This window comes from Pseudophryne corroboree, chromosome 6, assembly GCF_028390025.1.
Source record: "Pseudophryne corroboree isolate aPseCor3 chromosome 6, aPseCor3.hap2, whole genome shotgun sequence".
Classification (NCBI taxonomy): Eukaryota; Metazoa; Chordata; class Amphibia; order Anura; family Myobatrachidae; genus Pseudophryne; species Pseudophryne corroboree.
Window position 1 is genome coordinate 199,095,277 of NC_086449.1, and position 288,358 is coordinate 199,383,634.

Sequence of the window (288,358 nt, forward strand, 5' to 3'; positions counted from 1 at the left end):
TTGTAAAGCCGAGACCCCTCGGGCAGCCGCCCAAGAAGAGCCCACCTTCCTCGTGGAATGGGCTTTTACAGATTTAGGATGCGGCAGTCCAGCCGCAGAACGTGCAAGTTGAATCGTGCTACAGATCCAGCGAGCAATAGTCTGCTTTGAAGCAGGCGCACCCAACTTGTTGGGCGCATGCAGGATAAATAGCGAGTCAGTCTTTCTGACTCCAGCTGTCCTGGAAACAGATTTTTAGGACCCGGACTACGTCCAGCAACTTGGAGTCCTCCAAGTCACGAGTAGCCGCAGGCACCACAATAGGCTGGTTCAAATGAAACGCGGAAACCACCTTTGGGAGAAAATAAGAATTTACTTACCGATAATTCTATTTCTCGGAGTCCGTAGTGGATGCTGGGGTTCCTGAAAGGACCATGGGGAATAGCAGCTCCGCAGGAGACAGGGCACAAAAGTAAAGCTTTCCGATCAGGTGGTGTGCACTGGCTCCTCCCCCTATGACCCTCCTCCAAGCCAGTTAGGTACTGTGCCCGGACGAGCGTACACAATAAGGGAGGAATTTTGAATCCCGGGTAAGACTCATACCAGCCACACCAATCACACCGTACAACTTGTGATCTAAACCCAGTTAACAGTATGATAACAGCGGAGCCTCTGAAAAGATGACTCACAACAATAATAACCCGATTTTTGTAACTATGTACAAGTATTGCAGATAATCCGCACTTGGGATGGGCGCCCAGCATCCACTACGGACTCCGAGAAATAGAATTATCGGTAAGTAAATTCTTATTTTCTCTATCGTCCTAGTGGATGCTGGGGTTCCTGAAAGGACCATGGGGATTATACCAAAGCTCCCAAACGGGCGGGAGAGTGCGGATGACTCTGCAGCACCGAATGAGAGAACTCCAGGTCCTCCTTAGCCAGGGTATCAAATTTGTAGAATTTAGCAAACGTGTTTGCCCCTGACCAAGTAGCTGCTCGGCAAGGTTGTAAAGCCGAGACCCCTCGGGCAGCCGCCCAAGATGAGCCCACCTTCCTTGTGGAATGGGCATTTACATATTTTGGCTGTGGCAGGCCTGCCACAGAATGTGCAAGCTGAATTGTATTACACATCCAACTAGCAATAGTCTGCTTAGAAGCAAGAGCACCCAGTTTGTTGGGTGCATACAGGATAACAGCAAGTCAGTTTTCCTGACTCCAGCCGTCCTGGAACATATTTTCAGGGCCCTGACAACATCTAGCAACTTGGAGTCCTCCAAGTCCCTAGTAGGTGCAAGGCACCACAATAAGCTGGTTCAGGTGAAACACTGACACCACCTTAGGGAGAGAACTGGGGACGAGTCCGCAGCTCTGCCCTGTCCGAATGGACAAACAGATATGGGCTTTTTTGAGAAAAAACCACCAATTTGACACTCGCCTGGTCCAGGCCAGGGCCAAGAGCATGGTCACTTTTCATGTGAGATGCTTCAAATCCACAGATTTGACTGGTTTTAAACCAATGTGATTTGAGGAATCCCAGAACTACGTTGAGATCCCACAGTGCCACTGGAGGCACAAAAGGGGGTTGTATATGCAATACTCCCTTGACAAACTTCTGGACTTCAGGAACTGAAGCCAATTCTTTCTGGAAGAAAATCGACAGGGCCGAAATTTGAACCTTAATGGACCCCAATTTGAGGCCCATAGACACTCCTGTTTGCAGGAAATGCAGGAAACGACCGAGTTGAAATTTCTTTGTGGGGCCTTCCTGGCCTCACACCACGCAACATATTTTCGCCACATGTGGTGATAATGTTGTGCGGTCACCTCCTTTCTGGCTTTGACCAGGGTAGGAATGACCTCTTCCGGAATGCCTTTTTCCCTTAGGATCCGGCTTTCCACCGCCATGCCGACAAACGCAGCTGCGGTAAGTCTTGGAACAGACATGGTACTTGCTGAAGCAAGTCCCTTCTTAGCGGCAGAGGCCATAAGACCTCTGTAAGCATCTCTTGAAGTTCCGGGTACCAAGTCCTTCTTGGCCAATCCGGAGCCATGAGTATAGTTCTTACTCCTCTACGTCTTATAATTCTCAGCACCTTAGGTATGAGAAGCAGAGGAGGGAACACATACACCGACTGGTACACCCACGGTGTTACCAGAACGTCCACAGCTATTGCCTGAGGGTCTCTTGACCTGGCGCAATACCTGTCCCGTTTTTTGTTCAGACGGGACGCCATCATGTCCACCTTTGGTATTTCCCAACGGTTTACAATCATGTGGAAAAAACTTCCCGATGAAGTTTCCACTCTCCCGGGTGGAGGTCGTGCCTGCTGAGGAAGTCTGCTTCCCAGTTTCCATTCCCGGGATGAAACACTGCTGACAGTGCTATCACATGATTTTCCGCCCAGCGAAAAGTCCTTGCAGTTTTTGCCATTGCCCTCCTGCTTCTTGTGTCGCCCTGTCTGTTTACGTGGGCGACTGCCGTGATGTTTTTCCCACTGGATCAATACCGGCTGACCTTGAAGCAGAGGTCTTGCTAAGCTTAGAGCATTATAAATTTACCCTTAGCTCCAGTATATTTATGTGGAGAAAAGTCTCCAGACTTGATCACACTCCCTGGAAATTTTTTCCTTGTGTGACTGCTCCCCAGCCTCTCGGGCTGGGCTCCGTGGTCACCAGCATCCAATCCTGAATGCCGAATCTGCGGCCCTCTAGAAGATGAGCACTCTATAACCACCACAGGAGAGACACCCTTGTCCTTGGATATAGGGTTATCCGCTGATGCATCTGAAGATGCGATCCGGACCATTTGTCCAGCAGATCCCACTGAAAAGTTCTTGCGTGAAATCTGCCGAATGGAATTGCTTCGTAGGAAGCCACCATTTTTACCAGGACCCTTGTGCAATGATGCACTGTTTTTAGGAGGTTCCTGACTAGCTCGGATAACTCCCTGGCTTTCTCTTCCGGGAGAAACACCTTTTTCTGGACTGTGTCCAGAATCATCCCTAGGCACAGCAGACGTGTCGTCGGGATCAGCTGCGATTTTGGAATATTTAGAATCCACCCGTGCTGTTGTAGCAGTATCCGAGATAGTGCTACTCCGACCTCCAACTGTTCCCTGGACTATGCCCTTATCAGGAGATCGTCCAAGTAAGGGATAATTAAGACGCCTTTTCTTCGAAGAAGAATCATCATTTCGGCCATTACCTTGGTAAAGACCCGGGGTGCCGTGGACAATCCAAACGGCAGCGTCTGAAACTGATAGTGACAGTTCTGCACCACGAACCTGAGGTACCCTTAGTGAGAAGGGCAAATTTGGGACATAGAGGTAAGCATCCCTGATGTCCCGGGACACTATATAGTCCCCTTCTTCCTGGTTCGTTATCACTGCTCTGAGTGACTCCATCTTGATTTGAACCTTTGTAAGTGTTCAAAAAATTTTTTAGAATAAGTCTCACCTAGCCTTCTGGCTTCAGTACCACAATATAGTGTGGAATAATACCCCTTTTCTTGTAGTAGGAGGGGTAATTTAATTATCACCTGCTGGGAATACAGCTTGTGAATTTTTTCCCATACTGCCTCCTTGTCGGAGGGAGACCTTGGTAAAACAGACTTCAGGAGCCTGCGAAGGGGAAACGTCTCGACATTCCAATCTGTACCCCTGGGATACTACTTGTAGGATCCAGGGGTCCTGTACGGTCTCAGCGCCATGCTGAGAACTTGTCAGAAGCGGTGGAACGCTTCTGTTCCTGGGAATGGGCTGCCTGCTGCAGTCTTCTTCCCTTTCCTCTATCCCTGGGCAGATATGATCTTATAGGGACGAAAGGACTGAGGCTGAAAAGACGGTGTCTTTTTCTGCAGAGATGTGACTTAGGGTAAAAACGGCGGATTTTCCAGCAGTTGCCGTGGCCACCAGGTCCGATGGACCGACCCCAAATAACTCCTCTTCCTTTATACGGCAATACACCTTTGTGCCGTTTGGAATCTGCATCACCTGACCACTGTCGTGTCCATAACATCTTCTGGCAGATATGGACATCGCATTTACTCTTGATGCCAGAGTGCAAATATCCCTCTGTGCATCTCGCATATATAGAAATGCATCCTTTAAATGCTCTATAGTCAATAAAATACTGTCCCTGTCAAGGGTATCAATATTTTTAGTCAGGGAATCCGACCAAGCCACCCCAGCTCTGCACATCCAGGCTGAGGCGATCGCTGGTCGCAGTATAACACCAGTATGTGTGTATATACTTTTTATGATATTTTCCAGCCTCCTGTCAGCTGGTCCTTGAGGACGGCCCTATCTATAGACGGTACCGCCACTTGTTTTGATAAGCGTGTGAGCGCCTTATCCACCCTAAGGGGTGTTTCCCAACGCGCCCTAACTTCTGGCGGGAAAGGGTATACCGCCCATAATTTTCTATCGGGGGGAACCCACGCATCATCACACACTTTATTTAATTTATCTGATTCAGGAAAAACTACGGTAGTTTTTTCACATCCCACATAATACCCTCTTTTGTGGTACTTGTAGTATCAGAAATATGTAACACCTCCTTCATTGCCTTTAACGTGTGGCCCTAATAAGGAATACGTTTGTTTATTCACCGTCGACACTGGATTCAGTGTCCCTGTCTGTGTCTGTGTCGACCGACTAAAGTAAACGGGCGTTTTAAAACCCTTGACGGTGTTTTTGAGACGTCTGGACCGGTACTAATTGTTTGTCGGCCGTCTCATGTCGTCAACCGACCTTGCAGCGTGTTGACATTATCACGTAATTCCCTAAATAAGCCATCCATTCCGGTGTCGACTCCCTAGAGAGTGACATCACCATTACAGGCAATTGCTCCGCCTCCTCACCAACATCGTCCTCATACATGTCGACACACACGTACCGACACACAGCACACACACAGGGAATGCTCTGATAGAGGACAGGACCCACTAGCCCTTTGGAGAGACAGAGGGAGAGTTTACCAGCACACACCAAAAACGCTATAATTATATAGGGACAACCTTATATAAGTGTTTTCCCTTATAGCATCTTTTTTTATATATTTCTAACGCCAAATTAGTGCCCCCCCTCTCTGTTTTAACCCTGTTTCTGTAGTGCAGTGCAGGGGAGAGCCTGGGAGCCTTCCCTCCAGCCTTTCTGTGAGGGAAAATGGCGCTGTGTGCTGAGGAGATAGGCCCCGCCCCTTTTTCGGCGGCCTCGTCTCCCGCTCTTAACGGATTCTGGCAGGGGTTAAATATCTCCATATAGCCTCCGGAGGCTATATGTGAGGTATTTTTAGCCAAAATAGGTATTCATTTGCCTCCCAGGGCGCCCCCCTCCCAGCGCCCTGCACCCTCAGTGACTGCCATGTGAAGTGTGTTGAGAGGAAAATGGCGCACAGCTGCAGTGCTGTGCGCTACCTTTAGAAGACTGAGGAGTCTTCTGCCGCCGATTCTGGACCTTCTGCAAGGGGGCCGGCGGCAAGGCTCCGGTGACCATCCAGGCTGTACCTGTGATCGTCCCTCTGGAGCTGATGTCCAGTAGCCAAGAAGCCAATCCATCCTGCACGCAGGTGAGTTCACTTCTTCTCCCCTAAGTCCCTCGTTGCAGTGATCCTGTTGCCAGCAGGACTCACTGTAAAATAAAAAACCTAAGCTAAACTTTTCTAAGCAGCTCTTTAGGAGAGCCACCTAGATTGCACCCTTCTCGGCCGGGCACAAAAATCTAACTGGCTTGGAGGAGGGTCATAGGGGGAGGAGCCAGTGCACACCACCTGATCGGAAAGCTTTACTTTTGTGCCCTGTCTCCTGCGGAGCCGCTATTCCCCATGGTCCTTTCAGGAACCCCAGCATCCACTAGGACGATAGAGAAATTGGGGACGAGTCCTCAATTCCGCCATATCCATATGGAAAATCAGATAAGGGCTTTTACAAGACAAAGCCGCCAATTCTGACACACGCCTGGCCGAAGCCAAGGCCAACAGCATGACCACTTTCCACGTGAGATATTTTAGTTCCACGGTTTTAAGTGGTTCAAACCAATGCGACTTTAGGAATCCAACACCACGTTGAGATCCCAAGGTGCCACTGGGGGCACAAAAGGGGGCTGAATATGCAGCACTCCCTTAACAAATGTCTGAACTTCAGGTAGTGAAGCCAGTTCTTTTTGGAAGAAAATCGATAGAGCCGAAATCTGGACCTTAATGGAACCCAATTTTAGGCCCATAGTCACCCCTGACTGTAGGAAGTGCAGAAATCGACCTAGCTGAAATTCCTCCGTTAGGGCCTTCCTGGCCTCACACCACGCAACATATTTCCGCCATATGCGGTGATAATGGTTTGCGGTCACTTCTTTCCTAGCTTTAATAAGCGTAGGGATAACTTCCTCCGGAATGCCCTTTTCCTTCAGGATCCGGCGTTCAACCGCCATGCCGTCAAACGCAGCCGCGGTAAGTCTTGGAACAGACAGGGCCCCTGTTGCAGCAGGTCCTGTCTGAGCGGCAGAGGCCATGGGTCCTCTGAGATCATTTCTTGAAGTTCTGGGTACCAAGCTCTTCTTGGCCAATACGGAACAATGAGTATAGTTCTTATTCCTCTCCTTCTTATTAGTCTCAGTACCTTGGGTATGAGAGGCAGAGGAGGGAACACATACACCGACCGGTACACCCACGGTGTTACCGGAGCGTCCACAGCTATCGCCTGAGGGTCCCTTGACCTGGCGCAATATCTTTTTAGCTTTTTGCTGAGGCGGGACGCCATCATGTCCACCTGTGGCCTTTCCGACCGGTGTACAATCATTTGGAAGACTTCTGGATGAAGTCCCCACTCTCCCGGGTGGAGGTCGTGTCTGCTGAGAAAGTCTGCTTCCCAGTTGTCCACTCCGGGAATGAACACTGCTGACAGTGCTAACACATGATTTTCCGCCCATCGGAGAATCCTTGTGGCTTCTGCCATTGCCATCCTGCTTCTTGTGCCGCCCTGTCGGTTTACATGGGCGACCGCCGTGATGTTGTCTGACTGGATCAGCACCGGCTGGTGTTGAAGCAGGGGTCTTGCCTGACTTAGGGCATTGTAAATGGCCCTTAGTTCCAGAATATTTATGTGTAGGGAAGTCTCCTGACTTGTCCATAGTCCCTGGAAGTTTCTTCCCTGTGTGACTGCCCCCCAACCTCGAAGGCTGGCATCCGTGGTCACCAGGACCCAGTCCTGTATGCCGAATCTGCGGCCCTCTAGAAGATGAGCACTCTGCAGCCACCACAACAGCGACACCCTGGTCCTTGGAGACAGGGTTATCAGCCGATGCATCTGAAGATGGGATCCGGACCACTTGTCCAACAGATCCCACTGAAAGATCCTTGCATGGAACCTTCCGAATGGAATTGCTTCGTAAGAAGCCACCATCTTTCCCAGGACTCGCGTGCAGTGGTGCACCGACACCTGTTTTGGTTTTAGGAGGTCTCTGACTAGAGATGACAACTCCTTGGCCTTCTCCTCCGGGAGAAATACTTTTTTCTGTTCTGTGTCCAGAACCATCCCCAGGAACAGTAGACGCGTTGTAGGAACCAGCTGCGACTTTGGAATATTCAGGATCCAGCCGTGCTGTTGTAGCACTTCCCGAGCTAGTGCTACACCGATCAACAACTGTTCCCTGGACCTCGCCTTTATAAGGAGATCGTCCAAGTACGGGATAATTAAAACTCCCTTTCTCCGAAGGAGTATCATCATTTCGGCCATTACCTTGGTAAATACCCTCGGTGCCGTGGACAGACCAAACGGCAACGTCTGGAATTGGTAATGACAGTCCTGTACCACAAATCTGAGGTACTCCTGGTGAGGAGGGTAAATGGGGACATGCAGGTAAGCATCCTTGATGTCCAGTGATACCATGGAATCCCCCTCGTCCAGGCTTGCAATCACCGCCCTGAGCGATTCCATCTTGAACTTGAACCTTCTTATATAAGTGTTCAAGGATTTTAAATTTAAAATGGGTCTCACCGAACCGTCCGGTTTCGGTACCACAAACATTGTGGAATAGTAACCCCGTCCTTGTTGAAGGAGGGGTACCTTGATTATCACCTGCTGAGAATACAGCTTGTGAATCGCCTCCAGCACTGCCTCCCTGTCCGGGGGAGCTGTTGGCAAGGCAGATTTGAGGAAACGGCGAGGGGGAGACGTCTCGAATTCCAGCTTGTACCCCTGAGATACTACTTGTAGAATCCAGGGATCCACCCGTGAGCGAGCCCACTGGTCGCTGAAGTTCTTGAGACGGGCCCCCACCGTACCTGGCTCCACCTGTGGAGCCCCAGCGTCATGCGGTGGACTTAGAGGAAGCGGGGGAGGACTTTTGTTCCTGGGAACTTGCTGTTTGGTGCAGCTTTTTCCCTCTACCTCTGGGCAGAAAGGACGCGCCTCTAACCCGCTTGCCTTTCTGGGACCGAAAGGACTGTACCTGATAATACGGTGCTTTCTTTGGCTGTGAGGGAACATGGGGTAAAAAATAAGAATTTACTTACCGATAATTCTATTTCTCGGAGTCCGTAGTGGATGCTGGGGTTCCTGAAAGGACCATGGGGAATAGCGGCTCCGCAGGAGACAGGGCACAAAAAGTAAAGCTTTTCCAGATCAGGTGGTGTGCACTGGCTCCTCCCCCTATGACCCTCCTCCAGACTCCAGTTAGGTACTGTGCCCGGACGAGCGTACACAATAAGGGAGGATTTTGAATCCCGGGTAAGACTCATACCAGCCACACCAATCACACCGTACAACTTGTGATCTAAACCCAGTTAACAGTATGATAACAGAAAGAGCCTCTGAAAGATGGCTCCCTAAACAATAACCCGAATTAGTTAACAATAACTATGTACAAGTATTGCAGATAATCCGCACTTGGGATGGGCGCCCAGCATCCACTACGGACTCCGAGAAATAGAATTATCGGTAAGTAAATTCTTATTTTCTCTATCGTCCTAGTGGATGCTGGGGTTCCTGAAAGGACCATGGGGATTATACCAAAGCTCCCAAACGGGCGGGAGAGTGCGGATGACTCTGCAGCACCGAATGAGAGAACTCCAGGTCCTCCTTTGCCAGGGTATCAAATTTGTAGAATTTTACAAACGTGTTCTCCCCTGACCACGTAGCTGCTCGGCAGAGTTGTAATGCCGAGACCCCTCGGGCAGCCGCCCAAGATGAGCCCACCTTCCTTGTGGAATGGGCCTTAACAGATTTAGGCTGTGGCAGGCCTGCCACAGAATGTGCAAGTTGAATTGTGTTACAAATCCAACGAGCAATCGACTGCTTAGAAGCAGGCGCACCCAACTTGTTGGGTGCATACAGTATAAACAGCGAGTCAGATTTTCTGACTCCAGCCGTCCTTGAAATGTATATTTTTAAAGCTCTGACAACGTCCAACAACTTGGAGTCCTCCAAGTCGCTTGTAGCCGCAGGCACTACAATAGGCTGGTTCAGGTGAAACGCTGATACCACCTTAGGGAGAAAATGCGGACGCGTCCGCAGCTCTGCCCTATCCGAATGGAAAATTAAATAAGGGCTTTTATAAGATAAAGCCGCCAGTTCAGATACTCTCCTGGCGGACGCCAGGGCCAGTAACATAGTCACTTTCCATGTGAGATATTTCAAATCCACATTTTTTAGTGGTTCAAACCAATGGGATTTGAGGAAATCTAAAACTACATTTAGATCCCACGGTGCCACCGGAGGCACCACAGGAGGCTGTATATGCAGTACTCCTTTGACAAAAGTCTGGACCTCAGGAACTGAGGCCAATTCTTTTTGGAAGAATATTGACAGGGCCGAAATTTGAACCTTAATAGATCCCAATTTGAGACCCATAGACAATCCTGATTGCAGGAAATGTAGGAAACGACCCAGTTGAAATTCCTCCGTCGGAACACTCCGATCCTCGCACCACGCAACATATTTCCGCCAAATGCGGTGATAATGCTTCGCGGTGACTTCCTTTCTTGCCTTAATCAAGGTAGGAATGACTTCTTCTGGAATGCCTTTTCCTTTTAGGATCTGGCGTTCAACCGCCATGCCGTCAAACGCAGCCGCGGTAAGTCTTGGAATAGACACGGTCCCTGCTGAAGCAGGTCCTGTCTTAGAGGTAGAGGCCACGGATCGTCCGTGACCATCTCTTGAAGTTCCGGGTACCAAGACCTTCTTGGCCAATCCGGAGCCACTAGTATCGTTCTCACTCCGCTTTGCCGTATGATTCTCAATACCTTTGGTATGAGAGGCAGAGGAGGAAACACATACACCGACTGGTACACCCAAGGTGTTACCAGCGCGTCCACAGCTATTGCCTGCGGATCTCTTGACCTGGCGCAATACCTGTCCAGTTTTTTGTTGAGGCGAGACGCCATCATGTCCACCATTGGTCTTTCCCAACGGTTTATTAGCATGTGGAAAACTTCTGGATGAAGTCCCCACTCTCCCGGGTGAAGATCGTGTCTGCTGAGGAAGTCTGCTTCCCAGTTGTCCACTCCCGGGATGAACACTGCTGACAGTGCTATCACGTGATTCTCCGCCCAGCGAAGGATCCTGGCAGCTTCTGCCATTGCACTCCTGCTTCTTGTGCCGCCCTGTCTGTTTACATGGGCGACTGCCGTGATGTTGTCCGACTGGATCAACACCGGTCTTCCTTGAAGCAGAGGTTCCGCCTGGCTTAGAGCATTGTAGATTGCTCTTAGTTCCAGAATGTTTATGTGAAGAGACTTTTCCAGGCTCGACCACACTCCCTGGAAGTTTCTTCCTTGTGTGACTGCTCCCCAGCCTCTCAGGCTGGCGTCCGTGGTCACCAGGATCCAATCCTGTATGCCGAATCTGCGGCCCTCCAATAGATGAGCCCTCTGCAACCACCACAGAAGAGATACCCTTGTCCTTGGAGACAGGGTTATCCGCAGGTGCATCTGAAGATGCGTGCATTGATGTACAGACACCTTTCCTGGTTTTAGGAGATTCCTGACCAGGTCGGATAACTCCTTGGCTTTTTCCTCGGGAAGAAAAACCTTTTTCTGAACCGTGTCCAGAATCATCCCTAGGAACAGCAGACGAGTTGTCGGCATTAATTGGGATTTTGGAATATTCAGAATCCATCCGTGCTGCTTTAGCACCTCTTGAGATATTGCTAATCCCATCTCTAGCTGTTCTCTGGACCTTGCCCTTATTAGGAGATCGTCCAAGTATGGGATAATTAATACGCCTTTTCTTCGAAGAAGAATCATCATCTCGGCCATTACCTTTGTAAAGACCCGAGGTGCCGTGGACAAACCAAACGGCAGCGTCTGAAACTGATAGTGACAGTTTTGTACAACGAACCTGAGGTACCCCTGGTGTGAGGGGTAAATTGGAACGTGGAGATACGCATCCTTGATGTCCAAGGATACCACAAAGTCCCCTTCTTCCAGGTTCGCTATCACTGCTCTGAGTGACTCCATCTTGAACTTGAACTTCTTTATGTACAGGTTCAAGGACTTCAGATTTAGAATAGGCCTTACCGAGCCATCCGGCTTCGGTACCACAAATAGAGTGGAATAATACCCCTTCCCTTGTTGTAGAAGAGGTACCTTGACTATCACCTGCTGAGAGTACAGCTTGTGAATGGCTTCCAAAACCGTCTCCCTTTCGGAAGGGGACGTTGGTAAAGCCGACTTCAGGAAACGGCGAGGTGGATCTGTCTCTAATTCTAACCTGTACCCCTGAGATATTATCTGCAGGATCCAGGGATCTACCTGCGAGTGAGCCCACTGCGCGCTGTAATTTTTGAGACGACCTCCCACCGTCCCCGAGTCCGCTTGAGAAGCCCCAGCGTCATGCTGAGGCTTTTGTAGAAGCCGGGGAGGGCTTCTGTTCCTGGGAAGGAGCTGCCTGTTGCTGTTTCTTCCCTCGACCTCTGCCTCGTGGCAGATATGAATAGCCCTTTGCTCTCTTATTTTTAAAGGAACGAAAGGGCTGCGGTTGAAAAGTCGGTGCCTTTTTCTGTTGGGGAGTGACTTGAGGTAGAAAGGTGGATTTCCCGGCTGTAGCCGTGGCCACCAAATCTGATAGACCGACTCCAAATAACTCCTCCCCTTTATACGGCAAAACTTCCATATGCCGTTTTGAATCCGCATCGCCTGTCCACTGTCGCGTCCATAAAGCTCTTCTGGCCGAAATGGACATAGCACTTACCCGTGATGCCAGTGTGCAGATATCCCTCTGTGCATCACGCATATAAAGAAATGCATCCTTTATTTGTTCTAACGACAGTAAAATATTGTCCCTGTCCAGGTAATCAATATTTTCAATCAGGGACTCTGACCAAACTACCCCAGCACTGCACATCCAGGCAGTCGCTATAGCTGGTCGTAGTATAACACCTGCATGTGTGTATATACTTTTTTGGATATTTTCCATCCTCCTATCTGATGGATCTTTAAGTGCGGCCGTCTCAGGAGAAGGTAACGCCACTTGTTTTGATAAGCGTGTTAGCGCCTTGTCCACCCTAGGAGGTGTTTCTCAGCGCTCCCTAACCTCTGGCGGGAAAGGGTATAATGCCAATAATTTCTTTGAAATTATCAGCTTTTTATCAGGGGCAACCCACGCTTCATCACACACGTCATTTAATTCTTCTGATTCAGGAAAAACTATAGGTAGTTTTTTCACACCCCACATAATACCCTGTTTAGTGGTACCTGTAGTATCAGCTAAATGTAACGCCTCCTTCATTGCCAAAATCATATAACGTGTGGCCCTACTGGAAAATACGGTTGATTCGTCACCGTCACCACTGGAATCAGTGCCTGTGTCTGGGTCTGTGTCGACCGACTGAGGCAAGGGCGTTTTACAGCCCCTGACGGTGTTTGAGGCGCCTGGACAGGCACTAATTGATTGTCCGGCCGCCTCATGTCGTCAAACGACTGCTTTAGCGTGTTGACACTATCCCGTAATTCCATAAATAAAGGCATCCATTCTGGTGTCGACCCCCTAGGAGGTGACATCCCCATATTTGGCAATTGCTCCGCCTCCACACCAATATCGTCCTCATACATGTCGACACACACGTACCGACACACAGCAGACACACAGGGAATGCTCTAAACGAAGACAGGACCCACTAGCCCTTTGGGGAGACAGAGGGAGAGTCTGCCAGCACACACCAAAAAGCGCTATATATGACAGGGATAGCCTTATAATAAGTGCTCCCTTATAGCTGCTTTATATATATCAAGATATTGCCATTAAATTTGCCCCCCCTCTCTGTTTTACCCTGTTTCTGTAGTGCAGTGCAGGGGAGAGACCTGGGAGCCGTCCTGACCAGCGGAGCTGTGAGAGGAAATGGCGCCGTGTGCTGAGGAGATAGGCCCCGCCCCTTTTACGGCGGGCTCGTCTCCCGCTATTTTGTGAATACAGGCAGGGGTTAAATATCTCCATATAGCCTCTGGGGGCTATATGTGAGGTATTTTTAGCCTTTATATAGGTTTACATTTGCCTCCCAGGGCGCCCCCCCCCCCAGCGCCCTGCACCCTCAGTGACTGCGTGTGAAGTGTGCTGAGAGGAAAATGGCGCACAGCTGCAGTGCTGTGCGCTACCTTTAGAAGACTGCAGGAGTCTTCAGCCGCCGATTCTGGACCTCTTCTTACTTCAGCATCTGCAAGGGGGCCGGCGGCGCGGCTCCGGTGACCATCCAGGCTGTACCTGTGATCGTCCCTCTGGAGCTGATGTCCAGTAGCCAAGAAGCCAATCCATCCTGCACGCAGGTGAGTTCACTTCTTCTCCCCTCTGTCCCTCGTTGCAGTGATCCTGTTGCCAGCAGGAATCACTGTAAAATAAAAAACCTAAGCTAAACTTTCTCTAAGCAGCTCTTTATGAGAGCCACCTAGAATTGCACCCTTCTCGGCCGGGCACAAAAATCTAACTGGAGTCTGGAGGAGGGTCATAGGGGGAGGAGCCAGTGCACACCACCTGATCTGGAAAAGCTTTACTTTTTGTGCCCTGTCTCCTGCGGAGCCGCTATTCCCCATGGTCCTTTCAGGAACCCCAGCATCCACTAGGACGATAGAGAAAATAAGAATTTACTTACCGTTAATTCTATTTCTCGGAGTCCGTAGTGGATGCTGGGGTTCCTGAAAGGACCATGGGGAATAGCGGCTCCGCAGGAGACAGGGCACAAAAAGTAAAGCTTTTCCAGATCAGGTGGTGTGCACTGGCTCCTCCCCCTATGACCCTCCTCCAGACTCCAGTTAGGTACTGTGCCCGGACGAGCGTACACAATAAGGGAGGATTTTGAATCCCGGGTAAGACTCATACCAGCCACACCAATCACACCGTACAACTTGTGATCTAAACCCAGTTAACAGTATGATAACAGAGGAGCCTCTGAAAGATGGCTCCCTAAACAATAACCCGAATTAGTTAACAATAACTATGTACAAGTATTGCAGATAATCCGCACTTGGGATGGGCGCCCAGCATCCACTACGGACTCCGAGAAATAGAATTATCGGTAAGTAAATTCTTATTTTCTCTATCGTCCTAGTGGATGCTGGGGTTCCTGAAAGGACCATGGGGAATAGCGGCTCCGCAGGAGACAGGGCACAAAAGTAAAGCTTTCCGATCAGGTGGTGTGCACTGGCTCCTCCCCCTATGACCCTCCTCCAAGCCAGTTAGGTACTGTGCCCGGACGAGCGTACACAATAAGGGAGGAATTTTGAATCCCGGGTAAGACTCATACCAGCCACACCAATCACACCGTACAACTTGTGATTTAAACCCAGTTAACAGTATGATAACAGCGGAGCCTCTGAAAAGATGGCTCACAACAATAATAACCCGATTTTTGTAACTATGTACAAGTATTGCAGATAATCCGCACTTGGGATGGGCGCCCAGCATCCACTACGGACTCCGAGAAATAGAATTATCGGTAAGTAAATTCTTATTTTCTCTATCGTCCTAGTGGATGCTGGGGTTCCTGAAAGGACCATGGGGATTATACCAAAGCTCCCAAACGGGCGGGAGAGTGCGGATGACTCTGCAGCACCGAATGAGAGAACTCCAGGTCCTCCTTAGCCAGGGTATCAAATTTGTAGAATTTAGCAAACGTGTTTGCCCCTGACCAAGTAGCTGCTCGGCAAGGTTGTAAAGCCGAGACCCCTCGGGCAGCCGCCCAAGATGAGCCCACCTTCCTTGTGGAATGGGCATTTACATATTTTGGCTGTGGCAGGCCTGCCACAGAATGTGCAAGCTGAATTGTATTACACATCCAACTAGCAATAGTCTGCTTAGAAGCAAGAGCACCCAGTTTGTTGGGTGCATACAGGATAACAGCAAGTCAGTTTTCCTGACTCCAGCCGTCCTGGAACATATTTTCAGGGCCCTGACAACATCTAGCAACTTGGAGTCCTCCAAGTCCCTAGTAGGTGCAAGGCACCACAATAAGCTGGTTCAGGTGAAACACTGACACCACCTTAGGGAGAGAACTGGGGACGAGTCCGCAGCTCTGCCCTGTCCGAATGGACAAACAGATATGGGCTTTTTTGAGAAAAAAACACCAATTTGACACTCGCCTGGTCCAGGCCAGGGCCAAGAGCATGGTCACTTTTCATGTGAGATGCTTCAAATCCACAGATTTGACTGGTTTTAAACCAATGTGATTTGAGGAATCCCAGAACTACGTTGAGATCCCACAGTGCCACTGGAGGCACAAAAGGGGGTTGTATATGCAATACTCCCTTGACAAACTTCTGGACTTCAGGAACTGAAGCCAATTCTTTCTGGAAGAAAATCGACAGGGCCGAAATTTGAACCTTAATGGACCCCAATTTGAGGCCCATAGACACTCCTGTTTGCAGGAAATGCAGGAAACGACCGAGTTGAAATTTCTTTGTGGGGCCTTCCTGGCCTCACACCACGCAACATATTTTCGCCACATGTGGTGATAATGTTGTGCGGTCACCTCCTTTCTGGCTTTGACCAGGGTAGGAATGACCTCTTCCGGAATGCCTTTTTCCCTTAGGATCCGGCTTTCCACCGCCATGCCGACAAACGCAGCTGCGGTAAGTCTTGGAACAGACATGGTACTTGCTGAAGCAAGTCCCTTCTTAGCGGCAGAGGCCATAAGACCTCTGTAAGCATCTCTTGAAGTTCCGGGTACCAAGTCCTTCTTGGCCAATCCGGAGCCATGAGTATAGTTCTTACTCCTCTACGTCTTATAATTCTCAGCACCTTAGGTATGAGAAGCAGAGGAGGGAACACATACACCGACTGGTACACCCACGGTGTTACCAGAACGTCCACAGCTATTGCCTGAGGGTCTCTTGACCTGGCGCAATACCTGTCCCGTTTTTTGTTCAGACGGGACGCCATCATGTCCACCTTTGGTATTTCCCAACGGTTTACAATCATGTGGAAAAAACTTCCCGATGAAGTTTCCACTCTCCCGAGTGGAGGTCGTGCCTGCTGAGGAAGTCTGCTTCCCAGTTTCCATTCCCGGGATGAAACACTGCTGACAGTGCTATCACATGATTTTCCGCCCAGCGAAAAGTCCTTGCAGTTTTTGCCATTGCCCTCCTGCTTCTTGTGTCGCCCTGTCTGTTTACGTGGGCGACTGCCGTGATGTTTTTCCCACTGGATCAATACCGGCTGACCTTGAAGCAGAGGTCTTGCTAAGCTTAGAGCATTATAAATTTACCCTTAGCTCCAGTATATTTATGTGGAGAAAAGTCTCCAGACTTGATCACACTCCCTGGAAATTTTTTCCTTATGTGACTGCTCCCCAGCCTCTCGGGCTGGGCTCCGTGGTCACCAGCATCCAATCCTGAATGCCGAATCTGCGGCCCTCTAGAAGATGAGCACTCTATAACCACCACAGGAGAGACACCCTTGTCCTTGGATATAGGGTTATCCGCTGATGCATCTGAAGATGCGATCCGGACCATTTGTCCAGCAGATCCCACTGAAAAGTTCTTGCGTGAAATCTGCCGAATGGAATTGCTTCGTAGGAAGCCACCATTTTTACCAGGACCCTTGTGCAATGATGCACTGTTTTTAGGAGGTTCCTGACTAGCTCGGATAACTCCCTGGCTTTCTCTTCCGGGAGAAACACCTTTTTCTGGACTGTGTCCAGAATCATCCCTAGGCACAGCAGACGTGTCGTCGGGATCAGCTGCGATTTTGGAATATTTAGAATCCACCCGTGCTGTTGTAGCAGTATCCGAGATAGTGCTACTCCGACCTCCAACTGTTCCCTGGACTATGCCCTTATCAGGAGATCGTCCAAGTAAGGGATAATTAAGACGCCTTTTCTTCGAAGAAGAATCATCATTTCGGCCATTACCTTGGTAAAGACCCGGGGTGCCGTGGACAATCCAAACGGCAGCGTCTGAAACTGATAGTGACAGTTCTGCACCACGAACCTGAGGTACCCTTAGTGAGAAGGGCAAATTTGGGACATAGAGGTAAGCATCCCTGATGTCCCGGGACACTATATAGTCCCCTTCTTCCTGGTTCGTTATCACTGCTCTGAGTGACTCCATCTTGATTTGAACCTTTGTAAGTGTTCAAAAATTTTTTTAGAATAAGTCTCACCTAGCCTTCTGGCTTCAGTACCACAATATAGTGTGGAATAATACCCCTTTTCTTGTAGTAGGAGGGGTAATTTAATTATCACCTGCTGGGAATACAGCTTGTGAATTTTTTCCCATACTGCCTCCTTGTCGGAGGGAGACCTTGGTAAAACAGACTTCAGGAGCCTGCGAAGGGGAAACGTCTCGACATTCCAATCTGTACCCCTGGGATACTACTTGTAGGATCCAGGGGTCCTGTACGGTCTCAGCGCCATGCTGAGAACTTGTCAGAAGCGGTGGAACGCTTCTGTTCCTGGGAATGGGCTGCCTGCTGCAGTCTTCTTCCCTTTCCTCTATCCCTGGGCAGATATGATCTTATAGGGACGAAAGGACTGAGGCTGAAAAGACGGTGTCTTTTTCTGCAGAGATGTGACTTAGGGTAAAAACGGCGGATTTTCCAGCAGTTGCCGTGGCCACCAGGTCCGATGGACCGACCCCAAATAACTCATCTTCCTTTATACGGCAATACACCTTTGTGCCGTTTGGAATCTGCATCACCTGACCACTGTCGTGTCCATAACATCTTCTGGCAGATATGGACATCGCATTTACTCTTGATGCCAGAGTGCAAATATCCCTCTGTGCATCTCGCATATATAGAAATGCATCCTTTAAATGCTCTATAGTCAATAAAATACTGTCCCTGTCAAGGGTATCAATATTTTTAGTCAGGGAATCCGACCAAGCCACCCCAGCTCTGCACATCCAGGCTGAGGCGATCGCTGGTCGCAGTATAACACCAGTATGTGTGTATATACTTTTTATGATATTTTCCAGCCTCCTGTCAGCTGGTCCTTGAGGACGGCCCTATCTATAGACGGTACCGCCACTTGTTTTGATAAGCGTGTGAGCGCCTTATCCACCCTAAGGGGTGTTTCCCAACGCGCCCTAACTTCTGGCGGGAAAGGGTATACCGCCCATAATTTTCTATCGGGGGGAACCCACGCATCATCACACACTTTATTTAATTTATCTGATTCAGGAAAAACTACGGTAGTTTTTTCACATCCCACATAATACCCTCTTTTGTGGTACTTGTAGTATCAGAAATATGTAACACCTCCTTCATTGCCTTTAACGTGTGGCCCTAATAAGGAATACGTTTGTTTATTCACCGTCGACACTGGATTCAGTGTCCCTGTCTGTGTCTGTGTCGACCGACTAAAGTAAACGGGCGTTTTAAAACCCCTGACGGTGTTTTTGAGACGTCTGGACCGGTACTAATTGTTTGTCGGCCGTCTCATGTCGTCAACCGACCTTGCAGCGTGTTGACATTATCACGTAATTCCCTAAATAAGCCATCCATTCCGGTGTCGACTCCCTAGAGAGTGACATCACCATTACAGGCAATTGCTCCGCCTCCTCACCAACATCGTCCTCATACATGTCGACACACACGTACCGACACACAGCACACACACAGGGAATGCTCTGATAGAGGACAGGACCCACTAGCCCTTTGGAGAGACAGAGGGAGAGTTTACCAGCACACACCAAAAACGCTATAATTATATAGGGACAACCTTATATAAGTGTTTTCCCTTATAGCATCTTTTTTTATATATTTCTAACGCCAAATTAGTGCCCCCCCTCTCTGTTTTAACCCTGTTTCTGTAGTGCAGTGCAGGGGAGAGCCTGGGAGCCTTCCCTCCAGCCTTTCTGTGAGGGAAAATGGCGCTGTGTGCTGAGGAGATAGGCCCCGCCCCTTTTTCGGCGGCCTCGTCTCCCGCTCTTAACGGATTCTGGCAGGGGTTAAATATCTCCATATAGCCTCCGGAGGCTATATGTGAGGTATTTTTAGCCAAAATAGGTATTCATTTGCCTCCCAGGGCGCCCCCCTCCCAGCGCCCTGCACCCTCAGTGACTGCCATGTGAAGTGTGTTGAGAGGAAAATGGCGCACAGCTGCAGTGCTGTGCGCTACCTTTAGAAGACTGAGGAGTCTTCTGCCGCCGATTCTGGACCTTCTGCAAGGGGGCCGGCGGCAAGGCTCCGGTGACCATCCAGGCTGTACCTGTGATCGTCCCTCTGGAGCTGATGTCCAGTAGCCAAGAAGCCAATCCATCCTGCACGCAGGTGAGTTCACTTCTTCTCCCCTAAGTCCCTCGTTGCAGTGATCCTGTTGCCAGCAGGACTCACTGTAAAATAAAAAACCTAAGCTAAACTTTTCTAAGCAGCTCTTTAGGAGAGCCACCTAGATTGCACCCTTCTCGGCCGGGCACAAAAATCTAACTGGCTTGGAGGAGGGTCATAGGGGGAGGAGCCAGTGCACACCACCTGATCGGAAAGCTTTACTTTTGTGCCCTGTCTCCTGCGGAGCCGCTATTCCCCATGGTCCTTTCAGGAACCCCAGCATCCACTAGGACGATAGAGAAATTGGGGACGAGTCCTCAATTCCGCCATATCCATATGGAAAATCAGATAAGGGCTTTTACAAGACAAAGCCGCCAATTCTGACACACGCCTGGCCGAAGCCAAGGCCAACAGCATGACCACTTTCCACGTGAGATATTTTAGTTCCACGGTTTTAAGTGGTTCAAACCAATGCGACTTTAGGAATCCAACACCACGTTGAGATCCCAAGGTGCCACTGGGGGCACAAAAGGGGGCTGAATATGCAGCACTCCCTTAACAAATGTCTGAACTTCAGGTAGTGAAGCCAGTTCTTTTTGGAAGAAAATCGATAGAGCCGAAATCTGGACCTTAATGGAACCCAATTTTAGGCCCATAGTCACCCCTGACTGTAGGAAGTGCAGAAATCGACCTAGCTGAAATTCCTCCGTTAGGGCCTTCCTGGCCTCACACCACGCAACATATTTCCGCCATATGCGGTGATAATGGTTTGCGGTCACTTCTTTCCTAGCTTTAATAAGCGTAGGGATAACTTCCTCCGGAATGCCCTTTTCCTTCAGGATCCGGCGTTCAACCGCCATGCCGTCAAACGCAGCCGCGGTAAGTCTTGGAACAGACAGGGCCCCTGTTGCAGCAGGTCCTGTCTGAGCGGCAGAGGCCATGGGTCCTCTGAGATCATTTCTTGAAGTTCTGGGTACCAAGCTCTTCTTGGCCAATACGGAACAATGAGTATAGTTCTTATTCCTCTCCTTCTTATTAGTCTCAGTACCTTGGGTATGAGAGGCAGAGGAGGGAACACATACACCGACCGGTACACCCACGGTGTTACCGGAGCGTCCACAGCTATCGCCTGAGGGTCCCTTGACCTGGCGCAATATCTTTTTAGCTTTTTGCTGAGGCGGGACGCCATCATGTCCACCTGTGGCCTTTCCGACCGGTGTACAATCATTTGGAAGACTTCTGGATGAAGTCCCCACTCTCCCGGGTGGAGGTCGTGTCTGCTGAGAAAGTCTGCTTCCCAGTTGTCCACTCCGGGAATGAACACTGCTGACAGTGCTAACACATGATTTTCCGCCCATCGGAGAATCCTTGTGGCTTCTGCCATTGCCATCCTGCTTCTTGTGCCGCCCTGTCGGTTTACATGGGCGACCGCCGTGATGTTGTCTGACTGGATCAGCACCGGCTGGTGTTGAAGCAGGGGTCTTGCCTGACTTAGGGCATTGTAAATGGCCCTTAGTTCCAGAATATTTATGTGTAGGGAAGTCTCCTGACTTGTCCATAGTCCCTGGAAGTTTCTTCCCTGTGTGACTGCCCCCCAACCTCGAAGGCTGGCATCCGTGGTCACCAGGACCCAGTCCTGTATGCCGAATCTGCGGCCCTCTAGAAGATGAGCACTCTGCAGCCACCACAACAGCGACACCCTGGTCCTTGGAGACAGGGTTATCAGCCGATGCATCTGAAGATGGGATCCGGACCACTTGTCCAACAGATCCCACTGAAAGATCCTTGCATGGAACCTTCCGAATGGAATTGCTTCGTAAGAAGCCACCATCTTTCCCAGGACTCGCGTGCAGTGGTGCACCGACACCTGTTTTGGTTTTAGGAGGTCTCTGACTAGAGATGACAACTCCTTGGCCTTCTCCTCCGGGAGAAATACTTTTTTCTGTTCTGTGTCCAGAACCATCCCCAGGAACAGTAGACGCGTTGTAGGAACCAGCTGCGACTTTGGAATATTCAGGATCCAGCCGTGCTGTTGTAGCACTTCCCGAGCTAGTGCTACACCGATCAACAACTGTTCCCTGGACCTCGCCTTTATAAGGAGATCGTCCAAGTACGGGATAATTAAAACTCCCTTTCTCCGAAGGAGTATCATCATTTCGGCCATTACCTTGGTAAATACCCTCGGTGCCGTGGACAGACCAAACGGCAACGTCTGGAATTGGTAATGACAGTCCTGTACCACAAATCTGAGGTACTCCTGGTGAGGAGGGTAAATGGGGACATGCAGGTAAGCATCCTTGATGTCCAGTGATACCATGGAATCCCCCTCGTCCAGGCTTGCAATCACCGCCCTGAGCGATTCCATCTTGAACTTGAACCTTCTTATATAAGTGTTCAAGGATTTTAAATTTAAAATGGGTCTCACCGAACCGTCCGGTTTCGGTACCACAAACATTGTGGAATAGTAACCCCGTCCTTGTTGAAGGAGGGGTACCTTGATTATCACCTGCTGAGAATACAGCTTGTGAATCGCCTCCAGCACTGCCTCCCTGTCCGGGGGAGCTGTTGGCAAGGCAGATTTGAGGAAACGGCGAGGGGGAGACGTCTCGAATTCCAGCTTGTACCCCTGAGATACTACTTGTAGAATCCAGGGATCCACCCGTGAGCGAGCCCACTGGTCGCTGAAGTTCTTGAGACGGGCCCCCACCGTACCTGGCTCCACCTGTGGAGCCCCAGCGTCATGCGGTGGACTTAGAGGAAGCGGGGGAGGACTTTTGTTCCTGGGAACTTGCTGTTTGGTGCAGCTTTTTCCCTCTACCTCTGGGCAGAAAGGACGCGCCTCTAACCCGCTTGCCTTTCTGGGACCGAAAGGACTGTACCTGATAATACGGTGCTTTCTTTGGCTGTGAGGGAACATGGGGTAAAAAATAAGAATTTACTTACCGATAATTCTATTTCTCGGAGTCCGTAGTGGATGCTGGGGTTCCTGAAAGGACCATGGGGAATAGCGGCTCCGCAGGAGACAGGGCACAAAAAGTAAAGCTTTTCCAGATCAGGTGGTGTGCACTGGCTCCTCCCCCTATGACCCTCCTCCAGACTCCAGTTAGGTACTGTGCCCGGACGAGCGTACACAATAAGGGAGGATTTTGAATCCCGGGTAAGACTCATACCAGCCACACCAATCACACCGTACAACTTGTGATCTAAACCCAGTTAACAGTATGATAACAGAAAGAGCCTCTGAAAGATGGCTCCCTAAACAATAACCCGAATTAGTTAACAATAACTATGTACAAGTATTGCAGATAATCCGCACTTGGGATGGGCGCCCAGCATCCACTACGGACTCCGAGAAATAGAATTATCGGTAAGTAAATTCTTATTTTCTCTATCGTCCTAGTGGATGCTGGGGTTCCTGAAAGGACCATGGGGATTATACCAAAGCTCCCAAACGGGCGGGAGAGTGCGGATGACTCTGCAGCACCGAATGAGAGAACTCCAGGTCCTCCTTTGCCAGGGTATCAAATTTGTAGAATTTTACAAACGTGTTCTCCCCTGACCACGTAGCTGCTCGGCAGAGTTGTAATGCCGAGACCCCTCGGGCAGCCGCCCAAGATGAGCCCACCTTCCTTGTGGAATGGGCCTTAACAGATTTAGGCTGTGGCAGGCCTGCCACAGAATGTGCAAGTTGAATTGTGTTACAAATCCAACGAGCAATCGACTGCTTAGAAGCAGGCGCACCCAACTTGTTGGGTGCATACAGTATAAACAGCGAGTCAGATTTTCTGACTCCAGCCGTCCTTGAAATGTATATTTTTAAAGCTCTGACAACGTCCAACAACTTGGAGTCCTCCAAGTCGCTTGTAGCCGCAGGCACTACAATAGGCTGGTTCAGGTGAAACGCTGATACCACCTTAGGGAGAAAATGCGGACGCGTCCGCAGCTCTGCCCTATCCGAATGGAAAATTAAATAAGGGCTTTTATAAGATAAAGCCGCCAGTTCAGATACTCTCCTGGCGGACGCCAGGGCCAGTAACATAGTCACTTTCCATGTGAGATATTTCAAATCCACATTTTTTAGTGGTTCAAACCAATGGGATTTGAGGAAATCTAAAACTACATTTAGATCCCACGGTGCCACCGGAGGCACCACAGGAGGCTGTATATGCAGTACTCCTTTGACAAAAGTCTGGACCTCAGGAACTGAGGCCAATTCTTTTTGGAAGAATATTGACAGGGCCGAAATTTGAACCTTAATAGATCCCAATTTGAGACCCATAGACAATCCTGATTGCAGGAAATGTAGGAAACGACCCAGTTGAAATTCCTCCGTCGGAGCACTCCGATCCTCGCACCACGCAACATATTTCCGCCAAATGCGGTGATAATGCTTCGCGGTGACTTCCTTTCTTGCCTTAATCAAGGTAGGAATGACTTCTTCTGGAATGCCTTTTCCTTTTAGGATCTGGCGTTCAACCGCCATGCCGTCAAACGCAGCCGCGGTAAGTCTTGGAATAGACACGGTCCCTGCTGAAGCAGGTCCTGTCTTAGAGGTAGAGGCCACGGATCGTCCGTGACCATCTCTTGAAGTTCCGGGTACCAAGACCTTCTTGGCCAATCCGGAGCCACTAGTATCGTTCTCACTCCGCTTTGCCGTATGATTCTCAATACCTTTGGTATGAGAGGCAGAGGAGGAAACACATACACCGACTGGTACACCCAAGGTGTTACCAGCGCGTCCACAGCTATTGCCTGCGGATCTCTTGACCTGGCGCAATACCTGTCCAGTTTTTTGTTGAGGCGAGACGCCATCATGTCCACCATTGGTCTTTCCCAACGGTTTATTAGCATGTGGAAAACTTCTGGATGAAGTCCCCACTCTCCCGGGTGAAGATCGTGTCTGCTGAGGAAGTCTGCTTCCCAGTTGTCCACTCCCGGGATGAACACTGCTGACAGTGCTATCACGTGATTCTCCGCCCAGCGAAGGATCCTGGCAGCTTCTGCCATTGCACTCCTGCTTCTTGTGCCGCCCTGTCTGTTTACATGGGCGACTGCCGTGATGTTGTCCGACTGGATCAACACCGGTCTTCCTTGAAGCAGAGGTTCCGCCTGGCTTAGAGCATTGTAGATTGCTCTTAGTTCCAGAATGTTTATGTGAAGAGACTTTTCCAGGCTCGACCACACTCCCTGGAAGTTTCTTCCTTGTGTGACTGCTCCCCAGCCTCTCAGGCTGGCGTCCGTGGTCACCAGGATCCAATCCTGTATGCCGAATCTGCGGCCCTCCAATAGATGAGCCCTCTGCAACCACCACAGAAGAGATACCCTTGTCCTTGGAGACAGGGTTATCCGCAGGTGCATCTGAAGATGCGTGCATTGATGTACAGACACCTTTCCTGGTTTTAGGAGATTCCTGACCAGGTCGGATAACTCCTTGGCTTTTTCCTCGGGAAGAAAAACCTTTTTCTGAACCGTGTCCAGAATCATCCCTAGGAACAGCAGACGAGTTGTCGGCATTAATTTGGATTTTGGAATATTCAGAATCCATCCGTGCTGCTTTAGCACCTCTTGAGATATTGCTAATCCCATCTCTAGCTGTTCTCTGGACCTTGCCCTTATTAGGAGATCGTCCAAGTATGGGATAATTAATACGCCTTTTCTTCGAAGAAGAATCATCATCTCGGCCATTACCTTTGTAAAGACCCGAGGTGCCGTGGACAAACCAAACGGCAGCGTCTGAAACTGATAGTGACAGTTTTGTACAACGAACCTGAGGTACCCCTGGTGTGAGGGGTAAATTGGAACGTGGAGATACGCATCCTTGATGTCCAAGGATACCATAAAGTCCCCTTCTTCCAGGTTCGCTATCACTGCTCTGAGTGACTCCATCTTGAACTTGAACTTCTTTATGTACAGGTTCAAGGACTTCAGATTTAGAATAGGCCTTACCGAGCCATCCGGCTTCGGTACCACAAATAGAGTGGAATAATACCCCTTCCCTTGTTGTAGAAGAGGTACCTTGACTATCACCTGCTGAGAGTACAGCTTGTGAATGGCTTCCAAAACCGTCTCCCTTTCGGAAGGGGACGTTGGTAAAGCAGACTTCAGGAAACGGCGAGGTGGATCTGTCTCTAATTCCAACCTGTACCCCTGAGATATTATCTGCAGGATCCAGGGATCTACCTGCGAGTGAGCCCACTGCGCGCTGTAATTTTCGAGACGACCTCCCACCGTCCCCGAGTCCGCTTGAGAAGCCCCAGCGTCATGCTGAGGCTTTTGTAGAAGCCGGGGAGGGCTTCTGTTCCTGGGAAGGAGCTGCCTGTTGCTGTTTCTTCCCTCGACCTCTGCCTCGTGGCAGATATGAATAGCCCTTTGCTCTCTTATTTTTAAAGGAACGAAAGGGCTGCGGTTGAAAAGTCGGTGCCTTTTTCTGTTGGGGAGTGACTTGAGGTAGAAAAGTGGATTTCCCGGCTGTAGCCGTGGCCACCAAATCTGATAGACCGACTCCAAATAACTCCTCCCCTTTATACGGCAAAACTTCCATATGCCGTTTTGAATCCGCATCGCCTGTCCACTGTCGCGTCCATAAAGCTCTTCTGGCCGAAATGGACATAGCACTTACCCGTGATGCCAGTGTGCAGATATCCCTCTGTGCATCACGCATATAAAGAAATGCATCCTTTATTTGTTCTAACGACAGTAAAATATTGTCCCTGTCCAGGGTATCAATATTTTCAATCAGGGACTCTGACCAAACTACCCCAGCACTGCACATCCAGGCAGTCGCTATAGCTGGTCGTAGTATAACACCTGCATGTGTGTATATACTTTTTTGGATATTTTCCATCCTCCTATCTGATGGATCTTTAAGTGCGGCCGTCTCAGGAGAAGGTAACGCCACTTGTTTTGATAAGCGTGTTAGCGCCTTGTCCACCCTAGGAGGTGTTTCCCAGCGCTCCCTAACCTCTGGCGGGAAAGGGTATAATGCCAATAATTTCTTTGAAATTATCAGCTTTTTATCAGGGGCAACCCACGCTTCATCACACACGTCATTTAATTCTTCTGATTCAGGAAAAACTATAGGTAGTTTTTTCACACCCCACATAATACCCTGTTTAGTGGTACCTGTAGTATCAGCTAAATGTAACGCCTCCTTCATTGCCAAAATCATATAACGTGTGGCCCTACTGGAAAATACGGTTGATTCGTCACCACTGGAATCAGTGCCTGTGTCTGGGTCTGTGTCGACCGACTGAGGCAAAGGGCGTTTCTCTATCGTCCTTGTGGATGCTGGGGTTCCTGAAAGGACCATGGGGAATAGCGGCTCCGCAGGAGACAGGGCACAAAAAGTAAAGCTTTCCGATCAGGTGGTGTGCACTGGCTCCTCCCCCTATGACCCTCCTCCAGACTCCAGTTAGATTTTTGTGCCCGGCCGAGAAGGGTGCAATCTAGGTGGCTCTCCTAAAGAGCTGCTTAGAGAAAGTTTAGCTTAGGTTTTTTATTTTACAGTGAGTCCTGCTGGCAACAGGATCACTGCAACGAGGGACTTAGGGGAGAAGGAGTGAACTCACCTGCGTGCAGGATGGATTGGCTTCTTGGCTACTGGACATCAGCTCCAGAGGGACGATCACAGGTACAGCCTGGATGGTCACCGGAGCCGCGCCGCCGGCCCCCTTGCAGATGCTGAAGTAAGAAGAGGTCCAGAATCGGCGGCTGAAGACTCCTGCAGTCTTCTAAAGGTAGCGCACAGCACTGCAGCTGTGCGCCATTTTCCTCTCAGCACACTTCACACGGCAGTCACTGAGGGTGCAGGGCGCTGGGAGGGGGGCGCCCTGGGAGGCAAATGAAAACCTTTTTTGGCGAAAAATACCTCACATATAGCCCCCAGAGGCTATATGGAGATATTTAACCCCTGCCAAGATTCACTAAATAGCGGGAGACGAGCCCGCCGAAAAAGGGGCGGGGCCTATCTCCTCAGCACACAGCGCCATTTTCTCTCACAGAAAGCCTGGAGAGAAGGCTCCCAGGCTCTCCCCTGCACTGCACTACAGAAACAGGGTTAAAACAGAGAGGGGGGGCACTGATTTTGGCGATATTGAGATATATATAAAGATGCTATAAGGGAAAACACTTATATAAGGTTGTCCCTATATAATTATAGCGTTTTGGTGTGTGCTGGCAAACTCTCCCTCTGTCTCCCCAAAGGGCTAGTGTGGGTCCTGTCCTCTGTCAGAGCATTCCCGGTGTGTGTGCTGTGTGTCGGTACGTGTGTGTCGACATGTATGAGGACGATGTTGGTGAGGAGGCGGAGAAATTGCCTGTAATGGTGATGTCACTCTCTAGGGAGTCGACACCGGAATGGATGGCTTATTTAGGGAATTACGTGAGAATGTCAACACGCTGCAAGGTCGGTTGACGACGTGAGACGGCCGACAAACTATTAGTACCGGTCCAGGCGTCTCAGAAACACCGTCAGGGGCGTTAAAAACGCCCATTTACCTCAGTCGGTCGACACAGACACAGACACGGACACTGAATCCAGTGTCGACGGTGAATAAACAAACGTATTTCTCATTAGGGCCACACGTTAAGGGCAATGAAGGAGGTGTTGCATATTTCTGATACTACAAGTACCACAAAAAAGGGTATTATGTGGGAGTGAAAAAACTACCTGTAGTTTTTCCTGAATCAGATAAAATAAAATGAAGTGTGTGATGATGCGTGGGGTTACCCCGATAGCAAATATTGGCGTTATACCCTTTCCCGCCAGAAATTAGGGCGCGTTGGGAAACACCCCTTAGGGTGATAAGGCGCTCACACGCTTATCAAGTGGCGTTACCGTCTCCAGATACGGCCGCCCTCAAGGAGCCAGCTGATAGGAAGCTGGAAAGATATCCTAAAAAGTATATACACACATACGGTGGTTATACTGCGACCAGCGATCGCCATCAGCCTGGAGATGCAGTGCTGGGTTGGCTTGGTCGGATTCCCTGACTGAAAATATTTTATTCATATAGAGCATTTAATAGGATGCATTCTATATATATGTACGTGAGATGCACAGAGGGATATTTGCTCTCTGGCATCAAGATAAGTACGTTGTCCATATCACCCAGAAGATGTCATGGACACGACAGTGGTCAGGTGATACAGATCCCATACGGCACATGGAAGTATTGCCGTATAAAGGGAAGGAGTTAGTTGGGGTCGGTCCATCGGACCTGGGGACCACGGCAACAGCTGGGAAATCCAACCTTTTTACCCCAAGTTACATCTCAGCTGAAAAAGACACCGTCTTTTCAGCCTCAATCCTTCCTTTCCCATGAGGGCATGCAGGCAAAAGGCCAGTCATATCTGCCCAGACATAGAGGTAAGGGAAGTAGACTGCAGCAGGCAGCCCCTTCCCAGGAAAAGAAGCCCTCCACCGTGTCTGCCAAGTCCTCAGCATGACGCTGGGGCCATGCAAGCGGACTCAAGGTGGGGGGGTAGTCTCAAGAGTCTCAGCGCGCAGTGGGATCACTCGCAGGTTGACCCCTAGATAGTACAAGTATTATCCCAGGGGTACAGATTGGAGAGTCGAGACATCTTCTCCTCGCAGGTTTCTGAAGTCTGCTTTACCAACGGCTCCCTCCGACAGGGAGGCAGCATTGGAAACAATTCACAAGCTGTATATCCAGCAGGTGATAAATCAAAGTACCCCTCCTACAACAAGGAAAAGGGTATTATTTTTCCACACTATATTGTGGTACTGACGCCAGACGGCTTGGTGAGACATAGTCTAAACTGAAATCTTTGAACACTTACATAAAAGGTTCAAATCGAGATGGAGTCACTCAGAGCAGTGATAGCGAACCGGAAAAAAGGGGACTATATGGTGTCCCTGGACATCAAGGATTACCTCCATGTCCAAATTTGCCCTTCTCAACAAGGGTACCTCTGGTTCGTGGTACAGAACTGTCAATATCAGTTTCAGACGATGCCGTTTGAATTATCCACGGCACCCCGGGCCTTTTACCAAGGTAATGGCCGAAAAGATGTTTCTTCAAAGAAAAAAGGCATCTAAATTATCCCTTACTTGGACGATATCCTGAAAAGGGCAAGTTCCAGAGAACAGTTGGAGGTCGGAAGAGCACTATCTAAAGTAGTTCTACGACAGCACGACTGGATTCTAAATATTCCAAGAATCGCAGCTGTTTTCCGACGATACGTCTGCTGTTCCTAGGAATGATTCTGGGCATAGTCCAGAAAAAGGTGTTCCTCCGGGAGGAAAAAGCCAAGGAGTTATTCGACCTAGTCAGAAACCTCCTAAAACCAGGCCAAGTATCAGTGCATCAATGCACAGGAGTCCTGGGAAAAATGGTGGCTTCTTACGAAGCGATTCCATTCGGCAGATCTCAGGGGATTTGCTGGACGAATGGTCCGGATCGCATTTTCAGATGCATCAGCGGATAATCCTGTCTCCAAGGACAAGGGTGTCTCTTCTGTGGGGGCTGCAGAGTGCTCATCTTTTAGAGGGCAGCACACTCAGCATTCAGGACTGTGTTCTGGGGACCACGGATACCAGCCTGAGAGGCTGGGGAGTAGTCACACAGGGAAAAAATTTCCAAGGAAGTGTGGTCAAGTCTGGAGACTTCTCTCCACATGAATATACTGGAGCTAAGGGCAATTTACAATGCTCTGAGCCTAGGAAGACTCCTGCTTCAAAGTCAACCGGTGCTGATCCAGTAGGACATCATCATGGCGGTCGCCCACGTTATCAGACGGGGCGACACAAGAAGCAGGAGGGCAATGACAGCAAGGATTCTTCGCTGGGCGGAAAATCATGTGATAACACTGTCAGCAGTGTTCATTCCGGGAGTGGGCAACTGGGAAGATTTCCTCAGCATAAATGAATTCCACCCGGAAAAGTGGAAACTTAATCTGGAAGTTTCCACATGATTGTAAACCGTTGGGAAAGACCAAAGGTGGTTATGATGGCGTCCCACCTGAAGCGCCAGGTCAAGAGACACTCAGGCAATAGCTGGGACGCTCTGGTAACACCGTCGGTGTACCAGTCGGTGTATGTGTTCCATCCTCTGCTTTTCATACCCAATGTATTGAAAATGATAGGAAGGAGAGGAGTAAGAACTATACTCGTGGCTCCGGTTTGGCCAAGAAGGACTTGGTTCCCGGAACTTCAAGAGATACTAAGAAGGGTCTTGATTCGGCAAGAACCGTGTCTGTTCCGGGACTTACCGCAGCTGCGTTGACGCCAAGGCGGGTGAACGCCGGATCCTAAGGGAAAGAGGCATTCCGGAAGAGGTCATCCCTACCCTGGTCAGAGCCAGGAAGGAGGTGACCGCACAACATTATCACCGCTTAGGTGAAAATATGTGCCAGGGTGTGAGTCCAGGAAGGCTCCATGGAAGAATTTCAACTAGGTTAATTTCTACATTTCCTGCAAACAGGAGTGTCTATGGGTCTCAAATTGGGTCCATTAAGGTTCAAATTTCGGCCTGTTGATTTTCTTCCAGAAAGAAATTGGCTTCAGTTCCTGAAGTCCAGAAGTTGTTAAGGGAGTACTGCATATACAGCTCCTTTGATGTCTCCAGTGGCACTGGGCGATCTCAACGTAGTTTTGGGATTCCTAAAAAATCACATTGGTTTAAACAACTCAAATCTGTGGATTTGATATATCTCACATGGAAAATGACCATGCTGTTGGTCCTGGCCTCGGCCAGGCGAGTGTCAGAATTGGCGGCTTTATCTCACAAAGCCATATCTGATTGTCCATTCGGACAGAGCAAAGCTGCGGACTCGTCCCCAGTTTCTCCTTAAGGTGGTGTCAGCGTTTCACCTGAACCAGCTTATTGTGGTACCTGCGGCTACTAGGGACTTGGAGGACTCCAAGTTGCTGGATGTTATCAGGGCCCTGAAAATATAGTTTCCAGGTTGGCTGGAGTCAGGAAATCTGACTTGCTGTTTATCCTGTATGCACCCAACAATGCTGGGTGCTTCTGCTTCTAAGCAGTCGATTGCTCGTGGGATTGGTAGCACAATTCAACTTGCACATTCTGTGGCAGGCCTGCCACAGTCTAAATCTGTTAAGGCCCATTCCACAAGGAAGGTGGGCTCATCTTGGGCGGCTGCCCGAGGGGTCTCGGCATTACAACTTTGCCGAGCAGCTACGTGGTCGGGGGAGAACACGTTTGTAAAATTCTACAAATTTGATACCCTGGCAAAAGAGGACCTGGAGTTCTCTCATTCGGTGCTGCAGAGTCATCCGCACTCTCCCGCCCGTTTGGGAGCTTTGGTATAATCCCCATGGTCCTTTCAGGAACCCCAGCATCCACAAGGACGATAGAGAAAATAAGAATTTACTTACCGATAATTCTATTTCTCGGAGTCCGTAGTGGATGCTGGGCGCCCATCCCAAGTGCGGATTATCTGCAATACTTGTACATAGTTATTGCTAACTAAATCGGGTTATTGTTGTTGTGAGCCATCTTTTCAGAGGCTCCGCTGTTATCATACTGTTAACTGGGTTCAGATCACAGGTTGTACAGTGTGATTGGTGTGGCTGGTATGAGTCTTACCCGGGATTCAAAATTCCTCCCTTATTGTGTACGCTCGTCCGGGCACAGTACCTAACTGGAGTCTGGAGGAGGGTCATAGGGGGAGGAGCCAGTGCACACCACCTGATCGGAAAGCTTTACTTTTTGTGCCCTGTCTCCTGCGGAGCCGCTATTCCCCATGGTCCTTTCAGGAACCCCAGCATCCACTACGGACTCCGAGAAATAGAATTATCGGTAAGTAAATTCTTATTTTTACAGCCCCTGACGGTGTTTGAGGCGCCTGGACAGGCACTAATTGATTGTCCGGCCGCCTCATGTCGTCAAACGACTGCTTTAGCGTGTTGACACTATCCCGTAATTCCATAAATAAAGGCATCCATTCTGGTGTCGACCCCCTAGGAGGTGACATCCCCATATTTGGCAATTGCTCCGCCTCCACACCAATATCGTCCTCATACATGTCGACACACGTACCGACACACAGCAGACACACAGGGAATGCTCTAAACGAAGACAGGACCCACTAGCCCTTTGGGGAGACAGAGGGAGAGTCTGCCAGCACACACCAAAAAGCGCTATATATGACAGGGATAGCCTTATAATAAGTGCTCCCTTATAGCTGCTTTATATATATCAAGATATTGCCATTAAATTTGCCCCCCCTCTCTGTTTTACCCTGTTTCTGTAGTGCAGTGCAGGGGAGAGACCTGGGAGCCGTCCTGACCAGCGGAGCTGTGAGAGGAAATGGCGCCGTGTGCTGAGGAGATAGGCCCCGCCCCTTTTTCGACGGGCTCGTCTCCCGCTATTTTGTGAATACAGGCAGGGGTTAAATATCTCCATATAGCCTCTGGGGGCTATATGTGAGGTATTTTTAGCCTTTATATAGGTTTACATTTGCCTCCCAGGGCGCCCCCCCCCAGCGCCCTGCACCCTCAGTGACTGCGTGTGAAGTGTGCTGAGAGGAAAATGGCGCACAGCTGCAGTGCTGTGCGCTACCTTTAGAAGACTGCAGGAGTCTTCAGCCGCCGATTCTGGACCTCTTCTTACTTCAGCATCTGCAAGGGGGCCGGCGGCGCGGCTCCGGTGACCATCCAGGCTGTACCTGTGATCGTCCCTCTGGAGCTGATGTCCAGTAGCCAAGAAGCCAATCCATCCTGCACGCAGGTGAGTTCACTTCTTCTCCCCTCTGTCCCTCGTTGCAGTGATCCTGTTGCCAGCAGGAATCACTGTAAAATAAAAAACCTAAGCTAAACTTTCTCTAAGCAGCTCTTTATGAGAGCCACCTAGAATTGCACCCTTCTCGGCCGGGCACAAAAATCTAACTGGAGTCTGGAGGAGGGTCATAGGGGGAGGAGCCAGTGCACACCACCTGATCTGGAAAAGCTTTACTTTTTGTGCCCTGTCTCCTGCGGAGCCGCTATTCCCCATGGTCCTTTCAGGAACCCCAGCATCCACTAGGACGATAGAGAAATGCTGACTTCCCAGCTGTCGCTGTGGAAACGAGGTCCGAGAGACCATCCCCAAACAACTCCTCACCCTTGTAAGGCAAAACTTCCATTTGCCTTTTAGAATCTGCATCTCCTGTCCACTGCCGAGTCCACAATCCTCTCCTGGCAGAAATGGACATTGCGTTTATTTTAGATGCCAGCCGGCAAATATCCCTCTGTGCATCTCTCATGTACAAGACAGCGTCTTTAATATGCTCTACGTTTAGCAATATAGTGTCCCTGTCTAGGGTATCAATGTTTTCCGACAGGGAATCTGACCACGCAGCTGCAGCACTGCACATCCATGCTGAAGCAATAGCCGGTCTCAGTATAATACCAGAGTGTGTATATACAGACTTCAGGATAGCCTCCTGCTTTCTATCTGCAGGCTCCTTTAGGGCGGCCGTGTCCGGAGACGGTAGTGCCACCTTTTTTGACAGACGTGTGAGCGCTTTATCCACCCTAGGGGATGTCTCCCAACGTGACCTGTCCTCTGGCGGGAAAGGGTACGCCATTAGTAACTTTTTAGAAATTACCAGTTTCTTATCGGAGGAAGCCCACGCTTCTTCACGCACTTCATTTAATTCATCAGATGGGGGAAAAACCACTGGTAGTTTTTTCTCCCCAAACATAATACCCTTTTTTGTGGTACCTGGGGTAATATCAGAAATATGCAACACATTTTTCATTGCCGTAATCACGTAACGGGTGGCTCTATTGGAATGTACACTAGTCTCATCATCGTCGACACTGGAGTCAGTATCCGTGTCGACATCTGTGTCTGCCATCTGAGGCAGCGGGCGTTTTAGAGCCCCTGATGGCTTTAGAGATGTCTGGGCAGGCACAGGCTGAGAAGCCGGCTGTCCCACATCTGCTATGTCGTCAAACCTTTTATGTAAGGAGTCGACACTGTCGCGTAATTCCTTCCACATAACCATCCACTCAGGTGTCGACCCCGCAGGGGGTGACATCACATTTATCGGCACCTGCTCCGCCTCCACATAAGCCTCCTCATCAAACATGTCGACACAGCCGTACCGACACACCGCACACACACAGGGAATGCTCTGACTGAGGACAGGACCCCACAAAGCCCTTTGGGGAGACAGAGAGAGAGTATGCCAGCACACACCAACAGCGCTATATAACACAGGGATTAACACTATAACTGAGTGATTTTTCCCAATAGCTGCTTGTATACACAATATTGCGCCTAAATTTAGTGCCCCCCCCTCTCTTTTTTACCCTATGTAGTCTGGAAACTGCAGGGGAGAGCCTGGGAGCGATCCTTCCAGCGGAGCTGTGAGGGAAAATGGCGCCAGTGTGCTGAGGGAGATAGCCCCGCCCCCTTTTCGGCGGACTTCTCCCGCTTTTTTCTATGTATATCTGGCAGGGGTATTTTACACATATTTAGTCTCTATGACTATATTATGTGTTATTTGCCAGCCAAGGTACTCAATATTGCAGCCCAGGGCGCCCCCCCCAGCGCCCTGCACCCATCAGTGACCGGAGTGTGAGGTGTGCATGGGAAGCAATGGCGCACAGCTGCAGTGCTGTGCGCTACCTTGATGAAGACCGAAGTCTTCTGCCGCCGATTTCCATGACCCTCTTCTTGCTTCTGGCTCTGTAAGGGGGACGGCGGCGCGGCTCCGGACGACCGAGGCTGGGCCTGTGTTCGATCCCTCTGGAGCTAATGGTGTCCAGTAGCCTAGAAGCCCAAGCTAGCTGCAAGCAGGTAGGTTCGCTTCTCTCCCCTTAGTCCCTCGTAGCAGTGAGTCTGTTGCCAGCAGATCGCACTGAAAATAAAAAACCTAAATTAAACTTTCTTTTTCTAAGAGCTCAGGAGAGCCCTTAGTGTGCATCCAGCTCAGCCGGGCACAAAATTCTAACTGAGGTCTGGAGGAGGGTCATAGAGGGAGGAGCCAGTGCACACCAGGTAGTCCTAAAGCTTTCTTTAGTTGTGCCCAGTCTCCTGCGGAGCCGCTATTCCCCATGGTCCTTACGGAGTTCCCAGCATCCACTAGGACGTCAGAGAAATTTTCATTGATTAAAGTTTGTGTACACTCAGCTCCTCAGACATGATTTCGGCTTGTAGCTACGTATTTCTCCTTACCTTTTACATACGGTACATTATAGAAAAATAACTGGTTGTAGATAGGATGGTGTAATGGTTAGCATTACTGCCTCACAGCACTAAGGTCATGGGTTCAATTCACACCATGGCTCTAACTGTGTGGGGTTTGTATAATCTCCCCGTACTTGCGTGGGTTTCCTCCGGGTACTCCGGTTTCTTCCCACAATCCAAAAATATACTGGTAGATTAATTGGCTTCTGACAAAATTAACCCTAGTATGACTGTGTGCGTATAAATGTGCTAGGGAATATAAATTGTAAGCTCCACTGGGGCAGGGACTGATGTGAATGGCCAAATATTCTCTGTAAAGCACTACAGAATATTTGTGCGCTATATAAATAACTGGTAATAAATAAATAATAAATAAATTACCAAAAGAAATTGCAGGACTCAGGTTAAATAGGCAGATCAGTGTATGGTTAGAGGCTGCAGCATTCTTAATGTTAAAAAAAACAATCCCCTAAGGCAGTGATGGGGAACCTTGGCACTCCAGCTGTTGTTGAACTACACATCCCAGCATGCCCTGCTACAGTTTTGCGATTTGGCCATGCTAAAACTGTAGCAGGGCATGTTGGGATATATAGTTCAACAACAGCTGGAGTGCCAAGGTTCCCCATCACTGCCCTAGTAGAGATGTCCATGCAAAGTAGTCCTAGTCCTTAAGTATCCTTACTGTAGCTTTCTGCGTACTACGGCAAAAGAGTCACAACTTGTAGCTGTGACCGAGCAGCCAGGTGATTCCTTCCTGTAGTACTTGGAATGATACATTTAAAAATTATTCTTTCAATAAGCATGTAGAGCATTTCAGGGTATTCATATAATGATGAAAGGTCAGACTGTAATTAGATCTTCTTAGTCCCCTATTTTCAGCACACATTCTCTGATCTTACTGCAGCTTTCTACACACAAAGAGCTCTCTCTCATGTAAAAGGACATATACAGCTGGTCTGCAGCTGGGTGGCCGTGACTTAGATGTTGGATCCTATGGGAGCTACTATCATCATATAACATAATAAAAATGACAACTATTTTAGCACTCAGTACATTAAAATTGTAAATTCTGTTTAATTTTACACAAGATCATAATGCGACTCCTTCCTGTTACAGAGCACATAAGAACTTTGGTGACATAGCACCATGTTTAATGCTTGTGGATGTAATTAATAACCAGTTAAAAAGACAGATTGTGTATTTCATCTAGAATTATACATTTTCAGAACCTGCTGATGCATATTTTAGTAGTCTGAGAGTTGTGTCCATGCTATATCTGTGACGTGTTAAAGATTCCATTCATGAGTGTGGGGAGTAAAATGTACACCGAGGGAATTTAGAACTCTACACCCCCCAACCCCACATTATAAGTGGTTCTCTGTATTATACATTGAATCTAAGTGGATGCTGCTATCACAGACACTTAAACTGCTGCTGAGGTGCTAGTCCTCAAAAGGCGTACAGACGCCGGGATCCCGGCGGGGAGGGGCGAGTGCAGCAAGCCCCTTGCGGGCTCGCTGCGCTCGCCACGCTGCGGGCTCGGTGGCGGTCACCACGGGTTCTATTCCCACTCTATGGGTGTCGTGGACACCCACGAGTGGAAATAGTCCCTGTTGGTCGGCATGCCGGCGGTCACATGAATACCACCCCTCAAAAGGCCCTGTGAAACAGACAGCAGGAATGTGTGTGAGATACACTCTCAGAATGAACACATTGGTCCCAGTACTGGGGGGGGGACTGCATTCAGTGAAGGAAGGGGTGAGAAAAAACAAAAACCATTAAACAAATGCTTCTTCGCCAAGACACAAAACAGCCGATCATTAATGCATCTTCCTTTTCCGACTTCCCAAACGCCTGCGTCTCTGCTTGTGCAAGTGGCGGAAATTAATGATGAGTCCTGGCAGAAGACAAAATAAATAGTTTTTAAGATTATTCTCAATAAGGCATCAATATATTTTACAGGCTAAAATACCTTTAAAGAAGAACTCTAGTCACCCTTCTAATTTGCTAGTTGGTAGGAACATGTTTTATTGTCCAAATAATAATTAGGTGTGCAGTTCTCTTTCAACTTTTGTAGAAACACACACACACACACACACACACACACACACACACACACACACACACACACACACACACACACACACACACACACACACACACTCTCCATTGGTGGAACATGTTGTATACCATCAGATACAAATAAGCTTTAGTACAGTACATTCTTATACTGGAAATCAATGCATGGGGAACTTCTCGTACATCTCACATAAATAATAATGTAAGAGCAACCTGTTTATTTGCAGATTACCAAAATCCACACATGGTACTGTAAGACTAACCATCTGCGATACATCGGACCTTCCGCTCCAGTTACCTGCAGCGGCAGTGCAGCAATTTCCTTATGTATTGACAGAAATATACGAAACACTATACAATGAACTCACCCAAAACTAAGACGATCAAGTAAAAGATAAGAAAGACAGAGAAACTGATGTTCACATTCAAGGGTGATGGAAGGTGGAGACTAAATTTTCCAGTCTCTGTGAAGATTGGTATTGACAGGACAATGGAGGCAGCTGTAGGATGAGAGGTCAGCTTAGTACTGGGTAAAACTGCTAACAACATTTTATTGGGGACAGACAGATAACAAACAATAATATTATGCCCAGATCATTTTCGGAGGCTTAAGGGAAAAGGACCTGTCAGGATCAGCTGTAGCCTCACAATAAAAGCAATCAAATATTCTCCCTTTACACTAATTAAGGGTATCTGTTATCTATATACATTGGAACCAGTGCAACCTATTCCTTTAACTGGGAACTAGTTATATCATTAGTGTCCATAAAGAAACTGGTTCCACATAGTGCCAGCTTCCACAGACAACTATAGTAATCCTTATAGAGGCATCATGTGAGCAGAGTGAGACCCTTCAATAATGTTCCCTTAACCTGACTTTTTAAACCCCACAACCCCTCGTTCAAATGCAAAACAACTGGAAAGTATTTATGGTGGTGCTGCTGCTGTTATTGTGCCAGCTGAGAGTGGGAATGACAAAGTAAAATTCTCTGCTGCATCGTTCCTCTCATATAGGTTGCAACGTACCTTCTGACAAAACTCCTAGTGGGTAGAGTGGAATCCAGATGGTGTATCTTATCCACGTAAGCAGCTTCCACTCCATGTCTATGCAGGCCAGCATGTAGAATGGGTACCTAGTGGCATTGGAGGCGTTTAAAATTAACTGCACATACACTGTAAATATAACATTTTTAGTTTATATGTGATCAAAGTTAAACAAACATCTCTAACCTTAAGTAAGTAGGAACTTTGAAGACTGAAAGTTTGGAAATACTGCGATTATCATTATCTGATTTGGTAAGCAAAGCAATAACATTATCATCATTGCATTTAATGGCTCAAAATATCTTAAAATCTATCAAGGTGTTTTTCCTATTGTATAGGCGTTACTTAAGAGCAGCCGAGACATCTGGCTCCAATGATCACGGGGGAAATGCGGGCATGTTCTGTAGTGATCATAATGTGCGTCTTGCGTTGCCTCCCCAGCTGACCCTTGCCCTCCAGACAAGTCTAAGCAATCTGTACCCACCCAATACCAACTCTGTACCCCTGAATGATATTGGAAATGTAAAACTGTACATGGAGTTTGCATAAGACTCACCAGTGACATGAAGAATTCTATTAACACCTCTCTCCCGCTACACCCAGGCGTACCTGATGACTTCAATGACACTCCATATGTAGAATATGAAGAAGATGACACCATTGTTCTGTATCTCAGACACTTGTCCAAGGATGATAAAAAGTAAAAAGTTCCTGCCTAGCACCTGAGGGAGGCAGAACAGAGGAGATCTGTGCTAAGCATCTAAAGCAGCCTATCAGCCTGCAGTTCCCTACACAATAGACAGATTACATAGATACAATGTAGTTTTGTTTGATGTTTGGGGATATAAACTAGGGAGGGAAATCAAAAATGTTTTTGGGTGAAAGTTTTGCTTTAAATACGTTAAGGGCCAATGAGTAACGATCACTATTTTTCCAACAGATTATAGTTTTTCTGCACTGTCTACCATAGCTTTTGTGAGCAACAGGTATTAAAATGTAATTGTAAGGCGTGGGACAATGAGACAAAAGTAACTTGTCCAAAATGACACACACTCTCATGCAGAGTACACACTGGTCGATATAACAGTAGATCGATCGTGAGCGGGTCAGTAGGTATGTACACCCTATGGGTCTGTGAGTGACATTGTTTACAGACATATCACATTGGCTCTGCAGATATATCTTCATTTTTGGCTGTATGTATTCGCAGCCTTACTGTCAGCATAGGTATCCACAAAGCCACACTAAATATTTTGCAACCAAATAATGTGCAAAAGAATACATTGTTGCTAATACCATAAAAGGGATAGCGATGTATCAAACATGCATTGGGAGTCATTACACCAGGGATGGCCAGACTTTTAAAAGCTGAAAAGCTTTAGTAGTCTATCTAGGCGGGACTTCAGCATGAAGGGGTCATGATGGAAAAAATCAGAAACACGTTGCCCTACACAGGAAAAAATCAGAAACACGTTGCCCCACACAGGAAAAAAACTGAAACATGTTGCCCCACACAGGATGAAAACTGAAACATGTTGCCTCACACATGAAAAACCTCAAACACATTGGCCCCCACAGGGAAAAAAAAAAAACCTTCCAGTCCTTCCTTGCTCTCAGCTATGGCAAGACCAGCAGCAGCCTCAGTGCTACCGCTGGGCTGGCTGTTGCAGACTGCGCCCAATGCGATCGATTGGTCAAGTGTCTGCTGTAAGCCAGTCGATCATGATCGACGCTTTGTCCATATCTGCATTACACAGTTTCATAATACCTGGATCACAGCCGGCACGACTGCACTTTTCACCAATCCTATTAAGGGATTTATAATCTCCAATACAGACAGAATTTGACAGAAATACATCATGTCAGCCATTGTGTGAAATGTATCGTAGAAAGAGTCTGAAAGGAGAGAAACAGCATCAGGTGTCAAGGCATGGTCACACACACACCACAACAATTCCTAATCTTGGTGAAGAAAAAAAAAAAAAAAAAAAAAAAAAGGAGATACATTTTAACAATATTACTGCTTTTGGGACGTTTGAAACATTTTCTAGATAACTTTGTAGAGGTGGTATTTCCCATAGAAACCACTGAAAATACAGGCGGATGGACTGCTAGATACAACTGTTCCTGCTGTACTGAAATCAAACATAGCTATTTAAGAAGATTTATCAAACCTTCCAAATAAGCAATGTGGAGGTGTTGCCTGTAGCAGCCAATCAGATGCTAGCTATCAGTTCTCTAATACAGTCTATAAAATGATAGTTGGATAGTTGGAATCTGATTGGTTGCTATAGGCACCACCTCCACTGTGTCCTTTCATCTCCCCCTGTGTGTACACTTCAAGTAATAGGAAAGACAAAGGAAAACAGTAGAGCAGCATGATCTGTGTATAGATTAATAGCAGGAGCCCGAAGCCGCTACAACCTGAGCCGATATTACATCAGACACTAATTGTTCTTCCTGAGTTCTGCAGCATGGTGGATCTATTCCAGCTTGGTATACTGTATATAAGCAATGGTACATTGCCACGTCTCTTTGCCCGAGATGTATCTCTTCCTAAGTTATATCTCCTATATAATAGCCCAGATCTGTGATCTTGTGATTCATTTGCTAATGCTGGGCGGAGTCACAACAGTGGGCGGAGTTAGTCAAAGGAGTCACAGATTTGGCCAAATCTATAGGACACTAGGAGCAGCTGCAGATAGTATGGACATGGCACAGGCAGGGGTGCACACCTCCCAGCTGACACACACACACACACACACACACACACACACACAGCGAAAAGGGGGCGTGGCTTCGCGGGAGGGTCCCGTTTTCGTCAGTGAGGGGGCATGCCCAGCACTCTGTGAGCTGCTGGCATGCCCCCAGGGGCTGATTATGAGTCCGGGGGGCACAGGGTACTTGAGACAGGGGAGCCCTATCTCATTGCTGTGCCTGCTGTGGGTTGGGGCGTGGCCTAATCGCGGCCCGCGAGGCCAGGCCCATTATGCAAATTCCGGGATTATTTTATTTTTTTATGGAATTTTGGCCCCTCAGCTAGGGGTAAATCCAGAGGGGGTGGTCGCTCCCCCTATACACCCGCACAGGCAGAAGAAAGCAGGGAGACTGCTGCCTCCCTGTAACACCACAGACCTGCCAATACGCAGCAGCGTGTGCTGACTGTAGCACAATGCTGCCGCTGTTGCTGGCAGGACGGGGGAGCTTCTGAGCTGGGACAGAGCTACTCGAGCCGGGGGGGGGGGCCCTAAAACTGTGGGGCCAACGGTACGTACCGCCTGCCCCCCCCCCCCCCTTAATCCGGCTCTGCTGCTGGAACCCCCCCTTAATCCGTACCCCCTGATGCCCCCTCTCCCTCTGTCTCCACTATTCACCGCTGCTCTGCTAAGCAGAACAGCGAGTACAGGAGCTTTCCAACTGCTCCCCCCTCCCCCACCCGCAGAACACTGCGACCCGCGGGTGGGACAGCGGGACAGACCCCAAAAAATGGGACTGTCCTGCGAAAATTGGGACATTTGGGAGGTATGGGGGTGTGTGAGGGGGTATGCCATACTTGACCCCCACATCAGCATACTCAGCAGGGTCTCTCTGGCGGGGAGGAGCGTCACATTCTGGCACACTCCACGCTTCTTAGCTGTAGTTTTGTGGGTCACCAGCCGCTGTGCACTTTCCGTACTGCCTCTGTTATCTCCAGCCCCTGCGACCCCACCGCTAGCTGCAGCGCTGCCACCCGCAGTGAGTTGCGCCCAGCTCCTTCACACACTTTAGCCGGCGGGTAGCGCTGCAGAAGTCCGCGCTGCTTGCAGGCTCTGACCCCCTCCTCCCTCCAGCATCAGCGTCTCCTGGGAGCTAACCAGTCACTCCCAGTCTCCCCTTACCATAGTGCCCAGCAGCCGTGAGGTCCGCGCCACGTGCATGCTATGACCCCCTCCTCCCTCCAGCCGCAGCATCTCCTGGGGGCTAACCAGTCACTCCCAGTCTCACCTTACCACAGTGCCCGGCAGCTGCGCGAGGTCTGCGGAGGGGGGAGGTCTGCGAGTGACTGAGGAGAGGGGGAGTGATGCGGACGGGCAGAGGAAGCAGGAATACAGCCTAAGAGAGTCAGCCATGCCAAGTCTCCACCAGCAGCAGATGCCAACAGGTTGGAGTGGAACAGCAGCAGCTAGCAGCAGTGACTCCGGTAAGACACATCTGTCTGTCACCACTGTTCTGTCCCTAATACCAATCTCTCCCGTGCCCTGTGTTCTGTCATGTCCCTGTCACCCCTGGCCTTGACCTGCCACCCTTATCCTGGCCCTTTCACCCTTATCCTGGCCCTTTCACCCTTATCCTGGCCCTGTCACCCTTATGCTGGCCCTGCTACCCCTATCCTGGCCCTGTCACCCCTGTGCTTGCCCTGTCAACCCTATACTGGCCCTGTCACCCCTGTCCTGGTCCTGCCGCCCCTACACTGACCCTGTCACCCCTATCCTGTCCCTGTCATTTCTGTCCTGGCCCCGTCGCCCATGTCCTGGCCCCGTCACCCCTGTCCTGGCCCCGTCACCCCTGTCCTGACCCCGTCACCCCTGTCCTGACCCTGTCACCCCTGTCCTGGCCCAGTCACCCCTGTCCTGGCCCAGTCAACCCTGTCCTGGCCCAGTCAACCCTGTTCTGACCCTGTCACCCCTGTCCTGGCCCTGTTACTGCATACCCTCCAACTACCTTTTTGGCAGGTACAGTACCCGCAGCACCTCCAGACCTCTCCCCAATGCACCACACCTCCGCACCTTCCCCTCCACCACATGCGGCACTCCACCCCTCCCCCACATGCTGTGCCTCCAGACCCCCTACACCACCCGCTGCTCCCACTCCTCCGCCCCTTCACCACCCCCAGCAATCTCCAGGCCCCCTCCACCATTCACCCCCCTTATATGTCTCCCCCACACCTGCCCCCCTCCAACCGCAGCATCTGCAGACACCCTCCTCCATCCGCGGCCCCCCCCTCACCCACCCCTCCCCCACCAATGGCACCCCCACACCTGCCCCACCTCCGGACCTCCTTCCCCATCTGCCGCAACACCCGTACCTGCCCCTCCCCTACCCATGGCGCCTACGGACCCCTACCCCACCAGCAGCACTCCCGCCCCTTCCCATCCCACAGCACCTCCGGAACCCTTCACCCATCTGCAACATCCCCACACCTGCCCCTCCCCCACCCATGGCACCCCTGCCCCTCCCCCACCTGCAGTGCCTCCGGACCCCTCCCCATCTGCATCCCCCACTCCTCTGCCCCTCCCCCACCCGCAGCACCTCCCAACCCTTCCCCATCCGGGCCCCACCCCCACTTCCGCCCCCCCTCCATCCGCAGCATCTACAGACACCATCCGCAGTACCCCCCGCACCCGCTACATTCTGTACATTGTGGCCTGCAGGTGCTGTTCACGCCGTCGCAAGGGGCTGCGCCTCCTTCACCATCGCACACCCTTTCATTGTGCAATATTTAACCACTAACAAAGGAATGCAGGTGATACTCCATATAACACAAATATTGAACCCCAGAAAGGCATGCAAGGGTTAAGGGGGCGTAGCCCCTTGCGACGGTGTGAAGAGCGCCCATAGGGCGCGATGAAGCACCTAGTTCTGTATATTTGCTTTATTTCTAGGGACAGTTAATAGATATATGCACAGACAGCTGATCATTACTGCTTGTCTGTATCTATATTTCTTAATAGCTCTGTACCTTCATAGCAATAAGACATAGGCCCTCATTCCGAGTTGTTCGCTCGCAAGCTGCTTTTAGCAGCTTTGCACACGCTAAGCCGCCGCCTACTGGGAGTGAATCTTAGCATAGTAGATTTGCGAACGAAAGATTAGCAGATTTGCGAATAGACACTTCTTAGCAGTTTGAGTAGCTCGAGACTTACTCTGCCACTGCGATCAGTTCAGTCAGTTTCGTTCCTGGTTTGACGTCACAAACACACCCAGCGTTCACCCAGACACTCCCCCGTTTCTCCAGCCACTCCCGCGTTTTTCCCAGAAACGGCAGCGTTTTTTCGCACACACCCATAAAACGGTCAGTTTCCGCCCAGAAACACCCACTTCCTGTCAATCACACTCCGATCACCAGAACGAAGAAAAAACCTCGTAATGCCGTGAGTAAAATACCAAACTTAATAGCAAATTTACTTGGCGCAGTCGCACTGCGGACATTGCGCATGCGCATTAGCGACTAATCGCTCAGTTGCGGAAAAAAAAATAACGAGCGATCAACTCGGAATGACCACCATAATCCCTGTCATTCACACATACTTTGTAGACCATTAACAGACTGGGAAGGTTGAGAAGGAGCCGGTCAGGATCGTGGCGGTCGGGATCCCGGCAGTCGAAATACCGATGCCAGAATCCTGACACTGCCCAGAATGCCGGCACCAGCATCCCGACTATGTACACAATCCCAGCCGCAGTGATCCTGAACAAGTGTTTGCCTGGCCGCCGGACAGGGGGTGGGGGACTTGGGGAAAGGTATGTGTACCTACATTTGCCCCTTCCAAGATTCTCACCATCGGGATGCCGCGATCTGCATTTTGACCGCCGGCATATCAAACCCAACACAGTGGAGGATATGTTGTATAATCACACAACTGCTCAGATCTTGTTCTTATACGGTTAAAGTGACTATGGATCTGTGCAATTAACGTACTATGCAAGGCAGTCTTCTCTGGATTTCCAAATGTAATAATTTCTCTGCACATGTTACATCTGCCCCACCTGCGCTGCAGCATGGTTTTGCTCATTTGCTTGCTTTCTTGGTTTGTTAAACCTGAATAACCCCCCAAATCTACACATGTGGCTAGCACAAGATGCACAGAATGACAGGGGGGAATGACATTTAAGGATAAATGAAGTATCTACTCACCTTTTCCTAAAATAAACAGTCGGATAGTCATATTGACAAAGATCCAGGAGAATCCCAGGAACTGCACTAGGTTATACATGAACAAGTACCCACGCTTAACATACAGGAAAGCTGGTGGGAAGGGAAAATAATGTAAAATAGTGGTAGAAGTAGTGATAGACACACACAAACATACATATTATATACACACACATACATACTGCATACAAACACTTTAGTGGACAGTGCAGTGATGTACAACTGAGTTACAATACATTTGGTCAAATTAAATAAATAAATGATCCTGAAGGTGCCGTACACTACAGCGATTTAGACCTTTTTTTATACGATTTTGACACATCGGGCCGATAAAGTGCGTGAAAAGTGTTCCGATTCCGATCAGATGCGAGGGCCCCGTGTGTCGTAAGTCGTATCGACGGATTGTCTGTGCTGCAATAAGGATTTATCGTAATCGCATGCAAAATGACGCACATTGTGAGTGTTTTCAGTACCTCTGATGTATCGTATGATACATCTAAAATTGAGTCACGTGACTGCCATTTCCCCGGATACTCACACCCATGCAGCAGCACACAAGCGGGAGCAGTACCATCCAGCGGATTTTGGTAGGTGGTGTGCACACTGTCCACCAATGTACATGCCTGCACTTCATTATATACCCTATAGGGCCATCCATTATTTAAATTTATAAGGAATCTTAAGATAAATCATGAGTAAAGGGCCCCATACACTAGTACGATTTTACACAATTTCATACAATTCCGATATATCCGTCTGATATATTGTATGAAATTGTGTACAATCGTATGTGTTTTAGATCGTATCCAATCTAATGCGTGTCCCCGTGGCTGTCGGATAGGATCCCCTAGGTCGTTGGTGCTGCACTAATGATATATCAGAATTGGATGGAATCGGATGAAAAAATATGAATTTACTTACCAATAATTCTATTTCTCGTAGTCCGTAGTGGATGCTGGGGACTCCGTAAGGACCATGGGAATAGCGGCTCCGCAGGAGACAGGGCACAAAAGTAAAAGCTTTAGGATCAGGTGGTGTGCACTGGCTCCTCCCCCTATGACCCTCCTCCAAGCCTCAGTTAGGATACTGTGCCCGGACGAGCGTACACAATAAGGAAGGATTTTGAATCCCGGGTAAGACACATACCAGCCACACCAATCACACTGTACAACCTGTGATCTGAACCCAGTTAACAGCATGATAACAGCGGAGCCTCTGAAAAGATGGCTCACAACAATAATAACCCGATTTTTGTAACAATAACTATGTACAAGTATTGCAGACAATCCGCACTTGGGATGGGCGCCCAGCATCCACTACGGACTACGAGAAATAGAATTATCGGTAAGTAAATTCTTATTTTCTCTGACGTCCTAAGTGGATGCTGGGGACTCCGTAAGGACCATGGGGATTATACCAAAGCTCCCAAACGGGCGGGAGAGTGCGGATGACTCTGCAGCACCGAATGAGAGAACTCCAGGTCCTCCTCAGCCAGGGTATCAAATTTGTAGAATTTTGCAAACGTGTTTGCCCCTGACCAAGTAGCAGCTCGGCAAAGTTGTAAAGCCGAGACCCCTCGGGCAGCCGCCCAAAATGAGCCCACCTTCCTTGTGGAATGGGCATTTACATATTTTGGCTGTGGCAGGCCTGCCACAGAATGTGCAAGCTGAATTGTACTACACATCCAACTAGCAATCGTCTGCTTAGAAGCAAGAGCACCCAGTTTGTTGGGTGCATACAGGATAACAGCAAGTCAGTTTTCCTGACTCCAGCCGTCCTGGAAACCTATATTTTCAGGGCCCTGACAACATCTAGCAACTTGGAGTCCTCCAAGTCCCTAGTAGCCGCAGGTACCACAATAAGCTGGTTCAGTTGAAACGCTGACACCACCTTAGGGAGAAACTGGGGACGAGTCCGCAGCTCTGTCCTGTCCGAATGGACAATCAGATATGGGCTTTTGTGAGACAAAGCCGCCAATTCTGACAGTCGCCTGGCCGAGGCCAGGGCCAACAGTATGGTCACTTTCCATGTGAGATATTTCAAATCCACAGATTTGAGCGGTTTAAACCAATGTGATTTGAGGAATCCCAGAACTACGTTGAGATCCCACAGTGCCACTGGAGGCACAAAAGGGGGTTGTATATGCAGTACTCCCTTGACAAACTTCTGGACTTCAGGAACTGAAGCCAATTCTTTCTGGAAGAAAATCGACAGGGCCGAAATTTGAACCTTAATGGACCCCAATTTGAGGCCCATAGACACTCCTGTTTGTAGGAAATGCAGGAATCGACCGAGTTGAAATTCCTCCGTGGGGGCCTTCTTGGCCTCACACCATGCAACATATTTTCGCCAAATGCGGTGATAATGTTGTGCGGTCACCTCCTTCCTGGCTCTGACCAGGGTAGGGATGACCTCTTCCGGAATGCCTTTTTCCCTTAGGATCCGGCGTTCAACCGCCATGCCGTCAAACGCAGCCGCGGTAAGTCTTGGAACAGACATGATCCTTGCTGAAGCAAGTCCCTTCTTAGTATCTCTTGAAGTTCCGGGTACCACGTCCTTCTTGGCCAATCCGGAGCCACGAGTATAGTTCTTACTCCTCTACGTCTTATAATTCTCAGTACCTTGGGTATGAGAGGCAGAGGAGGGAACACATACACCGACTGGTACACCCACGGTGTTACCAGAGCGTCCCAGCTATTGCCTGAGGTTCTCTTGACCTGGCGCAATACCTGTCCAGTTTTTTGTTCAGACGGGACGCCATCATGTCCACCTTTGGTCTTTCCCAACGGTTCACAATCATGTGGAAGACTTCCAGATGAAGTCCCCACTCTCCCGGGTGGAGGTCGTGCCTGCTGAGGAAGTCTGCTTCCCAGTTGTCCACTCCCGGAATGAACACCGCTGACAGTGTTATCACATGATTTTTCGCCCCGCGAAGAATCCTTGCTGCCATTTCCCTCCTGCTTCTTGTGCCGCCCTGTCTGTTTACGTGGGCGACTGCCGTGATGTTGTCCGACTGGATCAGCACCGGTTGACTTTGAAGCAGAGGTCTTCCTAGGCTCAGAGCATTGTAAATTGCCCTTAGCTCCAGTATATTTATGTGGAGAGAAGTCTCCAGACTTGACCACACTCCTTGGAAATTTCTTCCCTGTGTGACTGCTCCCCAGCCTCGAAGGCTGGCATCCGTGGTCACCAGGACCCAGTCCTGAATGCCGAATCTGCTGCCCTCTAGTAGATGAGCACTCTGCAGCCACCACAGAAGAGACACCCTTGTCCTTGGAGACAGGATTATCCGCTGATGCATCTGAAGATGCGATCCGGACCATTCGTCCAGCAGATCCCACTGAAAAATTCTTGCGTGAAATCTGCCGAATGGAATCGCTTCGTAAGAAGCCACCATTTTTCCCAGGACTCTTGTGCATTGATGCACTGACACTTGGCCTGGTTTTAGGAGGTTTCTGACTAGCTCGGATAACTCCCTGGCTTTCTCCTCCGGGAGAAACACCTTTTTCTGGACTGTGTCCAGAATCATCCCTAGGAACAGCAGACGTGTCGTCGGAATCAGCTGCGATTTTGGAATATTTAGAATCCACCCGTGCTGTCGTAGAACTACTTGAGATAGTGCTACTCCGACCTCCAACTGTTCTCTGGACCTTGCCCTTATCAGGAGATCGTCCAAGTAAGGGATAATTAAGACGCCTTTTCTTTGAAGAAGAATCATCATTTCGGCCATTACCTTGGTAAAGACCCGGGGTGCCGTGGACAATCCAAACGGCAGCGTCTGAAACTGATAGTGACAGTTCTGTACCACGAACCTGAGGTACCCTTGGTGAGAAGGGCAAATTGGGACATGGAGGTAAGCATCCTTGATGTCCAGGGACACCATATAGTCCCCTTCTTCCTGGTTCGCTATCACTGCTCTGAGTGACTCCATCTTGATTTGAACCTTTGTATGTAAGTGTTCAAAGATTTCAGATTTAGAATAGGTCTCACCGAGCCGTCTGGCTTCAGTACCACAAATAGTGTGGAATAATACCCCTTTCCTTGTTGTAGGAGGGGTACCTTGATTATCACCTGCTGGGAATACAGCTTGTGAATTGTTTCCAATACTGCCTCCCTGTCGGAGGGAGACGTTGGTAAAGCAGACTTCAGGAACCTGCGAGACGTCTCGAATTTCCAATCTGTACCCCTGGGATACTACTTGTAGGATCCAGGGGTCCACTTGCGAGTGAGCCCACTGCGTGCTGAAACTCTTGAGACGACCCCCCACCGCACCTGAGTCCGCTTGTACGGCCCCAGCGTCATGCTGAGGACTTGGCAGAAGCGGTGGAGGGCTTTTGTTCCTGGGAAGGGGCTGCCTGCTGCAGTCTTCTTCCCTTTCCTCTACCCCTGGGCAGATATGACTGGCCTTTGCCCGCTTGCCCTTATGGGGACGAAAGGACTGAGGCTGAAAAGACGGTGTCTTTTTCTGCTGAGATGTGACTTGGGGTAAAAAAGGTGGATTTTCCAGCTGTTGCCGTGGCCACCAGGTCCGATGGACCGACCCCAAATAACTCCTCCCCTTTATACGGCAATACTTCCATGTGCCGTTTGGAATCTGCATCACCTGACCACTGTCGTGTCCATAAACATCTTCTGGCAGACATGGACATCGCACTTACTCTTGATGCCAGAGTGCAAATATCCCTCTGTGCATCTCGCATATATAGAAATGCATCCTTTAAATGCTCTATAGTCAATAAAATACTGTCCCTGTCAAGGGTATCAATATTTTCAGTCAGGGAATCCGACCAAGCCACCCCAGCGCTGCACATCCAGGCTGAGGCGATCGCTGGTCGCAGTATAACACCAGTATGTGTGTATATACTTTTTAGGATATTTTCCAGCCTCCTATCAGCTGGCTCCTTGAGGGCGGCCGTATCTGGAGACGGTAACGCCACTTGTTTTGATAAGCGTGTGAGCGCCTTATCCACCCTAGGGGGTGTTTCCCAACGCGCCCTAACTTCTGGCGGGAAAGGGTATAACGCCAATAATTTTCTATCGGGGGAAACCCACGCATCATCACACACTTCATTTAATTTATCTGATTCAGGAAAAACTACAGGTAGTTTTTTCACACCCCACATAATACCGTTTTTTGTGGTACTTGTAGTATCAGAAATATGTAACACCTCCTTCATTGCCCTTAACATGTAACGTGTGGCCCTAATGGAAAATACGTTTGTTTCTTCACCGTCGACACTGGAGTCAGTGTCCGTGTCTGTGTCGACCGACTGAGGTAATGAGCGTTTTAAAGCCCCTGACGGTGTTTGAGACGCCTGGACAGGTACTAATTGGTTTGCCGGCCGTCTCATGTCGTCAACCGACCTTGCAGCGTGTTGACATTATCACGTAATTCCCTAAATAAGCCATCCATTCCGGTGTCGACTCCCTAGAGAGTGACATCACCATTACAGGCAATTGCTCCGCCTCCTCACCAACATCGTCCTCATACATGTCGACACACACGTACCGACACACAGCACACACACAGGGAATGCTCTGATAGAGGACAGGACCCCACTAGCCCTTTGGGGAGACAGAGGGAGAGTTTGCCAGCACACACCAAAACGCTATAATTATACAGGGACAACCTTATATAAGTGTTTTCCCTTATAGCATCTTAATATATAATAATATCGCCACATAAAATGCCCCCCCTCTCTGTTTTAACCCTGTTTCTGTAGTGCAGTGCAGGGGAGAGCCTGGGAGCCTTCCTAGCAGCGGAGCTGTGTAGGAAAATGGCGCTGTGTGCTGAGGAGAATAGGCTCCGCCCCCTTTTCGGCGGGCTTCTTCTCCCGTTTTTCTGACAACCTGGCAGGGGTTAAATACATCCATATAGCCCCAGAGGCTATATGTGATGTATTTTTAGCCAGCATAGGTACTTTCATTGCTGCCCAGGGCGCCCCCCCCAGCGCCCTGCACCCTCAGTGACCGTTGGTGTGAAGTGTGCCGAGAGCAATGGCGCACAGCTGCAGTGCTGTGCGCTACCTCATGAAGACTGAGAAGTCTTCAGCCGCCGGTTTCTGGACCTCTTCTCTCTTCGGCATCTGCAAGGGGGTCGGCGGCGCGGCTCCGGTGACCCATCCAGGCTGTACCTGTGATCGTCCCTCTGGAGCTAGTGTCCAGTAGCCTAAGAAGCCAATCCATCCTGCACGCAGGTGAGTTCACTTCTTCTCCCCTAAGTCCCTCGTTGCAGTGAGCCTGTTGCCAGCAGGACTCACTGAAAATAAAAAACCTAACAAAACTTTTACTCTAAGCAGCTCTTTAGGAGAGCCACCTAGATTGCACCCTTCTCGGCCGGGCACAAAAACCTAACTGAGGCTTGGAGGAGGGTCATAGGGGGAGGAGCCAGTGCACACCACCTGATCCTAAAGCTTTTACTTTTGTGCCCTGTCTCCTGCGGAGCCGCTATTCCCATGGTCCTTACGGAGTCCCCAGCATCCACTTAGGACGTCAGAGAAAAGTGTGGTTTTTGTGCATGTAATATATCGCATGCGATGTATCACAGGGAAGTTTGACTGGCATTCTCAGGACACTCCCAGCCCCCGTAGCCCTCTATCCAGCCCATCAGATATATCTTATGATACAATTGTATGCCATACGATATATTGCATGTGATGTATAGCGGCTTCATCAATCGCATGTGATATATCTTATGCAAAAATAGCACAAAAGTATCAAATCGTATGGAATCACTCCCGGGAAGGTCCCGAGGGAGTTCAAGGGAAATTACATCCGATTTCAGCCTCAGACACATCATTGTAGTGTATGGGGGCCCATAATGTGTGTGCGGTAGATATATCTTATGTGATCTATGTCGCCACTTGTTAAGGGCCCCATACACTACAACAATATGTCTGAGGCTGAAGTTGGATGCAGATTCCCTTGAACTCCCCTGGGACCTTCCCGGGAGTGATTCCATACGATTTGGAAGTTTTGTTCTATTTTTGCATAAGATATATCGCATGCGATTAATGAAGCCGCTTAATCACATGCAATATATCGTACGGCATACAATTGTACCATAAGATATATCTGATGGGCTTGATAGAGGGCTACGGGGGCTGGGAGTGTCCTGAGAATGCCAGTCAAACTTCCCTGTGATACTTTGCATGCGATATATCACATGCACAAAAAACACACTTTTTTCATCCGATTCCATCCAATTCCGATATATCATTAGTGCAGCACCAACGACCTAGGGGATCCTATCCGACAGCCACGGGGACGAGCATCAGATTGGATACGATCTAAAACACATACGATTGTACACAATTTTATACAATATATCAGACGGATATATCGGAATTGTATGAAATCGTGTAAAATCGTACTCGTGTATGGGGCCCTTTAGACCACATGCGATATATCATGAGTAAATCTTATGTAAAAATAAGCAATTGTGTACAAAGTCGTAAGTACAGGACTCCCGGGAAGCTGCCGGGGAAGTTCAAGTGAAATCACAGGCGGCATCAACTTAAGATATGTTGCTGTAGTGTATGGCCACCTTGAGAACATACAATATATAAATAAGTTCTTATATTCTGTAAACGACCATGGACAATAAAGGACACACTGCTCATTCTCCCCATATAGGGGGATATCCTATTAGCAGCGCTTATAGACTCTCCGGTGGTTATCCTATTAGCCTCGATGCTGGGGTGCTGATCCCTCGATGCTGGCACTTATCAGTGGGTTGTGCCCCGTATGATCCCCTATACGCAGACTTTCAGAGCAGTGATAACACATGGGCTCAGGAACTTATCCCAGATCCCCCCCCAATAGTAGCAAGTACAAGAAAGAGCTGCATTGTGCCAGTTTGGGAGGTTCCAATGTCCATCAGAGATAACAGCATGTGCAGTAACATTTTTGGAGAAGCCCATTCAGTCCCTTCAGGTTATGTGTAAAATGACCGTGACTGAAATCAATACAAAGGAAGTCTATGTGACATTTCACTATCATTTTCTATAGGTTTGACATTTGACATGGGAGTTTAAACAGCATAATTTCAGTGTTTATGAACTCAGCCTAAACTGTGCTCTTTGTATAACCAACCTCTGCATATACCAGTACTACATTTACTTTAATGTTCATCATGAAACAGGAAACCAAGCTTCAGCAAAGTTGCGAATCCCTATTTCCTGACAAACGTGTGCAACTATTTTCCTTCCCCTGTATGTCCAACAGAGGACGTCTGCTCAACTAGATGGAAATGGAATGAACATGGGTGGTAATTCCAAGCTGATCGCAGCAGAAATTTTTTTAGCAGTTGGGCAAAACCATGTGCACTGCAGGGGGGGCAAATATAACATTTGCAGAGAGAGTTAGATTTGGGTGGGTTATATTGTTTCTGTGCAGGGTAAATACTGGCTGCTTTATTTTTACACTGAAATTTAGATTGCAGATTGAACACACCACACCCAAATCTAACTCTCTATGCACATGTTATATCTGCCTCCCCTGCAGTGCACATGGTTTTGCCCAACTGCTAACAAAGATCCTGCTGCGATCAACTCAGAATTACCCCCATGGTACATTAATATGGATTTTCATCCCTTGCTCACAACTTACGATCTTCCCGCACTCTGGATTCTGTTCTTATCTTTGTTATTCTTTGTTCTTCCTGGAAAAAAAATGACAGGTTAGATTACATTCTGGAATACCAGAGAGGACACTTTTCCTGGAACACACTGATTTAATGGAATTGTCCAACAGGTCTTACGTAAACGTGATCTGTATTGATTTACTATGTATTACTGAATACTTTAGACTCCAGGGCTGGGGTGCACCACACACCGTGTGCCCATTATAGATACTCCACTATCCCATACACAAGGAACAACACACACACACACACACACACACACACACACACACACACACAATACAGATGGAGCCCTGCTCATCAATCCCTTTAATGGGATTAACTGAGCCAATGCTGTCGGACTTAATCCCCTGTTATATTGTTCTCTCTGTATTGTATTGCAGCTGAGAACAATAGATGAAAGGCTTATACCAGGCATGTCCAAACTGGGGCCCTCCAGCTGTTGTGAAACTACAAATCCCAGCCTGCCCTGACACAGTTTTGCTGTCAGAGAATGCTAAAGCTGTGTCAGGGCATGCTGGGATGTGTAGTTTCTCAACAGCTGGAGGGCCGCAGTTTGGACATGCCTGACTTATGCTAATAAGCCTTGGTGCAGCATGGCGCACCAGAGAAGGCTAGATGAGCGAGGCTCCATCTGTATGGTTCATTCACTCAGAAACCAATTAACCTGTCAGTTCTTGAAATGTAGTAAGAAAACAGTGCAAACATGGGGACAGCATAAAAAAACCCTGCCGTTTGGTCTTGATGCTGTGAAGAAAGCAATACTAACCACTGTGACACATCAGGTCTCACATTGCTCCTTCCAGTATGCATTATGCTACACAGCCAGGCTCTATGCTACCATTAACATAACCTAGTCAGTTGTTTAGAAGGCCCAATAGTTACAGGAGAATGAGTGACATATTGTATCCAGTGCTTTAAACATCTTCACTGCTCTAGATCCTAGCTCCTATTTTAGATTATTATTCTATCAATACTAGATGCTTAATTGGATTCATGTGATTTTATACATTTGGTTTACATCAAAACATTTAACTAAATCCCATCTCCCTGTTATCTAAAGAGAGCGGCAGCTAACGTTTGACACTAGATTTTACGACCAGCGTTACTATTATATGAACCAACCTGAACTGCATATGGATTTCTATATATGTATCCGCATCATATGTATAATCTTTCCTGTGCTTGTGATCAACTACAATAATGACAGGGTCAGCTGGAGCTGACGTTTATTGGAAGTCATGCAGTACTTTTTACATCAGTTCTGGTTGGGTATTATGGAGAACCAATGGTGGCAGTGTATAATGGACACATCTGGATGATAACATGCAGGTTACAGCTCTGGTCTTGGGCTAAAATAGCATCACCAGGTTCTAAAAATGGATTAGGTTTACTCCTAATCATGCAAGGCTTACAAATACCATTATATCTATTACCTTCTCCTTAATTTCCATCTCTGCATCGGATTCATCAATCCACCGGTCAAAGTCTGGAGCCAGGAACAATGGTTTACGCTCCTGCTTGGTCAAGCGTGGCCACCAATGGTCTTCACTCTTCTTCACAGTGATGGTAACATGGCGCTGCGTGGATCGCTGCAGAACCTGTCCAGACATCCATGCAGAACAAAGCAACACAAAGAGACATTATTTATGATCCTAACCACCAAGGCATAGCATTTCTCTCTATCCACTCATTTGCTGGATGAAGGTGAAGACATACCTTTGCTTTTACAGGTTCAAGGAATTCCAATGAAAACTGGTATGTGTTAACCCCTTTGGCACCATGTCCCAGAGCTTAGAAGAAAAAAAAAAAAAAAAAAAAAAAAAAGAGCTGGTCATTATTCCTAATTTTAAATCACTAAAATACAAAATGCAAGTTATTTTAAGTTTCGACTATAATTGCTTTAATGAGAATGTTCCCTTAGTTAACTGTTCTATGAGCTCACTGGTAAAGGGTTTTCTCAGCTGTATCACTAGAGGCTTGTGATGGTAAATATGGTAATTGAGAGCATCTAGTAGAAAGACATTGGATCTCACCTTTGAAATTCAGGACATTGTCTGTAATGTTGATATCTGGATTCTGCAGAGTGCAAACAAGAATGTTAATAATGAAGTTATATACAACAGCAAGTTCTTTCAGAGGCATACACTCTAGACGATTTAATTGGACAATATGCACAATATAGATAAAGATATTATCCTGCATATCGTCAAGTGTGCGCACTATAACGATGCACGCTCCGCGGGTCATTATTTGTCTACTGAACATGCATTCCAATTAGGCTATATCCTTCATGATTGCATATTTGGGGATGAGAGGGGTGACGTCACTGAACAATCATCCAGTGTGCATGCACTTTATCTCTCATTCTGCAGCTGAGGACATTTCAAGGGAAATCTTTTTTTTTTTGGTTCAAAATTGTCTAGTGTGTACCATGAGTGATTACATAACAAACAAAGACGATATATGAAGACACTGCCACTGTGCCATTTACTAAGCTCTGAAAATGATTTTGAAGCTTGACTGTGACAGTTAACAAATAGGGATAGCATGCTCTTTCCAATACAGTGCAGTGCAGTGCAGATGTGTGACTTAAGCTGGATACACACTATAAGATTGTCTGTCCAATCTTTCTGGTTGGAGTGAAAATCTTGTAATGTATGGGAGCAAATAACAGTCAAAGACCGGGTTTTTGTGCCACCATTAGCAACTAACCTGAATGACCTCAAAAACAAAATCACAGTAGCGGTGATTCAGTGGAAGAAGACACTTAGGGGTAAATTTACTAAGGCTTCTAAAAATGAAAAGTGGAGATGTGCCCTTAGCAACCAAGAATTTGCATGTTCGTGCCAAAAAGGGGATGTGGCCTCGCTGCAAGGGGCATGGTCTTGCAGGTAAAGACTACCTTATACCCCAGTTTTGCAACCTGCATGCCCAGACATTGGCCACCACAGTCAATATAAAACCCTGAATCATTATTTGCCATTTTCCTCCTTATAGTAATACCCATTACACATTATTCCACATGCCGTAATGTCCATTACACATTATGCCACTCTCAGTTATGCACAACACTATTTTATGCCCCACACACATTAATGCCCCTTACAAATTATGCCCCACAATAAGGCTTCGAATTAGTTTTAAATTACCTGCTAGTTGCCAGGGGTTTCATGATAGTTGCCAGGAGTCTCATGTCTCAGACTGTTCAGCCACACACATAGCCCTGGGCCCACCTTTTTGAATGATATCCGGACTATAGGTCAACCACTAATGGTCGACATCCATTAGGTTGATATGGTCAAAAGGTGACATGTGAAATGTAGGCAGTACAAATGGTCGACATGGCAATGGTCAACACAAGTTTTTATGTTTTTTATTTGCATTTTTATTAACGTATTCATACTGGCAGTGGAGCAAAGCACCTTGCCTGAAGCATGAAACGGTATGCGTTACAAATTGGTGTGTGTGGGGATGGCAGAAAATCGACAAAACACTCCCCAAAAAATTATTTGTCAGCTTTTTTTGTTGACCTTTGACCCTGTCGATCTTTTCCACTGTCTATGTATTCCATGTCAACCTGTAGATACCGTAGACTTTTAGGGGTCAACCTAATGACCGCAGACCTAATGATCCCAGTGATCACAAAAACACGCTATGGCATGTATTTTACCCCAAAACAGCCACCTGTGACCCACGTTTAGAAGATGAGCGGGTCCCACAGGACGCGCTCATCTGTATCTGTGTGTCATTGCCTAGCCAGTCAGCGGCACACAGGAGGTGACTAGCTGTTTCCCCAGCCAATCACATCCTGTAGTCTCCAGCCAATAATAGCCTGCAGTGTCTCCATTCACTGCCCGCCTCGCCAGTCCGGCACGATTGGAATCCTCCTCCCCGCTGACCCTGGGTTCCGCTGCAAGCACCAATACACTGGCCCCGCTCATCCTGCACAGCACTGCCTCCTACTCGCTGACCCTGGGCTCTGCCACCAGCACCAAGACACTGACCCCGCTCACCCGACACTGCGCCGCCTCTTTCCCGCTGCACGCTGACCCTGGGCTCCGCGGCCAGCACCATGAGACTGGCCCCGCTCACCCGCACAGCGTCACCTCCTCCCAACTGCACCCTGACCCTGGGTTCCGCTGCAAGCACCAAGACACTGGTCCCGCTCACCCGGCACAGTGCCACCAGCGCCCTCCTCCGCAACGGTGAGTGCATCTGCCCTGTGACCCCAGCGACGTGTGCCTGCACTTCAGCAGGCTGTGTGGGGTGGTGGATGGGCTTGCTGTAGAGGGTTCCAGCATTGCTGTCTGCGGGGGATGACTGAGGGGCTGAGGCTGCAATGTGTATAACATGCTCTACCTAGTGCATTGTGTATAACATGCTCTACCTGGTGCATTGTATATAATGTGCGCTACCTGGCGCAACGTGTATAATGTGCGCTACCTGGCGCAACATGTATAACGTGCTCTACCTGGCGCAGTATGTATAACGTGCTCTACCTGGCGCAGTATGTATAACGTGCTCTACCTGGCGCAGTATGTATAACGTGCTCTACCTGGCGCAGTATGTATAACGTGCTCTACCTGGCGCAGTATGTATAACGTGCTCTATTTGGCGCAGTGTGTATAGGAGGTTCTACCTGGTGCAATGTGTATAAGCAGCACTACTATGTGGTGTAATGTGAATTGACACTATTATGTGGTCACGCCCCTTCCCCACAAAAACCACGCCCCTAAATATTTTCTGCACGCACTGTCTAAGCTTTCATATCTAGGAGGTGGAGCATCAATTCACTTTCTGCTGAAGGACACCAAAATGTCTAGTAAATTTAAATTCTTTTTATCTGTCAGGAGGAGCAATATCTGTACTCAATTAGATATGTCCTAGTGAGTACTCGTTATTATGACATATGAATATGTTCTATTTATTAATAATCAATTTACAGTAAGTATATGTATAGATATATTCGTGCGTACTCAAAAGTATGACATCTTTCAAACAATCATTCTATGGTAAGTATACATGTAAGAAGGTAAGTATAAAAGGATTGCAAATATTAATTCAAAGGATCACTGTTTATATAAGTGTATTATGATTAAAATCGATAAATATGTGTTCACGCAATGTGCTGCAGTTTATTACGGTGTTGATCTTCAGTTCTATAGTAAGTATACATGTAAAAAGGTAAGTATAAAGGGATTGCAAATATTCATTCAAGGAATCACTGTTTGCATAAATGTGCCAAGATTAAATCAGTAAGTATCATATATTCACGCAATGTGCTGCAGTTTGTTACTATTGTATTTATTTTCAATCTACAGTAAGTATATAGGTGAATGTACTCACATGCCCTCAAGGATGCAGCGTCTGCAGTAAGCACATGACTAAACAAATGTAAATAGACTGTGAATATGTTCTCAGGGAAACAAAATGTTCACAGATGCATAAACTTATATCAGTGAGCACCATATGTTCATCTAGTTCGCTGCAATTTATCACTGTGTTTGCTGAACTAAATAAACCTGTAATAGCGCAGTATATTATTACTATTGCAGCAGTAAGACATATTTTCATTGGGCCCAAGACCATTGGTACCTATCAATTATGTGCAAGTATCAACTGATGCAAACATAATAGGTTAGAGATTGTACCTTAATAAACTTTATTTTCACCATGTGTCCCTGTAAATATGGTATTTTACTTTTGCATTTATGCACTCATATCCACTGAATTGAGTGCACTAGTAATTTCACATTGCTATAATAATTATGCTGAAAAGATTGCTGATTATTCAGTCAGCCCAGTGTAGTTACTAATGTATTGGTTACATGCAGCAATTAGTTGACACATTTGTAATAGTTTGTAACTATTATTTGGTGTAATCATCAGCCTTAATAAACTTTATTTTACCCAGTGTGTCCCTGTTAATATGATATTTTATGCACTCATATCCACTGAATTAAATGTATTTGTCATTTCACATAACTATAATAATTGCACTAAAGGGCCCCATACACTAGAACGATAATGTCCAATTTCGGGCATTCGGGCCGATATACTGTATCGGGTGAAATCGGGCATTTTGGAGGTGTATCCGATCCGATGCGCGTTGGATCGACTCCCCTAGATTGTTAGTGCTGCACTCGTAATATGTCGGTTCCCGCAGGTATGGTTGGGATCGCATACTATATATCGCATGCAAAATGTACCAAATCGTATGGAACCGCTCCCGGGAGAGTTCAAGGGAAATCACCTCCGACTTCAGCCTCAGACATATCGCAGTAGTGTATGGGGCTCTTAAGAAGATTGCTGTTTATTCATACAGCCCAGTATAGTTACTGATTTGTTGTTAGTTACATGAAACCGTTGCTTGATACATTTGTAACAATTGATGATTTTGAGCAGCAACTGTTTCTAGTTTTATTCCCAGGGCTGGATAGGCTTTATTATACAATGTATCTTTATACTTGTGGCGATTTGGTATTGTGCATGTACAGCTTGTATAGACCACGGGTACTGAGGTTAAGTACAAGAATATATCTGCATCAATATACCGGGCATGGATTCCCATACATATTCTCTTGTAAAATTCAGTACATATATCCGACGTGAACTTTTATTCATTAAATGTGACACCATATGTCTACAACAACAATAATAGCATTTTAGCCGATAATACACTTGCTATAATTAATTCCTCATGATGCCTCATGTATATTCCTTTATAATTTGCAGTACATATTGCTCTCTCCTGTCCGTGTTATTGTATCTGGACAGCGCTCTTATAAATCTTGGTATACACATATATAGTAGTAATCTATTTCATGGGCTGCACAGCACGGATCAAGTGGAGATATATTTACAAATACATTTCAATACAGAGTAGTGGCCATAACACCGCTGACATGTGTTTCGTATTGGACTTCCTCACAAGAAACTGTATGCTACACAGCCCAGCAGCACTGTCACCCCCTCCTCCCCTTGCAACACTTTTGTACTGTCCAAATCAAGTCTGTATTTTTATATTTGAATCATTAATAAGATTAAGAAGAACCGTAATTCCGATAGGACAGGTAGGGCCCCAATTTTTAAAAGTGAGGGGTCCCTGGGACCCACTTTTTTGGGGGCTCAGCGCGATCACTGGATCCTCACCCTTTTTGAAATACCCTGTGCTTTTATATCTAATGGATCAAATCTGAAACAAGTAATCTCTTCAGGAATCTGCATTGATGTTATTAACCAACAGTTTTAGATTTATTTCCATGCAAGCTCTGCAGTTAAGTTAGTGACATAGGGGGTCATTCCGAGTTGTTCGCTCGTTGCAGATTTTCGCAACAGAGCGATTAAGGCGAAAATGCGCATGTGCATGGTACGCAGTGCGCATGCGCTAAGTATTTTAGCACAAAATTTAGTAGATTTACTCACGTCCGAACGAAAAATTTTCATCGTTGAAGTGATCGGAGTGTGATTGACAGGAAGTGGGTGTTTCTGGGCGGAAACTGACCGTTTTCTGGGAGTGTGCGGAAAAACGTAGGCGTGCCAGGATAAAATGCGGGAGTGTCTGGAGAAACGGGGGAGTGGCTGGCCGAACGCAGGGCGTGTTTGTGACGTCAAACTAGGAACGAAACGGGCTGAGCTGATCGCAGTGTAGGATTAAGTCTGGAGCTACTCAGAAATTGCTAAGAATTATTTATTAGCAATTCTGCTACTCTTTCATTTGCAATTCTGCTAAGCTAAGATACACTCCCAGAGGGCGGCGGCCTAGCGTGTGCAATGCTGCTAAAAGCAGCTAGCGAGTGAACAACTCGGAATGACCCCCATAGTAACATAGGGGCTAATTCAGACCTGATCGTTGCTGTGCGTGTTCGCACAGCAGCGATCAGGTCTGAAGTGTGCATGTGTCGGCACACTGCATGCCAGACAGCCGACGGCTGTCGTAGCCCAGCAATTGCCTCTGCCTGAGTGACAGGCAGAGGAGGTTCCTGGGCGGGAGGGCGGCGTTTAGCCATTTAGGGGGCATGGTCCGGGCAATGCAGACATGTCCGGACCGTTGGGGGGGCGGGCCATGGCGGCTGCGTGTGATGTTAGCAGGAGCTGTGCTGGCTGGGAGCTACTACTGAAGTACAAAAGCATCGCGATGCAACTCTGAATCACCCCCATAGTTAATGAGATTGAAAAGAGGCAAAATGCCCATCAGGTTCAACCTATATTTTATACTAAGCTGTGCACATTATAATGTACCTGCTGAAGTAATGGATTTAGTACCAATTGACAACTATAATTCGTATCACTCCCAGATATTTAATGTCAATATATTAAATGCAACTGAACACATCAGGCACCATACTGTCTATGTGGACTTTATAACCAAGAGCAGTACCATGCTAGGGACTGTACTTCAACCTCCTTCATGGAATGTTTAATGAACTTGGTATTAAGCAAAGGCGCCGAAAGGGGGGCCCTGATCCACCGCTTAACCCCTCCTGAGTTTACTTACCTTGATCAGGGAAGCTGGTCCCTCCTCCTCCTCAGCGCCAATGAAAGTATTATGGGGGTGCTGTGTATACTCAGTATTATTATGGGGGGTGCTGTGTATATTGTCAAAGTCGAAAAATATTGTAATGCATATGCCTTGTACTAACCCCATGCACATGCCCGCTGCTCGTGCACTCAGTCTGCCGTGCGTGCACATATCCGCAATTTGCGTAGGATCGCTCCGGCGATCATGCGCGTGATATGGGTATTTACGGCGGAGTTTGTGAGCGCATTGAGGGTTATCAGAACATTACATATTTAATCCAAATAGTGCACATTGTACACATAGCCCCCTGCACCACATCAGAAAGAAATAGCTGTTTAAAATGGTAACAGAACAAAGGGATTCATCTTTACAGGATAGGAGGGGACAGAACAAGGTTACAAGGTGGTGTTTGGTATCCAGCTGTAGGGTATTTTAAGGGAAACATTCTGGTGTTGGTTTGAGGAAGATCGCATGTTCCTGTGGATAGTTAGATGCAGAAGCAGAATATAGGTTTAAACTGTATTTACTGTATATTATGTATGCGGGGGGAATCCAGAGGAGACCACCCACAAGAGCAGTTGAGAAAGACATAGCCCACCTTTTCAAATCCACCTATGACCTCTTCTGTAATGTAAAGACACATCCCTGTGTCCAATGGACAATGAGATTACAGTGACCATTGTATTGTGTATGCACGTTGTGTATAAAAATAAGAATTTACTCACCGGTAATTCTATTTCTCGTAGTCCGTAGTGGATGCTGGGAACTCCGTAAGGACCATGGGGAATAGATGGGCTCCGCAGGAGACTGGGCACTCTAAAGAAAAGATTAGGTACTATCTGGTGTGCACTGGCTCCTCCCTCTATGCCCCTCCTCCGGACCTCAGTTAGGGAAACTGTGCCCGGAAGAGCTGACATTACAAGGAAAGGATTTTTGGAATCCAGGGTAAGACTCATACCAGCCACACCAATCACACCGTACAACTTGTGATAACCTTACCCAGTTAACAGTATGAACAACAACTGAGCCTCACTCAACGGATGGCTCATAACAATAACCCTTATTTAAGCAATAACTATATACACGTATTGCAGAAAGTCCGCACTTGGGACGGGCGCCCAGCATCCACTACGGACTACGAGAAATAGAATTACCGGTGAGTAAATTCTTATTTTCTCTGACGTCCTAGTGGATGCTGGGAACTCCGTAAGGACCATGGGGATTATACCAAAGCTCCCAAACGGGCGGGAGAGTGCGGATGACTCTGCAGCACCGAATGAGCAAACACAAGGTCCTCCTCAGCCAGGGTATCAAACTTGTAGAACTTTGCAAAGGTGTTTGAACCCGACCAAGTAGCCGCTCGGCAAAGCTGTAAAGCCGAGACCCCTCGGGCAGCCGCCCAAGAAGAGCCCACCCTCCTTGTGGAATGGGCTTTTACTGATTTTGGATGCGGCAATCCAGCCGCAGAATGAGCCAGCTGAATCGTGCTACAGATCCAGCGAGCAATAGTTTGCTTTGAAGCAGGAGCACCCAGCTTGTTGGGTGCATGCAGGATAAACAGCGAGTCAGTCTTCCTGACTCCAGCCGTTCTGGAAACATATATTTTCAAAGCCCTGACTACGTCCAGCAACTTGGCGTCCTCCAAGTCCAGAGTAGCCGCAGGTACCACAATAGGTTGGTTCAAATGAAACGATGATACCACCTTTGGGAGAAATTGGGGACGAGTCCTCAATTCTGCCCTGTCCATATGGGAGATCAGATCTGGGCTTTTACATGACAAAGCCGCCAATTCCGACACACGCCTAGCCGATGCTAAGGCCAACAGCATGACCACTTTCCACGTGAGATACTTTAGTTCCACGGTCTTAAGTGGCTCAAACCAGTGGGATTTTAGGAAATCCAACACAATGTTAAGATCCCAGGGTGCCACTGGTGGCACAAAATGGGGCTGAATATGCAGCACTCCCTTAACAAACGTCTGAACCTCAGGCAGTGAAGCCAGTTCTTTTTTAAAGAAAATGGATAGGGCCGAAATCTGGACCTTTATGGACCCCAATTTTAGGCCCATAGTCACCCCTGACTGTAGGAAGTGCAGGAATCGACCCAGCTGGAATTCCTCTGTAGGGGCCGTCCTGGCCTCACACCAAGCAACATATTTTCGCCATATACGGTGATAATGCTTTGCTGTCACGTCCTTCCTAGCCTTTATCAGCGTAGGAATAACTTCATCCGGAATGCCTTTTTCCGCTAGGATCCGGCGTTCAACCGCCATGCCGTCAAACGCAGCCGCGGTAAGTCTTGGAACAGACAGGGCCCTTGTTGCAGCAGGTCCTGTCTGAGAGGCAGAGGCCATGGGTCCTCTGTGCGCATTTCTTGCAGTTCCGGGTACCAAGTCCTTCTTGGCCAATCCGGAACAATGAGTATTGTTCTTATTCCTCTCTTTCTTACTATTCTCAGTACCTTGGGTATGAGAGGAAGAGGAGGAAACACATATACCGACTGGTACACCCACGGTGTCACTAGGGCGTCCACAGCTATCGCCTGAGGGTCCCGTGACCTGGCGCAATATCTTTTTAGCTTTTTGTTGAGGCGGGACGCCATCATGTCCACCTGTGGCAGTTCCCATCGCTTTGCAATCTGTGTGAAGACTTCTTGATGAAGTCCCCACTCTCCCGGGTGGAGGTCGTGTCTGCTGAGGAAGTCTGCTTCCCAGTTGTCCACTCCCGGAATGAACACTGCTGACAGTGCTTGCACGTGATTCTCCGCCCACCGAAGAATCTTTGTGGCTTCTGCCATTGCCATCCTGCTTCTTGTGCCGCCCTGGCGGTTTACATGGGCGACCGCCGTGATGTTGTCTGACTGAATCAGCACTGGCTGGTTTCGAAGCAGGGGCTCTGCTTGACTCAGGGCGTTGTAAATGGCCCTTAGTTCCAATATATTTATGTGTAGAGAAGTCTCCAGACTTGACAACAGCCCTTGGAAGTTTCTTCCCTGAGTGACTGCCCCCCATCCTCGGAGGCTTGCATCCGTGGTCACCAGGACCCAGTCCTGTATGCCGAACCTGCGGCCCTCGAGAAGGTGAGCACTCTGCAGCCACCACAGAAGAGACACCCTGGCCCTTGGGGACAGGGTGATCAGCCGATGCATCTGGAGATGCGATCCGGACCACTTGTCCAACAGAGCCCACTGAAAGATCCTTGCATGGAACCTGCCGAAGGGAATGGCTTCGTATGAAGCCACCATCTTTCCCAGGACTCGCGTGTAGTGATGCACCGATACCTGTTTTGGTTTCAGGAGGTCCCTGACCAGAGATGCTAATTCCTGGGCCTTCTCCACCGGGAGAAACACCTTCTTCTGTTCTGTGTCCAGAATCATGCCCAGGAAAAGCAGACGCGTCGTAGGAATCAGCTGCGACTTTGGAACATTCAGAATCCAGCCGTGCTGTTGCAACACTTCCTGAGAGAGTGCTACGCTGATCAAAAACTGCTCTCTGGACCTCGCCTTTATGAGGAGATCGTCCAAGTACGGGATAACTATAACTCCCTTCTTCCGAAGGAGTATCATAATTTCAGCCATTACTTTGGTAAATATCCTCGGTGCCGTGGACAGGCCAAACGGCAACGTCTGGAACTGGTAATGACAGTCCTGTACCACAAACCTGAGGTACTCCTGGTGAAGTGGGTAAATGGGGACATGCAAGTAAGCATCCTTGATGTCCAGCGACACCATAAAATCCCCCTCTTCCAGGCTTGCAATAACCGCTCTGAGCGATTCCATTTTGAACTTGAATTTCTTTATAAAAAAGTGTTCAAGGATTTTAAATTCAGAATGGGTCTCACCGAACCGTCCGGTTTCGGTACCACAAACATTGTGGAATAGTAACCCCTTCCCTGTTGAAGGAGGGGGACCCTGATAATCACTTGCTGGAGGTACAGCTTGTGAATTGCCGCCAGTACTACCTCCCTTTCCATGGGGGAAGCTGGCAAGGCTGATTTGAGGCAACGGCGGGGGGGGAGTCGCTTCGAATTCCAGCTTGTATTCCAGCCCTGAGATACAATTTGTACAGCCCAGAGATCCACCTGTGAGCGAACCCACTGGTTGATGAAGTTTCGGAGACGCGCCCCCACCGCACCTGGCTCCGCCTGTGGAGCCCCAACGTCATGCGGTGGACTTAGTGGAAGCAGGGGAGGACTTTTGTTCCTGGGAACTGGCTGCATGGTGCAGCTTCTTACCTCTACCCCTGCCTCTGGCAAGAAAGGATGCGCCCCTGACCCTCTTGCCTTTCTGAGAACGAAAGGACTGCATTTGATAATACGGTGCTTTCTTAGGCTGTGAGGAAACCTGAGGCAAGAAAGTCGACTTTCCAGCTGTCGCTGTGGACACGAGGTCCGATAGACCGTCCCCAAACAATTCCTCACCCTTATAAGGCAAAACCTCCATGTGTTTTTTAGAATCAGCATCTCCTGTCCATTGCCGAGTCCATAAGACCCTCCTGGCAGAAATGGACATAGCATTAATTCTAGAGCCCAGCAGGCAAATGTCCCTCTGAGCATCCCGCATATATAAGACGACGTCTTTTATATGGCTCAGGGTTAGCAAAACAGTATCCCTGTCGAGGGAATCTATGTCGTCTGACAAGAGTATCTGTCTATGCTGCTACAGCACTACACATCCAGGCTGAAGCAATAGCAGGTCTCAGTAGAGTACCAGAGTGTGTATACACTGACTTCAGGATAGCTTCCTGAGACGGCAGGGCCACCTTTTTAGATAAGCGTGTCAGCGCCTTGTCCACCCTAGGGGATGTTTCCCAACGTAACCTGTCCGTTGGCGGGAAAGGGTACGCCATCAGTAACCTCTTAGAAATCACTAGTTTCTTATCAGGGGAACTCCACGCTTCTTCGCATAATTCATCAGATGGGGGAAAAGTCACTGGCTGCTTTTTCTCCCCAAACATATAAACCCTCTTGGTATTAACAGGGTTAATCTCAGAAATGTGTAATACATCTTTCATTGCAATAATCATGTATCGGATGGCCTTGGTCATTTTAGACTGTAAATGTGCCTCATCATTGTCGACACTTGAGTCGGACTCCGTGTCGACATCTGTGTTAACCATCTGAGATAGAGGGCGTTTATGAGCCCCTGACGGTTTCTGAGTCGCCAGGGCAGGCGCGGGTTGAGACCCCGGCTGTCCCAAGGCTGCAGCGTCATCAAACCTTTTATGTAAGGAGCTTACATTGTCATTTAAGACCTTCCACATATCCATCCAATCAGGTGTCGGCCCCGACGGGGGCGACACCACACTTATCTGCCCTTGCTCCGCCTCCACGTAACCCTCCTCATCAAACATGTCGACACAGCCGTACCGACACACCGCACACACACAGGGAATGCTCAGACTGAGGACAGGACCCTACAAAGTCCTTTGGGGAGACAGAGAGAGAGTATGCCAGTACACACCATAGCGCTATATAACACAGGGATTTTCACTTATAATAAGTGATTACCCAATAGCTGCCTTATATGTTTTATTTGCGCCTAAATTTATGTGCCCCCCCTCTCTTTTTTACCCTTCTTGTACCTGGATACTGCAGGGGAGAGCCTGGGGAGCTGCTTCCAGCGGAGCTGTGAAGAGAAAATGGCGCTGGTGTGCTGAGGAAGAAGGCCCCGCCCCCTCAGTGGCGGGCTTCTATCCCGCTTTCTGTGTAAAAAAAATGGCGGGGGTTTTTACATATATACAGTGCCAGAATGTATATATGTATTTTTATTGCCAAAAGGTACTTCAATTGCTGCCCAGGGCGCCCTCCCCCAGCGCCCTGCACCCTACAGTGACCGGAGTGTGTAAGTGTGCTGGGAGCAATGGCGCACAGCTGCGGTGCTGTGCGCTACCTTAAATGAAGACAGGAGTCTTCTGCCGCCGATTTCGTCGTCTTCCAGCTTCTGTTCTTCAGGCTCTGCGAGGGGGACGGCGGCGCGGCTCCGGGAACGGACGATCGAGGACAGGTGCCTGTGTTTGAACCCTCTGGAGCTAATGGTGTCCAGTAGCCTAAGAAGCACAAGCTAGCTGCAAGCAGGTAGGTTTGCTTCTCTCCCCTTAGTCCCACGTAGCAGTGAGTCTGTTGCCAGCAGAAGCTCACTGAAAATAAAAAACCTAATAAATACTTTCTTTACTAGTAAGCTCAGGAGAGCCCACTAGGAGCACCCAGCTCTGGCCGAGCACAGATTCTAACTGAGGTCTGGAGGAGGGGCATAGAGGGAGGAGCCAGTGCACACCAGATAGTACCTAATCTTTTCTTTAGAGTGCCCAGTTTCCTGCGGAGCCCGTCTATTCCCCATGGTCCTTACGGAGTTCCCAGCATCCACTAAGACGTCAGAGAAAAGCCCATTGTTGCCTGGCCGGTCAGAAGACTCTGAACGCTATCTGTATGACCAGCGGAGGACCGGCCGGGTTGCGCTTGCGAACATTCTCACGTATGTACATTCTCTGTAGCCATTATTCTGTTTAGATTTACTTGTTAGCCTTTAGTGTATGATTTGTACTGTTTTACCTTTTGGAATTAATCCACTGTGGCCTTAGAACCCTGTGGTTGCAACTACAAATCAGTGTTGTGTCTTCACTTTCCTGCAAGGGTTTTAGAGTGTATTTATCTGTATAAGGTGTATAAGTATTGATAAGGTGTACGCACTGCGGGTACTTTATACCGTCAGCGCTACTTAAGGTTTAAGGTAGAACATCGTTGCAGCACTTTGCTGTTAAGGGTTTAAAATGTAATCATATCATCACATTGTATCATTAACAAGGTTTAAAGGTTATCAATTGTGTGTGCGCACGCTGTGTGTACTCTGTACACTCAGCGCGGCGTGTGTACAACTAGTACGTACCACGTGCGGGACTCTGTACGCAAATAGCGTACAAAGTGCGTAGCACGTATATTCGGTCTAGCGGGCATAGCGGCTCCACGGTAATAGTGTATCTAGAGGTATAGCTTTTCGGTCTAAGATAATATCGACATTATCAATATTGAGTGGTATTATAAAGGGTACTGTGTATACTAAGGGGTGCTCAGGGACATTACTGTATAGTGTGGCCCAGGAGCTTCTGGACTTGCTACAGACCATTCCACTCGGTTGCTGGGTGCCTCCTTAGTGGCTGAGCGAGGTCTCTCTGCAGAACATCTCTGTCACACCTCTATGCGGTCTTTCATTTATTTCTTACTCCTTCTCAACTAATTGGACTAATTTGTCTCTAGCGACACTTGTTTCGGTGAGGGGTACTACGAGCGCACAGGATTAATTCCTTCCTTAAAGGGACAGCTTTGGGACATCCAACATGGTGTTGAGTGTCCCCCATGGAAAAAAAGAGAAAATGGTATTTTTGTCCATACCTGTAAAATCCTTTTCTCGGAGTCCATGGGGGACACTGGATGTCCTCTCTTATGCCCTGGCTGGCTAGGGGGTTATTCTATGGGACATATAGAAATTCAGGTCTGCCATCCACTGTTCGGTGGCTGGTTTCTTTGCATCTGGTCTTCTCCTCTTCTTCTTGGGCTTTGTTAGTATTAACAGGCAGTTCCAGAACCATTTTCCAGAAATACTGATCACTACAGATATACTTCTATAAACAGCATAGAGGGTTCCCGCTGGCACTGGGTCCTTATAGATAACCCTTTATTTAAGAGGTAATATTAACCTTGGAAATCCGTATACCAATGGGATAAATATCCACGATGAAATGGTAAATGGAGGTTAATAATTTATAAAGACATCACAATAAAAACACAACATACAAATTTACATCCAAAATGGTATCCAAAAGATCTGTACACAATACGATCTAAAGTGTCCCAGTAAAGTGACTGATACGTCAAAAGGAAAGGAGATCTCTCACCATATTCCAAAGGTGCGGTGGGCTAGCTTATTAGTTGGCAGATGCGGTCCAAGGCTGAATAACCTGGCACCACCGCAGTAGATTTTGTCAGCATACGGTCACCAGAGTCTTTCTATGTGCAACTCCTCCATCCAAACAACGCGTTTCGGTCCTTATGTCAACCTTTTTCAAGAGTGGATCCACTCTTTAATAAGGTTGACATAAGGACCGAATCGCGGTTGTGCCAGGCTATTCAGCCTTACCTTTGGAATATGGTGAGAGATATCCTTTCCTTTTGACGCACCAGTCACTTTACTGGGACACTTTAGATCGTATTGTGCACAGATCTTTTGGATACCATTTTGGATGTAAATTTGTATATTGTGTTTTTATTGTGATGTCATTATAAATTATTAGCCTCCATTTACCATATCATCGTGGCTATTTATCCCATTGGTATACGGGTTTCCAAGGTTAATTTTACCTCTTAAATAAGGGGTTATCTATAAGGACCCAGCGCCAGTGGTACCCTCTATGCTATTTATAGATCTATTGAAAGGAAATTGGTGTTTTTCACCCCCATTTAGAGGTGTACCAAGGCAGCTTCTTCCTTTTCACTGCGCAATTCTGAGATCCTATGACCATCTTTTTCACTACAGATATACTGGCATTGCACACAGCTCCTGTAAGGATTACGGGTCAGTGAAAGTAATGTTTTTGAAGGTTGTTGGGGAAAATTTTAAATTGTTAAAAACAAAATCAAAATTATATTAATTTTGATCAGATTCTTGTAGTGTTACCTAAAGTAGTTGTTAAAAAAGTTAGTCAGTTTTGAAATTTAAAAACAAATCTGTACTCAAAACAATATTTGTAATAAGATTAACATGTTAAGTTACAAAAATGCTGCACTGTGACCCCAGTGCAGTAAAGTGACGCTGCAAAGCAGCAGCACACTGTACAGCACTGGGGGTCACCGCAGAACCCGGGATCCAGCGCCTAGTAGCCCAGCAGGAGCAGCGTGGACCAGCTCCCTGGACTGGTAAGCATATTATACTGCTGGGAGGGGGTCCACAGCACGCGGGGATAGTCGCGACGGGGTGCACCAGGTGGTGGTGATGTCGGCGGGGGCGGCGTATGCACAGCAGGACATCGGGGTATTTTTTTTTTTACAAAAAATACCCTGATGATGCGGAGGAGGAGTGTCATCGCAGGGACAGAGCTTGAGAGACAGAGCTTGATCGTAAGCTCGGTCCCTGCATGCAACAATTGATAAATCCCTGTGATGTAATCAATTATCATCACAGTGCGAGTTTTATCACATGACATCCACATTCACGGATGCAGATGGTGATAAATAGGCCCCTATGTGAGAAGGTATGTCTACTTTCTTTCCCACCCGTGACACAAGTTTGAAAATCAATAATGCCATACCCAACAATGCAAATAGTAGAGTTACCTTACACATCAATACCATGCACACTGTATGTTATATGCTACCATAATAATGTAAATATATTTCAAAATATGAGACAGAGAACCTCTTTTGATAAGAAAACCATAGTGCAAATGTCTCACCTGTCCCGTGACAACGGAATGCCCCTGAAGCATAAAATGTTTTCATTGTATTGGCTAATAATTACTTCCCCATTTCCTGAGCAGCAGCAGGCACATGATGACATGGTCACAGATCACACAATATTGCCACAGCCAAGTAATGCTGAGGGGGTTTGGATAGTGGCCACCACCCTACTGTATACAGATCAGTCAGCACACAGTGATGACACGACAGTGATAATAGTCATGTATAACACCACTATGGAGGTGTTCCTAATATTACACACATACGCAGCCTCCACTGTGACCCCTTCTGCCAGGTAGACAATGCTCCCCAGACCTGTGCAGAGGCACCCCTCTCATCACATAATCAGGGCAACACAGGTGGCTGCAATCATAAAGAAGTGAGAGGGCAGGGTGCAGGGCACTGTGTACCCGGGGGAAGGGGCATGTTGGAAGTCTGCACATAATACCAGAAGAATGAATGAAGAGCACTGGGGTAATCACCGCATGACTGGCACACACCAATTGGTAATAGAGGTGCAGCAGCAGAGCACATAATCAGGTGGGTGTGTGGGGTCACCCAGCGTAGGCTCTGTGCACCACGAATAAGCATACCCCAGGCCGGGGGTGACCATGGAGAATGAGCACCGCTGCGGGAGCACTGTACCTGCACGTCACTGAGCTCCACCCGGAGATACAGCTCATGGTGCCTCTGCGCCCAGTACACCTGCGGGGTGAGACTCATTGCGGGACCGGCACCAGCTCACTCGCCGTCACTCTGCTACCTAACCACCAGGCAGAGAACAATCCAGATGGATACACCGTCGGCCTGTCATTGCGCCAGATGGGATGGGCGGAGGAGGCTTGGGCGACCATGTTGACTGCGGGCTTGCGCTGCGGTATCAACGAGAGAAGCCATGTTTAGTCATGGCACACGGCCGGCCATCTTGAGTAAGGGAGAGGTGCCACTACTTCATTTTGACAGAAAGGGATGTGCGAGGCCTGTGGTGTGAGGGAGCGCGCTGTCTGTGGTCGCCACATCATACGCCGCACTACTCTGTGCGTTATTTACACAACCGGGAGTGTCAACGTCCACTGCGGGGTACACCGCCGCCTCCAGCCAACAGGGGGCGACCGCGCCGACCTGATCTCAGGAAGCGGATGTGTGAGCGGCAGTTGGACCGGGGCTGGAGTGAGAGAACGAAGAGCAGCCAAGTCACAACCGGGAAGAGAGAGCAGCAAAAGCCGGGCCTGGCCGCCCACACCTGCCCGCTTCCCCCATGCTAGGTGAGGGCAGGCAGTGGAGGGCGCCGACCCCGTGTGGCGCAGGATAGGGTGGGGATGGCGCTGGAGGAGGTGCTGCCTGTAGGGACTGGGGGCAGGGCATTAGACCGAGCCCTAGGAGGGAGCAGTGAGGCGCTGCAGCCGGCTGGGGTACCCCGGGGGATCCTGATCAGGCACTGGTCCCTGGTAGCCTTTCAGCTCAGTAACCTCCCCATGCTATGTATCGTACTATAATGATAGCAGGGGCTGCTGCAGCTGTGCTACCTGCTGCCCATGGACCACCTCCTGTGTATATATTATGGGGTCTATTACTGATGCAGTGAAAAGAGTGGAGAAGTGTGCCAGTGGAGAACCAATGCATATCATTTTATAGAATGCTCTTTATAAATGTTACCTCAACTATGTTTGGTTGCCATGGGCAACTTCTCCACTGGCTCACTTCTCTGCTCTTATCACTGCTTAGTAAATGTTCTCCTTTATAATTTATATAAATGGGATTTATGTGTCCCCACAGGATGCAACATGGCAGCAGCTATGGAGACTGAACAGGTTGGTGTAGAAATATTTGAGTCCACACGCAGCCATGGAAGCCTGGAGGCAGTCGGAGGGGAGCCCAAGCCAGAACCTTTCTATGTGGAGCGCCATTCATGGAGCCAGATGCGGAAGCTGCTGGCGGACACCAGAAAGTACCATGGATACATGATGGCCAAGGCTCCGCACAGCTTCACCTTTGTTAAGAGAAATGACCCAGATAGCCCTCACTCTGATCGCATGTACTATCTGGGTATGTGTAAGTATTATCTTATTTATATTCCTAAAGATTCTTACTGTACTATCTACAGTATATACACATATGGGATTCTTTATCCAGTAACCCCCCCCCCCTTCAAAAAAAGAATATAAAATAAAAAATCTTTGTGGGAATGTATTACAGACAGACATGATCACACACAAAGTGCTTAGTTCTATAGTTGTGGATGAGCTCTGTCACACATCATTGTAGCACAATATCAGCATGTATATTTACATTAAAGGAATGCCCTAAGTTCTCTAGATAATTATTCTATATATATGTTGTATTAACATTCTGTGCTTGTCATACCTTTTGCCATTGAAAATATGATTGAGGACTGCCATTTCTCTTATATATTTGCTGCTAAATTAATAATGTCTTTATTATCATCATTCTGCATAAAGTACTAGAACATTCTGCTGTACTGTATGGTGGAATAATTGGATTAATATACATTGATAACAACGTAGCAACTTAATAGAGCATGTTCTAGAGCTTACATTCTAAAAGAATTATTAAAATGTGAAGCATTTCATGACTTAAGCCGGATACTTCCTGGAGCGATGTTGGCCAGTTTGACAGTTCGTTATGACAAATCGTCTACACTGCTCACCACAGCAGTGTGCGACAGATACTAGGTTTTATATGCTGCACATCAAACCTAGTTATATGATCGTTCCATCCTTCGTTAAAGTCGTTCCAGTGTGTACAAACAATCTGGGCTCAAGGACATTCGTACCGATTTCGGAACAAATACCCGTCTCTCCAGTGTGAACTCAGTGTCGATGTATACAGTGGAGCGATTATTTACCACTGCGAATGCTCCAAAGCCGCACTGTGCAGAATCACAGCGATTGATTTATTCACAAAATGATTGACTGAAGTAATCAGTATTTGGGGGTGGCAAGTGGGGGGTGGCTTCTAGAGAAGTGCATGTATTTTGTGACCATTTCCTGGTGTGCCAAAATCAGCCACTGTGATTTTGCTCGCCGCTGAAGAGCCCATAGCATCTTAAAGAGAGCTGTTCTGTCAGAGACAGCATGGACTTCCTGAGAAGTTTGATGGTCGTCCAGGGTTTCCGCTCTTGCACGCAAGCTGCGGAGGAGGGATGCTGGAAATGGATGTCTCTAAGCACAAGGTGGCGTCTGAGTCATTGGCTTATTTTCACAATTGCACAGCGAGCAAAATTGCATCTAACACTGCATTTACATACAACTTGGCCAGGCCCTAAATGCACAAACGTGAAGGCAAGTATTAGCTCCCATTGCTATCCTTTTCCCAGAATTCTTTCTTTTTTTTTTTTTTTACTTTTTTATTCCCAATACTGGTGCGGCATCCACTTTTGCATGAATTGAAAAATAAATTAAATGTTCATTACATTACTGCTAATTCTATGCTTGTATAGTGGGGAGGTGTCAGAACAGCAGGATATCTTGCACAATGCGAGAGTGATGCTTTTCAGGAAAAAAATAGATTATGTATGTATGTATATATGTGTATATATAAACAATTGCAGTATTTCTAAGGTATGCTGTCTCAATACCGATGCTGGGAACCTGATAGGTACTATACCGCTGCTGGGAGATTTCCCCTCTGTGGGTGTACACGACACCCATAGAGGGAGAATAGAACCTGTGGTGAGCGACACTCACCACCGAGCCCGCAAGGGGCTTCGTTGTGCTCGCCCACCTGCCGGCATTCTGGCCCACGGGATGCCAATGTCGGTAGACTGACATTCAGCATCCAATACTGATTCCATTTCTAGCTTATTAAATGTTTTGAAAATAATGAAATTGCCTAGCATGAATCTTCCTTCCAGCCTCAGAGTAGTCATGCAGTGCAGAGTAAAGGTGGGTACACACCTATTCGATCCCTTGCTGATTGGGTTATATGCTGACTGGTGCAAGCCATTGGCTAACGCTCCTGCATTGGCACTGCATACACACCATTCACCCGATAAATGTATAGTGTACCCAGCCTAACTCCTACTATAAATGTACTTTAAGTTCAGTAATACATTTTAGATTTTTTCCTTTTTTTTAATTTATTTTTTTATTTCGTGCATTTTTGGTGAGTGTATTTGCCCAGATGACTGCATGTGATTTAATTACATAAACCAAAGCTGAATGAACATGTTGTTTACCTCCTGTATGCTTCACAATGTACAATGTTTTCTGGTGAAATGTCTAAGTATTTACTCTTTTTTGCACATCTGATTTGAGATGGAATTTTAATCTCTTGCAAGTTCAAAGCTACGAAAATGTAACCGGCAGCATATGACCTACTTATTAAATCCTCTCTTATACAGTCTTCATAATATTCACTGCAGACTGGCTTCAGTCCCACAACTGTGTATTTGTGGCTGTTGTCTAATTACAGCTGAATTGCAAGACAACTGATGCACTTTCTCTTGGCTGACATATTTTTGATTTTCTATTTCTGATGCGAGTTTTTTATATTAATATATAGCGGTATATTCAATTGAAGTTGGATCTATTCCGACATGCATTTGTCGGAATGGACCCGACAAGGGCTGTTCAATGGCCATCTCAATTCGACTGTAAAAAAAGTCAGATTGAGATGAGGGAGCCGAGAGGAGGAGACTGGGAAAGCCGCGGGGAGACGGGGAAGAACAGCACTACAGCAACGTTGTAGGAGCATGTAGCACCACCGCCAGACCTCATGGCAGCGTCCACCCGGCTCCAGCAAGCGAGACCTCTCTTGCTGGAGCCAGACGGACACTGCCGTGAGCATCTGCAGTGGCACATCCTCCTGCATATGCTGTGCTGTAGCGCTGCTCCCCCCGTCTCCTCCTCCTCAGCTCCCACATCTCAATCTGACTTTTTTAAAGTCTGATTGCGATGGTCGGAAACAGGGCCAAAACCTGTCGGATTTGGCCCCGTTTCCGACAGAAGCACGCGGATCGGCAGCTATTCCGCTGATCCACATGCTTTCCGACAAGTCAAATTCCCTGATTTGTCGGATAAAAAAAAAAACAGGGATTGAATAGATCAGAACCCCTTCGACCTGAAAATGTAGGAAACTGCTGTCTTTCGGACAAGACGGCAGTTTCGACTTCAATGGAATATACCCCATTATCAATTCCGCAGTGTAAGAAAGTAAGCCTATACAGCATTGCACACAAGTCTGCCACAATTACACCTTCATTGTTTGCTCTGAACTAAAAGCAGGTATTTGCCCGTATGGCGAGTTGTTTATGCCGCTGCACCGCTCCTATCCATATGTTTTTTGAGTTGTCATGATCAGTGTGCACATGCACTATCCTTGGGGCAAGAGATATAGTGGATCCCTGCGCACGCACAGCTATGCAGGGCCTGCAATTCCGTGTACACGTCCTCGTAAACTCTGCTCTCTGGGGAGAATTGAATTGTTTTGCAGTGCTGTAGCCCCAATCTAAAGTGACCGGGTTATATTCAGTTGTATGTGCAGGTGGGTGCGAGTGCCTATTATAGGTGCTTGCACTCTCTTGAGGTGGCGAGCAGAAATCCACCCATAGTCAAGCATTTGGACTGCCAGTGCATCCGGTAGTTTGCATTGGAGTAGATGCTTTACGTAGCTAATCCCAGTGCGTTAGGCGTGACGTGTCCATCACCACCTTCCATTGAATATCGCCCGTCACTTTAGATGAAAAATTACTATAATCCCTCCAGGTATTACAATTTCTTGTGATTATCAACTCCCTTATTTATTACGAACCCCTGATCACTGTCATGTCCTGGGGAAAGGGGGGGGGGGGCGCTAGAGTTCAGATAAAAACGTGGCTGTTTTCTGGGATTTGGTTTTGCTTGTCTAAAGCAGGTGAAACAAAAGCCCAGATAAACTGGCACGAGCAGCGGCTTTATGGGGCTGGTTGGATAGCCTCCAGCGGGACAATTAGCTGCAGTAATCTGCGGCTATTTGAACCCCCCTAACTAGTGAGGACTACACAGATATGGGAAAAACATCATGGGAAATTCGGCTTACCCAGCCAGAGTGGGGAATTTCGTTGCTTTCTTGCACCTGCTCTTTTTCATCTAAAGTGACGGGTGATTGTGGTGATGGACACGTCACGACTAATGTACTGGGATTAGCCACGTAAAGCATCTACTCCAGTGCTTGACGATGATTATTGAAGGTTCATAATAATGACTAGATGAGTAAATTATGACAGAAGATTAACTGGGTGAGATTCAATTGTTTGCACTGCCAGGAGTCAGTAGATGGCACCCAGCGGAGCTATTCAATTGTTGCTCTGTTCGGGCACGATCAGCTGCCAGCACCTGCATTTCAGGTCGCACCTCCCATGGGTGGCAAGCTGAAATTGCGAAAAGTTTGAGCGCCCAAGTGGTACTTTTTATGTTGCGCCCATTACTTTGGTCGAGTTTAGCTGCTTTAGTCGGCTAAACCCAACCTCTCTGGGTGCGATAGCAAAAACAATTGAATATCGCCCCGTGATCTCCTGTCACTGTAGATTGAATCTCGCTCACTGTGTGGTAATCGGAATGTGCATAAACAAAAGGAACAGTGCACAGATAACTAGCATTCAAATGACAATTATTGACATTAACCTAGCAAAAATGAAAATACATTTTAATAAAAACATTTCTCTGACGTCCTAGTGGATGCTGGGAACTCCGTAAGGACCATGGGGAATAGCGGGCTCCGAAGGAGGCTGGGCACTCTAGAAAGATCTTAGACTACCTGGTGTGCACTGGCTCCTCCCACTATGACCCTCCTCCAAGCCCCAGTTAGATTTCGTGCCCGGCCGAGGTTGGATGCACACTAGGGGCTCTCCTGAGCTCTTAGAAAGTTATAGTCTTAGAATTTGTTATTTTCAGTGAGACCTGCTGGCAACAGGCTCACTGCAGCGAGGGACTAAGGGGAGAAGAAGCGAACTCGCCTGCTTGCAGCCGGATTGGGCTTCTTAGGCTACTGGACACCATTAGCTCCAGAGGGATCGACCGCAGGCCCAGCCTTGATGTTCGGTCCCGGAGCCGCGCCGCCGTCCCCCTTACAGAGCCAGAAGCAAGAAGATGGTCCGGAAAATCGGCGGCATGAAGACATCCTGTCTTCACCAAGGTAGCGCACAGCACTGCAGCTGTGCGCCATTGCTCCTCATACACACTTCACACTCCGGTCACTGAGGGTGCAGGGCGCTGGGGGGGGGCGCCCTGAGGCAGCAATAAAAACACCTTGGCTGGCTAAAATACCTCAATATATAGCCCCTGGGGCTATATATGAGGTAAATACCCCTGCCAGAATCCCATAAAAAGCGGGAGAATACGCCGCGAAAAAGGGGCAGAGCCTATCTCCTCAGCACACTGGCGCCATTTTTCCCTCACAGCTCGGCTGGAAGGAAGCTCCCTGGCTCTTCCCTGCAATTCTACAGTACAGTAAGAGGGAAAAGAGAGGGGGGGCATTAAAATTGGCACTGTATACAGTATATTATATTGAAAAGCAGCTATAGGGGACATAACTCAGTTAGTCCCTGCATTATATAGCGCTCTGGTGTGTGCTGGCATACTCTCACTCTGTCCCCCCAAAGGGCTTTTGTGGGTCCTGTCCTCGTTTAGAGCATTCCCTGTGTGTCTGCGGTGTGTCGGTACGGCTGTGTCGACATGTTGAATGAGGAGGCTTATATGGTGACGGAACAGAGGCCGATATATGTGATGTCGCCCCCTGTGGGGCCGACACCAGAGTGGATGGATAGGTGAAAGGTATTAACCGACAGTGTCAACTCCTTACATAAAAGGGTGGATAACGTAACAGCTGTGGGACAGCCGGCTTCTCAGCCCGCGCCTGCCCAGGCGTCTCAAAGACCATCAGGGGCTCAAAAACGTCCGCTCTCTCAGATGGCAGACACAGATGTCGACACAGAGTCTGACTCCAGTGTCGACAAGGTTGAGACATATACACAATCCACTAGGAACATCCGTGACTTGATCCCGGCAATAAAAAATGTGTTATACATTTCTGACATTAACCCAAGCACCTCTAAAAATGGGTTTTAGGTTTGGGGAGAAAAAACAGGCAGTGTTTTGTTCCCCCATCAGATGAATAAATGAAGTGTGTGAAAAGCGTGGGTTCCCCCGTTAAGAAACTGGTAATTTATAAAAAGTTACTGATGGCGTACCCTTTCCCGCCAGGAGGATAAGTTACGCTGGGAGATATCCCCTAGGGTGGATAAGGCGCTCACACGGTTGTCAAAAAAGGTGGCACTGCCGTTTTAGGAACGGCCACTTTGAAGGTACCTGTTGATAAAAAGCAGGAGGCTATCCTGAAGTCTGTATTTACACACTCAGGTACTAGACTGAGACCTGCAGAGCGTGCTGCTGCAGCGTGGTCGGTGACCCTGTCAAGCATACTAGTTTGCTAATATGAGAACATATTAAAGACGTCGTCTTATATATGAGGGATGCACAGAGGGATATTTTGCCGGCTGGCATCCAAAATGAATGTAATGTCCATTCTGTCAGGAGGGTATTAGAGACCTGTCACTGGACAGGTGATGCTGACTTAAAAAGCGCATAGAGATTCTGCCTTATAAGGGTGAGGAATTATTTGGGGATGGTCTCTGGGACCTCGTATCCACAGCAACTGCTGGGAAGAAATATTTTTACCTCAGGTTTCCTCACAGACAAAGGTACAGTCCTTTCGGCTTCAGAAAAGCAAGCGGGTCAAATGGCGCTTCCTTTCTGTACAGAGACAAGACAAGGGAAGAGGGAAAAAGCTGCACCAGTCAGCCTGTTCCCAGAATCAAAATTCTTCCCCCGCTTCCTGTGAGTCCACAGCATGACGCGGGTGCTCCACAGGTGTAGCCAGGTACGGTGGGGGGCCGTCTCAAAAATTTCAGCAATTAGTGGGCTCGCTCACAGGTGGATCCCTGTTTCTTTCAAGTAGTATTTCAGGGGTACAAGCTGGAATTAGAGATGTCTCCCCCCAGCCGTTTCCTAAAATATGCCTTGCTGACGACTCCCTCAGGCAGGGAGGCTGTGCTAGAGGCAATTAATAAGCGGTATTCGCAGCAGGTAATACTCAAGGTGCCCCTACTTCAACAAGGACGGGGTTACTATTCCACACGGTTTGGGGTACCGAAACCGCGTGGTTCGGTGTGACCCATTTTATATTTAAAATCCTTGAACACATACATAAAAAAATTCAAGTTCAAGATGGAATCGCTCAGGGCGGTTATTGCAAGCCTGGACGAGGGGGATTACATGGTATCCCGGGACATCAAGGATGCTTACCTGCATGTCCCCATTTACCATCCTCGCCAGGAGTACCTCAGATTTGTGGTACAGGATTACCATTACCAAGTCCAGACACTGCCGTTTGGACTGTACATGGCACCGAGGGTGTTTTATCAAGGTAATGGCCGAAATGATGTTACTCCTTCGAAAAAAGGGAGTTTTAATTATCCTGTAATTGGACAATCTCTTTATAAGGGCGAGGTCCAAGGAGCAGTTGGTAGTCGGGGTAGCACTATTTTGGAAAGTGCTACAACAGCACGGTTGGATTCTAAACAGTCCAAAGTCACAGCTGGTTCCTATGACACGTCTACTGTTCCTGGGGATGGTTCTGGAAATAAACCAGAAATAGTGTTTCTCCCGGAGGAGAAAGCCAAGGAGTTGTCATCTCTAGTCAGAGACCTCCTGAAGCCAAAACAGGTAGCGGTACATCGTTGCACGCGAGTCCTGGGAAAAATGGTAGCTTCCTACGAAGCAATCCCATTAGGCAGGTTCCATACAAGAACTTCTCAGAGGGACCTGTTGGACAAGTGGTCCGGATCGCATCTTCCGATGCATAGGCTGATAACCCTGTCTCCAAGGACCAGGGTATCTCTACTGTGGTGGCTGCAGAGTGCCCATCTTCAAGAGGGCCGCAGGTTCGGCATACAGGACTAGGTCCTAGTGACCATGGTTGCCAGCCTTTGAGGCTGGGGGGCAGTCACACAGGGAAGAAACTTCCAGGGACTTTGGTCAAGTCAGGTGATTTCCCTACACATAAATATTCTGGACCTGAGGGCCATTTACAATGCCCTGAGGGGCAAGGCCTCTGCTTCAAAACCAGCCGGTACTGATCCAATCAGACAACATCACGGCAGTCGCCCATGTAAACCAACAGGGCGGCACAAGAAGCAGAATGGCGATGGCAGAAGCCACAAGGATTCTCCGATAGGCGGAAAATCATGTGTTAGCACTGTCAGCAGTGTTCATTCCCGGAGTGGACAACTGGGAAGCAGATCTTCTCAACAGACACGACCTCCACCCGGGAAAGTGGGGACTTCCTCCAGAAGTCTTCCAAAGGATTGTACACCATTGGGAAAGGCCACAGGTGGACATGACGTCCCGCCTCAACAAAAAGCTATAAAAGATATTGCGCCAGGTCAAGGGACCCTCAGGCGATAGCTGTGGACGCTCTGGTAACACCGTGGGTGTACCAGTCGGTTTATGTGTTCTCCCCTCTGCCTCTCATACCAAAGGTACTGAGAATAATAGGAAGGCGAGGAGTAAGAACGATACTCGTGGTTCCGGACTGGCCAAGAAGAGCTTGGTACCCAGAACTTCAAGAATTTATATCAGAGGACCCATGGCCTCTGCCACTCAGACAGGACCTGCGGCTGCAGGGGCCCTGTCTGTTCCAAGACTTACCGCGACTGCATTTGACGGCATGGCGGTTGAACGCCGGATCCTGAAGGAAAAGGGCATTCCGGAGGAAGTCATTCCTACGCTTACTAAAGCCAGGAAAGAGGTTACAGCAAATCATTATCACCGCATATGGCGGAAATATGTTGCATGGTGTGAGGCCGAAAGGGCCCCAACAGAGGAATTTCAACTAGGTCGATTTCTGCATTTCCTGCAAGCAGGAGTGACTATGGGCCTTAAATTAGGTTCCATTAAGGTACAGATCTCGGCTCTGTCGATTTTCTTTCAAAAAGAACTAGCTTCAGTACCTGAAGTTCAGACATTTATAAAAGGAGTGCTGCATATTCAGCCCCCGTTTGTGCCTCCTGTGGCACCTTGGGACCACTAAAGACCGTGGATCTGTAATATCTCACTTGGAAAGTGGTCATGTTATTGGCCTTGGCTTCGGCCAGGCGAGTATCAGAATTGGCGGCTTTATCATGTAAAGGCCCTTATCTGATTTTCCATATGGATAGGGCAGAATTGAGGACTCGTCCCCAGTTTCTCCCTAAGGTGGTGTCAGCGTTTCACCTGAACCAGCCTATTGTGGTGCCTGCGGCTACTAGGGACTTGGAGGACTCCAAGTTGTTAGACGTGGTCAGGGCCCTGAAAATATATGTTTCCAGAACGGCTGGAGTCAGAAAATCTGACTCGCTGTTTATCCTGTATGCACCCAACAAGCTGGGTGCTCGTGCTTCTACGCAGACTATTGCTCGTTGGATTTGTAGTACAATTCAGCTTGCACATTCTGTGGCAGGCCTGCCACAGCCAAAATCTGTCAATGCCCATTCCACAAGGAAGGTGGGCTCATCTTGGGCGGCTGCCCGAGGGGTCTCGGCTTTACAACTTTGCCGAGCTGCTACTTGGTCAGGGGCAAACAATTTAGCAAAATTCTATAAATTTGATACCCTGGCTGAGGAGGACCTGGAGTTCTCTCATTCGGTGTTGCAGAGTCATCCGCACTCTCCCGCCCGTTTGGGAGCTTTGGTATAATCCCCATGGTCCTTACGGAGTTCCCAGCATCCACTAGGACGTCAGAGAAAATAAGAATTTACTCACCGGTAATTCTATTTCTCGTAGTCCGTAGTGGATGCTAAGCGCCCATCCCAAGTGCGGTTTATCTGCAATACTTGTACATAGTTACTGTTAACTAAATCGGGTTATTGTTGAGCCATCTGTTGAGAGGCTCAGTTGTTTCATACTGTTAACTGGGTTTCATATCACGAGTTATACGGTGTGATTGGTGTGGCTGGTATGAGTCTTACCCGGGATTCAAAATCCTTCCTTATTGTGTACGCTCGTCCGGGCACGGTGTCCTAACTGAGGCTTGGAGGAGGGTCATAGTGGGAGGAGCCAGTGCACACCAGGTAGTCTAAGATCTTTCTAGAGTGCCCAGCCTCCTTCGGAGCCCGCTATTCCCCATGGTCCTTACGGAGTTCCCAGCATCCACTACGGACTACGAGAAATAGAATTACCGGTGAGTAAATTCTTATTTTTTTGTAAAATCACTAAATATAAAAGTCTTATTAAAACCTGTAGTGGTCAGCACATGGATATTGTGAATCTCAGGGCATAATCCCATTGGCAGCAATAGACGGTTCAGATTAAGGGCACACTGCCCTGAGGGGGCAAACATTTGGGCTACCTCTTTGAGCTAAGCTATGGTTACATGGTGTGAATGGAGGAGAGCTACAGTATACTGCCCCACTAATGGGTAACCTTATAAATAGTAACATACTAAACATAGTGACACATGTAAAGTCCTTCCTCAGTGCAAGGTAGAAATAGAGACACTGTAGGGTGTGATAGAAGCTATTCAGAAAATATTGTGGGGAGAATCCTATAAGTGAAGAGTAACATATAAAGGGTTAAAAGTGTATAATGAGCTCAAAGTACTGCATTGAGTTCCATGGACTCATTTAGATCATAAGGGTGGAGTGAATTCATGTGGAAGAGCCAATAGATATCTTGTCTGCGTAATCTTCCAAATCTGTCACCATCTCGTTTGGTAATGGGGATCTGTTCTAGTCCTTTAAATTTCAAAGAGCTTAGGTTTCCCTTGTGATGGTCACAAAAATGTTTGAGTTTTTGGATGCTAATATATATAGATCTGTGATGTCCCATAAACCTAAGCTTTAAAGATTTAGTGGTTCTCCCAATATAGTGGAGATCACATCCACACCGCAACAAGTATATGACCCAGCTCATGTTGCAATTGGTAAAAAGAGGATTTTGGTACTTACCGATAAATCCATTTCTCTGACGTCCTAGTGGATGCTGGGAACTCCGTAAGGACCATGGGGAATAGCGGGCTCCGAAGGAGGCTGGGCACTCTAGAAAGATCTTAGACTACCTGGTGTGCACTGGCTCCTCCCACTATGACCCTCCTCCAAGCCTCAGTTAGATTTCGTGCCCGGCCGAGGTTGGATGCACACTAGGGGCTCTCCTGAGCTCTTAGAAAGTAATAGTCTTAGATTTTTTTATTTTCAGTGAGACCTGCTGGCAACAGGCTCACTGCAGCGAGGGACTAAGGGGAGAAGAAGCGAACTCGCCTGCTTGCAGCCGGATTGGGCTTCTTAGGCTACTGGACACCATTAGCTCCAGAGGGATCGACCGCAGGCCCAGCCTTGATGTTCGGTCCCGGAGCCGCGCCGCCGTCCCCCTTACAGAGCCAGAAGCAAGAAGATGGTCCGGAAAATCGGCGGCATGAAGACTCAGTCTTCACCAAGGTAGCGCACAGCACTGCAGCTGTGCGCCATTGCTCCTCTCACACACTTCACACTCCGGTCACTGAGGGTGCAGGGCGCTGGGGGGGGGCGCCCTGAGGCAGCAATAAAAACACCTTGGCTGGCTAAAATACCTCAATATATAGCCCCAGGGGCTATATATGAGGTAAATACCCCTGCCAGAAGTCCATAAAAAGCGGGAGAATAGGCCGCGAAAAAGGGGCGGAGCCTATCTCCTCAGCACACTGGCGCCATTTTTTCCCTCACAGCTCCGCTGGAGGGAAGCTCCCTGGCTCTTCCCTGCAATCTACAGTACCAGTAAGAGGGAAAAGAGAGGGGGGGCATTAAATTTGGCAGTATATATATTGAAAAGCAGCTATTTGGGACATAACTCAGTTAGTCCCTGTATATATATAGCGCTCTGGTGTGTGCTGGCATACTCTTACTCTGTCCCCCCAAAGGGCTTTTTGTGGGTCCTGTCCTCTGTTTGAGCATTCCCTGTGTGTGTGGGGTGTGTCGGTACGGCTGTGTCGACATGTTTGATGAGGATAATGATGTGGAGGCGGAGCAGATGCCTTTAGCGGGGATGTCACCCCCTGGGGGGCAGACACCTGAGTGGATGAGCTTATGGAAAGAAATGAGTGCACGTATAGACTCTTTACATAAGAAATTTGACGACATGCCAACTGTGGGACAGCCGAGTCTTCAGCTCGTGCCTGTCCAGGTGTCTCAAGGGGCATCAGGGGCTCTAAAACGCCCGCTATCTCAGGTGGCAAACGTAGATGTCGACACTGATACTGACACCAGTGTCGACGAGGATGAGTCGAATCTAATGCCCGTCAGGGCCATTCACTGCATGATTGAAGCAATGAAAGAGGTGCTAAACATTTCTGATTTACATCCAGGTACCACAAAAAAGGGTATTATGTTTGGGGAGAAAAAACTACCCGTAGTTTTTCCCCCTTCAGATGAATTAAATAAAGTGTGTGAAGAAGCGTGGCTTTCCCCTGATAAAAAATTAGTAATTCCTAAGAAGCTACTAATGGCATTCCCTTTCCCGCCAGAGGATAGGTTACGCTGGGAAACACCCCCTAGGGTGGATAAAGCGCTCACACGTTTGTCTAAAAAGGTGGCACTACCGTCACAGGATACGGCCGCCCTTAAGGAGCCTGCTGATAGAAAGCAGGAGGCGATCCTGAAGTCTGTTTACACACACTCGGGCATTATACTTAGACCAGCTATTGCGTCAGCATGGATGTGCAGTGCTGCCGCTGCGTGGTCAGATAAACTGTCAGAAAATATTGACACACTAGACAGAGACACGATTCTGCTAACAATTGACCATATCAAAGATTCAGTCTTGTATATGAGAGATGCACAGAGGGAAATCTGCCGGCTGGCATCTAAAGTAAGTGCATTGTCCATTTCTGCTAGGAGATGCTTATGGACTCGCCAGTGGACAGGAGATGCAGATTCCAAAAGGCACATGGAAGTTTTGCCTTATAAGGGGGAGGAATTATTTGGGGATGGTCTCTCCGACCTAGTTTCCACAGCAGCGTCTGGGAAGTCAGCATTTCTACCCCATGTCCCCTCACAGCCTAAGAAGGCGCCATTTTATCAGGTTCAGTCCTTTCGGACACAGAAAAGCAAGCCTGGAAAAGGAGGTTCTTTTCTGTCTAGGGGCAGAGGTAGGGGAAAAAGGCTGCAACAAACAGCAGGTTCCCAGGAGCAAAAGTCCTCCCCCGCTTCTTCTTCTAAGTCCGCCGCATGACGGTGGGGCTCCACAGGCGGAGCCAGGTACGGTGGAGGCCCGCCTTAAAAATTTCAGCGATCAGTGGGCTCGCTCACAAGTGGATCCCTGGATCCTTCAAGTAGTATCTCAGGGGTACAAGCTGGAATTCGAGGCGGCTCCACCCCACCGGTTCCTAAAATCTGCCTTGCCGATTGCTCCCTCAGACAGGGAGGCGGTGCTAGTGGCAATTCACAAGCTGTATTCCCAGCAGGTGATAATCAAGGTACCCCTACTTCAACGAGGTCGGGGTTACTATTCCACACTATTTGTGGTACCGAAACCAGACGGTTCGGTGAGACCCATTTTAAATTTGAAATCCTTGAACAAGTACATAAAAAAATTCAAGTTCAAGATGGAATCGCTCAGGGCGGTTATTGCAAGCCTGGACGAGGGGGATTACATGGTTTCCCTGGACATCAAGGATGCTTACCTGCATGTCCCCATTTACCATCCTCACCAGGAGTACCTCAGATTTGTGGTACAGGACTGCCATTACCAATTCCAGACGCTGCCGTTTGGACTCTCCACGGCACCAAGGGTATTTACCAAGGTTATGGCGGAAATGATGATACTCCTTCGAAGAAAGGGAGTTTTAATTATCCCGTACTTGGACGATCTCCTAATAAAGGCACGGTCCAAGGAACAGTTGTTGGTGGGAGTAGCACTATCTCAGGATGTGCTGCGCCAGCACGGCTGGATTCTGAATATTCCAAAGTCACAGCTGGTACCGACGACACGTCTAATGTTCCTGGGGATGATTCTGGACACAGCCCAGAAAAAAGTGTTTCTCCCGGAGGAGAAAGCCAGGGAGTTGTCTTCTCTAGTCAGAGACCTCCTGAAACCAAAACAGGTATCGGTGCATCACTGCACGCGGGTCCTGGGAAAGATGGTAGCTTCTTACGAAGCAATTCCATTCGGCAGGTTCCATGCCAGAATTTTTCAGTGGGATCTGTTGGACAAGTGGTCCGGATCGCATCTTCAGATGCATCGCTTGATAACCCTGTCTCCAAGAACCAGGGTGTCTCTTCTATGGTGACTGCAGAGTGCTCATCTTCTGGAGGGCCGCAGATTCGGCATACAGGACTGGGTCCTGGTGACCACGGATGCCAGCCTGCGAGGCTGGGGGGCAGTCACAAAGGGAAGAAACTTCCAAGGACTATGGTCAAGTCAGGAGACTTCTCTTCACATAAATATTCTGGAGCTAAGGGCCATCTACAATGCCCTAAGTCAAGCAAAATCCCTGCTCCTACACCAGCCGGTGCTGATCCAGTCAGACAACATCACGGCAGTCGCCCATGTGAATCGACAGGGCGGCACAAGAAGCAGGATGGCAATGGCAGAAGCCACAAGAATTCTCCCGATGGGCGGAAAATCATGTACTAGCACTGTCAGCAGTGTTCATTCCGGGTGTAGACAACTGGGAAGCAGACTTTCTCAGCAGGCACGACCTCCACCCGGGAGAGTGGGGACTTCATCCAGAAGTCTTCCAAATGATTGCAAATCAGTGGGGTCGTCCACAGGTGGACATGATGGCGTCCCGTCTAAACAAAAAACTAGAGAGGTATTGCGCCAGGTCAAGAGACCCTCAGGCGATAGCGGTGGACGCTCTGGTAACACCGTGGGTGTACCAGTCAGTTTGTGTTCCCTCCTCTGCCGCTCATACCAAAGGTATTGAGAATAATAAGAAAGCGAGGAGTAAACACAATTCTCGTGGTTCCGGATTGGCCAAGAAGAGCGTGGTACCCAGAACTTCAAGAGATGATCTCAGAGGACCCGTGGCCTCTGCCACTCAGACAAGACCTGCTACAGCAGGGGCCCTGTCTGTTCCAAGACTTACCGCGGCTGCGTTTAACGGCATGGCGGTTGAACACCGGATCCTGAAGGAAAAGGGCATTCCGGAGGAAGTCATTCCTACGCTTATTAAACCCAGGAAAGAAGTTACAGCAACTCATTATCACCGCATATGGCGGAAATATGTTGCTTGGTGTGAGGCCGAAAAGGCCCCAACAGAGGAATTTCAACTAGGTCGATTTCTGCATTTCCTGCAAGCAGGAGTGAATATGGGCCTAAAACTGGGCTCCATTAAGGTACAGATCTCGGCTCTGTCGATTTTCTTTCAGAAAGAACTAGCTTCAGTACCTGAAGTTCAGACATTTGTAAAGGGAGTGCTGCATATTCAGCCCCCGTTTGTGCCTCCTGTGGCACCTTGGGATCTCAACGTGGTGTTGAGTTTCTTAAAATCACATTGGTTTGAACCACGAAAAACCGTGGATCTGAAATATCTCACGTGGAAGGTGGTTATGTTATTGGCCTTGGCTTCTGCCAGGCGAGTATCAGAATTGGCGGCTTTGTCTTGTAAAAGCCCTTATCTGATTTTCCATATGGATAGGGCAGAATTGAGGACTCGTCCCCAGTTTCTACCTAAGGTGGTGTCAGCGTTTCACCTGAATCAGCCTATTGTGGTGCCTGCGGCTACTAGGGACTTGGAGGACTCCAAGTTGTTAGACGTGGTCAGGGCCCTGAAAATTTATGTTTCCAGAACGGCTGGAGTCAGAAAATCTGACTCGTTGTTTATCCTATATGCGCCCAACAAGCTGGGTGCTCCTGCTTCTAAGCAGACTATTGCTCGTTGGATTTGTAGTACAATTCAGCTTGCGCATTCTGTGGCAGGCCTGCCACAGCCAAAATCTGTCAATGCCCATTCCACAAGGAAGGTGGGCTCATCTTGGGCGGCTGCCCGAGGGGTCTCGGCTTACAACTTTGCCGAGCTGCTACTTGGTCAGGGGCAAACACATTTGCAAAATTCTATAAATTTGATACCCTGGCTGAGGAGGACCTGGAGTTCTCTCATTCGGTGTTGCAGAGTCATCCGCACTCTCCCGCCCGTTTGGGAGCTTTGGTATAATCCTCATGGTCCTTACGGAGTTCCCAGCATCCACTAGGACGTCAGAGAAAATAAGAATTTACTCACCGGTAATTCTATTTCTCGTAGTCCGTAGTGGATGCTGGGCGCCCATCCCAAGTGCGGTTTATCTGCAATACTTGTACATAGTTACTGTTAACTAAATCGGGTTATTGTTGAGCCATCTGTTGAGAGGCTCTGTTGTTTCATACTGTTAACTGGGTTTCATATCACAAGTTGTACGGTGTGATTGGTGTGGCTGGTATGAGTCTTACCCGGGATTCAAAATCCTTCCTTATTGTGTACGCTCGTCCGGGCACAGTATCCTAACTGAGGCTTGGAGGAGGGTCATAGTGGGAGGAGCCAGTGCACACCAGGTAGTCTAAGATCTTTCTAGAGTGCCCAGCCTCCTTCGGAGCCCGCTATTCCCCATGGTCCTTACGGAGTTCCCAGCATCCACTACGGACTACGAGAAATAGAATTACCGGTGAGTAAATTCTTATTTTCTCTGAATCCCCTAGGGGGGACACTGGAGCGTTCCTTAGACATTAGGGGTGTGAAGCTTGCAACCGGAGGTGTGGCACAATCTAAAATTAGCATTGTCTGCACAGCCGGCTCCTCCCCCTTCACATCCCTCCTCCCTCAGTTTGGAAAATTTGACTGAGAGAATAGGACATGATACTAGAGCACCTGGCGAGGAACCGAACCGTACAACATAGCAAACAGCATCTAAGAAACTCTTAACCGAAAAACCAACGCTGTTTGTACGAACTGTTTAAACAAGAACTTTTAACACAGCAGGCCGACGGCACCGAGGTGGGCGTCCAGTGTCCCCTAGAGAATTCAGAGAAATGGATTTATCGGTAAGTACCAAAATCCTCTTTTCTCTTTCATCCACTAGGGGACACTGGAGCGTTCCTTAGACATTAGGGGACGTCCCAAAGTTATCACCCAGGGAGGGAGTGCTGTCGGTGGTCTGCAAAACTAAACGTCCGAACTTAGAGTCACCGGACGCAAAGGTATCAAACTTGTAAAATTTTGCGAACGTGTGGGCTGAAGACCACGTCGCCGCCCTGCAAAGTTGAGCAGTGGAAGCACCTCTGGCCGCCGCCCATGATGCACCCATTGTTCGGGTGGTATGAGCACCCGTCTGAACCGAAACCTGTTTGCCACAGGAAATATAAGCTTGCCGAATGGCAAGTCGTATCCATCTGGACAAAGACTGCTTAGATTCTGGCCAACCCTTCTTAGGCCCATCATAAAGAAAAAACAAATGGTCCGACTTTCTGAAGGACGACGTAACTTGTACGTATACCCATAAAGCTCGGACAACATCCAAGGACACGTCCCCATCTGCAAGACCCTGGAAAGATGGGACCACAAATGGCTGGTTTACGTGAAACCCCGAAACAACTCTAGGCAGGAAATCCGCTCTTGTACGGAGTTCAGCCCTATCCTCATGAAAAGTTAAAAAGGGATCATACACGATAAGGCTCCCAACTCAGAAACCCGCCTGGCCGAAGCCAAGGCAAGCAATAACGTGACCTTCCAAGAGAGATATCACAGGTCTGTTCTTGCTAACGGCCCAAAAGTAGGTGATTTCAAAAATTCCATCACCAAATTTAAGTCCCATGGTGTAATAGGACGACGAAAAGGGGGCTGCATTCTCATAACCCCCTGTAAAAAGGTTTGAACCTCTGGCAAGGACGCTTACCGCTGTTGAAATAGGATAGAGAGAGACAAAATTTGAACCTTCAGAGAGCCCAGCCTCAGTTCTAAAACTAGACCGGCCTGAAGGAAAAGTAGAAGTCTAGATAAATGGAAGTTTGCCAAATTCCACCCACGTTCTTGACACCAGTCCATGTACCGCTTCCAAATCCTGTAGTAGTGCATGGCTGTGACCGGCTTCCTAGTGGCAATCATCGTAGGAATGGCCATTCGTGATATTCATCTGTTCCTTAAGATCCGGGTTTCAATAGCCACGCCGTTAAACACAGACTGTTCAGGTCTGGGTGGTGGAACGGTCCCTGAGACAGCAGGTCCTCTCTCTGAGATAACCGCCAAGGATCTTCCGCGAGTAACCTTCGCAGGTCTGAATACTATCTCCTGCGGGGCCAATCTGGTGCAATTAGAATCGCCCACACTCGCTCTTGTTTCAACCTTATATTCAACCTGGGTATGAGGGGGAAGGGTGGAAAAACGTAAACCCTCCGGTAACACCAAGTAAGTGTTAATGCGTCCACTCCTTCTGCAGCTGGATCTCTTGTCCTGGACACATATCTGGGCAGCTGATGGTTTTGCCGAGACGCCATGAGGTCCACTTGAGGTAGGCCCCATCTCCTCACCACCATGTCGAAAATCTGTGGATGTAGGCACCACTCTCCCAGATGCATGTCCTGGCGACTGAGATAATCCGCTTCCCAGTTCTCCACACCTGGAATGAACACAGCCGAGAGGATGACGTTTCACCTTTCTGCCCACAACAAGATCTTTGTGGCTTCCTTTAACGCCATCCTGCTCTTTGGTCCTCCCTGATGGTTTATGTAAGCCGCCGTCGTGGCATTGTCCATCTGTATCTCTAAGTGTTGACCCATGACTAGGTCGTCGGCTAAGAGAAGCGCATTGTAAACAGCTCTCAGTTCTAGAATGTTTATGGGTAGTCTGCTCTCCTGTAACGTCCATCTGCCCTGAAACTGATGTTCCTCTAAGACGGCACCCCAACCTCTGAGACTGGCGTCCGTTGTCAGGATCCTCCAATCCCAAATGGTGAATCTCTTGCCTGCTGCGAGATTCTTGTGCAATGACCACCAAATCAAGGAGGTTCGTATGCGCGTTAGAAGTGGGATTCCTCGATGTAGAAGCCAGTGTGAACCTGCTCCCTGACCAATGAGGGTCATCTGGAATGGTCGGGAATGAAGTCTGCCGTACTGGAGAGCTTCGAATGACGCCACCATCTTCCTGAGAAGTTGCCCACAGAGGTATAGAGAAACCGCCTGTGTCCGTAGTACCTGAGCCACTAACCTCTGTAGGTCCTGGTTCTTGTGCTCTGGTAGGAAGACTCTCAATTTTACTGTGTCCAAGATGAGACAGAGGAACTGAATCCGTTGAGTCTGGATGAGATTGGATTTCTGAAAGTTCACAATCCACCCATGTCGAATGAGAAATTGGCGAGATGTCCGAGCATCCTTTATCAGCTGTTCCTGAGAGGAGGCCTTGATCAATAGATCGTCTAGATAAGGTATTATCGTGACCCCCAACAGTCTCAATCCTGCAACCATTATTGCCATGATCTTCGTAAAGATCCTCGGGGCTGACGATAGACCGAATGGTAGGGCTCTGAACTGGTAGTGATCCTTCACCAGTGCAAACCTTAAGTAAGCTTGGTGAGGAGACCAAATCGTGACATGGAGGTATGCATCCTTTATGTCCATGGATACCATGAACTCGTCTCGTTCCAAACCTGCAATGACCGACTGAATTGATTCCATCTTGAATTTGTAGACCCATAGAAATTGGTTTAAAGCTGTTAAATTGAGTATCGGTCTGACCGTCCCGTCCGACTTTGGTACGACAAAAAGATTGGAATAGAACCCCGTTCCTCATTGAGAGGCGGGAACTGGAGTAATGACTTCTGACTGTAGCAATTTTTGGATCGCTATCAGTAGGACTTTTGCTTTCTGAGGGCACTGAGGCAACCCAGTTGAATCCCATTATTTGTCAAAGTCTCGGCCCAGGTGTCCCGAAACCTTTCAAAACCTGCGCCTATCATAGGACGCCCAAGGTGATCTTGTCTTAGAGACCTGTTTCTGGACTGTATACTGAGAACGGTCTCTGTTTTCACGCGCCTGAACGCGAAAACCTCTTCTCTAGCACGAAAGGACCCAAATACTGGACCAGAGTAATTTCTGCCTATTTGCGTAGCTTTATGAAACGTGGTACGCAGAAAAGAGGATTTCTTTTTTTCTGTTTGTGAAATCCACTTGTCTAATTATAGACCAATTAAAACGTCCCCTCCTTGGGAGACCTCCTCCTGCATGTTCTGCCCGAACCATTTTTCCAAAGTACGGACCTCATAGGTCTGTGTGATGCCCTTGCAGCTATAAAGATTTTCCGGTCTCTGAGCCACAGAATCCTTATTTCTGATATGGCCGACGTAGAGAAGTATGATGCAATTCTGGTAGCATCCCTTTGCGGCCTGGCAATTGTAAGGAGTCGACTCGCCGATATGCTCCGCTAGTCTAACTATTTACTCCTGCTGTATCTTTCTCTACAGCCTGAACAATACGACCAGACAATGCTAGAAATAGCCTTGGTGACCCAGGCACTAACCATAGTAGGTCTTCTTGTCTACCTTGCGATCGGACACCTCCTTTAAAATAGTTACGTTTGGTTCGGCAAGATTGTCTTTCTACTTGACAGTCTAGCCAGAGAGGCAACCACCATCTGCGGAACCTCCCACCTATACATGTAGTGGGTAATCGGCCTCGAACTTCTTTGGAATTTTTGGAAGCATTTATCAGGCTGCTTCCAAGCTTCTCCCTTTGAACATGGAGGGACTGAAGAATTGGAAAATCTGCTCCTTGTGGTTCTTGACTGAAATAAATCAAAACCTTCCAGTTTCTTAACTTCTTCCTCATTGAGGTTAAGGACCTTTCTCTGACGTCCTAGTGGATGCTGGGGACTCCGTAAGGACCATGGGGAATAGACGGCTCCGCAGGAGACTGGGCACATCTAAGAAAGATTTAGGACTATCTGGTGTGCACTGGCTCCTCCCCCTATGACCCTCCTCCAAGCCTCAGTTAGATTTCTGTGCCCGGCTGAGCTGGATGCACACTAGGGGCTCTCCTGAGCTCCTAGAAGAAAGTATAGTTTAGGTGTTTTATTTTCAGTGAGACCTGCTGGCAACAGGCTCACTGCAACGAGGGACTAAGGGGAGAAGAAGCGAACCTACCTAAGTGGTGGTAGCTTGGGCTTCTTAGGCTACTGGACACCATTAGCTCCAGAGGGATCGAACACAGGACCCGACCTCGTCGTCCGTTCCCGGAGCCGCGCCGCCGTCCCCCTTACAGAGCCAGAAACAAGAAGGTGGTCCGGAAAATCGGCGGCTGAAGACTTCTGTCTTCTCCAAGGTAGCGCACAGCACTGCAGCTGTGCGCCATTGCTCCTCATGCACACCACACACTGCGGTCACTGATGGGTGCAGGGCGCTGGGGGGGGGGCGCCCTGAGCAGCAATAATAACACCTTGGCTGGCAAAACTAACACCATATATAGCCCCAGAGGCTATATAGGTGTATATAAACCCCTGCCAGAAACGATAAAATAGCGGGAGAAAGCCCGCCGAAAAAGGGGCGGAGCCAACTCCCTCAGCACACTGGCGCCATTATTCCCTCACAGCTTCGCTGGAAGGAAGCTCCCTGGCTCTCCCCTGCAGTCCTGCACTACAGAAAGGGTAAAAAAGAGAGGGGGGGCACAATTTAGGCGCAGTATATATATATTATAGGCAGCTATAGGGGAAAACACTCTGTATAGTGATATCCCTGTGTTATATAGCGCCCTGGTGTGTGCTGGCATACTCTCCCTCTGTCTCCCCAAAGGGCTTTGTGGGGTCCTGTCCTCTGTAAGAGCATTCCCTGTGTGTCTGCTGTGTCGGTACTGCTGTGTCGACATGTATGATGAGGATAATGATGTGGAGGCGGAGCAAATGCCTGTGAATGTGATGTCACCCCCTGCGGGGTCGACACCAGTGTGGATGGACTTATGGAAGGAATTACGTGACAGTGTCAGCTCCTTACATAAAAGGTTTGACGACATAGGACAGCCGGCTACTCAGCTTGTGCCTGTCCAAGCGTCTCAAATGTCATCAGGGGCTATAAAACGCCCGCTACCTCAGATGACAGATACAGATGTCGACACGGATACCGACTCCAGTGTCGACGATGATGAGACGAGTGTACCCTCCAATAGATCCACCCGTTATATGATTGAGGCTATGAAAAATGTTTTACACATTTCTGATGATACCCCAGGTACCACAAAAAAGGGTATTATGTTTGGTGAGAAAAAACTACCAGTAGTTTCTCTGACGTCCTAGTGGATGCTGGGAACTCCGTAAGGACCATGGGGAATAGCGGCTCCGCAGGAGACTGGGCACAAAAGTAAAAGCTTTAGGACTACCTGGTGTGCACTGGCTCCTCCCCCTATGACCCTCCTCCAAGCCTCAGTTCGATTTTTGTGCCCGAACGAGAAGGGTGCATACTAGGTGGCTCTCCTGAGCTGCTTAGAGTAAAAGTTTAAATTAGGTTTTTTATTTTCAGTGAGTCCTGCTGGCAACAGGCTCACTGCACCGAGGGACTAAGGGGAGAAGAAGCGAACTTACCTGCGTGCAGAGTGGATTGGGCTTCTTAGGCTACTGGACATTAGCTCCAGAGGGACGATCACAGGCCCAGCCATGGATGGGTCCCAGAGCCGCGCCGCCGGCCCCCTTACAGAGCCAGAAGACAGAAGAGGTCCGGGAAATCGGCGGCAGAAGACGTCCTGTCTTCAATAAGGTAGAGCAGCTGAAAATATATGTTTCCAGGACGGCTGGAGTCAGAAAATCTGACTCGCTGTTTATCCTGTATGCACCCAACAAGCTGGGTGCTCCTGCTTCTAAGCAGACTATTGCTCGTTGGATTTGTAGTACAATTCAGCTTGCACATTCTGTGGCAGGCCTGCCACAGCCAAAATCTGTAAAAGCCCATTCCACAAGGAAAGTGGGCTCATCTTGGGCGGCTGCCCGAGGGGTCTCGGCTTTACAACTTTGCCGAGCAGCTACTTGGTCAGGGGCAAACACGTTTGCTAAATTCTACAAATTTGATACCCTGGCTGAGGAGGACCTGGAGTTCTCTCATTCGGTGCTGCAGAGTCATCCGCACTCTCCCGCCCGTTTGGGAGCTTTGGTATAATCCCCATGGTCCTTACGGAGTTCCCAGCATCCACTAGGACGTCAGAGAAAATAAGAATTTACTTACCGATAATTCTATTTCTCATAGTCCGTAGTGGATGCTGGGCGCCCATCCCAAGTGCGGATTGTCTGCAATACTTGTACATAGTTATTGTTACAAAAATCGGGTTATTATTGTTGTGAGCCATCTTTTCAGAGGCTCCTCTGTTATCATGCTGTTAACTGGGTTCAGATCACAGGTTGTATGGTGTGATTGGTGTGGCTGGTATGAGTCTTACCCGGGATTCAAAATCCTTCCTTATTGTGTACGCTCGTCCGGGCACAGTATCCTAACTGAGGCTTGGAGGAGGGTCATAGGGGGAGGAGCCAGTGCACACCAGGTAGTCCTAAAGCTTTTACTTTTGTGCCCAGTCTCCTGCGGAGCCGCTATTCCCCATGGTCCTTACGGAGTTCCCAGCATCCACTACGGACTATGAGAAATAGAATTATTGGTAAGTAAATTCTTATTTTTTCCTGCATCTGACGAATTAAATGAGGTGTGTGAGGAAGCGCGGACTTCCCCAGATAAGAAATTGATCATTTCTAAACGGTTAATGGCTGCGTACCCTTTCCCGCCAGAGGATAGGTCACGCTGGGAAACACCCCCTAGGGTAGATAAAGCGCTAACACGCTTATCAAAGAAGGTGGCACTACCGTCTCCGGATACGGCCGCCCTAAAAGAACCTGCTGATAGAAAGCTGGAAAGTACCCTAAAAGCTATATACACACACACTGGCATTATATTGAGACCCGCTATTGCATCAGCTTGGATGTGCAGTGCTGCTGCTGCGTGGTCATGCTCCCTGTCGGAAAATGCCGACTCCAAGCGGCACATGGAAGTTTTACCCTATAAAGGGGTGGAACTTTTTGGGGAAGGTCTTTCAGACCTCATTTCCACAGCTACTGCTGGGAAATCGACTTTTTTGCCACAGGCTACCCCACAGCAAAAGAAAGCACCGTATTATCAGGTACAGTCCTTTCGGCCCCAGAAAAATAAGGGGGCTAGAGGCTCATCCTTTCTGCCGAGGGGCAGAGGAAGGGGGAAAAAGCTGCAGCACACAGCTAGTTCCCAGGAGCAGAAGTCCTCCCCTGCGTCCGGTAAGTCCACAGCATGACGCTGGGGCTGCTCAGGCGGAATCGGGAACGGTGGGGGCACGTCTCAGGTTTTTCAGCACACAGTGGGCTCTCTCACAAGTGGATCCCTGGGTCCTTCAAGTAGTATCTCAGGGGTACAGGCTGGAATTCGAGACGTCTCCCCCCCGCCGTTTCCTAAAATCTGCCTTGCCGGCAACTCCCTCTGCCAGGGAGGCAGTGTTGGTGGCTATTCAAAAACTGTATTCACAGAAAGTGATCGTCAAGGTACCCCTCCTTCAGCAAGGAAAGGGTTACTACTCCACAATGTTTGTGGTACCGAAACCGGACGGTTCGGTGAGACCCATCTTAAATTTAAAAACCTTGAACACATATCAAAAGGTTCAAGTTCAAGATGGAATCGCTCAGGGCGGTTATTGCGAGCCTGGAGGAGGGGGATTATATGGTATCCCTGGACATCAAGGATGCGTACCTGCATGTCCCCATTTACCCTCCGCACCAGGAGTACCTCAGATTTGTGGTACAGGACTGTCACTATCAGTTCCAGACGCTGCCGTTCAGGTTATCCACGGCACCGAGGGTCTTTACCAAGGTAATGGCCGAAATGATGATACTCCTTCGCAAGAGGGGAGTTTTAATTATCCCGTACTTGGACGATCTCCTGATAAAGGCGAGGTCCAAAGAACAGTTGATAGTGGGGGTGGCACTTTCTCAGGAAGTGCTACAACAGCACGGCTGGATTCTAAACATTCCAAAGTCACAGCTGGTCCCGACGACACGTCTTCTGTTCCTGGGAATGATTCTGGACACAGACCAGAAAAGAGTGTTTCTTCCACTGGAAAAAGCCGAGGAATTGTCATCTCTGGTCAGAGACATCCTAAAACCAGGAAAAGTGTCGGTACATCAATGCACACGAGTCCTGGAAAAAATGCTAGCTTCGTACGAAGCAATTCCATTCGGAAGGTTCCACGCAAGGACGTTCCAGTGGGACCTGTTGGACAAATGGTCCGGGTCCCATCTCCAGATGCAACAGCGGATAACCCGATCGGCCAGAACCAGGGTGTCGCTGCTGTGGTGGCTGCAGAGGGCTCATCTACTAGAGGGCCGCAGATTCGGAATACAGGACTGGGTCCTGGTGACCACGGATGCCAGCCTTCGGGGCTGGGGGGCAGTCACAAAGGGAAGAAATTTCCAAGGACTGTGGTCAAATCAGGAGATTTCTCTTCACATAAATATCCTGGAGCTAAGGGCCATTTACAATGCCCTAAGCCAGGCAAGACCCCTGCTTCAAAACCAGCCGGTACTGATCCAGTCAGACAACATCACGGCGGTCGCCCATGTAAACAGACAGGGCGGCACGGGAAGCAGGATGGCGATGGCAGAAGCCACAAGGATTCTCAGATGGGCAGAGAATCATGTGTTAGCACTGATGGCAGTGTTCATTCCGGGAGTGGACAACTGGGAAGCAGACTTCCTCAGCAGACACTACCTCCACCCGGGAGAATGGGGACTTCATCCTGAAGTCTTCCAAATGCTGGTCAACCGGTGGGAAAAACCACAGGTAGACATGATGGCGTCCCGCCTCAGCAAGAAGTTGAAAAGATATTGCGCCCGGTCAAGAGACCCTCAGGCGATAGCGGTGGACGCTCTAGTGACACCATGGGTGTACCAGTCGGTTTATGTGTTTCCTCCTCTACCTCTCATACCCAAGGTACTGAGAATAATAAGAAGGCGAGGAGTGAAAACCATACTCGTGGTTCCGGATTGGCCAAGAAGAGCTTGGTACCCGGAACTTCAAGAGATGCTTACAGAGGACCCTTGGCCTCTGCCGCTCAGACAAGACCTGCTGCAGCAGGGACCCTGTCTGTTCCAAGACTTACCGCAGCTGCGTTTGATGGCATGGCGGTTGAACACCGGATCCTGAAGGAAAAGGGTATTCCGGAGGAAGTCATCCCTACCCTGATCAAAGCCAGGAAGGATGTCACCGCAAGACATTATCACCGCATTTGGCGAAAATATGTTGCTTGGTGTGAGGCCATGAAGGCCCCGACGGAGGAATTTCAACTGGGTCGATTCCTGCACTTCCTGCAAGCAGGGGTGACGTTGGGCCTCAAATTGGGGTCCATAAAGGTCCAGATTTCGGCTCTGTCGTTTTTTTCTTCCAAAAAGAACTGGCTTCACTGCCCGAAGTTCAGACTTTTGTCAAAGGAGTACTGCATATTCAGCCTCCTTTTGTGCCCAGAGTGGCACCTTGGGATCTCAATGTGGTTTTGGCATTCCTGAAATCACATTGGTTCGAACCACTTAAGACTGTGGATTTAAAATATCTCACGTGGAAAGTGGTCATGCTGTTGGCCTTGGCGTCGGCCAGGCGGGTTTCAGAATTGGCGGCTTTGTCTTGTAAAAGCCCTTATATGATTTTCCATATGGATAGGGCAGAATTGAGGACTTGTCCTCAGTTTCTCCCAAAGGTGGTCTCAGCTTTTCACTTGAACCAACCTATTGTGGTGCCTGCGGCTACTAGGGACTTGGAGGATTCCAAGTTGCTGGACGTAGTCAGGGCCCTAAAAATGTATATTTCCAGGACGGCTGGAGTCAGGAAGACTGACTCGCTGTTTATCCTGTATGCACCCACCAAGCTGGGTGCTCCTGCTTCTAAGCAGTCTATTGCGCGCTGGATTTGTAGCACTATTCAGCTGGCGCATTCTGCGGTAGGCTTACCGCAGCCTAAATCTGTAAAAGCCCATTTCACACGGAAGGTGGGCTCATCTTGGGCGGCTGCCCGAGGGGTCTCGGCTTTACAACTTTGCCGAGCAGCTACTTGGTCGGGGGCAAACACGTTTGCAAAATTCTACAAATTTGATACCCTGGCTGAGGAGGACCTGGAATTCTCTCATTCGGTGCTGCAGAGTTATCCGCACTCTCCCGCCCGTTTGGGAGCTTTGGTATAATCCCCATGGTCCTTACGGAGTCCCCAGCATCCACTAGGACGTCAGAGAAAATAAGAATTTACTCACCGGTAATTCTATTTCTCTGACGTCCTAGTGGATGCTGGGAACTCCGTAAGGACCATGGGGAATAGCGGGCTCCGAAGGAGGCTGGGCACTCTAGAAAGATCTTAGACTACCTGGTGTGCACTGGCTCCTCCCACTATGACCCTCCTCCAAACCTCAGTTAGATTTCGTGCCCGGCCGAGGTTGGATGCACACTAGGGGCTCTCCTGAGCTCTTAGAAAGTAATAGTCTTAGATTTTTTTATTTTCAGTGAGACCTGCTGGCAACAGGCTCACTGCAGCGAGGGACTAAGGGGAGAAGAAGCGAACTCGCCTGCTTGCAGCCGGATTGGGCTTTTTAGGCTACTGGACACCATTAGCTCCAGAGGGATCGACCGCAGGCCCAGCCTTGATGTTCGGTCCCGGAGCCGCGCCGCCGTCCCCCTTACAGAGCCAGAAGCAAGAAGATGGTCCGGAAAATCGGCGGCATGAAGACTCAGTCTTCACCAAGGTAGCGCACAGCACTGCAGCTGTGCGCCATTGCTCCTCTCACACACTTCACACTCCGGTCACTGAGGGTGCAGGGCGCTGGGGGGGGGGGGGGGCGCCCTGAGGCAGCAATAAAAACACCTTGGCTAGCTAAAATACCTCAATATATAGCCCCAGGGGCTATATATGAGGTAAATACCCCTGCCAGAAGTCCATAAAAAGCGGGAGAATAGGCAGCGAAAAAGGGGCGGAGCCTATCTCCTCAGCACACTGGCGCCATTTTTTCCCTCACAGCTCCGCTGGAAGGAAGCTCCCTGGCTCTTCCCTGCAATCTACAGTACCAGTAAGAGGGAAAAGAGAGGGGGGGCATTAAATTTGGCAGTATATATATTGAAAAGCAGCTATTTGGGACATAACTCAGTTAGTCCCTGTATGTATATATATAGCGCTCTGGTGTGTGCTGGCATACTCTTACTCTGTCCCCTCAAAGGGCTTTTTGTGGGTCCTGTCCTCTGTTTGAGCATTCCCTGTGTGTGTGGGGTGTGTCGGTACGGCTGTGTCGACATGTTTGATGAGGATAATGATGTGAAGGCGGATGCCTTTAGCAGGGATGTCGCCCCCTGGGGGGCAGACACCTGAGTGGATGAGCTTATGGAAAGAAATGAGTGCACGTATAGACTCTTTACATAAGAAATTTGACGACATGCCAAATGTGGGACAGCCGAGTCTTCAGCTCGTGCCTGTCCAGGTGTCTCAAGGGGCATCAGGGGCTCTAAAACGCCCGCTATCTCAGGTGGCAAACGTAGATGTCGACACTGATACTGACACCAGTGTCGACGAGGATGAGTCGAATCTAATGCCCGTCAGGGCCATTCACTGCATGATTGAAGCAATGAAAGAGGTGCTAAACATTTCTGATTTACATCCAGGTACCACAAAAAAGGGTATTATGTTTGGGGAGAAAAAACTACCCGTAGTTTTTCCCCCTTCAGATGAATTAAATGAGGTGTGTGAAGAAGCGTGGCTTTCCCCTGATAAAAAATTAGTAATTCCTAAGAAGCTACTAATAGCATTCCCTTTCCCGCCAGAGGATAGGTTACGCTGGGAAACACCCCCTAGGGTGGATAAAGCGCTCACACGTTTGTCTAAAAAGGTGGCACTACCGTCACAGGATACGGCCGCCCTTAAGGAGCCTGCTGATAGAAAGCAGGAGGCGATCCTGAAGTCTGTTTACACACACTCGGGCATTATACTTAGACCAGCTATTGCGTCAGCATGGATGTGCAGTGCTGCCGCTGCGTGGTCAGATAAACTGTCAGAAAATATTGACACACTAGACAGAGACACGATTCTGCTAACAATTGACCATATCAAAGATTCAGTCTTGTATATGAGAGATGCACAGAGGGAAATCTGCCGGCTGGCATCTAAAGTAAGTGCATTGTCCATTTCTGCTAGGAGATGCTTATGGACTCGCCAGTGGACAGGAGATGCAGATTCCAAAAGGCACATGGAAGTTTTGCCTTATAAGGGGGAGGAATTATTTGGGGATGGTCTCTCCGACCTAGTTTCCACAGCAACGTCTGGGAAGTCAGCATTTCTACCCCATGTCCCCTCACAGCCTAAGAAGGCGCCATTTTATCAGGTTCAGTCCTTTCGGACACAGAAAAGCAAGCGTGGAAAAGGAGGTTCTTTTCTGTCTAGGGGCAGAGGTAGGGGAAAAAGGCTGCAACAAACAGCAGGTTCCCAGGAGCAAAAGTCCTCCCCCGCTTCTTCTTCTAAGTCCGCCGCATGACGGTGGGGCTCCACAGGCGGAGCCAGGTACGGTGGAGGCCCGCCTTAAAAATTTCAGCGATCAGTGGGCTCGCTCACAAGTGGATCCCTGGATTCTTCAAGTAGTATCTCAGGGGTACAAGCTGGAATTCGAGGCGGCTCCACCCCACCGGTTCCTAAAATCTGCCTTGCCGATTGCTCCCTCAGACAGGGAGGCGGTGCTAGCGGCAATTCACAAGCTGTATTCCCAGCAGGTGATAATCAAGGTACCCCTACTTCAACGAGGTCGGGGTTACTATTCCACACTATTTGTGGTACCGAAACCAGACGGTTCGGTGAGACCCATTTTAAATTTGAAATCCTTGAACAAGTACATAAAAAAATTCAAGTTCAAGATGGAATCGCTCAGGGCGGTTATTGCAAGCCTGGACGAGGGGATTACATGGTTTCCCTGGACATCAAGGATGCTTACCTGCATGTCCCCATTTACCATCCTCACCAGGAGTACCTCAGATTTGTGGTACAGGACTGCCATTACCAATTCCAGACGCTGCCGTTTGGACTCTCCACGGCACCAAGGGTATTTACCAAGGTTATGGCGGAAATGATGATACTCCTTCGAAGAAAGGGAGTTTTAATTATTCCGTACTTGGACGATCTCCTAATAAAGGCACGGTCCAAGGAACAGTTGTTGGTGGGAGTAGCACTATCTCAGGATGTGCTGCGCCAGCACGGCTGGATTCTGAATATTCCAAAGTCACAGCTGGTACCGACGACACGTCTAATGTTCCTGGGGATGATTCTGGACACAGCCCAGAAAAAAGTGTTTCTCCCGGAGGAGAAAGCCAGGGAGTTGTCTTCTCTAGTCAGAGACCTCCTGAAACCAAAACAGGTATCGGTGCATCACTGCACGCGGGTCCTGGGAAAGATGGTAGCTTCTTACGAAGCAATTCCATTCGGCAGGTTCCATGCCAGAATTTTTCAGTGGGATCTTTGGACAAGTGGTCCGGATCGCATCTTCAGATGCATCGCTTGATAACCCTGTCTCCAAGAACCAGGGTGTCTCTTCTATGGTGGCTGCAGAGTGCTCATCTTCTGGAGGGCCGCAGATTCGGCATACAGGACTGGGTCCTGGTGACCACGGATGCCAGCCTGCGAGGCTGGGGGGCAGTCACAAAGGGAAGAAACTTCCAAGGACTATGGTCAAGTCAGGAGACTTCTCTTCACATAAATATTCTGGAGCTAAGGGCCATCTACAATGCCCTAAGTCAAGCAAAATCCCTGCTCCTACACCAGCCGGTGCTGATCCAGTCAGACAACATCACGGCAGTCGCCCATGTGAATCGACAGGGCGGCACAAGAAGCAGGATGGCAATGGCAGAAGCCACAAGAATTCTCAGATGGGCGGAAAATCATGTACTAGCACTGTCAGCAGTGTTCATTCCGGGTGTAGACAACTGGGAAGCAGACTTTCTCAGCAGGCACGACCTCCACCCGGGAGAGTGGGGACTTCATCCAGAAGTCTTCCAAATGATTGCAAATCAGTGGGGTCGTCCACAGGTGGACATGATGGCGTCCCGTCTAAACAAAAAACTAGAGAGGTATTGCGCCAGGTCAAGAGACCCTCAGGCGATAGCGGTGGACGCTCTGGTAACACCGTGGGTGTACCAGTCAGTTTATATGTTCCCTCCTCTGCCGCTCATACCAAAGGTATTGAGAATAATAAGAAAGCGAGGAGTAAACACAATTCTCGTGGTTCCGGATTGGCCAAGAAGAGCGTGGTACCCAGAACTTCAAGAGATGATCTCAGAGGACCCGTGGCCTCTGCCACTCAGACAAGACCTGCTACAGCAGGGGCCCTGTCTGTTCCAAGACTTACCGCGGCTGCGTTTAACGGCATGGCGGTTGAACACCGGATCCTGAAGGAAAAGGGCATTCCGGAGGAAGTCATTCCTACGCTTATTAAAGCCAGGAAAGAAGTTACAGCAAATCATTATCACCGCATATGGCGGAAATATGTTGCTTGGTGTGAGGCCGAAAAGGCCCCAACAGAGGAATTTCAACTAGGTCGATTTCTGCATTTCCTGCAAGCAGGAGTGAATATGGGCCTAAAACTGGGCTCCATTAAGGTACAGATCTCGGCTCTGTCGATTTTCTTTCAGAAAGAACTAGCTTCAGTACCTGAAGTTCAGACATTTGTAAAGGGAGTGCTGCATATTCAGCCCCCGTTTGTGCCTCCTGTGGCACCTTGGGATCTCAATGTGGTGTTGAGTTTCTTAAAATCACATTGGTTTGAACCACTAAAAACCGTGGATCTGAAATATCTCACGTGGAAGGTGGTTATGTTATTGGCCTTGGCTTCTGCCAGGCGAGTATCAGAATTGGCGGCTTTGTCTTGTAAAAGCCCTTATCTGATTTTCCATATGGATAGGGCAGAATTGAGGACTCGTCCCCAGTTTCTACCTAAGGTGGTGTCAGCGTTTCACCTGAATCAGCCTATTGTGGTGCCTGCGGCTACTAGGGACTTGGAGGACTCCAAGTTGTTAGACGTGGTCAGGGCCCTGAAAATTTATGTTTCCAGAACGGCTGGAGTCAGAAAATCTGACTCGTTGTTTATCCTATATGCGCCCAACAAGCTGGGTGCTCCTGCTTCTAAGCAGACTATTGCTCGTTGGATTTGTAGTACAATTCAGCTTGCGCATTCTGTGGCAGGCCTGCCACAGCCAAAATCTGTCAATGCCCATTCCACAAGGAAGGTGGGCTCATCTTGGGCGGCTGCCCGAGGGGTCTCGGCTTTACAACTTTGCCGAGCTGCTACTTGGTCAGGGGCAAACACATTTGCAAAATTCTATAAATTTGATACCCTGGCTGAGGAGGACCTGGAGTTCTCTCATTCGGTGTTGCAGAGTCATCCGCACTCTCCCGCCCGTTTGGGAGCTTTGGTATAATCCCCATGGTCCTTACGGAGTTCCCAGCATCCACTAGGACGTCAGAGAAAATAAGAATTTACTCACCGGTAATTCTATTTCTCGTAGTCCGTAGTGGATGCTGGGCGCCCATCCCAAGTGCGGTTTATCTGCAATACTTGTAAATAGTTATTGTTAACTAAATCGGGTTATTGTTGAGCCATCTGTTGAGAGGCTCTGTTGTTTCATACTGTTAACTGGGTTTCATATCACGAGTTGTACGGTGTGATTGGTGTGGCTGGTATGAGTCTTACCCGGGATTCAAAATCCTTCCTTATTGTGTACGCTCGTCCGGGCACAGTATCCTAACTGAGGCTTGGAGGAGGGTCATAGTGGGAGGAGCCAGTGCACACCAGGTAGTCTAAGATCTTTCTAGAGTGCCCAGCCTCCTTCGGAGCCTGCTATTCCCCATGGTCCTTACGGAGTTCCCAGCATCCACTACGGACTACGAGAAATAGAATTACCGGTGAGTAAATTCTTATTTTCTCGTAGTCCGTAGTGGATGCTGGGCGCCCATCCCAAGTGCGGATTGTTTGCAATACCTGTACATAGTTATTGTTACAAAAATCGGGTTTTGTTGTGAGCCATCTCTTCAGAGGCTCCATTTGTTATCATACTGTTAACCGGGGTTCCTATCACGTGTTATATGGTGTGATTGGTGTGGCTGGTATGAGTCTTACCCGGGATTCAAAAATCCTTCCTTATTGTGTCAGCTCTTCCGGGCACAGTTCCTAACTGAGGCTTGGAGGAGGGTCATAGGGGGAGGAGCCAGTGCACACCAGATAGTCCTAAATCTTTCTTAGATGTGCCCAGTCTACTGCGGAGCCGTCTATTCCCCATGGTCCTTACGGAGTCCCCAGCATCCACTACGGACTACGAGAAATAGAATTACCGGTGAGTAAATTCTTATTTTTACAGCTTAATAAGAGAATCTAATCCCTTAACCTCAGAGTCCTCCTCTTACGGACTGGTGTTCAGTATCGCTTCTACTGCCTCACCTTCATCATCAATTACAAGACCCCCTTCCTCTTCATGTAGGGTTGGGAGTGGTCTCTTTGCTGCCCAACACAGTCTTTTCTGCATGTGCGGGTGGAGTCATTCTACTGAAAAATTAGTCCATAATTTTGGTCAACCCTGCTGCCCATTCTAAATGTGCTTGCGGTATTCCGCCAACTTGATGCCGACTGACCACTACTCCCAGGTTGAGCGTCCATTCCTAAACATAAATCGCTCACCTCCTTGCCATTATTGCTTCTTTGTGGTCTTGGTTGGTGCTTTTGACCTGTTTAACATATACTTCATCAACAGTCAGCAGTGCTTTCACCCTATTTAAGTAGGAAGAGAAAGACCGCAGGGATATAGCGAGCAAGTGAAACTGGTTTAGACACACAGCTGGAACTAAGCCTACATTATAGGAGAAAGAAAAAAACTAAAATTTATTTTATTTTTTTAAAACCAGCCTGGCGTCTGCAATCCTCACAGCACCAACTGTTATAACAGCTTGTCTTGACTGGATTATACTTCTGTTGCTCCTCTTCCTCAGGATCTTTTTCAGTAGAATCCTTTGGAGGGAAAAGAAAACCACATCATTCTTTATACAAAGATTTAGCAGCAGCAAAGCCTTTCTGTAGCCACACCAGCCATATGTAAATTAATCTCAGGATGTACTGAATTTAATACAATGTTTCAATCTGCTTGACAGTGATTGGTAGCTGAAGAATCTCCTCAGAGATTTTCTAACTACAGGTGGGCGCCTATTTCTAAAAGCCAAAATGGCCACAACTGAAAAATTTAAGACACATCTCTAAAAGTATTGTCTGTGCTCAGCCTGCAATAGAGCCCTATAGTGCTCACTCTCCTTGCAGGCAGTGTCTGTACGGACTGTCTCTGTCTAACAGTGTCTATTTAAAAATGCTGCCTGTAAATCAACTCACTGTGCTGCTTAGGAGAGATGCCGACCCTTTCAATCAGGGTCCTTGTCTCTCCACTTCATGGAAACCTTTGCCCCCATTTTTAACAGGTTGGCTCGGCTCCAGCTGCTCTTCTCTAATAAGGATATTCTTTTTCTCGGCTCAGCCGTCTACTCACTGTTAGAAGAGAATCTTCAGATAGAGATACCGAACCCTTTCACTGGGATCTTAGTCTCTATTCAGTCGGAATCCTTGTCTCCACTCCTGAACTTTGTCCCCCTTTTATTAGGGGGACGCAGCCTTTTCATCTGGTAAAGCCTGCACCCCCTTTCTTTAGGTGGGATCGGGCATTTACCATCTTTTGAAACCTGCACCCTCCCTTTAGTTAGGAGGGATTGGGTCAGTATAAAGGAAAGAAAAAAAAAAGAAAGAGAAATCTTGCAGGAGCTCCCTTCTGTGCTTGTACCTCCTAGGCACAATGGGGCAGATGTATTAACCTGGAGAAGGTATAAGGAAGTGATAAACCAGTGATATGTGCAAGGTGATAAATGCACCAGCCAATCAGCTCCTAACTGTTAATTTACATATTGGAGCTGATTGGCTGGTTCGTTTATCACCTTGCACATATCACTGGTTTATCACTTCCTTATGCCTTCTCCAGGTTAATACATCTGCCCCAATTTTCCAAATTGAGGGAGGAGGGATGTGAAGGGGGAGGAGCCGGCTGTACAGACAATGCTAATTTTAGATTGTGCCACACCTCCAGTTACAAGCTTCACACCCCTAATGTCTAAGGAATGCTCCAGTGTCCCCTAGTGGATGAAAGAGAAACAATGCTATAAAACTTATCTACAGACTTCAATGGAACCTTAATTGTCTTGTTAGCCACGTACAGGTATACTTGGTATTCCCTCATTTTTAGATGCCTACCTGTTCGGGGGTAACCACAGTGTGGGTTGTTCTATTGTTGTCCACTGTTTCCTGTGTTTTCATAAAACTGTGATACGGTTTTAAGAAACCTGTTTTTCTTTAAATTAGTCTTGGATCTGACAGTATACAGTTTCGTAAAATGGTATCTTTCTTTAAAATGTAACTATGCATGCAAAAACATTTAATTTCTCTTGAATGGCTATTGAAAGTGGAACTAAACGCTACATTTGCCTATTTCTGATGTGTTTTTTTATTCAGTTCAGCATTATCTCCTGTGCTATTCAATTCAGCACGCTGTCATGTCGGGGAAGGCCTGTTCTCACAGTCTAAACAGGGCCGTTTTGCCGCAAGAACCGGCATTCTCCACCTAAAGTGCCCGGCGTGATGCTGTTTCCGCCACGCTAAGGGCAGAAATCAGAATCACACCAGCACTTTTGTCTGAATTCTGTTTGCCCCCGATCCCCCCCACCCCCGCCCCCCCCGGAGGGGTGCGAGAAGAAATCCTCTTGTCAGGTGTCACAGTGCGCTGAGTTGAATAGCACTAGGAGCTGATTCCCGGCGATATTCAATCTGCACTGAATTGAATCGAGCCCCTTTATATAAACAATTGTTTCTATTTATTAAAACGTCCTTTTTAAACGCTCTTTCTAGAATAGTTTAAGAGTATCCCTTAAATTCAAAACCATCCATTATACCTGTCACTCGTTTATCAAAGTTCTTTCCAGAAGAGCAATTTCTTCTCAGTCGCAATAGCTGCCCCTTATGTATATTCTCCTTAATGAGAATGCGGTAGGTAAGACTCTGTGGATATGGGTTAATTGTTAGGATTGGGAGGGTGTCAGGGGGCAGCATGGCAGTCTTGGTGAAGGGGAGATGTTGATTATATGGAGTGGAGGGAGACACTGCAGTGTTATGAAGTAGATGGATAGGCTGGTGATTGGCAGGGAATCCTTTAGGGGGGTGCTGTGGGGACTGGTGTCCCGGGCCCTTACAGAGAGGGGGGCTCACACCTAGCTCCTACCGCCAATACCTGTAGAGCTGCACCAGTCTGTGAACCAACAGCAAGCTGATGCGCAAGGAGGACTTCTTAAAAAAAAAAAAAAGCCTTATCTGTGCATCAGCTCTCTGTAAACCATTCTTGTAGGTCAGCAACAATCCGCCTATATGTAACGTCACAATGTATGACATCATATAGGGGTGGAGCAGTGCGGCAGAAACCTTTATTTGGGAGGGAGGGCCCTGTCTATTTTGTCAGTCCCGGGCTTCACAATTTCTGATGGCAGCCCTGGTGATTGGTATTGAAGATGAGTGTTAGCATAGAGAATGGGCTTGATGTGAAATACAGGAGTGAGATGAAGAAGAGGATAGAGGTAGAGCTAAAAGGAGAAAGAAAAGGGTAACATTGTAATGTATACGTTATAAACCCACACATCACAAACCACAATATTATGCAATCAATGCCCAGTGTGAAACGTAATCAGAAAATTTAAAACATTAATGAAAATATTAGAGATTACCATTTGTACAGGGTAATATGCTGGTGCAGTAAACAAATATGATTTATATACTCTGACTGAAGCCATACCATTTTTTATGGAGTTTGCTTCAGTCAAGTTTAGTGGGGCCACAGTGTACTAAAAATTGATCCATTTCTTCTCCTTTCTTAAAATGCAGTTTGCATATTGGTAGATTTTTTTTGTGTTTCCTATGGGGAGATAATTTCCTGAGGATGTAATAATATTTTTATTTTTTTATTTAAACAATCGTTTTGTTTTATTATTGTAAATATTAAACATACCAGCAACATAGCATAAAAGAAAACTCTAGAGAAATACACTAGGTACCATAAACATAATCGATACTGATCACATAAAATAAAAATAACCAAAAAAGACCCAAACGATGGGCCCGCATTACACTTTATAAAATGAGGATATAATATTTGTATCTATTTTTATTTATCTAGTGGTACATTTGTAATGCAGAGAAAGTAGACCAACAGTATGTATGAATAAGGGAAATCAATGTAAACGGTAGTTCTTATAAATTGAAACAATAAGACACTTATTATAGGCCTAACAGATTGTCACCTAGTTACACCAACATTTCAGTATAGTAACAAATAAGGGCAGAACTGGCCGAGTGGCAGTACACAGTGGAGGATGGGGGGGGACACACATATTCTGGGAGCTTAGAGCCTTAGATGAAGAGGGTGTGGATATAAAAATATGAGATCCAGGGGTCCCATGCTTTAGAAAAAAACTATCAGAGCTGCAGTGTAATGCCAGTTGCACACTGAACAATCTTTTTTTTCTTTCATGTCTTACAAAAGACAATGTATTAAAATGTTTTATTTTTGGCCCTTTGACTGCACATAGGAATCTTTTGTACTTATCTAATTGTTTTCCTTTCAGCGATGTCTGGAGAAAACCGGGAGAACACTCTGTTCTACTCAGAGATCCCAAAGAACATTAACCGTGGTGCAGTCCTCATGCTGTCCTGGAAACCTCTGCTGGACACTTTTCAGGTGAGACATGAGATGGGGGATTATTTGGGCGGTATTCAATTCCTTTCACCCCCTTCCACACCGGTTCTGTTTCTGCTGACAGGAGTGGTATAATTTTAGCTCGCCTCCCCCCGGGATAGCGAGGGCGCCCAACCCTTTATGCAGCTAAACCCGGTTACTATGGGCGCGATATGGCCAATAACGGGGATCACTTTAGAAAGGAGATTAGGCGTGATATATCATTTGAATACCACCCTTTGTGTCTTGCATTTGTTGTCCGTGTGTTTTTGCACAGCCGAATCACTCTTGCAGGCACTCATGTCCATTATTTTAAATGTTTTCTGTTACTATAGGCTACCCCAGATTACGGCATGTACTCCCGTGAAGAAGAGCTCCTGAGAGAGAGAAAACGTATCGGAACAGTTGGCATCTCTGCATTTGATTACCATGCAAAAAGTGGAACTTTCCTGTTCCAAGCTGGAAGCGCCATTTATACTGTTAGAGATGGGGGTACCCGTGGGTTCACGGTAAGGTTAAGCCATGTAATTTTGCAACATCCGAATTTTGACCTTGCTGATATTATACATTAATACCATCAGCTTGTCATTGTAACATTCTCATCCTTTCTTTATGCACTTGTAGAAGCAGTCCCTCCAACCTCGGTTACTGGAAAGCGGTTGTCCTAACATCCGCATGGACCCTACCATCTGTCCTGCAGACCCCAGCTGGATGGCATTTGTGCACAGCAACGACTTGTTTGTCGCTAATATAGAGAGTGGAGAGGAGCGCCGGTTGACCTTTGTGCACAAAGGTTAGGCCCTGCTTAACTAACAAAAGTACAAAATAGCGTAAATATGGAATATCACACTAGACGTATACTTTTGGAGCTAGAATTTGTACATTGTGTATAATTCATTATAACCATTTATACTGGTCCCAATATTGAATGGCTTGTGTTGTAACACATGTTCCTTGCCGTTAAAGGAATTGATTATGGTATTGTGCTGAAAGCGTGATGTATTGTTTTACGCAGACTTAGTTGGAGTGGAGGAAGACTGCCGATCAGCTGGCGTAGCCTCATTTGTGCTGCAAGAGGAATTTGATCGTTACACAGGATACTGGTGGTGCCCCAGTAATGAGACAAGTAAGAAGTAATTCACTGATAGATGACAGGTTTTGAATGCTGTTACCCATCAGAGTTGTAAACTTGTTTGAATATGTAACGTATTCAAGTTGCCAATCGCTCAGTAACCATGGTCTGGTGTCGCGTGTTTCCATGTTGTAGCTGCATCTGGTGGTCAAATTCTGCGCATCCTCTACGAGGAGAACGATGAGTCTGAAGTGGAGATTATTCATGTGACCTCCCCAATGCTGGAGACTCGCAGGACGGATTCATTTAGGTACCCCAAAGCTGGTGAGCATCATCCCTGCAGCCTCATCAATGGATCTATGATTTGTGTGACTGTAGCATCGTGTGGGCTTTGTAGTGATTGGGATGGCTGTGTTAACATTTAACCTTAACAGGAAGAAGAAAAAATTGTATGACTGTTTGCTGAATAATCTCCCACAATTCACAGGAACGGCAAATCCAAGAGTGACGTTTAAACTGTCAGAGATAACAGTGGATGCAGAGGGCAGGGTGAGTGAGTTCCACTGGATTTGTCCAATTCTGTATTAAACGCATGGAGTAAATCTATGCTCGATTGAAAGGAGATATCCACATTGTGCATATCTGCCCTATGTGTTAGAGGGATATAAGCGGGCTCTGTATATTAGGGCGACACACATAATGGCGAGACTGATGAAATGTAAGTACCGTGTTTTTAATTTGAGTATTGTGAACACAGTTGACATTTAACATTGTCATACATACCGCATAAGCAATTTCCCCTGTGACCAGGAGATGGTTGAGATCACCTGATGAGGGGGGAGTTGTGAAGCTCTAAAGATGCATGCAGTGAGGGTGGCTTTATGTAAATTCACAGTGCCTGCATACCTCCTCATAGCAGCAGGGTAACAAGCTATGGAATCAGCCACTATTGAGGAATATTTGGGACACTTTCAGGCAGTACTTCCCGGGAAAAATCATCTCCCAAAACTCTGTGTGGGGATCTGCTTGGATCACTAAGATAAAGGAATGTAGTTCCTAAGGTTGTGGTATAAAAAGACATCAGTCAGAAGGTCTGCATAGACATTAGGTTTACAAGCAGTACGTCGGCATTCACTCATATCGACACCATATTTGCTGAGACTATTTCAATATTTTAGCAGAACTAATAATAACACAGAAATGTACTGTTAAACTGCAACTTAATAAAAGTTGCCATGTATGAATGTCCACAATTTGCTTGTCTACTTTCTGTCCATTCTGACCATATAGCATACCTAACACCATTGCAGCTCCCACATTAGGTGTATGGTCATGTAGGGATGATGTGGTCTCTGCATGCTGCTAATTGGGTAAAAGCATGGCTAGGTATTTCTGCTATGACTGACCTTTATTTCTCTATAGGTGCTGGATGTTGTAGACAAGGAGCTCAGGCAGCCGTTTGAGGTGCTGTTTGCTGGAAGTGAATACATAGCCAGAGCTGGCTGGACTCCAGATGGAAAGTAGTGCGTATTTGTGAGAATTTCGGTTTAAATATCTACGTACACATTTTAATCTTCTGCAAATTACCCAGTTCATAGAATTTTTATTTTATTTTCTCTAACGTCCTAGAGGATGCTGGGACTCCGTAAGGACCAAGGGGGATAGACGGGCTCCGCAGGAGACATGGGCACTTCAAGAAAGACTTTGGATCTGGGTGTGCACTGGCTCCTCCCTCTATGCCCCTCCTCCAGACCTCAGTTTGATACTGTGCCCAGTGGAGACTGGGTGCTTTCAGGGAGCTCTCCTGAGTTTCCTGTAAAAGAAAGTATTTTAGTTAGGTTTTTTATTTTCAGGGAGCCTGCTGGCAACAGACTCCCTGCATCGAGGGACTGAGGAGAGAGAAACAGACCCAGTTCTCTGAGTTTCAGGGCTCTGTTTCTTAGGCTACTGGACACCATTAGCTCCAGAGGGATCGGTACGCAGGTCTCACCCTCGCCGTCCGTCCCAGAGCCGCGCCGCCGTCGTCCTCGCAGAGCCGGAAGAAAGAAGCCGGGTGAGTATGTGAGGAAAAGACTTCAGAGGCGGCAGAAGACATGATCTTCATAAGAGGTAACGCACAGTAGTGAAGCGGTGCGCCATTGCTCCCATTCACCTCACACACTCCGGTCACTGTAAGGGTGCAGGGCGCAGGGGGGGCGCCCTGGGCAGCAATAAACACCTCAGGTGGCAAATACACACATATACATGTATAGCTGGGCACTGTACATGTATAAAAAGAGCCCCCGCCATGTTATTAGTAAATTTGAGCGGGACAGAAGCCCGCCGCCGAGGGGGCGGGGCTTCTCCCTCAGCACTCACCAGCGCCATTTTTTCTCCACAGCACCGCTGAGAGGAAGCTCCCCGGACTCTCCCCTGCTTGACACACGGTGAAAGAGGGTTTTAAAGTAGAGGGGGGGCACATAATTGGCGCATATACATTATACATAAGCGCTACTGGGTAAACATTCTATGTTTTTTCCTGGGTCATATAGCGCTGGGGTGTGTGCTGGCATACTCTCTCTCTGTCTCTCCAAAGGGCCTGGTGGGGAACCTGTCTTCAGAAAAGAGCTTCCCTGTGTGTGTGGTGTGTCGGTACGCGTTTGTCGACATGTCTGAGGTTGAGGGCTCACCTAAGGAGGAGGGGGGGAGTGTATGAATATTAGGTCTCCGTCGGCAGTGCTGACACCTGACTGGATGGATATGTGGAATGTTTTAAGTGCTAATGTTAATTTATTGCACAAAAGATTAGACAAAGCTGAAGCTAGGGTACAGTCAGGGAGTCAACCCATGTCTGTCCCTATGTTGCCGAGACCTTCGGGGTCTCAGAAGCGCCCACTATCCCAAATAGTTGACACAGATACCGACACGGATTCAGACTCCAGTGTCGACTACGATGATGCAAAATTGCAGCCAAGGGTGGCTAGATGTATTCGATATATGATTATCGCAATTAAAGATGTTTTGCATATTACTGAGGAACCCCCTGTCCCTGACACGAGGGTACACATGTATAAGGGAAAGAAACCTGAGGTGACCTTTCCCTCCTCACATGAGCTGAACGAATTATGCGAAAAAGCATGGGAAACTCCAGACAAAAAACTGCAGATTCCCAAAAGGATTCGAACAGCGTATCCTTTCCCGTCACAGGACAGAATACGGTGGGAATCCTCCCCTAGGGTAGACAAAGCTTTGACACGCTTCTCAAAAAAGATAGCGCTCCCGTCCCAAGATACGGCTACCCTCAAGGATCCTGCTGACCGCAAGCAGGAGGTTACCTTGAAGTCCATTTACACTCATTCTGGTACGTTGCTCAGGCCGGCAATTGCGTCGGCCTGGGTTTGTAGTGCTGTAGCAGCATGGACAGATTCTTTATCAGCGGATATTGAGACCCTTGATAAGGATACCATTTTAATGACCCTAGGGCATATAAAAGATGCTGTCTTATATATGAGGGATGCTCAAAGAGACATTAGTTTACTGGGTTCCAGAATAAACGCTATGTCCATTTCTGCTAGGCGAGTCTTATGGACCCGACAGTGGACGGGGGATGCTGACTCAGATAGGCATATGGAGTTTGCCTTACAAGGGTGAGGAATTGTTTGGAGAGGGTCTCTCGGACCTTGTCTCCACAGCTACGGCAGGTAAATCGAATTTTTTGCCTTATGTTCCCTCACAATTTAAGAAAGCGCCTCATTATCAAATGCAGTCCTTTCGTTCAAATAAAAGCAAAATAGTACGTGGATCGTCCTTTCTTGCCAGGGTAAGGGCAGAGAAAAAAAGCTGCACAACACAGCTAGTTCCCAGGAACAGAAGTCCTCCCCGGCCTCTGCAAAATCCACCGCATGACGCTGGGGCTCCCCTGAGGGAGTCCGCTCCAGTGGGGGCACGTCTTCGACTTTTCAGCCACATCTGGGTTCAATCACGGGTAGATCCCTGCCCAATGGAAATTGTTTCCCAGCGATACAGGCTGGAATTCGAAGAGGTACCTCCTCGCCGGTTTTTCAAATCGGCGCTACCAACTTCTCCCCTGGAAAGGGAGATAGTGTTACTGGCGATTCAAAAATTGTGTCTTCAACAAGTGGGGACCGAGGTTGCCCTGCTTCAGAGGGGGATGGGGTACTACTCAACCCTGTTTGTGGTCCCGAAACCGGACGATTCGGTCAGACCCATTTTGAATTTAAAATCCCTGAACCTTTACTTAAAACGGTTCAAGTTCAAGATGGAATCGCTCAGAGCGGTCATCGCCAGCTTGGAAGGGGGGATTTTATGGTATCGCCGGACATAAAGGTTGCATACCTGCATGTTCCCATATATCCTCCTCATCAGGCGTACCTGAGATTTGCGATACAGGATTGTCATTACCAATTTCAGACGTTGCCGTTTGGGCTTTCCACGGCCCCCGAGAATTTTCACCAAAGTAATGGCGGAAATGATGGTGCTCCTGCGAAAGCAGGGTGTCACAGTTATCCCGTACTTGGACGATCTCCTCATAAAAGCGAGATCACGGTAGAAGTTGCAGAACAGCGTAACCCTTTCACTGAAGGTGTTACAGCGACACGGCTGGATTCTCAATATTCCAAAGTCGCAGCTGGTTCCTACGATTCGCCTGTCCTTCTTGGGCATGATTCTGGACACAGACCAGAAAAGGGTTTATCTTCCGGAAGAAAAAGCGCAGGAACTCATGACTCTAGTCAAGAACCTGTTGAAGCCGAAACAAGTGTCAGTGCATCATTGCACTCAAGTCCTGGGAAAAATGGTGGCGACATACGAAGCCATTCCCTTCGGCAGGTTCCATGCAAGGACTTTCCAGTGGGACCTATTGGACAAATGGTCCGGGTCACATCTGCACATGCATCAGCGGATCACCCTGTCCCCCAGGGCCAGGGTTTCTGTCCTGTGGTGGCTGCAGAGTGCTCACCTTCTAGAGGGCCGCAGGTTCGGCATTCAGGATTGGATCCTGGTGACCACGGATGCGAGCCTCCGCGGTTGGGGAGCAGTCACACAGGGAAGAAATTTCCAAGGCCTTTGGTCAAGTCAAGAGACTTGTCTTCACATCAACATCCTGGAACTGAGGGCCATATTCAACGCCCTACGTCAAGCGGAGACCTTACTTCGCGACCGACCAGTGCTGATTCAGTCGGACGTCACCGCAGTAGCTCATGTAAACCGCCAAGGCGGCACAAGGAGCAGAGGGGCGATGGCGGAACTAACAAGAATTCTTCACTGGGCGGAGAATCATGTAAGTGCACTGTCAGCAGTGTTCATTCCGGGAGTGGACAACTGGGAAGCAGACTTCCTCAGCCGACACGACCTGCATCCAGGAGAGTGGGGACTTCATCAGGAAGTCTTCGCACAGATTGCAAGTCAGTGGGGTTTGCCCCAAATAGACATGATGGCGTCCCGTCTCAACAAAAAGCTACAAAGGTATTGCGCCAGGTCAAGAGATCCTCAGGCCGTAGTTGTGGACGCCCTAGTGACACCGTGGGTGTTCCAGTCGGTCTATGTATTTCCTCCACTTCCTCTCATACCCAAGGTGTTGAGAATAATAAGAAAAAGAGGAGTGAGAACAATACTCATTGTTAAGGATTGGCCACGAAGGACCTGGTATCCGGATCTGCAGGAAATGCTCACAGAAGATCCGTGGCCTCTTCCTCTAAGACAGGACCTGTTGCAACAGGGTCCCTGTCTGTTCCAAGACTTACCGCGGCTGCGTTTGACGGCATGGCGGTTGAACGCCGGATCCTAGCGGAAAAAGGTATTCCGGATGAGGTCATTCCTACGCTAATACAGGCTAGGAAGGGCGTGACATCTAAACATTATTACCGGATATGGCGAAAATATGTTTCTTGGTGCGAGGCCAGGAATGCTCCTACGGAAGAATTCCATCTAGGCCGTTTTCTTCACTTCCTACAGACTGGAGTGAATTTGGGCCTAAAGTTAGGCTCCATTAAAGTTCAGATTTCGGCCTTATCCATTTTCTTTCAAAAGGAATTGGCCTCTCTGCCTGAAGTACAGACTTTTGTGAAGGGAGTACTGCATATTCAGCCTCCTTTTGTGCCTCCGGTGGCTCCTTGGGACCTTAACGTGGTGTTAAGTTTTCTGAAGTCACATTCGTTTGACCCACTTCAAACAGTGGAGTTGAAATATCTCACTTGGAAGGTGGTCATGTTGTTAGCCTTGGCTTCGGCTAGGCGAGTTTCGGAATTGGCGGCTTTATCACATAAAAGCCCCTATCTGGTTTTCCATATGGATAGAGCGGAATTGCGGACCCTTCCTCAATTCCTACCTAAGGTGGTCTCATCTTTTCATATGAACCAACCTATTGTTGTGCCTGTGGCTACAAAAGACTTGGAGGATTCCGAGTCCCTTGATGTGGTCAGGGCTTTGAAGACTTACGTGGCCAGAACAGCTAGGATCAGAAAAACAGAAGCACCGTTTGTCCTATATGCAGCCAACAAGGTTGGCGGCCCTGCTTCAAAGCAGACTATGGCTCGCTGGATCTGCAACACGATTCAGCAGGCGTATTCTACGGCAGGATTGCCGTTACCAAAATCGGTTAAGGCCCATTCCACTAGGAAGGTGGGCTCGTCTTGTGCGGCTGCCCGAGGGGTCTCGGCACTACAGCTGTGCCGAGCTGCTACTTGGTCGGGGTCAAACACCTTTGCAAAGTTCTATAAGTTTGATACCCTGGCTGAGGAGGACCTCCTGTTTGCTCATTCGGTGCTGCAGAGTCATCCGCACTCTCCCACCCGTTTGGGAGCTTTGGTACGATCCCCATGGTCCTTACGTAGTCCCAGCATCCTCTAGGACGTTAGAGAAAATAAGATTTTACACCTACCGGTAAATCTTTTTCTCGTAGTCCGTAGAGGATGCTGGGCGCCCGTCCCAAGTGCGGACTATTTCTGCAAGACTTGTAAATAGTTGTTGCTTTCATAAGGGTTATGTTATAGTTTCGTCGGTTATGGACCGATGATATGTTGTTGTTCATACTGTTAACTAGATTGTATATCACAGGTTATACGGTGTGATTGGTGTGGCTGGTATGAATCTTGCCCTTAGATTATCTAAAATCCTTTCCTCGCACTGTCAGTCTCCTCTGGGCACAGTTTCTCTAACTGAGGTCTGGAGGAGGGGCATAGAGGGAGGAGCCAGTGCACACCCAGATCCAAAGTCTTTCTTGAAGTGCCCATGTCTCCTGCGGAGCCTGTCTATCCCCCTTGGTCCTTACGAAGTCCCAGCATCCTCTACGGACTACGAGAAAAAGATTTACCGGTAGGTTTAAAATCTTATTTTTTCCCCTTCCTCCTTTCTTCAGTAGTGGGCGATAGGGCCTAATTCAGACCTGATTGCAGCAGCAAACTTTTTCTCTAATGGGCAAACCATGTGCACTGCAGGTGGGGCAGATATAACATGTGCAGAGAGAGTTAGATTTGGGTGGGGTGTGTTCAAACAGAAATCTAAATTGCAATGTAAAAATAAAGCAGACAGTATTTACCCTGCACAGAAACAAAATAACTCACCCAAATCTAACTCTTTGCACATGTTATATCTGCCCCACCTGCAGTGCACATGGTTTTGCCCATTAGAGAATAAGTTTACTTCTACGATCAGGTCCAAATTAGGCCCATAAATGGGGGTGTGCTTCATCTCTTTAATAATCCTGAATAAAGAAAGGAACCCTCTTGTTCTTGACAAGTGATTAGGTTTTTTTTTTTTTTTTTTTTAACATCGTGTCCCTTTGCTTGCATGTTCCAAAGAACTTAAAGTCCTCTTGCATGGAGTACTCAGATAGTCATAGAAAGTGCTTAGGTACCTTCTCTCAGATCGCCTAATCCAAAGGTTCTCAAACGCGCTCAAGTTTATCCATGCTTGGCCACTGTTGACTTAATTAGCACCTCTGTCAATTTGATTTAACCACCTGTGCTGAGCTATGGATATACCTAAAACCTGGACTGTTTGGGTGCCTTGAGGACCGCGGCCTAATCCGTAGGTTCTCAAACTCAGTCCTCAGGACCACGAAAAGGTTCATGTTTACTGTGTCTCATCACAGAATCACAAGTGAAATAGCTCCACCTGTGGATCTTTTAAAATGTATCATAAAGTAATAAATACACTTGCTAGGTGACCTGGAAACTGAAAACTGTTTGGGGTCTTTAGGACCGCGTTTGAGAACCACTGTCCTAATCAGTCAGAGCTGCACTTTGGTGGGCTTAGTCCTGGTTATTGGTATTTTCTTTTTTAGCTTCATTAGTTTCTGTGATGTGTCACACCTGCAGAGTGCTTCCTGGTCTTCAAATGCTTTGCCTGAATTTACAATTTAAAGCCCTACGTTCCTGAGAACAAAAATCAGTGAGTCCGGAGGTACTGTAATAGGCCCTACACACTGAAAGATATATCTGTCCAATCTGGCTGGGAGCAAATGACAATCAACCATTTGCTCCCAAAATCCAGAAAATGGACAAAAATGGTTGTTCAGAAAAATTGGTTTAACGAAACATATGTAACCAATTTGTCTGAAGTCCATTTTCAGCCCAGTACACACTAGGCAATCGCGGCGGGGACCCGGTGGAGTGCCGACATTGGCAAGTGCATATATACTTGCCGATGCCGGCGGGGAAAAAACTGAAGGTGGGGGGCGTGGTTGTAGTTAATGAGGACCTCCCTCGTCTGTACATGTTCAGAGGGAGGGGGTTGTTAGCGACATTGAGTGTACACACTGGATGAGATTGTAAAAGATCTCTCTCAAATTGTCCCTTCTGAGCGAGATCCTTTACTTTCTTGTCTAGTGTGTTTGGGTTTTAGGGGTCTATTTACTAAGCCTTGGACGGAGATAAAGTACCAGCCAATCGCTTCCTGTCATTTTTCAAACCCAGCCTGTGAAATTACAGTTAGGAGCTGATTGGATGGTACTTTATCTCCATTCACTTTATCTCCATCCAAGGCTTAGTAAATAGACCCCTTAGTTTTCCAGTGTTTGAGAGGATATGGTCAATTGTCATTTGCTCCCATGCATTACCAGATTTTTGTTCCAAACAGAAATATTGGACAGATAATCTTTAAGTGTGTAGGGCCCTTTAGTGCGATTAGAACTGAACCTAATTGAATTTCCCCTGAAGTGTAGGTGCTTGTACTTACTTCTCTGCAACTTTTAGTAAAACATTGATTTATCTTTCTAATTTTTCTTTGTATCGCAAAACCCCCCATCAAATACAGTATATAAGGCTAATAAAATAAATTATGAAGTTAAAGCTTTTTATGAAAATATTCTTGATGGTGCAGACAAGTTCATAAGGAATGTGATCTGAAAATGAATTACCGGTATATTGTTGCCATTGTGAATAAAGCTTTTATATGAACAGTTACACATAGCTTGCATGTGTGTGAAATTATTTTGGAATTAAATGGTTACTTTGTTCTGTGACTCCATGTCCTCAATCATGATGGTATCCATAACTTCTCTCTCCGTGCAGTGCCTGGGCTGTCCTGTTAGATCGTCCACAGACACGTCTGCAGATTGTCCTCATCCCACCCTCACTGTTTGTGGCTCCTTATAAAGAGCTTTCGGAACATCACCGACTGTCAGATTCTGTGTCTGACTCTGTAACACCTCTTGTGATCTACGAGGAGACAACAGACATTTGGATAAATGTATGTCACTAGTAGTTGTATATAGATTTTGTATTGCAGGCTTTCATTGTCTCTAATAACTTTTAATGAGTGGGGGAGTGTTTTTTTTTTTTTTCCGTGTGTGGGTGTGTGTGTGTGCGCGCGCGTGTGTGTGAGATGTCTTAGCTGCTAACCCCATATTTTCCTACGATTGTAGTTATGTATTGAATAATTTGCATTATGACTTATTCCACACTGACTAAGTGGTTTGTGACGCCATCACTGCTGTTACACATACTTGTATTCCCAAACCTGGAAAGTGCATGCTGCTCCTACTGGCTTACATGGATTATTGATCCCTTCAATGGTCCGCATCAGTACTTCACCATTAAACCGTTTTGTGCACAAATGTGGTTCCAGCATATAAACGCTAATTCCACTTACCTGTCACTTGGAACTCCCTTTGCCTACACTATGGCTGCCGTATGATCTTAGGTTCCACAAAATCAGCCTTATTAGCAGAGTTGGCTGCACTTGATCGGGTCTTAAAATGGATAGTCATATTTTCTATTCAGGGGTAAATATACTGTGCTGTCTGTTTTGGTTCTATTCTAAACCTGACTGTTACAGGTGAGGTCTTGCTGTCTTAAAAAAAAAAAAAAATGTGATTTACTAACCGTCAGGCTTCATCTGAAATCTGACTGAGAGGTCCGTTATTTATGCCGTCTGATTTGACTTTTCTGATCATAACAGATGGCAAATTGAAATTACAAACAGAAAAACAGGTGCCCAATTATATTTTATCCATTTATCACTGTTTAACCTAATGAAGCCTGCATAGTGATTTGTGTAGTGCTTTGCCTCAAACTCTTCTGCCATAGGCAGGTCTATTTTTTTGGGGGGGGCGCTTTTACATCGTCTTACAGAAAACCTGACCATTCGCAAATCTTCAGCCTTTATACTCGTTGATGTAAAATAATAGTTTGTACAATGGTCTATTGTCTAAAGTTGAATTTTTCTGCGAATTTGTCGGATTTGCCATAGTAAATTTACCCCTTAGTGTATGGTTTCCAATTGCAAATATTGGGGGCCATTCATTCTGTGCACCCCATGCTGGGCGTCTATACGAATGGGCATCTATCAGAATAATTCATAGAGGCTTTATCAGGATGGCTGTGCTAAGTTGGAGATACACTGCGGGAGTGTCAATTGGGATTTATGAATCTTCAGTCACTACAGTTTGGGATTGCTGCTGAAAATGGAATAAAGGGAGAACCTGTGGTTTCTGTCAGTCGGGCATGCTTACTAACACCAGCAGCTCTTCTTGTCAGGTGTGCATGGTTCAGTGCCCAGGATATGCAGAAGAAATTATATAGATTCTCTCTCTCTCTCTCTCTCTCTCTCTCTCTCTCTCTCGATATATAGATATAGGTATATATATATATATATCTCTCTATCTATTTTAGATACATGCGTACACACATAATTACAGATGCCTGTATTGAAGCTATCTCTTTCCTCTTCTCCATGATCCTTGTTTGTCTCTTCCTCAGATTCATGATATCTTGCACTTCTTCCCCCAAACCCGAGATGATGAGATCCAGTTCCTTTTTGCTTCAGAGTGCAAGACAGGTTTCCGGCATCTTTACCGAATCACCAGCGTATTGAGAGCAGCCAGTTCTGGTAGGGCAGGAGCTGACCTGCTGGGGCTCAGTAAGTTGTCTGTTGTCTTTTTCTGCATAATTATCTGCTTGATCATTAGTTTGAAGTTATGTCAGTTTGAAGTTCTCTTGCAAACTGCTACAGAGAACCTTAATACTCTATGCATGTTGGCTGCAAAAAAAGAACTCTTTTGAGCTATGTATAGTGAACATTACAATAGACTAAGTTTATGTAGAAGATGGATGAAAGATTAGCGCTTAGCAGGTTTGTAGTGATGGATATTTAAATCAAGGTATTTATTTTTCAATGTCCCAAATATGACTTTTTAACTCTTAGGTGACTTCCGATGTCCCGTAAAGGAGGAGGTGGCTGTGACCAGTGGAGAATGGGAGGTTCTTGGCAGGCATGGATCCACCGTAAGCTTTTTATTTTTCTCCTCCCCCCACCCTCTGTGTTGGATGGTAACACAACCTCTACCGCCCTCTGTATTGTATGTAAAGTTTACTTCTGACCTTGGGATTGTTGGGTGAAGCCCAGCCTATAAAAACAGCTGTTTACAGAAAGAATGGGAAATTGTGAAACTGAAAGGATGTGTTCAAGATCAGAATTAGTACACACCTATAGAACTTGGGTATTTATTTTTTTGGTTAAATAACCAAGAGATGCAGTTCTCCTTCATCCTCTGGAGAACACTGGGGTATAGATTGTGGTGTGTGTGGAGCCTGGCACTTTAAATCTTAAATGATTTGAACATGGCTACCCACCCCCACTCTATACCCCACCTGTCCTCAGTTTAGTTAAGTGCCTAGTGGATCCAGGCATTTGTCCCATGGCCTGCCGGGCAGACTGTGCTGCCGTAGTCTGCCTGTAACGAGGGAGCCTCCGGAGGAACCCACCATGGCTGGCACAGGTATGTGTCCTGGCTCCCTGAGCGCAGTGGCTACTGGCACTGCAGCTCTACCACATCCAGAGGCGGGGAAAATAAAGTGCAGCATGCATTGGCGCTCATACCATAAAGATGAATTCCTTATATTAAAAGCAGATGGGCTGAGCCATGAATTTAAAATGAATAAAGTGCATTTATTACATGGAAAGACTCATAAACATGGACAATGAACAATAAACAATATAAATTTCAAGGATGGGACCTGGAAGCCGTGTCTAATATAAAGTGGCTGTGCAGATGAATAAATAGACAATCTCTCACCAAAAGATGGCCCTGCGGTGGGCTAGCTTAGCATAAGCAATTTGTGGTCCAGAGCTGAATTGGCTCGGTACCACCGCACAGGGCTTGGGTCAGCAGGTTGGTTGTGCTAGAGATGTCAATGCTCCAAGGTCCATAAACGATCTTCTATCCAAATGACAACGCGTTTCGGTCGGTGAAACTCCGACCCTTTTCAAGTTTTGGATAGGTGTACTGGGTCCAAACAGCTCTTTATACCCCTGTGTATAATTAACATCACTATCACCTGTATTTGGAAGGTGTGGCGGACTCTCCCGGCGTCTATTACCGGAAGCGCTATGTGTTCCAGCGCTGGCCGGAAGTCCCGCCGCGTGCGTTCCATTGCTTTGCCGGAAGTGAAGCGCTATGCGTTCCAGCGCTGGCCGGAAGTCCCGCCGCCTGCGTTCCATTGCCGGAAACCTTCTTACGGCCGTAATGTTCCTCATAAGGCTGACAGGTGTCCAGGATAGGCTATGTGTAATGCATATGTTGCTCAGATGATCACAAACGTTAGATCCTCATAGCGCAGGTCCTCGTCCACCATCTTTGTTGAGGGAAAAGGACACCTTTTTCATATTCTCAATGGACCTTGTGTAACTTTCCCAGAGGACCCACTCTGACCAAGCTAAGTGTTACTTCGTATTCCCACTAGTCCTTCCCTATTACCCGAGTGGGATCACTCATTGCCAGTAATTTTAAGCGAAATTTCATTGGAGGACGAATAGCAACATATGGATACCCAGATGTGAAAAAAAGAAAGAAACATAATTATTAAAATACATAAAGGAATAAAACTTGTAAAATTTGTTTCTAAAATATATAGTTATTTACTCTAAAAACCATTTTAATTCAAAGTCCGCATTGTGCCCATTTGGTTTTAAAGTGTTGAGGTCAAATATCCAACGCATCTAACTTTGCGCCAGACGTTTTTTCAAGATCCCTGGTTTTCCAATTGGATTTGACTTGTTGAATTCCCAAGTATCTAATAATGTTCCCTTCACATTTCTTGTGCACCTTATTGAAGTGCTCCGAGAAGGGATGACTATCTAGGCCCTTGCGGATATTGTAGACGTGTTCCGCCATTCTAGTTTTTAGGGGCCTAGATGTTTTTCCCACATATACTAGCCCACACCTGCACTCAAGAAGGTATATAACATTTCTTGAGTTGCAGGTAATGAAGTCCCTGATTTTGTATTTTTTCCCATTGACTGTAAAGTCTATAGTTTTTCGTGAGATATCTTTTTTATATGTAGTCCGACACATTAAACAGGCCCCACACCTGTGAAAACCTTGGTTGCATGTTCTCACCAAGGTCTTGTCGGGTAGACTACTCTTGACCAAATGGTCCTTCAGGGATTTAGCTATTTTGATGGCGTCTATTATCTTCAGATTAGGGGTACCGCCATGGGCACCAGGTTCGCCCCCAGTTATGCCAACTTATTTATGGCATACTGGGAAATGATAACTGTGGACGCCGCCAGAACACTGGGGGCGAACCTGGTGTCATGGTGGAGATTTATAGATGACATTTTTTTTTTATCTGGAGGGGAACTGAAGAAAGCCTATCCCCTTTTCTAGAATTGTTAAATCAAAACAATTGTAATATCCACCTAACTTTTTCTCAAAGTAAAAAAGAGCTGGTCTTTTTAGATCTAAAAATCTATATTGAGAGGAATTCCATATGTACCCAAACCCATCGCAAACCGACAGACTCAAACGCCTACATCAATATAGACAGCGAGCACCATCATAAGTGGCTGGAAAATATTCCAGCCGGGCAATACAAACACCTCAAAAGGAACTGTACAGATCCCAAAGTATTAGAAGTCCAACTAAAAGAGATGGGAAATCGCTTTCGGGAAAAAGGGTACCCTGAGTCCATTTTGGGCAAAGCAGAAGAACAAGTGAACAATACAGATAGAAAGGCACTTCTATCTGAAAAAGTCCCCATTGAAATGAGTGGGAATCCTTACGAATGGGCTTTTGTCACCAAATATGGGGCATACCATAGAAGGATTGAGCAGATTTTCAAACAGAACTGGAGAATCTTGCAAGATGACCCTGTTATTGGAAAAATTATTCCGAACAAACCCACTTTTATTTACAAAAAAGCTAAATCCCTGAAGGACCATTTGGTCAAGAGTAGTCTACCCGACAAGACCTTGGTGAGAACATGCAACCAAGGTTTTCACAGGTGTGGGGCCTGTTTAATGTGTCGGACTACATATAAAAAAGATATCTCATGAAAAACTATAGACTTTACAGTCAATGGGAAAAATTACAAAATCAGGGACTTCATTACCTGCAACTCAAGAAATGTTATATACCTTCTTGAGTGCAGGTGTGGGCTAGTATATGTGGGAAAAACATCTAGGCCCCTAAAAACTAGAATGGCGGAACACGTCTACAATATCCGCAAGGGCCTAGATAGTCATCCCTTCTCGGAGCACTTCAATAAGGTGCACAAGAAAAGTGAAGGGAACATTATTAGATATTTGGGAATTCAACAAGTCAAATCCAATTGGAAAACCAGGGATCTTGAAAAACGTCTGGCGCAAAGTGAGATGCGTTGGATATTTGACCTCAATACTTTAAAACCAAATGGGCACAATGCGGACTTTGAATTAAAATGTTTTTTAGAGTAAATAACTATATATTTTAGAGACAAATTTTACAAGTTTTATTCCTTTATGTATTTTAATAATTATGTTTCTTTCTTTTTTTTCACATCTGGGTATCCATATGTTGCTATTCGTCCTCCAATGAAATTTCGCTTAAAATTACTGGCAATGAGTGATCCCACTCGGGTAATAGGGAAGGACTAGTGGGAATACGAAGTACCACTTAGCTTGGTCAGAGTGGGTCCTCTGGGAAAGTTACACAAGGTCCATTGAGAATATGAAAAAGGTGTCCTTTTCCCTCAACAAAGATGGTGGACGAGGACCTGCGCTATGAGGATCTAACGTTTGTGATCATCTGAGCAACATATGCATTACACATTAGCCTATCCTGGACACCTGTCAGCCTTATGAGGAACATTACGGCCGTAAGAAGGTTTCCGGCAATGGAACGCAGGCGGCGGGACTTCCGGCCAGCGCTGGAACGCATAGCGCTTCACTTCCGGCAAAGCAATGGAACGCACGCGGCGGGACTTCCGGCCAGCGCTGGAACGCATAGCGCTTCCGGTAATAGACGCCGGGAGAGTCCGCCACACCTTCCAAATACAGGTGATAGTGATGTTAATTATACACAGGGGTATAAAGAGCTGTTTGGACCCAGTACACCTATCCAAAACTTGAAAAAGGTCGGAGTTTTACCGACCGAAACGCGTTGTCATTTGGATAGAAGATCGTTTATGGACCTTGGAGCATTGACATCTCTAGCACAACCAACCTGCTGACCCAAGCCCTGTGCGGTGGTACCGAGCCAATTCAGCTCTGGACCACAAATTGCTTATGCTAAGCTAGCCCACCGCAGGGCCATCTTTTGGTGAGAGATTGTCTATTTATTCATCTGCACAGCCACTTTATATTAGACACGGCTTCCAGGTCCCATCCTTGAAATTTATATTGTTTATTGTTCATTGTCCATGTTTATGAGTCTGTCCATGTAATAAATGCACTTTATTCATTTTAAATTCATGGCTCAGCCCATCTGCTTTTAATATAAGGAATTCATCTTTATGGTATGAGCGCCAATGCATGCTGCACTTTATTTTCCCTATCTTGAACTTTTGTGATTTCATGTGTTTGTCCCGCTTGGTGGAGTAGCAGGGCTGCTCAGTCCATTTCACTGCGCATAATTCTTGTGTACATCCTTTCTTTTGTACTACATCCAGAGGCGGGACAGTGGTGGTGAGTAGATCCCGTTTTCTGGGTTATTGGAGGACATCTCGGCACCATAAGAAAGCCGTCATCATCCTGGTTTGGCTGCAGTACAGTGGCAACCTAAGCCTTTTGGAGCCGTGGCAGGGGATGGGGACAGGATTTAGCGTTGGCTTCTCAGTAGGTGGCCTTCGCTTATATGCTGCCCATTGGAGCCCCTGCAGGATGGGAAGCATAGAAGGGCAGCCTACCTCCCCCCCTTATGTCTGGGAAGAGCAATGCTGCAGGGTTAGTCACGGAAAAGGTTGACACTGTACAAAAGTTAGTGTTTGTGCCAAGTGTAAAAGAAATATCAATATGCATGATCGGACTCTAATTCGGGGCCTGTGAGGGCATCCCTGCTAGTGGATATGCTAGTTTGAGTAGCGATGCTGGCCAGGGCAATGTCAGAGGTGTTGCAACAGTTGGCATCTCAGCTTCCAGATATGTGGGGCCTCCTACACCCACTTCATTTGGCATGGCATTCAGGAGGGCCATCTTGTCTCTTGACAGTAGATCCGCTTTTCAGTCTTCTCTCTGTTGAGCCACCATGGACTCAGAATTTGTCCGGCTCTGTCCAAGGTTTGTGGCAAGTCTCTTCACTAGGGAGACTGCTTGGCTCTTCCTCCAGAGGCTCAGTTGAGGCATCCAGACAGAGGTCCTCAAGAATGGAGACTTTCAGCTATTCTACAGTCGTTGTAAGAATCAAATTTTAAAGGTTCATGTCAGGGGGAAGAAGTTAATCTAGAGTAGTCTGACCTAGATCTTCAGTGATGGAAGATAATTCCATCGACACCCAGGGTAGCTGCTAGGGTTTACACATCTCAGACGCTAATTCTCAGGAAGTCTCTTAAAGAGGGAAAGTAAGCAACTTGTTACTTTTCCTTCTCCTAAGTAGGAGGGTCTGCCTCCAGCTCTTTGGTCTCTCATTACCCATTGCCGACTGCAAACAGAGAATCAATACCCCACTCCCTTACACACATTTTGGAGGATCCCTTTGTTTCCTGGTTGTCCAAAAAGACTACTATCCCGGACAGTTCTCATCTCTCTCGTCCCTTCACACTGACGTCTTCCATAATCTGGTAGCAATGTGGCGGCTGCTAGATGTAACGGCGTCTCAGGTCAACCACAAGGTTGCTGTGTATGGTTGCATTCAGTTTGGGTGATGGATGTTTGATTTCTTGTGATGTGTTCTGTCAGTTATTTTTTTTTTTTTTCTTCCCTTTTTCTTTTCTGTCTCTGCATAGTTAAACTGAACTGAGGTCAGGTGGGTATAGAGGGGGGAGATCACGTTGAAATCATTTAAGATTTAAAGTGTCAGGCTCCACACACCACCATCTATATCCCAGTGTTCCTTGTCTATATATTAATAGCAGAAGGTTGACTTTTATGAGTGACATGTTTCTATGATGCCGTTGTCTGAGCAGGGCACATAATATACCAAAGTAAAGGTCTTGGTCTGTAGACTTGCAGAAAAATATTGGCATTGTAATCTGTTGCTTTATGTGCAAAACGTCTGCCTGGCATTTACAATGCATTCCCATTTGTGCTGTGGAAAATGTGACAGTTGGTGAACACTCCCTATGAACTTGCTGGGTGACTTGGAACATGTGACTGGTCTGGAGACTGTGAAAGTTATTTGCAGCCACCCACTTAGCAGGGATTTTCGAGGATTTGACTCCAAAGGGGGTAAAAATGGTTGAAATGGGGTATATCAGCTTGTTATTCATCATCATCATCATCATTATCATTATTATATATATATATATATATATATATAATATAGGTTTGCATGGGATAGCTGATGAACCCCTTCCAAAACATATTCACGTGGTCACCATAGGGCAGACTATCTGGATGAAGTAGGCGCAAGGGGACTACAGGGGGACAATCAGTCAGCATGACCGTGTCCTTACACCGGGAATGATCTGTGATAGATTTGTCCTGCTGCTCAGTTTACGGGACAGGCTAATAACTGCTTCCTCAGACCAGTGGGTAGGAGGCATTTTAGAAAGAAGCTTATTTTAGACCTATTGGGACTTCCCTTAACCATTTTTCCTGCAAAGTACAAAGGGTGGGGTTATACTCCTTAAGTGGCAGTTCAGCCATTGCTTTAATGAGGTGTTATTGTCCCAGTCTCAACGAGACAGGAAGGCCCAAATCTCAAACATATTCCTAGTTCATAGAAGGATCTGTCCTTGCAGCTTTTACTAAGCTTAAAATCTCCCATCAACACATGCTGGTGCCCACGTTCCTAATGGAGTCTCTTTGGTTGTTTGGTCTATTATTACAGTCATGGAGAAGGACCGATTGCGTCTGTAGACCTCAAAGATTCTTCCTTTCATATCCTAATTTAGGAAGGACACCAGAGCCTGCTAAGGTTTGTGGTGTCGGGGAACCATTTTCAGTTTAGAGCACTTCTTTATGGTTTGGCCACGGCTCAAAAAGTTATTACCAAAGTGTTGGTGGATCTTCTACGGTCACAAGGTGCAGCAGTCATTCTGTACCTGGCCAATCTTCTGCTAAAAGCAAAGTTTGCCTTCATTCTTCAGGCCCATCTACAATTGACAATACAAACTTGAGAAGCTCAAGGCTGGATAATAAACTTATCGCAAATCCCATCTGTTTCTTCACAGCGTATTAAAATTCTAGATCTTTTCAAAATTAAATCCATCCGAGGCTTCCTGCCGGAGAACAAAATCTTGTCCGTATGCAATCAGGTGTCAGCATTACTGGCTTCCACACAGGTTGTTGGTCCTTCAATTGCTGGGGATGATGGTATCTTATTTTGATGCAGTCTCTTATGCATACTTCCACTCCACTTAGTTTCCAGACTAAGCTACTGTCCCACTAGTTTAGAACAGATGAATCCATACTTTATATTGTCTCCATAGACCAGTTAGTTCCTGCTTTTGTGGCGAAACCAGTGACCTCTCTCTCCGTGCCGGCTAGTAAAAACTTGGATGACTGTAACCACTGATGACAATTTTTCTCTGGCTCAGGAGCTACTGCGTTGGACCTTCACTTATGATGCCTTTGGTCAAAAACGGAAACACATCTTCCCATAAATATCATCTGGTTTCTTGTGGTTCTACAGGTTTTTCTTGCAGGGTAGACTTCTCTTCAAGTCCGGTCTCTTTGGATTTAATCCAACAACACTACTGCTGTGTTCTATATAAACCACCAAGGGTGTACCCATAGCTCTTTAATTGGCTGAAATGACTAAGATCATTTATTGGGTAGAGAGGTTCATTTTGGCAGTATCTACGTTCTTCAAGGTGTGGAAAACTTTGAAACCAATTACCTTGGCAGAAATGCTGTTCACTCCAGGGAGTAGTGTCTGAATCCCAATGTGACCTCTCGGTTGGTGGAGCGATGGGAGTTTCTGCCAGATGTAGCCCTGATGGCCTCTCAGCTCAATCACAAAGTTTGGCTGTACAGGGCTTGGACCAGGGATACTCAAGCAGTGCTTGTGGATGCTATAACATCTTCTTGGCGGTTCAGTCTAGGGTATTATTCCCATGATTCCCTGAGTTTGCAAAAAGATCAAACTAGGAGTGATTCCAATCATTCTAGTAGCTCCAGATTTGCCATGGCAGTCTTGATATACCAACAACATCCTTCTGGCGGACGAATCTCTGTGGAGACTTCCCGGTTGCAGAAATGATTTCAGCTAAGTTCCCTTCTGTTATGCAGACTTAGGAGGTCATTCCGAGTTGATCGCATGTAGCAACTTTTTGCTGCTCGTGCGATCAACTTGAAACCGCCTATGGGCGAGTGTATTTTAGCATAGCAGGGCTGTGATCGCTTGAGCAGCCCTGCTATGCTAAAAAAGTTTCCGGCAAAACAAGACCAGGGTCAGACCTACTTACCCTGTGCGACGGATCCAGCGACGAAAGTCCCGGGATTGACGTCAGACATCCGCCCTCCAAACACCTGGACACACCTGCGTTCGTATCTCCACGGCCGGAAAACAGTGAATAGATGCCCCGGAAAGCCTCCCTGCTGTCAATCTTCTTGCGATCGTGCTAGCGATCACTTTCTTCTTTGTTCTAGTCACTTTCCCGGCGAGCAACGACGCGCGTGTGCATTGCGCCCGCCGCGCATGCGCAATTCCGACCCGTTCGCACCGCAGCAAAGAACAGCTGCGTGCGAACAGGTCGGAATGACCCCCTTAGCTGCTTGGTTTTGAAAGCATGGATGTTAAAGCCATGATCCTTCGGGCTAAACGGTTTTCAAACCTGGTCATCCAGATAATGATCAAAGTCAGGAAATGGGTATCTATTAAAAGCTATCATAGGGTTTGGAAGACATACATTTCTTGGTGTGAGAGTAAGAAGGTCCATACCTTGGCGCTTAACTTATAATGCCTTTTGTCCTTTTTACAAGATGCACTAGATAATGGATTGAAACTGGCCTTTCTGAAAATACAGGTTTTGGCTCTATCCATGGTTTTTAAAAATAAAAATGTACTCCTGTCATAGAGGTCCAAGCTTTTCTTCAGAATCCTGTTGCATGATCAATGCACTAATGATCCACTGATGACACCTTGGGATCTTAATTATATAACGTGGCATATGTTGCTGGCCATCTTCACCTGATGTGTCAAAGTTTTTTGCTCTTTTGTGCTGGTCACCATATTTGTTTATTCACCACAACAGGGCTCTTCGGCACCCTGCTCCTTCTTTTCAGCCTTAAGTGCTACGTCTGTTTCATTTGAATTAGAATTTTGGGTCTGAATTTGGCAACTGACAGTGGGGATGACTTGCCCCTTCTTGATGATGTTCCCACTTCCAAAGTCTGTGTGAATCGATGAGCTTTGATGCGGAAGACAGTCTTCTCATCTTGTATGATGTGCACAAGAGAGGTTGGCCTGTGTCCAAGCAGTCTGTATCAAGATGGTCACGGCTGCCATTCGTAAGGCATGCGTCTCATAATAGGTCCCTGTAATAGGTCCCTGTTCTGGAGCATATCGTTGCTCATTTTACCAGGTAAGTGAGCTCTTCTTGCAAGTTAAGTCGGTGGAGCAATTATGAAAGGCAGCCACCTGGTCCTCCTATCTTACGTTTACAAAGTTCTACCAGTTTAGTAAGGACACTGCTTAAGGGAGGAATGTTATGCGCACAGCTTTGGCTGAGCATACTCTCCCATAGGGGAAACTTTTGACCTTCCCCATGGTTAGCAGTGTTCCTCACGTTAGATGCCAGAGAAGATAGGATTCCCCTGCTGGAATCCATCTTGAGGACTCTGCAGTAATTACACTTGGGAAATTTGTTTCTCTTACTCCTTCTGGGAGACACTGTGTTACCTCACTTTGTTGTCGACTCTGTACTTTGCACCTCGGTTTTGTGTGGTTCTGGTTATGTGTTTTCTTTAGGTAGTGGGCTCTCCTTTAGGCTTTATAAAGTCCAGTGGACTCTTATTGACTCTTGAGGGGATGGTGGGATGTAGAGGGGAGGGTTTAGCAACAGATAAGTGTAGTTTTGTGTGACAATTTCTTAAAGCCCTCTCTACATCCCATGGTTAGCAGTGTCCCCCCAGGTGGGTTAAGATAACTGATGTAACTAAGTACCAAGAATCCCATTTACTCTTTCAGCCATGGGGGACCCTGGAGATACCATGGGGTATAGCGTCTCTGTTCTCTAGCATGCAGTTAAATGTATTACTTTGTTTGAACTTCACTAAAGGGTTCACTCAGGTGCGGTTGGAGTGGCTATCACTGATGCTACCTTGGAAGCAGCAGTGATGGCGTTGCATGGTAATGCAGCATAAGGAGTCTATTACAAGCAGATTTCTCCTTCTGCAGAAGTGATCCAAGCTGCATCCTAGGACGCAACATTGGATTGCTCTCCCACCATCATATGGTGCAGCGCAAGCAGCCCGTCGCAGAGGCTTGTAAATCTCCACCCTCTAAATGGTGGCGGCACGTCTTTGTTTTCACATATTGAGACCGTTGGCACCCCCTCCCCGCCCCCCTTATGGCAGCAGACTCTACCACTGACACTCTGTTGCCTTCCTGCTTCCGACGTTGCGGGACCCCGCGCACACAGAAAGATCATGCGCAAAGTACCGAACATTGGTACTTTGCGCTTGATAGCGCTCCATCAACAGCACCTGAAGACCCCCTATGAGCAATAAAGTTTCCAAAACTTTACAATATGATGTGTCATACTTTTATGGTTTACAGCAGGGGGCTGTACACGTTGCTTGTTCTGTTTATTTATTTATTTATTTATTTCTCCTTCATCCACTAGGGGCCACTGGAGCGTAGTTACAATGGGGAAATAGTAGGCAGTAATTGGGAGCTGGCACTTTAAAATTCTCACACTGTGGCTAGCTCCTCCCCTGCTATCTCCCCTCCAAGCCAGTCTTAGTTTAGTGCCCGAGAGAGCTGGTTCACTTGGGTTTAGCTGAAGAATTTTTTCTTTTTTCTTTATTTTTCTTTTTCTTTCACACACCTCACAGACTGGCAGCTCTGCCACTGCCAGTCTGCACCGCGGGAGCTGCCGGCGGGGTCCCATCGCAGCTGCGTGCGGCTCGGGATGGGCCCCGGCTGAGGGAGACACTGAGCTCTCCTGAGTTGGCCGGACACCGCTGCGTGCGGCGCGTGTCGGGGCCACTCCATCCAGCAGAAGATTCCGGCAGCATGGCAGCGGTGAGTATCAAAAATGGCCGGACACCGCTGCGTGCGGCGCGTGTCGGGGCCGCTGGGTCGAAACGCCTGACGGAAGGAAGCGGTGAGTACAATCTCCCCCCCTCCCCCTCCAGACTGATGTATGTTTTTACATTTTTCAGTTTCAGTGTTTTAATACATGGATGGACAGGCTCCCCTATACTCTCCAGTCAGACAGGCTGGAGTGCATAAAAGGCTTACTAATTTGAAATTGGCGCCATTATGTGGGGGGCGGAGCTTCAGCCCGCTCTGTAAGCGGGCTCAGCGCTCTTCACTCCCCGGCTGCAGCATACAGGCAGCCGGGTGATACATTTACATATATCATATATCTGTGTAATAATTAGCATCCACAGTTTTTTTCTGTCTACATAGCTCTCATGGCAGAGTAGTAACACCTATGGTTACGATGCCCACGAGCTAGGGTTCGATTCCAGCAAAGGACACACTCTCCCCGGCCGCAGCATACACACTTACAGGCAGCCGGGTGATAGTGCAGTTTTAATTTGAAAGTGACCTGAGCAGGGGGGCGGAGCTAACTCCTGCTCCGTTCGGCGGGCTCAGGCTTTCCGCTCCCCGGCCGCACATCGCTCCCCGGCCGCAGCATACAGGCGGCCAGGGGATGCATGGGCGCTTTCCGCTTACTATACAGCGGATTTGAATTTGGCGCCGAAGCGGAGGGGGCGGAGCTAACTCCCGCTCTGTACGGCAAGCTTTCTCCGCTCCCCAGCCGCTGCAGCATGACGAGACGCCGCTCCACAGTCCCCCGAAAGCTCCTTTCCTCTCCTGGCTGTGCAGGGAGGATTCTTTACATGTATAAGGTATGAGGGGGGGGGGGGGGGGGGGGGGGGGGGTGTTAAGCTTATTCCCCCCCCCCGCCACCCCCCCCCCCCCCCCCCCCCCGGTGGAGGCTCCCAGCTCTCATGGTCTCTAGGCAACACACCTGTCTCTGGAGTTTGTAGCTTTTCTGTGCAGTGTACTGCAGAAATATTGTTACATCTTGCTTTGGCTACATTCCTCCTGCAGGGGAGTCCTCTGCCCCATTTCAGACATTTAGATCAGGGAATCTGCTCTATTACAGGAGCTGGGACTCGGCTCATTGATAATTAAAAATCTACTGTGCAGTATTTCTTTACCCTACAAATACACAGTATTTATCTACCCTATTAGGTGCACAGTAATTATCTACCCTATTAGGTGCATGGGTTCACTGTGGTGTGTGTATATAGATATATATAGATATGTTTGTATATATATATTTAAGTGTGTGTGGGTATGTATATAGATATGTTTGTATATATATATATTTAAGTGTGTGTGGGTATGTATATAGATATATCCATACAATACCATATATAGGGGATAAAACAAACACTTCCGCAATGTTTTCTAGAAACAGAATACCCCACCTTGCCACATAACATTTTCACCCATCTTTTCTCACAGGCTGGTCACCATTTTGAAAAGCCAGCGGAACCTCCGAGAAACTTCTGGTGCACCTAAAATAGCGGCACACTACATACAGGGCGGGGTGTTGCCTTCCCTTTATTATTCCTTGGTGTCACTAGTTACTAATGCTATTTGTAATTGGGGAATGTGTGTAAGGCATCAGACAAATAGCGCTGTGGCTCAGGACGCTAGTAGCGGGTATCTGAACAGGGGTTTGAATCCAAACAAAACTTTAAGGAGAGCTCCTATAGCCCAGGGCTAAGACTCCTGTCCCACAGCGCAGCGCTACTGGTTCAGGTCTCCGCTGCTCCAGAAAGTTTAGTTGAATCGTGTCGGTCACACATTATAGTGCAGACCTTGCTTAGGGCTGTGTTTATTTAACCCACCTTTTCTCCTTTCGTTTGTCTCACCTGGGATAGTCAAAGAATTCCCTCTTAGGTGTGAAGTATGCGGTGGAGCCATCTGGTTTGCCCTCCACGCACCTGCAGGACACTCCTGTTTGAACAGCTCAGATTATGCAGGTAATGTCACTGGTAACCAGAGACCTTGTATGTCATTTCACCTCTCCAGGTTTCTAAAGGAACCTTGCTAACTAACCTTCCATGTTACAATACTGATGATGTTTGTTTTCTGTGGAGTCTGAACCTGTGTCTCAGAATATCCAGGTGCATTATACAGCAGTTCGTCTGAGACTGCAGGTAAAGGAGGCGGACACGTCAAGTCCATCAGGGTTCGACGCCGATGACGAAATGACAGCGACTGGTCCAGTTTCGGATAAGCTGGCCAGGCTCCGGTAGACGGCCGGCAGACGCCCGAATACACAATTTCAGGTATCAAACAAAGTTTGTTTTCCTATCCTTTCCCCGCAGACGGCAGGAAAGGGTATCAGAACCTCTCCAGGGTATACCCCTCGATGTATCGCCGGTCCAACAAGCTGCCGTTTTCCTGAGGCAACCTTGCTTAGGGATCCATCGAAGACATATACGGCAGCAGGGTTCTACCTTGTCCGGAGCAGGTAGGTTGTGGAACAATTGTCCTCTAGGTTACAGGATGTTTCGCATCCGGATCAATTGATACTTTGGTACGGGTCAGAATCACGATTCTGCTTTATGTTCTTTGGAGGTCTCCACGTCTACAGATACGGAACCTGCATTTTCGCTTGGGCTGTTTTAACCCGACGACCTCTTGGGCTGCGACAGTGACAGGTGAACATGAGATCCTACGGGGCAGATGGTTCAGGGGAAGGAACTTTCTGCAGAGTTTCTTGAACCATTGGAGGTAAGTCCACTTTGCTTTCTCCTACTTCTGCCCCAGCTCCAAGACAGACCTTTACCGGTCTTTCCTTTAGATTTTTACCGTGCCCTTTCAGGCGTTTGACTCCACACGGGCGATATCTCTGTCGCCAGGGGATCTCAGAAGGAAAAAAAAAAAAAAAAGCTGAAGCAGAGGTTCAACATCCTCGGTCCAGTCAGACTTTACATCATCCTATACACACACTAAAGGTCAGACTTTCCTACCACCTGGAGGGTCCCAGGGTAGACGCAGGTCGGTGGGAGAAGGCTTGGGCGGTTACAGACTAGATTTGGGAGTACAACCGTCTCGGGAGTCCCTCGGCAGGGGTCGGCCGATTTACGATGACAAGAGAGTCATACTGCAGGCGGCGCTCCATATGCTTCTAACCGGGTGTTGATCCCTGTTTTTTACATATCATTTGAATCGGGACAGTTCTCAGGCCTTTGTTTTCTTTTCACGTTCCGAAGCCAGTTGGCTCGGCCAGGCCTATTCTGGCCTTAGAATCCTTTCAGTCTGTGATTGCTAGTTGAACAAGAAAGGGAGTTTTACGCGTCCCTTGTCTTCAGGGATGCCTGTTTACTGATTTCCGTTGGGTTTCCTCATCGGGCTTTACTCAGTCGCATTACAGGATTCTCATTTTCACTGTAAGTCCTTTCCTTTCGGTCTCTCTTCCGCTCCCACAGGGTTCAGGAAGATCACAGAATAACTCTTTTTCAAGGGGTTGACGTTGGTTCCCTAATGGGACAATCTACTGCTACTATCCCAATCTGTACATTACGTGGCTTCTGAAGATCCGGAGGATCCAGGAGCTTCTGGTTCGACACAGATCCAATTTATGCTCCTCGTAGACGTTTTTTCAACACAGTCCGTCAGAGGATTTTTCCTTCCTCGGCACCAGGTACTCTATTTCTTCAGTCAAGTTGCGACGCAATGAGTGGTCGCCTACATTCCCCTCTGAGCGGGGGACAACAATCTTCTTTCCAGGTCAGGCCACCAAGTCAGACTCCTGGGTGAGGGAACATTCCCCGGAGTTTTGTCAGCTGGTCTGCTGTGGGCGGAGATTTCGAATCGACCTCAGGGCGTTCTGACTGACTCTTTAACCCTTTACTACTCACGGACGTGAGCTCTGGTGGCAGTAGCCGAGGATGCCCTCAGGGCTCCTGGGAGTTTCTGGTTATTCTATCCTGCCTCCTTTTCTATTTCTACCTCACTTTCGGTAACACAGGAGGAGAATATGCGTGCTAGTCCTCTCGGTGGCTCTGGTTGGGCCACCCATGACTTGAAGATACGGCTACAACTGTTGTCGGTAGAGGAGCCTTGGCTCCTACCTCGACTGGACTGTCTACTTCAACAGGGTCCTTTTCTTTGTTCAATCTTACACTGGTTTCATTTAACCGTGTGACTGTTCACGAGACCTCAGAAGGGAGGAGTTCCCTAGTTCGGTTAGGCCTACTAGGCCCCGATTTCAGAAGTCTGTTACCTCTTCTCGCTTTTGCCACTTTTGGAAAACTGTATGGGACATAATAAGGATAAAAGGGGGTTTTCCCCTTCTTTCAGTTACCATTCAGCCGTAATCTTTGGTTTCTATGGGAGGTTTTGCTCCGCTGCGCTTCAAACCACATTGACCTGAATTTTTGGTCCCTGCCTTTTTCGGTTTTCTTCCAAAAGAAATTAGCCTGGCGCCCGTAAGTTCGGGCTCTCTTTCAGGGAGTACTCTATTAGCAACTCCCCCGGCTGAGCTTCGGCCTCAGCGGTCGTTTCTTCCAAAGGGCATGTCCGTTTTTCATATAAATCTGACACTAGTGTTTTTCAGTCCTCTTTGACTGTTGTCAGGCTACAGAGGTCTTAGGCTATTCGACGAAGGGTTTTTTCTTCTTTATTCTGTACGATGCTCCCGTACTAAATAGCCAGGGTCCCAGCATATGCTGGGCTGTTGGATACATCTGACCATCAGACAGTCTTCTTGGCGGTTGCTCGGGAGCCTCCGTTTTCCGTTTCAGCGCACTTTACGTGCGTGGTGGGACCTTCGTGGGCAGCTGCCCGTGGGGTCTCCATGAATACTTTAGGTCGGGCGGCCACTTGGTCCGGCCGTCATACGTTTGTCAAATTCTACAAGTTTGACACTTTTGCGGCCTCTGCATCTCAGTTTGGCCGAGTGGTTTTACAGAACTCTCAGCGCTCTCCCACCCGTTCTGGGAGCTCTGGGACGTCCCCATTGTAACTATGCTCCAGTGGCCCCTAGTGGATGAAGGAGAAATCAGGATTTTGGTACTTACCGATAAATCCCTTTCTCCGATTCCACAGGGGCCACTGGACGCCCGCCCAGCGCTGTTCCTCCTTGTTTTTTGCTTAACGGTTTGCAGATCACCATATGACTGCTTGTTGAGTTCGGGCTAGCCGGTTGTTTATTAGGTTCTGTTCCAGGTTGGATTTGTGTTATCCTGGTTTACAGGGCGTCATTAACCTCCTCTACCTTACGGTTTGTTTATTACAGCTCTCCTCGGGCACAGTTTTGCGTAGACTGGCTTGGAGGGGAGATAGTAGGGGAGGAGCTAGCCACAGTGTGAGAATTTTAAAGTGCCAGCTCCCAATTACTGCCTACTATTTCCCCATTGTAACTACGCTCCAGTGGCCCCTGTGGAATCGGAGAAAGGGATTTATCGGTAAGTACCAAAATCCTGATTTTGGGGGGGATGTTGGTCTATCTCTGACTTTTTTAAAAGGAGCAATTACTTACAAGCCATGCCTTGTAAGTAATTGTCTTTTTAAAAAAGCCTTTAGAACTCTTTGGGGGTGACCCTAAGTGCTCATTGTCTTGGGTTATTGTAAACTATAAATTCAGAATGTCGGTGTGTTGAAAGTGGTTGTTAGGGTTAGGCTTAGATACTTTGTTTTAGGTTGAAAAAAAAATCACAATGTCAACAAAACATCTGTCTGCATTCTGAATGTCGTTATACCACACCCTTCTTGGGAACTACAATATATGTTGTGCTGCTTTTCGTGACAAATATTTAATCAGACCTGAAATTGTCCCTACGCCTACGGTGATGTTTTGATATTAGAGGACACCCTTCCGTACCTGTGTGCTGTAAGGATAAGGGTGCTGCTTTGTGACAACTTTCTTGATCCTTCAGATTCGGGTTGATGAGGTGAATAGATTGGTCTATTTTGAGGCTACAAAGGACACGCCTCTAGAACACCATCTGTATGTTGCAAATTATGAGACACCTGGAGAGGTGACAAGACTTACAGACCTGGGCTTTTCCTATTCTTGTTGTGTCAGCAAGGTAAGAGTTTTCTGATAAGAGCTTTAAGGTCTGTGTGCAACTTATGCTGAAATATAATTTCTATGATAAGATACTTATTTTTAAAGGGGAATATGTACCTAAGATTACAATTGACTTTAAGCATAATTTACAAAAGTTTGAAGCCATCATGCAACTGCAATTTTCTTCTTCAGGGTCCATAGTCTCCACATTGAAGACATTGGGATATAGGTGGTTGGAGAGGACCAGGCACCAAACGGTTAAAGCTTTGAAGTCCCAGGATGCCTCTGTCCCTCGTCCCCTATACCCCAGCCTGAGGCCAGTCTGTTTTTAGTTTAGTGCTGGCAGGAGCCTGATGCACCTTTTAACAGGGGCGCTGCTTCTAAGCAGCCCCAAGCTTTTATTTTATAATTTTTTTTTTCTTTTACTATTTTTACTACTGTGCAAGCAGTGCTAGGCAGTCCTATATACAACCTCCCGCTGACACCGCAACACTGGTGAGTGGTCTAGTGATTACGGCGGGCGCTTCCGGAGCTCAGCTAGCCACTCCCTGGGGGGACCCAGGCTTCCAGCCAGTGAACGGGGGGGACGGGTAAGGCGGTTCCCCGCTTGTGGGGAACCGTGTCTTTTAACAGCCTTTACCTCCGTTTGTGGTGACAGACCGGTGGCGCTGATGTGGGCATCGGGTCCATCCGCAACACCACTAGTCCACCAGGGTATTTACATACTGGTACCGTTTAGAGGCAAGTTGCCCCGGAAGTTAACGACAGTAAGGGGAGGTACGCTCTCCCTTGGTGGCCCCTCCCCCAGCTCAGGGCGTGAATTGTCACGGAGGCTTCCCGCCTCTGAACTGCTCCTCCTTTACCCTCCTCCCACTGTGAGACGCTCAGCAGCCATTTTCTGAGCACAGAAATATAAATATATATATATATATATATATATATATATATATACATGCATACACACATTGTATGCGACTCTACTGTCAGCTATCCTTTTTTTTTTTTTTAACTCAATATACCAGGTGTCTAAGGGTTCAAAAGTTCCTGACATTTACTTGTATTTGTGAGGGGTGCCACATTGGATTACTGGCTATACATTTATTGTTTGCTGATTGTATTACTATTGTTATGTCTTCCAGATCCTGTTCTTTGGGCTTTTCCCCTCAGGATCATGTGCAGAATGGTCTGTGTGCCAATTGTTATATTCCCCCTCACCAGCCTGCTCCACCTTCTCCTGTCCAGGACCCACCCTGGATGTCATCCTTCTCTCTGGCTCCCCCCACCCTTCCCATATGCATCCTCCTCGGATGGATGTTTTCTCACACTCTGTTCAGAATCTTGCTCAAAAATCTGCCGCCTTTCAGCAAATGTTACAGGGGGACAGTCCTGTAGCCGCCAAAGCGCATAGGCGTGCTATGCCATCCTCACAGTCTATGCAGCTTTCAGATTCTGACGCATCATCTGAGGATGTAGAGGTCTCTCTCCCAGAGTCTCACTCTGGGGAGGAAGACCAACATATCCTACAGTGGATGTACCTGCTCTAGTGTCAATCCTTGACATTGAGGATAAGGAACCTGCTCCTAAACCTAAAACCCCAGAATTTAAATGCCAAAAACGTACTAAGTCTGAATTCCCTCAATTGAATCGGCTCACTATACTCATGCGTGAAGCATGGAGTACTCCTGGCAGATGGTTCCAGCTTCCTAAGAGAATTGGGCCAGGGGATCAGAATTCTTCCATACGTTAACGACCTGCTGCTTTTGGCACATTCTCCAGAGGTTCTCCAGCGCCATCTTCTGTTGACAGTACTTTTCTCCAAGCTCACAGCTGGTTCATCAACTGGAAGAAATCCACACTGTCTCCTTCTCAAAGGCTGTCACAACTAGGAGTACTCATCGACTCTCGGGTTCAGAGGATTTTCCTCTAAGCAGACAGAATTACAGCACTGCAGGTGCGTGTGCGCAAATGACTTCCGTCCATACATTCAGCCATGCATGTTTTGGGGTCCATGGTTTCCACCTTCCACATGATGGAATACGCACAGTTCCACTCCTGGTCTCTTTCAGACCTGATCCTCTCCTGGTGGAACGAACACCATCATCTGATCCGGTCCCAGACAATCTGAGGTTCGACTGTCCCTATCCTGGTGGCTACAGACATCCCACTTGGGCAAGGGTCACCCCTTCTGGATTCCAGATTGGGTGCTCATCACCATGGATTCCAGCCTCTGTGGGTGGGGCACAGTGACAGGTCAACATTCCTTTCAGGGACGTTGGACTCCCACCGAAAGTTGCCTACCAATCAACATCCTGGAGCTTCAGGTTGTCTACAGAGCACTCACTCTGGCGCAGGACCTTCTCCGGGGCAGCCTGGTCCAAGTCCAGTCCGATAACTTCACTGCAGTGGCTTACCTCAATCATCATGGAGGCACACGAGGTCAGACAGCCATGAGGGAGGTGGCATGCATCCTTGTGTGGGCCAAATGTCCTCTTCCAGCTATCTCTGCAGTATGTATCCCAGGAGTCCTCAACTGGGAGGCAGACTTCCTCATCCGTTAGGACGTACACGCCGGAGAGTGGACTCTACACCCAGAAGTCTTCAAATACCTGGTGGAAAAATGAGGTAGGATGGACGTGGGCCTCATGGCCTCACGAGCACAAGGTTCCCATATATGAGTCCAGGAAAAGAGACCCCGCAGCCGCCTTCATGGATCCACTGGCTGCGAGGTGGACAGTCAGTCAGGCATAGCTCTACTCCCCCTCCCTGCCCCCAGTCTCTCTCCTTCCGAGGGTTCATGAACCAAGCAGGAAATAGGCACTGTGCTGTTGACAGCTCCGGCCTGGCCCAGGCACCATTGGTTTGCCGACCTCAAGAGTCTGTCTATAGGCACTCCCTTTGCACACTCTCTCTGGCTATATCTGCTATCTTAAGGCCCCTGTCTTCACCCAGACCTGGCTCGCCTGTTTGAGTGCGTGGCTCTTGAGTCATCCCTCTTAAGAGCTAAGGGGTTCTCCCGCTCTGTGATTCAAAGGATGCTCAAAGCGCGCAAGCCTGCCTCAGCCTGTATCAATTACAGGGTTTGGCACGTCTATTTCTAGACGCTATGACCCTCTGGTTTTTAGAGTTTCTCGCCTTTCTCCAGGCTTGGTTAGACATCTGCCTCCGCCTGGTATCCCTTAAAGTGCAGGTCTCTGCTCGGTCCACTTCCAGCGAAGGATCGCTCCCCTGCCTGATGACCGCACTTTCCTTCATGGGGGTCCTTAGCATTTAACCTCCCTTTGGTGGCTCCGTGGGACTTGTCGTTGGTTCTCCAGGCGTTACAGGCTTATGGACTCGTTAGACCTCAATTGGCTGACTGCAAAAACACTTTTCCTCCTTGCTATTGCCTCTGCCCACAGAGTCTCGGACTTAGGGGCGCTCTCCTGTCGCTCCCCCTTTTCAATTTCTCATGTCCTAAAGGATGCTGGGGTCCACTTTATGACCATGGGGTATAGACGGTTCCGCAGGAGCCATGGGCACTCTTAAGACTTTTCAATGGGTGTAAACTGGCTCCTCCCTCTATGCCCCTCCTCCAGACCTCAGTTTTAGAAATGTGCCCAGGCAGACTGGATGCACTCTAGGGAAGCTCTACTGAGCTTCTCTGAAAAGACTTATGTTAGGTTTTTTATTTTCAGGGAGAACTGCTGGCATCAGTCTCCCTGCTTCGTGGGACTGAGGGGGCAGAAGTAGGAACCAACTTCCTGAAGAGTTTCATGGCTCTGCTTCTGGCTGACAGGACACCATTAGCTCCTGAAGGGTACTGAACGCTAGCCATGTCTAGATGCTCACTCCCACAGCACGCTGTCACCCCCATCACAGAGCCAGAAGACAGGTGAGTAGAAGAAGGCAGATCGGCTGGCGGGAGCGCAGCGCGCCATTGCTGTCCACACACACAGGCACTGCAGGGCGCGGGGGAGGGGGGGGGGCGCCCTGTGCAGCAAAATACCCATATAAACTGGCAAAAAGGGGGTATAAGATGCCCAGGCACAGCCCTACCCCCGCCAGTATAAATATTATGCAAAGTCTCTGAGGTAAAAATGCGCCATTGCGGGGGCGGAGCTTCTTCCTCAGGCAGCCAGCACACTGCTCAGCGCCATTTCCTCTCTCTCCTCAGGCTGCAGAGACATTGCTGGTCCTCCTCCACTTCTGACTACAAGTATCAGGGTGCATAAAAAGGGGGGGCACAAGCGGTTTTGGTGCTTTACAAGTGTGTTTTACTGTGTAAAAAGCGCTGCATGTCAGTGGGCATTCTGTGTTCACGGGCATTAGATACTGGCGCTGGGGTTGTGAACTGGTGTCCCTCTGACAGATTTTACTGTGGGTCTGTCCCCTATATAATAATAATAACAAAATATAAGTCCCAGTGTGTCTGTGTGGGTGTTGTACAAATGTGTGACATGTCTGAGGCAGGGAGCTCCTCTCCGGAGGAAACCATTTTAGGGACACAGAGTTGTAATGTGGTGGCGCTGCCGGCACACCAAGAGCCTGCATGAGTGAAAGAAATACGTGATAGTATGCATCATATCAATAGGAGATTAGATAAGTCTGAATCTCATGCTGAGTGCTGGAGAAAATCTGTGGAAGATGTGATTTTTCAGGGCTCTGTTCTTCCATCCGCAGGCGACCCCTCTGGGTCACATAAGAGACCATTTGCGAATATTGTGAATACTGATACCAACACGGACACTGATTCTTGTGTCGACGATAGTGACTCCAGAGAAATAGATCATAAATTGGCAAAAAATATACAATATATGATTGTAGCTATAAGGGAAGTTCTGGAAGCCACTCCTGTACCTCAGGAGAAGGCTTATTTCTATAAAGAAAAGAAATCCAAGGTCACTTTCCCTCCTTCCCACGAGCTTAATACTCTCTTTAAAGGGATGTGGGTGAATCCCGAAAATAAATTTCGTATTCCCAAGAGAATTCAGATGGCTTATCCTTTCACGATGGAGGACAGGAAAAAATGGGAGTCACCCCCTGTGTTAGACAGTGCACTGTCCAGGTTGACAAAGAAGGTAATTCTCCCTGCACCTGGCACGGCTTCACTAAAAGAGCCGGCAGACCCAAAGATGTAAACTACATTGAAATCCATTTATGTTGCCAATGGTACGCTGCTCAGGCCCACAATTGCTTGCGCGTGGGTTAGTCGCGCTATTGAAAAATGGTCAGAATGCGTGTCATCAGAAATTGACACGATTGATAAAGATGAGATACTCCTTAAGTTAGCCAATATCAAAGACGCTGCCGCATACATGCTAGAAGCGATGAAAGATATTCGACTCTTGAGTTCACAAGCCGCTACCATGGCAGTATCGGCTCGACAGGCGTTGTGGATTCGCCAGTGGAACGCGGATGCAGATTCCAAAAGAAATATGGAGGCTCTCCCATATAAAGGTGAGGCCTTGTTTGGCGATGGACTGGATGCGTTGGTCTCGGCGGCTACCGCAGGTAAGTCGACATTTTTGCCCTCTGCGCCTGCACCGGCAAAAAAGACATATCACCCTCACATGCAGTCCTTTCGGCCCAATAAATACAAAAAAGCAAGAGGTTCCCCCTTCTTTCCAGGTAGGGGAAGGGGAAAGAAGTCCACAGCGGCTTCAGGTTCCCAGGAGCAGAAGTCTACCCCTACTTCTGCCAAATCTTCAGCATGACGCTGGGGCTCCTTTGCGGGAGGCCGCTCGGGTGGGGGCACATCTCAAACTATACAGCCAAGGTTGGATTCTGTCTGGCCTGGATCCCTGGGTGTTGCAAATAGTGTCCCAGGGATACAAGCTGGAGTTTCAAGACGTTCCCCCATGACGATTTTTCAAATCGACCTTGCCAGCTTCTCTTCCGGAAAGGGAAGCAGTAACAGCGGCAATCCAAAAATTATGTCAGGATCAGGTCATAGTCCTGGTACCTTTGTCACAACAAGGGGAGGGGTTTTATTCAAGCCTTTTTGTAGTTCCGAAGCCGGACGGCTCGGTCAGACCGATCCTGAACCTAAAAAATCTGAATCTCTACTTGAAACGATTCAAGTTCAAAATGGAATCTCTGAGGGCAGTGATTTCCAGTCTGGAGGAGGGGGACTACATGGTGTCTGTAGACATAAAGGATGCTTACCTGCATGTTCCCATTTATCCTCCTCACCAGGCTTATCTGAGATTCGCGGTTCAGGATTGCCATTACCAATTCCAGACGTTACCTTTCGGTCTCTCCACGGCGGCGAGGGTATTCACCAAGGTGATGGCGGAGATGATGGTTCTCCTGCGTCAAAAAGGAGTCAATATTATTCCTTATCTAGACGATCTCCTGATAAAGGCGAGATCCAGGGAGCAGTTGTTACAAAACATCACACTCTCCCTGTCAATACTCCAACAACACGGTTGGATCATAAATTATCCAAAGTCACAGTTGGAACCGACGACAAGATTGTCTTTTCTCGGGATGATCCTGGACACAGAAGTTCAGAGAGTTTTTTCTTCCAGTGGAAAAGGCTCTGGAAATCCAGAAAATGGTAAAACAGATATTGAAGCCAATAAGTGTGTCGATCCATCAGTGCATTCGGTTGTTGGGAAAAATGGTGGCGGCCTATGAGGCCATACAGTTTGGCAGGTTCCATGCCAGAGTTTTCCAGTGGGACCTGTTGGACAAGTGGTCGGGTTCCCACTTACACATGCACCGAAAGATAATCCTGTCATTTAAAGCCAGGATTTCACTCCTGTGGTGGTTACACAGCTCTCACCTGCTAGAGGGGCGCAGATTCGGGATTCAGGACTGGTTCCTGGTAACCACGGATGCAAGTCTCCGAGGCTGAGGAGCTGTCACTCAGGGAGAAAGCTTCCAAGGAAAATGGTCAAGTCAGGAAGCCTGCCTTCACATAAACGTGCTGGAATTGAGAGCCATTTACAACGGCCTTCAACAAGCGGTACATCTTCTTCAAAATCATCCCGTGCAGATCCAGTCGGACAATGGAACAGCAGTCGCGTACATAAACAGGCAGGGCGGAACGAAAAGCAGAGCAGCAATGGCAGAGGTGACGAAGATCCTCCTTTGGGCAGAAAGACATGTAAAGGCTCTGTCGGCAATTTTCATTCCGGAAGCAGACTTCCTCAGCAGACAGTATCTCCATCCAGGAGAGTGGGGCCTCCACCAGGAAGTCTTCGCAGAGGTGACAAGTCTTTGGGGAGTTCCTCAAGTAGACATGATGGCATCTCGTCTCAACAAGAAGCTTCAGAAATATTGTTCCAGGTCGAGAGACCCTCAGGCAATAGCAGTGGTTGCGCTAGTGGCCCAGTGGGTGTTCCGGTCGGTGTATGTCTTCCCTCCACTTCCGCTGATCCCAAAAGTGCTCAGGATCATAAGAACAAGAGTTCGAGCAATCTTCATTGCCCCAGACTGGCCAAGGAGGGCTTGGTACCCAGATCCTTTTCTCCTAGTCCATAGAGGATGCTGGGTTGCCCGTCCCAGTACGTACTTTACCTGCAGTTTAGTTCATTAGAGTTACACATGTTGTGTTATATTAGTTTCAGCATGTTGCTGTAATTGGTTCATGCCTGTTGGCGTTTTATGTTGAATGCCATGTTGTGCGGCATGGTTGAGGTGTGAGCTGGTATGTATCTCACCACTAGTATTCAAGTAAATCCTTTCCTCGAAATGTCTGTCTCCCTGGGCACAGATCCTATAACTGAGGTCTGGAGGAGGGGCATAGAGGGAGGATCCAGTTTACACCCATTAAAAAGTCTTAAGAGTGCCCATGGCTCCTGCGGAACAGTCTATACCCCATGGTCATAAAGTGGACCCCAGCATCCTCTACGGACTAGTAGAAAAGGATTTACTGGCAGGTATCAAAATCCTGTTTTTCCACCTGAACAGAATGTTCTTCGAACCGGGGCTGGCTACCTTCCTGAAGTGGTACCCAGGGTCCATCTTAATGAAGAAATTGTGCTTCTGGCCTTCCAATCCCCTGACCTTTCGGCAGGTAAAGCCTCTCTGGATGTGTTCCGTGCTCTCCAGACTTACATGGATCGTAACAGCTCCTTCAGAAAATCGGATTCCCTCTTTAGCCTATATGGGTTTCACAAGAGAGGCTAGACCAGGGGTGGCTGACCAGTCAGAAACAAAGAGCCAAACATTTTGTTAGGCACGTCAAAGAGCCGACATCGAGTCGCAGGCGCACATGCAAAAATGGGGTGTGGCCTTGTGCCTGCTAGGCCACGCCTCTGGTATAATACATTTAAAAAAACAGATCCACATAAAATACATTTTTAAAGCCAGATCCAACATAAAATACATTTAAAAAGCCACTTCCACATAAAATAATTGAGAAAGAAAGATCCACATAAAATATATTGAAAAAGCCAGATTCACATAATACACTTCAGCTCCCCCATGTGTCACTCCAGCCAGTACCCTGCTGTGTCACTTCAGCCAGCTACCTCGTGTCACTCCTGCTAGCACACTCCTACAGTATGTCACTCCAGCCAGCTCCCCCATGAGTCACTCCTGCTAGCACTCCTGTGTCACTCCTGCCAGGACCCTCATGTGTCACTACAGCTCCCCCCCCCCCCCCCCCCCCCCCCCTCCCCGAAAACATACCTCGTGCCATTGCAGCAGCCCCATATGTGTCCTCTGTTTGCCAGTGGGTGTCTCACCTCTAGTATCTGGCTCTCTCAGTTCTCAGTCCCCGTAATGCTGCTGCTGACTGTCTGGCTGGAGTGCAGCAGTTTCCGGATCTGTTGTGAACACGTGACTTCGAGTGTGGGTAGCCACATTTGAAAAAAGAAAGAGCCGCATGAGGCTCAAGAGCCACAGGTTGGCCACCACTGGGCTAGACGGTTAACAAACAAACTCTGGCTAGGTGGCTTGCACATGACCATTACACAGGCTTACACGAAGGCTGACCTCCCTGTTCTGGATACAGTTACTGCCCATTCTACTCGCTCTGTGGGTCCCTCGTGGGCGGTCAGTCATTGCGCTTCTGCCAAACAACAGTGCAGAGCAGCCATGTGGTCTTCCGTCAACACCTTTCATAGGTTCCACGCCTTTGATATCTTTGCCTCTCAGGGTGCCTCTTTCGGGCGTCTGATTCACCTCTCTGCTCAGAAGTGTCCTCTCCCTTAAGGAAAACTGCTTAGGGACATCCCCAATGTTTTCCCTGTGGAGACTATGGACCCTGAAGAAGAAAATAAGAGTTATGGTAGACTTGGCCTTGTAACTGCTTTTTTTTTTTTTTTTTCGAGGAACATAGGCACCACAGGGCACCCACCCTGACGCACCTGGCCTCTATGGGTTTTCTTCCTCTTGGTCACTGATTCCCTTCTCTACTGTGAGAGTGTTTCATGTGTGTAGCATTCTTCATTCTCCTCTATCCTGCTCCTGCCTTGGGCTGGACTTGTTCACAAAAACTGTCTGGCCTCTAGCTGAGGGTGGGTTATAGGGGAGGAGGGACTGTGCCATACTGGGACTTCAAAGTTTTAACTGTTTTGTGACGGTCCTCTCCAACCACCTACGCCCCAATGTCTTCCCAGTGAAGCCAATGGATCTCGAAGAAAGAGTTAACAAGGGTAAGTCTACCATAACTCTTTTTTCTCTGACGTCCTAGTGGATGCTGGGGACTCCGTCAGGACCATGGGGATATAGCGGCTCCGCAGGAGACAGGGCACAATAATAAAAGCTTTAGGATCAGGTGGTGTGCACTGGCTCCTCCCCCTATGACCCTCCTCCAAGCCTCAGTTAGATTTTTGTGCCCGACGAGAAGGGTGCAATCTAGGTGGCTCTCCTGAGCTGCTTAGAATAAAAGTTTAAGTTAGGTTTTTTATTTTCAGTGAGTCCTGCTGGCAACAGGCTCACTGCTACGAGGGACTTAGGGGAGAGAAGAAAACTCACCTGCGTGCAGGATGGATTTGCTTCTTAGGCTACTGGACACCTTTAGCTCCAGAGGGAGTCGGAACACAGGTCTCACCCTGGGGTTCGTCCCGGAGCCGTGCCGCCGACCCCCCTTACAGATGCCGAAGTTGAAGAGGTCCAGAAACAGGCGGCAGAAGACTTTCAGTCTTCATAAGGTAGCGCACAGCACTGCAGCTGTGCGCCATTGTTGTCAGCACACTTCACCAACAGTCACCAACTGTCACTGAGGGTGCAGGGCGCTGGGGGGGGCGCCCTGGGCAGCAATGTATAATACCTTTTTATGGCTAAAATACATCACATATAGCCCTTGAGGCTATATGGAGGTATTTAACCCCTGCCAGATCTCACAAACTCCGGGAGAAGAGCCCGCCGAAAAGGGGGCGGGGCCTATTCTCCTCAGCACACGGCGCCATTTTCCTGCTCAGCTCTGCTGTGAGGAAGGCTCCCAGGCTCTCCCCTGCACTGCACTACAGAAACAGGGTTAAAACAGAGAGGGGGGGCACTTATTTGGCGATATGATTACATATATAAAAATGCTATAAGGGAAAACACTTGTATAAGGGGTTGTCCCTGTATAATTATAGCGTTTTTGGTGTGTGCTGGCAAACTCTCCCTCTGTCTCCCCAAAGGGCTAGTGGGGTCCTGTCCTCTGTCAGAGCATTCCCTGTGTGTGTGCTGTGTGTCGGTACGTGTGTGTCGACATGTAGGAGGACGATGTTGGTGAGGAGGCGGAGCAAATTGCCTGTATTGGTGATGTCACTCTCTAGGGAGTCGACACTGGAATGGATGGCTTATTTAGGAATTACGTGATAATGTCAACACGCTGCAAGGTCGGTTGACGACATGAGACGGCCGGCAAACAAATTAGTACCTGTCCAGGCGTCTCAGACACCGTCAGGGGCTTGTAAAAACGCCCATTTACCTCAGTCGGTCGACACAGACACGGACACTGACTCCAGTGTCGACGGTGAAGAAACAAACGTATTTTCCTTTAGGGCCACACGTTTCATGTTAAGGGCAATGAAGGAGGTGTTACATATTTCTGATACTACAAGTACCACAAATAAGGGTATTATGTAGGGTGTGAATAAACTACTTGTAGTTTTTCCTGAATCAGATAAATTAAATGAAGTGTGTGATGATACGTGGGTTTCCTCCGATAGAAAATTATTGGCGGTATACCCTTTCCCGCCAGAAGTTAGGGCGAGTTGGGAAACACACCTTAGGGTGAATAAGGCGCTCACACGCTTATAAAAACAAGTGGCGTTACCGTCTCCAGATACGGCAGCCCTCAAGGAGCCAGCTGATAGGAAGCTGAAAAATATCCTAAAAGTATATACACATATACTGGTGTTATACTACGACCAGCAATCGCCTCAGCCTGGATGTGCAGCGCTGAGGGGGCTTGGTCGGATTTCCTGACTGAAAATATTGATACCCTTGACAGGGACAAGATTTTATTGACTATAGAGCATTTTAAGGATGCATTTCTATATATGCGAGATGCGCAGAGGGATATTTGCATTCTGGCATCAAGAGTAAATGTGATGTCCATATCTGCCAGACGACAGTGGTCAGGTGATGCAGATTCCAGACGGCACATGGAAGTATTGCCGTATAAAGGGGCGGTCCATCGGACCTGGTGGCCATGGCAACAGCTGAAAAATCCACCTTTTGTTACCCCAAGTCACATCTCAGCAGAAAAGGACACAGTCTTTTCAGTCTCAGTCCTTTCGTCCCCATAAGGGCAGGCGGGCAAAAGGGCCAGTCATATCTGCCCAGGGGTAGAGGAAAGGGAAGAAGACTGCAGCAGGCAGCCCATCACCAGGGTCAGAAGCCCTCCACAGCTTCTGCCAAGTCCGCAGCATGACGCTGGGGCCGTACAAGCGGACACAGGTGCGGTAGGGGGTCATCTCAAGAGTTTCAGCACGCAGTGGGCTCACTCACAAGTGGACTCCTGGATCCTACACGTAGTATCCCAGGTGTACATTGGAAATTCGAGACGTCTCCCCCTCACAAGTTCCTGAAGTCTGCTTTAACAAACGTCTCCCTCCGACAGGGAGGCAGTATTGGGAACAATTCACAGGCTGTATTCCCAGCAGGTGATAATCAAAGTACCCCTTCTACAACAAGGGAAGGGGTATTATTCCACACTATATTGTGGTACTGAAGCCAGACGGCTAGGTGAGATCTGAAATATTTGAACACTTACATACAAGCGTTCAAATCAAGATGGAGTCACTCAGAGCAGTGATAGCGAACCAGGAAGAAGGGGACGATATGGTGTCACTGGATATCAGGGACGCTTACCTACATGTCCAAATTTGCCCTTCTCACCAAGGGTACCTCAGGTTCGTGGTACAGAACTGTCACTATCAGTTCAGACGCTGCCGTTTGGATTGTCCACGGCACCCCGGGTCTTTACCAAGGTAATGGCCGAAATGATGATTCTTCTTAAAAGAAATATGGACGCTTTCCTGATAAGGGCAAGGTCCAGAGAACAGTTGGAGGTCGGAGTAGCACTATCTTAAGTAGTTCTACGACAGCACGAGTGGATTCTAAATATTCCAAAATCGCATTTTTTTCCGACGACACGTCTACTGTTCCTAGGGATGATTCTGGTCACAGTCCAGAAAAGGATGTTTTCTCCCGGAGAAGAAAGCCAGGGAGTTATCCGAGCTAGTCAGGAACCTCCTAAAACCAGGAAAAGTATCAGTGCATCATTGCACAAGGATCCTGTGAAAAATGGTGGTTTCTTACAAAGCGATCCCATTCGGTAGATTTCACGCAAGAACCTTTACGTGGGATCTGCTGGAAAAATGGTCCGGATCGCATCTTCAGATGCATCAGCGGATAACCCTGTCTCCAAGGACAAGGGTGTTTCTTCTGCGGTGGCTGCAGAGTGCTCATCTATGAAAGGGCCGCAGATTCGGCATTCAGGACTGGGTCCTGGTGACCACTGATGCCAGCCTGAGTGGATGGGGAGCAGTCACACAAGGAAAAAATTTCCAGAGAGTGTGATCGAGTCTGGAGACTTCTCTCCACATAAATATACTGGAGCTAAGGGCAATTTACAATGCTCTAAGCTTAGCAAGACCTCTGCTTCAAGGTCAGCCGGTATTGATCCAGTGGGACAACATCACGGCAGTCGCCCACGTAAACAGACAGGGCGGCACAAGAAGCAGGAGGGAAATGGCAGAAACTGCAAGGATTCTTCGCTGGGCGAAAAATCATGTGATAACACTCTCAGCAGTGTTCATTCCGGGAGTGGAAAACTGGGAAGCAGACTTCCTCAGCAGGCATGACCTCCACCCGGGAGAGTGGGGACTTCATCGGGAAGTCTTCCACATGATTGTAAACCGTTGTGAAAAACCAAAGGTGGACATGATGGCGTCCCGCCTGAACAAAAAACTAGATATTGCGCCAGGTCAAGGGACCCTCAGGCAATAGCGGTGGACGCTCTGGTAACACTGTGGATGTACCAGTCAGAGTGTGTGTTCCCTCCTATGCCTCTCATACAAAAAGTACTGAGAATCATAAGAGGGAGATGAGTAAGAATGATACTCGTGGTTCCGGATTGGCCAAGAAGGACTTGGTACCCGAAACTTCAAGAGATGTTCACGGAAGACCCGTGGCCTCTACCTTTAAGAAAGGACCTGCTCCAGCAGGGGCCTTGTCTGTTCCAAGACTTACCGCGGCCGCGTTTGACGGCATGGCGGTTGAACGCCGGATCCTGAAAGGGCATTCCAGATGAAGTCATCCCTACCCTGGTCGAAGACAGGAAGGATGTAACCGCAAAACATTTTCACCGCATTTGGCGAAGATATGTTGCGTGGTGTGAGGCCAAGAAGGCCCCTACAGAGGAATTCCGACTGGGTCGTTTCCTACATTTCCTGAAAACAGGACTGTCTATGGGCCTAAAATTAGGGTCCATTAAGGTTCAAATTTCGGCCCTGTCGAATTTCTTCCAGAAAGAACTGGCTTTAGTGCCTGACGTTCAGATGTTTGTAAAAGGGGTACTGCATATACAGCCTCCTTTTGTGCCCCCAGTGGCACCTTGGGATCTCAATGTTGTTTTGAGTTTCCTAAAGTCACATTGGTTTGAACCACTCACCACTGTGGACTTAAAATATCTCACATGGAAGGTGACGATGCTATTAGCCCTGGCTTCAGCCAGGCGTGTGTCAGAATTGGCGGCTTTATCATATATAAAGCCCTTACTTAATTTTTCATTCTGACAGGGCAGAATTGAGGACTCGTCCTCAATTTCTCCTTAAGGTGTTTTCTGTTTTTCACATGAACCAACCTATTGTGGTACCTGCGGGTACTAGGGACTTGGAGGACTCCAAGTTACTTGACGTTGTCAGGGCCCTGAAAAATATGTTTCCAGGAAGGCTGGAGTCAGAAAATCTGACTCGCTGTTTAGCCTGTATGCACCCAACAAGATGGGTGCTCCTGCTTCTAAGCAGACGATTGCTCGCTGGATTTGTAATACAATTCAGCTTGCACATTCTGTGGCAGGCTTGCCACAGCCAAAATCAGTAAAAGCCCATTCCAAAAGGAAGGGGGCTCATCTTGGGCGACTGCCCGAGGGGTCTCGGCTTTACAACTTTGCCGAGCAGTTACTTGGTCAGGGGAAAACACGTTTGCTAAATTCTACAAATTTGATACCCTGGCTGAGGAGGACATGGAGTTCTCTCATTCGGTGCTGCAGGGTCATCCGCACTCTCCCGCCCGTTTGGGAGCTTTGGTATAATCCCCATGGTCCTGACGGAGTCCCCAGCATCCACTAGGACGTCAGAGAAAATAAGATTTTACTTACCGATAAATCTATTTCTCGTAGTCCGTAGTGGATGCTGGGCGCCCATCCCAAGTGCGGATTGTCTGCAATACTTGTACATAGTTATTGTTACAAAAATCGGGTTATTCTTGTTGTGAGCCATCTTTTCAGAGGCTCCTTCGTTGTTATCATACTGTTAACTGGGTTCAGATCACAGGTTGTACGGTGTGATTGGTGTGGCTGGTATGAGTCTTACCCGGGATTCAATATCCTTCCTTATTATGCACGCTCGTCCGGGCACAGTATCCTAACTGAGGCTTGGAGGAGGGTCATAGGGGGAGGAGCCAGTGCACACCACCTGATCCTAAAGCTTTTATTATTGTGCCCTGTCTCCTGCGGAGCCGCTATATCCCCATGGTCCTGACGGAGTCCCCAGCATCCACTACGGACTACGAGAAATAGATTTATCGGTAAGTAAAATCTTATTTTTTTATTTTTTTTTTCTCATGTCATACACCTGTTTCTGCACAAGTGCACCCATGTTTCAGAGTATGGATTTGCACATTGCACCAGGTTGGGTTTACTGTTCCACCATGTACTATACAAAGTTTACCGACTGGTCTTGGGGTTCATTTTACTGTCGGTAATCTACATTGTCCCTCTTACTGATGATTCTCTTCCACCTGGTGCTCATCAACTGTCATTTGCTTACCACTGTGGTGCCTTCCATTTTATCTTCGCTTCCAATCTGTCCACACACTGCCAGGGTAAGTTCAGGAACACTTAATCAACGCATAGGAGATGTGGTCGGCAGGCAAATTGTTCGACTAGCACCGATTTCTGCAACTGATTAATTGTATTAGTCTGTAATAGATTTTCATATCATATGTGACCTGTTCATCTGTTGACTGCACAGATTTGTATACTAAAAACATTCTTTGTTTGAAATTATATGTTCTTTTAAAACACTGAGAACATGTTATTGTGCTTTCTCCTATGCAGCACTGCGATATGTTCATTAGTAGATATAGCAGCCAGACTCTACCACATTCAGTGCATCTTTTTAAAATAAAAGGCAGTGGCACCGATCCAACCCAAAGGGATAAGGAATTTTGGGCTACTCTTCTCGAGTCACCAGGTGAGAGAGCAGATGATTGTTTTACAGATTTGGTTCTAAATGTTGACTAAAGATCCTGGCTTACAGTATGTAGCGTAACTGTAAAAGTGTACAAGGTGACATGGGGCATACAACATCTCATTTTGAGGGGATTAAAGTCTTTAGCATGTTGATGCATTGATTTACTTGGATCATCTTTACGGTATGGGTAGAAATGAAAAGGAAAGTTTTGTCCAGATCTGGGAAACCATTTTTAGGTGGCATATACACAATACAGCTGTGTCCTAAAGGGTCATACCTGTTTTCTCGTATATAAGCAATCTTGCAAGTCTATGGAGAATTTCCACTCACCTGCTGCGTTTTAGTCCTGCGCTCTTCCGCTGGCACCACGCTGCCTGTTAGCAGGAGCAAGGAGTGGGTTGGGTATTTGTGACGGTCACCATACTGACTCCGGGATCCCGGCTTTGAGATGCCCGGCGGCGGGGGGGGGGGGGGGGGGGGGGGTTCGTCACACCGAAGCCCCTTGTGGGATCCGCACAGGTTCTATTCCTACTCTATGCCCACTCTAGTGGAAATAGCCCCTGTTAGTCGGCATGCCGACTATCCGGATTGTTACGGGGCGGGATCCCGGTGTCTGTTTTATGACCGACTGTTTCCTGATCGCCAGTCACACAGCTACATCCTCATGGAGTGTCTAGTGCATCATCCTCCCTCCTGCTGACCAGCTCAGTGTGGAGTTTAATATTTTGGTTGAATTTTATCTTTTAAGGGACTTTGTGGGAAGAAAAAATGTATATGTTAATGTGGGGGCAAAAGTAAATGTGTTAATATGAAGAAATGATTTTGTTGCAATGTAGGGAAGGATAAACCGTTAAATTGGGAGTATGAATTGCACAAGTGTATATTACCATGTTGTCTGCTATTTGCTATGATTGTCCTTTCTCTAGGGACTGTTCCCGGGTACATCGCCCCAGAAATTTTCTCCTTCCCCAGTCGGACCGGCTTCACTCTATACGGCATGATGTATCGGCCTCATCAGTTGCAGCCAGGGAAAAAATACCCAACTGTCCTCTTCATTTATGGGGGGCCACAGGTAAGATCCTCCAAAATAAATAAAATAAAAAAATGTCCGAGGATGGATGCTTGGCAAGAGAGAGTAGCTCTCACCTCCTGTTTACAGGCAATAAACTGCTCCCGTATATTTAGTTTATGTTCCTGCTTTATACGCCATTGTGAAATATATTGACCCTAGGCAGATGCTTTCCTCTCATCTGGCACTAGCATTGTATGCAAGAACAGGGTTTTACAAGGCATGTGGTCAGTGTCCCGACAGTCAGAATACTGACAGCGGGATCCTGCTGGTAAGTATGAGATGAAGGGTTTGGCACTAAGGGGAGGGTTAGGCTGCGGGAGGGGACGGTTAGGCTGTGGGAGGGGTGGGGTAGGATTAGGGTTTAAATACTTACTGGGATCTGTAGGGATTTTGACTGTTCGGATGCCACTGTTGGCATTCTGATCGTCCGTATAATGACTGCAGGGATTTCGTAGAGATCCAGCAGACTTTATTTTCAGGATACATGTCGCTATCCTTTAAGGAGAGCAGGGGTGAGGATTTTCTTTCTTGTAGTGATCATCTGATATTTCTCTTGCGTCCTAGAGGATACTGGGGTCCACATTAGTACCATGGGGTATAGACTGGTCCACTAGGAGCCATGGGCGCTTTAAGAAATTGATAGTGTGGGCTGGATCCTCCCTCTATGCCCCTCCTACCAGACTAGAAAATGTGCCCGGAGGAGCCGGTCAGGCTTGGGAAGCTCCTGAAGAGTTGTCTGCATTTATTTTCTTTTTTTATTGTTTTTAGGCAGGTCTGGCTGGCACCAGACTGCCTGCTTCGTGGGACTTAACCCTAGGGAGGTTGGGCCTCCCCTAATTGTCCCGTTCCCCGCTGACAGGACACTGAGCTCCTAAGGGTCCTATTCTCAAGCCCCACCACAGCGTGCGTACAGACCCGCAGTACGCTGCCACCCCTAACAGAGCCAGAAGTCAGAAGAGTGGTGAGTAGGTGGCCGGTGTCCTGGTTAGTGGGTCGCCGGCTGTAATGGTGGCACAAGAGTAGGAGCGCAGCGCTGACGTACAGACTGCGCTCCAGGCTTCAGAGAGACTGTAGTGACCGCTGTGAGGGGCGAGCTGAAGCCACTACTGATACCCACACTTGCAGTGCACTACAGGGGTTTTAACCCACTGTAGCACAGTATAATTACCTCAGCCAGTATAAAAAACCGGGGGAAGACAGCGCGCCATTAAGGGGGCGGGGCTTCACTCTGAGCGGATCCAGCAGCTCACCAGCGCCATTTTCCCTCTGCTGCTATACACAGGCAGATTGACAGGGATGCGCAGCTCCTCTACAAGGACTCCAGAACACCTCAGCGGTGCCAGGGGGTCATAGCAGGGAGGGGAATGGAGCAATATTAGGTGTACTAAGCCCTATTAAGGGTACTTAGTTTGCAACCCAGTTAAACTTGTTATTTAGCTATAGGGGTGCTGTGTAGCTGGCTCCATTATACTCTGTGTCTCCCTAGGAGGGCTCTGTGTGGGTTTACTGTGCTTATAACCTACTTCCTCTGTGTGTGTGTTCTTTCACATTTACTATGACAAAGGAGTGTATCATGCACAGCAGAGTGTTTTTCTCAATCTGGGGGATCACTGCCGTGTACTCAGGATAGTACACATTCCCAGGCTAGTGGATCTAAAGCAGTATGGTTAGATTCATTAAAAGAGATGATTTCCAATATTTTGAATAAATTATCCCAAAATGAGAAGGAGACGCAATACTTAAGACAATCGGTTGATGACCTGATGAATAGAGATTCAGTGGTCATTCCAACGTCTCAGACCCCTGCCATTTGTCCACAGAAGCGTACTCTGGCCCAAATCATGCAGGCTGATAACGATGATGATGATGTATCAGACCCAGAGGAGGGTGAGGTGTACTCGGGAGGGGTGGGATGCAGCTTTGTCACAGGGAATACAGGCCCTGATAGAAACTATTAGAGAGGTCCTGCAAATCCCTGGTAAGGTGTCAGAGGACAAGGAGGAATCTTATTTTAATGTGAAAAATAAATCCTCAACTACTTTCACAGAAATTCCCTATTTGAAGCAACTTGGGTAAATCCTGACAAGAAGTTTCAGGTCCCAAAACGGTTACTCTCATCCTTCCCGTTTCCTCAGGATGATAGGAAAAAATGGGAAAAGTTGACGCATCGGTTTCTAGGCTGTCTCGTAAGATAGTTTTACCTGTCCCTGGGGCAGCTTCTTTGAAGGATGCCGCAGACCGCAAGATTGAGACCACTCTCAAATTTCTGTACACAGCTGCGGGGGTGGCCCAGAGACCCACTATAGCTTGTGCATGGATCTCTAGGGCCGTTGCTAAATAGTCAGGTAATCTAATTGACTGGTTAGATTCCTTATCCAGGGGGGAGATAATTTTACTCCTACAGCATTTACAGGATTCTGCTAACTTTAAGGTGGAGGCCATAAAGGAAATTGGTTTGCTCAATGCATGAACCACTGCCATGGCAGTGTCCGCACGCAGGGGCTTGTGGCTACGCCAGTGGACTGCGGACGCGGATTCCAGGAAAGGCGTGGAATGCCTACCTTTCACAGGTGAAGCCTTTTTGGAGATGAACTGGATACGTAGATATCCAAGGCTACGGCGGATGAGTCTACATACCTTCCTTCCGCAGCTCCCCCAGCTAGAAAATCCTACACTGCTCCAACTCTGCAGTCCTTTCGGACAGCGAAGTTTAAAAACAAAACCAAAGGTTCTTCTACGGCCTTCAAAGGCAATAGAGGTAATCCCATAAAACCAGCAACTACGGGTTCACAGGAACAGAACCACGGTCCTGCTTCCTCTAAGCCTTCAGCATGACGGTGGGCCGCACTGCCTGGAAGACAGGCAGGTGGGAGCCCGTTTGAGATTTTTCAGTCACATATGGTCAACGTCATGCCAGGATTCCTGGGTCAAAGATCTTATAGCCCAGGGCTACAGACTGGAGTTTCAGGAACTCCCACCTCACAGATTCTTCAAATCAGGCTTACCAGCTTCTCAAAAAGCAAGTATGACTTTACAGGAAGCAATTCAGAAACTGGTACGGACTCAGGTCATTGTTCCAGTTCCACTTCAGCTGCAAAACCAGGGTTATTATTCCAACCTGTTTGTAGTTCCGAAACAAGACTGTTCGGTAAGGCCCATTTTAAATCTCAAGTCGATGAACCCGTACTTACGGGTGTTCAAGATGATGTCTCTGAGAGCGGTGATTTCCGGTCTGGAGGAGGGGGAATTCCTGGTGTCTCTGGATATCAAGGATGCGTACCTTCATATTCCCATTTGGCCGCCTCATTAGGCTTATCTAAGGTTTGCATTGCAGGACCGTCGCTACCAGTTCCAGGCCCTGCCATTTGGCCTTCCTATGGCACCGAGGGTGTTCACCAAGGTAATGGCAGAGTTTCTCCTCCGCAAACAGGGAATGAACATAATACCGTACCTGGATGATCTGCTGCTAAAAGCACCATCCAGGGAGAGGTTGTCAGTCAACATTGACCTCTCAACCCGACTACTCCAGGATCACAGGTGGATTTTGAACCTATTAAAATCTCATCTGGAACTAACACGGAGGCTTCCATTCTTGGGGATGATATTGGATATGGAGGCACAGAAGGTATTCCTTCCGTTGGAAAAAGCATTGGTGATCCAGTCAATGGTGCGGGATGTTATAAGATAAACCCGGACATCCGGTGCATCTATGCATTCTCCTTCTGGGAAAGATGGTAGCAGCTTACGAGGCGCTGCAGTACAGAAGGTTTTACGCAAGGCCCTTCCAGCTGGATCTGCTGGACAAATGGTCCGGATCGCATCTTCACATGCACCAGAGGATCCGTCTGTCGCCAAAAGCCAGGATTTATCTTCTGTGGTGGCTTCAGACTTCTCACTTGACCGAGGGCTGAAGGTTCGGGAAATTGGATTCTGCTAACCACAGACGCAAGCCTCAGAGGTTGGGGAGCAGTCACCCAGGGAGAACAGTTCCAAGGAAAATGGTCAAGTAAGGAAGCCATTCTTCCAATCAACATTCTGCAACTAAGGGCCATATACAACACCCTTCTACAGGCATCGCATCTTCTTCAAGATCAAGCCATTCAGGTTCAGTCGGGCAGTAACGTACATAAACCGACAAGGCAGAACGAAGAGCAGGGCAGCAATGTCAGAGGTAACAAGGATTCTCCTCTGGACAGAAAGACACGCTGTGGCGTTGTCTGCAATCTTCATTCCTGGAGTAGACAACTGGGAAGCAAACTTCCTCAGCAGGCACGACCTCCACCCAGGAGAGTTGGGCCTTCACTTGGAGGGATTCGGGTGCTTGACACGTCGGTGGGGAATGCCACAAATCGACATGACGGCATCTCGTCTCAACAAGAAGCTCAAGCGGTATTGTTCCAGTTCGAGGGACCCGCAAACAGTGGCGGTCGACGCTCTGCTGACTCCGTGGGTCTACCAGATGGTGTACTTGTTTCCACCACTTCCATTGATCCCAAAGATTCTCAAAAGAATGAAAAGGGAAAAGGTTCAAGCAATTCTCATTGGTCCGGACCGGCCAAGAAGGGCCTGGTATGTGGATCTACTGGAGTTGCTCCTAAAGGACCCGTGGCCTTACCTCTTCGCAAGGACCTTCTCAGGGGCCGTTCGTCTATCAAGACTTACCACGGCTACTTTTGACAGCATGGAGGTTGAGCGTCAAATTCTAGCCTGGAATGGGATCCCGGATAAGGTTATTCCAACCCTGATCCAAGCCGGAAAGGGGGTAACATCTAAACATTACCACCGTATTTGTAAAAAATGTGGTGTGATTACAGGAAATTTCCTGCGGTGGAATTTCAACAGGGACGTTTTCTCCTTTTTTCTGCAGTCAGGTGTGGATGTGGGCCTACGTTTGGGCTCCATAAAAATCCAGATTTCAGCCTTACCCATTTTCTTTCAGAAACAATTGGCTTCTCTCCCTGAGGTTCAGACATTTTTGAAGGGGGTTCTGCACATCCAACCGCCCTTTGTGCCTCCTATGGCACCTTGGAATCTCAACCTGGTGTTGCAGTTCCTGCAGTCGGAATGGTTTGAGTCTTTACAGGACGTTGACGTCAAGTTTCTTACGTGGAAGGCCATCACGCTGTTGGCCTTGGCTTCTGCGAGGCGTGTGTAGGAGCTGGGGAGTTTTTGCAAACAACAAGATATGAGTGTTACTGTAAATGTACCCTCGTCACCTTTGCCGCTGTTAGACATGATAAATAATCGGCATTTTCACAGTGTACTACACAGTTTGTGACTGTAACCACTTTACTTTTCTAAAGTGATATCAAAGTGACCCTCCCATGCACCTGCATTGAGGATCAGAAGATCAACCGACAATCATTTATGTTAAGTCAGCAATCGCACTAGCAGTAAGTCACATGTTATATGTTAGTCATATGAGCATATTATCAACTACAAACACATGTAAAATTATGTAGGAGTACATATTACTGAATTCTGTTCTATACAGATCTTTAACGTATGCAGACGCATTGCTAAGAAAACCAATATTGTACACAGACTCATATGCTATAGGCACTAAAGTTAACTATTCATACTGACAAAAAGAAGATAGAAATTTAGTGCTTTATAACCCGTACTCAGTAGAGTGGGATACAGGGAGACTCGCCCCACTTCCAGGATCGATCAATACGTTGGCGAACGCTGAGTGGATCCAGACGCTACTAGTGTACACTGCCGCTCCGGGAACTTTTAGTGAACACAGACGCACTGTGCAAGCAGACGCACCGGTCATTCCTCCTCGCGGTAACGCTTAGTGTACACAGATGCAGTGGCCTATGCTGCGACCGAGACCCCTTGTGGTAGCGTCTGAGACGGAAGTGAGGCAATCTGTTCATGGCGGGAGACCGACGGAAACTGGTAATGAACTGGAGAGAGGGGCGACCAGGAGAGCGTCTGACTCCCCACCGCTGACATCAACCCTAGGGATCGCAGCCTCATGCTACTCCTGGTGCCTTATGATCCCTAAGGCCTAGCGCTGGAGCACCCGTGGTGGCGGTGCGCTAGTTACTGTTTGGTAGTCTCCTCCCAATACAGTGCGGCTGTTTACGTTATTCCTCTTCTAAGTGGAACCGATGCCTTGCCTTCTCCCCGTGCTCCGACCACAGCCTGGTAACGTCTGCTGGACCTGCTAGTACATCCGACACAGATGCCCGTCGAGACAGCACTTGTACCGTGGGTAAGCGTTGTTGCGACCCGACGGAGAGTTGTTGGAGGGACTCTTTCCAATATGCGTGTAAGATCACTCTGAAAACATAGTAAGACTATAAAAAGAAATGAATAAAGCTTAGGGCTGCCAAACAGCAGCCCTGTGACCATGGTCTGGCTCCTGCTGCACCAAACAAAAAACTGATTTGCCTGAGCCAGTGGGCGGGGATATGTGGATGGGCCCGTTGCATCCTGGGAGGACTGAAAGCTTGTGATCGTTTGGTGCCAATCCGCTGTCGCTCCATCATATCACATTGTTATCCTGTGGACCCTGCCAGAGAAAGCCCCTATTTGATTTTTCATGAAGATAGGGCTGAACTCAGAACTCGTCAGCAATTTCTTCCAAAGGTGGTGTCTGTGTTTCATATCAACCAACCTGTTGTGGTTCCGGTGGTTACTGACACCTCTGCTACTTCAAAGTCCTTGGATGTTGTGAGGGCTTTGAAGATCTATGTGAAGCGGACAGCTTGTCACAGAAAATATGACTCGCTGATTTTACTCTGTGATCCCAATAAAACTGGATGTCCTGCTTCAAAGCAGACAATTGCACGCTGGATCCAGCATGCTTATTCCATGGCAGGTTTGCCGTGTCCAAAATCTGTACAGGCCCACTCTACTAGATCGGTGGGTTCTTCCTGGAAGGATGCACTCGGCACTGAACCTCAGCACTCTCCCACCCAGTTTGGGAGCTTTGGTACATCCCCATGGTACTAATGTGGACTCCAGTATCCTCTAGGATGTAAGAGAAAATAGGATTTTAATTACCTACCGGTAAATCCTTTTCTCGTAGTCCGTAGAGGATACTGGGTGCCCGCCCAGTGCTTCGTTTCTTCCCGCACTGTTACTTGGTTAACTATTGTTGATTCAGCGGTTGCTGTTCCAGGTTTAAAGTTTGGTTAGCTTGGCTTTCCTCTAGTTCGTGCGTGCTGGCTCGGAATCTCACTACTATCCTTTTATATCCTCCCAAAGTATGTCTGTCACCTCGGGTACAGTTTCCTAGACTGAGTCTGGTAGGAGGGGCATAGAGGGAGGAGCCAGCCCACACTATCAATTTCTTAAAGTGCCCATGGCTTCTAGTGGACCCGTCTATACCCCATTGTACTAATGTGGACCCCAGTATCCTCTACGGACTATGAGAAAAGGATTTACCTGTAGGTAATTAAAATCCTATTTTCTCTAGCATCTACTAGGGGACGCTGGAGGCTGAGTACACTGGGGATAGACGGGTTGGCTATCTGGAGCTGGCACGTTCAATTAATTGAAGATTATGCAGACCCCGCCCCCCCCCCCCCCCCATCTCCCAGAAGCCCCAGTTTCTTTAATGTGCCGAGGGAGCGGGTCACATACCGCTGCTGCTCCAGCACTTTCGGAAGAATAACCTCAGGAGAGGCCCTTCGTCACTTCTTCAAAGGTGGGGTCCAGGTCCTCTAGCAGCCTGACAGGAGAAGTCAGGAGTGATCTGTCAGAGCTTACTGAAAAAGCTTCTGCCGGACTCCGGTCTGAATGCCGCGCACCTGAGGTAGTCAGTAAGGTAAGCGCGGCAACACTGCCTGCCCCTCTTTCTGGTCCCGTGCACGTAGGGGTACACAACTGCGGGCTCCCAATTCCTTTCAACCAACATCCAGGACTTCGGCAGGACAAACCAGAGGCGGACGAGGCCGCAGTCGACAACAGACTACCACCCGCCACCAAGCTCCTAAGCCCGCTGAGAAGACAGTGGCATGACAGGCTCGCTTTCCACCTGGGGTCTCCCATGGTGGGAGCGCATCTCCGAAATTTCCAGGAAGCGTGGTTCCATAAGTCCACGGATGGGTGGGTTCATTCTCTAGTGTCAAGAGGTTACAAAATCGATTTCAAAGTTTCACCTCCAATGAGGTTCTTTACCACCGTCTTTCCGATATCGGAAGAAAGACAAATGGTTCTTCAGGGGGCAATTCAGTCCCTCCTGGACTCGTCAGTATTAATGCCGGTCCCAGGCCCACAGCGGATAAAAGGGTTTTATTCAAACCTGTTTGTAGTTCCGAAGCCGGACAACCCATTCTGAATTTGAAATCGTTGAATCAATATCTAACATATTACCGATTCAAGATGGAGTCCATCAGTTCAGTAATTGCGGGCCTGGAGTCAGAAGGGTTCATGTTATCCCTGGACATAAAGGATGCGTACCTACACATCCCCATTTGGGAGCCACATCTGGAGTTCTTGAGATTCGCAATACTATAAGACCATTATCAATTCAGAGCGCTCCCGTTTGGTCTGTCTTCTGCTCCAAGAGTGTTTACCAAGGTCATGGCAGTCCTAAAAAAGGAAGAATACAACTGCGCCTGGGATTAACAGAAGATGGAATGAACCAATAAATATATATTGAATAAATAAGCCACTGAGGGGCAGATGTATTAAGGCTGGAGAAGTGATAAAGCAGTGATAAGCGCAAGGTGATAACGCACCAGCCACTCAGCTCCATATGTAAATCGACAGTTTGTAGCTGATTGGCTAGTGCGTTATCACCTTGCACTTATCACTGCTTTATCACTTCTCCAGGCTTAACACATCTGTCCCTGACTGTCAGAAATACAGTACACTGATTGATATTGCACACAAATTGTGTGTGTGTGTGTGTGTGTGTATATATATATATATATATATATATAATGTGTGTGTGTGTGTGTGTGTGTGTATATATATATCTATATATATATATATATATATATCTGTGTGTGTGTATATATATATATATATATATATATATATATATATATATATATAATCTCGATAAAAAGTACAGTTAGAAAAATTACTGTGCACAGTATACAATTTAAAAAAAGGAGAAATACAGCAAAGTAAATGTATCTATTGTAAACACAACACTGTAACATATGCGGTATATCTGTTAATATCTATGTAAAAAAATGTCCGTTTGAGTTCACTATTGTATGGTAAATATACTCAATAGCTGAATCGTTAACCAGTCTCTGGGATTTCAGTAGGTATATAGTGAGCCTTCAAAAAGTCCCTTTTGTATATAATTCAAGTTGAAAAAAGTGCACTTTTGAATTTTGTAGCAGGTCACAAATGTTCATATTGAAGTGACTAAAAGAAAGCCGTTAGCAGAGCAGGTACGTGTGGCGTCCCACCGTACTGATTACCTGGTCCAGTTGCGAGGGAGAGCCAGGGCAAGGCTGTGCTCACCTCATATATGCTGCTGGATCACTTCAAATTGGAGACCGCTGTTCCCATCAGAAGTCTCCCGGACGCGTTCACATCTAACGCTAGACAGCGCTGGCTGTGGTTTTCACCTCGAGGTGCTCCCGCCGGAGAGTGGTCCTGCTGCGAGGGACATACCTTTGAGAAAGTCTCGTGGGCGTGACGAAACGCGTTAGGACTCCTCCCTATTGTTTCCACCTTGAACAATTGCTACATGCATTGCCTCTGGTGAGATCATTCAGAGGTGTGAATAATACTACCAGCGCTGCCCAGCGCTAGATGATACGCGGCCGGCTCTTAACACTGCAAGTGGTCTTGAACTGGAATTGACCCAGCAAACCACGTACGAGGTGAATACAGCCTAGTCTTGGCTCTTCCTCGCAGCAGGACCACTATCCAGGCAGTGCAGCAGGGGGAGCTAATTCTTTTATAAAAAAAAACTTCCCCTATGTACACTACTGGGAAACCTTCCCCTATGTAAACTACTGGGGGGGAGGGAGGGAGAGTGTACAGTAGTGTACATAGGGGAAGGTTTTTTTCTAAAAGAATTAGCTCCCCCTGCTGCACTGCCTGGATAGTGCATGCATTAATATAGCAGAGGGATTGTTAGGTAACAGCTCCCTCTGCTGGTGTAATGTGTGTACATGTACAATATATGAGGATCTCCTGAAAAGTAATCAAACTTTACAAATTATGTTTTCAAGGGACTTCTGTTTCAAAGATCCCGGAGAAAATACACGTAAGCAAGCCAACTCTAACATCGTAGCTGATTTACAGTTGGGGTGTGAGGGTTGAGAGTCGGCTGGTGTTTTATTTTTATTTTCTAAGCCTGTTCCTTTTTTTTTAAATAAAGTATTTTTATTTCGAAGGAGAGTAGTTTGCATACAGACATTGCATAACAGGAACACATTAAACACGTAATGACATGTCCTCATCGGGGAACAGCATTCACTTTCGACTTATTTTCAAACTATGTCATTTGCTTATAGGCGCATAGGAATGTACAGTTATATATACCATTATTTTGCATTATCCGTACACTCTAGTATTCATGAAATCAGATTATACTTTGTTTTGTTTCCCCCCCCCCCCTCAAATATAACACTTACGGACAACCCGTCCGAGTAAAACCCTTTAAAAGAGAAGAAAACAATCAGAAACCAAACACAGAGAACCCCAGAAATAAAAAAATAAAAAAACAAAGAGACAAAAAACATTATGGGGAAGAGGACGCATTGGGGGATACTAGCACTCTAAATCCTACCCTGTCCAGCTGGGCACAGAGCCACTCTCTCATTCACAACCCATTGGGTGAGAGGGAAGCCTATGGCCCTAGAAGATCATAACTTGGCAAATCCAGGACCTGTTAGTAACCCTATCACCATTAAGTTGTAGGGTCTGGGACGGAGTATATGGATTCCAGCCATGGAGACCAGATTCTTTCAAATTTAGCGGAGGCATTATGTTTCATATAAATGTATCGTTCCTTAAAAACAGTGTCGTTTATTAGTGCCTTAAGAGCGGGGAGTGTAGGGCCCTTAGGGGCCATCCATAGTCTCGCAATGCTCACCTTCGCCATTGCACATATGTTGCGAGCATATAGGCCCTCTGGAACAGACACAAAGTCAGAGCTACCCATTCCCAGGATGCAAAATTGCGGAGTAAGCATGGCCTCGTCCACCCCTGTGTTCCCCAGAATCGATCCGACCCCCGCCCAGAAAGCCCGCAACACCGGACAATCCCAAATGAGGTGCCAAAAAGTACCTGCAGTCATCCCACACTTAGGGCAGTCACCCACACGACCCGTCCCGAATTTGGCCAGTCTGGCCGGGGTCATATATATTCTATGCAAAAGGAAGTATTGTATCTGTTGAAACCTGATGGATTTGGTAACCGTGCACGGAGTTTCCAAAGCAAGGGCCCAGTTCTCTTCATCTATGGGGCCCAGATCCTGCTCCCATTTGACACGGAGACGTGTCAAAGGGTCTATATGGAGTTTGGCGAGTAGATAGCCATAGGCATGGGAAATCATCTTAACTCGACCTAGCATACTTACAAAGGTCTTAATGGGAAATGGTATAATTTTAGGGGGGGAATTGGCGAATTGGGACTGCAAGGCATGTCTGAGCTGGAGGTATCTAAAAAAATAGGAGTTAGGCAAATTAAATCTTTTAGTTGTTGGAAGGATTTGAGCGTATTATCCGTATAAAGGTGATTTATGGAAATCACTGATTTAGGGGCCCAAACTTCCCTCCCCTCGAGCGCATACAGTTCAGGGAGCCATTTAGAATACCAGAGGGGGGTGTCCGGGTCCAATCCATCAAATTTCAAAAGAATTTTTAGTGCCTGCCACACCTTCATGGCTTGGTATATAAGAGGAGGAAGGAACCTGGCCAGGCTCCCACTCAGCAACACCTGCAGGGGAGACAAGTCGGGGAAGTAGCATTGTATAAATACCCAATGGAGAGAAGTGACGCCAGTATCCTGCACCCATGCACTAATATGTGTCAGCTGAGCGGCATAGTAGTACATCTGAAAGTTTGGCAAAGCCAGACCTCCGTCGCAGCGCAGCCTGGTGAGCGTGTTCAGCTGTATTCTATGACGTTTGCTAGCCCATATTAAAGAAGACAGGACACTATTCAGTTTTCTAAAGAAGGATGGATGAATATATACAGGGGATTGCAGAACCACATATAGAATCTTAGGTAGTATTATCATTTCTCTAACGTCCTAAGTGGATGCTGGGGACTCCGTAAGGACCATGGGGAATAGCGGCTCCGCAGGAGACTGGGCACATCTAAAGAAAGCTTTAGGACTATCTGGTGTGCACTGGCTCCTCCCCCTATGACCCTCCTCCAAGCCTCAGTTAGATCTCTGTGCCCGAACGAGAAGGGTGCACACTAGGGGCTCTCCTGAGCTTCTTAGTGAAAGTTTTAGATTAGGTTTTTTATTTTCAGTGAGACCTGCTGGCAACAGGCTCACTGCATCGAGGGACTAAGGGGAGAAGAAGCGAACTCACCTGCGTGCAGAGTGGATTGGGCTTCTTAGGCTACTGGACATTAGCTCCAGAGGGACGATCACAGGCCCAGCTTGGATGGGTCCCAGAGCCGCGCCGCCGGCCCCCTTACAGAGCCAGAAGGCAGAAGAGGTCCGGAAAATCGGCGCAGAAGACGTCCTGTCTTCAACAAGGTAGCGCACAGCACTGCAGCTGTGCGCCATTGCTCTCAGCACACTTCGGTCACTGAGGGTGCAGGGCGCTGGGGGGGGGGCGCCCTGAGACGCAATAAAAACACCTTGGATGGCAAAAAAAATGCATCACATATAGCTCCTGGGCTATATGGATGCATTTAACCCCTGCCAGAATCCATAAAAAAGCAGGAGAAAAGTCTGCGAAAAAGGGGCGGAGCCTATCTCCTCAGCACACTGGCGCCATTTTCCCTCACAGCTCCGTTGGAGGGAAGCTCCCTGTCTCTCCCCTGCAGTCACTACACTACAGAAAGGGTTAAAAAAAGAGAGGGGGGCACTAATTGGGCGCAGTATTAACTATACAGCAGCTATAAGGGGAAAAACACTTATATAAGGTTATCCCTGTATATATATAGCGCTCTGGTGTGTGCTGGCAAACTCTCCCTCTGTCTCCCCAAAGGGCTAGTGGGGTCCTGTCCTCTATCAGAGCATTCCCTGTGTGTGTGCTGTATGTCGGTACTTTTGTGTCGACATGTATGAGGAGAAAAATGATGTGGAGACGGAGCAGATTGCCTGTAATAGTGATGTCACCCCCTAGGGGGTCGACACCTGAGTGGATGAACTGTTGGAAGGAATTACGTGACAGTGTCAGCTCTGTATAAAAGACAGTGGTTGACATGAGACAGCCGGCTACTCAGCTTGTGCCTGTCCAGACGTCTCATAGGCCGTCAGGGGCTCTAAAGCGCCCGTTACCTCAGATGGCAGATATAGACGCCGACACGGATACTGACTCCAGTGTCGACGGTGAAGAGACGAATGTGACTTCCAGTAGGGCCACACGTTACATGATTGAGGCAATGAAAAATGTTTTACACATTTCTGATAATACGAGTACCACCAAAAAAAGGGGTATTATGTTCGGTGAGGAAAAACTACCTGTAGTTTTCCTGAATCTGAGAAATTAAATGAGGTGTGTGATGATGCGTGGGTTTCCCCCGATAACAACGGATAATTTCTAAAATGTTATTGGCATTATATCCTTTCCCGCCAGAGGTTAGGGTGCGTTGGGAAACACCCCCTAGGGGGGATAAAGCGCTCACACGCTTGTAAGGGCTCTACCTTCGCCTGAGATGGCCGCCCTTAAGGATCCTGCTGATAGAAAGCAGGAGGGTATCCTAAAAGGTATTTACACACATACTGGTGTTATACTGCGACCAGCAATCGCCTCAGCCTGGATGTGCAGTGCTGGGTTGGCGTGGTCGGATTCCCTGACTGAAAATATTGATACCCTAGATAGGGACAGTATATTTTTGCCTATAGAGCATTTAAAAGATGCATTTTTATATATGCGTGATGCACAGCGGAATATTTGCCGACTGGCATCAAGTCTAAGCGCGTTGTCCATTTCTACCAGTAGAGGGTTATGGACACGTCAGTGGTCAGGTGATGCGTATTCCAAACGGCATTTGGAAGTATTGCTTTATTAAGGGAGGAGTTATTTGGGGTCGGTCCTTCAGACCTGGTGGCCACGGCAACAGCTGGGAATTCCACGTTTGTACCCCAGGTCGCCTCTCAACATGAGAAGACGCCGTATTATCAGGCGCAGTCTTTTCGTGGACAAGCGGGCAAAAGGTTCCTCATTTCTGCCCCGTGACAGAGGGAGAGGAAAAAGGCTGCAGAAATCAGCCAGTTCCCAGGAACAGAAACCCTCTCCCGCCTCTGCCAAGCCCTCAGTATACGCTGGGGCTTTACAAGCAGAATCAGGCACGGTGGGGGGCCCGTCTCAATGAATTTCAGCGCGCAGTGGGCTCACTCGCAAGTAGATCCCTGGATCCTTCAGGTGATATCTCAGGGGTACAAATTAGAATTCGAGACGTCTCCCCCTCGCCGTTTCCTAAAGTCGGCTTTACCGATGTCTCCTTCTGACAGGGAGACAGTTTTGGAAGCCATTCACAAGCTGTATTCCCAGCAGGTGATAATCAAGATACCCCTCCTGCAACAGGGAACGGGGTATTATTCCACACTGTTGTGGTACCGAAGCCGGACGGCTCGGTGAGACCGATTCTAAATCTAAAATCTTTGAACACTTACGTACAGAGGTTCAAATTCAAGATTGAGTCACTCAGAGCAGTGATTGCGAACCTGGAAGAAGGGGACTACATGATGTCTCGGGACATCAAGGATGCTTACCTTCATGTCAAAATTTACCCTTCTCACCAAGGGTACCTCAGGTTTATGGTACAGAACTGTCACTATCAGTTCAGACGCTGCCGTATGGATGGTACACGGCACCCCGGGTCTTTACCAAGGTAATGGCCGAAATGATGATATTCCTTCGAAGGAAGTGAATTTTAGTTATCCCTTCCTTGGATAATTCCCTGATAAGGGTAAGATCCAGGGAACAGTTGGAGGTCGGTGTAGCACTATCTCAGGTAGTGTTGCGGCAGCACGATTGGATTCTCAATATTCCAAAATCGCACCTGGTGTCTTCTGTTCCTAGGGATGATCCTGGACACAGTCCAGAAAAAGGTGTTTCTCTCGGAGGAGAAAGCCAGGGAGTTATCCGAGCTAGTCAGGAACCTCCTAAAACCGAGCCAAGTCTCAGTGCATCAATGCACAAGGGTTCTGGGTAAAATGGTGGCTTCCTACGAAGCAATCCCATTCGGCAGATTCCACGCAAGAACTTTCCAGTGGGACCTGCTGGACAAATGGTCCGGATCGCATCTTCAGATGCATCAGCGGATAACCCTGTCACCAAGGACAAGGGTGTCCCTCCTGTGGTGGTTGCAGAGTGCTCATCTTCTAGAGGGCCGCAGATTAGGCATTCAGGACTGGTCCTTGTGACCACGGATGCCAGCCTGCGAGGCTGGGGAGCAGTCACACAGGGAAGGAATATCCAGGGCTTATGGTCAAGCCTGGAGACATCACTTCACATAAATATCCTGAAGCTAAGGGACATTTACAATGCTCTAAGCTTAGCAAGACCTCTGCTTCAAGGTCAGCCGGTGTTGATCCAGTCGGACAACATCACGGCAGTCACCCACGTAAACAGACAGGGTGGCACAAGAAGCAGGAGGGCAATGGCAGAAGCTGCAAGGATTCTTCGCTGGGCGGAAAATCATGTGATAGCACTGTCAGCAGTATTCATTCCGGGAGTGGACAACTGGGAAGCAGACTTCCTCAGCACGACCTCCACCCGGGAGAGTGGGGACTTCACCCAGAAGTCTTCCACATGATTAAAAACTCGACAGGTATTGCGCCAGGTCCAGGGACCCTCAGGCAATAAGCTGTAGACGCTCTGTTAACACCGTGGGTGTACCAGTCAGGGTATGTGTTCCCTCCTCTGCCTCTCATACCCAAGGTACTGAGATTGATAAGATGGAGAGGAGTAAGCACTATATTCGTGGTTCCGGATTGGCCAAGAAGGACTTGGTAACCGGAACTTCAAGAGATGCTCACGGAGGATCCGTGGCCTCTACCTCTAAGAAGGGACCTGCTCCAGCAAGGACCCTGTCTGTTCCAAGACTTACCGCGGCTGCGTTTGACGGCATGGCGGTTGAACGCCGGATCCTGAAGGAAAAAAGGCATTCCGGATGAAGTCATCCCTATCCTGATCAAAGCCAGGAAGGATGTAACCGCAAAAACATCACCGCAATTGGCGAAAATATGTTGCGTGGTGCGAGGCCAGTAAGGCCCGACGGAGGAAATTCAACTGGGTCGATTCCTACATTTCCTGCAAACAGGAGTGTCTATGGGCCTGAAATTGGGGTCCATTAAGGTTCAAATTTCGGCCCTGTCAATTTTCTTCCAAAAAGAACTAGCTTCAGTCCCTGAAGTTCAGACGTTTGTAAAAGGGGTACTGCATATACAGCCTCCTTTTGTGCCTCCAGTAGCACTTTGGGATCTCAATGTAGTTTTGGGTTCCAAAAGTCACATTGGTTTGAACCACTTAAATCTGTGGAGTTAAAATATCTCACATGGAAAGTGGTCATGCTGTTGGCCCTGGCCTGGGCCAGGCGCGTGTCAGAATTGGCGGCTTTATCCTGAAAAAGCCCTTATCTGATTTTCCATTCGGACAGGGCGGAATTGAGGACTCGTCCTCAGTTTCTCCCCAAGGTGGTTTCAGCGTCTCACCTGAACCAACCTATTGGTGGTGCCTGCGGCTACTAGGGACTTGGAGGCCTCCAAGTTGCTAGACGTTGTCAGTGCCCTGAAAATATATGTTTCCAGGACGGCTGGAGTCAGGAAATCTGACTCGCTGTTTATCCTGTGTGCACCCAACAAGCTGGGTGCTCCTGCTTCTAAGCAGACTATTGCTCGTTGGATTTGTAGTACAATTCAGCTTGCACATTCTGTGGCAGGCCTGCCACAGCCAAAAATCTGTAAATGCCCACTCCACAAGGAAGGTGGGCTCATCTTGGGCGGCTGCCCGAGGGATCTCGGCTTTACAACTTTGCCGAGCAGCTACTTGGTCAGGAGCAAATACGTTTGTAAAATTCTACAAAATTGATATCCTGGCTGAGGAGGACCTGGAGTTCTCTCATTTGGTGCTGCAGAGTCATCCGCACTCTCCCGCCCATTTGGGAGCTTTGGTATAATCCCCATGGTCCTTACGGAGTCCCCAGCATCCACTTAGGACGTTAGAGAAAATAAGAATTTACTTACCGATAATTCTATTTCTCATAGTCCGTAGTGGATGCTGGGCGCCCATCCCAAGTGCGGATTGTCTGCAATACTTGTACATAGTTATTGTTACAAAAATCGGGTTATTATTGTTGTGAGCCATCTTTCAGAGGCTCCTCTGTTATCATGCTGTTAACTGGGTTCAGATCACAGGTTATACGGTGTGATTGGTGTGGCTGGTATGAGTCTTACCCCGGATTCAAAATCCTTCCTTATTGTGTACGCTCGTCCGGGCACAGTATCCTAACTGAGGCTTGGAGGAGGGTCATAGGGGGAGGAACCAGTGCACACCAGATAGTCCTAAAGCTTTCTTTAGATGGGCCCAGTCTCCTGCGGAGCCGCTATTCCCCATGGTCCTTACGGATTCCCCAGCATCCACTACGGACTATGAGAAATAGAATTATCGGTAAGTAAATTCTTATTTTTACGAGGCTGACCCTGCCAGATACAGTCAATGGAAGCTTACACCAAGTCTTGGATTTACGAGTAATTTGTTGCATGATCGGATCAAGGTTCAAAGGTGTAAAGTCAGAGGGGTCATTGGTTACCTGAATCCCAAGATATTTAAATTTCGCCGTCCAACATAGCGGTAGGGAGATTTTAGGAGCAGCAGGGGGGGGGGGGGGGGGGGCAATCACAGGCATAATAGAGGACTTAGACCAGTTAATATGAATGCCTGAATATACACCGAACTCCTCAATCAATTGCAACACTGTAGGCATAGACCTGGTGTAATCCTGCAGAAACAACAGCATGTCGTCAGCGTAAAGGGCAATCCTATCCCCACGAGGGCCGGTATGAATGCCCTCCACGCCTGGGTGGGACCTTATTAGACAGGCCAAGGGTTCGATGGCCAGGGCAAACAAGGTTGGGGACAGAGGACATCCCTGCCTGGTCCCGCGAAACAGGCGGAACGAGGGAGAGATATAGCCATTCACTGAGATCCTGGCAGTCGGGTGCTGATAAAGCAATTTAATCCATTTTATAAAATTAGGCCCGAAACCCATAGCTGTCATGACCTCCCATAGATAGGACCACTCGATACTGTCAAATGCCTTGGCGGCATCCAGTGAGACCACTACCGAGTCAGAGGGGAAGTCATATGGGATTTGTAAAATGGTATATAATCTACGTAGGTTAATAGAAGTGGACATCCCTGGCATAAAGCCGGTCTGGTCGGAGTGGATAATGGAAGTAATTACGGTGTTGAGTCGAACTGCTAAAATCTTTGCCAGGATCTTAGCGTCAGTGGGAATCAATGATATCGGTCTATAGGATTCTGGGGATCTAGGGTCTTTTCTGGGCTTCGGGGTAACTATAATAATCGCCTCCGCCATAGAGGGGGGAAGTTGATCATTAACAAAAATATCAGAATACAGGTCGTGAAGCCTAGGACCGAAGAAATCAATGTGGGTCTTGTATACCTCTGAGGGGATGCCGTCATAGCCCGGTGCCTTGCCGCTGGGAGACGAGCCAATAGCCGCCGTTACCTCTTCCAGAGTTAAGGGTGCCTCCAGCATCTCAGAGGCCTCCGGGGGGAGTGTGGGTAGGGGAATATTACTTAAATAAGCGGAGAGGTCTGATGTCGAGTCTACCAGTTGTGAACTGTAGACCTCAGCATAGTAGGAGCGGAATAGCTGCGCAATTTCCGGCATGGTGTTCACAAGGGCGTCATCGCTACCGGTCATCTGAGCAATTGTAGAACCTGGGCGGTCACTGTGCACCAATCGAGACAACAGGCCACCTGGCCTATCGCCCTGCATGTAAATATTAGTAGCCTGAAATAGAAGCGAGCGCAAGTTTTTATCAGACAGATGAGCCACCCATGCCGACTGGGCCGCCAGCCAGCGTACCTTCAGCGCAGGGGTGCCATCCACCAAGTATCTAGATTCCAAATCCCTGGCGTCACTCTCAAGAGCTCGCTCTCTCTCCCTGCAGGACATTTTGAGGGCAGAAATACGTCTAATATACGTTCCCCTTAGGAATGCCTTAAATGAATCCCAAACCACTGTTCCGGGGGCCGAGCCTACATTGTCCGTAAAGTATCCCTCCCACTGAGTCACCTGGTCAGAGCAGTCACCTATTTGCAGCAGCCAGGAAGGATGCAGTTTCCAATAAGATTGACCCCTCTGGCTTACCATAGCGAGAGTCAACACCATAGGGGAGTGATCAGATATACCCCGGGCCTCGTACTGGACGTCAACCACCCTAGGGAGAAGAACGGGGGAGAGTAGGGTCAGATCGATCCTGGAGAACGAACCATGCGTGCCAGAGAAGCATGAAAACTGTCTAGTCGTAGGGTGCCGAGCTCTCCACACATCCACCCACTGCAAATTATTCAGAAAATCAGCAAATTTAGTAGGACTAGAGCGGACCCCAGCAGCCTGCGGAGAGCGCCATCTGTCTAAAGCTAAATTCATGACATTGTTAAAGTCACCCAAGCAGATTACCGGGGTGTCCGGAGAGGAGGTATGAATGAAGCGGCTTGCTGTAGTACATCGTACGAGAATGGGGGGGGGATATAAACCGCCAGTATGTAGTAGGGTTGGGAACTTAGTCTACATTCAAGGAACACAAATCGACCGTATTTGTCAGTCTTGACCGATACCAGCTCAAATTGGACCGATTTCTTTATCAGGATTGACACACCCCTGGAGGAAGAGGAGTGAGAAGCGTGATAGGCCCAGCCCACCCAGGGTCTTCTAAGTGACAGTAACCTATTCCCCTCCAAGTGAGTCTCGCAGAGACATGCAACATCCGGGCCATATTTCCGAAGTGTAGTTAATACTAAGGAACGCTTTATCTTATTATTTAAACCTCGAACATTCCATGTCAGAAATTTCAAATTAGCCATAGATCTGGTAATATTCTGTGTAGTAACCTAAAGATACAGTCCAGCGAATATTCCTGGAAATTGTTAGTGAGGGTAATAACAGTGCTATACTACTCAATCCCTGATTCTTAATCGACAGTATCCAATGCATCAGACATACTTCCCACATCAAAATGAATGTACTCCAAAACAAATTTAAGCATGAGAAAAATAACAAACTATAGAAAGAAAAAAACTTGTGTAAGGCACAGCAACAAGCTGTTCGCTGAACTCTCCCCCCCTCCCCGTATACCACCCCTAACTTCGGCATACTTAAATCCCAAACTACCATTTCTATCTCTCAAGGGCTAAATACTAAACAAAACCCTTTACCAAAGTCAAGCGATCAAGAGAAAGAAAAGAAAAGTCCTGAGCCACCAACGCCAAGGGGGGGCTCCCTGGACAATGGGTAGATGCCTCTGGTGGTCCCAACCGATCATTAGACAGTGCAGGGCCTCAATCCGGGGCCATCTGGCGCGCTCCCGGAGCATATCTGTCCAGCCATTGGGCCGCCTCTCTAGGGGAATTGAAGAATTTGGTTTCCCCGTCCGCTACCACCCGGAGTCGGGAGGGGAATAGCATAGAGTAGGAGACGTTCAGGTCTCTGAGGCGCCTCTTGATAGGCATAAACTGGGCTCGATCCTTCTGGACTTCCGCGGCAAAATCAGGAAAAGCAGACACGGTAACCCCGTTTCTGGTAAGGGGGCCTTTTGTGCGTCCCAACCGGAGGACCGAGTCACGGTCCTTATAATGCAGAAATTTGGCGATGAAGGTGCGCGGAGGGGCGCCAGGAGGTAGAGGACGAGATGGTATCCGGTGTGCACGCTCCACCGTAAACTGTGCCGTGAAGGATTCAGCGCCGTACAGTTCCTTAAGCCATGACTCCAGGAAGACCTCAGGCTGGGAGCCGCCCTCCTTCTCCGGCAGGCCCACAAATCGCACATTATTTCTACGCAGCCGACCCTCCATGTCTAGTAATTTGGATTGAAGGGATATTACTTGCTGGGTTACCGTGGAAATAGATTGTTTCATAGGACCGCACATATCCTCCAGATTCGAGACACGGGTTTCTGCCTCTCCCACTCTCTCTCGTATGCGCTGGACGTCCTGCCGAAGCAGTGCGAGATCACACTGCACTTTCTCCATCTTATCTGAAAGACGCTGTTCCGATCCAGCTATTGCCTCCAGCACTTGTTGAAGAGATGGAGCTGCGGGTGTGTTAGGGGATTCAGCAGCTGTTGCAGATGGGGAGTAGGAGTGGGACGGAGAGGCCCCCTGCGAAGCGGCCTGCGAGGCCCGTTGGTTTAGTGGGTTAGGTTGTCTGGCAAATTTCTCCAGCTTCGCCGCAGCCGTGCGCTGGCCGTCCCGAACCATGACGGACAATAGGTATTAACAGACACTCCGGTATAATCTCAGGTCAAAAGCGTAGAAGGAGACTTCAGCAATGAGTGAATTTTAGGGTTGTAATAAGCAGAAACACATCCGCAGCTGGTCTCCAAAGTAGTAGGCAAATGTAAAAGAAAGTACTGGCAGCGTCCCAGAATATAGGTGAGAGCAGGAGTGATGCAGTTATTTAGTATGTAAAATAAGACAGCAACTGAAGTCAAAGTGTAATTTGATCCCAGGAGGTAGAAGTCACTCACCAGTTACATATCAGGCAGCCTTTAAGTGAGAGTGTTCCCTCTATGACTGGAAGCAGCAGTCCAGAGCAGTGGGGCCGTACATGCAGCTATCCACGAAATGGCCGCCACACACAGTGCCCTTTTCTTCCCTCCAGGATTTGCTGGGTACGTTCCGAAGGGTCAGGGCTCCGATCTGCAGCCCACAAGTAGGAGGGTGACCAGCCGTCGTCCCCACACTGCCCCGCGGCGTCCAGCAGCGACAGCGGCCCGTCTCTGAGGCCCCGTGCACAGCACTGCCGGGAATCTCCGAAATTGAGGCCGGGGATCCGGAGGAGGTATAGGCCGCAAATCCGGAAGTATGTCTCCTCGGCCGTACAGACCCCGGGGAGAGCGGGGAAATCGCCTGCCGGTGCCCTGCAGCGTAGGGAAGAAAAGCAGGGTATTCAGGCACACCAAAGGGGCCAGGATATTACAGGAGGATGTTTAATCCAGGGAGCTCCCGGGATCTGCTTCCTACTCCTGTGCTGCCGTGGCCACGCCCCCAAGCCTGTTCCTTTTATTAAAAAAAAAGGACAGGTAATTCCAGCCGGATCCAATACCTTCGCTTCCGTCATCTCCCAGTCTTTCTCTTCCTAGTTTAAAGGGTGAAAGCGCTGCGTGCTACCCTGGTAAAGGGTTTAAACAAAAAAAAAAAAAACATGTCTAAGGCAACCAAGACCTCAAAGACCTGTTATGTTTGTATGAAATGTAACAAGAAGAGCATGCGGGTTGGCAGCTCCGGGGTGTGCGACTCCTGCTTAGACAAGGACGCTCCACCCGGAAACAGTGCTCTGGCTAGGGCATGGGAAGACAACCTTGCTAATAGAATCTCCAAGGAGATGGCAGAATCACGCAAGCAGCAATCGGAATGGGCTGCGGGATTCTCAAAGACGATGGAGGAATTTCTCATCAAGTTAACGCCGCCCGCACAAGCAGAAACGTGTGTGCGCAAAGCTGTTAAAAGAACTCTTCCTATTATACCAGAATCTGAGGAGTAAGAGGGTTTTCTTTTGGATACGGAAGAAGGTGAGTTAATTGAACCTAACCTAGACGCCGATTTTCCAGAAGAGGACTCGTCAATCTCGGGTCTGGACTCCTTAATTGACACGGTAAAGGACATCCTCAGCTTTAAGGAAGAGGAAATCCGGGAACCGGAAGATTTCGATTTGTTCGAATCCCAACAGCCGCGTTCAGCAGTGTTCCCCATTCCTAAATCCCTCCAATCTCAGATGGAGGAGGCTTGGAAACAACCTGACAAATGCTTTCAATTTCCGAAACGGTTTCAGGTAACTTACCCCCTACCTAAGGGTGTAATGGATAAGTGGGAGTCTCCGCTGGTAGTGGATGCTTCCCTAGGAAGGTTGTCAAAGAAGACAATCTTGCCAATTCCTAACGTAACTACTTTAAAAGATGCGTCAGACCGTAAAGTTGACACTGCGTTAAAATCAATCTTTGTAGCAGCAGGTGCAGCGCAGAGACCTGCGATCGTCTGTGCTTGGGTCAACAAGGCCATGGGTGCATGGTCCGACCGTATAGTACAAGCTATTGAGGAGGAAAATAGCTTAGAAGAGATTACTTAACTGGCGGAACACATTCGAGAATCTGCTTCATACTTGTGTCAAGCTTCTAAGGATATTAGCAGAATAGCATCGCGCATATCTGCATCGGCCATATCGGCTAGAAGGATTTTATGGCTCAGAGAATGGCAAGGAGACTCTGACACCAAGAAGGCGGTAGAATCCATCCCCTTTGGGGGTGAAATGCTATTCGGACCTGAGTTGGACAAGTGGATTTCGCAGGCTACAGCGGGGAAGTCCACTTTTCTGCCTACTCCTTATACGAGAACCGCTCCACAAACTAGGAGAGTTTATTCGGGACCAGCGTTTACTTCATTTAGATCACAGTCCTTTCGTGCCTGAGGTAGGGGTTTCGGTACACAAGCACGTGGGGGCAGAGGTAGAGGCCGCTCACTGGCAGCAACCAGAAAGCAGGATAAACCTGCTGACAAGACCGTGGCCTGACGGTCTCCCAGCTCACCTGGGGTCCCCCTTGGTGGGCGGCCGACTGGAAGGTTTTCAGGACATCTGGGCCAAAACCTCACCAGAACTTTGGGTGAACAATTTAATCTCTCAGGGATACAAACTGGAATTTCAACAGAGGCCTCACAGTCAGTTTTTTACAACAGGATTGCCTCAGTGCCGTCAAAAAGCAAGGGCACTACGAGCAGCAATTCTCAAATTGCTACAAGCAGAGGTCATTATTCCGGTTCCCGCTTCTCAGAGAGCAACGAGGTTCTATTCCAATCTTTTTGTCGTGCCAAAGCCAGACGGGACGGTCAGACCTATACTCAATTTAAAAGTTTTCAACCAGTTTTTAAAGCTCTACAAATTCAAGATGGAATCAATCCAATCAGTCATTGCAGGCTTAGAACTGGGCGAGTTCATGGTATCCATGGACATAAAGGATGCATATCTGCATATTCCAATCTGGACTCCTCACCAGGCTTACTTAAGGTTCGCATTGGTGGCGGATCACTACCAATTCCGGGCCTTGCCGTTCGGTCTATCATCAGCCCCAAGAATCTTCACAAAGATCATGGCGATCATGGTTGCAGGACTGAGACTGTTGGGGGTCACGATTATACCTTATCTGGACGATTTACTGATCAAGGCTCCATCTCAGAATCGACTGCTCAAGGATGTTCAGACATCCCATCAATTTCTAATTCAACATGGATGGATTGTCAATTTCCAAAAGTCCAACCACATACCGACTCAACGGATTAAATTCCTCGGTCTCATCTTGGACACTGTCCTATTACGTGTGTTCCTACCAGAGAACAAGGTCCAGGACCTACAGAGATTAGTGGCTCAGGTACTGAGGACGCAAACTGTTTCTCTGCACCTCTGTGTGCAACTCCTCGGGAAAATGGTGGCGTCGTTCGAAGCTCTTTAGTACGGCAGACTTCATTCCCGACCATTCCAAATAAACCTCATTGCTCAGGGAGCAGGCTCGCACTGGCTTCTCCATCGGAGAATCCGACTTAAACCACAAGTACGGGTCTCCTTGATATGGTGGTCGTTACACAAGAACCTTGCAGCCGGCAAGAAATGCAGCATTTGGGATTGGAGGATCCTGACGACGGACGCCAGTCTCAGAGCCGTCCTAGAGGACCATCAGTTTCAGGGACGGTGGACGCTACAGGAGAGCAAACTACCCATAAATATCCTCGAACTAAGAGCAGTTTACAATGCACTTCTCTTAGCAGAAGACCTAGTCATGAATCAACACATCAGGATTCAGTCAGACAATGTCACGACGACGGCTTACATAAACCGTCAAGGAGGAACAAAGAGCAGGATGGCGTTAAAGGAAGCCACAAAGATCTTGTTGTGGGCAGAAAGACGAGACATCATTCTCTCGGCAGTGTTCATTCTAGGTGTGGAGAACTGGGAAGCAGATTACCTCAGTCGCCAGGACATGCATCCGGGAGAGTGGTGCCTCTCATGCATCCGGGAGAGTGGTTCGACATGGTTGTGAGAAGATGGGGTCTGCCTCAGGTGGACCTAATGGCGTCTCGACAAAACCATCAGCTGCCCAGATATGTGTCAAGGACTCGAGATCCAGCAGCAGAAGAAGTGGACGCATTAACACTTCCTTGGTGTTACAGGAGGGTTTACATATTTCCACCATTCCCAGGGTTCTGAAACGGGTGAAGCGGGAACAAGTGTGGGCAATTCTAATCGCACCAGATTGGCCCCGCAGGAGTTGGTACTCAGACCTGCGGGGGTTACTTTCGGAAGATCCTTGGAGGTTACCTCAGAGAGTGGACCTGTTATCTCAGGGACCGTTCCTACACCCCGACCTGAACAGGCTGCGTTTGACGGCGTGGCTATTGAAACCCGGATCTTAAGAAACAGAGGGATTCCACGAACGGCCATTCCTACAATGATTGCCGCTAGGAAACCAGTCACAGCCAGGCTCTACTACAGGATTTGGAGACGATACATGGCTTGGTGTCAGGAACGAGGATGGAATTCAACGAACTTCCACTTATCTCGACTTCTCCTTTTCCTTCAGGCCGGTCTAGATGGAGGGCTCAGACTGGGCTCTTTGAAGGTTCAGATTTCGGCTCTCTCCATCCTTTTTCACCAGCGGTTAGCATCCTTACCAGAGATTCAAACCTTTTTACGAGGGGTTCTGAGGATTCAACCCCCTTTTCGTCCTCCCACGGCACCATGGGACTTAAATTTGGTGTTCGAATATTTGAAGTCACCGACTTTTGAGCCGTTGACAAGAACAGACCTGAAATATCTCTCTTGGAAGGTCACGTTATTACTTGCCTTGGCTTCGGCTAGGCGGGTTTCTGAGTTGGGAGCCTTATCCTGTAAGAGTCCCTTCTTGGTGTTTCATGAGGATAGGGTGGAACTCCGTACAAGAGCAGACTTCCTTCCGAAGGTGGTTTCGGGGTTTCACGTAAACCAGCCAATAGTGGTCCCATCTTTCCAGGGACTCACAGATGAGGACGTGTCATTGGATGTTGTCCGAGCTTTACGGGTATACGTACAGGTTACGACGTCCTTCAGAAAGTCAGACCATTTGTTTGTTCTTTATGATGGGCCAAAGAAGGGTTGGCCAGCATCTAAGCAGTCTTTGTCTAGATGGATTAGACTTACCATTCGGCAAGCTTATGTTTCCTGTGGCAAACAGTTTCCAGTTCAGACGGGTGCTCATACTACCTGATCAGTGGGTACCTCGTGAGCGGCTGCCAGGGGTGCTTCCACTACTCAACTTTGCAGAGCGGCGACGTGGTCTTCAGCCCAGACGTTCGCAAAATTTTACAAGTTTGATACTTTTGCGTCCGGAGAATCTAAGTTCGGACGTTTAGTTTTGCAGACCACCGACAGCACTCCCTCCCTGGCGGATAACTTTGAGACGTCCCCTACTGTATAGGACTCCAGTGTCCCCTAGTGGATGAAAGAGAAAAGAGGATTTTGGTACTTACCGATAAATCCATTTCTCTGAATCCTCTGGGGGACACTGGACGCCCGCCTCGGTGCTGTCAACATGCTGTGTTCAAAGTTCTTGTTTTCAACAGTTCGTACAAACAGCGTTAGTTATTCGGTTAATAGTTCTTGGCCGCTGTTTGATATGTTGTACGGTTCGGTTCCTCGCCATGTTCTATAGTGTCATGTCCTATTCTCTCAGTCAAATTTTTCAAACTGAGGGAGGAGGGATGTGAAGGGGGAGGAGCCGGCTGTGCAGACAGTGCTAATTTTAGATTGTGTCACACCTCCGGTTCAAGGCTTCACACCCCTACTGTATAGGACTCCAGTGTCCCCTAGAGGATTCGGAGAAATGGATTTATCGGTAAGTACCAAAATCCTCTTTTTAGTCACTTCAATATGAACATTTGTGACCTGCTACAAAATTCAAAAGTGCACTTTTTTTCAACTTGAATTATATACAAAAGGGACTTTTTGAAGGCTCACTATATACCTACTGAAATCCCAGAGTCTGGTTAACGATTCAGCTATTGAATATATTTACCATACAATAGTGAACTCAAACGGACATTTTTTACATAGTTGATATTAACAGATATACCGCATATGTTACAGTGTTGTGTTTACAATAGATACATTTAGTATGCTGTATTTCTCCTTTTCTCTTTCATCCATCTGGGGGACGCTGCGCAGTTACTTGTGGGTTAGAGGTGTGTGGTTGTGGAGTTTGGCACAGAACTATTAAGAACTGACCCCTCCCCCCTCTAACCCCTCCCATCTCCTTCCTGCCCAGCCAGCACCCCAGTTTTAGTTTTGTGCCTGTGGAGTACAGACACAGATTTTTCTCTCATGAAGATTTTAGTTAGGTATTTTATTATTTTATCACTTGGAGTGCCTAGTCCCTGTATACAGGTGACAGGTGCTACTAGAGTGGGGTTAGCTAGAGATTCCCACTCTGTTCTGCCGCTGAAAGCCACCACACTTCGGTCACTGGGGCTGGATTCCTGTTCCTAAGAAGTCGGCAGTGAGGAGGTACGGGATAGACACAATCTGTCTCTGACAGTATTGGTCTATCCTTCCCTATATAATGTAGAATATAATATAGAATATTTGTATTTATACTTGTGTGCCTCTTCCCCCCCCCTCCTCCCCCTCCGCTCTCTCTCCGGAGGTGAGCGTTGGAGTGCAGTACCATATTCCACTGGGTTTTGACCAGACATTCTATAGACTAGAGGGCCAGTGCTCCTTCCCTAGCTATAAGTAGACTGTCACTGGCTGTAACTGCTGGTTCACAAAGTCTGGGCAGAAGGAAAGGGGAAGAGAGTGGTGAGTCACTCTCCGGGGGATCGCTAGAGGCTGCCCGCACAGAGCCGCTGTATGTAGCGGTGCGCGGGAGCAGCTGCCCGAACAAAGCCACTACCCGAACACAGCCGCTGTATATAGCGGTGTGCGGGTGCCACTGCCCGATCAGAGCCGCTGGGGAGCCGCTGGATGTAGCAGTGAGCAGGAGACGCAGGCTTCCGGCTATAGCAGGGGGACGCGGCGCTTACTTCAAAAGGACGGATTTCCGCCCTGCACTGCCTTGCACGCCCTCCCGGCCAGCGTCTGCAAAGCACCGGACGCCATCTTCTAAGGAGACAGTACAAGGGGCGCTGTGCAGCACACACCTAACAGCAAGTATACTTTGGGGGCATAGTGTTACTCTACACTTGTAATGAGAGTTAACAGATTTAATTTTTGCACAAATTACTCTACTGAGCTTATAGTTCGTTGTAGTGCACTTGTTTAAAGAAAATAAATAAATAAATTAAATAAAGTTTAATTATGTCAATACGTCAGAAGGATCTACAAAGAGGAAAGACATCCTCGGTGGTTATTTTTCTGCTTTCAATGTGAGTCAAGGCTAGCTAAGGGTAAAGCGGATGCTGATACCCTCTGTGCTTCATGCTCTGGTGCATCTGTGGTGATCCAACAGGGAGTTTCCGCGGATCAGTCTATGTCTGCTTGGATCAGAGACATCTGGTGTGGGCTTAAAATATGGGCAGATGTCTTGCTAATTTAATTCAATCCCAAAACAAGTTTGTAAACTCTGCCGGCAGTTCTTCTGCTACAAAACGGCCATAGCCGTTGCCGCTATAACTTTCTGGGGGGTTCTGATTGACACAGCGCATGTGCTGTCTGCATGCACCTAGAACAATGTTCAGGTGTAGTTTTTATAAAAAGGGGAAGTAGACCCAGAGTGGGGCGAGATTTCGGTCTGGGAAGATGACTTTTCTACTAGCTCAGCTGTTAGATTGCTGATAGACTCCATCCGTCACCTTAATAACAGGGATATTTTAAAGGAGCCTGACTTAAACCGGATTCTCGTTTCCAATCCCCTACGGCATAAAAAATTTCTATATCCTTTTACAGAGAGGATATCAGATTTTGGGAAACAGGCCAAAAGGTAGACGTTCCCATTTCAAATTTAGCAGGAACTACGGTTATTCCTTCTGTACAGTCTGTGACGTTGAAAGATCAGATGGAAGCAATGCCTAAATCTGTTTTCTTTATCAGGTGTTTCTCTTCAACCACTTTTAGCTGGCGCTTGGGTCCTCAAGGCAGCGGATGACTGACTAGCACAGGTCATCTCTGGAAGGTAGTCTGACGATCCATCGGAAGCCATTCAATTAACAGAACAGATTTCAGAAGGTTCTTACTTATGTGGGTGAGGCCTTGGTTGATCCTGCTGCACTACAATTCCGTATTTCTGCCTTGACCGTGACAACAAGACGGTCTCTTTGGTCTCGGGTTTGGAAGGCCGATTTTGACCCCAAACAGACCTTGTCGGCGGTACCATTTGAAGGTGAGTACTCTTTAGGTCGGAATCAAAGAAGATTATCTCACATTCTACAGAAGGAACCCCTTTCTTCCAGTTGCTCCTCCGAAACCGAATTCTACAAGGTTCCGGTACTTTCATATACAGGGGATACCCACGAAGGGAGGCATTCAGAGGTAGACGTAAACCTGCCAACAAACCTACTGCATGACGGTTCACGATCCTCGGAGGAGTCAGTGACGGTTGAGACTCGGTTACTACAGTTCAAAGAAGGGTGGTTCCTATCGAAACGAGGACCCAGTCCCATATCGGGTGTTCATCACACCTCTTTCAAATGGTTCCTTCGGACGTCGAGCTCTTCATCATGCAACAGCCATTTTGCTTACGAAATGAAGTAATTCTTCTAGGTCCCGCTCGGCAGAGAGGTCGGGATTTTACTCGTGGACAAACTGGAGGGTTCATTTCAACCCAAAAGTTCAAAATGGAATCCATCCTCTCGGTTATTGTCGCCAAGGAAACGGGGATATTTGGCCTAATTGGACGTAAGACGCCTATCTGCTTGTTTCTATTTGGACGGGTCATCAATCTCTTCTGAGATTCGCGGTCGGCCTTGACATTTTCAGTTTCAGGCAGGGAATCAACATTATTCTGTATTTGGGTAATCTGTTGATCAAGGCAGGGTGGATTCTTCATCAGAACTTGCGTCTCGCTATGGAGTCTCTGCGGTCATTCGGATGAATAATTTATTGTCTGAAGTCATCTTTGCTTCCTTCCCGGAAGATGATGTTTCTGGGACTTTTATTCGACACCAACAACCAGAAAAGTGGTTCTTCCTCAGGACAAGATTCAGGACATACAGTCCAGAATTCGAACACGGCTACATTTACCGGTGGTTTTGGTTCTCCGTTGCATGCAAGTGAGACAAGATGGTGGCAACCTTCAAGGCAGTTCCATATGCCACGTTTCAGACTCGACCCTTTTCAGACTCAGATTCTCAACTGTTGGACTCGGACAGGGCCTCATCTTGAATTACTGTTGGTCCGCGTGTCTGTACAGACTCGTCAGTCGCTTCGCTGGGGGTTTCACAGATACAATTTGACCAAAGTAGTTCCGTTCACAATTTGGTCTTGGGTGATGGTCACCACAAACACCGGCCTCAGAGGTTGGGGGGCGGTGTTTCAGACTCATCACTTTCAGGGACTCTGGACCAGTCAAGAGTTAAAGTTGCAGATCAGCATCTTGGAGTTACGGACAATCCGGTATGCACTATTTCGGATTCAAACCATGGTTCAAGGTCATCCAGTGCGGATTCAGTCTGACAGCGCCTCAGCAGTTGCTTACATAAACAAGGAAGTAGGTACTCGAAGCTGATCCGCAATGAAAGAAGTCGCTCAGACTCTCACATGGGCGGAACATTGGTTCCTGGCCATATTCGCGATTCATATTCCAGAAATCGAGAACTGGGAAGCGGATTTCTTAAGCCGTCACACGATGCATCCGGGAGAGTGGGAGTTTCACCAGGAGGTGTTTCTGACTCTAGTAGCCCGGTGGGGGTTGCCCGATGTAGATCTGATGGCGTCTCGTCTCAATAATAATCTTCCTCTCTACGGGTCGCGTACTCAGGACCCTCAAGCAATTCTAACCGATGCACTGACAGCACCGTGGCACTTTCAACTGGGATATGTGTTTCCACCATTTCCACTGATTCCACGTCTGCTTAAACGCATTCAGTAAGAAGGTCTCCCAATCATTTGGGTAGCCTCAGCTTGGCCACGCTGACAGTGGTACATTCTGCGTCACAATATGGTCGTCAAGGAACCATTCCGACTCCCTCTGTGTCCGGATCTTCTGATTCAAGGACCAGGTCCCCGCCCAGATTGGGTCGGCTGGCTTTGACGATTTGGTTCTTGAACCCAACCTTTTAAGGGAAAAGGGTTTTTTTCTCGTCTTGTTGTGTAGACGATGTCTCAGGCTAAAAAAAACAAAAAAAACAAAACAAAAAAAAAACGGTGACTTCTAGAGTATACCACCGAGTATAGCGTATTTACATTGATTGGTGTCAAAAGCGTGGTTTAACACCGGATTTGTTTCGTATTCCTCGTCGGTTTATACTTCCTTCAGGAGGGTCTCAATAAGGGTCTGAGACTTCTTCACTGAAGGGTCAAGTTTCTGACTTATCGGTTCTTTCTTTCAAAAGAGACTGGCTATCTTTCCAGAAGTTCAGACGTTCCTTCAGGGAGTTCTTCGGATTCAGCCACCTTTTGTTCCTCTGGTTCCCCCTTGGGACTGTAACTTAGTCTTTACGGCTCTTCAGTATTCTCCATTTGAGCTATTTGGAATCTGTAAAATTGCGGTATCTAACGTTCAAAAGTTGTCTTCCTATTGACAATTGCCTCCGCAGGGCGAGTGTCTGCATGGACAGCTCTTTCTTGCAGACCACCCTTGTTGAGATTTCATGATAGCCGGGTGATTCTGCGAACAAAAACCTTCCTTCCTTACGAAAGTTGTGTCAGCGTTTCATCTAAATTAGGACATTGTCCTTCCAGCGTTTACTCCTTCTCCTTCCGGGGAGGATTCCCATTTGGCTCTCTTAGATATGCTCAGGGCCTTACGGATTTATTTATCTTGTCCAAATCCTGTCGGTCGTACGGCTGCATTGTTAGTTTTTAATTGATGCGCCCAAACGAGATTGGCCGGCTTCCAAGAGCACAGTTGCTCGTTGGGTGATTTCGCCATAAAAACAGTTTTCTGATATTTCAATTTCTGAATCGATTCCAGCTCATTCGAGTTGGAGCTTCTTGGGCTGCTCGCGGGAATGCATCTATTGAGCAGCTATGCAGGGCGGCGACTTGGTCGCCTGTGCATACGGTTCAAAAAGGGTTTACCGTTTTTTTCATATTTTCAATTTGGAAACTGCCTCTGTTGGGCGTCAAATTTTACAGACGGCTATGCCGTCTACTTCTCCCTCCTCTCATTAGCTTGCTTTGGGAAATCCCACAAGTAACTGCGCAGCGTCCCCCAGATGGATGAAAGAGAAATAGGGATTTTTGTTTACTTACCGTAAAATCTCTTTCTCTGATTCCATCTGGGGGACGCTGCGATCCCTCCCATATGGTTGTCTGGTTTAACCAGTAAATTTTTTTCGGTCTATCTCCTTTGGCTTGGCTAAACGTTAACTGAGGTGCTGGCTGGGCAGGAAGGAGATGGGAGGGGTTAGAGGGGGGAGGGGTCAGTTCTTAATAGTTCTGTGCCAAACTCCACAACCACACACCTCTAACCCACAAGTAACTGCGCAGCGTCCCCCAGATGGAATCAGAGAAAGAGATTTTACGGTAAGTAAACAAAAATCCCTATTTTTTTTTAAATTGTATACCGTGCACAGTAATTTTTATAATTTTTTAACGATACATACATATATATATATATACAAATATATATAAACAATTTGTGTGCAATATTAATCAGTGTATTGTATTTCTGACACTGGCTTATTTATTTATTCAATATATATTTATTGGTTCATTCCATCTTCTGTTAATCCCAGGCGCAGTTGTATTCTTCCTTTTTTTGTCTATATTTATACAAACCTGCAGAGGTTTGTTTCCAACAGCGAACGGGAGCAACAGAGATGTGAAGAATATATAAATATTTATATATTATACTGATATTTATTTATAAACTCAGCGCCTAGGTCCCTCCCCTTTTTTACTTTATCCATGTCATGGCAGTCATGGTGGCACACCTTCGATCACGGGGTGTAACGGTGGTGCCGTACCTAGACGACCTTCTTCTCAAGGCGCCGTCAACGGACATTCTCTGGAACCATGCCTTGATCACCCATGAGTTTCTCCTAGCGTATGGGTGGATACTCAATTTCAAGAAGTCCAATCTTCTGCCATCTCAGCGCATCCAATTCCTAGGTCTAGTTATGGATAAGACCTTGCAAAAGGTATTCCTGCCGGTAGTCAAAGCTCAGAGTATCCGGATGTTGGTTCAGAAAGTCCTCAGACCAAAGAAGGTGTCGTTCCACCTGTGTTTCCGTCCCTTGGGGAAAATGGTAGCAGCCTACGAGACGTTACAATTCGGATGATTACATTCTCGACCTTTACAACTAGACCTTTTAACACAATGGTCGGGGTCACATCTCCATCTTCACGGGACCATGAAACTGTCTCCAAACACTTGTGTCTCTTTGGTGGCTTCATCTGCGCACCCTTACGGCCGGGAGAAGGTTCGGCATATGGGATTGGATCTTGGTCACAACCGATGCCAGCCTCAGGGGCTGGGGAGGAGTGATCCTGGAGAATAATTTCCAAGGCCGATGGTCGAGTCAGGAACAGTCACTGCCAAAAAATTTATTGGAACTGAGAGCGATCTTCAACACGTTGCAAGAAGTGGTTCACCTACTCCAATCAAAATCGGTTTGGGTGCTATCAGACAGCGCGACCGCAGTCTCTTATATCAATCACCAGGGAGGCACACGGAATCGCATGGCCATGCGGGAAGTGGCTCGGATTCTACGGTGGGCCGAAGAACACAACGTCATTCTATCGGCTGTCTTCATTCCAGGGGTAGACAACTGGGAAGCCGATTATCTCAGTTGTCAGGACCCTCACCCAGGCAAGTGGGCCCTTCATCCTCTGGTGTTTCAACAACTGATTCAGCACTGGGGTCGTCCACAGGTGGACCTCATGGCTTCCCAAGTGAATCATCAACTGCCACGCTACATGTCCAGAACTCGGGATCCAAGTGCAGAAGCAGTGGATGCTCTCACGGCTCCTTGGCCATACGATCTGGTTTACCTCTTTCCGCCGTTTCATCTTCTACCTCGGGTACTCAAACGGATCAAGAGAGAATCGACCTGGGTAATCCTGGTGGCCCCGGATTGTCCTTGGTGAGCTTGGTACGCGAACATCCTCCTCCTTCTTGCAGACGACCCATGGCCACTGCCTCTTCGTTCGGACTTGTTGCAACAAGGATCGTTGCTTCACCCTGATTTAACACGGCTGCATTTAACGGGGTGGCTCTTGAGGCCTCTATCCTAAATCGTAAGGGCATTCCACCTTTGCTGATTCCCACTATGCTAAGGGCACGTAAACCTGTCACAGCTGCCCATTACCATAGCATATGGCGAGCCTATATATCCTGGTGTGCAGATAGAGATGTGGACACTCGCTCTTTCCGCCTTTCCCGTCTTTTGTTGTCTTTATAATCTGGCTTGGATGGAGGACTACGCCTGGGATCCCTCAAGGTTCAGATTTCCGCCTTATCTGTATTTTTCAGCGTAAACTGTCCCTTCTGCCGGAGGTGCAGACTTTTTTGCAGGGCGTGCATTTGTCCTACCTACTGCTCCATGAGACCTCAATTTAGTCCTTCTCTTCTTACAGTCCATAAGGCCCATACACACTGGGTGATTTTGAGCTGAAAGCATCTTACTTTTGGTGTTTTGAGCTGCTTTCAGCTCAAAGCCGCCCAGTGTGTATGGACAAGCGGTGAGTGCTGATTCGCGCTCCGGCTTCATTGCTGGCAGCCGCCGTTCATCTACTGGTATTACCAGTAGTTGAACGGCGGGGTGAGCGGCTTTCCATAGCATCCTGCTGTGGAAAGCCGCGCACCCCTGCTGACATCGCTGGGCAGCGGGGAAAAGCGCTCAGTGTGTATGCACTGAGTGCTTTTCAGCCCAGCAATGTCAGCGATCATCGCTGTTCATACACGCTGGGCAAAAACGCCCAGTGTGTATGGACCTTTAGTCTTTGAACCGTTGGAAGAGGTGAGTCTTAAATTCCTTACTTGGAAAACTGTTCTCCTTTTAGCCTTGGCTTCGGCTCGTTAGGGTTTCTGATTTAAGTGCCTTATCGTGCAGACCACCATACCTGATCTTCCACGACGATCGTGCAGAACTTAGGACACACTCCGGATTTCTCCCAAAAGTCGTTTCCGCTTTTCATATCAACCAGCCCATCATGGTTCCTGCGTTCAAGGAGGATTCAGGGGATTAGTCTCCTTTTAGATGTTTTTAGGACGCTTTGCATCTATGTGGAACGTACTACACCCTTACGAAAATCGGATGCCTCGATTTGTTCTGTATGACCCAGTGAAGTGTGGTTGACCTGCTTCAAAACAGACCTTGGCAAGATGGATTAAATTGGCCATTCGGCAGGCCTACCTGTTCAATACTAGACGGCCTCCTGCAGTTATTTTGGCGCACTCCACTCGGTCGGTGGGTTCGTCGCGGGCTGCAAGCCATGGGGCCTCTCTGTCTCAGCTTTGTCGTGTGGCTACCTTGTCCACGGCTCATACGTTTGTGGTTTTACAAATTTGATACGTTTGCCGCTGCCTCGTGGTTTGGTCGGCTTGTGTTGCAGATTCCCCAGTGCTCTCCCACCCCACCCACAGGGACAGCTTTGGTACGTCCCCAGTGTACTCGGCCTCCAGTGTCCCCTAGTGGATGCTAGAGAAAATGGGATTTTGGTACTTACCGATAAATCTCTTTCTCAAAATCCATAGGGGACACTGGATGCCCACCCAGCACTGTTTCCTGCCTGCGTTGTGGTCCAGGTTCATGGATGGATGGTTTGTTCGTTTGGTATATGTTCCTCTCTGTTACATCTCCCTCTTCTCCGGTTTTAAAACTGGGGCTTCTGGGGGATAGCGGGGGAGGAGTCTGCATACTCTTCAATTAATTTAAAGTGCCAACTCCTGATAGCCAACCCGTCTATCCCCAGTGTACTCTGCCTCCAGTGTCCCCTATGGATTTCGAGAAAGGGATTTATTGGTAAGTACCAAAATCCCATTTTTAAACATCAGTATAGTATTGAAATCTGAAGCTTGTGTTTGTTTTACCTTTTAGGTACAATTGGTCAACAATCGGTTCAAAGGTGTTAAGTATTTCAGGCTGAATACCCTTGCGTCGCTGGGGTACGTAGTTGTTGTAATTGACAATCGGGGTTCCTGTCACCGTGGACTGAAGTTTGAAGGAGCTTTCAAGTACAAGATGGTGAGGACAATGGAAGCACTAATAGTGTAATAGGAATCCTTTTCTGTTACTTACTGAGAAGGTTGAAGCTACGGGTTTGCCAGCCGCACAGGCTTAATATATTAAATCAGTGTGTCATGATCAGTAGCCCATATTCATCTCTAACATTCATATATCTGGAAGTTCTTAAATGTGTTCCGGAATATGTAAGGATGTTGGGGGTGCTACCTGAGAGTGAAAACCATAAACAAATACACAAAAAGTGCCTGAAGAGCACGGCACTAGACTCTCATAAGGGGAGCACTCAAACTGATTTTTGTTATATTGAGAACAAGGGTCTGTTCAGAGAGAAGAAGTAAAACTTAACTTTTAATGTTAAATCATAAAAGTGAGATTGGAATACTCACAAGAATTTAAAAGGCGAAATATTTGACACACAACATTAACACACAATGTAAAAGAATCACAGGTTCCAAAAATGTGTAATATAATAATGCTCTATCACCGGTACAACTATGCACCTTATTTCTAGTATAATAATGTTATACCACAAGTATGACTGTGCACCTTATATATTAGATATTTAATATGGAAAAAGAGCAGGCATGGCTTTGAGAAAGTGACTTCTAGATTCTGCTGCCCCGCATCTGCTGGCGCATCGAATGCGGAGTGAGAGATCTGTACTGGCACCAGCCAATGGAAAAATAGATGAATCACCTCGGTCTTGGCATGTGAATTTTCGTTTCTGCTGATGGCAAAAAGCCAGCGCAGCCGATGAGAGAACTACTACACAGCAAGGCCCCTGTGATAGAAGTACAAAGTATAATGGCTTAGGCAGATAAAAATAGTATTGTGAGTAAATGGCTAGATAAATGGCAGCAATTCAGGTGAACACCATTCATGCCCTGCTGATGAAAGGGGATAACACCTTTAATGCATAGAGGCGATGTCCTGCTAATGAGATTAAATTAACGTCATCCGCAACAATTGCACATCAAAATAATTTTGTAGGCATAAACAGTGTATTAAATCACACCCCTGGTTGTTGTTAAGTGACTCATGAATACAGGATACATTTTACAGAAACCGTATTGATGCAGTAATATCCATTCGCCAATTAGTGTATCATTATGTAACACATTATTGCTGAGACATAAAGGCAAAGTGTTATTAGAGCTAGTGGAAAAGGGGAATTACTGAGAAGGGTCTAACTTCCACCTGTCTGCATTGTACTGATTTCTCATAGTGTCCCGCTGTGTTGCCCTACAGAATGAATAATGCATTACATTAACATGGTGACTGACCTCTTTTATCACCTTCTTTTTATTTTCTCCATAGGGTCAAGTAGAGATTGATGATCAGGTTGAGGGGTTGCAATATCTGGCTGCTAAACATAGCTTCATAGACCTTGACCGAGTTGGTGTCCATGGTTGGTCATATGGAGGCTATCTCTCACTAATGGCGTTGATTCAACGGCCTGATATATTCAGAGTAAGTAGTGACACACTGACATCTGTGCATCTATGATTACATCTGTGCTTGCTTAGCACGTCTGGAAAGCTATAAATTAGTATGTGCATTTGTGTCTTACATCTTGTCATGTAATGGGTCAAACACTTCTCTGGGTGCACCACTCTTCTGAGTGTATTAAATTATTCTCTATGTAATGGTTTGTTTTTCACCATTCATATGACGAACTTCCCTTCTTAGAAGCACTTTTTTCTTTTTGTCCTTCAATTTTGCCACATATTTCTTGCTCCTCTAATCCAGGTGGCTATTGCTGGAGCACCCGTCACACTATGGATTTTCTATGACACGGGATATACAGAGCGGTACATGGGCCATCCTGACCAAAATGAACATGGCTACTACCTGGGTTCTGTGGCAATGCAGGCCGAGAAGTTTCCCTCTGAGTAAGTCTAACATTCATTTGGGGGACATTGGTTTCTGTGCAGCAGAAAGTGCTGTGGCTGGAGCTTGGGCCACCCCAGACACAATATCATTATTGGTTGTGAAAGTTTAATTATTATTTCTCTAGCATCTTATAAGGGATATTGGGGACATATTAGTACGATGGGTATAGACGGGGTCCAAAGGAGCCAGTGCACTTTAAATTTCTTCCACTGGGTGTGCTGGCTCCTCCCCTCTATGCCCCCTCCCACAGGCAGTTTAGAAAAAAGTGCCCTCCGGAGAGAATGCACACTCTGGAGCTCCAGAGAGATTTCTTCAATTTATTTTCGGTTTGCTGTTTGGGCAACAGCAAATCTGTGCCGTGGGAGTTAAGGGGAAGGGGCAGGTGGCGGTCACCGGCCTCGTGAGTTGCAGAGCCGCTTCCCCGCTGCAGGACCACCGTCCTGAGGTGCTGTTTGTTTAGCGGGGCACTGCGGCTTAGCTGTCGCAGTCGCAGCATGCCGCACACCCCTAATGCTGCCTGAAGGTGATCGTCGGTGGTGAGTACACACCGGGGACCCCGCTAGGGGGTCCCCCGGTTCATGGTGCGGCAAAAGCACGGGTGAGGCATACGGGTCCCTCCTCGGGGGGACCCGCTGTAGCCCCTGTGTGACACTTGCTGATATTAGCTGTACTTAACATTTATGTGAAAATACAGTGCATTTAGGAGACATAGCCAGTATAAATATGTAACCGTAGCTCCGGCGCCATTACGGGGGGTGGAGCTGTATCAAAACGTGCTCAGTGGCATTTTGGCGCCTTTCTCTGCAGCAGCAGCAGCCTCACACAGCTCCTCCAGTCTGTCACATGCTGGATCCACTGGTACAGGGTGTTTGAGTAGGGGGAGAGACACTATTTGCGCACAATATTCCTCTAGGGGAATCCTAGTTAGAAACTGTTTAGCTGATATATCTATATAAAAACGCTGACAGCCTCACTGGGGCTCTGCAGTGTTGGTGTGCTGGTGTCCTCTTACAATTTGTCTCCTCTCACATGCAATAGGGTAGGCTTATTTGTAACTCAGTCTGTGTTGTATGTGTTATTGTGTGTTACTCCATAATGGTGAAACATAAATTAGGCAGTGTACGTAATGCCAGATTCTCCCCTCCCTCATCTGGCCCCTTATAATGTGAGCAGTGTAGTCAGTCATCACAAAATGCTGACAATGTGGGGGAGAGTCACGAGCCCTCCTGGCTGGGGGCTATCAAAAATATGTCTGATATGTCATCTCAATTAACTGCTAATGCCAATAAAAGAAAAGAACTGCAACAAGCAGTAGCAAATCTAGCTGCTAGGGCTGATGACCCCATCCCCCACTGTCTACTACAGGTGCTTTACCTGCACTCCTATCAGATACTGATTATGATATACAGGATGATATGGACCCCATAAGTGGGGACTCCACCCCTGCACAGGGTATTAAACCCCTCATTTTGGCTATAAGGGATATGCTAAAGCTCCCCCTGGAGGATGCTACAAATCAGCAGTCATTTTTCCTCCCACAAGACATACTGACTGTCACCTTTCCTGATTCCAAGGAATTAGATTTGTTTAAATTAGCCTGGAAAACTCCTGATAAAAAAATATCAGGTGTCAAAATAATTTTTGCATACCTTACCCTTTGCCCCTGAAGGCAGAAAGTTCTGGGAAGAATCTCCAGCTGTAGATGTCTCTGTCTCTCGTCTTTCCAAAAAGGCGGTACTCCCTGCTCCAGGATCCTTTAGGGTAAAGGACCCAGGGGATAGGAAAATTTAGGCCACACTAAAATCTATCCACACTGCTGCAGGTGTATCTCAAAGACCAGTCATTGCAGGTTGCTGGATGACACATGCAGTTCATTCCTGGGCTACTCAAATTCAGGAGGGTCTCTTGGGGATATGACCCTGGTTACTACAGTTACTTTCCTCAAACACATTCAGGACACGGCTAGAGTCCTCTGTGACTCCCTAAAAGAGATTGGCAATATTAATGCTAGGACCACTGCTATGGCTGTATCTGCACGCAGAGTCATATGTTTGCGTCAGTGGATTGCAAACGCTGACTCCAAACGCAGTGTGGAATCTCTTTCCTTTACAGGTGAATGGCTCTTCGGAAGTGAATTGGACTCATGGATTTCCAAGACTACTGCTGGAAAATCCACGTTTCTTCCCTCTGGGGCTCCTCCTGCTAGATGTACCTACACGGGACTGTCTACCCAGTCCATTCGGTCTACCAGATTTCGATCTAGGACCAGGGGTGCCTGGTCCTAGAGGCACCAGAGGTAAGCCTAGGAAACCAGCTGTTGCCGGCTCTCGGGAACAGAGCACCAGTTAAGCTTCTGCAAAAGCTTCAGCATGACAGTGCCTGCCCACCCCGAGAGGATCTTTTTGAGGGAGCTCGGTTACGTCACTAAAGCCACATCTGGGAAGGTTCTTGCCAGGATGTCTGGGTAAGAGACCTCATCTCTCAGGGTTGCAAGCTGGAGTTCGACGGTGCTCCTCCCCGATTTTTCAAATCAAGCTTACCAGCTTTGGAAAATATGCGTGTTACGCTGCTACTGGCCATCACAAAGTTAGTCCAGTCCCAGGTCATTTTTCTAGTGCCCCTGCATCAACAGGGACAAGGTTACTACTCCAGCCTGTTCGTAGTACCAAAACCAGACTGGTCTGTGAGACCCATTTTGAAGTCCTTGAATCCTTACCTGAAGGTTTTCAAATTCAAGATGGAATCTTTAAGAGCGATGATTGCAGGCCTGGAACCACAGGAATTCCTGCTATCCCTGGATATCAAGGACGCCTACTTCCATATCCCAATTTGGCCGCCTTATCAGGCCTATCTGAGGTTCGCCCTGCTGAATGATCACTACCAGTTCCTGGCGTTACCCTTCGGCCTGTCTACTGCTCCGAGGGTGTTCACGAAGGTGATGGCAGAAATTATGTTTCAATGCAGAGTCCAGGGGGTCAACGTTGTCCCTTACCTGGACAATTTCCTGATAAAAGCAAATTCCCGGGAGCTTCTCCTGCTCCATATAGATCGCACGATACAACTTCTGTCTCACCACAGGTGGATCCTAAATCTCCAGAAGTCCCACTTGGACCCGTCTCAGCGGTTCCTGTTTCTGGGTATGCTACTGGATACTGTAGCACAACGAGTATTCCTCCCAGAGGACAAAGCGAGAACGCTCCAGGAAATGGTTTGCATGGTTCTCCAACCTGCTCGAATATCCATTCATCTTTGCTTAAAATTGTTGGGAAAGATGGTGGCCTCGTACGAGGCGATACAGTATGGAAGGTTCCATGGCAGACCCTTCCAATTGGACATCCTGAACAAGTGGTACGGTTGCCACCTCCAGATGCACCGGTGATTCAGCTGTCATCCCAGGCCAGGATTTCTCTCCAGTGGTGGCTACAGTCTTCCAATCTACTGGAAGGTCGACACTTCGGGATTCAGGATTGGGTCCTCCTCACGACGGTTGCGAGTCTAGGATGAATGGTAGCTGTCACCCAGGGGGTACCGTTCCAGGGCGGGTGGTCTGCCCAAGAGGCCCTACTTCCCATCAACATCCTGTAACTTCGGGGTGTCTACAATGCTCTGATTCAGGCGTCCTCTCTGCTCCGTAATCTGGCAATCCAGATTCAACCGGACTACGCCATGGCGTACATCGATCGACAAGGAGGGACACAAAGCAGGGCCTGCATGTGAGTAGTGTCAAGGAGACTCCTCTGGGTGGAAATAAATGCAAGAGCACTGTCCGCAATCTTGATTCCGGGAGAGTCGCCACGATCTCCATCCGGGGGAGTGGGGACTCCACCCTCAGGAGTTTCAACAAATCGACTGGTGGGGATCTCGCCTCAACAAGAAGCTTCGCTGCTGTTGCGCGTGGACCAGAGACCCTCAGGCGACCACGGTGAATGCGCTGTCATTGCCTTGGCCTTACCACCTGGTCTACCTATTTCCTCCAGTTCCGTTGATCCCAAAGGTGCTCAAGAGGATCAGGCATCAAGAAGTGCAAGCAATCTTGATTTCCTCGAATTGGCCCCAAAAAGCGTGGTACGCAGCTTTCCTGGACATGTCCCTTGGCCTCTGCCACTAAGAAGGGATCTTCTTCAGCAAGTACCGTTCATCTACCCGGACTTACGGCGACTTCGTTTGATGGCATGGAGGTTAAGCGGAACAGGGCTTTCCAAAAAGGTCATTGCCACTATGGTGCAAGCCAGAAAACTTGTGACGTCAAAACACTATCCTCATATCTGGCGGAGAAATGTCTCCTGGCGCGAGGAACGCACATATCCATCTGCAGTCCCACTTGGAAAGATCCCTTTGTTTCCTGCAAACTGGAGTGGATAAAGGCTTACGTCTGGGATCCATTAAGGTCCAGATTTCAGCTCTTTCCGCCTTCTTCCAGAAGAAGTTGGCTCTATTGCCAGAAGTTCAGACCTTCTTGCAAGGGGTGCTTCACATACAACCATCGTTGGAAGACTGTAATGTTACTGGCCCTGGCTTCTGCTAGACGAGTCTCGGAATTGGGGGCCTTATCGTGTAAAAGGCCATACTTTGTCTTTTATGAGGACAGAGCGGAGCTCAGGACTAGACAGCAGTTCCTGCCGAAGGTGGTCTCTGCGTTTCACTTGACTCAAACTATTGTGATTCCGCACAGTTCTGGCACTTCTGCCCTCCTGAGGCATTGGATGCAGTGCGAGCCTTGAAAATCTATGTCAAGAAGACGGCTTGGGTCAGAAAGACGGATTCCTTGTTTGTGCTCTATGATGCATAGAAGAAGGGTTGCCCTGCTTCTAAGCAGTCTATTGCTTATTGGATTCGACTTACTATCCAACAGGCCTATGTGTCGGCAGCCTCACCTGTTCATAAGTCTCTGAAGGCCCACTCTACAGGATCAGTGGGCTCATCCTGGGCAGCTGCCCATGTAGTCTCGGCCCTGCAACTATGCCGAGCCGCTAGCTGGTCAGGAAAGAACACCTTTGTGAAGTTCTACAAATTTGATACCCTGGCCATAGAGGATACCCAGTTTGGGCAGGCGGTGCTGCAGATGTCTCCGCATGTTCCCGCCCGTTCTGGAAGCTTTGGGACGTCCCCAATATCCCTTATGGATGCTACAGAAAATAGGATTTGAATACCTACCGGTAAATCCTTTTCTCGTAGTCCATAAGGGATATTGGGCGCCCGCCTCTGTGCAGTGACTTTCTGCAGGCTCTCTGTTCTGTGTTACCTGTTCAGCTGTTGCTGGTATGTTGCCAGACGTTGCTGGCCCGGTTATGTTATGGTATGCTGGTGTGTAAATCATACCACACTTATTGTTATCTTCCTTCTCTCAAGAATGTCATTCTCCTTCGGGGCACTGTTTTACCTATAACTGCCTGTGGGAGGGGGCATAGAGGGGAGGAGCCAGCACACCCAGTTGAAGAAACTTAAAGTGCACTGGCTTTTTTGGACCACGTCTATACCCATTGTACTAATGTGTCCCCAATATCCCTTATGGACGACGAGAAAAGGATTTACTGGTAGGTATTAAAATCCTATTTATTTATTTTTCCATACTGCAGTACCAGCCACACTATTTTTTGTCACCTTTTTTGTATGTTTGTCCCCAAGAATCTCTGCTAAACTGTTTTTTTTCACATGGGTCACTATTCCCATTATATATGTGACATGCTGACTGTGTCCGAGACCCTTTCAGACTTTGTTTCAGTATGTTGACTCTGTCGCCTACAAATGTGGCAGCTCTGATCTTACGAGCGGCCGCATCATGATTGCAACTTGCTGCGGCCAGTTCATGGGAGCGTACGCACCATGTGATCCTATTGGTGCGTGCGCAGTGCAAATGCACACCCACGTGCAAGCTATTCACCTTAAACTAGTTGCAGCGAATAGCAGGTGGGATCAGTGCGGCCACATCTATATGTTCATACTAGTAGCCCGCGAACTGGAGGTCTTATTGTAGATTGTGTCTCCATCTAGGTCATCCTTTTCCTCTTTGCACTTTCAGACCAAGCCGCCTGCTTCTCTTGCATGGTTTTCTAGATGAAAATGTGCACTTTGCCCACACAAGCATCTTGCTTAGCTTCTTGGTGCGCAGTGGAAAACCATATGACCTACAGGTGAGAATTAATGTATGTCTGTGCTTAAAAGAAACATCGTCAACGGGTAGAGCATGAAACCTATAGGTTACAATTTGAACATTTTTTAATGACACATTGCCACACACACTAAACGTAATGCGCAGCTGGTACTCATTGCTTGTATGTTCTAAACTCTAGTAAACTGGTGGAATCTGATAGCTTTGGGTAACGGCACATTAATGGGCAATGCATCATGTTGTTAAATAAGAGTTACTGAATACTGTAAAGTTCATCTAAAATGCAGCACTGGTGTGGTCCTACCCACTTCTTAAAATATACATAACCTAGATAATATTGGTTATTTTGTTACCTGATTAGTAATTATTTGCAAATATGGGATCCATTTTCTAAAATGCTTGGGTTTGTACATAAGCTGAATCGCCAATTTAACACACACATTACCCTTTGTATACTTTGCCTGTAATATTACTTTCATTAACCCGTTAAATGATTTAGTAGAGCTCCTCTGAGCAATTGTACAAAAAAACACTTTTTTAAGTACGGTCCTGATTCAGAGTTGGATGTAATTCACATCTAAGCGCAAACTTAAAATGCGCCCAAGAAAATAAAATGTGCACTTTGCTACCTGCACAGTTTGCTACAAATGCTATAAATTGCAAATGTGTCTCCTCACCTTTCAAATAATAGGAGCAGATGCTTCACTGTGAGAACAAAATGGTGGCCTGAACTTCGCAGCTTCATTATCTGCGTGGTAAAAACTGTGGTCATCCTGTGTAAGTGATTGCCACTTTAAAAAATGTACGAGTATGGCTGGTATCCCACACGGCCGCTGAACTCGGGCGTCATTACATCCGGCCTTATGTGTCCGTTTGTATGTGTGAGCCACTATCTGCACACACAAATAACATCCTATATAATAAAAGACTGACTCTGCTCCTTACCCCTATGGGGTGAGTTTGAGTGTTTTGCACGCCAGTGCCCACTAGATGGAGCAATTCAATTGTTGCTCCATTCAGGCACGCACAGATCCGCCGGCGCTGGCATTACTGTTATGCTCTTCCGTTATTTTGACAGGCTGGTAACTAGTTAGTAATGTTTGATCATGGTTTTCTTCAGACTGGTAGAACAGTATACAAAATATAATTTACAAATTACAAAATATGTTAATGTTCACTATTCTATTTGTAATGAATGAGGCATACACGTATCGGCTCATATGCACAAACAGCATGCACACATTCTGTAATGGCTTTCACAAAATTATTCTGCACAGCTAGATCTTGACCCCTTCAAATATGTAGTGTTTAGATCGAGTCACAATTTGTAAGCCCTGCTTATCGCCCCTTAAGGGTGCATTCACACTAGGCGATATCTCTTACGATACAGCTGATATCGGCCGGTTCAGAACGATATTGTCTAGTGTGTACAGATGATATATTGCACGATGAGCACTCCTGCAGGTCGTCTGCGCCATCACCTGTTGGACCTGCATGCAAGTCCGACGGGCGATATTGCAGACAAGGGCTATGCTGTCAAATGCAGCATGGCCGCCCCCGTCGCACTAGACATCGGCAAGTGTGCATGCACTTGGTGATGTTGGGTCCTGTCGCGGACGTTGCGATGTCGTCCTAGTGCAGGCCTGGCCAATCTGTGCCTCTCCAGCTGTTGTGAAACTACAAGTTCCATCATGCCCTGCCACACTTTTTTGCTATTAGGGAATGCTAAAACTGTGGCAGGGCATGCTGGGATGTGTAGTTTCACAACAGCCGGAGACCCACAGGTTAGCCAGGCCTGTCCTAGTGTGGATGCACCCTTAGAATTACTAACAATGCTTCTCATTCCTTGAAAATACTGCTCGCTCTATCTCCTTGGGATTGTTTCTATGAAATGTGCTACTTTGGAGGGTTTTTTTTTTCTGGGTGCAAAATGCAGTTTGTTGTACATCATAATGGTGTGAATGGTGTCCCCTTGAAGAATATAGATGCGTGTGACCATGGCAGAATTCTGTGCGTATTAATTTTAGCCGCAGAAAGAGCTGTTCGGCAGAAGTGCAACTTTCCCAGCTCTGCGAGCACCATCTATGCACTGCATTCACATTTTCAAGAATGAGTAGAACTTGGATATAGAACGGTCAGGTTCATTCTGATTTGTGCTGTGTTTACTGTAATTGTGTAAATAGTACGCCACCATTTTAGACAGCACTGAACAGAGAATATTTGTCATTCGTATCAGTCCCTGCCCCACTGGAGTTTATAGTCTAAGGTCCATCATGAACATTGTGATGCTATGGTTGGGGTAAGACTTGGAAAGCTTGAAGTTAAATGTGGAACAAGAACATTCCATTGAGGAGTTCTGGGGATTTTGCTCCTCTCTACAGGACTGCTGTTCCGTTTGGTGCCACCCATACGGTCTGAAAATGAGTCTTTTCTTGTTTTCAGAAATTAACATTTGTACACACACAATTCTGTAAGTCATCTTTTAGTTCAGTTATTATCCACCAAACCTAAAGGGGTAGGAGTAAACACTTTTTGCTAAAGCTTCCTATGCTGGCTCACATGGCAACAGCAATGGAGTCCATCAGTAGTCTCCACTCCTTAGGGACCTGTAACAGTGCATGTTTTCCAGATCTCCATGTTGGTGCACAGGTGTATTCATTACTGGCTAACACATTTTAAAAGATTCACGGGGGGTACAAATGATCTCACTTTTGTGAATTCTGTGAAACATGTTCTGTTAAGGGTCTCTGAGGACTGGAGTTTGGTAACTCTGCTCCAGTCAGATTTGTTGTGAGGTCATTTTTTTTTCTTTGACTTCTTGCATTAGACCTATTAGTATTTTAGATCCTAACATTTTATTAGACTTTTATTTTGGTGCAGGTTACCAATGTCCGGCCTTGCTTACTGTGTCACGCTGCATGTGGGCGCACATGTAAAAGCATCCTACCCCTGAGCCTCGCTCAATAATGCACGCCCTGATTTTGCCAGCTCTCCTCCCTTATTAAAATACTAAATGTAGCGCATTGCGGCTACCACCATCTGGAGCAGCACTTTCCAATGACAACGTATCCATTTGTGCAAAAGAAAGTTGCAGGATGTGTAAACCGGCAAGTGTACGTCACACCGACACAGGCTTACAGTTTCTGCAGGGACCCCTCATAGTTCCACAGATACTAGCATAAGAATTGTAGTGAGACCACCGGCAGAGCACTTTTCTAAATGCCTCTGACATTCTGATGCCTGTTTGTGTACAGGACCATGTTTCTTGCTATATAAACTAATAATCACTGATTTATTCACTTACTAAAGTATGGATACATGTCTATGTGAATAATATACTAGTAAAGTGCTTTCTTCCTTACAGATCTACCCTCAGGAGCGTCACAGTATTCGGGTTCCTGAGTCAGGAGAACATTATGAACTGCACCTCCTGTATTACCTGCAGGAAAACCTGGGTTCTCACATAGCAGTCACCAAAGCCTTGTGAGCAAAGTGTTAATGGTGGTCACGGTCGGGTTAAGCAGTGTGGCACCCCTGCTACCGCCAAAGAGAGGCCCAGTATACACAGCTTGGTTCTAGGCTGACCTGCAGAGGAGAGGGAATTGAAGGCATAATCCCTGTACTACAGTGATATCCCAACACCTTCTACCAGTGAGAGGATAAAATACATGTATCGCAGCTCCTAACTGCATTCACATAGTTGGGGAGTATGTAACCCGCTACACTACGTGTCTTTTTGCAGATATTAATGTGTCACTAAGTGTTATTTCTTTTCATATGCATATGGCCCCCTAGGTCTGTGTTGATCAGTAAGTTGTTGTAGTGGCTATTGCATTTGGTTTGTTACCAGATTCAGAGCAAGCTCATCCTACTGCAGCCGATGCACTTCTACCATGGTATAATAACACATTGGATTGAAAATGCGTTCCTTACCGCTGCACTTTATATGACAACAGAGTGACATGTTAATCACCATGTCTCACCCATTAGTGGATTACAGTGCTCTGCTAATGCTTTGTATTTCAGTACTACGTGGTGGAGTCTAGTAGTAGGACAGCACTTGATCCTTGAAGGGTGAATTACCCAGCACGGTACTTCTGCTACTTGGGGAATGCAGGGACAAGGATGGGGGGATGCAAATTTCACACTATCCTATAGGAACACTTAAAAAACAAACAGCCCTAATGGTATAAAGGTGCAGAATGTCGTCTGTGGATCATGCTTTTAGAGCACACTGTCCACCCTTACAATTGAGCACGTTTTGGAGTGCTTTTTTTTATATGCCTCTCTTATCACTCCTCTTCCCGTCCTGACAGCTATTGTCATGCAGGATTGCTTTGCATGAGTTTTTGACCTGGAGTTACATATTACATATCTGTCCCTCCCACCAGTTAATACACCTCCGTATTCTCCATCGCAGTTCAATTTTGGTATCCATGTTTCATTTTGTAGTCTAGACCACAGGTTCTCAAACTCAGTCCTCAGGACCCCACACAGTGCATATTTTGCAGGTCTCAGAATCACAAAATAAATAATTAGCTCCACCTGCGGACCTTTTAAAATGTGTCAGTGAGTAATTACTACACCTGTGCACCTGCTGGGTTACCTGCAAAACATGCACTGTGTGGGGTCCTGAGGACCGAGTTTGAGAACCTGTGGTCTAGACAATAAGCAGCATTGCAGCTGTAGTGATCCTTTAGCTCCCCGGTGGCAGAAAAGCCCCACTTTACCTGTCCGATGATTGCTGCTCTACTTCCTTGAAGAATATAGCATTGCTTGTGTTGTGCAGGGACATCATGCAGTGTGCAGTGCCAGGGTTCCACTCTAGAGGTTGTTTACACACTTCACCTGTAATGTAAAGCACTTTAGAACATGTAAAAAGGTGCTAATTGAACTACTTGAACATAATTCATTATTTCAAAGCCCATGGCTTTGAAATGCATCTTATGAAAAGTCTGTAATATTGGTGGCAGTTTTGAAGTAAAACTAGTGCGGTAGATGTAACCTGCTACTTCACGACTTTGTTTTATTTTTTTGTTTCTCCCCCGGTAAACCCTGTACAAATTGTTGTATACAATCCTGACTGCTGTTATACCTCACCCTGTCCTCACAAGATTTTGTAGCATGGTGTATAATGCATTGCTATTTTAACATGGAACTCTGTCACCGCTGATTTAAAAATATACAGTGTTGTACATTTTTAAGCCTGTTATCTGCATCAGTCCAAATTAAGTAGAGTGGAACCTTTTGTGAATCTAAATTCTAGTCACCCTACCTTTTCAGTTTACAGAGATAACCCCAACCGTGGAGGTGGTTAACATGCAAATGAATTGATTTTCCTATGACTTTATATGCTGCACAATGAGAACTTTAAGGCCTGGTTCTCAAGGAGATCACTTCTCTGCTGCTGTATTCTTACGTTTGGTCCTACATGTGGGCATCCCATTATGGACCGGAAAACAGGAATGCTATTCACGAGGTGCTCGATGACTGACGGCACCCCTATAAAGTTAGGCCATTTTGTGAGAGAGTTAATTCCAATTTAGTTCTTAGTAATATAAATACTGGCACACACATTTAAATTATTATTGAACTATCGTCCTAGAATTGTTGGTAAGTACCTGTAGTTTAAGGTATAATTGGGCTGACCTCCCCGCCTTACCTTGTCCTTGCCTTTGTGTGAAGGCTAGACATGCAGGGGGAGGATGGATAGCTTAGTTTTACTGTTGTCAGCCCAAGTGGGACATATTTCTGTCTCTTCTTCAGTGATCATGTACAAATTTCTAGAATGTCAAGTGTTTTAAACTAAAACTGTAATTATATGAATTTTTATTTTAATTGTTAATATCTTCAACTGTTACTCTCATCATGTCACTGTCATTAATCCAGTATGCTCTCTTCTCACACAAACTTTTAAAGGTGCCATATTCTGCTATGTTTGAAAATCAGAGATGCAATAGTCTGTAAAAAAGAGGGAAAACATTTGGTCTGTGTCTTTGGTTATTTCATAAATTGCTGTTGGTTTACGGTTCTTTCTATAACACAAGTGGGTTGTGTGCTTATGGATGATGACTGCAACCCTCTTATGTATCCAGTTAATGGTTAGAAGTGTACGGCTTCTCCTACACCATTCAGATGGGTCCCGCATTGCATAATTGCCAAATTATCCCTTCTAAGTGGTCCTAAATGGACTCGCTAATATGCAGGCATTCACTGTGTTGCTTAACAGTGACTTCACTTGGACTTTGTCTAATATTGACTGATACTGTACGTGTGGGTAAGCGATGTGACAGACTGTGTGTGAACATAACTTCATTCTACAAAGAGCCCATAGGTTTTGTGGCGTACATGTCCACTAATCATCCACAGTCCAACTAAAATTTAAAGCGCTTCGGAAGTAGAGAATCTATATATCTATATACAGGTTGAGTATCCCATATCCAAATATTCCGAAATAAGGAATATTCCGAAATCCGAATTTATTTTGAGTGAGTGAAACCTTTGTTTTCTGATTGCTCAATGTACACAAACTGTTTAATACACAAAGTTATAAAATATATTGTATTAAATAATCTACAGGCTGTGTGTATAAGATGTATATGAAACATAAATGAATTGTGTGAATGTACCCACACTTTGTTTAATGCACAAAGTTATAAAAAAAATATTGGCTAAAATTACCTTCAGGCTGTGTGTATAAGGTGTATATGAAACAAAAATGCATTCTGTGCTTAGACTTGGGTCCCATCGCAATGATATCTCATTATTGCATGCAATTATTCCAAAATATGGAAAAATCCAATATCCAAAATACTTCTGGTCCCGAGCATTTTGGATAAGGGATACTCAACCTGTATCTCTATCTATCTCTCTCTCTCTCTCTCTCTCTCTCTCTCTCTGCTATATAATAGCCCAGATCTGTGACTCTGTGCCTGTATGTATACCACTGGGCGAAGTCATCCGTCACAGATGTGGCTAGAGCATGATGCAAGAGCCCCACAGACAAAATGCAGAGATATAAGTAAAGTAGTGCACATAAATAGAACATCATACCGCGTGGTAAGCTGTGGCTGGCTGTGAGTGTGAGGATGCACTCCTGTACAGCCAAGCGTGTAGGAATCTTAGGCTCTGATGCTGCCCTCATTAGATCACAAACTTCCTCCTAGCGCCCAGTGCAGCTGTAACGCTCAAGCAGCGGCGGATTGCTACGCTGGGATGGTTTGCCGGTGTTCTGAGGCTGAGCTTTATCACCACCATGGTGGCTGTGCTATCCCTCCCCCTCAACGCCGGCCCGATTCTTCTATGTACCGCTGCCACTTGATTCAGTGGAGCCGCGGCTATGATAAGATGCTGGATGCCATAACTCGTATGCAGCCAGCGCAGTGAGAGGCTGCCGGCCTGTATATGTGTGATGCCCGGCCTCTCACTGCGCTGGCTGCATACGAGTTATGGCATCCAGCATCTTATCATAGCCGCGGCTCCAGTGAGTCAAGTGACAGCGGTACATAGAAGAATCATAGTAAAATACACTCCCTAAGTACACAAAGATGGTAAGCCACTGTAAAAAAAATTCTGCAAAAAAAAAAAAGGATGGGGGTATAAGCGACCACTGTTGTTATATTGCAGTAATATGGCTAGTAAAAGAACAATACCCAATGTATATAAAAATGTATACAATTTATTATAACAAAAGAATAAAAATGTGAAAAAATAAGATTTTAAACCTACCGGTAAATCTATTTCTCCTAGTCCGTAGAGGATGCTGGGGACTCCGTAAGGACCATGGGTGTATAGACGGGCTCCGCAGGAGATAGGGCACCTAAAAAGAACTTTGACTATGGGTGTGCACTGGCTCCTCCCTCTATGCCCCTCCTCCAGACCTCAGTTAGAGAACTGTGCCCAGATGAGATGGACAATACAAGGCAGGATTTAGAAATCCAAGGGCAAGATTCATACCAGCCCACACCAATCATACCATGTAACCTGGATCATACATAACCAGTTAACCGTATGAACAACAACAGTAACGGTCCAAGACCGATTTCAACTGTAACATAACCCTTATGTAAGCAACAACTATATACAAGTCTTGCAGAGTTTCCTCACTGGGACGGGCGCCCAGCATCCTCTACGGACTAGGAGAAATAGATTTACCGGTAGGTTTAAAATCTTATTTTCTCTTACGTCCTAGAGGATGCTGGGGACTCCGTAAGGACCATGGGGTTTATACCAAAGCATCCAATCGGGCGGGAGAGTGCGTATGACTCTGCAGCACCGACTGAGCAAACGCTAGGTCCTCATCAGCCAGGGTATCAAACTTGTAGAATTTAGCAAAAGTGTTTGACCCCGACCAAGTCGCTGCTCGGCAAAGTTGTAATGCCGAGACGCCTCGGGCAGCCGCCCAAGAAGAGCCCACCTTCCTAGTGGAATGGGCCTTAACCGAATTTGGTATCGGCAATCCAGCCGTAGAGTGATCCTGCCGAATCGTATTACAGATCCAGCGAGCAATAGTCTGCTTTGAAGCAGGTGCGCCAATCTTATTGGCCGCATACAGGACAAACAGAGCCTCTGTTTTCCTAATTCTAGCCGTCCTGGCTACATACATTTTTAAGGCCCTGACTACGTCCAGGGATCTGGAATCCTCCAGGTCACTTGTAGCCACAGGCACCACAATAGGTTGATTCACATGGAATGAAGAAACCACCTTAGGCAAAAATTGCGGACGTGTCCTCAATTCAGCTCGATCCACATGAAAAATCAAGTAGGGGCTTTTTGTGCTGATGCCAAGGCCAACAACATGACCACCTTCCAAGTAAGAAATTTCAACTCAACCTTGTTAAGTGGTTCAAACCAGTGTGATTTTAAGAACTGCAACACCATGTTGAGGTCCCACGGTGCCACTGGAGGCACAAAAGGAGGCTGGATGTGTAGCACTCCCTTTACAAACGTCTGGACTTCTGGAAGAGAAGCCAATTCCTTCTGAAAGAAAATCGAGAGGGCCGAAATCTGAACCTTAACAGAGCCTAATTTCAGGCCCATATCCACTCCTGTCTGTAGGAAGTGGAGAAAACGACCCAGATGAAAATCTTCCGTAGGTGCATTCTTGGTCTCACACCAAGCCCCATACTTTCGCCAGATACGGTGATAATGCTTAACCGTCACCTCCTTCTTAGCCTTTATTAAGGTTGACCTCTTCCGGAATCCCCTTTTTCGCTAGGATTCGGCGTTCAACCGCCATGCCGTCAAACGTAACCGCGGTAAGTCCTGAAATACACAGGGCCCCTGTTGCAACAGGTCTTCCCTCAGAGGAAGAGGCCAGGGGTCTCCTGTGAGCATCTCTTGTAGATCTGAGTACCAGGCCCTTCGAGGCCAGTCTGGGACGAGTATCGTCTGTACTCTTCTTTGCCTTATGATCCTCAACACTTTTGTGATGAGAGGAAGAGGAGGAAACACGTAGACCGATTTGAACACCCACGGTGTTATCAGAGCGTCTACTGCCACTGCCTGAGGGTCCCGAGACCTGGCACAATACCTCCGAAGCTTTTTGTTGAGGCGTGACGCCATCATGTCTATTTGAGGAGTTCCCCAAAGACGTGTTATGTCTGTAAAGACTTCTTGATGAAGTCCCCACTCTTCTGGATGGAGATCGTGTCTGCTGAGGAAGTCTGCTTCCCAGTTGTCCACTCCCGGAATGAAGACAGCCGACAGAGCGCTTACATGATTTTCCGCCCAGCGAAGAATCCTGGTGGCTTCCGTCATCGTGACTCTGCTTCTTGTCCCGCCTTGGCGGTTCACATGAGCCACTGCTGTGACATTGTCTGATTGAATCAGAACCGGTAGGTTTCGAAGAAGACTCTCCGCTTGTCGAAGGCCGTTGTAAATGGCCCTGAGTTCCAACACATTGATGTGTAGACAGGACTCCTGGTCTGACCAAAGTCCCTGAAATTTTTTTTCCTGTGTGACCGCTCCCCATCCTCGGAGGTTCGCGTCCGTGGTAACCAGGATCCAGTCCTGAATTCCGAACCGGCGACCCTCCAGCAGGTGAGCACTTTGCAACCACCACAGGAGAGACACTCTGGCCCCTGGGGACAGAGTTATTTTCCGATGTAAGTGCAGATGGGACCCGGACCACTTGTCCAGAAGGTCCCATTGAACAGTCCTTGCATGGAACCTTCCGAAGGGAATGGCCTCGTAGGCCGCCACCATTTTTCCCAGAACTCGAGTGCATTGGTGAACTGACACCCTTTTCGGTCTTAGCAGGTCTCTGACCATGTTCTGGATGTCCTGGGCTTTCTCTATTGGAGGAAGACCTTCATTTGTTCCATATCCAGTATCATACCTAGGAACGGTAGTCGAGTTGTCGGAATCAACTGTGACTTCGGTAGATTTAGAATCCAACCATGTTGCTGGAGCACTCTCAGAGAGAGTGCCACACTGCTCAGCAATTTCTCCCTTGATCTCGCTTTTATCAGGAGATCGTCCAAGTATGGGATAATTGTGACTCCATGCTTGCGCAGGACCACCATCATTTCCGCCATTATCTTGGTGAAAATCCTCGGGGCCGTGGAAAGTCCAAACGGCAACGTCTGAAATTGGTAATGACAATCCTGTACAGCGAATCTCATGTATTCCTGATGGGGGGCATATATGGGGACATGAAGGTACGCATCCTTTATGTCCAGAGACATCATAAACTCCCCCTCCTCCATGTTGGCTATTATCGCTCTGAGTGATTCCATTTTGAATTTGAATCTTTTTATGTACAGGTTTAGGGATTTCAGATTCAAAATAGGTCTGACCGAACCGTCCGGTTTCGGGACCACAAATAGGGTTGAGTAGTAACCTCTTCCCTGCTGGTGCAGGGGAACCTTGATTATCACTTGCTGTATACACAGCATTTGAATTGCAGCTAACACTACATCCCTTTCCGATGTGGAAGCTGGTAGGGCCGATTTGAAAAATCGGCGCGGGGGCACTTCGTTGAATTCCAGTTTGTACCCCTGGGAAACTATATCCAACACCCAGGGATTCAGGTCTGATCTGACCCAGGCCTGACTGAAAAGTCGAAGACATGCCCCCACCGATGCGGACTCCCTCAGGGGAGCCCCAGCGTCATGCTGTGGGTTTTGGAGCAGCCGGGGAGGACTTTTGTTCCTGGGCACTTGCCGAAGCAGGTGCTCTTTTGCCTCTGACGAGGAAAGAGGATCCCTGACCTCTTTTGGACTTGTGCGACCGAAAGGACTACATCTGATAGGGTGTTATTTTCTTTTGCTGTTGGGGATTATATGGTAAAAAATTTGATTTACCTGCTGTAGCTGTGGAAACCAGGTCCGTCAGCCCATCCCCAAACAATACATCACCCTTATAGGGTAGTACTTCCATATGTTTTTTGGAATCTGCATCACCCGTCCATTGGCGAGTCCATAAGGATCTTCTCGCTGAGATAGACATGGCATTGGCCCTAGAAGACAGCAATCCAATGTCCCTTTGAGCATCCCTCATAAATAATACTGCATCTTTTATATGGGCTAGAGTTAAGAATATAGTATCCTTATCCGTATTATCAAACTGATCTGTCAGCTCATCTGTCCAAGCTGCAATTGCGCTACACACCCATGCCGACGCAATTGTCGGTCTTAGCACAGCACCCGTATGAGAATAAATACACTTTAAGGTAGTTTCTTGCCTGCGATCTGCAGGGTCCTTAAGGGCCGCTGTGTCAGGAGACGGGAGCGCCACTTTCTTGGACAAACGCGTCAGGGCCTTGTCCACAGTGGGGGATGATTCCCAAATCTCCCTGTCCTGCTTAGGGAAGGGGTATGCCATATAAATTCTTTTGGGGATCTGCGGTCTCTTATCCGGAGTCTCCCAAGCTTTTCCAAAGAAATCATTTAATTCATGAGATGTGGGAAAATTAATAATCTGTTTCTTTTCCTTAAACATGTGTACCCTTGTGTCGGGGACCAAGGGTTCATCCTCAATATGTAACACATCCCTTATTGCCACAATCATACACTGAATGGTTTTATTCACCCTCGGGTGCAATTTTACTTCGTCGTAGTCGACACTGGAGTCAGAATCCGTGTCGGTAGTAGTGTCTTGTGTTAAGGGACGCTTTTGAGACCCGACGGGCCCTGTGAGTCGGGCCAATCTGAGGACTGACCCCCTGATGTCCCCCCTAATTCAGCCTTATCAAGTCTTTTATGTAAAGATGCCACACTTGCATTCAACATATGCCACATGTCCATCCAATCTGGAGTCGGCACAACCGCCGGGGACACACCACTCATTTGCTCCACCTCCTCCTTGGAGAAGCCTTCCGCCTCAGACATGTCGACACACGTACCGACACCCCACACACACAGGGATTAACCTATAAGGGGACAAAACCCCAACCAGGCCCTTAGGAGAGACAGAGAGAGAGTATGCCAGCACACACCAGCGCTTAAAAACACTGGAATATATATATACCAGATAGCGCTTTTTATATATATATAGCCTTAATTCCCACTCACTGCGTCCAAAGTGCCCCCTTCCTTTTTTCCAGCCTGTGAAGGTTCAGCAGGGGAGAGATCAGGGAGCCAGCTTTTCCTCGTGCAGTTTCTGTGTAGAAAATGGCGCTGGTTAGTGCTGAGGATCAAGCCCCGCCCACCCGACGGCGGGCTTCGGTCCCAGTAAACTTATATAAAAAATGGCGGGGGATTTGTGGATTTACTATGCCACAGCCTAATCCTGCTTATATTGCCACAAAATGAGGAATATTGCTGCCCAGGGCGCCCCCCCCTTGCGCCCTGCACCCTTCAGTGCCTGCTTGTGTGTGTGTACTGGGAGCAATGGCGCGCAGCTTACCTCATGAAGATCTGATGTCTTGCCTTCTCATACCTGGCTTCTATCTTCGGCATCTGTGAGGAGGACGGCGGCGGCGCGGCTCCGGGACGAACCCCAGGTGAGACCTGTGTTCCGACTCCCTCTGAAGCTAATGGTGTCCAGTAGCCTTAGAAGCAGTGCCCAACTTGACAAGCCAGCTCTGTTTCTCTCTCCTCAGTCCCACGATGCAGGGAGCCTGTTGCCAACAGGACTCCCTGAAAATAAAAAACCTAACAAAATTCTTTAAAACAGAAAACTCTGGAGAGCTCTCTGCATTGTACCCTTTCTCCTCTGGGCACAAGATCTAACTGAGGTCTGGAGGAGGGGCATAGAGGGAGGAGCCAGTGCACACCCATAGTCAAAGTTCTTTTTAGGTGCCCTATCTCCTGCGGAGCCAGTCTATACCCCCATGGTCCTTACGGAGTCCCCAGCATCCTCTAGGACGTAAGAGAAATAGGATTTTACTTACCGATAAATCTATTTCTCGTAGTCCGTAGAGGATGCTGGGGACTCCGTAAGGACCATGGGGAGAGACAGGCTCCGCAGGAGACATGGGCACTTTAAGAAAGAATTTAGTTCCTGGTGTGCACTGGCTCCTCCCTCTCTGCCCCTCCTCCAGACCTCAGTTAGAGAACTGTCCCCAGAGGAGATGGACAGTACGAGGAAAGGATTTTTGTTAATCCAAGGGCAAGATTCATACCAGCCACACCAATCACACCGTATAACTTGTGATAACAATCCAGTAAACAGTATGACAATAACATAGCATCAGTTCACGCCCGATGTAACAATAACGTAACCCTTATTGAAGCAATAACTATATACCAGTATTGCAGAAGAATTCCGCACTTGGGACGGGCGCCCAGCATCCTCTACGGACTACGAGAAATAGATTTACTGGTAAGAAAAATTTTATTTTCTCTAATGTCCTAGAGGATGCTGGGGACTCCGTAATGACCATGGGGATTATACCAAAGCACCCAAACGGGCGGGAGAGTGCGGATGACTCTGCAGCACTGATTGAGCAAACATAAGGTCCTCCTCAGCCAGGGTATCAAACTTATAGAATTTTGCAAAGGTGTTTGTACCCGACCAAGTAGCAGCTCGACACAGCTGTAGTGCCGAGACCCCTCGGGCAGCCGCCCAAGAAGAGCCCACTTTCCTAGTGGAATGGGCCTTGATCGATTTAGGTAACGGCAATCCTGCCGTAGAATGCGCCTGCTGAATCGTGTTACAGATCCAGCGAGCAAGAGTCTGTTTTGAAGCAGGGCCACCAAGCTTGCTGGCTGCATACAGAACAAACAGTGCTTCTGTTTTTCGGACTCTAGCCGTCCTGGCTACATAAATTTTCAAAGCCCTGACCACATCAAGGGACTCGGAATCCTCTAAGTCCTGTGTAGCCACAGGCACCACAATAGGTTGGTTCATATGAAAGGATGAAACCACTTTTGGCAGGAACTAAGGACGTGTCCGCAATTCCGCTCTATCCATATGGAAAACCAGATAGGGGCTTTTATGTGATAAAGCCGCTAATTCCGACACTCGCCTAGCCGAAGCCAGGGCTAATAACATGACCACCTTCCAAGTGAGATATTTCAACTCCACCGTTTTCAGTGGTTCAAACCAGTGTGACTTTAGGAAGCCCAAGACCACATTAAGGTCCCAAGGCGCCACCGGAGGCTGAATATGCAGTACTCCTTTAACAAAAGTCTGAACTTCTGGGAGAGTAGCCAATTCTTTTTGAAAGAAAATGGATAGGGCCGAAATCTGGACCTTAATGGAGCCTAATTTAAGGCCCAAATCCACTCAAGTTTGTAGGAAGTGAAGGAAACGGCCCAGATGGAATTCTTCCGTAGGAGCATTCCTGGCCTCACACCAAGAAACATATCTTCGCCATATACGGTGATAATGTTTTGCTGTTACTTCCTTCCTAGCCTTTATCAGCGTAGGGATAACCTCCACCGGAATACCTTTTTCCGCTAGGATCCGGCGTTCAACCGCCATGCCATCAAACGCAGCCGCGGTAAGTCTTGGAACAGACAGGGACCCTGTTGCAACAGGTCCTGCCTTAGAGGAAGAGGCCACGGATCTTCCGTGAGCATTTCCTGCAGATCTGGATACCAGGTCCGTCGTGGCCAATCTGGAACAACGAGGATTGTTCTCACTCCTTTTCTTCTTACTATTCTCAACACCTTTGGTATGAGAGGAAGAGGAGGAAATACATAGACGGACCGGAACACCCACGGTGTCACGAGGGCGTCTACCGCTACAGCCTGAGGGTCTCTTGACCTGGCGCAATACCTCTGCAGCTTTTTGTTGAGGCGGGACGCCATCATGTCTATCTGTGGCAGTTCCCACCGACTCACAATCTGTGCGAAGACTTCTGGATGAAGTCCCCACTCCCGGGTGTAGGTTGTGTCTGCTGAGGAAGTCTGCTTCCCAGTTGTCCACTCCCGGAATGAACACTGCTGACAGTGCACTTACATGATTCTCCGCCCAGCGAAGAATCCTGGTGGCTTCCGCCATTGCCGCTCTACTCCTTGTGCCGCCTTGGCGGTTTACATGAGCCACTGCGGTGACGTCTGACTGGATCAGAACTGGTTGGTCGCGAAGTAAGGCCTCCGCTTGACGTAGGGCGTTGTATATGGCCCTTAGTTCCAGGATGTTGATGTGCAGACAAGTCTCTTGACTTGACCAAAGACCCTGGAAATTTCTCCCTGTGTGACTGCTTCCCAACCGCGGAGGCTTGCGTCCGTGGTCACCAGGATCCAATCCTGAATGCCGAGTCTGCGGCCCTCGAGAAGGTGAGCACCCACCACAGGAGTGACACCCTGGCCCTGGGGGACAGGGTGATCAACCTATGCATCTCTAGATGTGATCCGGACCACTTGTCCAACAGATCCCATTGGAAAGTCCTCGCATGGAACCTGCCAAAGGGAATGGCCTCGTATGAGGCTACCATCTTTTCCAGGACTCTAGTGCAATGATGCACGGACACCTGTCTTGTTTTTAAAAGGTTCCTGACCAGAGTCATAAGTTCCTGGGCTTTTTCTATCGGAAGATAAACCCTTTTCTGGGTCGTGTCCAGAATCATGCCCAAGAAGGGCAGACGAGTCGTAGGAACCAACTGCGACTTTGGGATATTGAGAATCCAGCCGTGTTGTAACACTTTCAGTGAAAGAGATACGCTGTTCAGCAACTGCTCTCTTGATCTCGCAAGTACGGGATAATTGTGACACCCTGCTTGCGCAGGAGCACCATCATTTCCGCCATTACCTTGGTGAAAATCCTCGGAGCCGTTGAGAGACCAAACGGCAACGTCTGAAATTGGTAATGACAGTCCTGTACCGCAAATCTCAGGTACGCCTGATGAGGTGGATAAATGGGGACATGAAGGTACGCATCCTTTATGTCCAGTGACACCATAAAATCCTCCCCTTCCAGGCTGGCGATGACTGTTCTTAGCGATTCCATCTTGAACTTGAACCTCTACAAGTATAGGTTCAGGGATTTTAAATTCAATATGGGTCTGACCGAACCGTCCGGTTTCGGAACCACAAACATGGTCGAATAATACCTCCTTCCCTGTTGTGGTCGAGGTTCCCCTCCTTCCACCTGCTGAAGATACAATTTTTGTATTGCATTTAACACTATCTCCCTCTCTAGGGGGGGAAGACGGTAGGGCCGATTTGAAAAACCGGCGAGGAGGCACCTCTTCGAATTCCAGCTTGTAACCCTGAGACACAATTTCTATTGCCCAGGGATCCACCTGGGAGTGAACCCACATGTGGCTGAAATTCCGAAGACGCGCCCCCACTGGCCCCGACTCCGCCAGTGGAGCCCCAGCGTCATGCGGTGGATTTTGCAGAGGCCGGGGAGGACTTCTGTTCCTTTGAACTAGCTGTATTGTGCAGCTTCTTTCCTCTGCCCCTCCCTCTGGCAAGAAAGGACGCACCTCGGACTTTCTTGTTTCTTTGTGAACGAAAGGACTGCATTTGATAATGCGGTGCTCTCTTAGGCTGTGAGGGAACTTAAGGCAAAAAATTTGAATTTCCAGCCGTAGCTGTGGAGACCAGGTCTGATAGACCTTCACCGAACAATTCCTCACCCCTGTAAGGTAAAACCTCCATATGCCGTTTTGAGTCTGCATCACCTGTCCATGGCCGAGTCCACAGGACCCTTCTGGCAGAAATCGACATAGCGTTTATTCTAGAACCCAGCAGACTAATGTCTATTTGAGCATCTCTCATATAAAGGACAGCGTCTTTAATATGCCCCAGGGTCAATAAAACAGTATCCCTATCTAGGGTATCAAACTCCTCTGATAAGGTATCAGTCCATGCCGCTACTGCACTACAGACCCAGGCCGACGCGATTGCCGGTCTGAGCAAGGTACCTGAATGTGTATAAATGGACTTCAGGGTACCCTCCTGTTTGCGATCAGCAGCATCCTTGAGGGTAGCCGTATCCTGGGATGGCAGGGCTACCTTTTTGGATAAGCGAGTTAAAGCTTTGTCCACCCTAGGGGAGGATTCCCATCGTAACCTGTCCGTTGGCGGGAAAGGATACGCCATAAGAATCCGTTTGGAGATCTGCAGTTTTTTATCTGCAGATTCCCAAGCTTTTTCACATAACTCATTCAGTTTGTGTGAGGGGGGAAAAGTTACCTCAGGTTTCTTTCCCTTATACATATAAACCCTTGTGTCAGGGACAGGGGTTTCCTCTGTGATGTGCAAAACCTCCTTAATTGCTATAATCATATCTCGGAGTGATTTAGCCAACTTTGACTGTAACTTTGCATCATCGTAATCAACACTGGAGTCAGAATCCATGTCGGTATCTGTGTCAACAATTTGGGATAGTGGGCTCTTATGAGACCCTGACGGTCCCTGCGACATAGGATCAGGCACGGGTTGAGACCCTGACTGTCCCAATGCATCAGCCTTGTCTAATCTTTTATGCAAAGAATTAACATTATCATTTAAAACCTTCCACATATCCATCCAATCAGGTGTCTGCGCTGTCGGCGGAGACACCACATTCATTTGCTCCTCTCCCACATAGCCTTCCACATCAGACATGTCGACACAAGTGTACCGACACACCATACACACAGGGAATGTCCTTTCTGAAGACCGTTCCCCCACGAGGCCCTTTGGAGAGACAGAGAGAGAGTATGCCAGCACACACCCCAGCGCTATATAACCCAGGAATAACACAGTAACTTAATGTTAACCCAGTAGCTGCTGTTAATATACTTTTCTCTGACATCCTAGTGGATGCTGGGAACTCCGTAAGGACCATGAGGAATAGACGGGCTCCGCAGGAGACTGGGCACTCTAAAAGAAAGATTAGGTACTATCTGGTGTGCACTGGCTCCTCCCACTATGACCCTCCTCCAGACCTCAGTTAGATTTCTGTGCCCGGCTGAGCTGGATGCACACTAGGGGCTCTCCTGAGCTCCTAGAAAGAAAGTTTATTTTAGGTTTTTTATTTTACAGTGAGACCTGCTGGCAACAGGCTCACTGCATCGAGGGACTAAGGGGAGAAGAAGCGAACCTACCTGCTTGCAGCTAGCTTGGGCTTCTTAGGCTACTGGACACCATTAGCTCCAGAGGGATCGACCGCATGGAACTGGCCTTGGTGTTCGTTCCCGGAGCCGCGCCGCCGTCCCCCTTACAGAGCCAGAAGCAAGAAGAGGTCCGGAAAATCGGCGGCAGAAGACTTCGGTCTTCACCAAGGTAGCGCACAGCACTGCAGCTGTGCGCCATTGCTCCTCATGCACACTTCACACTCCGGTCACTGAGGGTGCAGGGCGCTGGGGGGGGGGGGGGCGCCCTGAGGGCAATATATGACACCTTGGCTGGCAAATCTACATCATATATAGTCCTAGAGGCTATATAGATATAAAATTACCCCTGCCAGTATTCCAGAAAAAGCGGGAGAAAGTCAGTTGAAAAAGGGGCAGGGCTTCTCCCTCAGCACACTGGCACCATTTTCTCTTCACAGTGCAGCTGGAAGACAGCTCCCCAGGCTCTCCCCTGTAGTTTTCAGGCTCAAAGGGTTAAAAAGAGAGGGGGCGCACAAAATTTAGGCGCAATATTGTATATACAAGCAGCTATTGGGAAAAATTCACTCAATATAGTGTTAATCCCAAAATTATATAGCGCTCTGGTGTGTGCTGGCATACTCTCTCTCTGTCTCCCCAAAGGGCTGTGTGGGGTCCTGTCCTCAGTCAGAGCATTCCCTGTGTGTGTGTGCGGTGTGTCGGTACGGCTGTGTCGACACGTTTGATGAGGAGGCTTATGTGATGGCAGAGCAGATGCCGATAAATGTGATGTCGCCCCCTGTGGGGCCAACACCAGAGTGGATGGATAGGTGGAAGGTATAAACCGACAGTGTCAACTCCTTACATAAAAGGCTGGATGACGTAACAGCTATGGGACAGCCGGCTTCTCGGCCCGCGCCTGCCCAGGCGTCTCAAAGGCCATCAGGGGCTCAAAAACGCCCGCTCCCTCAGATGGCAGACACAGATGTCGACATGGAGTCTGACTCCAGTGTCGACGAGGTTGAGACATATACACAATCCACTAGGAACATCCGTTACATGATCCCGGCAATAAAAAATGTGTTACACATTTCTGACATTAACCCAAGTACCACTAAAAAAGGGTTTTATGTTTGGGGAGAAAAAGCAGGCAGTGTTTTGTTCCCCCATCAAATGAGTGAATGAAGTGTGAAAAAGCTTGGGTTCCCCCGATAAGAAACTGGTAATTTCTAAAAAGTTACTGATGGCGTACCCTTTCCCGCCAGAGGATAAGTTACGCTGGGAGATATCCCCTAGGGTGGATAAGGCGCTCACACGTTTGTCAAAAAAGGTGGCACTGCCGTCTTAGGATACGGCCACTTTGAAGGTACCTGCTGATAAAAAGCAGGAGGCTATCCTGAAGTCTGTATTTACACACTCAGGTACTAGACTGAGACCTGCAGATAGTGCTGCTGCAGCGTGGTCTGTAACCCTGTCAAACAGGGATACTATTTTGCGAACATAAGACGTCGTCTTATATATGAGGGATGCACAGAGGGATATTTTGCCGGCTGGCATCCAGAATTAATGCAATGTCCATTCTGTCAGGAGGGTATTAGAGACCCGACACTGGACAGGTGATGCTGACTTTAAAAGGCACATAGAGCCTTATAAGGGTAAGGAATTGTTTGGGGATGGTCTCTGGGACCTCGTATCCACAGCAACAGCTGGGAAGAAAAATTTTTACCTCAGGTTTCCTCACAGCCTAAGAAAGCACTGTATTATTAGGTACAGTCCTTTCGGCTTCAGAAAAGCAAGCGGGAAAAGGCACTTCCTTTCTGCACAGAGACGAGGGAAGAGGGAAAAAGCTGCACCAGTCAGCCAGTTCCCAGAATCAAAATTCTTCCCCCGCTTCCTCTGAGTCCACCGCATGACGCGGGGGCTCCACAGGCGTAGCCAGGTACGGTGGGGGGCCGCCTCAAAAATTTCAGCGATCAGTGGGCTCGCTCACAGGTGGATCCCTGGATCCTTCAAGTAGTATCTCAGGGGTACAAGCTGGAATTCGAGGCGTCTCCCCCCCCCCCCGCCGTTTCCTCAAATCTGCCTTGCCGACAACTCCCTCAGGCAGGGAGGCTGTACTAGAGGCAATTCACAAGCTGTATTCCCAGCAGGTGATAGTCAAGGTACCCCTACTTCAACAAGGACGGAGTTACTATTCCACACTGTTTGTGGTACCGAAACCGGACGGTTCGGTGAGACCCATTTTAAATTTGAAATCCTTGAACACATACATAAAAAGATTCAAGTTCAAGATGGAATCGCTCAGGGCGGTTATTGCAAGCCTGGACGAGGGGGATTACATGGTATCCCTGGACATCAAGGATGCTTACCTGCATGTCCCAATTTACCTTCCTCACCAGGAGTACCTCAGATTTGTGGTACAGGATTGCCATTACCAATTCCAGACACTACCGTTTGGACTGTTCACGGCACCGAGGGTGTTTACCAAGGTAATGGCAGAAATGATGATACTCCTTCGAAAAAAGGGAGTTTTAATTATCCCGTACTTGGACGATCTCCTAATAAAGGCGAGGTCCAGGGAGCAGTTACTGGTCGGAGTAGCACTATCTCGGGAAGTGCTACAACAGCATGGCTGGATTCTAAACATTCCAAAGTCACAACTGGTTCCTTCCACACGCTTACTGTTCCTGGGGATGATTCTGGACACAGAACAGAAAAAAGTGTTTCTCCCGCAGGAGAAAGCCAAGGAGCTGTCATCTCTAGTCAGAGACCTCCTAAAACCAAAACGGGTATCGGTGCATCACTGCACACGAGTCCTGGGAAAAATGGTGGCTTCATACGAAGCAATTCCATTCGGCAGGTTCCATGCAAGGACCTTCCAGTGGGACCTCTTGGACAAGTGGTCGGGATCGCATCTTCAGATGCATCAACTGATAACCCTGTCTCCAAGGACCAGGGTGTCTCTACTGTGGTGGCTGCAGAGTGCTCATCTTCTAGAGGGCCGCAGATTCGGCATACAGGACTGGGTCCTGGTGACCACGGATGCCAGCCTTCGAGGCTGGGGCACAGTCACACAGGGAAGAAATTTCCAGGGACTTTGGTCAAGTCAGGAGTCGTCCCTACACATAAATATTCTGGAACTGAGGGCCATTTACAATGCCCTAAGTCAGGCAAGGCCCCTGCTTCAAAACCAGCCGGTTCTGATCCAATCAGACAACATCACGGCAGTCGCCCATGTAAACCGACAGGGCGGCACAAGAAGCAGGATGGCGATGGCAGAAGCCACAAGGATTCTCCGATGGGCGGAAAATCACGTACTAGCACTGTCAGCAGTGTTCATTCCGGGAGTGGACAACTGGGAAGCAGACTTCCTCAGCAGACACGACCTACACCCGGGAGAGTGGGGACTTCATCCAGAAGTCTTCCTACTGTTGGTAAACCGTTGGGAAAGGCCACAGGTGGACATGATGGCGTCCCGCCTCAACAAAAAGCTAAAGAGATATTGCGCCAGGTCAAGGGACCCTCAGGCGATAGCTGTGGACGCTCTAGTGACACTGTGGGTGTACCAGTCGGTTTATGTGTTCCCTCCTCTGCCTCTCATACCAAAGGTACTGAGAATAATAAGAAGGCGAGGAGTAAGAACGATACTCGTGGTTCCGGATTGGCCAAGAAGAGCTTGGTACCCAGAACTTCAGGAAATGTTATCAGAGGACCCATGGCCTCTACCGCTCAGACAGGATCTGCTACAGCAGGGGCCCTGTCTGTTCCAAGACTTACCGCGGCTGCGTTTGACGGCATGGCGGTTGAATTCCGGATCCTAAAGGAAAAGGGCATTCCGGAGGAAGTCATTCCTACGCTGATAAAAGCCAGGAAAGAAGTAACCGCAAACCATTATCACCGCATTTGGCGAAAATATGTTGCGTGGTGTGAGGCCAGGAAGGCCCCTACAGAGGAATTTCAGCTGGGTCGTTTTCTGCACTTCCTACAGTCGGGAGTGACTATGGGCCTAAAATTGGGTTCCATTAAGGTCCAGATTTCGGCTCTGTCGATTTTCTTCCAGAAAGAACTGGCTTCACTGCCTGAAGTTCAGACTTTTGTAAAGGGAGTGCTTCATATTCAGCCCCCTTTTGTGCCTCCTGTGGCACCTTGGGATCTCATTGTGGTGTTGAGTTTCCTAAAATCACATTGGTTTGAACCACTTAAAACTGTGGATCTGAAATATCTCACGTGGAAAGTGGTCATGTTATTGGCCTTGTCTTCGGCCAGGCGTGTGTCAGAATTGGCGGCTTTGTCATGTAAAAGCCCTTATCTGATTTTCCATATGGATAGGGCAGAATTGAGGACTCGTCCCCAGTTTCTCCCTAAGGTGGTATCAGCTTTTCACTTGAACCAACCTATTGTGGTGCCTGCGGCTACTAGGGACTTGGAGGATTCCAAGTTTCTGGACGTAGTCAGGGCCTTGAAAATGTATGTTTCCAGGACGGCTGGAGTCAGGAAAACTGACTCGCTTTTTATCCTGTATGCACCCAACAAAATAGGTGTGCCTGCTTCTAAGCAGACTATTGCTCGCTGGATTTGTAGCACAATTCAGCTGGCGCATTCTGCGGCTGGATTGCCGCATCCTAAATCAGTGAAAGCCCATTCCACGAGGAAGGTGGGCTCATCTTGGGCGGCTGCCCGAGGGGTCTCGGCTTTACAACTTTGCCGAGCTGCAACTTGGTCAGGGGCAAACACGTTTGCTAAATTCTACAAATTAGATACCCTGGCTGAGGAGGACCTTGAGTTCTCTCATTCGGTGCTGCAGAGTCATCCGCACTTTCCCGCCCGTTTGGGAGCTTTGGTATAATCCCCATGGTCCTTACGGAGTCCCCAGCATCCACTAGGACGTCAGAGAAAATAAGAATTTACTCACCGGTAATTCTATTTCTCGTAGTCCATAGTGGATGCTGGGCGCCCATCCCAAGTGCGGATTGTCTGCAATACTTGTATATAGTTATTGCCTAACTAAGGGTTATTGTTGAGCCATCTGTTGAGAGGCTCAGTTATATTTCATACTGTTAACTGGGTATAATATCACGAGTTATACGGTGTGATTGGTGTGGCTGGTATGAGTCTTACCCGGGATTCAAAATCCTTCCTTATTGTGTCAGCTGTTCCGGGCACAGTATCCTAACTGAGGTCTGGAGGAGGGGCATAGAGGGAGGAGCCAGTGCACACCAGATAGTACCAAATCTTTCTTATAGAGTGCCCAGTCTCCTGCGGAGCCCGTCTATTCCCCATGGTCCTTACGGAGTCCCCAGCATCCACTACGGACTACGAGAAATAGAATTACCGGTGAGTAAATTCTTATTTTTCTTATGTCTTTGGAAAATTGATCAGTTTTTTTTTTACTTATTCTTAAACATAATGGCTTTATGTCGTTTGTAAAATCTTTTGATCAAATTAATTCTTTTGTTATTTATATACATTGGGTATTTGTTCTTTTACTAGCCATATTACTGCTATATAACACCAGTGGTCGCTTATACCCCCATCCATCTCTGACCTAATGTTAACCTTCTTCAGACCGTGAGACAGCAGGTTTATTTTCCAAGTACAGCTTCTATAATTGTGATTTAAAAAATGAGTTGTACGGGATCTAAATTTCTGATCAGAAAATCTCCCTGTACTTGCGTTTGGGTCCTCAGTGAGGTAAATGTGTGATTAGAATGAAACACATGTTGGCTTGTGTCAGAAGTCAACTATTTGCAAAATACATTTTTGGGGAATTACAGACTGAGTCGGAGGGGTGGGGTGTTGCAAAAAAAAAAAAAAAAATCAGCATCATGGTTATTTCTAGGCCACGTGTGGAGTGATATTAGGTGTCTAGGTCAGCATTCTTAGAAGATTATTTAAGTCTCACAGTTTTATTTATGAAGCTTTAAGGTCAAATTTTGGAATATACAAGTAAACTGAATGTATTACTCCAAAACAATGCTGAGCGCCAGTCACCAATATGTAATGCAGTAATTTAGACAAATGCCCTACAAGCAAAGGCAAATAAGATATATATAATTTTTATTATTATTATTTTTTTTAAAAGACCTATAGCTGTACATATTATTTTCCATAGTAAATTATATGCACCAAAAACTGCTTTACTCTTCCCAAATTGGAATAATTTGGAAATGGTCAAAAACCCTCATATGGCTAATCAGTGTGCAAGAGCACATCTGTCTTTTAATTTCCCCTCTTTACGACAGGGAGGACCATGCTGGTCTAAATAATAGTGTAAAAAGAGAAAAATGCAGGCGCACAGTCTAAGCATGCTGATAATGAAAATAATTATGGGCTCTGCAATTTAACATGGAATAACATTTTACCAAAAATATGAGCCCACCTACCACAGGCAAGTAGATTGGTTTGGCCGGGCTGATTCGGGGATTATTGTAACACTTTGAGGCACATAAATGTTCTACTAATGTAACTTTAATGTGAGATGTGCTTAAAGGTGTATGATCCAATTTTTTTTTATTGTTCCTCTTCATGCGAACTAGCAAAAAAAAAGGTTTTGTTATGTATTTTCACATTATTGTCATACCACACCATAATAAATACACCCCCACCCTCCCCTCCCTCTTTATCAGCCTACCTAGTAGTTCACTCTTGGTAAATCAGTAGATCCTCCCATCTCCTATTGCTCAGACTTTACCATTCACACTACCTTGGTGTAATACTGCACAAGACATAATTGGTTGGGGGAGCAAGGCAGGAATACACTGGGATATTGGTTCACCTACAAAACTGGTGACCCTGTCAGTTCACACAAGACCACTTCAGCTGTACACTTGGGGAGACAGGTATGTGGAGGTACAAAGTGAAAAAAGGGGAAAATAGGGTGATGGAAACAGACAAAGAAATAGGGGAAGGAATTGGTGGGCTGGGCAGTAAGGGTACAGGCAAATGGAACCTCATGAGATAGTTTTGGTATGAAGCCTCTGTTGCTGGCTGGTCCTATTACTGTAATGTGCACTGTGAGCTTTTAACGAAGTTCAGCAGAAGTCCAATTCATTCCTGCCAGAACCATGTGGTGCATAGGTCTGATCGATAGCGGAATCCGGCAGAGGTTTGCCAACAAGAAGAAGCCGGTGGTGGAGGGAGGGGTCACGTGCACAGCAAAATTCTGCGGGTAGAGCTAAATGAAAGTGGTGTTGCCCATAGCAGCCAGTTTTACTTTAATCTCTCTCATACGTCCTAGAGGATGCTGGGGATGCTTCAAGAACCATGGGGTATAGACTGGATCCGCAGGAGACATGGGCACTTTAAGACTTTAAAAGGGGTGTGAACTGGCTCCTCCCTCTATGCCCCTCCTCCAGACTCCAGTTAGATTCTGTGCCCAGGGAGACTGGTCACACTCAGGGGAGCTCTACTGAGTTTCTCTGTAAAAAGACTTATGTTAGGTTTTTTATGTTCAGGGACCTCTGCTGGCAACAGGCTCCCTGCATCGTGGGACTGAGGGGAGAGAAGTCAGACCTACTTCTGTGAGTTCAAAGGCTCTGCTTCTTAGGCTACTGGACACCATTCGCTCCAGAGGGTCCGATCACTTGGTACGCCTAGCTGCTCGTTCCCGGAGCCGCGCCGTCACCCCCCCCTTGCAGAGCCAGAAAAAAGAAGCCGGGTGAGTAAAAGAAGAACCGAAGACTTCAGTGACGGCAGAAGACTTCAGGTCTTGAGGTACCGCGCAGCGCGCCATGCTCCCAGACACACAGCGGCACTAACAGGGCGCAGGGGGGGCGCCCTGGGCAGCATGTAGACCTGAAGAATACAGGCAAAAGTTATATGAAAAGTGCCTGGGCACTAAATATAGACCTCCGCCAGTATAAATATGAAAAAATGAGCGGGACTGAAGTGCGCCGGTGAGGGGGCGTGGCTTAGCCCTCAGCTCTGACCAGCGCCATTTTCTCTTCACAGAAGCTGCAGAGACGCTGGCCCTGACCTCCACACTGCTGTACAAGTAACAGGGTGAAAAACGGGGGAAGGGGGCACAGTAAATTTGGTGCTAGTATCTTTATTATAAAAGCGCTAACAGGTCTGAGGCATTGTATATAAGGTTTCTTTTATATTCTATAAGGTTTGCTGTACAAGTAACAGGTGAAAAACGGGGGGGGGGGGGGGGGGGGCACAGTAAATTTAGTACAAGTATCTTTATTATAAAAGTGCTAACAGGTCTGAGGCATTGTATATAAGGTTTCAGTACCGGGATAGGCGCTGGATTGTGAGCTGACAAACTCCATCTGTGTCTTTCTAACAGGCTTTGCTGTGGATCTGTCCCCTATAGCCCAGTGTTATTGTGGATGTCTGTACGTGTGTGTCGACATGTCTGAGGCTGAGTGCTCTTCCCAGGAGGAAGCTGGAGTGGGGACAGAAAAGGCGGGAGTGACCCTGTCGGCACCGCCGACTGCTGAGTGGGTAAATATGTTGAGTGTTTTGAATGCAAATGTGGCTCGGTTGACTAAGAGATTACATAAATCTGAATCTAAGAACCAGACATGGAGGAAATCCATGGAGGATGCATTGTCACAAACTCAGACCCCCTCGGGGTCACAGAAACGTGCATTTACCCAGATACAGATACCGACACGGACTCTGATTCCAGTGTCGACTATAGTGATGCTAGATTGAATCCTAAACTGGCTAAGAGCATTCAGTACATGATTGTGGCGATAAAAGATGTATTACATATCACGGAGGACCCTGCTGTTCCTGATATGAGGGTCTGCATGTTTAAAGAAAAGAAACCTGAGGTAACGTTTCCTCCTTCTCATGAACTGAACGCTCTTTTTGAAAAGGCTTGGGAAAGTCCTGACAAGAAGGTACAGGTTCCCAAAAGAATTCCAGTGGCATATCCATTCCCCTCTGGGGACAGGGAAAAATGGGAGTCAACCCCCACAGTGGACAAAGCTCTGTCGCGTCTGTCCAAAAAGGTGGCGCTTCCGTCTCCTGACACGGCAGCCCTAAAGGATCCTGCAGATCGTAAGCAGGAAAGTACACTAAAATCCATTTATGTCACTACAGGTTTGCTTCTCAGGCCTGCCGTGGCTTCGGCATGGGTGAGTAGTGCTATTGAAAAGTGGGCAGATAACTTGTCATCTGAGATGGATACCCTGGACAGGGATAGCGTGCTTTTGACTCTGGGTCATATCAGGGATGCTGCAGCATATTTAAAAGAAGCTGCAAGGGATATTGGCCTTTTGGGATCAAGGGCCAATGCCATGGCAGTCTCGGCTAGGAGGGCGTTGTGGATTCATCAATGGAATGCTGATGCTGACTCAAAGAAGACTATGGAGTCTCTACCGTTTAACGGTAGTGTCTTGTTTGGTGACGGCCTCACTGACCTGGTATCTACGGCTACCGCGGGTAAGTCGTCATTTTTACCTTATGTTCCTACGCAACAAAAGAAATGCCCCACTATCAGATGCTGTGGCAAGTTCCCAAGAACAGAAGTCCTCTCCGGCTTCTACCAAATCCACCGCATGACGCTGGGGCTCCTCTGCGGGAGTCCGCACCAGTGGGGGCACGTCTCGAACTCTTCAGTCAGGTCTGGGTTCACTCGGCCCTGGATGCTTGGATATTAGAAATAGTAACCCAAGGGTACAAATTAGAGTCTCAAGAAGTGCCCCCTCACCGATTTTTTAAATCGGCCTTGCCAGTTTTCTTCTAGAAAGGGAGGTAGTCTGCGCGGGTGGTCTTCAGTATGCCGAATGTCGGGATCCCGGCGCACAGTATACCGGCGCCGGAATCCCGACATTCGGCATACCGACAGGTATTCTCCCTCGTGGGGGTCCACGACCCTCCTGGAGGGAGAATAAATACATAGCGCGCCACCGTGCCCGTGTGGCGAGCGCAGTGTGCCCGCAAGGTGCTCATTTTCGCTCGCCACGCTGTCGGTATGCCGGCGTTCGTGCTCCCGGCGCCGGTATGCTGGTCGCCGTCATACCATACTACACCCGTCTGCGCTGCGATACTAAAGCTGTGTCAAAATCTAGTCATTGTCACGGTTCCCCCGTCACAACAGGGGGGAGGGCTTTTATTCGAGTCTGTTCGTGGTACTGAAGCCGGATGGCTCAGTCAGACCGATTCTGAACCTAAAATCCCTCAATTTCTTTCTAAAAAATTCAAATTCAAGATGGAATCTCTCCGAGCAGTGATCTCCAGTCTGGAGGAGGGGGATTTTATGGTGTCTGTCGACATAAAGGATACCTACTTACATGTCCCCATATATCCTCCACATCAGGCTTACCTGAGGTTTGCTGTTCAGGATTGTCATTACCAATTTCAGACGTTGCCGTTTGGTCTGTCCACGGCTCCGAGGATTTTCACCAAGGTTATGGTCGAAATTATGGTTCTCCTGCGCAAGCAGGGAATCACAATTATCCTGTACTTGGACGATCTCATAAAGGCGAGATCCAAGGAGCGATTGCTGAAAAACGTTGCGCTCTCACTGGCGATTCTGCAACAACATGGTTGGCTCCTAAACTTGCCAAAATCACATTTGGTTCCGACGACACGGCTGTCGTTCCTGGGTATGATTCTGGATACAGAATTACAGAGAGTTTTTCTTCCAGTGGAAAAGGCTCTGGAAATACAGAACATGGTAAAACAGATTCTGAAACCGGCAAGAGTGTCGATTCTTCAATGCACTCTGTTGCTGGGGAAGATGGGGGCAGCTTACGAGGCCATTCAGTATGGCAGGTTCCATGCCAGGGTATTTCAGTGGGACCTGTTGGACAAGTGGTCCGGGTCTCACCTGGACATGCACCGGAAAATACTCCTATCTTCCAGGACCAGGATCTCCCTCCTGTGGTGGCTGCACAGTTCTCACCTTCTGGAGGGACGCATGTTCGGGATTCAGGATTGGGTCCTGGTGACCACAGATGCAAGTCTCCGAGGCTGGGGAGCAGTCACACAGGGGAGAAATGTTCAGGGAAAATGGTCAAGCCAGGAAGCTTGTCTGCACATAAACATTCTGGAATTAAGGGCCATTTACAACGGCATTCTGCAAGCGGAACATCTTAACAGTCTGCCTGTCTTGATTCAGTCAGACAACATAGCAGCAGTGGCGTACATAAACCGCCAGGGTGGAACAGAGCAGAGCGTCAATGGCCGAGGCCACAAAAGTTCTTCGCTGGGCGGAGAGACATGCAAGCGCTATGTCAGCAGTCTTTATTCCAGGAGTGGACAGCTGGGAAGCAGACTTCCTCAGCAGACACTATCTCCATCCAGGAGAGTGGGGTCTTCATCAAGAGGTCTTTGCAGAAGTGACAAGTCGTTGGGGAATTCCTCAAATAGACATGATGGCGTCCCGCCTCAACAAAAAACTTCAGAGATATTGTTCCAGGTCGAGGGACCCTCAAACAATAGCGGTGGACGCCCTAGTGACACTGTGGGTGTTTCCGTCAGTCTATGTGTTCCCTTCACTTCCACTCATTCCAAGGGTGATAAAGATTATAAGAAGAACAAGGGTTCAGGCGATACTCATTGTTCCAGACTGGCCAAAGAGGGCCTGGTATCCAGATCTTCGGGAGTTGCTCATAGAAGATCCCTCGCCTCTTCCTCTACGGGAGGACCTGTTACAACAGGGACCGTGCGTGTATCAAGACTTACCGCGGCTGCGTTTGATGGCATGGCGGTTGAATGCCAAATCCTAGCCCGAAAGGGTATTCCCAGTGATGTCATTCCCACACTTCTTCAGGCTAGAAAAGAAGTAATGGCAAAGCATTACCACCGTATTTGGAGGAAATATGGCCCTCATTCCACGTTGATCGCAGCAGGAATTTTTTTAGCAGTTGGGCAAAACCATGTGCACTGCAGGGGAGGCAAATATAACATGCGCAGGGAGAGTTAGATTTGGGTGGGTTATTTTGTTTCTGTGCAGGGTAAATACTGTCTGCTTTATTTTTACACTGCAATTTAGATTGCAGATTGAACACACCACACCCAAATCTAACTCACTCTGCACATGTTAAATCTGCCTCCCCTGCAGTGCACATGGTTTTGCCCAACTGCTAAAAAAATTCCTGCTGCGATCAACTTGGAATTATCCCCTATGTGTCTTGGTGTGAATCCAAGAAGGCTCCTACGGAGGATTTTCAGCTGGGGCGTTTGCTCCATTTTTTGCAAGCAGGTGTGGATGCGGGCCTAAAGTTAGGCTCCATTAAAGTACAAATTTCGGCCTTATCAATCTTTTTTCAGAAAGAATTGGCCTCCCTTCCAGAAGTTCAGACCTTTGTGAAAGGCGTGCTGCACATCCAACCTCCCTTTGTGCCCCCAGTGGCACCATGGGATCTTAATGTGGTATTGCAGTTCCTGCAATCTCATTGGTTTGAACCTTTACGTAAGGTTGAGTTAAAATTCCTTACTTGGAAAGTAGTCATGTTGTTGGCCTTGGCATCTGCAAGGCGGGTATCTGAGTTGGTGGCTTTGTCTCACAAAAGCCCCTATTTAATCTTCCATGCTGATAGAGCGGAGTTGAGAACTCTTCAGCAATTTCTGCCAAAAGTAGTTTCATCATTTCACGTAAACCAGCCTATTGTGGTACCAGTGGCTACCGATGCCTTGGCGGATTCGAAGTCTCTCGATGTGGTCAGAGCTTTGAAGATCTATGTCCCCAGAATGGCGCAGATTAGGAAAACAGAGGCTCTGTTTGTCCCGTGGGCTCCCAATAAGATTGGGGCTCCTGCTTCCAAGCAGACTATTGCGCGCTGGATCTGTAATACGATTCAGCAGGCTCATTCTACGGCAGGATTGCCGTTACCAAAATCGGTAAAAGCCCATACTACCAGAAAGGTGGGTTCATCCTGGGTGGCTGCCCGAGGGGTCTCGGCATTACAGCTTTGCCGAGCTGCTAGTTGGTCGGGTTCAAACACCTTTGCAAAGTTTTACAAGTTTGATACCCTGGCTGAGGAGGACCTCTTGTTTGGTCAATCGGTGCTGCAGAGTCATCCGCACTTTCCCGCCCGTTCTCGAGCTTTGGTATAAACCCCATGGTTCTTGAAGCATCCTCAGCATCCTCTAGGACGTATGAGAAAATAGGATTTTAATACCTACCGGTAAATCCTTTTCTCTTAGTCCGTAGAGGATGCTGGGCGCCCGTCCCAGTGCGGGCTGTATCTGCAGTTTGGTTATGGTTACACTCGTGTTGAGTTAAGTTCCATCAGTCTGTGGCTGATGTTGGTCATGCCGTTGCATGCCTTGTTGTTGAATGCCATGTTGTACGGCGTGTTTGAGGTGTGAGCTGGTATGTATCTCACCTTGGTTTTAAAAATATATTAAATAAATCCTTTTCCTCGAAATGCCTGTCTCCCTGGGCACAGTTCCTATAACTGGAGTCTGGAGGAGGGGCATAGAGGGAGGAGCCAGTTCACACCCCTTTTAAAGTCTTAAAGTGCCCATGTCTCCTGCGGATCCCGTCTATTCCCCATGGTTCTTGAAGCATCCCCAGCATCCTCTACGGACTAAGAGAAAAGGATTTACCAGTAGGTATTAAAATCCTATTTTCTGCATTCTGGAATATGATATACAAAACTTGTGGCGTAGCGCAATAAGAGTTTATTTTAGAAACTTTAGTAAATCTACCCAGCTTTGTCCCTGGGGAAAGCCTTTAAACATGCTTGGCTATTTGTTTTACCTCCCCTCAAGGAGGTGTCCAGGGAAAGTGATAAAACGAAGGCATGTGACTTGAGAACACTATGAAATGGGTGGACCAAGATTTATGATGACTAAGTGCTTCACTACTGTTGTGCTACTTACTGTACCTCAGTGTTTAGTGTGTCATGTCATGTCCCTGTCCACCTTGGAGGTAGGTTTGCCTGCTAGCAAGAGAATTTCAAGCTTTGTATGGAGTCTCCCTTACATTCAGGCAACTATGCCTTAAGCAGTTATCCTTTCATTTAGCCTCCCAAGCAGAGGCAGAACTCTGGGAGGCAACGGAGTCATCTGCCGCCGGGCTCCTGCTCTGAAGGGGGGCACCTCTCCTCCCATTCTGTGACACCATTGAATTAAGTTAATTGATAGCTGTCGCTGTCTTTTTAGTGGCCGACTTCCTCATTGGTCCCTGCACCTTACAAATCACACCCTCTTTATTATACTGTAGATACATATATCACACCCAGGATTAGAAAGCACACCCTATTACACTGGAAGCAGACACCTTACTGATGAAGCTGTTTGCTCCTGTATAGGAAATATGAGAATTTTAACTATATGAAGATACTTCTCTGACAATTACACGTAACTTCATATAGTTAGAATTCTCATGCTTACTGTACAGGAGCAAATAGCTCCATCAGTGAAGTGTCTGCTGTTAGTGTAACAGGTCATGGGTTCTAATCCTGGGTATGACTGATAAGAAATTTGTGATTTAAAATAAAAGACAATCAAATGTATAAATACAGTATATCAATTTTTTTCAGAACACTGCATATACACACACACACACGCACACAAACATACATACATATATTTATCTTAATATAGGAAATAGGGGGGCACCAATATTTATCTTGCCTCCGGGTGACTGTGATGAACTTACGCCACTGCTCCCAAGAGTTTGATAATAGAGACTATCTTTCATTTCTGCAGCGTGGTACACTGGGATTCCACAGGGAATACATCAGGGTGTAGAGTTGGATCTTGATCCGAGGCACCAACAGGCTAAAGCTTTGACTGTTCGCAGGATGCCATGCATGGCCTCTATAACACCACCTCCGTGCACATCAGCTCAGTTTGTAAGTTGGTGCCTGCATAGCAGGTCACTTAACAGGGCTTTTTTTTAGAAGACCTCAGCGGCCGCAGCACTTTCTATGTCATTATGACATGCTGTGCTGTGGCTCCATCACCTCCCTAGCAATGCTGCATACACCCGCGGCCGGGTTCTTGCAGCGGAGGTGCACTGGTCCACAGGCACGCTGATGCTCTCCAGGATCATGTGGCTGCACATCAGGGAGGAGGTAAAAGGGTCGCCTAGGTGCGACCCGCCAGTAAATTGACATCCCAGGAGATGGACCGCGCCGGGACCCCACTATATCCACCAGGGCGGGGAGCATAGGTCGGATTTTAATAAATCCGTTTCACATAGGCTCCACAGTACCCAGTGGTGAGGACCAGCATAGGGGATAAGGCGCTGACCTGTAGCCCCTCCCCCAGCTCCGGGCACCATCTACTGCTGATGTTCCCACCCTGGAGCTGCATTTCACTCTCCTTCACTCCGTGACAGAGATTTTGGCACCATCTTTGCAAGTAGCTGCGGCTGATCTCCGGGACTGCAGGGCATTTTCCCCTCTGTAAATCCGCCTGCCTCATCAGCACTGCGATTTCTCTTATGTCCTAGAGGATTCTGGGGTCCACATTAGTACCATCGGGTATAGACGGGTCCACCAGGAACCATTGGCATTTTAAGAGTTTGAGAGTGTGGGCTGGCTCCTCCCTCTATGCCCCTCCTTCCAGACTCAGTGTAGAAAATGTGCCAGGAGGAGCCGGTCACAGCTAGGGGAGCTCTCCTGAGCTTTCCTGGTAAAGTTTTATTTTAGAGTTTATTTCTTTACAGGAGGCTGTTGGCAACAGCCTGCCTGCAGCGAGGGACTAAGGGGGGGAGCAGTGTCTGCCCTGCGGGGTCTGAGCCACTGACTCCGCTGACTGGACACTGAGCTCCAGAGGGGTCTGATCGGTCTCCGCCACAGGGGAACCGCTCGCCCCAGCAGCATGCCGCCGACCCCTTACAGAGCTGAAGAGAGTGGTGAGTTAGTCACCGACCCCCCTAGCAAGCGGGGGGCTGGTGTGAAGATGGCAGCAATGGGGTGGGAGCGCGGTATTAACCGTGCTCCGGGACGGTACCAGAGGCACATAGTGTGGCGCTGTGAGGGGCGCCCTGGGCCAGCGCTTACCGCCCACGCTGGTCAGCAAGCCTGTCGGGGTCCAGGGATCTCAGCCAGCAAAAGTCCTCAGTCAGTATAATCACCTGAAGAGCGCGAAGACAGCGCCATTAAGGGGCGGAGCTTCTCAGAGCATACCCAGCAGCGTTCCAGCACTATTTTCCTGCCTGCAAGCGCTGAGAGGAAGATTCAGGTCCCTCCACAGCAACTCCATCTTACTGTACACGGTACCAGGGGGTTGTAGAAGGGAGGGGAGGCTGTAATTAGACTGTGTATCCTATTAAGGAGCACAGTCAGCGCTGACAAGGGGTTTCTCCTTGCTAAAAAGCGCTGTGGGTGGGTTGGCTCCAATCTCTGTCTCTCTCTTGCCATTCTTGGGGGGGGGGAAACTCTGTTTACCTCCACCTGTGTGTGTGTGGAGTGTTTGGTGGTCACCTTTACCTATGTCCAGGGACACTGTCATATGCTGCTGAGGACTTATCCTCCCAGGATGATCCCATTCCATGTAATCAGGTTAGCACTGGTTTAGCACATATACCAGCAAGGGAACCAGAGTGGTTTTCCTGTATCAAAACTTGGATTTCTCAGATTTCTGACAGGGTTGCTAGTAATGAATCTGCAACCCAGGTATTACAGAGCTCTATGGCAGTATGGCCTGTGTCTGGTACCTCAGGACACCCCGCTATATACTAGAGATGAGCGGGTTCGGTTCCTCGGAATCCGAACCCGCCCCGAACGTCATGTTTTTTTTCACGGGTCCGAGCGACTCGGATCTTCCCGCCTTGCTCAGTTAACCCGAGCGCGCCCGAACGTCATCATGACGCTGTCGGATTCTCGCGAGGCTCGGATTCTATCGCGAGACTCGGATTCTATATAAGGAGCCGCGCGTCGCCGCCATTTTCACACGTGCATTGAGATTCATAGGGAGAGGACGTGGCTGGCGTCCTCTCCATTTAGATTAGAAGAGAGAGAGTGAGATTGATTTTAAACAGAGACACTTGATTTACTGGAGCTTAGGAGTACTGTAGAGAGTGCAGAGTTTAGTAGTGACTGACCACAGTGACCACCAGACAGTGCAGTTTTATTTAATATAATCCGTTCTCTGCCTGAAAAAAACGATACACAGTGACTCAGTCACATACCATATCTGTGTGCACTGCTCAGCCCAGTGTGCTGCATCATCTATGTATATATCTGACTGTGCTCACACAGCTTATAATTGTGGGGGAGACTGGGGAGCAGTGCCAGTTATAGGTTATAGCAGGAGCCAGGAGTACATATTATTAAAATTAAACAGTGCACACTTTTGCTGCAGGAGTGCCACTGCCAGTGTGACTGACCAGTGACCTGACCACACTGACCACCAGTATAGTTAGTAGTATACTATATTGTGATTGCCTGAAAAAGTTAAACACTCGTCGTGTGACTTGTGTGGTGTTTTTTTTTTTATTCTATAAAAAACTCATTCTGCTGACAGACAGTGTCCAGCAGGTCCGTCATTATATAATATATACCTGTCCGGCTGCAGTAGTGATATATATATATATTTTTTATATCATTATTTATCATCCAGTCGCAGCAGACACAGTACGGTAGTTCACGGCTGTAGCTACCTCTGTGTCGGCACTCGGCAGTCCATCCATAATTGTATACCACCTACCCGTGGTTTTTTTTTCTTTCTTCTTTATACATACATACTACATCTCATTATCAACCAGTCTATATTAGCAGCAGACACAGTACAGTAGTCCACGGCTGTAGCTACCTCTGTGTCGGCACTCGGCAGTCCGTCCATAATTGTATACCACCTACCCGTGGTTTTTTTTTCTTTCTTCTTTATACATACATACTACATCTCTTTATCAACCAGTCTATATTAGCAGCAGACACAGTACAGTAGTCCACGGCTGTAGCTACCTCTGTGTCGGCACTCGGCAGTCCATCCATAATTGTATACCACCTACCCGTGGTTTTTTTTTCTTTCTTTATACATACATACTACATCTCATTATCAACCAGTCTATATTAGCAGCAGACACAGTACAGTACGGTAGTCCACGGCTGTAGCTACCTCTGTGTCGGCACTCGGCAGTCCGTCCATAATTGTATACCACCTACCCGTGGTTTTTTTTTCTTTCTTCTTTATACATACATACTACATCTCTTTATCAACCAGTCTATATTAGCAGCAGACACAGTACAGTAGTCCACGGCTGTAGCTACCTCTGTGTCGGCACTCGGCAGTCCATCCATAATTGTATACCACCTACCCGTGGTTTTTTTTTCTTTCTTCTTTATACATACATACTACATCTCTTTATCAACCAGTCTATATTAGCAGCAGACACAGTACAGTAGTCCACGGCTGTAGCTACCTCTGTGTCGGCACTCGGCAGTCCATCCATAATTGTATACCACCTACCCGTGTTTTTTTTTTCTTTCTTCTTTATACATACATACTACATCTCTTTATCAACCAGTCTATATTAGCAGCAGACACAGTACAGTAGTCCACGGCTGTAGCTACCTCTGTGTCGGCACTCGGCAGTCCGTCCATAATTGTATACCACCTACCCGTGGTTTTTTTTTTCTTTCTTCTTTATACATACATACTACATCTCTTTATTAACCAGTCTATATTAGCAGCAGACACAGTACAGTAGTCCACGGCTGTAGCTACCTCTGTGTCGGCACTCGGCAGTCCATCCATAATTGTATACTAGTATCCATCCATCTCCATTGTTTACCTGAGGTGCCTTTTAGTTGTGCCTATTAAAATATGGAGAACAAAAATGTTGAGGTTCCAAAATTAGGGAAAGATCAAGATCCACTTCCACCTCGTGCTGAAGCTGCTGCCACTAGTCATGGCCGAGACGATGAAATGCCAGCAACGTCGTCTGCCAAGGCCGATGCCCAATGTCATAGTACAGAGCATGTCAAATCCAAAACACCAAATATCAGTAAAAAAAGGACTCCAAAACCTAAAATAAAATTGTCGGAGGAGAAGCGTAAACTTGCCAATATGCCATTTACCACACGGAGTGGCAAGGAACGGCTGAGGCCCTGGCCTATGTTCATGGCTAGTGGTTCAGCTTCACATGAGGATGGAAGCACTCAGCCTCTCGCTAGAAAAATGAAAAGACTCAAGCTGGCAAAAGCAGTAGCACCGCAAAGAACTGTGCGTTCTTCGAAATCCCAAATCCACAAGGAGAGTCCGACTCCAATTGTGTCGGTTGCGATGCCTGACCTTCCCAACACTGGACGTGAAGAGCATGCGCCTTCCACCATTTGCACGCCCCCTGCAAGTGATGGAAGGAGCACCCGCAGTCCAGTTCCTGATAGTCAGATTGAAGATGTCAGTGTTGAAGTACACCAGGATGAGGAGGATATGGGTGTTGCTGGCGCTGGGGAGGAAATTGACCAGGAGGATTCTGATGGTGAGGTGGTTTGTTTAAGTCAGGCACCCGGGGAGACACCTGTTGTCCGTGGGAGGAATATGGCCGTTGACATGCCTGGTGAAAATACCAAAAAAATCAGCTCTTCGGTGTGGAAGTATTTCACCAGAAATGCGGACAACAGGTGTCAAGCCGTGTGTTCCCTTTGTCAAGCTGTAATAAGTAGGGGTAAGGACGTTAACCACCTCGGAACATCCTCCCTTATACGTCACCTGCAGCGCATTCATAATAAGTCAGTGACAAGTTCAAAAACTTGGGCCGACAGCGGAAGCAGTCCACTGACCAGTAAATCCCTTCCTCTTGTAACCAAGCTCACGCAAACCACCCCACCAACTCCCTCAGTGTCAATTTCCTCCTTCCCCAGGAATGCCAATAGTCCTGCAGGTCATGTCACTGGCAATTCTGATGATTCCTCTCCTGCCTGGGATTCCTCCGATGCATCCTTGCGTGTAACGCCTACTGCTGCTGGCGCTGCTGTTGTTGCTGCTGGGAGTCGATGGTCATCCCAGAGGGGAAGTCGTAAGACCACTTGTACTACTTCCACCAAGCAATTGACTGTCCAACAGTCCTTTGCGAGGAAGATGAAATATCACAGCAGTCATCCTACTGCAAAGCGGATAACTGAGGCCTTGACATCCTGGGTGGTGAGAAACGTGGTTCCGGTATCCATCATTACTGCAGAGCCAACTAGAGACTTGTTGGAGGTACTGTGTCCCCGGTACCAAATACCATCTAGGTTCCATTTCTCTAGGCAGGCGATACCGAAAATGTACACAGACCTCAGAAAAAGAGTCACCAGTGTCCTAAAAAATGCAGCTGTACCCAATGTCCACTTAACCACGGACATGTGGACAAGTGGAGCAGGGCAGGGTCAGGACTATATGACTGTGACAGCCCACTGGGTAGATGTATGGACTCCCGCCGCAAGAACAGCAGCGGCGGCACCAGTAGCAGCATCTCGCAAACGCCAACTCTTTCCTAGGCAGGCTACGCTTTGTATCACCGGTTTCCAGAATACGCACACAGCTGAAAACCTCTTACGGCAACTGAGGAAGATCATCGCGGAATGGCTTACCCCAATTGGACTCTCCTGTGGATTTGTGGCATCGGACAACGCCAGCAATATTGTGTGTGCATTAAATCTGGGCAAATTCCAGCACGTCCCATGTTTTGCACATACCTTGAATTTGGTGGTGCAGAATTTTTTAAAAAACGACAGGGGCGTGCAAGAGATGCTGTCGGTGGCCAGAAGAATTGCGGGACACTTTCGGCGTACAGGCACCACGTACAGAAGACTGGAGCACCACCAAAAACTACTGAACCTGCCCTGCCATCATCTGAAGCAAGAAGTGGTAACGAGGTGGAATTCAACCCTCTATATGCTTCAGAGGTTGGAGGAGCAGCAAAAGGCCATTCAAGCCTATACAATTGAGCACGATATAGGAGGTGGAATGCACCTGTCTCAAGCGCAGTGGAGAATGATTTCAACGTTGTGCAAGGTTCTGATGCCCTTTGAACTTGCCACACGTGAAGTCAGTTCAGACACTGCCAGCCTGAGTCAGGTCATTCCCCTCATCAGGCTTTTGCAGAAGAAGCTGGAGACATTGAAGGAGGAGCTAACACGGAGCGATTCCGCTAGGCATGTGGGACTTGTGGATGGAGCCCTTAATTCGCTTAACAAGGATTCACGGGTGGTCAATCTGTTGAAATCAGAGCACTACATTTTGGCCACCGTGCTCGATCCTAGATTTAAAGCCTACCTTGGATCTCTCTTTCCGGCAGACACAAGTCTGCTGGGGTTGAAAGACCTGCTGGTGAGAAAATTGTCAAGTCAAGCGGAACGCGACCTGTCAACAACATCTCCTCCTTCACATTCTCCCGCAACTGGGGGTGCGAGGAAAAGGCTCAGAATTCCGAGCCCACCCGCTGGCGGTGATGCAGGGCAGTCTGGAGCGACTGCTGATGCTGACATCTGGTCCGGACTGAAGGACCTGACAACGATTACGGACATGTCGTCTACTGTCACTGCATATGATTCTCTCACCATTGAAAGAATGGTGGAGGATTATATGAGTGACCACATCCAAGTAGGCACGTCACACAGTCCGTACTTATACTGGCAGGAAAAAGAGGAAATTTGGAGGCCCTTGCACAAACTGGCTTTATTCTACCTAAGTTGCCCTCCCACAAGTGTGTACTCCGAAAGAGTGTTTAGTGCCGCCGCTCACCTTGTCAGCAATCGGCGTACGAGGTTACATCCAGAAAATGTGGAGAAGATGATGTTCATTAAAATGAATTATAATCAATTCCTCCGTGGAGACATTCACCAGCAGCAATTGCCTCCACAAAGTACACAGGGTGCTGAGATGGTGGATTCCAGTGGGGACGAATTGATAATCTGTGAGGAGGGGGATGTACACGGTGATATATCGGAGGATGATGATGAGGTGGACATCTTGCCTCTGTAGAGCCAGTTTGTGCAAGGAGAGATTAATTGCTTCTTTTTTTTTGGGGGGGGGGTCCAAACCAACCCGTCATATCAGTCACAGTCGTGTGGCAGACCCTGTCACTGAAATGATGGGTTGGTTAAAGTGTGCATGTCCTGTTTATACAACATAAGGGTGGGTGGGAGGGCCCAAGGACAATTCCATCTTGCACCTCTTTTTTCTTTTCTTTTTCTTTGCGTCATGTGCTGTTTGGGGAGGGTTTTTTGGAAGGGCCATCCTGCGTGACACTGCAGTGCCACTCCTAGATGGGCCCGGTGTTTGTGTCGGCCACTAGGGTCGCTTATCTTACTCACACAGTCAGCTACCTCATTGCGCCTCTTTTTTTCTTTGCGTCATGTGCTGTTTGGGGAGGGTTTTTTGGAAGGGCCATCCTGCGTGACACTGCAGTGCCACTCCTAGATGGGCCCGGTGTTTGTGTCGGCCACTAGGGTCGCTTATCTTACTCACACAGTCAGCTACCTCATTGCGCCTCTTTTTTTCTTTGCGTCATGTGCTGTTTGGGGAGGGTTTTTTGGAAGGGCCATCCTGCGTGACACTGCAGTGCCACTCCTAGATGGGCCCGGTGTTTGTGTCGGCCACTAGGGTCGCTTATCTTACTCACACAGTCAGCTACCTCATTGCGCCTCTTTTTTTCTTTGCGTCATGTGCTGTTTGGGGAGGGTTTTTTGGAAGGGACATCCTGCGTGACACTGCAGTGCCACTCCTAGATGGGCACGGTGTTTGTGTCGGCCACTAGGGTCGCTTATCTTACTCACACAGTTAGCTACCTCATTGCGCCTCTTTTTTTCTTTGCGTCATGTGCTGTTTGGGGAGGGTTTTTTGGAAGGGCCATCCTGCGTGACACTGCAGTGCCACTCCTAGATGGGCCCGGTGTTTGTGTCGGCCACTAGGGTCGCTTATCTTACTCACACAGTCAGCTACCTCATTGCGCCTCTTTTTTTCTTTGCGTCATGTGCTGTTTGGGGAGGGTTTTTTGGAAGGGACATCCTGCGTGACACTGCAGTGCCACTCCTAGATGGGCCCGGTGTTTGTGTCGGCCACTAGGGTCGCTTATCTTACTCACACAGTCAGCTACCTCATTGAGCCTCTTTTTTTCTTTGCGTCATGTGCTGTTTGGGGAGGGTTTTTTGGAAGGGACATCCTGCGTGACACTGCAGTGCCACTCCTAGATGGGCCCGGTGTTTGTGTCGGCCACTAGGGTCGCTTATCTTACTCACACAGTCAGCTACCTCATTGCGCCTCTTTTTTTCTTTGCGTCATGTGCTGTTTGGGGAGGGTTTTTTGGAAGGGACATCCTGCGTGACACTGCAGTGCCACTCCTAGATGGGCCCGGTGTTTGTGTCGGCCACTAGGGTCGCTTATCTTACTCACACAGTCAGCTACCTCATTGCGCCTCTTTTTTTCTTTGCGTCATGTGCTGTTTGGGGAGGGTTTTTTGGAAGGGCCATCCTGCGTGACACTGCAGTGCCACTCCTAGATGGGCACGGTGTTTGTGTCGGCCACTAGGGTCGCTTATCTTACTCACACAGCTACCTCATTGCGCCTCTTTTTTTCTTTGCGCCATGTGCTGTTTGGGGAGGGTTTTTTGGAAGGGCCATCCTGCGTGACACTGCAGTGCCACTCCTAGATGGGCACGGTGTTTGTGTCGGCCACTAGGGTCGCTTAGCTTAGTCATCCAGCGACCTAGGTGCAAATTTTAGGACTAAAAATAATATTGTGAGGTGTGAGGTATTCAGAATAGACTGAAAATGAGTGGAAATTATGGTTTTTGAGGTTAATAATACTTTGGGATCAAAATGACCCCCAAATTCTATGATTTAAGCTGTTTTTTAGGGTTTTTTGAAAAAAAACACCCGAATCCAAAACACACCCGAATCCGACAAAAAAAATTCGGTGAGGTTTTGCCAAAACGCGGTCGAACCCAAAACACGGCCGCGGAACCGAACCCAAAACCAAAACACAAAACCCGAAAAATTTCAGGCGCTCATCTCTACTATATACCCCCACAAACGTGCGCTTGTGCATGTCACACAAGACGACACGGATACCGATTCTGACACTACAGACATTGATGGGGATGTGTTGCGGGGGTCCGCATCTCTTGCAAGGGGGGTGCAATTGTTGATAGAGGCTATCAGGGATGTGGTAAATATAAATGATACCACACCCAAACAGGTTGAGGAGGCTTTTTTCACTGAAAATAGAAAAGCCTTGCTAACCTTTCCAGCGTCAAAGGAGCTGAACGCTATATTTGGAAAAGCATGGGTAAATCCTGAAAAGAAGATTCAGATCCCGAAGAGGATTCTGGTGGCTTTTCCTTTCCCTGAGGAGGATAGGAAAATGTGGGAAAACCCAACGATTGTTGACGCATCTGTGTCCAAACTCTCAAAAAAGGTGGTTTTACCTGTACCGGAATCTACCGTCTTAAAGGAGACGGTAGATAGGAAAATTGATAACACGCTTAAATCCATGTACACTGCTTCGGTGGCCATATTACGTCCCACTATTGCTAGTGCATCGATTGCAAAGGCAATAGTGAAGTGTGGGGCTACCTTAATAGAGCATTGGGATACAATGGATAGGGATGACGTTGCTTTGTATTTACGCAACATTCATGATTCTGCAGGTTTTATGGTAGAATCCATGGCTGCTGGAATTTCTTCCATGTCTGTTTCAGCTCGTCGGGGACTGTGGCTCTGCCAGTGGTCGGCCGACGCGGAATCCAGAAGGAGTGTGGAGTCGCTACCCTATACAGGTCAGGCTCACTTTGGGGAAGCTCTAGACGTGTGGATATCTACCACTACAGTGGGTAAGTCTCCGTTTCTTCCCTCAGCAGCGCCTGCTCCGAAGAAATCCTCAGCTGCGCAGCAATCCTTTCGGCCTAGCCTAGAAAGGCCAGATCATCCAATACCTTCTTTAGGGAAGGTAAGGTTAAGTCCAAGAAACCTGAAGGCCTTCTTCAGGTCCCCCAAAGTCCTTTGCATGACGGTGGACGGCACGGCCGCTGTAATTAACCTTTCACCCTTATTTTGTTCACAAACCTTACGTACACAAGATCGTACATTGTACGCATGCCGAAATGGCATAGTGACTACACAGTTTGCGTACACAGGCCTATACGCTGTTAGCACAATGCAGCAGCCCGAGTGGCTGTAAATACACTTTAAACCTTAGCAAGGAAATGGGACACGACACCAATTGTAATTCAAAACTATGTTGGGGTCTAACTGTTGCCATATAGACCATTACATAACAATATAATTTAGTAGGTACCAAAGTTAGAACAAATTATGTAAATTAAATAATATGATTTATTACCCAATGTGATTTTAACCAGTTAAGAGTGTGTGTATATATATATATTATTGTAAGGTATAACTTAAATAGGTTTGAATGTATTAGTCTTATGTTTTGAGAATTTAGTAGCATGTATTTCTGTGTGTTTTACTGCAAGATTATGGGTCATTATGTAAGAGACAGGTTTTCCCTGTGTAAGCCATATAGCCAGAATACACAATACATTGAGCATTACACAAATTCATCCCTTCCATGCCATTATTCATATCTGAATTAATGAAAGGATTAACGTCTGATCTGCGCTATACCAAGTACAGTTAAATCAAAGTTTACATGATATGTAGATATATGTATACTGTATACTTGATTCACACACAGCAAATAAATCATTATAACTTGGTGGATAAAGTCAATAGGTCACCTAGCTCAGGTCTCATAATATGCAAACAGTTACTGGTATGAACAGGGTACATTGGAATTCACAATCAAAGATCTTCATACCTTTAGAAAGTCTATCAACCAGCTGGCCTATTGTCCAGTTATACTGCTGGCCAGAGGCAATGATAATATAGGATCAAACGCACTATAAACAGGTCCCAATCATTTATGCTAATACCCTAGGGCCTAGGCGAAATAGATCGTTTACACATCCATACAAAGGTAGATCTCTGATGGATAAAGAAATACCAAATTTTATGATCCCAAATTCCCTACATGCTCACCACCGTGGGACGGAGTTCTGCAGAGAACGTTTATTACACTTTGGAATCTGTCAAAACCTATAATTATGTACTTCATTGGAAACTGTGGGGACATACTAGTTTTGAATTGGTAGAATATAGGATAAAAGGGGCAGTCTGATAGCTAGAGAGTTAGAAGGAGAGGAGGAAGGAACAAAGTCCAGAGGGAGTCAGGATCCTAAGACGGTAGCTATGAATTATGCCCTCACATATTCTTGCAAGTGTATAGTATGTGTATTAATTGTTTAAGTTTGTATAACTGTTTGTGTTTTATGTATGTACCATGGTTAAGGAAGTACAGATAAATTATAAGATTTATTATCATTGTGTTATCTTATCTTGTAATTTGTATCACCTATAATAAATGTACTAGACAAAATAGAGCTGGTATTCCAAGTCTTGAACTCATTTTCGGAATCACTAAAGTTATACATGAAATCTGCATATATTATATAAGGCTCTGCAAGTTGGGACAATTGACTTGTAGTCAAAGTATAGTACTTATATGTTCAATGAGCCAGGATTATATATCTCTGTAAAGTATATTTAGGCTTTGCCTGGAAATATTTCCTGGACAGTAGAGATATAGCTCCTTTAATCTGAGCCAATCACAGGTATTAAATAGGAACGTCCACGCATAACATATTGTGTGATTGGACCAGTACTAAACATCACCCCTTTTGTTATGAGCCCACCTATTTGTAAGCCTATTATAATATATTTGCAGATATAAAATACATAAACCATTATATCAATATATGATATAATAAATATATGTTATATAAGATTCCATAAATCTACATTGGCGACCACGGAAGGGACTTGGAATTATTCAGTATCAATTTTGACTAAATACAATATTTAGGGGCAGCGCAAGGGCTATAAACCCGCTGGGCAAAATACAAGATCACAGTGGAATAAGTTGCAAATGACTAGAGATTTTTTTTTTTAAAAAGGCCTAAAGTAAGAAATTAAAAAACACGGGTGTTAGAGTTTAACTTATCAGGCTAGCGAACAGATAAGGGAGGATACCACGTGCAAAATATAGGAAATATTGTTCCCAAATACAAAAAATTTGTAATTCTCAGTGATAGAATACATATAACGAAAGGGAATAAATCTGTAAAATGGCTACAATGTCAAATATAGACAGCTTTGTAGTGAAATACATCACAAAGCAAAAGTGTACAGACTTTGCTTGTGATGCCAAATTAAAAGAAAACCCATGGAACTATGTCCAGGGTTTGTTTGATGATGAAATTAAATCATCAAAGAAAAGGAAACAGAAAGGAATAGCCATTGCAGGCTTGTATGCAGCCTGTTTGGCTATGGATGCTAAATTAAGCAGTTTAGCTAAAACCCTACAAAAATGAAGAGAAGAATCTAATTTAAAAGAAACAGAAAGCAAAGAAAAAATAGATCAGCTAAATATCCAAATTAAAACTTTAACAACACTTAATGACATGGGTAAAATCTCCCAGGATGAAGTGTTACAGAAACATAAAAATGCTCAGAGGGAATCCACAGAATGTAGGAGAGCTCTAAAAGAGGTTACAACAGAGAGAGATGAGATAATAAGTGCATATAAAGTTATGCAGGGACAGCTCACAGAATGTATGAAAGGGAAAGCGATTGACCATACCCCTTGTGTGGACAGGGAGATGCAGCTTATGCAAGAGATATCTGTTCTGAAAGGACATATTGCTGCAAACATTAAGATAGGAACTGCAGCCACTGCCCCATATCCTATCTATGCATATGAAAGAGAACAATGGGACACAAATCATGAGGACAGAGAGGACTGCTGGGGAGAGGGGAATTCTACTGAATCTACCCTCAGGGTACCCATAGCAATGGGAGAGTTTGCAGAATCAGCAGCGAATAGGGAGTGCTCTATATTAATAGGCACAGATAGTAGTGATGAAGAAGTACAGACAGAAATTGAGGCACACAGAGCTCATAAACAGCCAGCATTCCTCACTGAGAGTAGGAACACCCTATTGGGATTCAATAGTGAAGGAGAGGCCATTCACTCAAGGGCCCCTAGTGCCAATCATCCCCCACAACCCATAAAAACACTTATGGGAGTGGCAGATATGATTGGAAAAATGAGTTCAGGAGAACACATCACCTCTTATGCAGCTAATGTTCAGCAGAGGTGTGAACTTCTAGGAATTAGAAATCTCACTGATCAGGTTAAGGTACTGCAATTAACAATTCCATTAGCTGCTTGGAGTGCTTTGACAGATTTGATTAAAGAAGGTAAAGGTACATATGAAGAAACTGTAGAGGAGCTACAAAAGATAATTAACCCTTCAGTAGCAGGCACAATGGTTGCATATGAAATCAAACAGCAAAGTGAGGAGAACCCATTAATATATGCAAATAGATTGTGGGCAGCATACAGTGCAGGAAACAGCAAAAATGACAACAGTCAGAAAAACAGCAAAGATTTCAAAAACTTGTTGGTGCATAACTCGCACCCCACAATTAAAGCTAAGTGTGAACACTTGATAGATACCGTAAAGCATAGCTATGATAAAATAATGGGATTAATGCAGCGGTCCTTTCAAGCAGTACAGGCCAGTAAGCAACGTAAGATGGCAGAAAGGAATGAGAAATGTGTTATAAAGAGGGTTGCAGCATTACAGTCAGAAGGTAAACCAATGGTGGTTGAAGGGCCCCACATTCCAGGGGAGGTAAACACACCATTTAACCCACAATGGAACACAGGGTCACAAAGGAGAGGGGGACTTTTTAAAGAGAGATCCATTTTTAGAGGTGGAGGTAGAGGATATCAAGGACATTCAAATGATGGAGCTTGGAATAGACACATGGGTTACTCACAACATTTTGGGAACAGAGGAAAGGACACAGAGTTTAAACACCAGGGTCCCACTTACACAGAGCTAAGACACCAGCTACAGGCCATAAAAGAGAAGTATGAGAATTTAGAAAAAGCAAACAAAGTGCAGCAATCTGACACACAAAAGGAGAAAAATTGACAGTCAGTGGCCCCAAGGATAGTTGCACCAATCACTTTAGATAGGTGCGGGCGCCCTCAAGTCTCGGTTCTGGTCAGGGGCCACCAGCACACAATGTTACTAGACACCGGTGCCGCCATATCAATCCTACATGATGATCAGCCACATCACTCTCCTCTGTCAGCAGGAAAAACAATACATCTCCAAAGCTTTGCAGGGAATAAGGTAGATACAGTGCTGTCAAACCCTCTCCAAATACAAATAGGAGATGTATCTGCAATTCACACATTTGCATTAGCCTCACTGCCAAGTGAAACTAATTTATTAGGGTCTGACTTTATGATCCCTAATGGGTGTATATTGGATCTGACTAACCTTTTACTTCTGCAGAGTTCTCCTAATGTAACACCTGAGGTTGTAATTATACCAGATTCCCATGTAATTGCTGCTGTAAAACCCAATAATGTGAAATATGATGTGCTTAAGGCTAATGTTGATCATCCTTACAAAGAGTTGGTATTACCATTACTTGAACAGTTTCAGGATGCTTTTGCTAAACACAAACATGACTGTGGGAAGGTAAACAAGGTGATTGAAGTCAGTGGTCTTGACCCTCCCCCACAGAAGCAGTACAATTTCCCACAGGAGGCCATAAGCTTCATTCAAGAAACAATTGACTCTCTGTTAGAGCAGCGTGTAATCAGACCATGTGTATCCACTAACAATGCGCCAATATGGCCAGTACGGAAACCGGATGGTTCCTGGCGGCTCACAATTGACTACCGCAAACTTAATGGCCTTACGCTTAGCTGCGCACCCACTGTTGCGTCAATGCCAGACATTCTAAAAATGTTAAGCCCAGAGCATAAATGGTTCACAGTTTTAGATATTTCAAATGGGTTTTGGTCTCTGCCTCTATCTGAAGAGTGTCAATACAAATTTGCCTTCACATTTCTGGGAAAGCAATACACGTTTACATGTCTTCCACAGGGCTTCCATAATTCTCCATCATTTTTCCATACTACGATGACAGAAATTTTAACTGATTTTTCTTCCCACAAGAATTTATTGCAGTATGTAGATGATCTCTTACTAGCAACAGAGACAAAGGAAGAGCATCTTCAGCTACTGGGAGAACTCCTTGGCATCCTCAAAGACGCAGGTTTGAAGTGTAACCCATCTAAAGCTCAGATTTTACGGGAATCTGTTTCCTTCCTGGGGATCAGTGTTACGGCTGATGGGAGAACAATATCGGCAGATAAGGTAAAAACCATCCTTCGTTTACCCCTTCCTGTCAGCATACCTACACTGAGATCCTTCCTGGGGTTGGTAAATTACTCTAGGTCCTTCATTTCTGATTTTTTACAAATATCTGCACCTCTCTATTCTCTCCTCAAAAAGGATATAAAATGGGAATGGACCCCCAGTCACACAAAGGCAGTAGAAACATTAAAAGAAGCACTAGCTAGTGCCCCTGCCCTTGCAAATCCAGACCCACAGTTACCCTTTCACTTAGAGACAGCAGCAACAGAAACTGCCATGTCTGCAGTCCTGTCACAGGAAATACATGCACAGCAAAGGCCCATAGCTTATGCATCAAAGTTACTGACACCAGTGGAATTAAAATACTCTGTGTGTGAAAAACACCTTCTTGCCACATTTTGGGCAGTAAAACAGTTCACATACATGATAGGCCTGAACCCTATCATCTTACATTCCACGCACACACCAACAAGGTTCCTCCTCACAGACAGAATCAAAGATGGGAATGTCTCTAATGCCAGGTTAGCACATTGGGCCCTTTTGTTGCAGGATCGAGATATAACAGTGAAGGCAACTAACAGTCCATCCACCTGTGCATATGGACTAATATACCAGGGACTGACACACACATGTGACTTACTCCCAGCTGACCATTCAAAACATTTGTTTAGAGCAATGCCACAGGAGGCTACAGCCCCTGAACAAACCACCCAGATCTTTACAGATGGTTCATGTTTTTATGTACATGGGTCACCCCATGCAGGTTTTGGTCTGTACATAATGCATCCCCAAACCACACCACAATCTGTATTTCGATCTTGTGATGTAAAGTCTGCACAGTACGCTGAGCTGGCAGCAGTAGCACATGCCCTTGAATTATTCCAAGACCACAAACATGAAATCGCATTGTACTCGGACTCAGCATGGGTGTGTAATGCCCTTACTGAATTTTTGCCCTTTTGGCAAACTCATCAGTATACCTCATCTGATGGAAGCCCTCTTAAATATGCAGACCTACTCCAGTACATAGTTTCCCTGGCACAGAGTCTAACACATGTCCCCTGGGTCTGTAAAGTCAAAGGGCATTCAACTACATCACCACACCATGAACAGAATGAAATGTCTGACCTTTTAGCCAAACAAGGGGCACAAGAGGGGGAGCTGTGGCAGATACCGAAAGCAAGCCCAGAGCCAAAAGTGTGCCCTCTTGTATGTGCAGTGGCAAAAAGGCCAGAGATGATAAATGCACCAGACATTTCAGAGATCCAAATGCAGGACCCTGAAATTAAAGAAATCATACAAAAGTTGAGGAATGAGGAGTTGGACTTAACAGAGGGAAATACATTGGCAAAACACACACCAAATCTAACACTAACAGAGGACAAGGAAATGCTTATCCACAATGGGGAAGATACAACATGGGTAGTCCCAAAAGAGTACAGGAATGAAATGATATATCTTGTACACGACCTCCCCACAGGTGGACACCAGGGTGTAGAAAAGACACAGCAGAGACTAAAAACAATAGGTTGGTGGCCAGATATGGTAAAAGATGTACAGCAATACTGTGACAACTGTGTGGTATGTGCCCAAGTTAACCCAGCACCTAGAAAGATAAATGCTCCACTGAGAATCCAGAGAAGGGAAGGTCCCTGGAATGCCTTACAAATTGATTACATGGGCCCTCTGCCTGCCACAGCTAAAAATAACAAATACGTGTTGGTTGTGACTGACCTATTTTCAAAATGGGTAGAAATTTTTCCCTCTAAAAGTAACACAGCCCTGAGCACAGCAAAAATTCTGGTTGATCAGATATTCACACGGTGGGGCCTTCCAACATCGGTTGAATCAGACCAAGGTTCACATTTCACAGGTAATGTGATGCAAACATGCCTGGAAATGTTGGGAATAAAACAAAGCTTCCATGTCCCTTTTCATCCTGAATCTTCTGGACAGGTGGAACGTGCCAACAGACAGATCAAAACTATGTTGAGAAAGTTTGTTGGCATAAATGGTAAGAACTGGGATAATTTGTTACCCCTAGTGGCAATGGCAATAAGGGCCACACCTTCATCAGCGACCCGATTGACCCCCTTTGAATTAATGACAGGCAGGCAAATGAGATTGCCAGAGCACCTTTGGATAGATCTACACACCCCTACTATTGATAGACTGTCAATGGATCAGTACCTTACAAAACTGCAAAAAGCACTCACAGAGGTTCATCTGTTTGCAGCACAGCAGTTAGGGAAAGCACAGAGAAAAGCAAAGGCTTATTTTGACAAAGGTGTAAGAGAAAATTGTTGGGAAGTTGGAGAAAGGGTCATGTTTCTAGAACTCCGACCCACAGACCATGGTCTGGGCAAGAAATGGAGAGGACCATTTTCAATAGTGGACAGACTGAGTCCCTCAGTATACAAATTAAGAATCAACGATGCAAAGAAAGTGCAGGACAAATGGGTACATGCCAATCAGATAAAACTGTACAAAGGAGAAGGGTCAACTGAGTAGCGCATCTCTTTCTTTCTTATAATTTTATTTTGTTTTGTTTTGGTTTTACAGAAAAATGAGAATCCCAACTTTGGTCCTGTCCTTCGTGGTGGGCCTCCAGATCCAGTGTACCAGTGAGGTCAACATTTCAATTAGAGTGGAAGCCAATCCGATTCACTGTAAAAAGGGAGAATCCATCCTCCCTCCAGTGTCAGTACAAGGCACAACAGGGAAACAGGTATCCTGGTGGGGCCCAGCAGACAAAGAAATTAAAGCCTGGGATAATGGAAACGCAGGAAACTCACCACATTACATGGGTAGAATACATGTTTTTCCAAATGGATCACTATTGCTTAGCCATGCAAACCCTACAGACACAGGAACCTGGATATATGGTTTTATCATCCCCATTCCCATGTATGGGAATCCACCCACAGTAAAGAGGACTTATGTTCCTGGGAGTATCACACTGAATGTGTCCCAGAAAAGAGACCCTACTCCCCCAAGTACCACAACAAAGGCTAAATCACTGCCATCTACTAAAACAGCTGAGTGCCCACCAACAAGTGAAGGACCCACAAGTGGCCTTACTGCCACCTCCATTCCTGGTTCCTTGATAAACAATGTACAATATATACATGTACCAGTAGTCCTAAATCTATCAAAATGGAATATGGCAGAATTTGGTTATTGTGTAAATAGTAATGTTTCTTTATTCTATGCTTCCTTACTAGTAGATATTGTTGCTTCTCACCAGAGCAGAACTCAAGACCCATACACAGGACAGGCAACCCCTAACCAAAAAGGTATTTTTAGATCCAGGAAATTACAAAGCTTAGATGGGATCATTGGATCCATCCCTGGACTGTTTGGTTCCGGGATGTCAATTTGGAATAGGGCGGATTTGGAAGTCATCCGCAGACACATAGGCAATTTTGAGCAGAAAGAGGGGCAATATGTTTTGAAGCCTGTCCTGCAGGGCATTGAGGGTCTGGCCAGTGAAGAAAAATTTACTGTTTATAACATGCATGATATAGCAAGATTGTTTTCAGAGACCCAAGCCAAGATAAACGAAATCATTGAACTGAACAATAGAGAAGCCAGACAAAATCAGGTGGGGAAAGAAATAATATGCACTGCATATGGTAATTATGTCCTCAACGCAATCACACATGTAATTAGAGACCTACAATCTGGTAGAATACCTGACATTTTAAGAGATAATGACCTGACCAATTGGTATTGCTCACAATCTGACATTGGGCATGGGGAAAATACCCCAAGAGATGGTTGCAGACCTCTGCCCATCTCCACAATTAGGAATTTAGGCACTGTGACCCCCCACCCAAATAGAGGTTCACCCCATTGTTACAACAAGCAGCAACCTTGTGCAGTCAGCGATATCCTATATGTCTCCTTTACCATTTCTCTACCTGTGTTCGACCCAAGCAAGTCTTTATTTGACAAACTGTCTACAGTTCACTCCATTGGATATTTGGAAAAGGACATTTACAAAGAACGGCTGGACCTACCAGAACTACTGGTCCGAGTCGACGACACCTGGAAAGTTCCACATACTGCTTGCTGTGCAGTCAAGGGAAACCAATACTTGTGTCGCTGCAACGTTTTCGAAATTGAGACGCCAATCTGCGGCCTAGAATCAAGTAAACCAAGTACCTTAATCACAAATATAAATGAACTTGCCACCATTCCCAGCAAAAATATGGATATGGGAGGACCTGAACACAGTGCAAAGCCAAATACATCAACCAGCTATACAGCCAGAGACATTGCTTGTCCAGTGCAGCTAACAAAATGGAGAACTCCAGCGGTGAAGGTTACATACAACATGAATGGACAGTACTGCATAGTCACAAATCACAAAGAGTTCCTGTATGGGGAAAAGTCATGTCCAGTGCCAAACCCAAATTTCTGCTTTAGCCCACATGAGTATACCACCATTGGTCAGACGGTTATCACCCCAATCCCCGTTTATGAAGAGGACATAAATATAGATAGTGAACCAGAAATCTCTAACCCTGGAGAATATATACCTGTGTTCAACATACACATAGATAGTTTAACCTTAGATTTACAGAAACTCCTGGATAGGAAAGACACACACATAGTTCAAATTAATAACATGGTTGAGAAGGCAGATGCCACACTAAATAAATTACTGCATGATGGAGATTTTGAAATAACCATGACAAACACCTGGCTGGAGATTGGTTTAAAGGGCTTGCTGATCGGTCAAACAATCTTGCTAATCATTTTAATTTCACTGATATTGTGGCTTAAGCGCCTTATAAGGCAGGAACGCAGTAAGCTAGAAAAACTGGTAGATGCAAGATATAAGCAATTATTATGTTAATTTATGTGTGGCCATCATCATCAATTCTCACGGCCACAAGGGGGCGACTGTTGCCATATAGACCATTACATAACAATATAATTTAGTAGGTACCAAAGTTAGAACAAATTATGTAAATTAAATAATATGATTTATTACCCAATGTGATTTTAACCAGTTAAGAGTGTGTGTATATATATATTATTGTAAGGTATAACTTAAATAGGTTTGAATGTATTAGTCTTATGTTTTGAGAATTTAGTAGCATGTATTTCTGTGTGTTTTACTGCAAGATTATGGGTCATTATGTAAGAGACAGGTTTTCCCTGTGTAAGCCATATAGCCAGAATACACAATACATTGAGCATTACACAAATTCATCCCTTCCATGCCATTATTCATATCTGAATTAATGAAAGGATTAACGTCTGATCTGCGCTATACCAAGTACAGTTAAATCAAAGTTTACATGATATGTAGATATATGTATACTGTATACTTGATTCACACACAGCAAATAAATCATTATAACTTGGTGGATAAAGTCAATAGGTCACCTAGCTCAGGTCTCATAATATGCAAACAGTTACTGGTATGAACAGGGTACATTGGAATTCACAATCAAAGATCTTCATACCTTTAGAAAGTCTATCAACCAGCTGGCCTATTGTCCAGTTATACTGCTGGCCAGAGGCAATGATAATATAGGATCAAACGCACTATAAACAGGTCCCAATCATTTATGCTAACACCCTAGGGCCTAGGCGAAATAGATCGTTTACACATCCATACAAAGGTAGATCTCTGATGGATAAAGAAATACCAAATTTTATGATCCCAAATTCCCTACATGCTCACCACCGTGGGACGGAGTTCTGCAGAGAACGTTTATTACACTTTGGAATCTGTCAAAACCTATAATTATGTACTTCATTGGAAACTGTGGGGACATACTAGTTTTGAATTGGTAGAATATAGGATAAAAGGGGCAGTCTGATAGCTAGAGAGTTAGAAGGAGAGGAGGAAGGAACAAAGTCCAGAGGGAGTCAGGATCCTAAGACGGTAGCTATGAATTATGCCCTCACATATTCTTGCAAGTGTATAGTATGTGTATTAATTGTTTAAGTTTGTATAACTGTTTGTGTTTTATGTATGTACCATGGTTAAGGAAGTACAGATAAATTATAAGATTTATTATCATTGTGTTATCTTATCTTGTAATTTGTATCACCTATAATAAATGTACTAGACAAAATAGAGCTGGTATTCCAAGTCTTGAACTCATTTTCGGAATCACTAAAGTTATACATGAAATCTGCATATATTATATAAGGCTCTGCAAGTTGGGACAATTGACTTGTAGTCAAAGTATAGTACTTATATGTTCAATGAGCCAGGATTATATATCTCTGTAAAGTATATTTAGGCTTTGCCTGGAAATATTTCCTGGACAGTAGAGATATAGCTCCTTTAATCTGAGCCAATCACAGGTATTAAATAGGAACGTCCACGCATAACATATTGTGTGATTGGACCAGTACTAAACATCACCCCTTTTGTTATGAGCCCACCTATTTGTAAGCCTATTATAATATATTTGCAGATATAAAATACATAAACCATTATATCAATATATGATATAATAAATATATGTTATATAAGATTCCATAAATCTACATAACCCACCAACGGTTCTTTACTTGCAGGGGGTTACAATATAAACAATACAATACAATAGAAAAATGGCTACAGTCAATGGTACATACATTTTAGTTTCGCCTGCGCTTCCCAGTCTGGTCCTCAGTCATCAAGGTAAATGACCTTCAGAGTCTGTGATAGTGACCTGGCATGCAGATGGCTTTTTATACAGTGGATCAAAACATAATAAATAGACACTGTGTGCTCTTCTTCCATTGGTTCGGGGGTGGGACATATCCTGTGCATCGGGGATCATTGGTCAGCTCAAGAGGTGGGCGATGGCTAAGACTTGAGATGTGATTTCTGTTGTTTGCATCTGAGTTCCCGCCCCATGACCAGTTAAACCCATCACATTAATCATACATAAATCTGGTATTATTAATAACTTAATGTTGTAATATATGATAATATTCTTATTCCCACCAGATTAATGTTTACATGACTCTGAACAATATGATCCCACACATGATATGATTATCTATTTCCATCCTCAAGATATACGTATATCCATATATATCTATATACACATATACACATACACACACACTCTTGCTTTTACAATTTGTTAGGAATCATATATATATATATATATATATATATATCTCCAAGAGTTTAAACTATGAATGTTATTACCTCAGATTTCTAAATGTCTGGTTTGTAATTTTCTTAGCTATTTCCAATTGAGTTTCTCTTCAGTCAACCTAGGTTCCTGGATATTGTCTTTCTTGTTTGTCCCGTCCTCAGATAAGACAATGACAATCCAGTATTTATTGTCTTCGACAGAAACTGGGCTACTCTAGAACAATAGGGGTAAACAAAGGTATTTGCCTTCTTCATAGAATTTCAAAGCTTTGTGTAAATAAGGCCATTGTATTTGAGTCTCTGGGAGTATAATTTATGTGTGACCCATCTTCATGCTATTAGAAGAGAAAGCAGACAGTGGGTGATTTATGCAATATATGGATTAGATATATGATATGTCTTTGTGGCTTTTCCATGCGAGTACAAATTCCACAGTAATTACTCATACCACACGCTAATATGCAGGACCACGGGAGCGACCATACGCAAATTGCGAAATATGTGCACGCACGGCTGAATAAGTACGCACACAGAGGCCATCTATGTGGTGTTTGTACGTAATGTGTGTACTGTAATATTTTCTGACTTCAACAGTCCACCCTTTGGCAGTCGTCAATAACTGCCACTAACTAATCAATAAACAGGAAAAAAATATTACCTATACAATATATACAAAAGCTTGGATGATCGGGGAGAGTTGTAGGTGGGAAATGTATAGCCTAGTGGGATAGTAAAAATCATGTATATATGAATCAATGTCTGAGGGGCATGTATCATTGTGCCGTATATGTTCTAAATAAGCTTTGAGATATTGCGAAGTAGACATTAAATCCTTCTTATCCCGTATTAAGGGTCTGTAAATGGGCCAACAAACACTACCGAGCTCTTTTCGGTTTCTTGTTTCAACAAATGGGGTGCACATTTAGTTGATGATACATGGAGGAGGAACATACGTGAGTGCTAGTATATGTGGATATCACCTGTCGACTATGTGTGCCATTAACTGGAGGTTGCAGAGATGAAGATAAGACACATATATAAAAATACATTCACATAAACATTTTGGGTAGGGCTGACGTCTTTTTCCGGTTGGATGTATCTGGGCAGAGGGGGAGACAAAGAAACAGGCCATGAAATTAATTTGCAATCCTTATCATAACGCTGTCTCTATGGATGGATCATAAATTAAATCTGCTGCTATAACAGCGCCCTCACAACTTAGACTTTGTGCTGCGCTTGCGCCGCGTTAGAATTTGAACACACCTAAATACCAAACCAATAATTATGATGACTCCCAGGATACAAAGGAGAAACTTCCCCACACTCATAATGACATTTTGAGCCCACTCTCCTAAACCTGAGAACCATTTGTGTGGGTTCAACCATGAGACCCAGCCGGTCAGTTCATTACCCACAGTCGCTAAGGTATGGTTGTGCTTCCTCCACTCCCACTGCAAGATCTCGTCCATCTTCTGATCGATGATCTCTGTGGGGTCATCAGTGCTGTTCGTAATATACGTATAACACTTCACACCATATTGAGTTGCCAGAGTAACACAGTACCCACCTGTCACGGCTGTGACGTAATTAAGGACCATCCTGTGCTGGATCAGTTCCTTCTTGTAGGCTTGTAACTCCCTTCCCGTATACCTGAAGGTGTCATCATACAACTCAGTGATATTATCTATCAAGTTCGCTAGCGCATGGATATACCTATAATTTATAGTTCCTCTGGCAGTACGGGTGATGTCTAATGCGAAAAGGAACTGAATCCCGGTGGATTTGTGGATCAAATCAGAGGCTGCGTGCTCTGCCCTATCTATGAGGTGTCTCTTGATGATGTGTTCATAGTGAGTATGAGTATAAGGAGTCTGAGTACTGCGGTGAACGTCTTTCATTTTATCGTGGGTTATGGTCCTGACCTCCGGTAGTACTCTCCCAATATAACACAATCCCTCAGAGCTCGGGGCAAGCCACTTGTACGCTTTCCTCCCACATATGAAATAGGCATCATCTGGGAGAACATAGGGGACAAAATGTAACATCACCATATTGCATGTAAAGAAACCGATCCCTAGTTCTCTCATTTGCTCAGTACAAGTATCGGGCTGGATGATATGGGCACAATACCCTGACGATACTTTTCCAACCCACATGGTCTTGCTTCCACGTGTATACCTATACCGAAAATACCTCCCACTGTTGGCTATTTGGCGTACAAGTTCAGAGTCTATGGGTATCCTATCAGCTCTGTGTGAAAAGTTCATTGTCTGGTTATTCCACGTCACTTCCCAATATCCTGGTTTCCGGTAATTAGAAATATTAAAACACAATAAGGACCTGTCTACATGATACTGGTGGAGCTTCAAGCTAGGGGGCCTGAAGATATTGAATTTCTTGTCCACCGGTCTCCCACCCCGTAATTCGAGTACCTCATCTATTGCTAAAGGGTATGGTACTAATCCTGACTTACTCCGACCTTGAAGTACCTGTGAGCACACCCAGCATTCTGTCTGGTTTAAGACCTAACCCACTAGTGAGTGGTAATCACTCAACGGATGGCGTCCATGTCGATATTAAGGTTGGACTGACATCTCTGGATTCACCTATTCTACTATATTCTCACAATTCCTACAAATACAATATTCATCAGACAATAACCCTTCACAGTGCCTCCGAGCTCCATGACTACCAGAGTGCTTACTGATACCAGCCTTTACTCGAGTGATGTGCTGCTCCTGAGATCCTACAAATTCGTACTCGCCATCAGAACCCATTCAAGATCCCTGCTCGACCTCTCTGGGACCCTCACCAAAACAAATTGTCCTGATCAAAAACAGAATTACTAGTAGAACCCGAAACGCAGTCTCTTGTGATAGATCCATTTCGTTAGGGGAAAGAAGGAAAATAAGAAGGAGAAAAGAAAGGAAAATGTAGTAGGTAGGTGAAAAAAATAAGATTTTACTTACCGATAAATCTATTTCTCGTAGTCCGTAGTGGATGCTGGGGACTCCGTCAGGACCATGGGGAATAGCGGGCTCCGCAGGAGACAGGGCACATCTAAAAAGCCTTTTAGGTCTCATGGTGTGTACTGGCTCCTCCCCCTATGACCCTCCTCCAAGCCTCAGTTAGGTACTGTGCCCGGACGAGCGTACACAATAAGGAAGGATCTTGAATCCCGGGTAAGACTCATACCAGCCACACCAATCACACCGTACAACTTGTGATCTGAACCCAGTTAACAGTATGATAACAAAACGAAGTAGCCTCTAAAAAGATGGCTCACAACAATAGTAATAACCCGATTTTTGTAACAATAACTATGTACAAACATTGCAGACAATCCGCACTTGGGATGGGCGCCCAGCATCCACTACGGACTACGAGAAATAGATTTATCGGTAAGTAAAATCTTATTTTCTCTAACGTCCTAGTGGATGCTGGGGACTCCGTCAGGACCATGGGGATTATACCAAAGCTCCCAAACGGGCGGGAGAGTGCGGATGACTCTGCAGCACCGAATGAGAGAACTCCAGGTCCTCCTTAGCCAGAGTATCAAATTTGTAAAATTTTACAAACGTGTTCTCCCCTGACCACGTAGCTGCTCGGTAAAGTTGTAATGCCGAGACCCCTCGGGCAGCCGCCCAGGATGAGCCCACTTTCCTTGTGGAGTGGGCCTTTACAGATTTAGGCTGTGGCAGGCCTGCCACAGAATGTGCAAGTTGGATTGTGCTACATATCCAACGTGCAATCGTCTGTTTAGACGCAGGAGCACCCATCTTGTTGGGTGCATACAATATAAACAACGAGTCAGATTTTCTGACTCCAGCTGTCCTTGAAATATATATTTTCAATGCTCTGACAACGTCCAGTAACTTGGAGTCCTCCAAGTCGCTAGTCGCCGCAGGCACCACAATAGGCTGGTTCAAGTGAAAAGCCGAAACCACCTTAGGGAGAAATTGAGGACGTGTCCGCAATTCTGCCCTGTCCGAATGGAAAATCAGATATGGGCTTTTGTACGACAAAGCCGCCAATTCTGAAACTCTCCTGGCTGAAGCCAGGGCCAATAGCATGGTTACCTTCCATGTAAGGTATTTTAAATCTACCGATTTTAAAGGCTCAAACCAATGAGATTTGAGAAAATTTAGAACCACGTTCAAATCCCACGGTGCCACTGGAGGCACTATTGGGGGTTGTATATGTAGTACACCTTTTACAAAAGTCTGTACTTCAGGCACTGACGCCAATTCTTTCTGGAAGAAAATTGATAAGGCCGAAATTTGAACTTTAATGGACCCCAATTTTAGGCCCATAGACAATCCTGCTTGCAGGAAATGTAAGAATCGACCCAATTGAAATTCTTCCATTGGAGCCTTCTTGGCCTCACACCACGCAACATATTTTCTCCAAATACGGTGATAATGTTGTGCGGTCACATCTTTCCTGGCTTTAATTAAAGTCGGAATAACTTCCTCAGGAATGCCCTTTTCTTTTAGAATCCGGCGTTCAACCGCCATGCCGTCAAACGCAGTTGCGGTAAGTCTTGGAACATACAAGGTCCCTGTTGAAGCAGGTCCCTTCTTAGAGGTAGAGGCCACGGATCCTCCGTGAGCATCTCTTGAAGTTCTGGATACCAAGTTCTTCTTGGCCAGTCCGGAGCTACCAGTATTGTTCTTACTCCTCTTTTCCGTATAATTCTCAGTACCTTTGGTATGAGAGGCAGAGGAGGGAACACATATACTGACTGGTACACCCATGGTGTTACCAGAGCGTCCACAGCTATTGTCTGTGGGTCTCTTGACCTGGCGCAATACCTGTCCAACTTTTTGTTGAGGCGAGACGCCATCATGTCCACCTTTGGTTTTTCCCAACGGTTCACCATCATGTTGAAAACTTCTGGATGAAGTCCCCACTCTCCCGGGTGAAGGTCGTGTCTGCTGAGGAAGTCTGCTTCCCAGTTTTCCACTCCCGGGATGAACACTGCTGACAGTGCTACGACATGATTCTCCGCCCAGCGCAGAATCCGTGCAGTTTCCGTCATTGCACTTCTGCTTCTCGTGCCGCCTTGTCGGTTGACGTGGGCGACTGCCGTGATGTTGTCGGACTGGATCAGCACCGGCTGATCCTGAAGCAGAGGTCTTGCTTGGCTTAGGGCATTGTATATCGCTCTTAGCTCCAGTATATTTATGTGAAGAGACTTTTTCAGGTTTGACCACACACTCTGGAAGTTTCTTCCCTTTGTGACTGCTCCCCAACCTCGTAGGCTGGCATCCGTAGTCACCAGGACCCAGTCCTGTATGCCGAATCTGCGGCCCACTAACAGATGGGCCGTCTGTAACCACCACAGGAGAGACAATCTTGTTCTTGGTGACAATGTTATCCTCTGATGCATGTGCAGATGCGATCCGGACCATTTGTCCAGTAGATCCCACTGGAATGTCCGTGCATGGAATCTGCCGAAAGGAATCGCTTCGTACGAAGCCACCATTTTTCCCAGGACTCTCGTGCATTGATGTACTGACACAGTTCCTGGTTTTAGGAGGTTCCTGACAAGTTCGGATAGCTCCTTTGCCTTCTCCTCTGGGAGAAATACCTTTTTCTGAACCGTGTCCAGAATCATGCCCAAAAACAACAGATGTGTTGTCGGAGTCAATTGAGATTTTGGAAGATTTAGAATCCACCCATGTTGCCGAAGCACTACTTGTGATAGTGCCACACTGGCTTCCAGCTGTTCTCTGGACTTTGCCCTTATTAGGAGATCGTCCAAGTACGGGATAATTAATACGCCTTTTCTTCGTAGAAGAACCATCATTTCGGTCATTACCTTGGTAAAGACCCGAGGAGCCGTGGACAAACCAAACGGCAGCGTTTGAAACTGATAATGACAGTCTTGTATCACGAACCTGAGATACCCTTGGTGTGAAGGGTAAATTGGGACATGTAGATAAGCATCTTTTATGTCCAAGGACACCATGAAGTCCCCCTCTTCCAGGTTTGCTATCACTGCTCTGAGTGACTCCATCTTGAACTTGAATTTCTGTATATACAGGTTCAAGGATTTCAGATTTAGAATTGAGGGAGACGTTGGTAAAGCAGACTTTAGGAACCGGCGAGGAGGAGACCTTTCGAACTCCAGCATGTACCCCTGAGATATTATCTGCAGGACCCACGGGTCTACTTGTGAGTGATCCCATTGATTGCTGAAATTTTTGAGCCGACCCCCCACCGTTCCTAAGTCCACTTGTACAGCCCCAGCGTCATGCTGATGGCTTTGTAGAAACCGGGGCGGGCTTCTGTTCCTGGGTAGGGGCTGCTTGCTGCCCTTTCTTACCCTTTCCTCTGCCTCGCGGCAGATAAGACTGTCCTTTTGGTCGCTTTTTATAGGAGCGAAAGGACTGCGGCTGAAAAGACGGTGTCTTTTTCTGTTGGGAAGGAGTCTGAGGTAAAAAAGTGGATTTGCCGGCAGTTGCCGTGGCCACCAAGTCCGAAAGACCGACCCCAAACAATTCCTCTCCCTTGTATGGCAATACTTCCATATGCCTCTTGGAATCCGCATCACCTGACCACTGTCGCGTCCATAAACTTCTTCTGGCAGATATGGACATTGCGCTTACTCTTGATGCTAGAGTACAAACATCTCTCTGAGCATCTCGCATATAAAGAAAAGCATCCTTTAATTGCTCTAGAGTCAATAAAATACTGTCCCTATCCAGGGTATCAATATTTTCAGTCAGAGAATCCAACCACACTACCCCAGCACTGCACATCCAGGCTGAGGCTATTGCCGGTCGCAGTATAACACCAGTATGCGTGTATATACTCTTCAGTGTAGTTTCCAGCCTCCTATCTGCTGGATCCTTGAGGGCGGCCGTATCAGGAGACGGCAACGCCACTTGCTTTGATAAACGTGTGAGCGCCTTATCCACCCTAGGGGGTGTTTCCCAGCGTGCCCTAACCTCTGGTGGGAAAGGGTATAATGCCAATAACTTCTTTGAAATTGGCAATTTTCTATCGGGGGTAACCCACGCTTCATCACACACATCATTCAATTCCTCTGATTCTGGGAAAAATACAGGCAGTTTTTTAACCCCCCACATAATACCCCTTTTTGAGGTACCAGTAGTATCAGAGAGCTGCAAAGCCTCCTTCATTGCCGTGATCATATAACGTGTGGCCCTATTGGAAAATACGTTTACTTCCGCACCGTCGACACTAGATTCATCTGTGTCGGTACCCGTGTCGACTGACTGAGGTAAGGGACGTTTTACAGCCCCTGACGGTGTCTGAAATGCCTGAACCGGTACTAACTGGTTTGCCGGGCGTCTCATTTCGTCAACTGACTTTTGTAATGTGCTGACATTATCACGTAATTCCATAACCAAAGCCATCCATTCCGGTGTCGACTCCCTAGGGGGTGACATTACCATCATCGGCAATTGCTCTGCCTCCACACCAACTTCGTCCTCATACATGTCGACACACACGTACCGACACACACAGCAGCCACACAGTGAATGCTCTATCGAAGACAGGACCCTCCTAGCCCTTTGGGGAGACAGAGGGAGAGTTTGCCAGCACACACCAAAAGCGCTATACTGTATATAACAACCCTAGAAGGTGTTGTTTCTATATATGCGCTCTCAATATATAATTATATCGCCAATTTATGCCCCCCCTCTCTTTGTTACCCTGTTTCTGTAGTGCAGTGCAGGGGAGAGTCGTGGGAGCCTTCCTCACCAGCGGAGCCGTGCAGGAAAATGGCGCCGAGTGCTGAGGAGAATAAGCTCCGCCCCTTTTTCGGCGGGTTTTTCTCCCGGTTTTTCTAATAAACTGGCCTGGGTTAAATACATACATATAGCCTTAATGGCTATATGTGATGTATTTATTTGCCTCTAAGGTACTCTATATTGCTGCCCAGGGCGCCCCCAGCAGCGCCCTGCACCCTCCGTGACCGAGATCCGTGAGCCGTGTAGCAACAATGGCGCACAGCTGCAGTGCTGTGCGCTACCTCTATGAAGACTGAAGTCTTCTGCCGCCTGTTTCCGGACCTCCGTTCTGCCGTTCTTCAGCGTCTGTAAGGGGGATCGGCGGCGCGGCTCCGGGACGAACCCCAGGCTGACCTGTGTTCCGACTCCCTCTGGAGCTCAGTGTCCAGTAGCCTAAGACTTCAATCCTCCTGCAGGCAGGTGAGTTGCAAGTCTCTCCCCTAAGTCCCTCGTTGCAGTGCTCCTGTCGCCAGCAGGAGACACTGATTAGAAACCTAAAAAAAAACTTTTCTAACTAGCTCTTTAAGAGAGCCACCTAGATTGCACCCTCTCGGACGGGCACAAAAACCTAACTGAGGCTTGGAGGAGGGTCATAGGGGGAGGAGCCAGTACACACCATGTGACCTAAAAGGCTTTTTAGATGTGCCCTGTCTCCTGCGGAGCCCGCTATTCCCCATGGTCCTGACGGAGTCCCCAGCATCCACTAGGACGTTAGAGAAAAGAAAATGGTGCGACAACCGTCCTAGATCTTGTTGCTCTCTGTGCTCAGGTGCCTTTCAACAGTCCTGCCTCTCAACTTTCCCGGAACAAACACTCTAGTGATACGAGGTTCTCTTCGCCTTGCTCTTTGAACACACAGTTCTCTCCTGGTCGGCGACCTTCTTGCAGTGGGACGAGTGGACCCAAGTCTCTCTTTCGGTGACCTTTAATGCTGTCGTGCTGGTTAACAAGACTTGGTATGGTCCTTCCCACCTGTCTATGAGGCAACCTGAGCGTAAGAAATTTTGAATCATCACATAATCCCCAGGCTCAGTGTCATGACAATTACTGTTCGGTAGGTCAGGAATCACCAGCTTTAGATTTCTTTGTTGATTTCTCAGCTGCTGGCTCACCCCAACCAAATATTTCACAGTCACTTCATTATTGCATTTCAAATCATCCTGGGGGTCTATCATTACATGAGGTTGTCGACCAAAAAGAATTTCAAAGGGTGATAAGTTAAGTGGAGACCTGGGAGTGGTTCTGATGCTGTACAACACTAGTGGTAAAGCTTCTGGCCACAACAATCCAGTTTCAGCCATCACTCTGCTCAGCTTGTTCTTAATAGTGCTGTTCACTTTCTCTACCTTTGCACTCGCCTGTGGCCGGTACGGAGTATGCAGCTTGCTATTAATTCCCGTCAGTTTGCACATGACCTGAAAGACTTCACCTGTAAAATGGGTACCCCTATCACTTTCAATCATTCTAGGGATACCATATCTACAAACAAATTCCTGCACAATTTTCTTTGCAGTGAACGTAGCAGTATTTGTGGCAGCAGGGAACGCTTCTACCCAGTTGGAAAATACATCAAAACAAACTAACACATATTTCAAATTCCTACAGGGTGGTAACTGTATGAAGTCGATTTGTATTACCTGAAAAGGTCCGTCTGTAGGAGGGATATGGGATGGCTCTGTTGGTATTGTCTTACCAACATTCTTCCCCAAGCAAGTAAAACATGTCATTGCTGTCTTACCTGCATGAGAAGAGAATCCGGGCGCACACCAGTAGGCTCTTACCAGCTTGCACATACCCTCTTTGCCCAGATGAGTCAGACCGTGTGCCGCCTCAGCTAGACTTGGAAGACATGCTCTGGGGGCCACCGGCTTACCGTGTCCACCTGTCCAAAGTCCTGAGGACTCCTGGCCATACCCCTTGACCTCCAGACTGACTTTTCCTGTAGGGAACACAAATTTTGCATTTTAATTTACTATCGTGTGTTATCAGTTGTGTGAAGTAAACCGTCTCTGGATGAGAAAAGAGAGGGGGAAAATAGTAAATAAAAAAAGTAAATGTCAGGTTTGGCATTCACCAACAGGCTGTCACACCATCATGCATATCGGTGTCTGTACACAGTCTCCCTTCACCAGTATTCTCATTCTCCACCATTTTGTGCATGACCAGGCACACTACATTAATACTGGTGTCCTTATGCTGGTGAGATATACTGGATTTGGGCAGAACTCTGAAGGGCAGAGTAGGCGTGTGGCGTTTGAACTGTCGGTGAACGTAAGAGATGAGGAGGAAACTTTTAAGAAAAATCACATAGAGGTTAGTAGCAGATAAGTTTGTAGCGGCAAAAAGGATTTTATAAAATTTGACAACTGGATTGGGCACTACAGGGAGGTGATTCTCTACTGTCTATACTCCTAAAAAAAAATTCTATGTGTGTCGTATCTCTACTGGGACTATCCCAGCCATCAATCCACTGTCCATCCTAAGCTCATAGGCAACCCGGTATCTGTGAGATAATTTTCTCTACCTGTGATGGACATGCATCTAGAACAGTGAAATGCAACATTAGTCTTTGTGGGTATCCAACATACTTTGTGCTTCCTGGGCGGGAGCACGCTATATGTATACGATATCTAACAAAACTCCTGTTAAGTTAATCAGGGGCCATTTCTGCTAGAGAAAGAAGCAAAAGTTTAGAGGCCTCATCTTAACCCCAGCAAGTTTTGTCAAAAGGGTAAAGTTGCATTTATTCCGTTCTTCCCATTAACCGAATCTGTGTTTTCTATATGGCTCGTGATTCCTTACTATATGTCCCTTGATCCCGTCTATGTGTTTAATAATGTGGCTTGTTTTCTCTGTCTAGGGGTCTATATTGACTATGTGTTCTACTACTCCTACAGTCTCTGGCAAAATGTCCTTTATTTCTACAAATGTAACATATTCTTGTTTGTGATGTACCCCCAGGGGTCTAGGGTTTGGGCTGATGGGGATTTCCTGTCAGAGCCTGTAGACTTATTGTCATCAGTTTATCCTCCTGTTGTTCCCTGTTGATCCCTGCGCCTAGCAATATTCTTGTGCTGTTTAATTGCGCACTCTCTAAGACAAGCTACTGTGACCCCTCTCCAGTTAGGCAAAGATGTTTGTACTCTGTCCCTTACTGTGTTATTGAGCCTGTCCATTAGAACAGAGACAGCCACTTCCCTGTAGTTTGCATCGTTCCCTATATCCGATACCTCAATGTATCTCTCCATTATTTGCAGAGCCCGATGGAAATATTCGGATACCATTTCACCTTCCTTTTGTCTTATGGAGAAGATTTTATTCCATTTGACAACAGTAGGGGAATATACTCCTAATTGCAGATTGATTTGCCGTACATTCTCCTGATTGTATTCATCAGTGAGAGGTACCTCTGCGTCTAATTTACAATCTGTTATGAATTTTGTGGTGTCAATATTAGGGGGTAGGCACGCTTTCAAAAGTTTCCGCCAATCTTTATTAGCTGGTTCATGAGCATTACCCAGATCTCTGATAAACTTCTGACATCTGACTAAATGCTTCCGGGGATCGGGGAATTCTGAAATGATTGACCGCAGCTCTGATCTGAACCACGGGCAATACATTGCATTATTCCTGGTGAGGATTACTCCCTGACTATCGGTTCCCCCATTGGGAGTTACTATTTCCAAGACAGGATGTAATCCTACCATTCCGTTCCTAATCTGTTTGCTGTAAGGTGTTGTTGTCTCTGTGCAATGACCCATCTCACACTTACCGGTAGCTGTGACCTCACCAGTTCTTTCAGTGGGGAATACTGTTACTGCTCTTACTGGTTGGACAGGCCCCACCTGAGTTTCCTGCAAGGTGACTGCTTGAATGAGAGCTGCCATTTGGCTGGGTCCGTCATCTTCATGTGACCTATAACCTTGGAGAGACTTCAAAACAGGATACAACTTGGAAAAATTAGGGTTAATACATTTCTCTTGCATTCTACTATCATTTACAGATATACCATTGACTGTAGCCATCTCTTCCCTTTCGACCTGTGTCGATAATGGTGTGCCCTCATTCCTGCTAAGTTTGGAACTTGCTTTGCGAGTTTGTTCCCTTTGCACCTCCCCATCTTGTCGCCACAGATTTAAACACTCGTTATGTCTAATCCTTTGTTTTCTGGATTTAATCAGACATATTTTACTGCCTACATTCTGCAGTACCTCTGGTTCAAAGCTGCCCACCCTAGGGAATGATACCCTATCGTTGTCAGTCATACATACCCATTCGTCACAATAAACTTCAGCGTGTGGACCATATTTCTCACATATTATAAACCTCGCGGACCCCTTGGGCCGCGACTCTTCTGCCTGAACCCTGGCTACCATACGTCCCTTAGTTGAGCAACTGGCTCCCATAATTGTGGGCCTTTTCCCACAAACACCAAAATACTCAATATAAGCCGACGGTGAAAGTTCTTAGAGTGCTTTCACCCACTCCCGCCCACGTTGGCCGGTACTGCGATACACTGTCGATAGCGAAGGCGATGTACCCAACTTAGGGCCCCTACTTTGACCTATATTTGCTGGAAGTTTTTAGGAGTGACTTACCTTTTCCAGTAAATATCTGTCGTTGGAGATTTCCTGAGAGAGACCAGCGAAAACTCCCTTTATGCACTTGTACACAAATCACGCTTGCGTATGCTCTATACAGCGATAAAGATACCTCGATTTTACGCAAAAGCTCGTAAAGGGGTATCAAGTTGTGCTATGTATCGCACCCACAAACATGCGGTCCAATCGCACAGCGTATAGGTACTTGTTACCTATCCGCCCTACGACCACTGAAATCGAATCACAAGCTGCGAAACCTCAGCCGGAGCATATAAAAAAACTATATGGGTCACAACACAATTCCCTACCTCGCTCCTGTGTAAGTCTCCTCACGACTTACGTATTCCAATCTATACTAACGTGAGTCAGCCGCATCACGCCGTGAAGCCTCCACACACTTGGTGTACCAACAACGGGATCCCGAATTCCTGGGGTTCAATACGTTCACTCCTACTTTCACTCACTCAAATACGCTTTGTTTTTCTGTACAGAAAATTTTTCACTCGTTCTGAATGGCAGCTTTTCCCCCAGAGGCAATACAGTTTAAACAAAAGTTTTCTACTAATCTGCTTTTGAAACCGGATAGTTATGTGCTATTGTAGCATGGCTACTATCCCACGTTAATTGAACAACTATCGTGTGGTTTTATTATGCGCACACAACCCTACGTAAGCTTGCGTAATTACGCAACCGTGCGTACCCCTATGCGAACGGGTGCAGCCTTGCGCCACGTGCACGTTTTTGTACGCTGTCCTCACGTTCCGTACCACGTGTACCAATGTGCGTACGCAATAAAACAAATCACACAACTCTATAAATGTGAGCAGTACTAACTACTATTGCCCACTAGACACAACTTGTTCTGTGTAACCCTTTATGACTGTGAAAGACCTGCGTTTGTGTCTTTACACTTACTTCCTTAAATACTTTTATTTCAAATTTACCTATATAGCAACAAATGTATACGATTTCACACACATCTAAACAAATCTAGCAATCTAAATCTTGTGGCAACAATGTGAGAGAGTATGCAAAGTATCGGTGCCCTTTGTGTACGCTCTTGGCGCCCAGAAAAAAAATCACAGTTTTTTTTTAAATAGCTTTTTTCCTGTTTATGGGTTCTATCAGCACCTCTGCAGACCCGACAGAGCAGACGCAATCTAACAGCACACAAATAGGATTTTTAGAACATCCACCAACCAGGAAAAGGTTACGTAAGATAACTTTCCACCCTTTGCTGATAGATTAAGTCTGCTATGACCTGCTAGGCCGTGAGCATGTGAAAAAACCGGAGAAGCCCCAAATTGAAAACGTCTGTTTACATACAGGACTAAAAGCTATACTTTAAACACACTTAATACACTTTAATATTGAGCCGCTGCGGCCGCTGTTATTAACCTTTCACCCTTATTTTGTTCACAAACCTTACGTACACAAGCTCGTACAGTGTACGCACTCTGCGTACGTACGCCGAAAGGGCGTAGTGACTACACAGTTTGCGTACACAGGCCTATACGCTGTTAGCACAATGCAGCAGCCCGAGTGGCTGTAAATACACTTTAAACCTTAGCAAGGAAATGGGACACGACACCAATTGTAATTCAAAACTGTGTTGGGGTCTAACCCATCAACGGTTCTTTACTTGCAGGGGGTTACAATATAACAATACAATACAATACAATAGAAAAATGGCTACAGTCAATGGTACATACATTTTAGTTTCGCTTGCGCTTCCCAGTCTGGTCCTCAGTCATCAAGGTAGATGAACTTCAGAGTCTGTGATAGTGACCTGGCATGCAGCTGGCTTTTTAAACAGTGGATCAAAACATAATACAATAGACACTGTGTGCTCTTCTTCCATTGGATCGGGGGTGGGACATATCCTGTGCACCGGGGATCATTGGTCAGCTCAAGAGGTGGGCGATGGCTAAGACTTGAGATGTGATTTCTGTTGTTTGCATCTGAGTTCCCGCCCCATGACCAGTTAAACCCATCACATTAATCATACATAAATCTGGTATTATTAATAACTTAATGTTGTAATATATGATAATATTCTTATTCCCACCAGATTAATGTTTACATGACTCTGAACAATATGATCCCACACATGATATGATTATCTATTTCCATCCTCAAGATATCCATATATATATATATATATATATATATACACACACATATACACATATACACATACACACACACACTCTTGCTATTACAATTTGTTAGGCATCATATATATATATATATATATATATATAGAGAGAGAGAGAGAGAGAGAATGCAGCTTCTCCGGCACTCCACGAAGTCCAATGCTGGACTGGTGCTGCTCTGGTGCCCTCCCCAATCGGGGACTGGTAGTACACAATGGAAAAAACGAGGTGGCACTCAGAGACTTTCACTTCTATGATATAATTGTACAAATGGTGCAAATGGTCACATCAACATTTCGGGGACCTAGTCCCCTTCTTCAGGATAACAGTAGTGCAAAACAAGAGTGTTTCTAACCTTATTTAAACACTCTTGTTTTGCACTACTGTTATCCTGAAGAAGGGGACTAGGTCCCCGAAACGTTGATGTGACCATTTGCACCATTTGTACAATTATATCATAGAAGTGAAAGTCTCTGAGTGCCGCCTCGTTTTTTCCATTGTATATATATATATATATATATATACTGCACGTAGAGGCGGCACTCGGAAGTCTTTTGACGGACGAATAAAGAGACGAACAGCGTCTGTGTGTCAACGTTTCAGTCTTATTGGACTTTTTTCAAGAACAAACTACATCATGTGAAATCTTACCTTAAATAGTGAAAGCCGTCCTGGCCGCCATGCTCGCCTCGCAGTCGCCGCATGTCCCCTTCCGATGACGTCATCACGCTGGTCACATCTGCTAGCCGCCGCCTTCAGTCCGTCACCTCACTTCCTCCCTTCTGGTGACCCCTTCCGGCGCCGGCTGCCTGGAACGCAGCACGTGACCCGTCAGCCGAGGGGATAGAGGAAACTGGTGGTCGTCATGGTGACCTGTAAACAGCAAAAAACAACACGTGATAACTGTACACAAAAACACAATACATGTATATCAAAATGGTGTGGACAATAATGTATCCCCTCGGCTGACGGGTCACGTGCTGCGTTCCAGGCAGCCGGCGCCGGAAGGGGTCACCAGAAGGGAGGAAGTGAGGTGACAGACTGAAGGCGGCGGCTAGCAGATGTGACCAGCGTGATGACGTCATCGGAAGGGGACATGCGGCGACTGCGAGGCGAGCATGGCGGCCAGGACGGCTTTCACTATTTAAGGTAAGATTTCACATGATGTAGTTTGTTCTTGAAAAAAGTCCAATAAGACTGAAACGTTGACACACAGACGCTGTTCGTCTCTTTATTCGTCCGTCAAAAGACTTGCGAGTGCCGCCTCTATGTGCAGTATATGAGGGTCCAGGTGACTTGGGGAGGGCACCGAAGCAGCATTGCGTGACAGTAAGAGAGTGCCGACTCATTCTTTGTATATATATATATATATATATATACATATATATCTCCAAGAGTTTAGACTATGAATGTTATTACCTCAGATTTCTAAATGTCTGGTTTGTAATTTTGTTAGCTATTGCTAATTGAATTTCTCTTCAGTCAACCTAGGTTCCTGGATATTGTCTTTCTTGTTTGTCCCGTCCTCAGATAAGACAATGACAATCCAGTATTTATTGTCTTCGACAGAAACTGGGCTACTCTAGAACAATAGGGGTAAACAAAGGTATTTGCCTTTTTCATAGAATTTCAAAGCTTTGTGTAAATAAGGCCATTGTATTTGAGTCTCTGGGAGTATAATTTATGTGTGACCCATCTTCATGCTATTAGAAGAGAAAGCGGACAGTGGGTGATTTATGCAATATATGGATTAGATATATGATATGCCTTTGTGGCTTTTCCATGCGAGTACAAATTCTACAGTAATTATTCATACCATGCGCTAATACGCAGGACCGTGGGAGCGACCATACGCAAATAGCGAATATGTGCACGCACGGCCGAATAAGTACGCACACGGATGCCATCTATGTGGTGTTTGTACGTAATGTGTGTACTGTAATATTTTCTGACTTCGACACAAGGATGCGTACCTCCACATTCCGATCTGGCTGCCGCATCAGGCTTATCTCCGCTTCGCATTACTGGACTGTTATTTCCAGTTCCAGGCCCTTCCATTTGGCGTCTCCACAGCACCAAGGGTGTTTACCAAGGTGATGGCGGAAATGATGATACTACTCCGCAAGCAGGGTGTGAACATCGGGGGTCATTCCGAGTTGTTCGCTCGTTGCCGATTTTCGCTATACTGCGATTAGTCGCTTACTGCGCATGCACAAGGTTCGCAGAGCACATGCGCTTAGTTATTTTACACAAAAGTTAGGTATTTTACTCACGGCATAACAAAGCTTTTTCATCGCTGTGCTGATCGTAGTGTGATTGACAGGAAGTGGGTGTTTCTGGGCGGAAACTGGCCGTTTTATGGGAGTGTGCGGAAAAACGCTGGAGTGGCTGGAGAAACGGGGGAGTGGTTGGGCAAACGCTGGGTGTATTTGTGAAGTCAAACCAGGAACGAAAAGGACTGAGCTGGTCGCAATGGCTGAGTAAGTCTGGAGCTACTCAGAAACTGCTAAGAAATTTCTATTCGCAATTCTGCTAATCTTTCGTACGCACTTCTGCTAAGCTAAGATACACTCCCAGAGGGTGGCGGCTTAGCGTGTGCAATGCTGCTAAAAGCAGCTAGCGAGCGAACAACTCGGAATCACCCCCATCATCCCTTATCTGGACGATCTCCTGATAAAGGCATCGTCCAAGGAGAAGCTGCTGCAGTCCATTGTTCTCACAACGCGACTGCTCCAGAGTCACGGGTGGATTCTGAATTTTCCAAAGTCACATTTGGAACCAACCCAGAGATAGTCATTTCTGGGAATGATCCTGGATACGGAAGTGCAGCGGGTGTTTCTTCCATGGGACAAGGCATTGGTGATCCAATCCATCACCAGACATCACAAGACATCCCGGTCTTGAAGCTACCCCAGGTGTCAGTTCATCAGTGCATTTGCCTATTGGGAGAGATGGTAGCCTCCTACGAGGCTCTCCAGTACGGGAGGTTCTATGCTCGGCCCTTCCAACTGTATCTTCTGGACAAGTGGTGGGGATCTCACCTCCACATGCATCAGAGAATTCGTCTGTTGCCAAAGGCAAGGATTTCTCATACGTCCTAGAGGATGCTGGGGTCCACTTCAGTACCATGGGGTATAGATGGTTCCGCAGGAGCCATGGGCACTTTAAGACTTTTTCAGAGTGTGAACTGGCTCCTCCCTCTATGCCCCTCCTCCAGACCTCAGTTTAGAAAATGTGCCCAGGCAGACTGGTCGCACTCTAGTGGAGCTCTACTGAGTTTCACTAAAAGACTTTATGTTAGGTTTTTTATTTTCAGGGAGACTGATGGCAACAGTCTCCCTGCTTCGTGGGACTTAGGGGGAAGAAGTAGGAACCAACTTCCTGAAGAGTTTCATGGCTCTGCTTCTTGCTGACAGGACACCATTAGCTCCTGAAGGGTACTGAACACTAGCTGTGGCTATGCGCTCACTCCCACAGCACGCCGTCACCCCCCTAACAGAGCCAGAAGTCAGAAGACTGGTGAGTAATATTACTGGAGATCTGCAAGAGGGACCTCCGGCCATCGTGACAGCTCAAGGTACTGCGCAGTGGGCGGGAACGCTGCGCGAACACAGGCACAGCAGGGTGCACGGTGTGTGGGGGGGGGGGGGCAGCATGAAACCTACTCTTAAACTGGCAAAAGGTAGCATATGATGCCGTGGCACAGTCCTACACCCCCACCAGTATAAAAAATATTGTGAGAATTTCTGAGGGGAAACGCGCCATTACAGGGGGCGGGGCTTCCTCCTCAGTCAGCCAGCACACTGCTCAGCGCCATTTTCTCCAGGCAGGCTGCAGGGGAAGAAACGCTGCTCCTCCTCCAGTTCTGCATTAAGTATCAGGGTGCAAAAAAAGGGGGGGGGGCAGAGTGTATATTGGTGCTTAATTATACTATTTGGCAGTGTAAAAGCGCTAAAGGTCTCTGTATACATTTTATATGACACAGGGATTTTAGTCACTGGCGCTGAGTTGTGAACTGGCAAGTCCTTCTGTGTCCTTCTGACAGATTTTACTGTGGGTCTGTCCCCTATAACCCCCGGAGTGTCTGTGGTGTGTTTGTGCACGTGTGTGACATGTCTGAGGCAGGGAGCTCTTCCCCTGAGGGAGCCATTTTAGGGACACAGAGTTGTAATGTGGTGGCGCTGCCGGCACACCATGAGTCTGAATGGGTGAAAGAATTACGTGATAGTGTGAATCATATCAGTAAGAGATTGGATAAGTCTGACTCTCATGCAGAAACCTATAGAAAATCCGTGGAAGATATGATTTTTAGTAGTTCTGCCTTTTCATCCACAGGGGATCCCTCTGGGTCACATAAAAGGTCAGTTGCACAAATAGTACAAACTGATACCGACACGGACTCTGATTCCTATGTCGACACTAGTGATTCCAGAGGAATAGATCCAAAATTAGCGAAAAACATTCAATACATGATTGTGGCTATAAAGGAGGTCTTAGACGTTACGGAGGCCCCTCCTTTACCACAGGAGAAGGTTTACTTTTATAAAGAAAATAAACTTAATGTAACTTTTCCTCCATCTTATGAACTGAACAGTTTATTTGAGGGAGTCTGGGCAGATCCTGAAAAGAAGTTTCAGATTTCTAAAAGAATTCAGGTAGCGTACCCTTTCTCTGCAGAGGACAGGAAAAGGTGGGAGTCACCCACCTGTTTTAGACAGTGCCCTGTCACGGTTAACAAAAAAGGTGATTCTCCCTGCGCCTGGGACGGCTTCACTAAAAGAGCCGGCAGACCGCAAGTTAGAGAATACGTTGAAATCTATTTATGTGGCCAATGGGACATTACTCAGGCCTACCATTGCCTGTGCGTGGGTGAGTAATGCTATTGAAAAGTGGTCAGAAAACTTGTCATCAGAATTGACACGATAGAGACGAGATACTTCTAACTTTAGGTCATATCAAAGGGTGGTCTTCTGTTTGCCGGCGGTCGGGCTCCCGGCGCTCAGTATACCGGCGTCGGGAGCCCGACAGCCGGCATACCGACACTTATTTTCCCTCGTGGGGGTCCACGACCCCCATAGAGGGAGAATAAAATAGTGTGGCGCGCGTAGCGCGCGTAGCGCGCCACCGTGCCCGTAGCGTGGCGAGCGCAGCGAGCCCGCAAGGGGCTCATTTGCGCTCGCCAAGCTGTCGGTAAGCCGGCGGTCGGGCTCCCGGCGCCGGGATGCTGGTCGCCGGGAGCCCGACCGCCGGCCAGCCGTAGTGAACCCATATCAAAGACGCTGCTGCGTATATGCTAGAAGCCATGAAAGATATTGGTCTCTTGGGATCAAGAGCCGCTACTATGGCAATCTCAGCACGGAGGGCGTTGTGGATTCGCCAATGGAATGCTGACGCAGATTCCAAAAGGAATATGGAGGCTCTCCCGTACAAAGGTGAGGTCTTGTTTGGAGATGGGCTGGATGCTTTAGTTTCTGCGGCTACCGCAGGTAAGTCGACATTCTTGCCTTATGCTCCTGCACCAGCGAAAAAGACACATCACTCTCAGATGCAGTCCTTTCAACCCAATAGATACAAAAAGGGTAAAGGTTCCCCTTTCTTTGCGGGTAGAGGAAGGGGAAAAGGAAAAAAGCCCACAGTGTCTCCATGATCACAGGAGCAGAAATCAACCTCTGCTTCTGCCAAACCTGCAGCATGACGCTGGGGCTCCCTTGCGGGAGTCCGCTCAGGTGGGGGCACGTCTGAAACTTTTATTTTGGGTTCAATCTGGCCTAGACCCGTGGGTCGTACAAATAGTGTCCCAAGGGTACAAACTGGAGTTTCAAGACGTTCCCCCATGCCGTTTTTTCAAATCGGCCTTACCAGCTTCTGTCCCGGACAGGAAAGTGGTAGCAGCAGTAATACAAAAATTGTGTCAGGATCAAGTCATTATCCTGGTTCCCTTGTTACAACAAGGAGAAGGTTTTTATTCAAGCCTATTTGTAGTTCCGAAGCCAGACGGCTCGGTCAAACCAATTCTAAACCTGAAAAATCTGAATCTATACCTGCAAAGGTTCAAGTTCAAGATGGAATCTCTGAGGGCAGTGATTTCCAGTCTGGAGGAGGGGAATTCATGGTGTCAGTGGACATAAAAGATGCCTACCTACATGTCCCCATTTATCCTCCACATCAAGCTTATTTGAGATTTGCAGTGCACGATTGCCATTACCAATTTCAGACGTTGCCGTTCGAACTCTCCACGGCACCAAAGGTGTTTACCAAGGTGATGGTGGAGATGATGATCCTCCGACAGCAAGGAGTCAATATAATTCCTTACCTGGACGATCTCCTGAGAAAAGCGAGGTCCAGGGAAAAGTTGGTGCAGAACATTGCACTCTCCCTGACAGTACTTCAACATCATGTATTTTCCAAAGTCACAATTGGAACCAAGGAAAAGATTGTCCTTTCTGGGGATGATACTGGACACGGAAGTACAGAGGGTATTTCTTCCAGTAGAAAAGGCTCTGGAAATCCAGAGAATGGTCAAACAAATTCTGAAACCAACGAGAGTGTCGATTCATTAATGCATTCGGTTATTAGGAAAGATGGTAGCAGCCTACGAGGCCATACAGTTTGGCCGATTCCATGCCAGAGTATTCCAGTGGGACCTATTGGACAAGTGGTCCGGATCCCATCTACACATGCATCAGAGAATAACCCTGTCATCCAAAGTCAGAATTTCGCTCCTGTGGTGGCTACACAGTTCTCACCTCCTAGAGGGACGCAGGTTCGGGATTCAGGACTGGATCCTGGTGACCACGGATGCAAGTCTCCGAGGCTGGGGAGCAGTCACACAGGGGGAGAGCTTCCAAGAAAGATGGTCAAGTCAAGAAACTTGTCTTCACATAAACGTTCTGGAGTTGAGTGCCATTTACAACGGCCTTCTACAAGCGGTGCATCTTCTTCAAGATCAACCCGTACAGATCCAGTCGGACAGTGTAACAGCAGTCGCATACATAAACCGTCAGGGCGGAACGAAAAGCAGAGCGGCAATGGCAGAGGTGTCAAAGATCCTCCTCTGGGCAGAAAGGCATGCAAAGCTCTGTCTGCAATTTTCATTCCGGGAGTGGACAACTGGGAAGCAGACTTCCTCAGCGGACATGATCTACATCCAGGAGAATGGGGCCTCCATCAAGAAGTCTTCGCAGAGTTGACAGGTCTTTGGGGAATTCCTCAAATAGACATGATGGTGTCTCATCGCAAAAAGAAACTTCAGAGATATTGTTCCAGGTCGAGAGACCCTCAAGCAATAGCAGTGGATGCACTGGTGACCCAGTGGGTTTTTCAGTCGGTATATGTCTTCCTTCCACTGATATCAAAAGTTCTCAAGATCATAAGAAGGACAGGAGTTCGAGCAATCCTCATTGTCCCAGACTGGCCAAGGAGGGCTTAGTATCCAGATATTCAGGAGTTACTCATAGAAGATCCTCGGCCTCTTCCTCTTCGCGAGGACCTGCTGAAGCAGGGGCCGTGCATCTATCAAGATTACCGTGGCTACGTTTGACAGCATGGCTGTTGAGCGCCGAATCCTAGCCCGAAAGGGTATTCACAAAGAAGTCACTCTTATTCAGGCCAGGAAGGGAGTATCGTCTAAACATTACCACCGTATTTGGAGAAAATATGTGTCTTGGTGTGAAACCAAGAAAACTCCAACGGAAGAGTTTCAGTTAGGACGTTTTCTCCATTTTTCCAGGCGGGTGTGGATGCGGGCCTACGATTGTGTTCAATCAAGGTCCAGATTTCGGCCTTGTCCGTTTTCTTCCAGAAACAATTGGCCTCCCTTCCAGAAGTTCAGACACTTATGAAAGGGGTGCTACACATCCAACCTCCATTTGTGCCTCCTGTGGCACCATAGGATCTTAACGTGGTATTACAATTCCTTCAATCGGATTGGTTTGAACCTCTCCAGGAGATAGAGTTGAAATTTCTCACTTGGAAAGAGGTCATGCTGTTGGCCTTGGCATCCACATGGAGGGTGTCTGAGTTAGGGGCCTTGTCTCACAAGAGCCCTTTCTTGGTTTTCCATGAAGATAGGGCTGAGTTACGAACTCGTCAACAATGTCTTCCAAAGGTGGTTTCTTCTTTCCATATAAACCAGCCTATTGTGCCAGTGGCTACTGACACCATCACTGCTTCAAAGTCTCTAGATGTGATCAGGGCTTTGAGAATCTATGTCACAAGAACGGCTCGGATATGGAAAACAGAGTCTCTGTTTGTCCTGTATGCTCCCAACAAGATTGGGTGTCCTGCTTCTAAGCAGACTATTGCCGAGCAGCTACTTGGTCAGGGGCAAACACGTTTGCTAAGTTTTACAACTTTGACACCTTGGCCGATAAGGACCTACAGTTTGGTCAATCGGTGCTGCAGGGTCATCTGCACTCTCCCGCCCGTACTGGAGCTTTGGTATAACCCCATGGTACTGAAGTGGACCCCAGCATCCTCTAGGACGTATGAGAAAACAGGATTTTAATACCTACTGGTAAATCCTTTTCTCCTAGTCCGTAGAGGATGCTGGGCACCCAGCACAGTGCGTACTTTACCTGCAGTTGTTATTTTGTTCAAAATGTTTTCAGCACGGTTGCTGTAATGTTCATGCCTGTTGGCATGTGTTTTGTTGAATGCCATGTGTGCGGCATGGTTGAGGTGTGAGCTGGTATGAATCTCACCATTAACTTAAAAGTAAATCCTTTTCTCGAAATGTCCGTCTCCCTGGGCACAGTTCCTATACTGAGGTCTGGAGGAGGGGCATAGAGGGAGGAGCCAGTTCACACTCTGAAAAAGTCTTAACGTGCCCATGGCTCCTGCGGAACCGTCTATACCTCATGGTACTTAAGTGGACCCCAGTATCCTCTACGGACTAGGAAAAAGGATTTACCAGTAGGTATTAAAATCCTGTTTTCTCTCCTCTGGTGGCTCCAATTGCCTCACCTCCTGGAAGGCTGCAGGTTCGGGATTCAGGACTGGGTCCTGCTAACAATGGATGTGAGCCTCCAGGGCTGGGGAGCAGTCTCTCAAGGAGTAACCTTTCAAGGAGGGTGGTCAAGCCTGGAAGCCGGCCTGCCCATCAACATCCTGGAACTAAGCCGTCTACAATGGTCTTCTTCAAGCGGCCCCTCTTCTGAGAAATCAGGCCATCCAAGTGCAGTCGGACAACGTAACAACAGTGGCTTACATAAACCGACAGGGCGGAACGAAGAGCAGAGCGGCAATGTCAGAGGTGACAAGAATACTCCTCTGTTCAGAAAAATACGCGTTAGCGCTGTCAGCCATCTTCATTCCGGGAGTAGACAACTGGGAAGCAGACTTTCTCAGCAAACACGATCTCCATCCAGGGCCAGTATTTACTAAAAATCCGAGTTTGTCCGATTTGTGGGGGTCATTCCGAGTTGTTCGCTCGCAAGCTGCTTTTAGCAGCTTTGCACACGCTAAGCCGCCGCCTACTGGGAGTGAATCTTAGCATTTTAAAATTGCGAACGAAAGATTAGCAGAATTGCGAATAGACACTTCTTAGCAGTTTCTGAGTAGCTCCAGACTTACTCGGCATCTGCGATCAGTTCAGTGCTTGTCGTTCCTGGTTTAACGTCACAAACACACCCAGCGTTCGCCCAGACACTCCTCCGTTTCTCCAGCCACTCCTGCGTTTTTCCCAGAAACGGTAGCGTTTTTTCGCACACACCCATAAAACGGCCAGTTTCCGCCCAGAAACACCCACTTCCTGTCAATCACATTACGATCACCAGAACGAAGAAAAAACCTCGTAATGCCGTGAGTAAAATACCTAACTGCATAGCAAATTTACTTGGCGCAGTCGCACTGCGGACATTGCGCATGCGCATTAGCGACTAATCGCTCCGTTGCGAGAAAAAAATAACGAGCGAACAACTCGGAATGACCCCCTGTGTTTTTTTTTCTAAGTCCCAATCCGGGAATTCACTAAGCACCAATCTCGGCAGTGTTTGGACTATTCGTAATGGTTTGAATGACAACGTTCAGAAATACGAATGAATAGACCATCGGTCAAACGCGGCTGTTATTTCATAGAATACGGGAATTCACTATTCATTCATATTTGGGTGTTAGTTTCTGAGTGCTCAAGTGCGGGTCTGTTTGTTTTCGATTTGTTAAAAAAAGCAGCAAAAAAATAGACCTGCTTTTTCCAGTCGAGTTTGGATAACCATGCACGGATCAGTGAGATCTGTGCATGGTTATCTATGGGAAAGGGTCTGTTTAGTGTAAAATCTGTAAAAAAAATTGCGTGGGGTCCCCCCTCCTAAGCATAACCAGCCTCGGGCTCTTTGAGCTGGTCCTGGTTGAAAAAATATGGGCGGAAAAATGACAGGGGTTACCCCATATTTAATCAACCAGCACCGGGCTCTGCGCCTGGTCCTGGTTCCAAAAATACGGGGGACAAAAAGCGTAGGGGTCCCCCGTATTTTTGAAACCAGCACCGGGCTCCACTAGCCAGGTACATAATGCCACAGCCGGGGGACACTTTTATACTGGTCCCTGCGGCCCTGGCATTACATACCCAACTAGTCACCGCTGGCCGGGGAACCCTGGAGGAGTGGAAACCCCCTCCAGCCACCCAAGGGCCAGGGGTGAAGCCCGAGGCTGTCCCCCCCATCCAAGGGCAGCGGATGGGGGGCTGATAGCCTTGTGAAAAAATCTGAATATTGTTTTTAGTAGCAGTACTACAAGTCCCAGCAAGCCTCCCTCGCAAGCTGGTACTTGGAGAACCACAAGTACCAGCATGCGGTGGAAAACCGGGCCCACTGGTACCTGTAGTACTACTACTAAAAAAATACCCCAAAAAAAACAGGACACACACACCGTGACAGTATAAGTTTATTACATACATGCACACCTCCATACACACATACTTACCTATGTTCCCACGAGTCTCGGTCCTCTTCTCCATGTAGAATCCTCGGGGTACCTGTGAAAAAATATATACTCACATAATCCAGTGTAGAATCAGACCTTTGTATAATCCACGTACTTGGCAAAATAATAAAACGGAAACCCGACCACGCACTGAAAGGGGTCCCATGTTTACACATGGGACCCCTTTCCCCAACTGCCAGGACCCCCCCTGACTCCTGTCAAAGAGGGTCCCTTCTGCCAATCAGGGAGCGCCACGTCGTGGCACCCTCCTGATTGGCTGTGTGCTCCTGTAGTGTCTGTCAGGCAGCACACGGCAGTGATACAATGTAGCGCTTATGCGCTCCATTATAGCCAATGGTGGGAACTTTGCGGTCAGCGGTGAGGTTACTTTCGGTCAACCGCTGACCGCAAAGTTCCCACCATTGTTCTCCTGTCTTGGCTTTACAACTTTGCCGAGCTGCAACTTGGTCTGGGTCGAACACGTTTGCAAAGTTCTACAAGTTCGATACTTTGGCCTCTGATGATCTGAAGTTCAGTCAATCAGTTCTGCAGGAGCCTCCGCGCTCTCCTTCCTGTTCTGGGAGCTTTAGTACATCCCCATGGTACAGATATAGGTGTATTATTAACCTACATGTTTTATAACTATACTGATTAAGAGAATAAATTCTTTACATTTTATACGTTGTGCTCTCTATTTTATATAGCTGCTGACACACAGCGCAGCCACTTTTCTTGTTCTATTGGAGGTTGAGCTGCCTCTGGATATTTCTGACAATGCCAGAGAATATCTGTCTCATATTGCCACAGCCTCTCACTATATTCAGGAGGTGGCCTCTGAGGCAGGTGTAATGGCAGCCAAGGCGTCTACTATGTCTATTCTGGCTCGACAAATTCTGTGGTTAAGGTCCTAAAAGGTGGACATAGATTCCAAAAAGACCTTGGAGGTGCTCCCTTTTAAGGGAGACATCCTCTTTGGAGAGGATCTTAATAAAATTGTGACTAACTTGGCGTCTGCTAAGACTGCGTTCCTCCCAAGTACTAATTCCTCTGCTCCGAAGGCATAGAGCACGCATTCCCAACCACGGTCCTCAATGCACACTAACAGTGCAGGTTTTAGTGATATCCAGGCTTCAGCACAGGTGACTTAATTAGTAGCTCAGTTATTTTGATTTAATCATCTGTGCTGCAGCCTGGATATCATTAAAACTTGCACTGTTGGTGTGCCTTGAGGACCGTGGTTGGGAATGTCTGGCATAGAGTATTACTTTTTGATCCTTTCGAACTCAAGGAAAAACAAAGGGTCAGGCGTACCCGAGACAGGCTCGTACTTCCAAAACATCTAAGCCCAAAACAATCTTGGGCAGCCTGTCAGCCTGCTTCCAAACAAGATAAGCCTGCTACATGATGGGGCGGGCCTCCCTCTGGGGGATCCCAGGTGGGAGGCTGACTTCTGCAGTTTGCCCTGGCCTGGTTAAAGACCACTTCGGACACCTTGGTGTGGGAAGTTGTCTCTCACAGGTACGCAGATTCTTTCAAGAGACATCCCCCTCGCCAGTTCTGCACTGCGGTTATTCCTTCAGATCCATTAAAAGCGCAAGCTCTGCACCGGTTTGTGCAATGCCTCCTGGACACAGGAGTGGTGGTGGCGGTACCTCTGCCCTAGAAAGTCAGGGGATACTTCTCGACCCTGTTTCTTGTACCGAACCAAATGGGTCTTTCCAGCCTATACTCAACCTCAAATGTCCAAATTCCATATGGAAACTCTGCTCTTTATTGTACTGGCCATGGAACCCGAAGACTGCATGATATCCCTGGACATACAGGATGCTTACCTGCATATTCCTATTGCCATGTCGCAACAGCAGTATCTGCGGTTTGCTATTGGCAACCTACATTACCAATTCCAGTCCCTGCCATTTGGATTGACCACGGCTCCTCGGATCTTCACTAAGGTAATGGCCGTGATGACGGCTCATCTCCGTCGTCAGTGAATCAGGATCCTGGATGACTTGCTGATCCTGGTGAACTCCCAAGATTTTCTCCTCAGTCATCTGGAACTGACGATCCAATTCCTACGAGCCCACGGGTGGCTCCTCAACTGGAAAAGTCCTCCCTGGTCCCTGCTCGGAGCACGGTGCACTTGGGGGCACTGCTGGACACACACAGCCAAAGACTGTTCTTGTCTTCGGAGAAAGTCCTGAAGCTTCAGGACAGGATCAGATACTTCCTCTCTCGCCCAAGAGTGCCAATACACTCGGCGATGCAAGTACTAGGCCTCATGGTGTCAGCTTTCAACATGGTGGAGTACGCTCAATTTCATTCCCGCTGTCTGCAGAGGTTAATCCTTTCCAAATGGGATGGCCTACCTGATCGGATCAGGTCTCAAATGATCTCTTTGACTCTGGAGGTTCGTCTGTCCGTGAGCTGGTGGCTACAGGACCAACAGTTGAGCAGAGACCGTCCCTTCTGGATCCCCAACTGGGTCATCCTAACTACGGCGCCAGTCTGCGGGGTTGGGGCGCGGTGCTGGAGCAACACTCTCTCCAGGGTCGGTAGACCAAGGAGGAATCTCTCCTCCCGATAAACATTCTGGAATTGTGGGCAGTGTTCAATGCTTTGCTCTTGCCCTGCCTCTGATGCAGAACAGGCCTGTTCAAGCACAATCACACAACGCCACCACGGTGGCATACATAAATCATCAAGGCGGCACTTGAAGCCGCATGGCAATGATGGAAGTGTAAAAAAATCCTTCATTGGGTGGAACGCCATCTGCCAGCAATATCAGCACTGTTCATTCCGGGAGTCCTCAACTGGGAAGCGGATTTCCTCAGTTTTCAGGACGTGCACACCGGAGAGTGTAATCTTAATCCGGAAGTCTTTCAACTCCTAGTGGACAAATGGGGCCTACCAAATGTAGACCTGATGGCGTCTCAACACAATCACAAAGTTCCGGTCTTCGGGTCAAGGACAAGGGATCCTCAAGCAGCGTTCGTGGACGCACTGGCAATTCCATGGAACTTTCGGCTGCCGTACGTGTAACCTCCAGTGTCACTCCTGCCCAGGGTTCTGTGGAAGTTCAAGCAAGAAGGAGGAATACTACTTCTAGTTGCTCCAGCGTGGCCCAGACGGCATTGGTTCTCAGACCTACAGGGTCTGTCGATAGAGCGTCCTCTTC

General features: G+C 47.3%; 2 protein-coding genes across 3 annotated transcripts; one reads left to right on the forward strand and one right to left on the reverse strand.

Annotated features, from left to right (window-relative positions):
- Window positions 1-36,888: 36,888 nt before the first annotated feature.
- Window positions 36,889-73,448, reverse strand: HACD3 (3-hydroxyacyl-CoA dehydratase 3). The gene is made up of 11 exons (XM_063925599.1): window positions 73,130-73,448; window positions 56,551-56,593; window positions 56,234-56,307; window positions 55,951-56,115; window positions 54,481-54,532; window positions 45,853-45,963; window positions 40,726-40,853; window positions 39,567-39,679; window positions 38,940-39,046; window positions 38,282-38,413; window positions 36,889-37,731 (listed from the first exon to the last, which is right to left on the reverse strand). Exons 1-11 carry the CDS (start codon window positions 73,205-73,207, stop codon window positions 37,655-37,657), a joined length of 1,080 nt encoding a protein of 359 aa, XP_063781669.1. The 5' UTR covers window positions 73,208-73,448; the 3' UTR covers window positions 36,889-37,654.
- An 18-nt stretch (window positions 73,449-73,466) lies between these two features.
- Window positions 73,467-210,030, forward strand: DPP8 (dipeptidyl peptidase 8). 2 transcript variants are annotated; one of them, XM_063925597.1, is made up of 20 exons: window positions 73,467-73,749; window positions 74,261-74,530; window positions 112,194-112,306; window positions 112,639-112,812; window positions 112,928-113,096; window positions 113,319-113,429; window positions 113,571-113,699; window positions 113,863-113,924; window positions 114,798-114,898; window positions 122,885-123,062; window positions 124,574-124,733; window positions 125,019-125,098; window positions 142,314-142,466; window positions 158,160-158,295; window positions 159,222-159,367; window positions 195,900-196,046; window positions 197,364-197,516; window positions 197,796-197,938; window positions 203,959-204,070; window positions 207,413-210,030. In XM_063925597.1, exons 1-20 carry the CDS (start codon window positions 73,743-73,745, stop codon window positions 207,533-207,535), a joined length of 2,667 nt encoding a protein of 888 aa, XP_063781667.1. In that variant the 5' UTR covers window positions 73,467-73,742; the 3' UTR covers window positions 207,536-210,030. The 2 variants fall into 2 exon arrangements, with proteins under 2 accessions (XP_063781667.1, XP_063781666.1); XM_063925596.1 differs by having other exon boundaries at window positions 73,468-73,749; window positions 74,261-74,536.
- Window positions 210,031-288,358: the final 78,328 nt, after the last annotated feature.

Coding starts and splice junctions, on each gene's coding strand:
- DPP8 (XM_063925596.1), top strand. Junction 112,813..112,927: donor GGGGTACCCGTGGGTTCACG/GTAAGGTTAAGC, acceptor ATGCACTTGTAG/AAGCAGTCCCTCCAACCTCG. Junction 113,925..114,797: donor CAGTGGATGCAGAGGGCAGG/GTGAGTGAGTTC, acceptor ATTTCTCTATAG/GTGCTGGATGTTGTAGACAA.
- HACD3 (XM_063925599.1), bottom strand. CDS start 73,207: ATGAGTCTCACCCCGCAGGTGTACTGGGCGCAGAGGCACCATGAGCTG. Junction 40,854..45,852: donor ACTGTTTATTTTAGGAAAAG/GTGAGTAGATAC, acceptor CTCTCCTTTCAG/ACTCTTTCTACGATACATTT. Junction 38,414..38,939: donor ACTAGGAGTTTTGTCAGAAG/GTACGTTGCAAC, acceptor CTCATCCTACAG/CTGCCTCCATTGTCCTGTCA.